This window comes from Arachis ipaensis, chromosome B2, assembly GCF_059453495.1.
Source record: "Arachis ipaensis isolate K30076 ecotype BB chromosome B2, ASM5945349v1, whole genome shotgun sequence".
Taxonomy (NCBI): Eukaryota; Viridiplantae; Streptophyta; class Magnoliopsida; order Fabales; family Fabaceae; genus Arachis; species Arachis ipaensis.
This window is the reverse complement of record NC_142437.1, coordinates 11842131-12093520: the sequence shown is the minus strand read 5'-3', so window position 1 is coordinate 12093520 and position 251390 is coordinate 11842131. Positions and strand designations below refer to the sequence as shown.

Here is a 251390-nt window from a genome sequence, read left to right as displayed (position 1 = left end):
GCTAAGTTCGCTTGAATTTTATTTTGTTTAGGCTAGATAGTGTTCATCCCGTTTTTTTTTCACGTATTTTTGTTATGAGTAATATTACAGTACACATCTAAATTTTTTTATAAATTAAGTTCAATTAAATTAAACAAAAATTTAGAATAATACTATTTATAATTAATTTTTATTGATATTAAACTAATTTAATTAGATTTGATTAATAAAAATATTTAGATAGGTAGTATTATTTTTTTATTTAACTATACCTATTTACTTTCGTGACTCTTTCTCGGGTATTTTGGTGTCATGGTTCATATTTGTGATAATACACTGTTAATGGATTATAGATATTTATGATGATTTTATGAATCTGTTGCGTTTTATATTTTTTTTTGCATTGATGTGTGGATGCTATAATTTTCCACTCTTTTCATGATTAATTATTTCTTTGTCTTGCAAGAAGAATAAATTTATCAGGAACTTTCATATAAATTATTATTATTATTATTATTATTATTATTAAGATATATACAAATGTTACATTAAAAATGATTGAGGTCAAATAAATAATTGTAATTAAAATATTATGACTTAAGAATTGTATCTTAATTCTTAGGATGTTATATATCTTGGGTGGGGGTTTGACTATGTGGATATCACTCATCTGTTTTTAGATCTGAATAAAAGATCTATAAGCTTAATTAATTCATAAAAAGTGGTTTATGAATAAAGGAGTCATGAGAGAAAAATATGTGCCCTCCTCCCAAGAACTTCCAATAAGAGAGCATTTTAAATTTGACAAAATAAAATAAAAGTAAGTTCTCTCAGTGCATCACCCTTAGCTTTATCTGGCACAATGTTTGTATTTTTCTTTTCTCACTTTTGTATTGACAGAGTTATAATTTTAAATTTTTTACTGTATCTCTCACACGTTTGATCAATTCAACGGAATAAGTAGTAAAATAAAATTATGTCATACTTTTTATTAGGATGCGTAGATAAGATTAATTTAAAACTCTAAATATGATATTAATTTTCATATCTTACGATGAAATAAAAATAAAAAAATAATAATTATGATAAATATTTTACCGCATTTTTTGTGGTGTCATCTCCAAAATTGGAATACTATATCAATCTTCAAGTCTATCACCCTCCTTTTAATAGGACATCTTTTTCCAATTTTCTGCATTAGGTAAAAATACCGGTCAATGGATCTTTTAGTTTTAAAAAGTTGGTAAAAAGTTACATTAAAATAATATTTTATAAACGTAATTTCAAAAAATCCAAGAAACATTATTAAAGAAAGAAAAATAAAATTTTTATTTTTTTAAATGGCAAAAAAATATTATTTTAACTAATTTCATACTTATAATTATAATACATATTTAGATACAAGAATAAATGTATTAAAAATTTAAATTTATTATTTTTAATTAAAAAAATTTTATTTTATAATTTTAACATATGTCTAACATGATATATAAACCCAAGAAAGATACAAGAATACGAAGAAAGTAGATAATGTCATAATGAAATGGGAGACAAACCTCCACTTTAAACAGAATCCATCATGTTGCGATTAGTCCTCAATCAGAACGGAAGACAGCAAACAACCATAATAAAAATTAGAAACCCTGATTGTCTGATCAATTCAAAAGAAGCTTTTTTTTGTTATTTTTTTTTTGTTTGTGTTTGTGTTTTGTTTTGTTTTTGTTTTTATTTTTCAGTGAGAATTGGATTTATAAAAAAGACGTGAAAATAGTAATGTGTTGCATGCAAGACCAGGAAATTAAAAGAAAAGAAAAGAAAAAAAAAAAGAGAAAGAAAGAGAAGTGAAATGAAAAGACAAAGGCAACAGAGGCTTCTTTCAATCACTTCAAAGAATTAAGATCGATATGGAAACGAAGTTGTGGAAAAAGGCAGAAGAGTATTATTATTTAACTATTCATTAAGAAAGAAAAAACACAAGCAGTGGCTGGTAGGATTATTACATAAACACAAGCAGTAGTTAGGATATATAGTTGTGTATTCTACTATTCTTTTCTTTTCTGTACTGTTTTTATTCCGTTTGCTAAACCATGATTTATATATTGGAAAAGTTTAGGGGCATCAATTTTTGTGTTTTGTGATCAGCACTTAATCATCAAAAAAAAAAATGAATGATCTCCCACTATTGAATATAATCTCATACTATTAAAAAAACTATTAATGACCAATTAATAGTTATAAAAACACAAAAATTACTGACCTCTAGCACTCATTTTTATATATATAGGTCAATTAAGTTATATAGCATTGTTTATTTATTTTTTTAGTTTGTTCACATGACGGAAAAATCGGATCTTGATCTTAATTAATATTATATAGCATTATTTATTTTTTTATAGTTTGTTCACACGACGAAAAACAGGGTCTTGGTCTTAATTAATATTATATAGCAACTAGTATTTTTATCCACGGAAATATAAATTTTTTAAAATTATGATCTATTTTGTTCTAACAGTATAAATTATGCATGACATCGATTTATAAAATCAAACTATTTTTATAAAAAAGGTCATAGGTTGATAAAAATTTCTAGTTAAAAAGACTAAAGTATCTGTAGATAAAAAAATTAAATAATGAGATTTTTAATTATTATTTTTATATAAAAAAGTCTAATTTTTTATTAATAATTAATTTTAACATTCGTTATCTAAAATTTAAAACAATTTAACGTGTATACTTTTATATTTAATTAGGTGTTAACTGTTAAGTCTGTTGCAAAATAAAAATAATTAATTTTTATACTTGTTATTTAAAAATAATATTTTTTCTCTATGTATATAAAAATATAATTAAATATTAGTATAAAAAATTATACTGATAGTTACAAAATTAATTCAAAATTAATTTTTTTTAAAAATAATTGAATCTTGATTCTAACTTTTAATTATAACATTAGTATTTTTTGAAAATTATATGTAATAAATATTTGAAAGAAGAGAAATGAAAATATAGATTAAAAAGATAAGCGGTGAAAATTTAAAACTAAAAAAACTAAAAAATTATGTATATAATAACAATAATAATAATATTTTTATTTAAATTATATTATTTTGTTAATTTTATTTTCTGAAGAAGAAAAAGATAGAAAAATAGAGAATGAGAGAAAAGAGAGAGAAAGATAAAAATGAAGAATGAGAGTGAGAGTGAGAGTTTGTTAATTTTTGAAGAAATTTTTTTATTTTAATTGTAAAAAAAAATATCGGATGACATATTTTGATTTGTCAAATTACTAATATAAAATATAAATTATATATAGAGTAAAAGTAGTAGAGAAAAATAGAAAAATGGAGAGAGGTAGATGAGAGAATTTAGGAAAGAAGTTTATTAATTTAAAAAAAAATTTCTTAATTTTAATAAGAGAGTATTATGTGACACATTTGATTATTAAATTAGATAGTAATATATGATACATAATATAGGTATATTTCAATGTCAATTTTAATGCAATTATAGAATGTCATGTTGCACATTTTGATTGTTAAATTAGTAATTAATCATTGATATTGATAAAGATATATAAAATAGATAGAGTGGTTGAAGGAATGAGAGAAATAGAGAAAGGAAGAGGGAGGAGGGAAGAACTCTTTAATTTTGGAAGAAAAAATTTGATTTCAATTGAAATGAAAGGGTGGCATATGGCACATTTTAGTTGTAAAATTACTAAAGAGAATGAAAGAATGCTTTAATTTTGGAAGGAAGGATTTAATTTCAATTACAATGAGAAAGTGACATGTGACACATTTTGGTTGTGAAATTAGTAAGGAGAAAAAGAGAATTTCTTAATTTTGAAAAAAAAATGATTTTCATTGTAATGAAAAAGTGAGATATAACACATTTTAACTCTAAAATTAGAGATATATAATAATTTTTTTTTATATTTTGTTCACATGATGTAGGGGTGCACAGACCCGGCCCGACTCGAAGGCCCGGCCCGGTCCCGAACACTTTAGGGGCTAATTTGGTGTGATTTCATTGGGTTTAGGGCCGGGTAAGGGTCTCAAAAATAGACCCGGTCATTATTTCGGGTCGGGTCCGGGCCATAGCTCGGGTCACCCGAAGTCGGCCCGGTGGCCCGGTCATCATACACAATTAATATTTTGTGTTATTAGTGATGGATCATGACTATTCTTATGTGGAATTTAAGTATTGTAAACCTTAATATTTTGTGTTATTAGTCATTATAAGACTATAAGTTAATGTTTTATGTTTAGAATGCATAAGACTTTAGACTAATGCATAATATTGTGTTATTTGTATTGATTTAAATATTTGGTATTATTAGGCAATATTAATATTGATTGTGGTTTTGCTTTAGTATTGATTGTGGTTATGCTTTAATTTTAAAGAAGGGTTGGTTCTTGTTATATTTTTCTAAGTGAATTTTACCATGTTAAATAATGGTTGGAGTCTTGGAAATTTGGATATTTTTACATGCTATCTTACAAGAAGGTATTAACGTAATGTAATGTTAACGGCCCGATTTTCACCCGGTATAATTGTGGCCCAAAAATGTATTGATTTCATCGGGTCTAGGATCGGGTTCGAGTCTAATAAATAAACCTGGTGTATATTTCGGGTCGGATCTGGGTCCCATCAAACCCGACTTCACCCGACCCATGTGCACCCCTAACATGATGATTTGCTAAGCTACTTTCGAAATTTATCTTTTAGGGTAGGTAACGTTAATTAAATGAACTTTTGACTCTAAAATGACAATTATGTGCCACATTCTTATAAATTGTTAAATTTTATTAGATAAAAATTAAAGACTAATATAAAAAAAGAGTATTGATAAATTTTAATAAATACAAAATATCTTAGTATAAAAATAAACACTTTAAATAATAATATTTTAATACATAATACTTTAAATGACAACAAAAATTTTTATTTTTAAATAATGAAATATAAAATATATAAATATAGAATATATGAATATTTTTTATTTATTAAAATTAATTATTATACAAAATTTTTTTATAATATTAAAAAATTATATTAAAATAATATTTTAAATTGTAACATAAAATTATAAAATAATAAAAATTTTATTTTATATTATTTGACAAATAATTAGATTATTATATTTAAAATTTATTAACTAACTACTTTTATTAAGGATATTATTATATAATATAATTTTTTATAAAAATATTTTAAAAATATAATTTATTTAAAATATTATATATAATATATGAAAATATTAATTTTTTATTTTTTTAAATTTTTTTTAAAAAATAGAATAAATGATATAATTTTAAATACATATCTAAATAAAAAAAAAATTTTCATGTATTATATATAATTTTTTAAATAAATTTTACTTTTACAAATATTTTGATAAAAAAATTATATTATATAATAATATATTTAACAAAGTAATTAGTTACTAAATTTTAAATATAATAATCTAATTATTTGTTAAGTAATATAAAATAAATTTTAATTATTTTATATTTTTATGTTGTAGTTTAAAATATTTGTTTTAATATAATTTTTTAATATTATAAAAAAAATTTGTATAATAATTAATCTTAATGAATAAAAAAATTATATTTTTTATATTTATTTATTTTATATTTTTTAGAAAAAAAATTTTTATTTTTATATAATACAATATGTGATAATCTTCTTAATATATATGTTTATTAAAGTCTATTATTTAAAATATTTATTTATATATTAGAATATTTTATATTTATTAAAGTTTATTAATACTCTTTTTTTATATTAATTTTTAATTTTTATCTAATAAAATTTAATAATTTATATAAATATAATTCATTCAATAAACACATAATTGATGAACTCATTTTAGGCATATCTTTTTTTTTTCCTTTAAAACAGGGGCGTACTTAGTGGAATAATTAAATGAACTTTACTCTCTTACAATAAAAAATTCTGATGGTGCACATTGAGTATTAAAATAATAATTTTGACTCGTAAATGCGAACGTGCATCGTGAGGATGAAATTGGTAGTATCGTGAACCGTTTTGTGTAGCTAAATAATATTAGCCTTGGTGTCAGCTCGTTGTTGAAGACTTGAAGCTATCTGAAGAGTGGACCATAGGTTTGTTTTATTTATGGTATTGGGTTCTAAACACTTCTGTTTGAAAAAGTATCCCTTTTTAAGGCGTATATTATGGAATAATGAACTACACTCAAATTATATGATTTAGTAATAGGGCAAGTTGATATTTGTGTGTTAAATTATTTTTGAAATTTTGGGTCAAAAATAATTTATCTGAAATAATAATAATAATAATAATAATAATAATAATAATAATAATAATAATAATAGAATGTTTTAGTAAATATGTATAAAATTTACATAATATAAAATTTTCTTATAATAGGAAATATTAATTTCAAGACTTTAATTTGTCCATTTCATGAGTAATACTTCAAGTCGTTTTTTAATAAATTTTTTGTTCCAAAAAAAGGAATTTGACAAATTGGTTTTTTTAGAATAATAGATAAATTTGGACATTTTTATAAAAAATTAAAAATTTAACTTAGTATGATTAGCAATATGTTATTTATTTTTAAGCTTTTATATTGATAATTGTCTTTGATTTATTTGATTTATGAGGAAATTAATAGTAATTTGATTTTTGGTGAGAGTTAATAAGTTTTATTAGTCGTTTATGCATTATTTGCAAAAAATATTGTCACAAAATTATTGATTTTTTTATTATTTAACCTAGAACAGGTTAATCAAGATATAAAAGGTAGGATATAAGTATCTAAAAAAATATATATGTGAAAAATTTATGGATTATACAAAGCAGGCACAGACAAATTTATTATAAGAGGATGAAATATAGAAAACGATGGTACGCTTTGGTTGTTATTGATGTATGTTATTTATACAAAAATAAAAACGTTAATTTTCTTTAAGAGATTAAAGTAGCCAATAAAAAAGTTTTTCATTGATAAAAACATAACACAATTGAAATGAAGAAACAAATATGATAAAAGAAGTTTTATAGCTAAAATGAGCCTAAAGTGAAAAAATGTATTGGTTAGTGGAATCATAGGAGGCCTCAAAGTATTTACACTTTTTTTTTCAGTTCAGTAATCCAAATAATACATGCGTTGTTAGTCTCTTGCAGAATTGTTGTACGGAAATAGTTGTAGTCCCTAATTTTCTAATGTGTCATGTGAAGGACGGTATCGAATATGCAATAGGCTGCATCTTACCTTGCATCTGCTAGACTAAAGAGTATCTTCCCTTTACATGGAGCTGCATTCCGAACAAATGACCTGGGGGCATAACTTAAAAGTCGTAGAAAGATCCGTCATCCCGGGTTAAGATTTCATTTCGGTGAAAAATAGGCATCGGAATTGTCGTGTCATAACAAACTTTGAGGAGCGAATCCTCCATGCTATTGTTGATAGCAAAGAAGGTATATAGTTTTCATATATGAACTGCCACAATTCTTTATAATAATCAATGACTCTATCTTTTCAAGTGTTGCGTCTTGTTCAAATCCAACATTCTCAAGATAAGTCAAGTCTATTAAATTCAAGATTTTCAGCTTTAGAACAACTGACCCCTAACGGCTTTCAACTAACTATAATTTCTTGAGGCATCAAATCTTTGAGATAGCGACAATCCTTCAACCATAGACTCTTCAGGTTAGGGTTACTATGAAGGAAAGAATGTGGAATATGAGAATTATGCGGCAAGCCAGATAAGTGAAGCTCTTTCAAATCGTCCCTTCGAAAGTCATAGCTAGATGAAAAACTTACATGCCTCGACTCAATTTGCATGGACTTCAATTTATTGACTACCTATGACAAGCAGATAAAAGATGATGAAAATAAGAAAGCATGCTTAAATAATTTAATATTATATATAGAATTCAAATTTTATATTAATTTATATAATATTATTTTAATTAATAATCAACTACTAGAATAATCAAACCTAACATAAATAGCATAATTAAATCTTTTTTATAGTAAAATAATAAATAATTTTATGAAATATCAAATATATATTCTACACTTACTTTCACAAATTAAATGATATTTTAATTGATATTATATTTTAATTATTTTTTAAATAAATATAGTTGATCTTTTTATATTTTATAACCAAGTTTTAATTCTTATGTCACGCTATATTTTATAATAATTTTTTTAACATCAAAAGTTCTAATAATGATTCTTTAGATACTGATGAATTAAATAATAATTTTTAATAAATTTTTAAAAATTAATTATGGTTTTGTTTTAAATTTATAATAAGTTTATAAAAATTTAATTTTTTTTGAAATTTGAAATAAAAAATAAAAGTTATATTTCTATTCTTATTCATTTTAATTTTTTTAATGTTTTATTTGAATTCAAATGAGAGTATTTTTTTATTGACATATATATTTTAAAATTAATGATGATTACCTTAAGAATTTAATTTTGATGCACTGAAAGTATAAAGTAATTTTACACATGCATCCAATTACATAAATAGTCATCCAAATAAATGGATGTAATTGTACGACTGTGTAAGTACATCAAAGTTATACTCTTTAAGTTAAATGCATCAATAATATGTATAAGTAGTAAAATGTTTCACTGTGTATATGCTGTAGTGAATCAACTCGATTTACTATTACTTGTATAGAATACACATGATAAATCCAATCAATTTTATTCGATTTATATGTAAATAGTCTAACCATTAACCAATTTTATTAGCGTAGATTACACCAACAAAGAAAAAAATTCACTTGTTTTTAATGTCTTACATTGTATCTGCTTTCTATATTCTTTTCTCTCTTTTAGGTCTCCCCACTGTTGCTGCTAGAAATACTATGTTGGATTCGAAATCTGAATCGGTGGTACTTCCCTTGGTAGCTAGGATGGTCCAAACAGTAGATGCTGCAGTAAATGCAACTAAATCCGAAGGTGCTGATTTCTTATATATGATAATGATGATCCGAAAGATCTTAGCGAGGAAGTCAATGCTGTGTGTGAGAAGGTGAAGATACCCATTTTTGTCTCGTGGAATTTGCAAGGAGCCAAGATGTCTTATCCTGAGGCTTCGAGTTTACTTGCTTCTGGTGCTTGACTCATCTATATATGTTGCTGCGCCATTTTTTACTTATTTTTTCGTTTAGTGTTTTTGCAATACCTCACTATGTTGTTGATCCTTGCAAGCTTTGCACTATTATGAATTCCATCTCATGTGAATCTTCTTAAGTAACAAAAGTTTTCTTTATTGTTTTCTTTTTGTATTTGACATCATTATTTATTTGTTTGTTTATTGTTACTTAAATTTAGTTATGATACTGTCAATATATCTGAACATTTTTTTCATATTAGTTTTTATCGACTTTTGGTGGAGTGGGTGTGGCTGGTTTATCTGCTTCACTATTGACATATATTGGCATTTGTTCTTCTGGCGGGTATTATGATTTTCTATTTTTATTAGTAGTTGACGTCCTTTCTTATTGCTCAAGATTGTATTCCAAAATTCGTTCATGTTGTGATAGAGTTGATGATACCTCTGATCTTAAATCTTGTAAAAGGAAACATATTGCACTATTATAGAAAGAGTTGCATGAAATAATTATATCCAATTAATCTTGCCCGAGACACTCGTCTGTATTATTTGCTAGCTGTATATTGGTAGCAGTATATTTGTAATTGAGGGCCACTTACATAAAAATGTTTAAAACGTCTTTTTTTTTAAAATATTTTTTTAATAATTAAAATTTAATTTATATAATCGATTAAATTAGATTTTTTTTATTAAAATCACATCAAATAAATTGATTTGACCAAAAAATTGATAAACTAAATCTTAAACTGATTAAAATAATATCTTTTATATAAATAATTACAATACCATTATTATAGAAAATGACTTAATATATATATATATATATATATATATATATATATATTAAAATTCTAACTCTTTTTTTTTTCTATACAGTCATAAGATTAAAATTTAGAATTTTAAAATTAATATATATAATAAAAAGATTTTAGTCATTTTTTATAATAAATGTATTATAGTTATTTTTTATAAAAAAATATTAATTTAAATCTTATCAAGATTTGATTTACCGATTTTTCGGTTAAACTAGTTTGTTTGGTCTAATTTTGACAAAAATAACATAATTTGATTGATTATATAGGTTAAATTTTAATTATTAAAAAACGTAAAAGATGTTTTAAGCGTCATTATGTGAGTAACTCCCTGTATTACAATCTTATCCAACAATCACAATTTTTTAAAAAGAAAATATACATGTCATAGTTAGCATAGCAATACGCTGTTTACAATACACAACTTGAATTTTTATAGTAACATAAGATCAAAGTTATGCATTAAAATGGTGTTATGTAGAAATAAGAAATATATCTACATGCCATTTTTAACTACTCAGTTCTTATTAGAACACAAACCACACACTCCTTCAATATTGTAAAATTATTACAATCTACTTTCATACATGAAAGTGCACTAATGCTCTCAATAACTTAACCACACACACTTTATATCTTGTATAAAAATCTAAAATATAATTTATTCATAAAACACACTAAGCTTATAGCTTTGTCACTTAAAAGTTAAAAAGGAATCATACACTTCTTCCTGCATAATAATACAGGGGATTTATTTATATCATGCACAACACACCACACTCAAACAGAAATGAATATTTGTTGCTTTCATGGGATCTACTTATATTCTCCTCCTGCATTTGGTGTCCCATAGAACCTAAAAAATAAATTTTACAAAAAATTGTATTAGATAATATTGACTAAAGTTAAAAAAGTTACAAGATTGAAAAAAGCAACATTCTTTATGATTTGAGTTGAATGATTGTTACACAAACTTATTATAGTAAGACTTTCCTGTAGCAAAAAGAAATATGTAACTGCGTCAAATTAACTTGTGTTTTTTCTAGCTAATTGGTTACTTGGCCTAATAATTTTAGTTATCAATTTGTCATAATCATGAGATTGTATCCATAAACAATGAAAGCATAACCATTTCCAACTTTATTTATTTTTTAAAATAAAAAAATCTTACTAACCATCCTTATTTATTCGTCCATTACTCCTTGATTAGACTACTAGTTTTGCAAGGCTAACTGGTAACAAATGCATGCATTGAAAATAAGCTTCTCTCAGCAAGCAACAAATTTCCTGCAAGAATTTGTATACAAGGGCTAGTTAACTCAAAACAAATTAACTGTACTTTTCTTTTTTAAATTCTCAGAAAAGACAAGCATTGGATAATAAAATGAGCAATGTCAAAAATATTACATAAACGAATATGGAGGAAGCAAATTAAATGACATTTCAAAACAGAAACTTCCTCCATTGTTTGGTGCAACGTATAACATGAAAAGTCAAAAAAGATGCAAATTGAGTAGATAGAGAATAACTTACATTTTAAATTATGATTGTACTAATTAACTCATCAATGCTGCTTATTCGATCGATTCTCAAATTGTTGGCTAACTGTAGCGTTTAGACGATTCTCTATTGAGCAATCAACTCCATCTATCTCCACCTTCCATAATTTAGGTGCTTCCACGTGACCATGTGAGAAAGTTTTCATGCTCTCACATTGACTGATGCAAACTTCAAACTCATCCTTTGGGAAATTCAAAGTTGATGAGTTTCCGGTGAAAAAACTTTCAAGTTTTGGCAATTCACTAAGAGTCAGATATTCGAGGTCTGGGAATGTGAGATCTTCATGTTGTTGGTTTGCCTCTTGTGTTGCCAAAACTACTGTTTCCAATGACTCACATTTGGAAATCTTCATCTTATGCAAAATTTCCAAGCTTTTGGCAGTTGAGAATGTGAACATATACTCCAATTTGTTGCATTCAGTGACCTCAACTTCCTCCAAAGATGGAAAATTCAAAGTTGAGTTTCCTTTGTAGAAGCTCTCAAGTTTTGGTATTTGGCTAAGAGACACTTTCTCAAGCTTTTCGAATATGATGACATCATGATCACCATCATGTCGTTGATAATCTACCATTAAACTTTCGAGTGCTTCACAGTTGGATATGCGCAACTGTTCAAGTTGAACAAGACATTTGGCGGTTGAGGAAGTGAACAAAGACTTCAAAGACGCACAACCCTCAAGTTTCAGCGATGTGAGATTAGAGAAGGTTACCCAGGTGTGGTCTAACCCAATAGATTCAAGCTTGTGCAGATTCCTCAGTTCCAATTCTTGAACAAGCAGCTGTGAATGAATAATCTCAGGCTTTTGTAAGGGGAATATCTCTTTGAAAGCACTGTCGGCCACCACAAGGATTTGAATATTGGGAAGTGGCACCTTATTTGGGAAGAAATTAAAGGCAGATGCGGCATCTGAGTCATCAATATCATTAAAGCCCTGCAATCTCAGATATGTTATGTTTTGGGGGTCCAAATGAAGCAGTTCATTGTCAAGCATCATCACACCTGCCTTGTCTATTGACAGTTGCTGTAAGTGAGGGGTAACAACCTGCTCCATTGGATTCAAATTTAGTAAGAAGGACAACACACCATCATCATGACATGGCAACATAATTTACCTTCTCCGTGTTTTAAATGTTGCAAAATGCGTAAAGTATTCCAAATAAAATAAAATAAATGAAGCATGTAGAAGCAATATAGCTTTTGTTATAGAAATTACTCTTCTCTTGATGATGAAGATAACATGTGATAAAAGATTATTTTACTCGATCAATATAGCTTTTGTTATAAGTAAAAAAAGATTTCACATGACAATTGAATTTAAAAATATTTTAAATAAAAAAGATCAATTTCTTCAACAGTAAATAACAAATTTAATAAAGAATTTGGCACCTTTTTTTTTTAGTTAAAAAAAGGTATTATTGTGACAAAGTTTATTACAAAATAGTTGAATGATTTTTAAATAAAATATTAACTCACTATTTTCGGTCTTTTTGTTTAAAATTTATAGATACTCTTAATTCAATCCTAAACTCAAAATAAGAATCAATTCTTTTGAGTTCATTGCCAAACTAGAATTTATGGTAGATAATTTTAAAAATATTATTTGACATTATACTTAAAATATACGAGGGCAACAAATCAATGGAATTAACTTTTCTCAATAAGCTTATTTTCAAAAGAAAGGCAGAAGTATTTATTTCTTTAAGTAATATCATAAAAGAATTAAATAAGTTTAGTATTGTATATTTTTATTAAGACTAAAATTATTTTTTTGACAAAATAATAAACTATGTTAACGAATTTTTGAAACGAATATCTAACATTATTACGTATAACAGGTTATTAATATAAATCGATATATGCATATGCAATTTTATATGTTCAGCATGCAATTCTTAAATTGACTCTTAGATGTGCATACAAGCTATTACCACATATACAAGCAAGAGATTAGAAATGGCAAAAGCTGCTCGTATTTTCTAATGGTGGGTAGCTTCTCATATTAGATACATGCATTTGCCTCATTATGAATGATTTAAAAGACTTGGATTGGTGCGCGGGAGATATATTAAGTTATTAACAAACAAAATAAGAATGAGTTGTTTATTGTGATAAATAAAATGTAGTTTTCTCAAAAGTACATATTCTATGGAGAAATAAGCATATTATATATAAAGCTAACAAGATTAGAAAGTTACGAATATTTTTAAGGTATGAGCTTTCGTACCTTTGCAATGGAATCCGTTGCAAATTTACAAAGAGAAATATCCAACTCTCTTAACTCGGGTAAATTTAGAATTTGCATTCCAGCATAAATGTATGTAAAATTTGGCAAATTGTGCAGAGTCAATGAGGTTAGCTTAGGGAACATAATAAGCTCCTTATTTGTTTCTTCATTGTCTGCTTCATCTTTTGTAACAATTTCAACCAATTCCTCACAGTTTTTCACATCTATCTTTAGCATGTTAGACATGGGCAATGATGCTGGCAACAAGCTTGTGAGGCTTTTACATCCATTCACAACCACTTCCTCCAGACATGGAAAGCTAAGACTACTTCTTTTAGGATTCTTGTTCCAAATATGGCTTAGAGTTGGCAGATGCTCCAAAGTCAATTTCTTCAAAAGAATATCTTTCACATCATTTACTGGTGAATCTTTGACTTCAAATATGGCCTCAACAGAAATTATGTCTGTATCTTCCACATCATTTGTTGGAGCATCTTTCACATCAAATATTGTCTCAAAGGAACCACAATTCCCAACCACCAACTCTTCCAATTTATGAAGGGAAGGTAGCAAATGCAATGGTAGTAATGCATTTGATAATGAAAATTCAGAGTCTTCCATTCCATGATAAATGTAGCTCAGATGTGGCAAATTCCACAGTTTCAGACAAGATAGCTTGGAGAAGATATTAACCTGTTTATTTGCTTCTTCTTCTTTGGCTAGTTTATCTCTGGAGACAATTTCAACTAACTTCTCACAATTCTTCACTTCTAACCTCTGTATGTTAACTAATTCTGGAAACAAGGATTTTAAGCTTGCACATTCATCAACAATAACCTCCTCCAATTTTTGAAGACTGAGCTTTCCTTTCCAAACATGACTCAAAGTTGGAAGTTTCTCCAAAGTCAATTTCTTCAAAGGAATAACAATAATCATGTTTGTATCTTCTTCTTTTGTTGGTGCATCTTTCACATCAAATATAGTCTCCAAAGAACCACATCTTCCAACCACCAACTCTTGTAATTTATGAAGGAAAGGTAGCAAATGCGATAGTAGTAATGAACACTTCAAATTTGGCAAATTCCACAGCTCCAAAGAAGATAGCGTGGAGAAGATGCTAACCTGTTTGGCTACATCATCTCCAGCGACAATTTCAACTAACTCTGCACAGTTCTTCACTTTTAACATTTGTATGTTACTCTTGCCAACTGATTCTGGGAACACCGATTTTATGCTTGCACATTTATCAACAATAACCTCCTCCAGTTTGGGAAGACTGAACTTTCCTTCAGAATCCTTGTTCCAAACATGCCTCAGATTTGGAAGTTCCTCCAAAGTTAATATCTTCAAAGGAATAACAATATCTGTTGGTGTATCTTTGACTTCAAATATGGCCTCAACAGAATTGCATCTCCGCACCTCCAACTCTTGTAATCGACTGAGGAAGGGAAGTAAATGAGAAGGTAGTACTGCGGTTGTAAAGAATTCATCACACTCTTTCACCACTAGACTTTCTGAATTAAAACCAAAGGAGAAGGCCTCATCTGAGATATGCACTTTATCAAGCCATAAATCTTTCAGCTCCGAGTGATTGCCAAGATCAAGACGACTCTGAGTTTTGTTATGTCAAGAAAATAAATATAATAAAAAAGATTAATTAGAACTTTAAACATTTCAAATTTTTTTATCAAAAATAACAATAATGGTGAATATAATTAATTACAGAAAAAATAGTAAATAAATTCTGAGTTTTTTATTGGAAAGACGATTAAACATCTTATCAAATTTAATAGGCAATATATAAATTTCTTTACCGATAGTTTGAAATTGATATAAAAAATCTATGTATCATTTGTCTATAAAGATTTAGATATGATTAGCATAATGTATTTTCTAATTATTTATTTGTCACTTACCACTATATTCAAATTAAACATTTTATAAATAGATATTTAGAATTTTATATTTACCCACATTGATCATTTTGTCAAAATTATTTTAATTAATATCTCTTTTGGCGTGACCATAAAACAATGCTAACAATATATATATATATATATATATATATATATATATATATATATATATATATATATATATATTGCCAATTTTCAGTATTTCATTTCTAAAATTTATATCAATATATAATAAAAAAGGATATATGATCAATTTCTTAACTGCTGAATTTTGTACCACTCTTAGCATATTTAACTTATATATATATATATATATATATATATATATATATATATATATATATATATATATATATATATATATATAATAGTTGTAATAGCATAAATTAAATGCAATGTTAAAAACATATACAAATTTATCTTCGTCAATTTTAAAAAATTATACTCGATGCATCCTTTTTTATATATATTACTCTAAATAAATGCATTTATTGATTAATAAAAAAAAATCAAAGTGGTGAAGAAAAAGAAATAATTAGATTATAAAAAAATATGTCATATATTTATTTTAAAATATATACTTGTCCAAAAAAATAAAATAAAAACGTATATTAGCCTAGCTAGAATGTTAAAAGTGAGATATTATGGAACAAAAAGTTTAATAAAAAATAATTATCTAAATAAAAAAAGGAACACATATTAACACAAAAATGAATATAATCTTAATAATGCTTAAAATAATAGGTAAATAAAAATACTTTTAAATAAATGAACATACATAAAATAATTATTTGTTTATCTCAAATAAATTTTTATGATATATTTTTCTATTCATAGTTATTTCTTATTTTCATTTTTATCACATTTTTTAACTAAATTTTATTAAATTATAATATTTTTTTATTAATATAAATCCAAATTGAAAATTTGTTAAAGGTATTCTCATTATACATCACAGTTGCACTTCTTTATGTTTAGCTTTTCATATTTTATTATTGTCTAAAAATAATTATAATGTCCTTACATTTTAGTCGTATTATTCTATTTTTTCATTCTGGTATTCAAAACCTCGAGTTAAAAGTATTTATGTATTTCTTTTGTATTAAAAGAAAATAATAGTTTAACTATTTTTTAATTGAATATTTGAGATATGCTAAGTATCAAAATATATCGTAGAGATAACATAATATAGGAGAGTGATGTTAGCCTTGTTTTGTTAAAATTTTTAAAGAGACACCAGTACTTTATTTTGTATTTGGTATATCAAAATAATTATATATTTATGTTTGTAATTTTAAAATATTAGAGATATTTTTAAAAATATTTAAAAAAATATTTTTTTAAGTTAGTTTATATTTATCAAAATTAAAAAATCTCTAATATAATTTTATATATTAATAAATATTTATATTTATTCTTGATTAAATTATTGATGCCAAATTTCATTTACAGTCAAAATTCTCTCTATTTTTATGTTTATTATGATTATTTTAAATTTTAAAAATTATTTTACTAAATATAGTTGTTGTTATTATTTGTACTTATTAAAAGTCACTTTTAATTTAATTTACCAAATATAAAATGTTATAACATTTATAAATATATCTTTCAAAAGTTAATTGGCACAGGATTCGGTGGTCCAGGAACCTTTGGACCACTTAGTGGTCCAAGTAAAAAACATGTTTTTGGAGTTTTTTTTATCAATTATTACGTAGTTCTTGAACTAATTTTAATTACAAATTAACCCCATATATTTTATTTAATTATAAAAATAATTTTTTATTTTATAAATTATTATTTTATCAATTATCTATTATATTTATTAACAATCAAATACAAAAATAACAATCAATTATATCCTCCATTCATCCTAATAATTCCAATTGATTAAAAAATTAACTTTGATCTCGTTACATTCGTCCATGGCTTCCAAATCGTGTTTCCTTGAAATTCAATCGATTGGTTTTTCAAAACAATCGATTGAATGATAACTCAATCGATTGGTTTACACTATATCACAAAACAATCGATTGAAAGTTGTAAGGTAGAATGGTAAAAAGCTTAAACCAATCGGTTGTTTATACTTTTCAATCGAATGAATGCCTCAAAACAATCGATTGTTGTTGTTACTCAATCGATTGAATTCACGAAAACAACATGGATTTGCCAAATACAATCGATTGGAAAGTGATGACATTGAAGTTTTAGCCAAATTCAATCCATTGGTAATGTAATCCAATCGATTAGAAGGTGATGAAGTTGAATGTTTTGCCAATTTCAATCGATTGGTAATGGTACCCATCTACTCAATCAATTGTTTTTTATTATACCAATAAGCTATTGAACCAACTTGGTTAAACTTGGTTACCAAAATAATTTCGTCATGTATTATCACGGATTTAATTAATACTAGTAGAAATACATTTCCTTCGTCCAAACTAGACCAAACTACAGGATCAATGATTTAAGTTAAGTGATAAAAATTGTTCTTATGTTAATACATTGATATTGGTGCAAGAAGATAATAAGATCCCGATCATGGTGATTGAAAAAAAAATTGGATTAATGAGGATTTGTACAACCTATTTGTGATTTATGAAAGTAGAATAGAATAAATTGTGCAAAATCCTACAGAATTTTGAAAAATGAGAACATTACCAATTGATTGAGTAGATGGATATCCCATTACCAATCGATTGAAATTGGCGAAACATTCAACTTCATCACCTTCCAATCGATTGGATTACATTACCAATCGATTGAATTTGGCTAAAACTTCAATGTCATCACTTTCAAATCGATTGTATTTGGCAAATCCATGTTGTTTTCGTGAATTCAATCAATTGAGTAACAACAACAATTGATTGTTTTGAGGCATTCATTCGATTGGAAAGTATAAACAATCGATTGGTTTAAACTTTTTACCATTCTACCTTACAACTTTCAATCGATTGTTTTGTGATATAGTGTAAACCAATCGATTGAGTTATCATTCAATCGATTGTTTTGAAAAACCAATCGATTGAATTTCAAGGAAACACGATTTGGAAGCCATGGACGAACGTAACGAGATCAAAGTTAATTTTTTAATCAATTGGAATTATTAGGATGAATGGAGGATATAATTGGTTGTTATTTTTGTATTTGATTGTTAATAAATATAATAGATAATTGATAAAATAATAATTTATAAAATAAAAACTATTTTTATAATTAAATAAAATATATGGGGTTGATTTGTAATTAAAATTAGTTCAAAGACTACGTAGCAATTGATAAAAAAACTCCAAAAACATGTTTTTTACTTGGACCACTAAGTGGTCCAAAGGTTCCTGGAGCACCGAATCCTGAGTTGATAAAGTTATTTGTTTAAAATAAAAGATTTCACAAACTAAGTTGGCTCAGGATTCGGTGGTCCAGGAACCTTTGAACCACTTAGTGGTCCAAGTAGAAAACATGTTTTTGGAGTTTTTTTATCAATTGTTACATAGTCCTTGAACTAATTTTAATTACAAATCAACCCTATATATTTTATTTAATTATAAAAATAGTTTTTTATTTATAAATTATTATTTTATCAATTATCTATTATATTTATTAACAATCAAATACAAAAATAACAACCAATTATATCCTCCATTCATCCTAATAATTCCAATTGATTAAAAAATTAACTTTGATCTCGTTACGTTCGTCCATGGCTTCCAAATCGTGTTTCCTTGAAATTCAATCGATTGGTTTTTCAAATCAATCGATTGAATGATAACTCAATCGATTGGTTTACACTATATCACAAAACAATCGATTGAAAGTTGTAAGGTAGAATGGTAAAAAACTTAAACCAATCGATTGTTGTTGTTACTCAATCGATTGAATTCACGAAAACAACATGGATTTGCCAAATACAATTGATTGGAAAGTGATGACATTGAAGTTTTAGCCAAATTCAATCGATTGGTAATGTAATCCAATCGATTGGAAGGTGATAAAGTTGAATGTTTTGCCAATTTCAATCGATTGGTAATGGTACCCAATCGATTGAAATGTGATATGCGGCTATTTCAATCTTGTTATCTTTTTAGAAATTATCTTATTATTCATCTATCTTATCTTTAAAATTCTATCTTCAATTTTTTCTGTTTTATTTTTATGTAGATAAACTAATCTTATCTTTTCCTTAATATTAACATTATAAATTGGTGAATAATCCATCACTAATTATTCAATCCCACCATTGAAATCGTGTATCATTTTCTTTGATTATAAAAAATTTAATTGTTTTTCTTTGGAACATCCATCTACTCAATATCCAATTTTTTTTAATTTTCATCCGTCTATTTAATATCCACTATTTCTTCATCGTTAATCACCGTTGCAGCAATCAGCAAAGGTCCAATCAAGTTTTTCATTGTAGTGTTCAAAAAATAAACCATCGTTTTGATTACAAAATCGAAGTCAGTGAATAGAATCTCTAATTTTGCAATTATTCGTTTCGATACTTTATTGATACTTTATTCGTGAAATTGATTGTGTAAGAAAAAAATATTTAAAAATATTTTTTATTAATGCATAGAAATTGAGAAATACTAAAAAGTAAATAGATGCTATTATTTTTTATTATTAATTAATTAGCTAGCAATCAGCGACGGACCTAGAGGGGGTGAGTAGTGGCCCGGACACCCCAAAATTTTAAGAAACTATCCTTATCTATAACAATTTATATTAGGAATACAGAGAGTTAGGTGTCGATTATTTTTTCCTATTTTACCCCATGACAGAATGATGTAACTGCTCGTTAAGATATTCTTATTGGATGTAAATTATTGTTACAAATATTTTTATTAAGATATGTTTTGAAGGAATAAAAATAGAATAGTTCAATAAGGATTAATTTTTTTAAAAAATAAATTTACACTAATAATTTTTCTCTTCAAATTATTAATGTACTTTTCTAATATACTCTAAGTACCTACACAGTATATAATACCAATTAGCGTTCAAATTTAGGTTCCAATATTGTTATTAACAAGAGAGGTTTATTAATTTTTAAAAAAAATTACATACAATAAGTTTTGTATCAATATATCATGATTCATTTTAAAAATAATATTTATTCATCTAGGTTATAAAGTGTCTTGAAAAATCATATTTAAATAAGTATTTTATTTTTTAACTATTTTATATTTTTAGATTAAAAACTTTGTATTTTTTTATTCAAGCTTTATTTTTAAATTTTATTTTAATTATCTTATTCAAAACTATTAATATGAAATTTTATTTTGTAGGATAAATAAAAAGATGAGATTTTTTTAATAAATTAAATTATTGACAGATTTACTTATTATAAAAGAAGTTAAGTATATTTCTTGATTATAAGAATACATATAATTCACTTTTGATTGTAATCACAAAAAATATAAATTTATCCAATTTTTTAAAATTTAGATTAATTATTAAAATTATAACATAATGAATGTCCTCCTATACACATTTTTTCTTATTTTGGTGCTTTATTTTAATTTTGTTAAACAAAAAAGTTTAAATATTATTTACTTTTAATTTTTAACTTTTACCACAAATAGAAATATATGACTTTGTGTGTATTAAATAATTTTTTTCATTGGACATTTTTAAGATGTCAGGCATATTTACAGACACTGAAATGAATGAGCAATACCAGGAGGACGATGACTTTAACCAACAAGACGATGACTTTAACCATACCAATCGATTGAAATTGGCAAAACATTCAACTTCATCACCTTCCAATCGATTGGATTACATTACCAATCGATTGAATTTGGCTAAAACTTCAATGTCATCACTTTCCAATCGATTGTATTTGGCAAATCCATATTATTTTCGTGAATTCAATCGATTGAGTAACAACAACAATCGATTGTTTTGAGGCATTCATTTGATTGGAAAGTATAAACAATCGATTGGTTTAAGCTTTTTACCATTCTACCTTACAACTTTCAATCGATTGTTTTGTGATATAGTGTAAACCAATCGATTGAGTTATCATTCAATCGATTGATTTGAAAAACCAATCGATTGAATTTCAAGGAAACACGATTTGGAAGCCATGGACGAACGTAACGAGATCAAAGTTAATTTTTTAATCAATTGAAATTATTAGGATGAATGGAGGATATAATTGGTTGTTATTTTTGTATTTGATTCTTAATAAATATAATAGATAATTGATAAAATAATAATTTATAAAATAAAAAACTATTTTTATAATTAAATAAAATATATGGGGTTGATTTGTAATTAAAATTAGTTCAAAGACTACGTAACAATTGATAAAAAAAACTCCAAAAACATGTTTTCTACTTAGACCACGTGGTCCAAAGGTTCCTGGACCACCGAATCCTGAGCCAACTAAGTTTTTGTCATTTTCAAGAATAATGATAATATCACTCTTCTTTTGTGTTATTTTTTAAAATATCCTTTATTTTATTATTTTATTTTTATAAATTTTGTTAGGACACTATTTATATAAAGATGTCAAAAATAACTTTTTCTAAAGTTATTATTTAGCCACAATTAAAAAACTTATTCTAAAAAAACATAGATTAATAATAAAAGTATAAATTGTGAATAAAATTAAATATCTAATAGAAAAAATAATTATACTAATAATTCTAAGTAATATTAATTCAAATGACACTGAATATTTCTTAAATCAATACAAAATATTTTTTTTTCAAAATCTTAATTTTACAATAAGTTTTATTCAAAGAATTCAAAAATAAATAAGAATTACTAGACTAAAAATAGAATAATTAAGAATTGGTAAATTCAAATATAGATATTCAAAAGTAAGAGAAAAGAAAAAAATTATTAAAAAGTTATAAAAATTGTAAATAAAAAATCAACTCATAAAAATTATTAAATTCGTAAAATAAAAAAAATATATCAAGATGATAATAAAATAAAAACTAGAAAAATAATATTACAAAGATTTATAAAAAATAATAAAAATAAAACAATCCTCTAATAAAATTTTGTTAAAAAATTAAATTTTAAACAAATTAAATAATTATTATCAGAATCAAATTAATGATTTCAAGAATATATCAATACTTTTTAATAAAGATAATACTTTTAATCTATAATACATGTCAAAAATTTAATATATCATAATATATTCAATGCATGAAATTAAATGTCTTTATTTAAAGATATTTTAAACGTCTTTGTCTAAGTCTCTGTCATTTTTTTCATCAAGAATTATTTAAAAATATCATATAATAAAAGAGTAACATTATCAATTAGATATAAGACTTTATCAATATTGTTATTATCAATTAGAGAACAACAATTAACAACTAACAAGTGATTATTAACAATGAACAATACATGATTTTTTTCAATGCAATACACAAACTTAAACTAAATTATTATTGGTGAATTTTAATGCATTCCAAAAAAATTAAATAAAAAGTGCAATATTCACCAAGTATCTTGTTACTGAAAAGCTATCTGATTAATCCATTTTATGGTTTCTCTTATCTAATTTTTTTTTTTTTTTTGTTTTTTCCATACTATTCCTCTGAGTTGAAATCACGGCAAAATAATTATTTATCAATTAGTTAAAGGTGTTTGTTATAGTATCTAAAAGTTATTGTCAATTAAAAAAAAGTTAAATAATTAATTTTAAATTTTAAAATATAAAAGTAAAAAAAATTTAAAATATTTAAAAATTATTATAAAAAATAAATTAGATAAAATTAAATACCAAATAAAAAGATCTATAGAATTGGCCTTAGTAAAATTTTATTTGGAGAAGGGTCTTTATTTATTACCTGACTTAGAGACTGCAATACAGCGGCATTATTAAGATCACGGTGGAAGACCAAATCATCACTTGAGTCGTTGTAAGAAACTTGAATGCTTCTAGAAACGCCGACATTTCCATGAGAGAAAACTTTCATCTTGGAGCAATCCACTATGTCCAGTTGAATGAGAGAGGGCAACTTCAGAGTGACATACCCTGAATAAAAGCATTCCAGGCTTTCCAAAGATCGAAGGGTTATCCTCTCTAGCTGCTTAAATTCAATAACTTCGTCTTTCTTCATAGCACTCTGCTGTTCTTCCCCCACGATTTCTTTCAATGATTCACAACTCTCAACTTGCAACTCCTCAAGGTATATTAGCATTTTCGCTGTTGAAGATGTGAATAGACGCAGCATTGCATCACATGATTCTATGTGCAGTTCTTTCAGATTGGAGGAAGATTGTAGCACTATTGTTGTCATCAATTTTGGACAATAATAAACATCTAATAGACGGAGCTGATTTGACAAGTATTCTACCCCACTCATGGATTGCAACTCATTTAAGTTGAATAGGTACAATTCTTTTAAGTTTCCAAGAATCTTCTTATCATCATGGGAGGGCAATATATTTTTGAGGGTTTCATCACAGTAAAAGCCTACTTTCAGTGTTTCCAACTTGGGTGTCTTCTCAGATAATTTAACCGCCACATTACAGTTACTCTTCCCATCATCAACAACAAGGACAAGTTCATTCAAACTCTCAAGATTTTCGTTATTCAATTTTGTCAACCATGAACTTAAAGCTTCAGTGTGTCTCCAATTCAGAAGCAAAATTTCCATCTTGGAAATATCCTATGACAGAAACGGTTGATAAGTATAACATTTTGAAACTTAGGATTATAAAAGGTAACAATTAATTATTTCAAAATTGTAAAATTGCTAGCAAATTGACTCTAATAAGTATCAATTATTTTAGATATAGACAATTATTATATAGCTTTTACAGAATAACTATCATATAAGGTTTAGGTTTACTAAAATTAACTTTTTGTGTATTACTCAAACAAATATTAATATCTTTTTAATCAAATAATCTAAACACGCATGAATTATTTTTATATGATTAATTATATAAATAAACAATCATTTAAAACAAATTTAACTGCAGACTTCTTCATTAAAAAACAGAGAAGAAAAAAAAGAAAGTGAAAAAGATACAATAATATGTTTTTGACATCAGAAAATATTAAAAAAAAAAAGAGTATTTATCCAATACTCTTTACAAATTGGAAAGTGTGTATCTCATTTAACATGACTGATAAAATGAGTTTTAAGTTGCTATTTATTCTTGAAAGTGCAAGTAACATTAATTAAGAATATAAATATGAGATCTAAATCCTATAAAATAAAATGAATTATAAATATAAAATGAAAAGATAAAGCTAATCATTATTAGAATAGAATAATGAAACTCAAAAGTTGTTATAATAAATTACCTTTACCTTAGAAGATATTATAACAAATAACAATATAAATTATTTACCTTTATATTCATGAAAAGTGGTTGCTTAGCAGTTGAGGTGCTGTTTTGGTTTTCCTGTCCTTGACTCTGAAATAGCTCCAGTTGATCGTTGCAACCATATACGCCCAAAAAAATTAACGCAGGGCATTCCAGAGTGAACTTCTGAGAGCAAAAGCCAGTAAACTTTGGCAAAACAAACAATGCCAATGTGGTTAAACAAGGAAACACAAGATGTTCATCAACAGTTCCAGCTTCTATAATATTAGATAACTCATCACATTCGCTAACAAGAAGTTTCTCAAGCTTCTTAAGATCTCTGGCCAAGGCTATAGGAAATAGAGTTCTCAAATCCTCACAGCCTTCGACAGTCACTATTTGTAGACTTTTGAAGCTGAGAATTCCTTGTTTTTCCGGGTTCCACACATGTGTCACATTTGGAAGCGATTTCAAAGTTAGCTTCTTCAGTTGGAACGATGTTTCCTTGATCTCAGTATCATTCATTTCAAAAATTCCTGTTATTTTTTTGCAGCTATCCACTTCCAATTCTTTTAAGTTCTTGAAACTGAAAAGAACATTTGATGGAATTGCGTATGGTTCGAACTTACAACCACTCAGCTTCAAAGTTTTCAAATTGTTAAACAATTCTCCTTGTGGGCGTTCTTCTTTGCATTGCCATAGTTGTTGTAGATGAGCAAGATCATCAGAAACACTTAATTTCTCCATGCCTTTGAAAAATATCTGTGATTATATTGAAAAATATCTGTAATTTATTTGAGAACCATCAAAAGAAAAGAATGAAATTTAGACAATACCTTTTTGTTGAATATATCTCGTATTGTTTCTTGTAAATTGTTTGTCCAGTGCGCTTCCACCTTGTCTTTTTCATGGACAACATATACTTTTCCCAACTTGGGCAGTGGTTTCATGTGTTCTTCTTGGGAGAAACTTTTCAATTCGGGACAAGCACTCACCACAAATTTCTCTAATGATGGAAACTGAAACGCACAACTCTCGGAGCTGCAAAAGCTTTCGAGGCGCTTGAGAGACACAAGTTCAATTGTCGTCAATTGTTTGAAAATGATGTCATCTTTCTCTTTATTATCTTCTTGTCCTTCCTCTGATACAATTTCCTCAAGAGATTCACAATTAATTACCTTCATGGTGTTGAGTTGACCCAAACTTCTTGCGGTTGATGGTGACATTAAATATGTTAATGTTTCACAGTCAACCACTTCAAGCTTTGTCAAGTGAGAGAAAAATACATTAGAAGGTGCTATGGTTTTCAAACATGGGCAATTTTGAAAAACCAATGTCTCTATCCTTTGAAGAATTGGGTCTCTTTCGAAGCCAATCTTCTGAAGATAAGGTAGATCTGTTAACTTCAAGCTTTTTAGCTGTGGGACAACTCCTAAGCTTTCAATCTTAGCAAGCCTTTCAAGAGGCACCAATTCTTCAAAAGAAGCATCGTTCAAGCATAGATTCTTCATATTAGGATTGCTATAAAGGAAAGAATACAGAATTTTAGTATCCTTCAGTCCTGATAATTGAAGCTCTTCTAGATTATCCCTTCGATAATCATAGTTAGTCGATAATGTTGCATGTCTCGACTCAATTTGAATTGACTTCAAATTGTTCATTACCTACATGGAATAAATCATGACAGAAAAATTAATTTAGCATGCATAAAGTTAAATATATCAAAATGCAAATTCATGCACGTATTCTACGCCATTTTAATTGGGATTGAGTTGTGACGATATCTTGACTTTGTAAAACTTCATCCGATCATGAAAAATATTTGATTTGATTTTTTTTTTTCAATGGTTAAAGCCTTAAAGGTTAAATCCAAGAGTGCCATTTAGATAAAGGCCTCTCAAACGTCTTTTTTTAAAGATGTTTTTTAGTAATTAAAATTTAGCACATATAATCGATTAAACTGTATGTTATTTTTGTTAAAATTAGCCTAGATAAATTAATTTGACCGAAAAAATAGTGAATCGAATTTTGAACGGTCTAAATTAATATTATTTTTTATAAAAGATGATTATAATATCCTTATTATAAAAAATGACTAAAATATTCCTATTATATATATATATATATATATCTCGAAAACTCTAAATCTTAACTCTACGACGATAGAGAAGTAAAAAGCTAGAGTTTAGGATTATTAAAATTAATATATATAATAGGAGTATTTTAGTCATTTTCTATAATAAAAATATTGTAGCAATTTTTTATGAAAAATAATATTAATTTAGACCAATTTAAAATTTGATTCATTATTTTTTTATTCAAATTAATTTGTTTGGTCTAATTATAACAAAAATAGCATCGTCTATATTTAAAAAAAAAAGACGTTTTATGTGTCTTTATCTGAGTGGCTTCCTAAATTCAAAAGGGAATAAACAAAGCATGTACCTAGTAATTAATAATAGAGCATAAGATAAAAAAAATATATATATATATATATACACTCATCTTAGACCCATAATTTTCTATCAAACCTCTCAGACATTTTTATTTGATGATAATGTAAAAGAGTTTAATTTTCAACCACGCCCATTAAATCTAATTAATTTTTCTTCTGCTATTACGAAATAACAATAGAAATAAGAGTTTGAAGGTATTGTTATTACCGTTTCAGGAAAGAGGGCAGGATTTGGTTGTTCATCTATGATTTCTTCTCTGAATGGTTCCAAGTTGTCACATTGTTCAATAGACAAGTTGTTGAGTGCTGAAAATTCTATTCCATAAGCTCCTGGATAGAAACTCTTGAATTTTGGTAGTCTCAAAAATTTGATGGTTGCCAGTTTCAAAAAGTTAAATTTAGTAAGACTGCTGGCATCTTCTTCTTTCTTGGCAACAATTTGCCTCAATTGAGAGCAATCCGAGACCACAAGCTCTTCCAGATTATTTTCAAGTGTTTTAGCGACAGGAGCAGAAAATATGTTTTCCAACCTTTTACAATCTTGAACCCATATCTTATGCAAATTGTTTAACTTAAGAATCTCTTCCTGCTGTTTTATCTTCATGTTGAACATATGCTCTAATTTTGGAAGTGATTGAAAATGAACATCTTGCAACTTGGGTGTTGCATCCTTAGAAGTTCGCTTCTTTTCCCAAGCTGCTGACTCAAATATAGCTTTCATTGACTTACAATTAGTAACGCTTAAGTTGCTTACATGCTGAAATATTCCCACCACATTAGAAGTGAAAACATGGACCAGTTTATGACACTCATCAATGGCTAGGCTCTCCAACTTTTCGAAAGAGGCTTTTGGGAGTTCAAATTCATTATGACATATCCCACTCAAACTCTTCATGCTTCTCACTTTAATACTCTTCAAATTTGGAAAGATGGTAACCTGTTGTGTGGTTCACAATGCAATAGCAAAAAACTCAAATTAAGTCAAATGTCACAAAATCAAACCAAACAAAGAGAGATCCCCAAATGTGATTTGGGTTAAGACATGCTTGCATTGCTATTTGCAAGTTGGCATCACGAACAAAACTAGTAACAGTAACTCCTCAAAATCATAATATTGCAATGTTGGGCTTTAATTTAATTTAGCTTTTGTTATAAAGTTTTTTGAAAAAGTGCTTCTACTCTTTAAAAGTATAAATTTTTTTATTTTATGTTTAGTAAATAAAAAAAAATTATGTGTTTATGTTTGTGTTTGTAATTTTTAAAAGATCGAGGTATTTTTTAAAATATCTACAGATGCAGCTTTTTAAAGTTGGCTTATATTTTTTAAAATTTAAAACTCTAATATAAATTTATATATTAACTAATTTTCAATTTTAACGCTTAAAAATATGTCTTTTATAGTATTTTTAAATTTTAAAAGTTATTTTATCAATAATTGTTGTTTGTATTTATTAAAAGTTATTTTTAATTTGATTTACCAAACATATAAATACTACACTTTTTAAAAAGTAAAAACTTTATCAAACTAAGCCTTAGGATGCATTTTTGGTAACAAAACTTAAGATGAATATATATATATATATATATTAAAACAAAAAGTTTATATATAAACTTATAAAGTGGACTATAAATAAAATTATGCAAATATTGAATTGAAGTTTATTTATTTAACTTCATATAATTATATTTATGTTTATTCATTTTAAGTACGTAGTAACTTCTATTGTTACTTTTATAGTATTTTTTAGTTATATTTAAATATTATATTACAAGGATAAAAGTATAAAACTATTAAATAATATACAAGTATGAATATAATATTTTAATAGTTAAAATTTGAATAATATTTAATTTTTTAATTTTATTTTTAATAAATCAAAATAAAATCTATTTTCAATAATATTATTACAACTACTATATAAATAATTAAAAGGTAAATAAAAGTAATATATAAATAATAAAGACAATATATAATTAATGAATACAATCGCACTTAGAAAAGAAAAGACTAAAATAATGTAAAAGAACATTATACATTCTAGTGTTTTAGGGAGTTTATCATCTAATACATATAATTAGGAAACTTAAAGAAGAATTATGGTTAAGAATAGAAGAGAAACAATAAGAGGCATGATATTAGTAAAAAATTTTATAACGAGTAAAAAATCTTTAAAAGTAAAATTATAAAAAAATAAATTTATTTAGAATGAAAGTAATGTGATTAAGTATAATTTACTTAGATGTGATTAAAAATAATTGAATAACTATGTACCGTAAAAAATTGATATTATTGAAGGATAAAATTAAAATTTATTTCTTTGTATCGTTTTTATCTCCAACGTTTTTATCCTATTTAAGTCTTTAACGTTTAAAAATTGTCTTAATTTTGTCCGACAGTCAATTCTGTTAACAGAAATGGTAGGATAACATTGAGCCAATTTTAAAACGGTAGGGACTTAAATAGAACGATTTAAACGTTAGGGACAACTTTGACACTTACCCCAAACGTTACGGATAAAAATCATACTTTACTCTACTTTTAAATATATACATATACAATTATTGAACATTAAGAATACCAAATGCCTTTTTTAAAATAATTATTAGTAGTCCAAAATATGTTTAAATACTTTCTTATACAATTATTATTTGTCAAAAAATAAATGGGTTAATACTCAAATTCGTCCCCGAAAGATTACACGATTCTTCATTTTCGTTTTCGAATGATTTTTTTAATCAAATTAGTCCCTGAAAGATAAAAAATAAGTCAAATTAGTCCATCTGTCAGTTGGGCGATGACGTGGCACGCTAAGTGCCACGTGGCATGATGACGTGGCACGCCACGGTCAACGTCACGTGGAAGGTCAGCGACACGTGGCACGCCACGTGGCAGTTCAATGCCACATGGCAGGTCAGTGACACGTGGCATACCCAGGTCAACGCCACGTGTCACTTGACATGTCAAAAAGATTTTTATAGTCAAAATAGTCCTTGAAAGTCCAGAAGTAAGTCATTTTCATCCCTCAAATTTTAAAAATTAGTCAAACTAGTCCTTTTATAATTTTTTTATTTTTTCTTCATAATATTAAATTTGAAATATTTTTTGATACTACTAATTTTAATAGAAATGTAATTGACAAACAAAACATTAGTAATTGTATTTTTTCTTCTTAAAAATTTTTTCCAATAAAATTATCTCTCTCCTTTAATTCTTCTCAAAATCTCTCTTATTCTTTTCTATTCTAAAACATTTTTCTTACATACATTTTGTTAGAATATATATATATACTCAAAATTAAAATGTATGTATTTATTAACCTAAACAAAGTTATATGCTCGAAATCAAAATTTATGTATGTTAAGCTAAACAAAGTTATACCATTATTTTTTTTCTATTACATCTTTTTTTTTTCCATTACGGTATTACTTACGTATAGAATGTAATGATAATAATACTTAGAGTCAAAATTTGTGGATCTTCTTGAATTTTAACTCTAAGTATCACTACCATTACATCCTATATGTAAATAATACCGTAATGAAAAAAATATGTAGTAGAAAAAAATAGTGGTATAACTTTGTTTAGGTTAACATACATAAATATGTAGTAGAAAAAAATAGTGTTAACCCAAAAATAAATACTACTACTCTAAAATAATTGTTTCTTCTACACTAACAACAGTCAAGAATGCAAATTTTTGTTGTAATGATATATGAATCTTATTCATTCGTTGTTATGAAATAAAAATATATGGAATCAATGGCCAAATTACGTACATACCTTCTTTTCACTTTGAGTATCATTGCTGTTCTCGTTGAGAAGAATATGCATCATGTTGTCACACTCGCTGACAGATAGACTTTGGAGAGTCTTCATATTTATAGCCATAGACAATGTTAACAAACTTTTTAAATTATCACAACCATTCACTTCCAAGTGTACCAATTTTCCAAAAGGAGGATTTTTGCCATTCCATATTTGGTGGATTTGGATAGAGCACAACTCTAATCTCTCTAATTTTGAGAATTCAACCTATGAAGAAACACAAATAATAACTATTAATTTATGTCAAATGAGAAAAAAAAAACCATCATATGTAAATGTTGACTAACTAAAATTTAAAATGTAAAAGAAAAATAAATTTGTTCTATAGTTCTGAACTGACCTGTTCATCCAACAATACTTTTTGTTGCGCTGTAGATGAAATGGAACAGAATCCATGAAACTCAGGTAATGATTTTAATGACAAAGTGCGTAATTCTTGAAACTTAAGAGACTTCGACGCATTAGCATCTTGTGGATCTTCCGCAAACACAATCTCCTTTAGAGAGTTACATTCTGAAACTTCAATTGTTTGAAGAGCAACCAAAAGCTTGACCATAGATATTAAAAAGACATTCTTTAATAAACCACAAAGCTTAATCTTGACAACTTTCAGTTTACAAAATGAGGATGATGAAAGTGAGACACGAGAGCATAGTTGCTCCATGTTATCGAGCTTGTAGAGGTGCAATGTCTCCAGTTTCGGAAAAGCATTCTCAGGATGCTTCCTCTCCTGTGGGTTGATCAAATATCGAATGCTACAAGTACTCACAATGGATAAAGTCTTAAGACATGGAAACCCTTTCAAATTGAGTGCATAAAAGATGTCTTGGACACCGTTGAGTTCTTCCAGCAACAAATTCTCAACTCTTTCAAACAACATTTTGATCCCTTTCTGAGAATGAATGCCAACATTTTTCTCCAGTATCGCCAAATACCTCAACAGTTGATATTTCTCCGGAATCTTGAAATCTGGCTCCAAATGTGTACTTGACGAGCCAATTACAATTTTATAGCTATGCAGCTTATCAAAGAACAAGTTTTTTGGCAAATGGGCAACACTTGGGATTTGTAAGTCAACATTTGTTATTTGATTTAGATGTCCCAACTCTGAAAGACTGGCATTTTTGTTTTTGTTGTTCTGTCTGTTATCAATTCTCCATTCAACCGAAGTGTTTCTCATGTACAACTCCTCCAAACTAGTGAGGCTTGATATTAGAAGTGGAGGAATTTTTTTTAGCTCGGAGCAATTACTTAAGTCAAGAATTTGTAACTTTGATAAATGCTTCAATTCAATAGGCAAGCTTTTAATATCAGATCCGGAAAAGCTTAGAATTCTTAGATTCTTCATCAACTTCCCAATATTGATGCATAAGTTCTCATCTAGATTAATGCATTGCTCCAGACAAAGCTTTCGGAGTTTTGTTAGGCATTCCATTGATGAAGACATTTCGGAGAGATCAATGCCAATCAGAACCAACACTCTAAGTTCTTTCATTTCTTGGAAAAAGTATTTCGGCATTTTGAAATGCTGATGGTTATTGTGAAAATGAAAAACTTTGAGTTTAGGACATTTTAAACTTTCAGGAAACTCCTCAGTGTTGACATCACAATGATGTAAGAAAATAGCAGTGTACATCTCAAGTTTATCTTCATCAGGCCATTCATCTAGCTTTCTTTTTGCCAGCACAAACACGTTATTCTCTGATGCTATCAACAAAGCTCCATTGCGAACAAGGTTTTGCATCGTGAAACGATCATTTGAATAACTGTCAGACAATAAACCTGACTCTTTTAAATGAATAAGCAACATTTGCACTTGATCTCTGGCTTCCCTTGCTGTGTAGACGCCTTCAAGAAAACCCAAACCAATGCATAGTCTCACTAAGTCTGAGACCAATGCATCTTGACCCATACAAGCACAAAGCAAGAAGATAAGCTTGAGCTCCTCATTTTCTAAAAGTTGATAACTCAACTTTGTAGAATATTCCGGTGTTCCTGTAAGCTTTTGTCTTTCAAGTGTTTTAAGGGTCTCCTCCCAAACTGAGCGATTTTGATTTTTTAATGCCTTTGCTGTTGTAACTATTGACATGGGCAACCCATGACACTTCTTGGCAATGTCAATGGCTAGCCGTTCAAGATCAGAATTTTTCTCATCTGTTATTCCTACCTGTTTTGCACAAAAAAATATTATATACTATAACAAGTTTAAAGTAACAACATATTGGATTCTGATGTATACTATAATATGTTAATACATAAACTACTAATAAAATATGGGTTCTAATTATTCTTTAGTATAAAAATATAATGAGTACTACTACGAAATACTATATATAACTCTTATGTGTATAAGAGGCTGAACATGATATTATATAATTATTATATTGGTTTCTGGTCCTATAATTTCGCGAAATTTTCAATTAGGTCTTTATACTTTTTTTTTTAATTGAGTTCTTACACTAATTTTTTTTTAATTGGGTCCCTATACTTTTTTTTCCTTTTATTTAGGTTCCTATACCAATTTATTTTTTTAGTTGGGTCTCTATAAAATTAAGTCAATTACTACTAAGAGGAACTTAATTGAAAAAAAATTAGTGCAGGAACCCAATTAAAAAGAAAAAAAGTATAAGGACCTAATTAAAAATTTCACGAAACTATAGAGACCAACAGAGTAATTAAACCTTATTCTAAGTATAGTGAAATTCTTTTTGGAATTTTGGATCATAATTTTTATAGAAAAAATTTAAGGGCCAGCATTTTTTATCAAAATCTGATCAGTACTTAATTAGTAAAAAAATGAATAATCGCATACAATTATATGTAATTTCACACCATTAAAATATAAAAATACTAATAATAACTAATTGATGGCTACAAATTATAAAATTTGCTGATTTTCTAACACTCCTCATTTTTATATACTGATTAAAAATTTTTCACGTTAAGTATGAGCTTAACATATTATGTCTGCAATAATTCTTGTATATATTATTATTTACTTTTATGTATATGAACTGTCAGAGAGATATATATATATATATATATATACACTGTACTATTTACGATAAATTTTTATTAAATTTGTGACATTAAAATTGATTCTCAAGGTAAAATATAAAAAAAATTTAGGGGCAGTATTTTTATTAAAATTTAATTTAGTCAGTATTTAATTAACAAAAAAAATAAATAATTTCATACAATTAAATATAATTTTATATTATTAAAAATATTAATAATAATTAATTAATGGCTACAAATCACAAAATCTGTTAACTCTCTAGCACTCCTCTATTAATATCATAACGGATAGATGACTAAAAATATCATAAATTTTGTACTACAATATTTGATGTAGATATATATAAATAACAGATAGTTTGTTAAAAATAACGTATTTATACGTAATAGATTCTAACCTTTTTTTTGAACAATTTTTTTGCATCGTCAGGTTTTATGTTATCCATAGAGATAACTAAATTTGTCTTCACATCCATCTGGCTCAATACTCGTTTTGTCTCAGAAATTAGCAAAATCTTGCACCCTTTTTGATTCTGTTGTACTGCTTTCTCTACGTTACTAGAACCACTGGTAGAGATGTCCTCAGTTTTTTTATCTGGTCTCATTATGTTAGCTATAAAAAAAATATGGATATAAGTATTGAATACAATACAATATAGTCTATGCATAATTAATATATCACGGTAATACTAGTGAGACAAATAAAAAACAGTCGAATTTGTCTTATTTAACATTCATTAATTGTCGTAATAATTAATAAATACTAAATAAGGTATAAATATGTTAACAAAAATATTACTAACAAATTTAAGAAATTTAAGGTATTATCTAATATATATATATATATATATATATATGCGATATGCGTATGCAAATAAAAATTAAAATATTTGTGCATTAAAGTTTGGTACCATCTGACTTTTCTTCTGGCAAATTTTGTCCAGCACTAGCAACCTTCTTTGTCTCTGATTTAGTTAGAGTTGTAGAGGGATTAGAAGATTTTATTCCTTGTTTGAGAATGAGATTCTTCTTGTCATCGCCACTCTGTGATGGAATTCCCAACATATCCAAGTCTATTTTTGCATACATATCATCTAAGATTATAAGAGTGTTTTTTTCTTTCTTCAATTTCTCTCTTATGCGACCAGCTCTCCCATTCTCACCTATGTTGTACAAGTATCAATCATAGATATAAAATACAAATACAACAGATGAACAGAAAGATTTAAAAAAAAAAAGGGAAAAAAAAATCAACCCCAACAATGCCATCAGACCTATTTAGGCCCACTTTTCTCTGAAGGCATAGCCATCAAGACAAAGACTTGGAAGATAATATATTAATATTTGAAAACTATTAAATAATTTAATATGTTTCACTAAATTATTAAATATAATATGTGTTAATATATCAAATATTATCTTTATATAAAAATATTTTTATATAAATAATGACCATAATATTAATTAAAAAAATAAAAATATTATATATATATAATTAATTATTATATATTTATTTATAAATAGATAAATATATTATTTAATTTATTTTAAATATATTTTTATATTTTAACACATATTTATATAGTTATATAATTAATTTAGTGATTAATTTTTTTGTGCCCTGCAGTATGATTATGTAAAGAATTATTAAGTTTATCGATATTCTACTAGATCATGTTTGTAGATTTGTTCCAAATTCTTACTTCAATATTTTTACGAAACTAGCTAAAGTGTGGCTAATTTTTTTTTATATTGGATTATTATTGGTGTTTTTCGTTAATATTATGATATTTTGGTGTAATGCAGTGATATGGGATAAAAAGAAATCGTGAGTAACGATTTCAAATAAGACAAAAAAATAAAAAAAGTTAACAGAAATCGTGTATTACGATTTCAAATAAGACAAAAAAAAATAGGAAATCGTGAGTTACGATTTTAATTTTTTAATTTAAAAAAAATGTAATATATGAAATCGTGAGTAACGATTTCTTTTGTTTTACAAATCGTAACTAACGATTTGTATTATATATCACACTTGTGAAATACACCCATTTCAACTCATACCAATGTAATACACCATTTCATCCATCATATAAAAAATAATTAACTCCTAAAGTGTGGGTTACCCGGTTTATAATGTCTGGTTCTACCGTTATACAATAGAAGAAAGAATATATATATATATATAGAGAGAGAGTTATTTTTAGAATGATTAGACTATGGTAATTATAATGATTATAATATTTTAAAAAATATTGTTAAAATTAAAATAATATTTTTTATTATTAAACAATACTTTTTAAAAAGTGTTACTTTAATATAAAAAAGTAATACTTATATTATCAAAATATTGAAAAAAAGTGTTACTTTAATTTTAACAACATTTATATAGTCATCGTAATATAATCATATTCAGGCACGGATCCATACATATTAATGGGCCGTCTCATTTCATATTTTTAAACCTATATATATATATATACCAACCCATTTTATTTTTTTATTATTTTAATTATTAGTTAACCTAATTAAATTTAGTATTCTTCTATTTTCAAATTTCAGCCGTCACTCATTTATTCTCTTAAACCCTTTTCTTAGTTTTATATTTTCAATCTTCTTTTTCTATTCTTTGTCTAGTGGTCATCTTCTTTTCATCAAAAGGTAAATTTTAAATTCTCTATTTTATTTTATATAGTTCTCTATAACTAATATATTTTTCAATTTCATTGTTTCTCTTTTTGATATTTTTAATTGCAAATTTTAATTCAAACAATTATAGTTTAGGTATTAATCTATTTTTTTATTCTATTCATGAATTTATATATTTTATTTTATTTTTAATTTAGTGATCCTTATTATTTATTTGTTTATCTTTCATTCTATTCTATTATATGTAATTATGTTGCATATAAATTTTTAAAGTAAATTGATCAATTTTTAGAAATAGTAATGAAAAAATATTTCAAAAGAAAGCTACCATTAGAATCTGAAGTCACTCCATTAGTCTCTACTAATAAAAAGAAGTTCTTAGAATTCAATGTGAAAAGTCCGGTACGAGACAACGACCCAAAATAAAGAGTCGACTTCGTAATCGAATGGGAGATGAGTGGTTGAATGATTGTTTGGTTACATATATAGAAAGAGAGACATTCAATCAAGTTGATAATGAAATGATTATTCAACATTTTTAAAATATAAAAACAAGAAGAGAAGTACCTTCAAGGTTTGAAGCGAAGAAAGTTAGCGGCTAATGTAATTTTTTATTTTTTTTTGTATTCGAATAATTAATGTGCACTTTTATATTTTTAAATTTAAATTAATATATATTTTGATAATAATGTATATTACTTTGCTTCCAACATAAATTTTTTGAATCCCTCACTGATGATACTAGAATTTACTACCATCATAATATATGAGTAATGACCATAATATTAATCTAAAGAATAAAAATATAGATAAAATACAGGTATAAACTAAACACATCTTAAAATTACGAGAAAGTCCTAAATAAAAAAAAAGTTAAGTACGTGTCTTCATGCATATTTTTATATAAATCGAATTGATAGAATTCAAATTAGCCATTTAAGTATTAAATCGAATTGACAAAATTCAAATTAATAGGAATTGAGTAAATCAATATTACTTGAGTCGATTTATCAAGGAATGTAGTTCGATACTAGTAAGTGTAAATTCGATTTATAAGTAATGGCATGAAGTACATAAATCGAATCCAGTCAATTTAGTGTGATTCTATGTATATAAAAAAAAAATTTATATAAAATTCCATAAAGTACTCTTCCTATCCATTTTGTATGGCTCATAAATATTTTAGAAAAAATTGTGTATATTTTAGAAAGGAAATTTGTGGTATAATTTAAATAAATTCAACAAAAAAAATAATTAAAAATACATTTACTCAAATTCCAAATAAAATACTCTCCTATGTAATCAATAATTTAAAAAATTAAAAATAATATTATCCAAAAATTTATGAGACTTTTCCAAAATAATTACAAAGTTTTAAAAACGGACGGAAGAATAAGGTATAGAATTTGAATTGTAATTGTTTTCTATTGATTTTTATATAAAATACTCGTATCATTGTATTATTCATCTTGTAACTAACGAGTACAACTAAAATTTTACTAAAAATTTTAAATTAAATATTTTTTTGTAAAGTATATTTTTTGTCCCTTTGACAAAAGTTTCAAAAATACTCCTAAGTTTTATTTTGTTTCAATTTTGTCCCAAAAATTTTCGATTTGCATTAAATATACCCCTAACGACTAATTTTTCAAAAAATTTAAGACCAATTCAATAATAATTTCATAAAAATAACCCTCATAACATTTTGTAAGTTATTTTTAAATTTTATAAAATTATTTAAATAATTACAAAAAATGCTTCCAATAAAAAATCGAATTAAAACTTTATAAAAATATTTAATTTAAAATTGTTAGTAAAATTTTAATCATACTCATTACAAAATGAATAATTATAATAATGAGTATTATATATATAAAAAATAATACAAAATAATTACAATTTAAATTTATACAATATTCTTTCGCCCATTTTTAAAACTTTGTAATTATTTTGGAAAAATCTCATAATTTTTTTATAATATTATTTTTTATTTTTTTTAAATTATTGACTATATAAAAAAATATTTAAAATTTGAGCAAATGTATTTTTTTAATAAAATTTTTTTAATAAATTTATTTAAATTATACCACAAATTTTTCTTCTAAAATATACACACTTTTTTTCTAAAATATTTATGAACTATAAAAAAATGAACAGAATAATATTGTATGAAATTTAATATAAAAAAATACCATTGCTTAGACTTAAGTAATGCAGATTTACCCAATTTTTACTCATTCAAATATTGTAAATTCGATTTATATAGAGATGCGCATGAGGACATGTAGCTAACGTTTTTTTATTTGGATTTTCACTTCATTTTCAGATGTGTTTGGTTAAAACGTATTCTATGTTTTGTATAACGGAGACATTTTGATAAAGATGTTTAAAACGTCTTTTTTTAAAGATGTTTGTTATTAACTAAAATTTAATACATATAATTGATTAAACTATATTATTTTTGTCAAAATTAGATCATACAAATTGATTTGGTTAAAAAATCGATAAATCAAACCTTGATTTCGATTTAAATTAATATTATTTTATACAAAATGATTATAATAACCTTATTATAGAAAATGACTAAAATATTTTTACTATAGATTTTTTTAATTTTAAAAATCCGAAATTCTAACCCTGTAACGACACAAAGAAAAAAAAGTTAGAATTTAGGGCTCTTAAAATATATATATATAAAAGAATATTTTAGTCATTTTTTATAATAGAAATATTGTAATTATTTTTATAAAAAAATATTAATTTAGATCAGTTCAAAATATAGTTTATCAATTTTTTGGCCAAATCAATTTATCTGATCTAATTTTAATAAAAATAATATAGTTTAATCAATTATATGTATTGAATTTTAATTACTTAAAAACATCTTTAGAAAAGACATTTTGAGCATCTTTATCTATCCCTTATATAAATAGATATACGTGTTGTTTAATTTATTTTTAATATATTTTTGTATTTTAACACACATGTTATATGATTAGGTAATTGATTTAGTGATTAATTTTTTAAGTATTTATGTATTATTAATGACTTATTCGGTACAAAAATATTTCAAATTGTATATTATTCTTTAATTAAATTAGAAAAGAAATTCGAAAAATAGTCTAAAACATGTTTACTAATTAGTAGAATTAGTAGAAGTAGACATGTATGTGGATTTGAAAATAAGTTTTAAATAGGTTAAAAAAAATTATTAAATTGAGGGAAAAGAAACCAAATTAAAGAGCAAAGAACATTACAAAATGCTATTTAAACAACTATTCTCAAAAAAATCTACTCAAATAAGCGAAAATTTATCGTCTCTTTCTTTGTTTGAGCAGTTATTTAAAAATAAAGTTGTTTGCGTTTATTATAGGTATAGAATATAGATAGACACTTACTCTCCTCTTGCAATGTCATCCCGAGCATGTCAGCGATCTGCCCTTGAATTTTTCTGATGTTCGGATTTTTTGTCACATTTGCCATAATCACCTTATCAAATAACTTAGGTTCTTGATTTTGAGCTCTGTTAATAGCTTCTATGACCAAAGTAGTCTTCCCTATACCAGGTAGCCCGTGAATACCAATCATTGTAGCACTCGAGTCTTCCAAGGCTTTCTTGACATCTTCCATGTTTTGTTTTCTTGAATCAAGCTCTTCATATTCAACAGTAGGAAGCGCATAACCCATTGATGAAGGTGGGCCCTGCCAGCGAGATATTCTATCATGCTTCTCATGTTGCAATCTTTCAACATCATCTTTGATACCTTCTGCTATTTTGCTTTGACGATACCTTATGTTTAGATTTTGAAATGGAAAAGCAAGTGCATACCCTTCATTATTATCATGATCTTCTTTGAACTTATTATATTTAACAACAATTTCATCCACACGAGCTAGCCATTCTAAAACATTATCGTATATTGCTCTCCCATATCGTCCTTCATCTTCCTCGGCTTTATCGCACACCTCATCTCTGTCATTCTTGAGATTCTCTACAACTTTGCTTACATCATCGTATCTTTTCTCGTAATCCCATACATAGTTTACTTGCTTTGTTAAGAAACCACCTACTGCATCGAACACACGTTCTTGCAAAAAGTCCGGTATAAAAATGTTCGACATGCTTTTATTTCATCCTTGCTTTTTTTTTGTTTTTGCTACATTTTTATGCTACACAGATGTAAAAAGATTCAATGAGAAGTTGAAAATGTATAAATGATGAAAATGTAAAAAATACTCCCCCGATCTATGATATCGTTTTATTTCTATTTTTTAAAGTTTCAAAATATTTATTTCTAAGGGCCTAATAAAGCATGCAATAAAGGCTAGAACCAACAACGCTCTTAATAAAGTTTATGTTAGTCTAATTTTAAGAACAAGTCTCTAGATCTTTGCTTTGTTTATTACTTTGAGTTAATAAGCTTATATTATTTATCTGAAAAAGATATCATAACTGTCATCTAATCATTAATTTGTAGTGTAAACATTTTTTTTGGGACTAAACATTTTATTGTTTATTGTACTTAACATCATTTCATAAGGTAAATGATAAATGCAAAAAATACGTAATAAATTATTCAAATTGAAATTTGACAATAATGATAGATATATTAAATTATAAAATTTCTCTAAAAGTAGTTACACATATTAATAAGTAACTTATTTCATGAGCATCTAATTTCCATTTTCAATAGTTTATTTTATTTATATTTGAGTAATAATGTTTTCAAGAATAAGTTTGAAAAGGAAAAAACAATTAGTCAATAATTATATTAGTCAACATAAATTATATATATATATATTTTAAATTTTAGATATATAGTATGTTTTTATAAATTTACATTTTTTTTGGACAGATTTACCTAAAAAGGCAATTTTTTTTTTGAAAAAATACTATGTGTACTCAAAAAATTAGTTGTATTTATATATAAATACATATATTGTTTAATTTTTTTTATATGTATTTTATATAAATAATTAATTTGATAACTAATTTTTAGTGAACACTTAACATGATTGTTGTTTAAAAGGTATAAGCTTTGTCCAAAATAATAAATTTATACTTCAATAATCATGCATTAAATATTCTGCAAATCATAAAAAGAAATTTATATGACCAATTATTTTTTATTTTATAGTAATACTCCAAATTATCTCCTAAGAAATTTTAAGTCAAACACTTTAGTCATTAATAAATTTTAATCACTAAATTAATTCTCAAACTTTTATTTCAATAAACAAATCAATTTTCACAGTAAATTTTCTGTTTATATAAACAGACTGATCTAAGAATATAATTTTAAAAATTATTATATTTTTTATTAAATAATTATAGAGACCAATTTATCTAACTTTTTTTTATCAAAATTTGTTATACATAAATATTAATATATATATGTCTAACAAAATAAAATATTAGAGACTAATTTAATGATTAAAATTTGTTAAAAATTAAATTATCTGAGTAAATATTTATTGGGGTCTAATTTAGAATAATACTCTATTTTTTATATTTGTCTAATACTTTATCGAATTTTCTTAATTACAGAAAAAAAAAAGGAAGAGAGAGAATTGAAAAAGATAATTACCATTTGAAATAGAGCATATTAGATCTACAATCACAAATCACTACCTACACAAAACCGAGATGAATTGAACGTGAGCCAGCTTCGATATATAAAACAAAAAGTCAAGATAATTTGATACTATACATACAAGATAAATGATAATAATATGGAGAATAATGCACCCTCTTGTTTTAGAAAAATTTTAGAGACTAACTACAATATAAGTCGACATTTTTTATTTTTTATTTTAAAGTTTAAAAAATTAAATAGTAAAATTTTTTTTATAGTGAACTTATTTTTTAATTAGTTAAAGTTAGCTTTACTCTTAATTAATTTTCTAGCAAAATTGTTTGTTTTATTGTTTTAATTTGAGCATATATAGCATAAGTAGGATCGGAATCACTGCTTGATTCATCAGAAGGTGATGAAGTTAGTTAGTTATTAGTTGTACGTAAGTCCATGTATGTCCTCCTACACAAAACTTACCAATTCGCCAACTCATTATTACTAATACAACATATACTTTTGGTTATAAAAACAATATTTTAAGTCTTGTATAATAGGAACCGATCACTTAGCATTACTGTTTTTTTTTTTGGTGATAGCATTACTGTTTAATAACTTAGATAGATGCCGTGTAACACATAGATATACACTCTCATGGATATTCTCGTGAATTAACTTACTTTTGAATTTATTTGAAAAAAACAAAAATAGAAAATAGTGGGCTCCAATTTGTGAAGAAATCTGAAATCTCACAGAGGAAACCAAAACCATCAAGGGTGTATGTCGGTAAGGTTTCAGGGGCTAATTAAGGGAGTAAGGGTACAAAAAATAAAGTTGTTTTCCATTATTGAAATAAAGTTATGAATTGTTTGGGTGGTAAAGATTGGAAGGGTTCCATATATCTTATTGGAAAAGTCGAGTGTCAGTAATTTTATTAAATTTTGATCAGCATATAATCAGTAAAAAAGCATATAATCAGTAAAAGAAAAATGAATAATCTTATACTATTAAATGAAATTTTATATCATTAAAAACATCACTAATAGCTATTTAATGATTATAAATCACAAAAGTTACTGCCTCTAGCACTTCTCTATCTTATCTTTTTACTGTTATTATTAGTAGTACATTTGAGAAATTCTTTTAGTAACAGTAAAAAATTTCTTCTAATTTATTAAAACACTATAAAAATTATATATTTTCAAAAAGCTTTAGAAATCAAAATTTGATCCTACCTTTTTATAAATATAATTAAAAAATAGATATATTTATTTTTAAAATATGGTCATTTTTACTAAATGAATACTATTCATAGATTTTTTTTCTTAAATAGCAAGATAAAAATATTTAAAAAAAATAAGATTTCAAAATTACATTTTGATCCAATTTTTTTGCATATGTTTTTTAAATAGTTATCCAAAATATTCCTATAAAAGTTTAGTAGCAAAATAATTGATTAATCTAACAAAAACGAATTCTCAAATTTGGATTGTCACTTTCTTTAATTAAAGATAAGCATGTTCCGAAAATTAATAAATAAAAAACAAATATTAACTTACTAGACTTTTACTCAAAAAACTCATATCTATACGAAGTATAGTAAACTTGTTAATATTTCCCCCTCTCAATTGTCCTTCCAACCAAATACTAAAATAATTACTACCTTCTTTTCAATTTTCTTTGTCTTTCTGTCTCCTTCCTTTCAAACCAACAATAGATAAAGGGTTGCCTGGGAAGCTGGAACCTGAGGATAAGCAAGGCAAATTAAATTAGCAGTACTCAACCATGTTAAATAATATGCAATTGTGCTCAATTGCTCGCCAATAATCTCTACGGATAATATTGAGAGAAAACAATTTAAAATTATTTAATTTAATTTAATATTATAATTTAATGTGCATAATATTTATACATTTATTATATCTAATATTATTAATTTATTAGAATAATAATTAATAAATATAAAAAAATTTATATTAATTTAGATTAATTTTCTTTATCTCTCAAACATTCTTATATATAATCCTATCCTATATACATATAATACTGACACATTCTTGTCCATAATAACAATCAATCCCACTCAATAATTAACAGGGTCTAACTAACAATAAATTAATAAATATTTTTAAATTATACTTTATATTAATTAATTATCATTAATTAGTAATTATTTAAATTTTATTTTTAAAAAAATATAAAATTAATGATTATTAATTGCAGTTATTTAAAATTAGTTGACTAAGAGTTGTTTATTTTTACCAATGAGCCATAGTTTAAATGGCATAGTCTCTCTATACTCACCTAAAGATCGCAGATTCGAGTGTCACCCCTAATTTTAAAAAAAAATAAAAACAAAGAAATAATAACTTAAAATAATAAATTCTAATGTCCTTCTAATATAATATTTCTCTAAAAGTTATTTAATCACATTTTTAATTCTAAAAAAGTAAGGTGAAAGAACTTAATACAAATTTTAAGGTAATATATATAACTTCTATTTTCTATGTGAAATATTAAGTATTTCTATATTTATTTTCCATTTGAATCAATATTAGTTAACTTTTTTTCCATTAAAAATATTCATTAGATTTGCTTGGGTACTAATACGGTTAAGAGACTACGTTTCTGAGTGACAGAAGAACATCACTCATCATCTAGGTTTCTCTCCTCCTCATCAATCCTTCTTATGTCACTGATCTTTTAGTAGTGTTTCCTTTCTACAAGCATGTGAGCATGTCTCCCTCTTTTCTCTTTATACATTTTTAGAGGTTGGAATTTCAAACACAGGAAGAAAAGCGAGAATGATTTTAAAAGTAAAGTGTAGTCTATTTTGTAGTTCAAATCTTTCTTTTCTCGCTTTCTAAAATACCAACTCACTAATTACGGCGTAAATTTATATGATATCTACTTCAACACTCTCTTATTATGCAATGGTATAAACAAAATTACAAGATATATAGAGAAACAAACCTCCATCAGCAGCTAGAGGCTCCTACTAATGAGGAAGGCAGAGAAGAGCATCGTAAAGAAAATGGCTACAGAGAATCATCCCAAATTCCAATTAAGTTCCAACAATGACTTCAAGGCAGTGAGAATAAGAAGCTAAGGTTTATAGCAAAAGTAGTGCATAGAAAAAGTGAGAAATAATAAGATTAGTAATTAAGTTGATGGTCTGTGCCTCTGTCACAGTGTGGGGAGTGGGGACTCATTGAATATTGGTGGTTGTTACGTACACAATGACTTCATGGTGGTGATGAATGATGATGATGCAGACCTAATTTGTCATCATGTAATTGTACTCATTTACTCTAAAACATATTTTTGTATATATTAGTTGAAAAAATTTAGTTGCTGACGAAAATATTGTTGAAAGATTTAAAACAGTAAATTTTTTTCAATAAATTTAAAATGGAGACAAAAAATACCCCCGACATGAAGTAATTTCGTTGATGACCTGTGGGGAGTGAGGGCTCATTGGTTGTTGTTACGTACACAGTGACTTGATGGTCATTTAATGTAAAAGATATTTTTGCATTGGTGAATTATACTGTACACAGCAATTTTTTTTTTAATTTGTATATATGCTTTTTTGTTCACAAGTTTAAGCACGTGTTGTGAGTGATGTAAATATGCTGTAAGGTGAAAATAGACTCTATAGTTATTGCAGCTTAGTTAGGAGCTGCTATTTTTTTTACTGAAGAGTGAAAATAGAACATACAGTAAAAAATTGACTCTTAGTTTCACCAGATATTATATTAAATCTTTCTAGTATTGTTTATTAACTGAAATTCATTATTAAAGTATCGTTTATTGTATTTTTACCACAAAATAATTGTACATATAAATTAAGAATAATTTTTTAAAACAATAGTTACGACATTGTTTAAATTTGTTAAAACAACTTAACAAGAATATATAATTGACAAAAATAATATCTATTTAATACTAACTAAAATTTATTTTATTTTAACTAGTAGATGAGTATGAACAAATAATACTCTGTTGAATTTAAATAACTAATAATATATTATTAGATGATAATTAAATATTATTATTGAATTAAAAATTAATTATATGTGATTAGTTTGTTTAGTGTGCAAAAAATTAAATTAATTAACACCCCATGAAGTAAAAAAACAGGCCTCAAATTGATGAATTAAACTCATTCATAAACAAGTTTAATTAGTGGTCCAAATCTAATCATTCAACTTAGTTGCTAACTAAGAAATTCAATTTCATTTGCATTTGAACCAAAACACCACACCAATGAACCAAAATTCTCTCTTTTTTCTCATCTCTTTTTTTCATCACCCACGTGATTTCTCGAAAGAAAAAAAAAAAAAAAAAAAGAAAAGCTCTAAACTAGGACAAAATCAAAGAACAAAAAGTGAGTTACCAAATATAAGCAAGAAGAGAAAGTTAAAGAAGTTAGAGCTAAAGGCAAACATCACATCGGAAGCATCATCAGAGACATCTTTTCATTTTTGTGCAACATTAAAACTTGTGGAAAAAAAACCTTCCCTCTGCATACACCGAATCGAAAAGCTCAAGAATTTGAAGGTCATGGAGCTGTGCAAAGAATCAACGGATAAGAAAGTTACTTGGAACCAAAGCACAAATACATGACTCAGATTTAAGAAGCAATTTGAAAAAAGATGAAAGAGAAGATAGAAAGTATGGATGCATGTATGATTCAGTCACTTTTTCTACTCTATCTCTCTTCTGTGGCGCTGCTGCTGCTATGTTCGTGGGTCAGGTGAAACGGTGTTTGATGTGACTCAAAACCGACCCAGAATATATACCAGCGCCTATTTGTTAGACCTGAACCCGACCCTAAACCCGATGAAACCTACACACTTTCAGGCCATGATTATAACGGGTAAAGATCGGGTGAAACCGGGCCGTTGATATTATATTACCTTGATACCTTCTTGTAAGCTAGCATGTGAAAATATCCAAATTTTCAAGATTCTAACTATTATTTGACATGGTAAAATTCACTTAGAAAAATATAACAAGAACCAACTCTTCTCTAAAATTAAAGCATAACCACAATCAATACTAATATTGTCTAATAATACCCAAATATTTAAATCAATACAAATAACACAATATTATGCATTAGTCTAAAATCTTATGTATTTTAAACATAAAACATTAACTTATAATCTTATAATAACTAATAACACAAAATATTAAAGTTTACAATAATTAAATTTCACATAAGAATAGCCATTATCCATCACTAATAACACAAAATATTAATTGTGTATGATGATTGGGCCAAGTATTTTTGTTTTTTTGTCATGATCTTGAGGGAATTTCCTTGTAAGTTGAGTGAGCACATTGCTGTTGAAAGTTAGGGCAAGTTCCTAGTTAAATCTGGCTTGGGTAGAAGCTGGGTTTGTCCCAGATAAGATTGGGTAAAATCGTAAAAAAATTGGTGAATGTAATCTTGTTTAAAGATAGTGAAATTGACGAAGACTAGATGTAGACTACAGCTGAAGCAGGATATATGGTTGTGTCACTTCTTCTCTATTCTGTTTCTGGTTTTTCACATCAGAAGAGACAAACAAAATAATCTCCTACTTATTCTATTCAGCTAGACTTCACAGCAATATGTCTTACACGTACTTCTGTTTTAACTCTTCTATCGACAAGAGACAAAATAAAATAATCTCCTACTTTTTATATAAGGCAACACTGTAGAATCTAAAAGTTTCATGCAATTCCAAGATTACTCAAGCAAAGTAAAAAGAGGCCAAAATTCAATTTTCCTTTCTCTTACTACCAATATCCATCATACTCCAAATAATTCTTTAATAATTATGCTTTAAATAAATTATTACTTAATAAATAAATATTAAAATATTAATTAGTTCATGACATTTTATTAGATAATTAGTTTTAAATATTATAAAAAAACAAATTAATTTCTTCTCTTTTCAAATTTTAAATAATTTGATTCCTTTATTATATTATTTTTTAAAAAAGTGAATGAAATTTCTCATTTTTTTAAAATATACCATAGACTGATTTATTCTTTTATCTTATTATAGGCAAATATATCTAATATTTTAAAAGATTAAAGGGTAAGTTGACATTTTAGAGATTAATTTTTTTAAAATAAATTAAAAAGTAATTTGGGATATTAGTTTCTTATTCTCTTAAATAAATAAAATACACCTTCAGATAAATCGCATTCGCTATTAGAATATTATATTTAATGGTTATTTATTTTGTTTTTAGTTACAATAAAAATAGTTAAGATAAGTCGCATTCATCCTTGTGACTAATGTTAATGACCGAATTTTTTTTATTGTTCTCTTGTTATGCATGGGCTTCTCAAAAGAAAAGGTGACAGACTGACAGAACAAGGTGGATGAAGTACATTAAATCTACTTAATATACTAAAATTAAATTTTTTCCCGACTAATAAAAATGAAGTGTTGATTTTTCATGAATCTATTTTTCGCCAAAATAAATGTACTATTTTCTCTTCTAAGTTTATTTTATAAAAATATTTTTATTATAGTTATACTATAATTAACATTTAAGTAATAATGCATAATTATACTACTTTAGAAAAATATCTTTATTATAGTTATATAAAATCAATGTTTAATACATTATTAAACTACTTATCAATTATCAATTGAAAATATTTTTAATCATTTTAATAATAATAATAATAATAATAATAATAATAATAATAATAATAATAATAATAATAATAATAATAATAATAATATGATAATGGCACCGGATATATATAATAACCAATTTATATTTTTCTAAATAAGTTTATTTTGAAAAAATATCTTTATTATAATAATATTATAATATTATAATTAATATTTAATGAATAATGCATAATTATACTAATTTAAGAAAATATCTTTATTATCTATCTATTCTATTTATTCTATTATATAAAAATTAGATTTTTGCACTTAATGATGGAACTAATGGGGTAAAAAACAGAAATAAGTCAAGGGAGAAAATAATTTACATGAATCAACCAAAACGAAAACTGATTCATGAATCCACCAATGCACGTTTATATGTAGTTCGAACAAGCTTGGTTCGAACTCCATTTCTACATAATTCGAACCAGCTTGGTTCGAATTATACACAAACACATGCACACACTAATTCGAACCAGCTTGGTTCGAATTACACACAAACACACGCACACACTAATTTGAACCAGCTTAGTTCGAATTACACACAGTAATTCATGGTATAATTTGAATTATGCTGTTAAAAAATTAATAATTTATTAAAAAAATTATTAAAAAATTTATTAAAAAAATTAATAATTTAAAAATTAAAAAAATATATATTTTATTTCATACGTTAAAAAAAACTAACAAAATATTTAATTATGAGACTTCTTTAAAATATTAATGAGCTATCAATTCGAATTTCATACAATACTTTTCTGTCCATTTTTAATAGCTCATGAATCTTTTTTGAATTGCTCACCATATAATTTGAATAAGAGTGATTCGAACTTCCCTATGCGTAATTCAAATCATGTAATATCTCACCATATAATTTAAATAATTTTATTAAAAAATTATCATGAATATTTTTTAATAAATTTATTTAAATTATACCACAAAAAATATTTTATTCTATGCAAAATAATTTAAAAAATGGCTTAAAAGATGTTAGAAGTACTATAAAAATTTGTAATGTCCTAATGACTTATGACATTAAAGAAATACTCTACATAGTCACTAATAATTTAGAAATTAAAGAAAAAATATTTTTATCATGTATTTACCTAAATCACTAGAATATTACAAACTTTTATAGTACTCATAACATCTTTTAAGCCATTTTTTAAAATTATTTTGTATAGAATAAAATATATTTTTTAATTATTTTGTATGGAATAAAATATTTTCTTTCATTTCTAAATTATTATTGACTATGTAGAGTATTTTATTTAAAATTTGAGTACATGCATGTATTTACCTAAGTTATTATAACATTATAAATTTTTATAGTACTCCTAATATTTTTTAAGCCATTTTTTAAAATTGTTTTGCATAGGATAAAATATTTTTTGTAGTATAATTTAAAAAAATTTATTAAAAAATATTCATGAGCTATTAAAAATAGACAGAAAAGTATTGTATGGAATTCGAATTGATAGCTCATTAATATTTTAAAGAAGTCTCGTAATTAAATATTTTGTTAGCTTTCTTTTAACGTATGAAATAAAATATATATTTTTTAATTTTTAAATTATTAATTTTTTTAATAAATTTTTTAATAATTTTTTTTAATAAATTATTAATTTTTTAACAGCATAATTCAAATTATACCATAAATTACTGTGTGTGTAATTCGAACCAAGCTGGTTCGAATTAGTGTGTGCGTGTGTTTGTGTATAATTCGAACCAAGCTGTTCGAATTATGTAGAAATGGAGTTCGAACTAAGCTGGTTCGAACTACATATAAATGTGTATTGGTGGATTCATGAAGCAATTTTCGTTTTGGTTGATTCACGTAAATTATTTTCTCTCTTGGCTTATTTCTGTTTTTTGTCCGAACTAATGTGGCATGCTGTCCTTATTTATTCCATTTAATTCGTTAAAATAAATTAATTATATTTAATTAATTATATAATTAATTTGATTAGACATTCAAATCTCATCATTTATTATAATTTATATGAATTGATTAATTATAATTAATTTGATTAATTATATTAATTATTTTGATTTGATTGGAGTAAATATCAAATTATTTAATGAATAATAAATATGATAACGAAAGATATGAATTAATTTAATTAGTTTATTTTTCTCAATGCCATCTATTTATACAAGATTAAATATTTTTTACTCATTCGCTCTCTTTTTTCTCTCTCTCCCTCCCTCCCTCTCTCTCTTCCTCTCTTTCTCTTTCTCTCGTGTTTAAGGTACAATTTTTATAATTTATTTAATTTTTGTTTTTTATCTTTATTTATTATACATTTCATTTTTTATTTTTTTAAAATTTTTGTTTATTTTAATTGTTTATTATTAGGCGCATACTTTTTTTCTTTTAACTTCTAATTAACAAAAAAGATGTGTCATCTTTACGTTGTTTTTAAATAATTTTACTATAATTTTGTTTTGTAATATTCTATTTTGTCATGTGTACTTCAATTCCTATATATAAATATATATTGATTTTTTTTGTAATTCACAATTAATATATATATTGTTTGTGTATGTGGTTTATATATATATATATATATATATATATATATATATATATATATATATATATATATATATATATATATTCTTTTTTTTTGTGATTCACAATTAATATATACATTGTTCGTGTATGTGGTTTATATGTTAATGCTTTTATGGATTTTCTTTATTATTATTTTTGTGTGTGTCTCTTTGTTGCTCTTTATTTTAGTTATATTCATTGATTTTTCTGTATTGATGCTCTTTTTATTTGAAATATCGTGACAATTTAGAGTGTATGTTGTGATCCATGTGATATTCGTTAATTTGGTGTATCTTTTTAGATGATTTATGTTATAATATGTTTAAGGAGTTGACTTAAAATTATAATATGATATATAAATTTATAATATGCTAAAATATTAGGATATTATCATATAGAAATTTTTTATTTGTCCATTAGATTCAACTATATAGGATCTTAAAAATTATGCAATTATGTAATTAGTTATTTTTTCATATAATTATTGTATTGATCATTTACATTAGTGAGACTATTTTCATTATTAATATATAAATATGCTATTATTTGTATAATTGATTGAATCATCTTATTTGTTTAAATTTAATTCTATTGAAGTAATTATTCAAGGTGTCATCGCTATTTCTATTTTTAAAGATTTTTTTTAATATTATTTAACAATTCTAATAACATAATAACAATTAAAAAAGATAGAACAAAAAAATTTTTAATATGAAAATAAAGCAAAAAGAATAAATTTATTTAATAATTTTTTCAGGATATATATTGTTTTATAGATAATTATTGTAAGGCATGATAAATTATTAAATTCTAAAAATAATTATTAAAAATAAATGATTATTATAATTAAAAATAATGTCAATTTAAATTATATACAAATAAATCATGCTAAACATAACAACTTAAAAGGGTTACTTTTGAAAGAATATAGTTTATGATATTTAATTTTTTACTATTTATTAAAAAAAAGTATAATTACTTAACGATATTTATTTTTTAAATTCACTATGTATGTAATTTTGTTCCCTTTTTTTTTGACAAAATTTTCTCATGATGGTAATTCTTCCAATGGTGTAAATGCAGAAAATTATATTTTTACTTTTTGATATAATCGATATATTATTCTTAATGAATAGTAATTAACCCCTCATATATTTAATCAAAGCATTTTGAGGATAGTTTCTATTTATAGATATTAATGGATGATTATTTTTTTAAAAACAAAATGCATTATGATTTTAGATTATTTCATAATTAACAATAATACTTGATTATTTCTTTAAAAATAAACTGCATTATGATTTTAGGTTATTTCACAATAATAATTAATGTTCATAATATTGAATTACTCTAAATTTTTTATTTTCTATCGTTAGTAGTTAATCCCAAATTAAAAAAATTATGTTGAATTGTTGAATAGTCCAAGTATAATTGGAGTTAATTTAGTTTATTTGTTTATTAATATAATTGATTGAAAGCATAAATGATAAATAAGACAAGCAAATAATTAGAAAAATAGAATGTTAGTAATTACTTAAAATAAATAACAAAATAAGTTATAAGGTATTACTTTATTTAAATTATTAATAATTAAAAGAATAAAAAGTCAGTAATTATTTTTAAAATAGACATTAAATTTAGTTTTATGGTACTAATTTATTTGAGTTGTTAATAAAACTTTATAATTTTTAGATTTATATCTACTCAATTTATGTAATTTATTTTATTCTACTTTAACAAAAAATTGAGACGTGTATTTTTAATTATTTATTTAAAAAGTATAGCAAAATGAGTTATATCAATTAAAATTAATTATCGATAATTGATATCAATTAATTGATTGTATTAATTTGTAAGATGTACGTATAATAAATGTTGTGAAATTAATTATAATAAAATAATAATTAATAAATAAAAAACTAAAAGGGGCTTTTTTTATTGCTTTTTAAAGGCTATACATTTTTATAATTTCACTTTTTCTTTATCTCTTCCTTTCACATTTATTTCTTTTAATTTATTGAACTAAATCAATTACACTAATTATTTGTATTAACTAATTAAGTAATTTTTAATGAGTTATTATAATTGTGTCTTTAGATCATAGGTTAAAAAGATTATAAAAAGTATTTTATAAAAATTATTAAAAAATAAATATTTTTAAAATGTGTCCTTAAGACACAAATTAACTAAATTATTTTTTAATTTAATGTGTTTGATTCATTCAATTGTATTAATTATAACTAATCAATTATGTAATTTGATTTGATTAGGATAAATATTTCATCATTTAACATTTTATTTGATTCATTAAATTATATTAATCATAAGTTTAAATATTTAATTTAATTAGAGTAAATATGAAATTATTTTAAATTTTTTTATTCATTAAACTAAATTAATTATAACTAATTTATTATTTAATTTGATCGAGATAAATATTAAATTATTTAATAAATAATATATAAAGCAATGAAATAAATAAATTCAATTAATTCAATTTATTATCTTATTATTTTATATATCTCTTTTCTTTCTCTCTATTCTGTATTTCAGGTAAAATATTTATAATTTTTTATTTTTGTCTTTTTATCTTAATTTTGCTAATATTTTTCTGTGATTTTATTTTATATTAATTTTTTTATTTATTTTGATTAGTAATTCTTAAGCGTATTATTATTTTATTTAAAAATAATTTAAATTTTTGTAATATTTTTATAAAAGTTGATTAATAGTTTTTTCTTTAAAATATTTTTTTGAAATTTTTTTAATAAGATTGTATTTTAATTTTTCTCTTTCATCCTTTGTATTAATTAATTATATTAATCTTCTATTGCAATACATTTTTTATCTACTCCATACATTATCTTTTCTATCTTCTTTTACTTTTTTAAATTGGTATTTTTACTTTATTTTTAATTATTTATTTTACTTTTGCTTCTCATAGATTTATTATAATTATTATGATTCATCACATATTTTTTTTTAATTTAAGTGATTTTTTAGGTTATATTTTATCATTGATACTTTTATTTTGTTTAGTGTATTTTTTTTAGTCTGCGTTTAATATAATAATTTGTAAATATCTATTCTATTATATAAAAGTTAAATTTCTGCACTTAATGATAAAACTGTTGTGACATGTTTCTGATGATGTTTTTCGATTTATTTCTTTTAACTCATTGAATTTAATTTATTATAATAAATTAATTATATCAACTAATTGATTTGGTTAATTATTTAAATATCATACAATTTATTATAATTTCTATCAATCAATTAATTATAATTCAAATTGAATGATTATTTTGTTACGAAATTATTATTTCCTAATCTATTCATGGGCAATACATATACTAATTATAATCGCAAATTAAGCTATTTTACATTAAATGACTTATATAAAACGAAATAATTATAACAAAAAATAATTAATATATGTGATTTAAATATTTTTAATAACTGGTAACATGGAGTTTAATAAAATATAATTCATATATTTTTTTATTTATCTATATGTATATAATTATTTATGTATATGTATATCTATTAAGAAAAATTACTGTAATATATATATATATATAGAGAGAGAGATAGAGATAAAGAGAAAGAATTATTTAACAAAATTAATATACGTATACATAAATAAAAAAATTATTATAATTTTTGAAAATTACACATGAACTCTTTTTTTCTCTCAAATAAATTTATTCTAATTATATTACAATTAGCTCATGAATAATGCATGATTATATTAATTTAAGAAAATATCTTCATTATAATTATATCAAATTAATATTTAATGCGTTATTAAACTACTTATCAATCATCGATATTTTTAATCATTTTAATTATATCAATTGATATAGTTCTACTTCTCATTTAAGTGCAATAATTTTATTAGGAGATAGTTAATGCACACATTAATAGTGTCTTATTTAATTTGATAATAATAATAATAATAATAATAATAATAATAATAATAATAATAATAATAATAATAAGAAGGTCTACACGGTACATGCATTATATTTTAAAAAGGTAAAATATATTTAAAAAAATTAGGGTATCAATAATCAATTGTGATTAATATCAATAATTAATTCTTATAATTATTTTTGTACTACTAAAAGCTACATATAGTTTTTTTTTTTGTAGAATAAAAAAGGTTGTTGTAACACCCTAACTACTAAAGTTCACGCTTCCAGCTGCGCCACTCTGATAGTTCGGACATTACGACGACTTTTATACTATTTAATACTAAAATATGAGCCTGTTTAAAACTTTAAACCGCAACACCACTCCCGAAAACACTTTCTTTCAATAATGTACATCCATAGATACCATACAACTTACAAAAACTCAAAGGGTACATCCATATATATACATATACATATACATATACATATATAATATTACAAGCATTAACCAATACAATTCCTATCCCTCTTACAGGATATATCAAGATAAAGGCAAGGGTTCAATAAACCATAACTAAAACAATACAGAGCATTTCAACAACAACTAAATAAACCCTTCGTGACTTCAGCGTCCATATCCTGAAAGGGGAAAAATGTAGGGGGTGAGAACATCATCCTCGAAAGGGTTCTCAGTAGAGGGTTTTTGGGAATTACTGTAATAGGATACGTGAAGATAAACCGTACCAGTGATTAATAACCGTCTTATGCCCCTTTTCAAAAACAAAGGTTTACAATAAAAGAGAAATCTGAAATCCTTTTCTGAAAGAGGAAACTGTTCATTTAAAAACAATATTCAAAAGCCTTTCAAAAGGTTTATCTATGCTGAACCAAATTAGTCTTTCATACATTTCCAAACCACAACCACAAAACCGAAACCAACCATCGGTCCATCTCAATTCAACCACGGCCCTAGGCCCAAACAATCCAACCAACAACCAATCACCATAATCCAACAGAGTCCCAATTGCAAACACAGATAGGAAGTTCAAGCACAAACAAACAGTTACAGCAAGTAGAACAAGTAGCAGCTAATCTCAAGTAATCACATAGGCAAACCAAGTACAATATGCACACGCAAACAATGTCACGTAGATGCATAAGATGCATGCCTGTCCCTAGTGGCTGATGATATCATCTGTCGGTTATAAAGCCAACCCGACAAGTCCTGGTAGCTAACCATTGGACTGTCCCTCTGTTGCGCATCCCCAACTCGAGTTATACTCATCATAAATTTGATCATAATCATGATCCATATCCATCACCCTCACTGGTGAATATTTACGGGGGCGAGCTCATCCGGGACTTTCACAGTGCCCGGCCACACTTATGACATAGGGTCAAAAGAGCTTCGAGTCTCAACCTGGAGCACGTGGTGGCTAGCCACTGCTTCCTCCCAGGAAAACTCTCATCTCCGATAGTGGAAGTGCAACATTCACATTTATCAATGATTCAGCATATACATGCATTCAATCTCATCCATGGATCAACATCCATCTCAGCCATCCGGCTCACGGTTCAGTCCAGAACCAGCCAATATTCATATCATACACAGCCATTCCGGCTCACGGTTCAATCCAGAACCAACCAATATTCATAATCATACACAGCCATTCCGGCCCATAATAAAACAGCACTTCCACCATTCAAAATCATCAAATTCATAAAATCGGCATTTAAGCCATAAATCACTTTTTCTCAAATCATTTCACTTTGAAATCAAGTTTCAACTCTTTTCAGCCTTGGCTTTAAAGATCTCATTTCTCAAATTATCTCAGGCTCATAAGCCACTTTTACTCAAGAAAAATTCCCTTTTTAAAACAAGCCACTCTCGGCTTCCTCTTTCCAAAACTTCCAAAACCATGGAAAGTTAAAGATTCCTTTTGAAACATTCAAAATCACCCATCCAACAATGGGATTTTTGTAACAAAAGTTTCTCGACAGAGTCCCAAGTCCTTAGGGGAGAATAGCATAACTCATTTCGCCAAATTCATTTAAAATCATTAAAACCTTGACTTTCCGATTTGAGTAATAAAATAAGATCTAAGCCAAACCGAGTCACGTAATCGTTTACTTCCTTCAAAGCCGTTTCCTTTACTTAGGCAAAACCAGCTTCAACCCCATGATAAATTCTAAAGCGTTTCAACTGTTCAAAATTGTTTGTCTTGCAAAAGTTCAGAATTCAAAGAGTACTTAAAACCTTTCTCAAAACATTTCAAAATGAAACTTGTCAATAGACATTCAGGTTCTTTCAAAGTCATTGAAACTCCTCTAATTGAAACCCTCAAGTCAAATTCAAAGGCATTGCCCTTGTCACATTTAAAACAACTTTAAAACATAAGTTTCATCTAAATAACTTTCTTTTGAAAGATATACAATGCCTTTCTTACGAAGCAAGACTAAATCATAATTTCCTCTTTAATAATTCATTTCAAAAGCATGAATCATCCTTTTCTTGATACTTCAAATAAAATAGTAGAAGTCTTTAACTCATCATTTTTCCAAACAACATTTTAATAAAGAGTCAGATTTTATAGAAATTTCGGCAGCATATCCCCTAAAACTTGGACTTTGCCACCCGGTTCGGGTCCCAACAAAATCATTCCACAATCCTTTTCAACAACCCAAAATCCAAAATCAGTTCAAGGCAAGCCAAATCCAACAGTCATCTCAATTCCATATTTCAAGAAAAACGTCTCAAAAAATCACATCGTTATCAGCTGAATAAACTCATTTCTAAAGCTTTAAAGAAACGGTTCAGCAACAGTCATTTATCAAACCAGATCATTAAAGCAAGGCAGGCTGAATTCAAGAGTGTATTCTATTTTTCACATTCTCAAGAAAATCCATCAACTCAAATCGATTTCCCACGAATTAAACTCGATCTTAAAGCTTTAAAAGAATCAACTTCAAAAGCATTTCTTTTCACAAAACCACACAACAGTCTAGTCAAACAAACACCCATAATCATACAAAACAACTAAACAATACATAGGACTGATACAATCACCAAATACACATCCTCACATCAGTACCCATATGTAATAATTCCAATAATAAACTATAGTTTTCGGAAAGCGCCCTACCTCAAAACGCAAAACCATAGCCCAAACGCGTCACAGAATCCTTTCCGCCTCAACTCGAGATCAACAATCAAAATCCCGGCAGCCAAAACCTCGGTTCCAAGCCACTTTCGCAACAGTTTCAACAACTCTAATCGCAACATACAACAACCGAAACTCAATCGTATAGCAATTAATGCCACAAACCTCAGCGTATGATAACAGAACAGTAACTAAAGGGCTTTCAAATCGAAAACGCTTACCGAACGAAGAAGGAACAGCTGAACCGAAATAGTGACGATCTCTGAACTGGCTCAGCAGCAGCCCGGCAGCCACCTCAAGTAGCAGCGGTGACCGGACTCCGGCAATGGCGCCTGGAACCTACATACAGAGACGTTAAAGCTTCCAGAATCTTAAACGAATGAAGACCGAATTCAAAAACCCTTACCGGCAGAGTTTTCCGGCGACGGCAGCGGGATTTTCCGGCGACCAGGCACGGCGGCGCGACTCAACACAACCAGGCAGAGCGGCGGCAGCCTCCAGCAACTCCGGTGAGCTTCCTCAACGACGGTGATGGCCGGAGCTTCGGCGGTGCTAACCGAGGCTTGCCGGCGGCAGGAACGACGGTGATAGCTCTTTCTCGGCGGACCGAAACAGCAAACATGAAGGGGTTTCATCTCGCTTCTTCTTCGCTGCTGGCAAGGACAACTACCCAGCTCCGGCGACGGCGAACTCGCGGTAGCAGCGGCGGTATCCAGGTGTGACGGCGGCGTGCAAGACAGCGCCCCTCTCTCTTCACCACGAGCTCCCTCCCTTTCTCCTGCGATGGTGGTCCTCCAGCGCGACACCAGTCACAACAGGGATGGCGGCGGTGAGACCCCAACAGCGACGAGTTTCCCGGTGACAGAACACACCGGCTGGAGGTCACGGCGACGTGAGAGGTTTCCGACGCGGTGGTTAGACCTCGGCTCGGCCTCAGATCTTGCTCTCTCCCTCCTCCGCGCGTCTGACTCCTTCCCTCTCTTCCATTGTTGATGATGGCAACAACGACCGGCGATGGACTGGACGTGACTGGACGGCGACGACATGAGCTCGATGGCGAGGGCACGGTGGTGCGGCGGCGAGGCGTGTTGGCTACGCCCTCCCTCCCTCCGGATCTCCTTCTTTTCTTTCACAGGGGACCGTGTGTGTTTATGAAAAAGGGGGGTGGCTGCTGCTGCTACTATCATCAATAATGTGCAGCTAGGGTTGGCTTTTGGAAGGGAAAATGTGGGCTCAATTAGGGTTAGGGTATTTTTGTAATTTCACTCAAAAATAGGCATAATATAGTAATTGAAACCCAAATTAAATCCAACACTAATTGTATATAAAAAATACTATTTGCTCCTCATTTTTACAAATTATTTTCAATAAAATGTCCCAACCAAATAATTAGAAATAATATACTTAATTTTTTCATTTTCCAAGATAGCAATATTAATATTTAAAATATTAATTACTTAGTGCAAATCATATAAAATTCTTATTATTTCACAACTACCAACTTTATAATTCAAATATAGAAAATAATCCAATAACTATAAAATTGGATAATAATCATAACTCATCTCAAATCCAATAAATCAACACTTGCCTTAATTACCTTTAATAAAATAATTTCTGAAATTAAGGCTATAAATAACCATAGGATTTGAGACTTGATCATAATAAGACTTTTCAAAAATTTTGGGTCTTACAGTTGTGATTTATAACATTTTCGTAAAGTTATATCGTATGGACACAAGATTAATTAGATAACAAATTAAATTTTAATTATTATATTTTATTTTTTGCTCATATTTTTTCATTAATTATTTTATTTTTTATATTTACAGTAAATATTGAATGTAAAAAAGAAAAAAAAATAATATTGAATGTTATCTATTTTATGTATTTAGAGTCATAATTAAATTATTTGATATAATTATAGCAAGTATCTAGAATTAATAAGAATATGATACTATAATTTTAAGTTGTATAATATAATAAAAAAATATAGCAATTTATGTATGCTTCCTATATAGCAATAATATTATATATATTTATATATCTCTTCTTTTAGCTCTTTCCTAAAAATATTGGCATATAATTAATGTCGATAACATATATATTGAGTAAGTATCTCTATTGAATTAATCATAAAGATTAATAAAATATAATGGCATAAATTTCACCTCATTGTAGTAAGTATCTCCATTGAAAATATTTGCTAATTATTATTACCATGTTTAATTAGTGTATATATATATATATATATGTATATAGTAAATTGTTACAATTATTTATCATCTAAAAAATTCGTACCTCAAATATAGATCTTCTTCTATTTATTATTTTTTATACCTAAGGGCTACTAAATACAATTCTATCAACAGTATTACTATGGTAGATTATGTAATGAAAAAGTTTGAAAAATAAAGGCAAGAATTATAAGGTTATGGAAAGTCCCATCCAAATTTGACAATAACAAGACGATTTACATAGAGATGATTCTCATGGATAATAAGGTAAGTTGATTATTTTCCATGATTCTTTCAAGTGATGCTAGGTCCATTTTATAAATTTTTTTTTCATATTTTAAGTTTATTTGATAAGTAAACCCTTGCACGAATAAAAAACAGTGCAATTTTATAGATTTATAAGTGCTAATAGCCTTTATATTTGATTTGTTTTGTAGTGTGATAATAACCAATATATTTGTTAGTGAATTTGACTATTACTATATTATTTATGATCACATTCAGTATATATATTTGATTTATTGAAGAAAGTACGTAGATTATTAAAACTAATAAATAACTATTTTAGAGTTAATCTAATTAATACTAGATTAAAAAAAAATCAAACAATACATAATATATTATTTTTTTATTAATCAAATTATTATAATTTAAATTAATTTTAAAAAATAATTTAAAATTATAATTTTAATTTTATCACGTGTATGGCACGGATAATTATACTTAAACGGTATAATAATCCATGCATGCTCCGATCCTCCTTTTTGGGAGATTAATTAGTATAGAAGAGTCAAGATGGTATAGACAAGATCACAAGATATATATAGAAAAACATACCTCTATCAGTAAGAGTAAACGCGGATTTGATCTGATTCGATTTTATCCGCGTGAGGAAAACGTGAGGAATCATAAGAATTATTGTGTCTTCTCAATTATTGATTAGTAATTATGTTGACGGTCTGTGCCCTGTGGGAGTGGGGACTCATTATTGATTGTTGTTATGTACACAATGACTTGGTGGTGATGATGATAGTGAGATAATTTGTCATCATGTAATTATATTAGCATTACTAGTCAAGTCCTATTTTATTCTTAATTTGAAATTACAAATTCGTGATATTATATGATTTTCTCTTAATAAAATCAAATTATATAAATAAATAACAAAAATAAAATTGAACGAGAAAGAAAAAAAACAGTAAACTATAGAAAATGTAAAATACTTTTCAAAGATTTAATCAATAAAAATTTCTCAATAAATTTCAAATTGTGACAAAAATATCCCGACATAAAAATTTGTATTTACTTTTGTGTTGGGATATTTTGTCATAATTTAAAATTTTTTAAGGTGAATATTTTGTCGTTTAATTTTTTAGTGACATTTTATCAGCAAATAAATTTTTTAAGAATGCTTTTATAGTTTACTCAAAAAAAGAAAAAAAATAGAGAATAAACTACCAAAAACATCTATAAATTATCAAATTATTGGCAGAAATATCTTTCATATTCATTAACAATAAAAATATCTTCAAAATATTTTATAATGGAATAAAAATAACCAAATCATACAATTTTTTTATAAGCGACAAATATTTTTTATATTTGTCAGACCACTTGTGCATTTGATTCGGAATTTTGTGAGAATATTTTGATAAAAAAAAAACTAAAAATTTAATCTTTAGTTATTTTTCAAAAAAATATTTTTGGCCATTTATAAAAAATATGTTTTTTTAATCATGTTTATAAAAAATTACATTAAAAATTGATTTCTAAAGTCTTTATTAAAAAAATATATATTTAACAGTTAAGTATTCTTGTCGTGTTTTTAAAATATTTTGAGGTTATTTTTGTTCTTAAAAATTTTAGAAGATACTTTTGTCAATAATTTCATAATTTAAGATATTTTTTATTTATTCTAAGAATTTAATTTTAATATACTAATAGAATAAAATATTTTATATAATTATTCAATTATATCTGTATATATTTTTTGAATAATCATTTATATAAACAATGACCAATTTTTAAATTAGCAATGAACACTATACTTTATATTATTTTTTAAAAAGTATACTCTATCTAGTCTTCAGTGTGAATTGGGTTTGGGTTAATGTTTTGGGTTACACTAGTGCAAAGATTACTTCATACAGATTTTATATAGATATTTTTTTGTGGTTAAAACTAATGACATGTGTCCTTTTTTCTTTTATTAGAGAGGGTTCTAATATAAATGCAAAGACTGTGATTATAATATGGTACAACTATTTGCAGATTATTAAATATTAATTAGTAACTGTTTGAAAATGGTTAAAGCAGTTAAAAATTGTTAAAATTTATTACACTTCTTTTTTTTTATACAACGACCATGGCTTTCTCGGTTCGAATTATTAACTCAAGTTTATTTTCTTTTTTTTTTTAATACAATATACTAATAGATTAAATAAATTATAATTATATATGACGATAAAATAATACATATTTAACCATTTAAACAATAATAACACATTTTTTTATTTTTTCTTTACGTCTGATCTTTATTCACAACTTTTTAAATGATAATTATAAAAAAATAATATTTATATGATATATAAAAAATTGTTAAATATTTATTTATAAGTATATATTAAAAAATATAATTATAACGTGTATTGTTAATTTGTTATAAACATTTTAACATTTTATTAGTTTGCTTTCTTTTCATTTACATGGAGATAATTAAACATGTTAAACAAAATTAAGATATTATTACATTTATGTTTAATTTTTATTAATTAACGGAAACTATTCTAACATGATATATAACTTAGTCAAAGTATATGAATTATATTTTTTTTCCATTAAAATTATATTGTCTTCACTGATGAAAGATAATTTTAATTTTACTTCAAATAAATTTTTAAATTTATATATCTAGCAGTTAAATTCTTAATACAAGATTTCAAACAACTTAATAAAATTAGATAGCCCAATTTTCACAGTTTAATTTAAATCATATATATCATTCGTTACGCGATGATGTCAAGTATAATTCATTTGTTATTAGCAGTGACGAAGATTTTCAGGTGCTGTTCTATTGTTGCCGTCAGTTTTTTGAGGTGAGGATTTTGGAACTGTTGGCAAAGCTTGTTGATGTGGCATCTAGTTCTGGAGGTTCGAATAGGAATCCACTCCAAAGGACATCCAGCTTGCTTTAGTGTCCTGTCTGGCCTGTTGGATCCTCGTCAGCAGTGCCGGTAATTGTACCTGAATCAGATTTAGTAGTTTCACTGTCCTTTGCAATTAATCTGAATCGCAGTTGTGATGCAGTAGTTGGTGAGGTTGGACCGTTGGAAGAAGTTGCTTTTGCGACGCTCAGTTCTCCTGTGATGGTTTCGGTTTTCGGAGAGGTTGGAGCACTTTATGGGGTTGAGGATGCATTGCATGATGATGATAATGATGTGGAACCCGCTACGATAGTTGATGAGCGACGATGAGACACCACAAACGACTCCAGCTGTGGGTGGGGGAGCATCTAGTTTAGGTATTAATCAGTACCCCCGTACTTCTTTGCTCTGGACTTGGATGCCATGGCACCTCAGAGAGATCCCAGTGTACCTGTTGGCTTCGGGGCAAGAGACACGCAAAATGCAGGAGGTGTATTTGAATTTTAGGTCAGTCAGCAGTTTCAAGATAAAGAGGAAGTCGTGTTCAGCGTGAAGACCTATAGCATTGGCCATGGTGTTGAGTATAAGGTATTGGAATCGGATCATCACAAGTACTATAGCAAGTGCAAGGAGTTCGAGGGCGGGTGCGCATGGCTTATTCGGGTTAGCCTTCGCCAGCGCAAAAGAATTTGAGAGGTAAAACGGTACAATGGTCCTCAGACTTGTCTAGCCACATCGATCTCTAGTGACCACATAAAGTTTGATTATAAGCTCATTTTTATACACCTTAGTGCTCTGTAAATCGAATTAAGTGTCTTCGAATTATTCCTATAGTAACAAACACAATAAATTGAAGCAACAAGTTTCGATTTACCATAACATACGTGCATGGATAAATCGAATTAAGATGATTCGATTTACGTTCATTTACAAATCAAATCCATTTGTTTCGATTTATGTTCATCTATAAACGAGTCCATTTGATTTGATTTAGTAGTAAAATGTCAAATCGAACCTAGTTGATTCGATTTTCATTCAAGAACATTTTACATCTAATTCGAATCCAATGAATTCGATTTACTACGTGTTTCATTAAATCGAATTGACTCAATTCGATTTATATAAAAATTTGCTTTGAAACTTTGACGTTGCATTTTTTGATTTGGGACGTTCAGATAATATTGAGTGCCATTTAGTTTATTAAAATAATTTGTCCAATTTATTTAAAGCAAAATTATTAAAAAAATTAAGAATATTATTTTTGCATACTGATTGCTTGTTAAAAATAAAATAAATTCAGCTAATATTAAATTAGTATTATTTTTGTCAATTATTCTTTTTAAGTTGTTCGAATAAATTTAATTAAAAACAATGTCTTAACTGTTATTTTAAAAAATTATTCTTAATTTATATCTAAAATTATTTTATTTTATATATAGTATAAACGATGTTCTGTAATAATTTTTATTTAATACTATACTAGAAAGAACTTTAACACAAGTAATCTTTTAATTTCCAAAAATTCCGTTTTTACTATTCTGTAACAAAAATAATAGCCTCTAACTATACTGTAATAATTACAAAGTTTATGTTCTCTTTCTTACATTATTATAATATTATTACATCACTCAAACTATGTGTTGTATAATGTATGAACAAAAAAACATATCTTTAAATTTGTATGATTTGATGCTCTGTATACTATAATTTACTTATTTTTTTTTTTCATTTTTGTTAACTATCCTGATTTGGTTGAACCAAAATATTAGGATTATTATCTGAAAAAATAATCATTTGTATCTATAAATTTTGTGAATGCTGACAAAATTATTCTTAAAAAAAAAAAACTAATATAAAGGGAGGAAGTGGAATGGGTTATCCATCGAGAACTCATGACTCAAAGAGTGCAACAAATTCAATAAGCCAATAATATATCTATTTACTAAACTTGTACTAATTTAATTTAGTTTTTCAGATCCTATACATTATTATAGTACAATTGTGATCGGGAGACTAAATTGATAAAAATAAATCTGAGAAATTACTGTAGATTAAATCTATTAGCAAAATATAATGATAAAACTCATTGTGCTAAGTGCTAACATGGATTGGATCGGTCCAAATAAAAACCCCGCCGCACCTTATGCAGTGTTATTTGTTGTTTTTTTTTATTTAAATAATTTTTTTATGTATCAATTTAAATTGAAATACAAAATTTATTATTTTGTGTATTTAATTTTGTTTTTGCAATAAAAAATTGCAAAAATTATATTTCTATGATTTTTCGTGATTGTGTCTGCAAAAATAAAAAAAAAATTTGTTTATAATTTTTGTTGTTATTATCAACAAAAATAGATCAAATTTTTTTTTTATATTTTTTCAATCAATCATTGTCGATAAAAATGAAAAAAAATTTGCTGACAGTAATAAAAAAAAGTTAATTTATTTTTGCTAACAATAACAACGAAAATAGCAAAAAATTGGGTTAAGTATTTTTTTCATCCCTAAGATCTGAGACCAAAATCAAAATCGTTTCCAACCTTTTTTTTGTTATTAAAATCATCCTCAATGTTACAAAACGTTATAAATTCGCCCTTTTCTACTTTAATTTTATTTTTTTACCAAATTACCCTTAATAATTAATATAAATAATAAAAATAATATTAAAAAATAAAAACAAACCCTTCCCCCCCTTCCACCTGCACCCCCACTCTCTTATCTCTTCCCTTTCTTCTCTCTCCATCCAAGCAGAAAATCTACAAACAGAAAATCTCACAACAAACTCAGATTATGCAATACAAACAGAAATTTTAGTTCACACAGAAAAAGAAGATGAAAAAGACACAGAAGAAGAATCAGATTTCTGTTTCCTAGTCCAACCACAGCAGCAACAAGTAAAATCAACAAAAAATGGCAGTTCAAACAATAATTCAGCAATCTTCATTGTCAAGTTATAGTTACAAATATGCGGTGCCACAATTTCAGCAATAACAACAAAATTCATGCCAAACTTAAAAAATCATGGATGTAGAAGAAGAAGAACTCGATATAAACTCAGATTCAACAAACAATTCCACAATAAATTTGCAGAATGTATCAACAATTTTAGATCCCGATTTTCAATTACACATCAAAACAAAACCGCATCAGAGATATCTTCTTCGAGGAACAAGTTCAACCGATTTGAACACACAAGCAACCCGAATTTCAATTCTGCAATTAGATTTCCTGATTCAGGGACCATCTTACCTGTATGCCGGAACGCAACCTTTGGATGCCGGTGGTCGTCCATGGCGGGAACAAATTCGGTCGAGGACGAAGTAGCGGCAGATCTGACAACAGGTAGCGGCGCCAAGGACGGTACCTCCGTGAATGGGGTGCAGATGCTCGCGACGCCCTGGGTTGACGGAGTGGCAGCAGCGACCGACACCGGAGATTCTTGAAGGTGTGGCGGAGGGTTCCAGCGCGTTTCTCTGATCTGACAAGACCAGCTCCACTCCTTGCGGCGGTCTTCCCTTGGGATCTCGAAGAGGAGGATCGAACGACGAAGAAGCAGATGGCGGTGGCGTTTCCAGGGAATTGCGATGGAGTACGAGACAACGACGGGTTGCTGTAGCTAGCAGTGGATTCTGCAACGGAGGGTGTGAACGGAACTGAGGGAAGGTGGAGAAGGAGCCACTGGAGCCAGACGGTGATAAGGGAAGAGAAGGGAGTGGGGGTGCAGGTGGAGGGGAAATGATTTATTTTTATTATTTATATTAATTATTAAAGGTAATTTAGTAAAAAAAATAAAATTAAAGTAGAAAAGGACGATTTTATAACGTTTTGTAACACTGAGAGTGATTTTAATAACAAAAAAAGATTGGGAACGATTTTGATTTTGGTCTCAGACCTTAGGAATGAAAAAATTATTTAACCCCAAAAAATTCTATATTATTTTTGCTGTAAATACTAGCATAAATCATATAATTTACCGTTTTATTTTTTTGCCAACAAAAATATAAGTAAATATACAAAATAATAAAATTAGTATTACAATTTATTTAAGTAAATAATTAATTTATTTTATTTAAATAAAAAAGGTCGCTATTTGTTTCATTTCATTTATCTTTTATTTGACTTTTCTGTTTTATTAGTTTATTTCTTTGGAAAAAAATATTTGGCTCGGCCTAACCATTATCACACTAGCCTATGAAATATGGATATTTCTTTGATGTAATGTGTCTGCGTGTCTAATACATTTTAGACATGACACTCATCGATATTCGTTTGATACGCACATCTTTTGTATCCAACTGTGTCTTAAATAAAAAATAAAAAATTATTTTTCAAACACCCTTAAACACACCTAAATACTATCACGTACGTATCCATAATTATTTTTCTCTCATTATGCCTTTTCCCTCAAGAAATTACAGAAAGATAAACATTAAAAAGAAAATTACAATCTGTAAAACATGAAGGAGATTGACTCTTCAACAGCCTCTTTACTATGTGTTAAACCAGATTTGCTAGCATCTGATTCAGTTCTTCATTCTGGCGGAATACTCCTTTGACTAGGAAGCACTGTCCAAGTGGATGAACTTCTTCAGAGAGCTCTTCTCAGAACATACACCTCAAGAACACTGGTTATCTCTCCTTACCTCAGCAGAAACAAAAAATTTTTTTCTGTATCTCCTTGCATGTTGCTGAGTTGCTCTCCTCTGAGTCCATTCCTCGAGCTATGTGCTACACCAACCTATCCTTTCACTTTCTTCCATTTACCTCCAAAAATGGAATACTGGAACAGACTTTTTTTTGCTTGACTGAAAGCCTTAGATCAGCAAAGATACAAGTTTCAAAGGTAAACTTGAATCTAAACCATTTATTTTTTGCTTAGGCTCCAAGTTCCTTTCTTGACCGTTGATCCATAGCAAAACTCCATAACATCCATTTTTTTCATTTTACCAGAAATGGGTATGAGGGGAAAGGAAACTTCAGCAAGTTACTTTGGGGTACCAATAATGGAAAGATCTTTCTGATTTGCCTAAGATCCAATTTTGCCCTAGCTTCTGATTTTTTCTTCTTTCTTCTTTATAGCTAACCTCTTTTTCCTTCTAGGATGTGAACCATGGCATAGCTATCTCTGACTTAGCTTAGCTTGCTTTGACTAAGGTGATTAGACATTAGCTTTTTGTGATTTATCTTTCTCTCTCTTTCTTTTCTGATGAAAGAACAAAAAGAACGAAGCTCTCTCTTTCTCTTTCTTTCTGATTCTTACTGAAGCAAACGTGTGAAGTGCTTTGCGAGGCTTTGGGAGGCTTCAGCTTGAGTGATGTGCCTTGGGCTTGGATTATCTTCACTTACCTATTAGCCCATGTGGCTTCTTTGTTAATTTCATTTGGGTTTTATTTATTAGGCAACCCACCAGCAGTGTTTTGGTTTCCTTGCATTTGGGCTGCTGTTCCTTTTGATTTGGCCTGCAACACTTAATGAAACATAATCAAACCCAATTGGATATTTAACCCAATAAAATAATATTTGTCATCATCAATTTGGTTAGTTAATTTCTTAACTCAACATAATTATATATATATTTATACAACCCAAAATATAATTCAAACTACAGAATAGACACCTGTTTCTCCAAGTCAACCTCTAGGAGATACAAACATAAAATATATAAAGAGGAGAATCTATATACATATATACATAGTATAAATAAAAAATGCAGCATCCCAAAACTAACCCAACTTCACTTGCACAGGAAACTCCAGACGCTCAGCGAGGTGCCTCTCGACCTGCATCTAAAAAACAACAAAAATATGTATGGAATGAGAATCGGAGGTTCTCAGTATAGTAAAGGTGCCCGCATAGTTAATATAAAAGGTCCTAGGAAAGCCAGAGGCGTTCCTAGAACTTCGACACTCAGATTTCAGCTTAAAGATCCAACTAAACCAGAAATTAAGTAAGTTATCAAAGGTATTCAGGTTCTAAATCTAACTTTAACCTACTCTCCTTAAATCCTCCGAATTACTAGTAGAACAACCCTCCTTCACTCCTTCGTCAAGAGAGGGTCTCTCAGAAGCATACAATTCAAGCAAGGAAAACACAGATAAAGGTGCAATTACAGCAAGTAGAACAAGTAGCAGATAAGCAGAGTTAAGCAATTAAGCAAACCCAAACAATACAGTGATACACACTCAAGCAAAACATACAAATGCACATGATGTATACCTATCCTATGGCTATTGAGCTCATCTGTCGGTTATATAGCCAAACCCAACATGTCTGGTAGCTAACCTGGACATTGTCTCTCTGTTGCGCATTAATATCATTAGAGGGAATACATATCCTGTCACCATTAGAGGGAATAGGTGTCCTGTTACTCTTACAACCAGAGAGAAAACACAGACATACTTGTCATCAATCAACCTCAACCATGTCTCATATAATTTTAAATACATTATCATCATCAATTCATATCTTATTGAATCTCAAATTCATTATTATTACCATCATCATTCCTCATTATCACACCTCCTATTCCGTTCATCAATATTTTAAACTCAAAACATAATCAATTCTTTTCTAAACAAATCAAACTTAAAACATATAATCCTTAAAACCAATTCTTTCTACATAATCGCTTCAAACGAAGCCTCCAATTCTTATAAAAATTTCAACAGCATCTCTTCTAAAACTCAAACTTCTGCCACCCTTTAAGGGTCCCAACCATCAAATCAAACATCTTTCAGTCGTTCAAATTATTTCCAGTATCAAATTATTTTAAAATCAAACCAATTCCAATATTAAATTTTTTCCCAAAATCAACCAACTCCAATAACAAATCGCTTACAAAATCGAACCACACATCTCTCAACTATAACAGTCCAGACCACCCGCTAGCATGATATTGTTCGCTTTGGCACACAAGGCCTCACGGTTTTGCCTTTGACGATAGGGATGATAGCCGAAGCCCCCGACACTCACTAATCAAAACGCGTCATGCTAGGGAGAGGTATCTACACCCTTATAAGGCATGCTTCATTCCCCTCCCCAACCGATGTGGGACCTTACAATCCACCCTCTAAAGGAGCCCAGCGCCCTCGCTGGCACATCGATCTGGGCTCCGTCTCTGATACCATCTGTAATAGCCCAGACCACCCGCTAGCACGATATTGTCCGCTTTGACACATAAGGCCTCACGGTTTTGTCTTTAACGATAGGGATGATAGCCGAAGTCCCCTCACACTCACTCATCAAAACGCGTTATGCTAGGGAGAGGTATCCACACTCTTATAAGGCATGCTTCGTTCTCCTCCCCAACCGATGTGGGACCTTACATCAACCAATCCATTCAATTTAATTTCATAAACTTACCATCAATCCTCAACACATCAACGATCTTCATTATTTTTTTATATTTATCAAAGACATAATCCAACACATACGAATTCATTCATCCTTTATACACACATCATATATCATATTCATAATCCATCAATAATTCATTCATTTCATTCCTATCTTAAGGTCTTCTAGCTTAAGTTTTCACATGACATTAAACATTAACTTCAAGAAACTAAAACCATACCTTGGCTGATTCCTTCCTAAACTCGAAACACCTCAAAAACCTCTCCTTTCACAAGCTCCAAGCTTCCAAACATCAATTCCTCAAACTTAATCACCCAAATTTCATTCCAAACTACCAAATTGAACTCTAAATCAACCAGCACACAATCTATTTCACACAATATCACTATAATCATCACATGGTTTACTAATTCAATGATTCACAAGGGTTCAATAATTTCTTACCTTATCCATGGATGAAATGTAAAAAGCCCAACACTATCTACGAGCTAATTCGACCCTAGAACATCAAAACCACATAATCTCTTAAAATCAAAATCTTAAATTTTGAAATTAGGAAAGAGTGTTTGAGTATGAAATTGCTAGATTCTTACCAAATTGATCTATGGCTTCCGTAAAAAATTTGAGACGAACATGTGGTCGCTGACGGTTCGTCAATCGGAGCTCTGGATTGAAAGTTATATGAAATTAAAATTGGAAACGAGGGTTACGGTATTACATTCAAGCTCTTCTCCTCTCATTCAGCGTATTTCTTGAAGCTCTTCTCCCCTCATTCAGCGTATTTCTTGAATTCTAAAGAGGAGGAAAGGCTGAATCAAAGTTTTAAACGTAGATTAGGTTATGGACTTGAGCCCACTTGGACCTAGTTCATCCGATTCGGCCTGTTTGTCCAATTTTAGGCCAAAATTTTTAAAATTAGTGTCAAAATTCGTATTTTTAATATTTTCACTCCTCTAAATTATAAAAATTGATCTTCCTAATTTTCTTTAAATAATAATTAATTTATTATTTATTTACTAATTACCTGGGGTTTACATTCTACCCCCCTAACAAAAATTTTCGCCCTTGAAAATACCGTTCACTACAAGAGTTTGCGAAAGTAGTTCCCTTTCCAACCTAATGGATAGTTTCTCGACCTTTGGTAATCTTCACAACGACTTATCTCTCACAACTTCTCCTTCTAACCTTAGTAGTCCTAATGTCCTCCCAATCTTCGCGCTTCCGCTGCGTCACTCTTATCGCTTCTTATTAAGAACTTATCTTATTTATTTATGCCAACTAATATTTCATCTGGAAAATCATGATTTTTCACAACTCAATCATGTGTTACTAATGAATGCTATTCTTCGATATTATTCAAAGTGATTAAAATTTGGTTACTAATTCCTTTATTACCTCGGATCTGAGGATCGGATTTGGCTACATTCCGGTTTCTCCTGTGTGGGCAATCTCTGGCCAAATGTCCTGACTTTTCGCAATTGTAACATAAGCCTGAACCATAACGGCATGGCCTGTTTGGATGATAGCTCCCACATTTCTGACAACTTGAATCATCTGAAACAACCATCGTCTATTTTTTTCTACCATTTTCTTGGTGGTCATCATTCGTTCCAGAGTTATTGTGACCTTGGGGAATTGTTGTGCGTATCTTCTTCTCTTAAATTCTTAGCCCCTTAGTGCGAAATTCAGATTGTACTCCTTCTGGTAGAATTTTTGGCGATCATTCTCTGCCATAGCAGCCTTTCTTAAACATTCCTCTGCAACTCTACTCTTGTTTACCAATTCAGAAAAAATTCTGATTTTCATGGGACCCACTGAACTCAAAATATCACTCCGAAGTCCTCCTTCGTATTTGATGCACTTACATTCCTCAAAATCTCCCGGAGCACCCTGGCAAATTCTGGAGAATCAGCATAATTTCTCAAATTTATTCGTGTAACGACCGACATCTGACCCTGTTTCAATTGTAGCAGTTCAAATTCCTTAGCTGTCCTGAAGGAGTGAGGAAAATATTTCTTGTAGAATTCAGATCGGAAAGCATCCCAAGGTATTGCGGTGTTGCCCTGCTGTAGGAGATGTCGGGTTCCCTGCCACCAATACTATGCTTCGCAAATTAGCTGATATGTGGCAAGTTCAACATACTAATTCTCAGGCACCTGTTGTTCTTGCAAGGCTCTCTCCATATCCTGAAACCAATTATCAGCCTCTATCAGATTTGTGGTTCCTGTAAAAATTAGTGGGTTTATCTTCAGAAAAGTTGCTAAAGTCATCGGTCCATTTCCACCATTACCTCCGTTTCCGTTATTAACTTGCTGACCAAGGGCCTCAGCCCTTGCCTGAGTAGCAGCCGCTATGTTCTCTAGAGCGTTCATAAAGTTCACGGGATTATTCATAGTTATTTCAGGTTCAGCATTAATATTCTGGCCTCTGCCTCGATCGCGTCGGCGTCCACGAGTTATCATTTGGTTCTTGTTCACACCAAACAAGTGATATTAAGATGATCAGTCGCAATATCTCAAGTCTAGTGCTTCAAAGTCCCAAATATATGCTCATGATCAAATATGCCACATATATCCTAATTAGCATATACACACACCCAGAGTATGTCCAGAAGCATAGTTTGTCCGTCCTTCAGGCTCTACAGGAACGAATTGCTCTGATACCATAATGTAACACCCTACTACACAAAGCCTTACGCTTAAGTCGTAAAGTAGAGGTGGCAAGGTATTACGACCTTTAAAAATAAAATACGTACATAAATATAGTTGAAAGAATTTATAATTAGGAGCCGTGAAGAAAAAGTTAAGCAAAAGCGAAAACAGAAAATCGTGTCACACTCGCAAGGTTAATCGTAAAATGGATAAGCGAGATCAAAGAAAGGTTAAAAACATAATATACAAATCGGAGTTCCAAAATACAGATATATAGCTTTAGACTCGACCTGTGAAGCTAAGGCCAGCTAGAGTATGTAATTATATATATTTATACAGCCCAAAATATAACTCGAACTACAGAATTCTCCAAGTCAACCTCTAGGAGGGACAAATATAAAATATATACAGAGGAGAATCTATATATATAGCATAAATACAAAATGCAGCATCCCAAAACTAACCCAACTTCACTTGCACAGGAATCTCCAGATGCTCAGCGAGGTGCCTCTCGACCTACATATGAAAAATAACAGAAATATGTATGGAATGAGAACCGGAGGTTCTCAGCATGGTAAAGGTGCCCATATAGTTAATATAAAAGGTCTTGGAAAAGCCAGAGGTGTTTCTAGAATTTCGATACTCAGATTTCAGCTTAAAGATCTAACTAAACCAGAAATTAAGTAAGTTATCTAAGGTATTTAAGTTCTAAATCTAACTTTAACCTAACAGTTCACTTTCTGTCTCCTTCAATCCTCCGAATCACTGGTAGAACAACTCTCCATCACTCCTCCACCAAGAAAGGATCTCTCAGAAGCATACACATACAATTCAAGCAAGAAAAATACAAATAGAGGTGCAATTACAACAAGTAGAACAAGTAGCAAATAAGCAGAGTTAAGCAATTAAGCAAACTTAAACAATAAACACTCAAGCAAAACATACAAATGCACATGATGTATGCCTATCCTATGGCTGATGAGCTCATTTGTCGATTATATAGCCAAGCCCGACATGTCTGGTAGCTAACTCGGACACTATCTCTCTATTGCGCATTAATATCATTAGAGGGAATACATGCCCTGTCACCATCAGAGGGATTATGTGCCCTGTCACCATTAGAGGGAATAGGTGCCCTGTCACCCATACAATCATAGGAAAAACACAGACATACTTGTCATCAATCAACCTCAATCATGTCTCATATACTTTTAAATTCATTATCATCATCAATTCATATCTCGTTGAATCTCAAATTCATTATTATTACCATCATCATTCCTCATTATCACACTTCCATTCCATTCATCAATAATTTAAACTCAACACATAATCCATTCTTTTCTAAACAAATCAAACTTAAAACATGTAATCCTTAAAACCAATTCTTTCTAAATAATCGCTTCAAACGAAGCTTCCAATTCTTATAAAAATTTCAGCAACATCTCTTCTAAAACTCAAACTTCTGCCACCCTTCAAGGGCCCCAACCATCAAATCAAACACCTCTCAGTCATTCAAATCATTTTATATATCAAATTATTTCAAAATCAAACCAATTCTAATATTAAATCTTTTCCCAAAATCAACCAACTCCAATAACAAATCGTTTACAAAATCAAACCACACATCTATCAACCAATCCGTTCAATTTAATTTCACAAACTTACCATCAATCCTCAACACATCAACGATCTTCATTATTTTTTTATACTTATCAAAGACATAATCCAACACATACAAATTTATTCATCCTTTATACACACATCATATATCATATTCATAATCTATCAATAATTCATTCAATTCATTCCTATCTTAAGGTCTTCTAGCCTAAGTTTTTACGTGACATTAAATATTAACTTCGAAAAACCAAAACTATAGCTTGGCTGATTTCTCCCTAAGCTCGAAACACCTAAAAAATCTCTCCTTTCACAAGCTCTAAGCTTCCAAACGCCAATTCCTCAAACTTACTCCCTTTTTGCCCAGCTTGTATTGCCTTTCTCCAGCATTCATGTACAGCCGCTTCCTCATAGGTGTTAGGTTATGGATTTGAGGTGATGGCTAGAAAAAGGGACTTATATTCTGGGTTTAGTTTATCATAAGACAAGTGTTGTGAGATAGGATATAAAGTGTTAGAGTAGACAAAGTTGCTAGAATGCGTTGTGTGGGTTATCATACAATGGTAGTCCTTCAAATAAGCAGGCGATCTCTTGACACTTTTAGATTTTCTAGTGATGCAGTCATATGGGATGCTGTAGTTTTGTGATGGTGTGCTAATCGGTGCAATGGTATGTGAAAAAAATTGGTGAATGCATTGAACTTGAGAGATGTTCACTTGAATCTGTGAGTGTGGTTGTGTAGGTGATGGCAAATGATATGTGAATGGTGTATCATATTGAAAAATGTTGATACATTGTGGAGTAAGAGTAGGTGTCACAGTTTCAGTGCTTGTGGAATATTAAAATAGAAAATGAGTTTCATAGAAAGTTACGTTGCTAGATAATGAAAATTTCTAGATTTTAAATCAATAAGTCAAAAACCCTTTGTTCCAAATTTGAAACCGAGAAAGGTTGCTTTTCTGGCTCTTGGGTCCAATTTTGTTCTTGAATTTGTTAATGTGGAGGCATATGTAAGAGAACCAAATACTCTTAACTCTGAAAGGTTGGATAATGTACCATACAAAAGCTTATAAGGACTGACATTATCCAATTTAGTGCTGGACAACCTATTAATTATGTGAATAGCGTGATCAACTGCGTATTGCCAAAAACAAAGTAGAATTCCTGATTGAAATAACAGTGTTCTAGCAATAGCTAAAATGTGTTGATGTTTTCACTCTACAATTCCATTTTGCTCTGGTGTTTCTACACAAGAAGTTTGGTGTAGAATGCCAGTTGATGCAAAATAGGATTTTAGAGTGAATTATAGTCCATTGTCAGTTCTTATACACTTAACTTGTTTTTCAAATTGTACTTTGACAAAATTCACAAAGTTAATAACCAATTGTGATGCCTCAAATTTTGTTTTTATAAAAAAAGTCCAAATAAATCTACTCTAACCATCTATTACAATAAAAAATACCTATGTCCTTCATTGGAAGGGATAGAAATAGAACCCCAGATATCCATATGAACTAAGTAAAAATAATCCTTTATTTTAGTTGTGCTAAAATAAAAAAATAGTTTTTTTTTGTTTTGCAAAATGACATGAGTCACAATGAAATATTGAAGCAGTGCAATCTATAAAAGGATAATATTTTTTCATTAAAACCAGTCTAAACATAGGTATATGTCCTAATCTAAGATACCAAATCTTATTGTTCTCAGTATGTGAAGATGCTATAATATAAGTAGTGGTAGTAGTTGCTGCCAATGAAACTTGCTTTATTGAAGGGAGTTGAAGGTGAAAATATTTTGGTTCTCTATTAATTGTATATAGCCCTTCTCCGCACTTAGCAATGCCAATGATTTTCGATATGGATTGATCATGTATCTCACAACACTTATCATTAATTAACATTTGGCAATGTAAGTTTAATGTTAATTTTGACACAGAAATCAGTATAAAATAAAAAAAATGTACAAAATATTTTTGAGAATTTTTTTTTTAGAGAATGTGATTGTGCCAATAATGGTGCTTACAGTTTTGGTCTCATTTAGCAATATCACATTTATTGGAGCAATATTTTAAAAACTTGCAAAATCTTTTAAGTCAAAAGTCGCATGATCTGTCGCACATGAGTCAATGATCTAAAGTGCAGATTTTAGGGTTATAATGCTCATAATTCTTGCATTAAATTGTAATACAATGGTTTTACCTGGAGTGGAGGTCTGAATAGAATTAGTCAAAACCTGGTTTGTACTATGGGGTTGTTGCTGCACACTTTTGCCTTTGATTAACTCCAACAAGAAAAATCTTTGTTCGGGAGTAAATTCAGAGCTTGACATTCCAGTGTTTTCTTGGAGGCAATTAAGTTGGGAGTATTTGTCATTGAGTACATCAGCATGCTCCTCAGTGATCATTTGATTGATTGTGGTATGATGTTGCTGTCACAACTAGAATGGGAGGGGTACCCATGTTTCTTATAGCACACATCTTCTATATGGTCGAGCTTGTTGCAATAAGAGCATACCATGTTAGCTCTATGACCTCTACCACCTTGACTCGATCTCCCTCGTCCTCTTCCTCTGCCTCTGTTAGATGAGGAATTGGACACTTGTGATGCATTTGTATTTTGAATGAATTGAACAAAATTTTATTGTTGTCCATGTCGGTCAGTTGTCTCTCTTGCTATGTTAGTATAGAAAATACTATGTTTAGGTCTGGCAAAGGTGACATGAGCATGATTTACAATCTGACGATAGAGTATTGTTTGTTCAACCCTCTCAAAAGTCTGATTACTTGATCTTCATCTCTGTATCCTCTTATTTTTGACAATCCGCAATAGCATAACTCTATACATCCGACACAATTTGGAATGGATTTGAAATTATTGAGCTCTTCCCATATTTGTTTGAGCCTTGTGTAGTAATCGGTGATGGTCAGATCACCTTGTTTGATGGCAAAAAAGTTGCTCCTGGAGTTCTGCAATTATGAAACTATCCCCTTAGTAGTACTTGTGCTTAAGGTCCTCTCACAAATCAACAGCAACATTGTTTCACATAACACTATTACAAATTCCAATACTTAATGAAAGATTGGTCCAAGAAACAATCAAATTATTGCATCTTTTTCATGCCTCAGATTCAACATTATTATTCTTAGGTTTTCTTATGGTTCCATAAATAAATTTTAATTTGTTTTTCATAGCATGACTCCAACTACCATAATTGTTAGGTGTTAACATGATTGAAATAATCAGTGTACCTAAATTTTCTCCTAGATGAATAAAATAAGAACTTGATTGATTTTGAATTGGGCTTGTGTTGCTCTTCGAAATTTAAGATTGAAGAGGAGTGAGTTGATGGAAGAGATTGGCTAGTACATTTACGTCCATCTGTACTGCGTTGCTTTGGTTGTCAGAACCACCACTCGAGGATTTGTTTACCATGTCCTCCATTGTTAAAAAATTAATGAATTATAAAATAATAGGATCCAGATCTTCTTTCTTCCAACTCGTTGATCAGAACAGTTATGCTCATCAAGAAAGAATCTTGTAAAATAGTTTCTCATCAAACACTATTGGATAAGTTTGAAGGAAGAGGTAAGAAAAAGAAAAAGGAAATGTCAAAAAAATATTAGGAAAAGAAAGAAAATTGCATAATTGACCACGATTGGATCTCAATTCACAACTTTTTCAATTTGATTCACAGTTTGGTTGCTCTCCACGCTCATCGCATCATGAAGAAAATCTCATTTCCTAAACCATTCAAATTGTAATATTAATGGTTTGATAAATTAGAAGGGATTAAGAGAAGAAGAAAAATAAGTTCAACTCATTTTGAAAAGAATGAAAACTCTTTAAAAAATGTTTGTTGAGTTATTACACTTTATATACTATGTATTCCTTATGTATTCCCACTATAAAATTACAACAATTAAGTCTACATGGCTACATCTACTATTGATGAAAAAAATAATCTAGGTAACAAGCCCCCTTCTGCCAGATCCTTTTCTCTATAGACATTTGGTTAGTCGCCTCGTATATCTTACCACCATGACACCAGACATCATATATGCAACATAATAATTAAGTCAATAACCATGAGAATGTGTGAATGTGTTGACGTGCCCTGAGTCTCTGCTGTCTCTGGCTCTAGTCTGTGTTTCTGGGCCGAAAACTGAGTCCAAACTCAGCCCAAAATCGCCCCTAGCATTTTATGCAAATTCTGCACGTGGCGCATGTCATGCGTACGCGTCAGGTACACGTACGCGTCGATGGTCTTCTGCCCGTGTCACGTGTCTGTGGCAAGTACGCGTCCGCGTCGCTGTGGAATGCGCCAAGCTGCGCGTATGCGTCAGGTACACGTGCACGTCAATTCTCGCTGGTCAGCTCCTTAGTTTCTTGTGTTCCTTCCATTTTTGCAAGCTTCCTTTCCATCCTCTAAGCCATTCCTACCCTATAAAGCCTGAAAACACTTAACACACGGATCACAGCATCGAATGGTATAAAAGGGAATTAAAAATAAATAATTTAAGGGCTTAGGAAGCAAGTTTTCAACCATAGAACAAGATTGGGAAGGATTTGTAAAACCATGCAATTTGTATGAATAAGTATGCAAAGGATTGATAAAGACCACTCAATTTAGCACAAGATAAACCATAAAATAGTAGTTTATCACAAAGCGAGTGTTGAGGTACTTAAAGAGTAGTTCCGAAAAAGGAATTTTCTTTCCCAGAAGTTCAGAAATTCAGATTCTTAACTTTAGTGACTCTGATTGGGCCAGATGTCCTGACACTGGGCGATCTTTAGCAAGCTATTATTTTTTCTTTGGCAGCTCTTTAGTCTCTTAGAAAACCAAAAAATAAACCATCATTGCCTGCTCATTCACTAAAGTAGAATATCGTGCACTTGTCAACACAACTTGTGAACTTCAATGGATACTAAATGTGTTACAATTTTTACGTATATCTTCTATCCGCTCATCAGTTTTATATTGTAATAATCTGGTTTTTCATGAACGGACCAAACATTTAGAGGTTGATTGTCACTTGGTCCGACGCTAGAGTGATAAAACTTCTCCCTATTCTTTCTCTGGGTAGCTAGTTGACATCTTCACCAGCCTTTTGTCTCCTCAACTATTTTATCTTAATCTCAATAAACTTAATGTTCTTGACATTTTTTATCCTCCAACTTGTTTCCAGGACGTATTAAACTACTCTTTCATATTAGCCCATGACAACAACAAAGAAGTCTCACATCAGTCCATAAATTCAACCCAATAAAATACATCAATTCTGCCACAATTTTAACTTATATTGTTTTTATTTGTTCTTATCTTATTTTTATTTGTACTTATCTTTCATCTATTGCAATATATATATATATATATATAGGCACGCATCCAGTAAGGGCAATGAGGGGGCACTTGCCCCCACTACTTTTTCATTTTTTTTTTCAAAATAGTTATATATAATAATGTATTTCTACTTTAAATTTTAAATGATCCCACTACAAATAAATTACACTTAATTGGTTAAAGTTCCAAATTAACTTTTTTTTATTTTCTATTATTTTTATTATTATTTAACCTAATTAAATTTAATTTTTGTACCGTTACTCTTTTATTCTCTTAAACTCTTTTTTTATTTTTATATTTTTAACATTTTTTTAATTCCTTATCTAGTAGTCATCTTCTCTTCATCAAAAGATAAATTTCAAATTCTCTATATTTTTTTATATAACTTTCTATGACTCTATGTATCTTCCAATTTCATTGTTTTTCTTTTTGATATTTTCAATAACAAATTTTAATTCAAACAATTATAGTTTAGGTATTAATCTAATATTTCTCTTCATGATTTTATATATTTTATTTTATTTTCAATTTATTCATCTTTATTACTTATTTTTTATCTTTTGTTCTATTATATGTACCTGTGTTACATATAAAATTTTAAAAATAAATTAATTAATTTACTAATTTAAAATATATTTTTTTATTTTTAAAAATAGTTAAGATAAAATATTTTAATTACAATACATAATTAAACAGATAAATAAAATCTTTCATCTAACATTATATCAAAATTAAATTAAAAAATATATAACAAACTTAATTATTTTAAAAAGAACGAAAGAAAAAAAATTGTAAATTAAGGTTATATTATTTTATATAAATATACTTTTATATACAGATTTAATTTTTCTAGTATTTATATATAATTCTAGTTTTAAATTATAAATACTAGTGTGTCATTAGTTGCTAATGTGGCAGTTGAGTCGGTCTTTTATTATTAAATATGTATAAAAAAATTAGTTAAGATAACAAGTTATCTATAATTTAATTAAAATATTTTAAATTCAAGTTTTAGAAATAAAAAAATATTTTTTATAAAAATAAAAGTGTTCATTAACTTTTTTTAATTTTTATATCTTTATATAATTAATAATGTTCAACAAAATTTATTTTAGTGTATATATTTTTGCCCACTACTAAAATTTTCTGGGTCCGTCACTATATATATATATATATATATATATATATATAGTTTTACCTTTATAATTTTTTAATAAAAAATACAAAACACAACATTCTTTATCTTTATTTTTTTTATTCTTTTATAATTTTATTAATAAATATATTCTTTGAAACACAATGACACACCTCACCTCCGATAAGAATACAAAATAACTTCATTCATAAAACATTCAGAGAACTTCAAAAAATCACTCACACTTATGGTAGATATTGTTGTGCACACTACACTCCAATAGAAACGAAAACTTCTTTATTTGATATAGGTTTAATTACTCTGTTGATCCCTATAGTTTTGTGAAATTTTTAATTAGGTCCCTATACTTTTTTTTTTAATTGAGTCTCTGCACTAAATTTTTTTTTCAATTAAATCATTCTTAGTAATAATTGGCTTAATTTTATAGGGACCCAACTAAAAAAAATTGGTATAAGGACATAAATAAAAGGAAAAAAAAAGTGTAGGGACCCAATTAAAAAAAAATTGGTGCAAGGACTCAATTAAAAAAAAAAAAGTATAGGAACCTAATTGAAAATTTCGCGAAACTATAGGACTAACAAAGTAATTAAATCTTTGATATATTTGTTGCTATTGTTGTGATCCACTTATATTCTTATTGCATTTTGAGAGTCCTGCTGATCCTTGAAACAAAATTTCGTAGATATGTTAGATATCTCGTAATTTTTTTATTTAGAAGTCCACTATGTTCATATCATATTTTACGAATTAAAGCATTGAGAAAATTCACTGTAATCGAGTAATTCTAAAATTTTTGTAATTCATTATTTGGACAAGTGATGTTAAAAAACAGAGAGATAAGACTCACATATGTGCAACCAAAAAAAAGACTCACATATGTAAATGTTATGAGGGTAGCTAGAAATTGAGGTTATGCGAAGCCAACACTGCTTCTTTTCTCAAACTATTGATTCTATCTACATGCACCCGTATTCTCTCAGGTAATACCTTACCATCATGCTTTTGCATTCAATGATAGTGATAAAAAAGCCATACCCTTCTTCTTTGAAATTTCAAGTTGACTTCACATTATAAAAGCTCCCAAGTTTTGGTAACTTTTCAAGAGACAATCTCTGAAGCTCGCGGAACTCCAATGCTGCATCTTCTTTCCCTTTCTCTTCATCCAAGACAGAACTTTTCCTTGCCAAATCTTAATCACATCTTTCTTTGGGAGGAACAGTTTCTTCAAGTTGGGGGTAGCAACCTTGCATTAGATTCTAAATTAATAAGATATGTGAGAAGATCGATTCAAAATTTAATTCAATTTTTAAACCGGCTTAGAATTAGAATAAACTTTCAATATATGCATTCATTGTGTGACAAAAATGTTGTAATTATCTAGTTAACAATGTATAAATAAGTCAATATAAATCGCTGAGACCAGAGGTTTTCATACCTTTATAGCAGAAACAACGCCCTGATTATCTGTAGTAATGAAATCGTGATGCTTTGAAAAAAAATATATAATTTATATTGAGAAAAAATCATCCAAACGTGTTAGTAGAACGTGTATTCTATTGAGATATATGTTCAAGTTAACAAAAAAAAGCATTATTATAAAAAAAATATAATTTATATTATTACTACTGAACATATTGTAATTAAAAAGTTGATATCCTATCAAATGAAAATACACTACACCCTAATTTAATGCTACTAATTAAATTTACTCTTTTAACCTTATTAATTCACATTGTTTACACATTATTCAAAAATCTTGTTTGTTACCTATACTTTTCCTATCCAAAATTATTGCAGACTTTTCAAATATCCAAGATACAACCTCTCTAACCGCGCGAATTCAACACAATCTTCATCTTCTTCTTGTTCTCCTCCAATGGATATGTCAGATAACAATAATTGTCTTAGGTTTTTTTTCATGCACTCGCATCGAGGTATCAGAAGAAGAGGGGAATAACAAGTAAAAAGAAAATTACTGAAAGTCTTCGCTTCCAAATTCCAGTATCATTAGCAATATCAAGTGCCTTTAAAAAATCCCCATCTTTTAGGTTTTTGTTTACCTTAATTTGACATCATTTTTGAATATTAAATCCATATTTCATTACTTTGGATGTACTGGTTTTGTTAGAGCTACCTTTTAGTGTTGAATCCATGCTTGTTAGTTACATGAGCTCAATAAAGTGCGTTCTAGAATTTTTCTCTGTCTTGCGCATGGAATGCCTTGCAATTTTCTGTTTCTTCAAACAAAGTGTTTTTATCTCCAGTAAAGGTAAAATGCATTGCTTCATCATCGTTAGGTGCTGACTTAATTGGATGCATTTAAATAGTTAATGTGACAATGGGAGCAAATTCCTTTGAGCTTTAGGGTATGTTTTGAGTGAAAGATTTGGAGGGCAATGAAAAGGAAGAATCGTTTTTTGTTAGTATTTTTTAATTTAGGTAGATAAACAATTTTTATGATACAAAGGTTGAGATGTTGTTAATCATTTCATTCTGTTTATACTAAAGTATATTTTCCTAAGATGAACAATTTGCATCTGGTCATTTGCGTTTAGTACATATTTTGCATGTGCTACATCTCGAGCTTGATTCATGTGAATTGGGAAAAAACACATGACAGATGGAGGTGTCACTTCTTAATGACGCAGTTTCTCAAATTGATGAGCCGTTTTTACTGGTTATAGTGGTAATTGTGTGCTGAATCTCACCAAATTCTGGTTCCTGGGATATACATTGGTATTAGCTCTAAATTTCAAAAAAGATAAGACTGTTTTAATACATCTATTTGGAAACTAATAAACCAATTAGTGCTAAACTTTATCGAATTTTCATCTTGTCTTATTTTAGTTTATGTAGGGTGCAGATATAGGGAACGGTTGGTTCTTCTGTCACTAAGTTTAGAAGTTACTGTCCTCATTAATTTCTTTAAATAGTCTTGTTAATCTACTTAGAACAACACAAAATGCTTTTGGTTAGCTGAGTGATGTGTTTCTTCCAGCTTTTATATGGATTTTTCAGATAGACATAGAAATCAAATCCTACAGAATGCTATTAGTTATTTGACATGGTATTGTACCTTTTCTCTCATATATTTCAGGGTGAATTTAACTCCGGTAAATCAACCGTGATTAATGCGCTTCTTGGGGAAAGATACCTGAAAGAGGGAGTTGTTCCAACTACTAATGAGAAAGAAGTAAGTCAGTTAATTTCTTGATTCTGTTCTGTTTCTTCCTTGTCCTGTACGAATATCACAATTTTTATATTATAGACTTACATAATATCTTCTATGCAATTGTATGTGCTCTAAGTAATTCTTTTACATTCTTTTTGGAAACAGATGACAATTGTTGATACGCCTGGAACTAATGTGATTCTTCAGAGGCAACAACGTCTCACAGAGGAATTTGTACCACGCGCTGACTTGTGACACAAGATTGCCGATATGCCAAGCAGGACTTAGCTGCAGTGAATGATATTGTTAATAGTGTAAATGATTTTGCAATGGATATAGAAACCGAGAGCCTTTCTTGGAGGAGGCAAACTTCTTGTTTGGTATGTTTTAAGTTCATAATTTTTTTAATCATCACAATTTGTTTCCCTCTTAATTGATTTGCTATTGGTATGCTGTGGTATATTACCAGATTGAGACTACAAAATCACGTGTTGTGGAGCTCATTGAAGCTACTCTGCTATTGTCAAATCTTGATATTGTTGCTTCATATGCTTTCAAAGGAGAAAAATCTACAATGGCTGCTACTTCAAGAATCCAGAATGACATACTCGGTCCTGCTGTTTCAGCTACTCAGGTTAGCTTCTGGGCTCTGGCTCTAACCGTTTTTTTGTTTAATATATATATTTTGGTAGATAGAGGAATCCAAACTACAGAGCAACATAACTCATTTATCAGGATTATTTAATGCAGTTATCAACATTTTTGCTTTATGCTTTGCTACAATGTTTGTTGATTGAAACAGAATTTACTTGGAGAATACGAAAACTGGTTACGTAGCAAAACTGCCCAACAAGGAATCTTTTGAAAAACGATGGCCATCATTGAATCATGAAAATAGTGAGATTGAGAAGAATGAGTCATTAAAGCAAGTGGATCAAGCTGGCAGTCAGTTGATTGATAGCTTCAGCAGTAGTGCAGCTTCAAAATCATTTGAGCAACAAGTTTAGACACCCCCCCCCCCCCCCCAAAAAAAAAATAACAACAAAAGAAATGATGTGGATTTTTTTGCCATGTGCTTTTTCATAAATTTATTGGGCTGATGTGGATTTGTGTTGTATTTGACAATGTCCGGTAATACTCTTGTATTCAAGTGATGTTAAGGCCTCCAAAGTGCAAAAAAAAGTAATCAATGCCTATATGTTGAGGAACTATTGTTTCTGCTACTATTATAGAAAAATGTTATCAACAATAGTAACTTTTTTGTTGATAACATTTTTCTATTCCTTTGACTCATAGGTGATTCAATGTTACATGGTTGGGAGGGTGGGACGATGATGGCTTTCTTTACACATTTCATATGGAATTACGTTTAGGGATGCTTATGACAAAAGTGGGATTACCAACTTTATATTGCAGAAGATCAGCAAGAACATCACATCACAGAGAATAGCATGCGTCTTTATCCTAGTTGTAATATCTTAACGGCCCTACAATCAAGAAGTCATTGTAGTGTAGTGGTGAGTATTCCCGCCTGTCAGCCCGGTAAAACCCGGGTTCGATCCAAGGTACCGGCGAGAAGCTAACATGGGTTCTAAACTTAAGCTTCCACGCCGCGCTCCTATACATATACACACACAATGATTGCTTGCAAGCAATTCAAGTAACGAATCAGATCCCACAAACATTAATTATATGATGATGTATTTTACAAAAGGATCAAGTTTAGTATCATGTTTTTGGGTTCTTCTCTTTGTTCCTCCAACGCAGCGGCGCAGGAAATGTCAGCTTCCACGAGCAGCATTCACATTATGGCCTTAGATGGCATCGTGAACGTGAATTCCCTCTTCACCTTAGCGCTTTTCGTTGGCCTCACAATCACCAACCCTGACACTGCCCTTGTTGGTGGTAGCAGCGGCGCAGACACTGCCTGCGCTGCTGGGCCCGCGGTGGCAGAAGGCCTCATATCAAGCCACGTGCACTCCTTCAGCTGCTTCCTCTTCTCCAGCCTCATAGCATTGGCCCTCAAAAACATCATCAACGCAAGAAAAACCGTTGAAGATGGGGATAACATTGATGCTCTTGCTGGTGGTAGTAATAGCAAGATGGTGCACTTTCTTCATCGGGGAGGTTAATGCGGTATCATTGAGGGTGGGGACACTTGTTTCGGCTTTTGGGTCGGTATTCGGGTGCGGGTTCTTGGTGATGGCTCTGGTGGATTTGGTGCAGATCAAGTTGGGGACTTTTGGTTGTGGAAGTAGCCGTTACAGTATTGCTGCTGTGGCACCTTTGCTTGTTCTTGTTCCCACTGCGCTTCTCATCTATGTTTCCACTCTTGTTCTTGTTCCCACTCTTGCTCTATGCCTTCACTCGTGTCAAGGCCCAAAATGAGCCATAACCACTCAGGAAAATAATCCCATAGTAAGCCTAACATGCTCAAATATAAATTGAATAAGAAAGTTATAAATATTTTACAAGTCCTAAAATGGATAATTATACATTTTTAACAAAAATTAAAATAATTAAGAATGGTTGAATTCTGTATGTGTCATATGGAGCATCTACATCTAAGAACTCATCAAGAATAAGTACTCATTGCAGATCGTTACTTCTTGAATAAAAAGTCTCACATAGACAAAAGAATTGTTCCTGAAAAATATTTAAAAAAAAAAACGGGGTGAGTTTTACGACTCAGTGACCAGACAATACATCTATAATGAGACCATATAAACATTATATAAAAATAATTTTAATTAGAAAATAATAATTCATAATAATAAGTGAATCAATAAGGGAGTTCTCATACAGAAATCAAATCAAAAGTCCACACTTGGGCGGTTCCACCTCTATGGGTAGCCATTTCCTCTAGTGTATCTGTACAGAATAACAGATCCAACATGTGGCCTACACGTTAGGCTAGCAACGCCCCTGCTAGCTGAGGTCTGAGCCAGATGCATCTAGGTTAACGTCATAACCGCCGTTAACTACGGTTTTCTAATACGAGCCTCCCTAACCAATTCAAAATATATAATTTTAAACACAACAAATCTTTGATCTTACAAATATATAAGGTATCGAATCAAATCAAATCAGATAATACTTTCTCATCCAAATCATATTCAATCATATTTTCTCAATCTTAAGGCATTTCAAAATATTTCACAATTCCAAAATAAGTGAATACCAATAAAATTTCAATACTTCAAAAATACATATTCGAATAAAAACAAATACATTAAAATAATATAAAACTTCTTCAACATACATATAGCCTTATAAAAATATATAGTCTCATGTGCATATTAAAATGACTTTAACAAGAATAAGCATTTAGTTCTAATAAATCAATTAGTAAAATCAATTTAAAATCATTTGATAATAATCTTTATAGGTATAACTAAGTTCAAGCACCATATATCCAAATAATTATAGACGTAAAGTCAAACAATTATAAATGTAAAGCCTACTCACAACTTGATCCCATGGGACCGAAGAAACTGAAACCGGAGTGGCAAATTAAAAGGGTGAAGATGGTTGGAATAGAATTGATCGAAAAGACGTAGAATCTAGATCGAGGCAGTAGCAACAACTCCAACTAATCCCGCAGCAACAACTTTGTAATAGTAACAGCTATAGCGGCTGAAACAGAATGGAAACAAGGTAGCATAAATGGAATAGTAGCAGAGCAAAAATGGAAACGATGCAAGTTTAAGGAAAAGACCTAGACCAAAACAAAGGCACTATTCAGCGGCGTTTTTCCAGAAACCACAACGGTGATGGCGACATTAGCTCCGATAAGATGCTCAAACCGGAAGCATAGGACCGGCAACGGCGCCAGCAAAGAATGGCTCTGACGGCGGCGTGTAGCTCGAAGGTGACCTCCTTCCCCAGCAACGGCAGCAGCAGCGGCAACACACCACCGTTACCCCTCTTCCCGGCAACGAGTTCTGTCGTATTCTCCTTCCCCTTTCGCGAAGTCTCTCCCTTCTCTCTCCTCGTGCTCTCCTCAGTGACGGCGACTTGGCATGGCGGCGGTTGAGGCTCAGTGGCGATGGAGACAAGGCGCGGCAGCTGTAGCAGTTTGACGGTAGCGAGGCAGAACGGCGGCAGTCCTTCTTCCTCGTCTCCTCTCCCGCGCTCGTCCCCTCTCTCAGAGGCATCTCACTCAGTTCTGGCCTCTGATGGTGATGCGACGGCGGCGAGCTGGAGGCGACTGGCGGCGACGCGACGGGACACGAAGGACGAGCTCCAGGCCGGCAATGACGAGGCGCGGCTCTCTCTCCTCGCGTGGTGGCTCGGCGTGGACAGCTCTCTCCTTCCTCCTCCCTTCTCTTCTCATGGTCTCCCCTATTCTCTTTTTCCCTTTTCTTTCTTTCTTTCTATTTTCTTCAAGTCTGTGTGTGTGCTATGAGGGAGAGGGTGTGAGGTGAGTGAGAGTGTGTGAGTGGTGGAGGTAGGGTTAGAGAAAGGAGAAAATATCTAGGAGTGGGTCCCACTGTCTCTGTTTAATTTTTTTCTGGTTATTACATTTTTCCCTCCTTTAGAAATTCGGTCCCCGAATTTTAATCAAATATACTATGTAATATCGCGTTGCTGTACAAATTACACATATTTCATAGAATTAAACATTGATGTAACAAATAACAAATTTAGGAATAAGAGAAAAGCAACATTGTGACAACTTCAATCGAAATAAATACAATCACATTATGAAATCATAAGTTTAATAGTATGTAAAAATATTATGCAAAAACAAGACTATAGACAAAATGCTATTGCAAGAGTTTAGAAAAATAATGATATGCATTAGAATGAAAAAAAAATTCTTTCGAGAGTAATGATTATAAGAAAGAGAATTGTAATAATCATGGAATTAAAGGGGACACGATAAATACACTAACAACAAAATAAAATCATTTCAATGATAATCTTTCTCGAATCTAAAATATTGTTATGATAACTTGCTTATCAATTACTATAGAAGTCCAACTAATTACAACATAATCACACAATGCAAAATATTTCTACCAGTTAAAGAGATAAATACATTTAAATAACTAATCTAAGACTTAAATCATATTTTCAAACTTCATAAAAATCATATGATAAAGATAAATTTAAAAATTTGGTATAAATTTTCTATTAAGATCAAAACACGTGTTATCTATATAAAAATTTTCTCATCAACGTGCTTCTTTGAAATATATATATATATTTGAAATTTTTTTTTTAATATCAAAACTTATTATTTATTAATTAGTTAAGAGACATAGTATAAATAAACAAACACATACGAGATAGCTTCTAATTAATTTTTTTTTTGAAAGCTTATATAATGCATTTGAAATTACTTATTTATTTATACTAATTGTAATCATATAAAACAACTCTTATTATTACTATTACTATGCAATGAAAGTTCGATTTTGATCCTTTTTAAGTCCACACACATAGATGAGGGCCAAGGTACAAGGGTATAGCACCCTTGATACACTCACTTAGAACAAATTTAATTTATCCAATTATAAAAATATAACTTAAACAAGGAAGAGAAGAAAAGAATAGTGAAACAATAGACATAAAAAAATTAAAGAAAATAACAAATAAAAAATAGTTGTAGATACCTACTATAATAATTAAAGTAGGCCAAGAGCAGTAATTATATAGTAAAACCATAAACAAGTGAATCAAATCACAAGTAAGAAATAAAAAAAAAAAAAACCACGAATCAACAAACTAAAAGACCAAGATCATAGCCATAGCATGTTTCTTAATCATGTTTAATTAGCTATTTTTTTTATATTAGACCAAACACAAAGTAATAATAAAATACTTTTTACTAAGTTCAAAGAGTACATGCATAATGTGCTGTGAGATTTAGTTTACTAAAAGAAAATTTTTGTGAATATATAAAATAAACCATAAATATGATTTAAAGGTAGAACAAATAAGATGCATCATCCATAGACATATAAATCAAAACATATGAACTTATCCCATCATCTAAAAGACAATCTAGGATAAAAAAAAATTAGGACACTCTTAATCTTGATGAACAATAAAATAAGATTTTGATGGATAAACCAAAAATCGTATATTCTGAATTAGAGAATAGACTTGACTATTAAGACTTAGTAACTTTCTTTTTTTTTTTAAAATAAAGTTTATCAAATTTATTGGCAGCAAAAAGACAAAGAAAATATAAAGAGAAGTAAAATTCTCTAAAATATTAGAGAAAAAGGAAAAAGACATCAATCAAATTGGATGAAATATAAAACAGCATGGCGTGAGTGAGAAAACTTACACGGTTATGAAAAGAGAGAAGAAAAGAAAAAAATATTCAAACACAATCAATCAAAACATACTGATAAACGAAAGATTCAAACAAGCAAATGCAACATATGATAAAGTCCGAAATAAATGCACCAATTAAAAATAGAAAACTCATGAAAAGAAAGAAAATTGATAAATTTTACATCTTTAAGATCAAACTATGATCAATCCATATCCATTATTTCTTAGGTTAACAAGCTATGATGGAACAACTCAAGATCAAACCCAATGACTCAAAAAGAACTCACAATACAAAAATTCATTCATCAATTTATTTAGAGTTTAGACTTCTCCAATTTTCATACATTGCAAACAAGAAATTTTCCAATCTCCATCTCCCACAATTTCAGTGCAAGGTGTCAAATACGAATGGGCTAGCAAATTAAAATATTGTACAAGTACATGATTCTCAAGTGAGCATTACCATACTAATCATATGAATTTAAAAGGAAAAATTCTTCTTTGATATCTTAAAAGCGAATTATTTAAAGGAAATAGCATCAACTAATCGAGAGCTATCGCTATATCATAAAGCCAATGATATATAAGTTGAGCAATTAGAACTTAGTTCATTCACTCTTTGTTCATGGAAGAATAACAACAAAAATAATTAAATAAATAATCACATAAGTATGAAAGTCAAGTTTAAACCATAAACACTTTAAGAATAAGATAAGATACGAGAACCTCCTAGCTCACTATTAACTAACGTTAGAAATTCTCAACCAAGATTCATCAGGTTACAACCACATCAATCACCAATTCAGCAACAATGATATATTATTAAACTACTTTACAGCAGCAATCAATAACCTCATGCATCCCTCAAAAGCAATTAATCCAGATCACTTGTTTGTTATGTTAGTTACTATAATAATCACTAATCATGCAACATATATCGGCAAGCAACTATCTAAATTAGTGGCTAATACTCACGTGCAAGCTAAAATTTAACATATATTCAAGATAATCATCATATGCTTAAAAATCATTAGTTTAATATAACAAGGAAAAAAAAACTTGTATATAAAATTTGTTCAGCTTTGAGGATTTACATATCTAGTCTTTTTTGTTGAAAATCAATAGAAATTCTTTTCAGTATGTAAGATCTAAAATCACAGTATCACAAGGCACTATAAATCAAGAAAACTAATCTCTCTAAACCTCTGAGAATAAAAACTAGTTGAGAGCAGAAAAATTTTCAAAAAACTAAGGTTGAGAGAATTCTCAAATTTTAGATCTTAGCCAAGAGCAAAATTCATCATCTAATCACCAACAAAAAGCAAGCGTTCATAATCATATCACCTGAACAACCAGAAAAATAGTTCCATAACAGAAAAGCCATATTTGACAATATAGTACCATAATAGAACCAGATCAACAAAGAAAAAAAAAGCTCAACCGAACTTCTAGATTGAAAAATATTTTCAATCCATCCAATTAATCACCCGAATAATTCACCATACCTAAGCAGATAAACCATCAATCTAACAAATAGCAATAACACTTCATTCATATGTTTATAGCATAATTCTTCTCCTTGAGCAACTGAATAACAATTTTCAAAATTATTGATTCGAAAAAAGGTAGAATCACAAACAAATCAAACATCATAACATCAAAGAAAATTAATATGAGAAGAACAAACTCCAATATCCAGAACAAAGCATCTTGATCACCAACTAAGTAACTTATACCATCCATAAATTCAAATAAAGTTCTATGAAAGAATTAGATATTGATGTATATCAAACACCAAACAAATCTTCTAAATAATGCATAAAATTTTGTCATCAGGAATCGTACAGAACACGAAGACAAAGAAGATTGAAGCATGTATTTATATAAACAAAAAAGATTAGAACTGACTACGAGAGAAATTGCCAACCGAAGCCGAAACTGAAGCCATTGAAAAAAACACGTTCGAAAAACCTACCAAAGGATAGGAGTAGCAAGAAGCGGCAGAGGACGCATGATCACATTAATCAGAAGACAACAATGACATAGAGAACAAGGATGACATTTCTATAGGCCTCTGATAGTGCCACAATTTGTACAAATAAGCGCGCTTCTATTTATACAATTGTGACTCTACCATAGGACACTTGCTCCATATTATACAGATTAAACCTAAGCTCTGATACCACTTTGTCAAGGCCCAAAATGAGCCATGACCGGCGCTCAGAAAAATAATCTCATAGCAAGCCTAACATGCTCAAATATAAATTGAATAAGAAAGTTATAAATATTTTACAAGTCCTAAAATAGATAATTATACATTTTTAACAAAAATTAAAATAATTAAGAATTGTTGAATCCTGCCTGTGTCATATGGAGCATCTACATCTAGGAACTCATCAAGAATAAGTACTCATTGCAGATCGTTACTTCTTGAATAAAAAGTCTTACATAAACAAGGAATTGTTCCTGAAAAATATTTAAAAAAAAAGGGGTGAATTTTGCAACTCAGTGACCAGACAATACATCTATAATCGACATGAGACCATATAAACATTATATCAAAATAATTTTAATTAGAAAATAATAATTCATATAATAAGTGAATCAATAAGGGAGTTCTCATACAGAAATCAAATCAAAAGTCCACACTTGGGCGGCTCCACCTCTATGGGTAGCCCTTTCCTCTAGTGTGTCCGTACGGAATAACAGATCCAACGTGTGGCCTACACGTTAGGCTAGCAACACCCCTGCTAGCTGAGGTATGAGCCAGATGCATCTAGGTTAACGTCATAACTGCCGTTAACTACGGTTTTCTAATGCGAGCCTCCCAAACCAATTCAAAACATATAATTTCAAACACAACAAATCTTTGATCTTACAAATATATAAGGCATCGAATCAAATCAAATCAGATAATACTTTCTCATCCAAATCATATTCAATCATATTTTCTCAATCTTAAGGCATTCCAAAATATTTCACAATTCCAAAATAAGTGAATACCAACAAAATTTCAATACTTTAAAAATACATATTCGAATAAAATCAAATACATTAAAATAATATAAAACTTCTTCAATATACATATAGTCTCATAAAAATATATAGTCTCATGTGCATATTAAAATGAGTTTAACAAGGATAAGCATTTAGTTCTAATAAATCAATTAGTAAAATCAATTTAAAATCATTTGATAATAATCTTTATAAGTATAACTAAGTTCAAGCACCATATATCCAAATAATTATAGACGTAAAGCCAAACAATTATAAATGTAAAGCCTACTCACAACTTGATCCCATGGGACCGAAGAAACTGAAACCGGAGTGACAAATTAAAAGGGTGAAGATGGTTGGAATAGAATTGATCGAAAGGACGTAGAATCTAGACCGAGACAGTAGCAACAACTCCAACTAATCCCACAGCAACAACTTTGTAATAGTCACAGCTATAGCGGCTGAAACAGAATGGAAACAAGGTAGCATAAATGGAATAGTAGCAGAGAAAAAGTGGAAACGATGCAAGTTTAAGGAAAAGACCTAGACCAAAACAAAGGCACTATTCATCGGCATTTTTCCAGAAACCACAACGGTGATGGCGACATTAGCTCCGATAAGATGCTTAAACCGGAAGCATAGGACCGGCAACGGCACCAGCAAGGAATGGCTCTGACGGCGGTGCGCAGCTCGAAGGTGACCTCCTTCCCCAGCAACGACAGCAGCAGCGGCAACACACCACCGTTACCCCTCTTCCCGGCGACGAATTCTGTCGTATTCTCCTTCCCCTTTTGCGAAGTCTCTCCCTTCTCTCTCCTCGTGCTCTCCTCAGTGACGGCGACTTGGCATGGCGGCGGTTGAGGCTCAGTGGCGATTGAGACAAGGCGCGGAAGCTGTAGCAGGTTTAACGGTAGCGAGGCAGAACAGCGGTAGTCCTTCTTCCTCGTCTCCTCTCTCGCGCTCGTCCCCTCTCTCAAAGGCATTTCACTCAGTTCTGGCCTCTGATGGTGATGCGACGGCGGCGAGCTGGACGCGGCTGGCGGCGACGCGACGGGACACGAAGGGCGAGCTCCAGGCCGACAATGACGAGGCGCGGCTCTCTCTCTCCTCGCGTGATGGCTCGGCGTGGACAGCTCTCTCCTTCCTCCTCCCTTCTCTTCTCACGGTCTCCCCTCTTCTCTCTTTCCCTTTTCTTTCTTTCTTTCTATTTCCTTCAAGTCTGTGTGTGCTGTGAGGGAGAGGGTGTGAGGTGAGTGAGAGTGTGTGAGTGGTGAAGTTAGGGTTAGAGAAAGGAGAAAATATCTAGGAGTAGGTCCCACCGTCTCATCTATTGTTTAATTTTTTTTTTCCTGATTACAACTCGTTAATTAAGCTTATTATTTATTGAAGTAACATTGTTTCAACATGTGAAATTTATGCAAATCTTGCTGACCACTGGGTCTCCTATAGAGGTTATTCCTCTATTCTCATCTCCACCTTTCCCAGAAGTTACATTCACCTCTTCACCACTTCTAACACAAATTATTCTTTCCTTATCCAATTAGCAACTTATGTTTTCCACCTTTCCGAACCAGCACCTGTTTTTTACCCTTAACATGTTTTAAGTTGAGACCAGTTTGGAATATAGATTAGAGACATGGCAGTGCTAGTCAACAAGATTTTTCATCAAACTCCGTTATTCCTGCCTTCAAGATGTTCACTAAATTATCAATTGATAGTATAAAGATAGTGAAAAAAATAAATAAATAAAAGAAATAAAAGAAGAGGAAGATGAAATTGTTGGACACATTGAAACAGGAAAAATCTTCATACCCATTGCTTAAAAGTTTATTATCCATCATGCTGTTCGGCAAATACTAAAAAATTTTTTCCCTTTGATAACAATTTGTACATTGCTGATATGGAGTTATGGACGACAAAACTGAAAAAGAGCATCAACATCTTCCAAACCGATCTATGTTCAATCCGTCTCAACACTATATACAACGACTAATCAGTAAATGTAAACCCTCAACCTACAAAATGAAGCTCAAACAAGAAGCACCATCCATAACAGCCTTGGCCCTCAATGTTACAAAAAGAGTAATTTAACTATGCAGATTAATATAACTCCCCCTCCCCCAACCCAAAAAAAAGTGCAGATTAATATGATAGTAGTGAAAAATTAATTACTTAGTCGGGAAAAGAAAAAAGTACAAATAAAGGAAATGTTCACCTTTTTGGAGCAGTATTAAAAAAGCTTATCAACTTCAGCAGGGCATAGGAATCGATTTTAGAAAGTGTCAAGTTTTGAAACATCAAAGAACAGAAAGTATAAATTAAAATGAGCACATGGAAGCTAACTAAATGGAGGTGCATATTGAAGTGGATAAAAAATGTTGTTACATACTTTATCTGTAATCGAAAAGAGTTCTAGTAAAAAAATTATCCCGATTCGGTTCGACAAGCCGATTTCTGATAGATATAATGGTTTTTAAAAAAGACGGTTCTGCATATCAATTGAGCTGCAAAAGCCATCAGTTCTCGGTTGGATCGACAAACTTCACAAGTTCATCAAAAACCATGTCTTGAAGCTCGACTTAATCATCGTTGTTCTCCCTGAGCTTGAGCACTAAGAAGAAGTTTCTCTTGCCTTCATGGTTTCTTTCTCGTTCTCTATCTTCTCTTCTATTCACTCTTTCATTGTATTGTTGGTTGCCCGTAACTTGTTTGTTAAAATGTCTGTTAGAGATATTGCTACTAAGTACTAGCAATCTAGCATACTTTTTTCTAAGGTTTGATTAAAGGATAGTATTTACTTTAATGAACTCTCACTAATAGTGCCTCTAATGACATTTTTAGCTGAATAGTAAATCAAAGTTAATATCAAGAGAGTATTGATAAAGTTATTGGATTTGGAGGCATGCTCTTTTTGCTGAATTTTATTTCTATATTGATACCTGTAGGTGGTGTTTGCTCTGTTGGTCTTACAAGTATGTTAATAAATTTTCAAGTTTTTAAGGTGATACAAAAGCAAGATTGGCACATTCAGGATAAATACTTGTATAAGGACTTGATTATTGCACTGGCAAGGGCTAAAAAGATGGATGAAGTAATGAAAATGTGGGAAAGCATGAAAAGGAGAATCTCTACCCTGATTCTCAGACCTATACTGAGGTCATAAGAGGCTTCTTGAAGAATGGATCTCTTGCAGATGTGATGAATGTGTATGAGGACATGAAGAATTCTCCGGATCCACCAGAGGAGCTATCATTCAGGATTCTGTTGATATGGCTATTACCTCATCCACTTCTGAGAAACAAAGTGAAACAAGATTTTGAGGAGATCTTTCCTGGTTCAAATATGTATGATCCATCACAAGAGGTATTTGGTGTACGCTGAGGTAGTTTCTTCCTTCTCACTCTGTTGTCTTGTGTTCATAAGTGTGTATCCACATAAACTTTTTTCCTCTTGGTACCTGTGAACACATTTATATTCAAAGTCTAATGTTAATGAACTTGATTTGGAGGTTTCTCGATAGCTATTGTGGATTGGTTTTGCATGTCAAATGCCTTTGGTGATTTTAATATCCTATTTAACCCCTTTACTTTTTTATAGGAGCTCTAGGCCGTGTGCAGCATTCTAGAAGGACCTGAGTTGTGGAACAACCATTCTTGCAAGTTGTTTTGGTAGTTTTTGCAATACTGCACTATGTTGTGCTTGTTGACCCTTGCAAGCTTTGCACTATTGTGAATCCCATCCCATGTGAATCTTCTTAAGTAATAAAAGTTTTCTTTATTGTTTCTTTTTGTATACTGAGATTTGACATCATTATTTATTTGTTTATTTATTTATTTATTGTTACTTAAATTTAGTTATGATACTGTCAATACATCTGAACATTTTTTGAATATTAGTTTTTATCGACTTTTGGTGAAGTGGGTGTGGCTGGTTTATCTGCTTCACTACTAACATCTTTGCTACCAACAACATTGGAAGATCTTCTTGCTCTTGGCATTTGTTCTGCTGGCGGGTATTATGATTTTCTATTTTTATCTGTAGTTGACTTTCTTTCTTATTGCTCAAGATTGTATTTCAAAATTTGTTCCATGTTGTGATAGAGTTGTGATATCTCTGGTCTTAAATCTTCCGTAAAAGGAAACATATTACACTATTACGGCAAGAGTTGCATGAAATAATTAGTAAATATAATGATTCTGATTAGTTGCTAGATCATGTTGATGACTTGATGCTCAAATTTGGTTGACATTGACTTGTCAGGTATCTAGCTATATCCAAATTTCCTAGACGCAGACAGAGTGTGATAGATAAAGTGAAAGCAAAAGCAGAAAAGTTGGCATCTGAACTTGAAGAGGCCATTAATAAAGATTTCAATAAAGGCATGGAATATTTGGACAATTATGTGAAAGTTCTTGGCAAGCCTTACCAAGATCAAGCACAGAATAGACTGAATATGCTTCTAGAGATTCAAGAGGAATTGTCAAATGTTGAGAAAAAACTTAGAACACTGCAAGTTGAAATCCAAAATCTTCATGTCTCATGATTGACTTTGCAGTTTTGCACGCATCATCATTTTTGTTGTTGATGATGCTTAAGAATTCTCCACTCTATTTTGGTATTGTATTATTTTTGGAATAAGAAAATTTATTATGAGGTGAAATGGTGAATTTATCTTAAAATAAAGTCAGAGTACTTTTGTCCTAAGTACTAACTACTGTTTCGTTTAGTTAATTATACTTATGATTTTTTTTATTAATTTAAAGTCATTATTCATGTATTGAACAAAATATTAGATGAACTAAATTCTAAATATATTACATTGTACTATTAAATTAAATCATATGTTTTAATAATTATATCCAATTAAGATTGTCAACTGTCGAGACACTTATTTCTATCCGTTGCTAGCAGTATTTTGATGGCAGTATATTTTTAGCTAATTAATACGACAAATCTTATCCAACAATCACAATTCTTGGAAAAGAAAAATATTCATGTCATCGTTACCATAGCAATATGCTTTATGCAAAAAGGCATACACAATTTGAAATTTTATAGAAATATAAGGTTAACTTTATGGATTAAAATGGTCTTATGTAGAAATATATCTATATACCATTGTCAATCCTATTTTTAAAACATTCTCTTATAACTTCAATATAAACCACACTCCTTCAATATTGTAAAATTATTACAATAAACTTTCATTCTAAAAATACGCTAGTGCTCTCAATAACTTAACTAGACACCTTACATCTTGTATAAAAATACAAGATATAATTTTATTCATAAAACACACTGAGCTTATAGCTATACCACTTAAAAGGCAATGACACACTTCTTCCTGCATAGTGATACAGGGAACTTATTCAGGTCATGCACACCACACCATACTCAAACAGAAATGAATATTTGTTGCCATGATGGGATCCACTTATATCCTCTTAATTGCTGCATTTGGTGTCCCGTAAAACCTTAGAAATGAAATTTCATAAAAACAATTGTGTTGGTTAATATTGACTAAAGTTAAAAAAGTCATAGGATTGGAAAAAGCAAAACTCTCCATGATTTGAGTTGAATGTTAACCAAACTTAAGAGTAAAACTTTCCAAAAAGAAATATGTAACAGCATCAAATTAACTTGTGTGTTTTTCTATCTAATTTGTTACCTGGCCTAATAATTTCAGTTATCATAATCATCAGATTGTATCCATACAAAATTACAATGAAAGCATAACCATTTCTAATTTTTTTTTTTCTCAAAATAAGGAGAAAAAAAAAAACTTACCAACCGTCCTTATTTATTTGTCCATTGCTCCTTGAGCAAGGCTAACTGGTAAGTGGTAACAAATGCATTGAAAATAAGCTTCCCTTAGCAAGCAACAAATTTCCTGCAAGAATTTATATACAAGAGCTAGTTAAGTCAAGTTACATTAACTATACCATTCTTTAATTTATTAAATTCTTACAAAGGACAAGAATTGGATAATAAAATGAGCAATATCAAAAATTAATATAACCGAATATGGAGGGAGCAAATCAAATGACATTTCAAACAGAACTTTTTCTATTGTTTTGGTGCATTGCGTAACATGAAAAGTAAAAGATGATGCAAATTTAGCAGATAGAGGAACTAACTTACATGTTAAATTATAGTTGTACTAATTAACTCATCAATGCTGCGTAGATCGTTTCTCAAATTGTTGACTGACTGCAGCATTTAGATTATCTTTCGAGCAACGAACTCCATCTATCTTCACCATCTCTAATTTAGGTGCTTCCACGTCACCATGTGAGAAAGTTTTCATGATCTTGCATTGACTGATCTCAATGTACAAGTATGCTTGGAATTTCAGAGTTGACTTTCCCGTGAAAAAGCTTCCAAGTTTTGGGGATTCGCTTAGAGACAGATCCCAGAGGTTTGAGAATGTGAGCTCATGTGGCTCGTCTGCCTCTGCTAATACTACTGTTTCCAATGACTCACATTTGGAAATCTCCATATTCCCCAATTTATGCAAGCTTTTGGCAGTTGAGAATGTGAATATATACTCCAATCTGTTGCATTCAGTAACCTCGACTTTCTCTAGAGACGGGAAATTCAAAGTTAATGAGTTTTTCGTGAAAAAACTTTCAAATTTTGGTAATTCGCTAAGAGTCAGACATTTGAGGTCTGGGAATGTGAGATCTTCATGTTGTTGGTTTGCCTCTTGTGTTGTCAAAACTACTGTTTCCAATGACTCACATTTGGAAATCTTCATCTCATTCAAATTTTTCAAGCTTTTGGCAGTTGAGAATGTGAACATGTACTCCAATCTGTTGCATTCGGTGACCTTGACTTCCTTCAAAGATGGGAAATTCAAAGTTGACTTTCCAGTGTAAAAGCTCTCAAGTTTTGGTATTTGGCTAAGAGACAGTCTCTCAAGCTTTTTGAATATGATGACATCATGATCATCATCATGTGGTTGATAATCCACCATTAAGCTTTCGAGTGCTTCACAGTTGGATATGAGCAACTCTTTAAGTTGAACAAGGCATTTGGGGGCTGAAGAAGTGAACAAATACTTCAAAGATGCACAACCCTCAATTTTGAGCCATGTGAGATTAGAGGGGGCCACCCAAGTGTGCTGTAACCCAATGGATTCAAGCTTGTGCAGATTCCTCAACTCCAATGCTCGAACAAGCAGCTGTGAATGAATAATCTCAGGCTTTTGTAAGGGGAATATCTCTTTGAAAGAACTGTCGGCCACCACAAGCATTTGAATATTGGGAAGTGGCACCTTCTTTGGGAAGAAATTAAAAGCAGATGCGGCATCTGAGTCATTAAAGCCCTGCAATCTTAGATATTTTATGTTTTTGGGGTCCAAATGAAGCAGTCCTTTGTCAAGCATCATCACACCTTCCATGTCTATTGATAGTCGCTCTAAGTGAGGGGTAAAAACCTGCTCCATCGGATTCAAAGTTAATAAGAAGGACAACACATGGCCATCATGACATGTGAACATAATTTACCTTCTCCATTTTTTAATTGCTGCAAAATGCGTACAAGTATTCCAAATAAAATGACATAAATGAAGCATGCAGAAGTTTAGAAGCTTATAAGTTAAACGTGTTAAAAATCTACTTTTCTTGATGATGAAGAAAACATCAATTGTTTGTGGAAAAAAATGTGATTTTACTCTGTCAATATAGCTTTTGTTATAAATAAAAAAAGATTTCACATGACAATTGAATTTAAAAATAGGAAAAGTATAGGTAACTAACAAAATTTTTGAACAATGTGTAAACAATGTGAATTAATAGGGTTAAAAGAGTAAATTTAATTAGTAGCATTAAATTAGAATGTGGTGTATTTTCATTTGATTGGTGGTTGTTCATGTTGTTCAAAATTTTCATTGTTTCCCTAGTACTCCCCTTAAAAATATCAATTTGTTCAAAAGTCAATACCAAATTTAGTAAAGAATTTGTCACTTTTTTTTTAGTTATGAAAATGTATTATTGTGACAAAGTCTATTACAAAATAGTTGAGTGTTTTTTTAAATAAAATATTAACTCACTATTTTCAGTCTTTTTGTTTAAAATTTATAGATACTACTCTTAATTTAATCCTAAACTCAGAATAAGAATCAATTCTTTTGAGTTTATTGCCAAACTAGAATTTATTGTAGTTAATTTCAGAAATATTATTTGACATTATACTTGAAATATACGAGGGTGACAAATCAATAGAGTTAACTTTTTCAATAAGCTTATTTAAAAAAAAATAGAAGTGTTAATTTTTTTTTAAGTAATATCATGAAAGAATTAAAATAAGTTCAATATTGTATATTCTCTTTTTAAGACTGAGAATACTTTTTTGACAAAAAAATAAACTATCTTAACAAATTTTTTGAAACGAATATCTAACATTATTACGTATAACATGTTATTAATATAAATCGATATATGAATATGCAATGTTTTATATGTTCAGCATGCAATTTTTAAATTGAATAACAATGCATAAATATAGGTATCTTAAATGTGCATATAAGCTATTACCACATATACAAGTAAGAGATCAAAAATGACAAAAGCTGCTCATATTTTCTAATGGTGGGTAGCTTCTCATATTATAGATACATGCATTTGGCTCATTATGAATAATTTAAAAGACTTATTGGTGCGCAAGAGATATATTAACTTATTAACAAACAAAATAAGAATGAGCTGCTTATTGTGATAAATAAAATGCATTTTTCTCAAAACTATATATTCTACAAAAAAAAATAAGCAGATCATATATAAAGCTAACAAGATTAGAAAGTTATGAATATTTTTAAGGTAGGAACTTTTGTACCTTTGCATTAGAATCTGTTGCAAATTTACAATGAGAAATATCCAACTCTCTTAATTTGGGCAAATTTAGAATTTGCATTCCAGCATAAATGTATGTAAGATTTGGCAAATTGTACAGAGTCAATGAAGTTAGCTTAGGAAACATAATAAGCTCTTTATTTATTTCTTCATTGTCTGCTTCATCATCTTTTGTAACAATTTCAACCAATTCCTCACAGTTTTTTACATCTATCCTTATCATGTTAGACATGGACAATGATGCTGGCAACAAGCTTGTGAAGCTTTTACATCCATTCACAACCACTTCCTCCAGACATGGAAAGCTGAGACGACTTCTTTTAAGATTCTTGTTCCAAATATGACTTAGAGTTGGCAGATGCTCCAAAGTCAACTTCTTCAAAGGAATATCTGTTGGTGTATCTTTGACTTCAAATATGACCTCAACAGAAATTATGTCTGTATCTTTCACATCATTTGTTGGAGCATCTTTCACATCAAATATTGTCTCAAAGGAACCACAATTCTCAACGACTAACTCTTCCAATTTATGAAGGGAAGGTAGTATATGCCATGGTAGTAATGCATTTGATAATGAAAATTCAGAGTCTTCCATTCCATGATAAATGTAGCTCAGATTTGGCAAATTCCACAGTTTCAGATAAGATAGCTTGGAGAAGATATTAACCGGTTTATTTACTTCTTCTTCTTTGACTAGTTCATCTCTGGAGACAATTTCAACTAACTTTTCACAATTCTTTACTTCTAACCTCTGTATGTTAACTGATTCTGAGAACACGGATTTTAAGCTTGCACATTCATCAATAATAACCTCCTCCAGTTTGGGAAGACTGAGCTTTCCTTCCGAATCCTTGTTCCAAACATGTCTCAGATTTGGAAGTTTCTCCAAAGTCAATATCTTCAAAGGAATAACAATATCTGCTGTTGTATCTTTGACTTCAAATATGGCCTCAACAGAATTGCATCCCCACACCATCAACTCTTGTAATCGACTGAAGAAGGAAAGTAAATGAGAAGGTAGTATTGCGGTTGTAAAGAATTCATCACACTCTTTCACCGTCAGACCTTCTAAATTGAAACCAGAGGAAAAGGCCTCATCTGGGATATGCACTTTATCAAGCCATAAATCTTTCAGCTCCGAGTCATCGCCAAGATCAAGATGTCTCTATGTTTTGTTATGTCAAGAAAATAAATATAATAAAAAAGATTAATTAGAACTTTAAACATTTCAAATTTCTTATCAGAAATAACAATAATGGTGAATATAATTAATTACAGAAAAAATAATAAATAAATTCTAAGTTTTTTTATTGAAAAAACGATTAAACATCTTACCAAATTTAATAGACAACATATAAATTTCTTTACCGATGGTTTGAAATTGATATAAAAAATCTATGTATCACTTGTCTATAAATATTTAGATATGGTTAGCATAATGTATTTCTAATTATTTGTTTGTCACTTACCACTATATTCAAATTAAACATTTTATAAATAGATATTTGAAATTTTATATTTACCCACATTGATCATTTTGTCAAAATTATTTTAATTAATATCTCTTTTGGCGTGACCATAAAACAATGCTAACAAAATATATATATATATATATATATTGCCAATTTTCATTATTTCATTTCTAAAATTTATATCAATATATAATAAAAGGATATATATATATATATATATATATATATATATATATATGATCAATTTCTTAATTGGTGAATTTTGTACCACTCTTAGCATATTTAATTTAATTTTAGAGATATTTATAGCCACTTATGTTAATTTATATTATAAAAAAACAGTACAAACATACATATATATATATATATATATATATATATATATATATATATATATAATAGTTGTAATAGCATAAATTAAATGCAGTGTTAAAAACATATAAAAATTTATCTTCGTCAATTTTAAAAAATTATTCTCGATGCATCCTTTTTTATATATTACTCTAAATAAATGCATTTATTGATTAATAAAAAAAATCAAAGTGGTGAAGAAAAAGAAATAATTAGATTATAAGAAAATACGTCATATATTTATTTTAAAATATTTGTCCAAAAAAATAAAATTAAAACGCATATTAGCCTACAGAGTTAAAAGTTTAAAAGTGTAAGACCCAGAATGTTTAAAAAAAATTCTATTTTAAACTAACTTTAAATTATATATTTATTTATAATTTTAATTTTATAAATTATTTTATTGGAGATAATTAAAGGTAGTTTTGATTAATTGAATTTAAAATAAATTAAGATTTTTATCTAAATTTTATAATTTTGAATTATTTTTCTATTTATCATTTAAAGTCTTAGAGATTTAAAAATAAAGATGTTTGGATATTTAAATTAGAATTTTATCTAATTTTTTAATTATTAAATTAATTTTCATATTTAAAATATAAAATTAGTAGTTGTAAAATAACAAAATTTTTATATGATAATATCTTTATAATTAAATACTTTAAGTTTTGTTAATAAAGAAAATTAATTATATTGTATTATTATATTTTTAATTAGAGTGTTTGAGTGAAAACCAAATAGTATTTTAATACAACGAATAATATTTTAAAATAATTTCAAGGATTTAATTAATTTCAAATTAAACCCCAAAATTTTTAATTCCATACACAAACCCTAACCCTAATTGAACCCACATTTTTTCTTTTGTCTAAATAGAACCCTAGCTGCTACCCTTTTTTCCCTTCAGTAAACACCTCAGAAAAAGTAAAAGAAAGAAAGAAGGGGGGAGCAGAGGGAAGCAGGGAGAACGGAGAAAAAGAAGAGGAAGAGAGGCACGAGCCAGCACCGGTGGGCCTCGCTGTCGCCGCAAAGCTGCTCGCTGCTCGTCGCCATCGCGAGGAATGCCAGAACCGAGGGAGAGAGCCGCGCGAGGAACGTCCCGCCGCTGCTGCTGTCCGTGCCATCGCCGTCATCGCTGGTCCACCGTAGAGCCACCGTCGAAGCTGAATCACGGAGAGAGAGGGGTGGTCGCAGGCTTGGAGCCGCCGCGCCTTCGTCGCCGCCGTCCAACGCGAAGCCAACTGCTGTCGTCGCATCTCCCAAACGTCCCTGCCGCCGCCATGCTGTCGAGAAGGAGGCCGTCGGGTCTGACAACATAACCGATGCATGAGTTCATGGCCAGTAGGACAGGCATGCATCATATGCATTTATATGACATTATTTGGGTGTGCATATTGTAATTGGTTTGCCTATGTAAATAGTTATGTTTAACTCCTAATTGTTCTACTTGATATAACTGCTCGATTGTGTTTGAACATTCTTACTTGTGTTTGTGACTGAAAATTGGTTGGATTGTAATGAACTAGTTGTTGATTCAGTTGCTTGGGCCTAAGGCCGTGGTTAATTATGAGATGGGCTGAAGGCTTTGTTTGGTTTGTGTTTCTCGTTTAGTAAAGTATGCAAAACTAAACTAGTTCAGCATAGACTTAATGAACCTATGCTTAGAACAGGTTGGTTATTCATGCTGTTTAGGAAAAACCTTTTGAAAGGCTTTTGAATTTTTGAAGGAATAACAGTTTCCTTTTTCAGAAAAGATTTCAAGTTTTTAATGGTAAATCTTTGGGTTTTAAAAGGATGCATAAGACGATTATTAATCACTATGCTTTAAAAAGAGTTTTATCTTCACGTATTATATTATAGTAATTCTCAAAACCCTCTATTGAAAACCCTTTCGAGGATGATGTTCTCACTCCCTACAGATTTTCCTTTTCAGGATATGGACGCAAAAGTCATGAAGAGTTTACCTAGTCGTTGTTGTCGCGATGTTTTGTGTTACTTTAGTTATTATTCATTATTTCACAATTTGTAAGAGGGATAGGATTTGTTTTTATGTAAAGCTTGTAAGTTAATACTGTGTATATGTATGTGTGTGGTTAAAAGTATAGAGTTATGTAACCTTTTAAACGGTCTTTTGAAAAATACGGTTTAAGTTTTAAACAGACTCATATTTTAATATTAAATATTTTAAGAATCGTCGTAATACCCAAACTATCAGAATAGTGCAGCCGGAAGCGTGACATTTTGATAGTTAGGGTGTTACAAAAAGTGAGATATTATGGAAAAAAAGTTTAATAAAAATAATTATCTAAAAAAAAAAAAAAGAACACAGATTAACACAAAAATGAATATAATCTTAATAATCCTTAAAATGATAGGTAAATAAATGAACATACATAAAATAATTATTTAGTTATCTCAATTAAATTTTTATGATATATCTTTCTATTTATAGTTATTTCTTATTTTCATTTTTATCTCATTTTTTAACTAAGTTTCATTAAATTAAAATATTTTTCTGTTAATATAAATCCTAATTGAAAATTTGTTAAAGGTATTTTCATTATACATCACAGTTGCACTTCTTTATGTTTAGTTTTTCATATTTTATTATTGTCTAAAAATGATTATAATGTCCTTACATTTTAGTCGCATTATTCTATTTTTTAATTCTGGTATTCAAAACTTCGAGTTAAAAGTATTTATATATTTCTTTTGTATTAAAATAAAATAATAATTTAACTATTTTTTAATTGAATATTTGAGATATGCTACGTACCAAAATATATCATAGAGTAACATAATATAGAAGAGTGATGTCCCTTGTTTTGTTAAAATTTTTAAAGAGACATCAATACTTTATTTTATATTTAGTAAATCAAAATAATTATATATTTATGTTTGTAATTTTAAAAATTAAAGATATTTTTAAAAATATTTAAGGAAGTATTTTTTTAAGTTAGTTTATATTTATTCTTGATTAAATTATTGATGTCAAAGTTTATTTACAATCAAAATTCTCTCTATTTTTATGTTTATTATGATCATTTTAAATTTTAAAAATTATTTTACTAAATACTGTTGTTATTATTTATACTTATTAAAAGTCATTTTTAATTTAATTTACCAAATATAAAATGTTATAACATTTACAAATATATCTTTCAAAAGTCAATTTGATAAAGTTATTTGTTTAAAGTAAAAGATTTCTCGAACTAAGTCTTTGTCATTTTCAAGAATAATGATAATATCACTCTTCTTTTGGGTTATTCTTAAATTATCCTTTATTTTTATTACTTTAATTTTTATAAATTTTTTTAAGGCACTACTTATATAAAGATTTCAAAAACAACTTTTTTTAATTGTTATTTATTAAAAAACTTACTCTGAAAAAACATAGATTAATAATAAAAATATAAATTATAAATAAAATTAAAGAGATAAGAAAAAAAATTACACTAATGATTCTAATTAATATTAATTCAAATGACACTGAATATTTCTTAAATCAATATAAAATATTTTTTTTAAAATCTCAATTTCACAATAAATTTTATTCAAAGAATTTAAAAATAAATAAGAATTACTAGAAAAAATAGAATAATTAAGACCTGGTAGATTAAAATAAAGATATTCAAAAGTAAGAGAAAAGAAAAAAAATATTAAAAAATTATAAAAATTATAAAAAAAAACTTAATTCATAAAAAATTATTAAATTCTTAAAATAAAAAAATATCAAAATAATAATGAAATGAGAGTAGAAAAATAATATTAGAAAATTTATAAAAAATAATAAAAATAAAACAATCCTCTAATAAATTTTTTGTTAAAAAATTAAATTTTAAACAAATTAAATCATTATTACCAGAGTCAAATTAATAATTTTAAAAATATATCAATATTTTTTAATAAAAATAACACTTTTAATCTATGTCACGTGTTAAAAATCTAATATATAATAATTTATTCAATAGATGAGATTAAACATTTTTATTTAAAGACATTTTAAATATTTTTGACTGAGTCTCTGTTTTTTTTTTAATATTATGAATCATTTAAAAATATTATATAATAATAGAGTAACATTATCAATTAGAGATAAGATTTTTTTAATGTTGTTATTATCAATTAGAGAATAATAATTAACAAGTGATTATTAACTATGAACAATACATGATATTTTTCAATGCAATACACAAACTTAAACTAAATTATTATTGGTGAATTTTAATGCATTCCAAAAAATAAAATAAAAAGTGCGATACATTTTGAATTTTGAATTCTAAATCTTAAATTTTAAACTCATAATATGATGAGTTTGGAAAATTCTAATTTTAAATTGATGATGATCAAACATTATTAACAGCAAAACTATTAATATAATATATGTTAATTAATTTATTTTGTTGTACAGGTATGAATTGGGCCAAAAATAAAAGAAATTTACAAGTCCAATTTGATGAAAAATATTCAGCATTGATATAAATTCTTAATCATTATGGCTGAATTGATTTGGACCGAAAGGAAAGAAAATTGGCAAGTCCAAAATATGCTAATTGAAGCTCAGCCTTGGAACACATTGTCTAAATTATTTTGGCTGAAGCAATTTGTGATAATTTGGGCCAGGAAACCAAAATTAAAAGCCCAACAAAGAGGCTGATCCGAAACTAAGGGGAATGGAGCACAATGCATTTCTTTAACTTAATAAAACCCTTTTTTAAATATGCTACAAGCTTCCAACAGAATCTATTTCTAGTGGAATTTAAATTTTATTAAAGTGAAGTTAATACATGTATTGAAAACATGAGAGAGAGTTGGACTTTGATTTGATGGACATCATTAAGCTACACGTTGCTCAGCAAAGGGAGTGAAAAATCAATTCACCTTTATTCTCTTTCTTTGCTTCATTAATTATTGTTCATAATTTCTCTTTCCTCTCTCTCATTTCTTTCTTCTCTATTCGGTCATTACACAGCAAACCATGGAAGCCATGACTAGACACCGAAGAGAGGAAGAAGCACGCCTAAAGACCATCACAATGATGGCAAGAAAAAGAAAACATAAAAAATATAGTGGCTGAGATTCTTATCACTTATGGTAAGATTTGGTGATGAGATCTTGGCTTCTCCATACCAAAAATGGTTGAAGAAGATTTCGGCCAGCTAGGAGGAAATCTTGAAGGGATGGCTTGTCTCTGATTCTGCTCAACCACCACAGGAAGTAGCTAGGGTGGCTACGTGATGGAAGAGGCAGAGATTGGAGCAGATGAAGCTATCATCATCATGAAGTATCAAGGGCCAGAAGTTCATCTTGGAGAGCAAGGCAGGGATGAAGGGCTCAGATTGATGAAGATTGATGACCAAGGAAGGACTAGAGGTAATTGCATGTTAGATTTTGCATGGGTTATCTCTTCTCTCTCTCTCTGGCCGAACCGGTTCTGTTTGAAGAAGAAGAAGCTTAGCTTGGTTTGTTTGGTTTCAACCGTGGAGGCTTCTCCCTATAAGTAAGGGTGAACATCCAAGGCTTGAAACAAGGAGAAAGTGTGAGAGTGCAAGGCACAGAGTTCTCAGAGCTACCTGAGCCAACAGTTTTTTTTCTCCTTCAATGTATTCTATTTTGTATTATTCTGTTTAATTTTGTTATGTCTTGAGTCTCATGGAAAAAGGCAAACAGTGAGGTTTGTACGAAAAAGCCATAGAGCGAAAAAAGGCAGAGAGTGCAAAATTAAAAGAAAAAACCATAGATGTCCTTAGAGATCCTTTGTTTATCTATGTTGTGTTTCATGATTCTGTGGGAATCCCCTTGTAAGTTGGGTTAGCACTTTACAGTCTGTAATCAAAGAAGATTATAGTGAAATTCCATCATTGTTGTGATGGAGACTGGATGTAGGCTGCACTGCACTTAGCAGCTGAACCGGGATATATCTGGGTGTAATATTCTCTTTCTTCTACTCCATTTCTGTTTCTACTGCACAGGAGATAAAACCGAAAAATATCTCGTGCCAAGTGACGAGACAAAAATAAAAGTCTCGTGGCTAGGGACGAGACAAAAATAAAAAAATTTCCAGAAGTTGTTTCAAAGACCAGCAAGTGTTCTAAAGTGAAAAAGGGGCTAAGATTCAACCCCCCTTTCTCTTAGCCACTGAAAACCATCAATTGGTATCAGAGCTTGGTCTCAAAGAGATCAAGCTTTGCAGCTTGGAGAAAAGATCCAAATGACAGAAAGCAGTGGCTTAAATCTGGTGTCCTACAACCTTACAGAAGGAGAGTCAAGCAACAGACCGCCTCTTTTCAATGGGAAAAACTATACCTATTGGAAGGAGAGAATGAAGATCTTTGTGCAAGTAGTAGACTACAGACTCTGGAAGATCATCCTGGAGGGACCTCAATTTCCAACTAACACAAGTGCTGAAGGAGTGGTCACTCTTAAACCAGAAGCGAGCTGGACCGAGGAAGATAGAAAGAAGGTGGAGCTAAATGCCAAGGCTGTCAACTTGCTCAACTGTGCCATCAGTTTCGAGGAATACCGACGGGTATCACGATGCACAACGGCAAAGGAAATATGGGACAAACTTCAAATCACTCATGAGGGAACCACCATTGTGAAGAAGACTCGGACTGATATATTGAACAGAGAGTATGAAATATTTGCAATGAAGGAAGGAGAGTCCATTGATGAACTATTTGAAAGATTCAACATCATCATTGTTGGCTTAGATGCTCTGAGAATTACGTATCCTGATTCTGTGCTTGTAAGGAGAGTGTTGAGATGTCTCACAAAAGAGTGGGAAACAAAAGCTTTAATTATTTCTGAGAGAAGTAGCCTAGATTCCATCACTTGTGATGATTTGAGAGGAAACTTACTTGCTTTTGAAAATACTTATTTGAAAAAAGATTCATAAAGGAAAGGAAATGCTTTTTCTTCTGTGACTAACCCTCTGGATAATGAATCCAGTGATAACTCCTCTGAAAATGAGTTTGTATTGTTTGCCAAAACATTCAGAAAAATGGTGAAGTTCAAAGGGAAAGGCAAAGGCAGAGCAGCTCAAGAAAACTGAAGAAAGACCTCAGCAAAGTAACTTGTTACAACTGCAAGGAAACGGGGCATTTCAAATCTGATTGTCCTAAGTTGAAGAAGGAGGAGAAGCCAAAAGGAGGAAAGAAGAAAGGACTGATGGCATCATGGGAGGACTTGGAAAATGACTCAGACAGTGATGAAGAATCCGAGACCAAGTCACAGCATTGTCTCATGGCAGATCACATAGATCAGGTGTGCTTAGCATCCAAACGGAAGGAGAATATGTGGTACATGGACATCGGATGCTCTAGGCACATGACCGGAAAGACAATCTTCTTCATAAAGCTTGATGAGTATGATGGAGGACTTGTCACTTTTGGTGATGATGGTAAAGCAAAGATAGTGGCTGTTGGGAAAGTTGGTAAAAGCTTTTCATCTTGTATAAATGATGTTCTTCTTGTAAATGGTTTGAAACATAATTTACTTAGTGTAAGCCAATTGTGTGATTTAGGATTTGAAGTTGTTTTTAGAAAGTTTGTGTGTTTGGTTGTTTGTGAAAAAAACTGGGGATATTTTATTTGAAGCTAAAAGATGCAACAATGTGTATGGATTGACTCTTGAGGACTTGAAAGAACAAAATGTAACATGTTTTACCTCTCTTGAATCTGAAAAATGGCTATGGCATAGAAAGTTTGGGTCATGCTAGCATGTACCAAATTTCTAAGCTAGTAAAGAAAAATTTGGTTAGAGGAATTTTCAATATCAAATTTGATAAGGATCTTACTTGTGATGCTTGTCAATTAGGTAAACAAGTAAAATCATCTTTTAAACCAAAAGATGGAATTTCAACCAAAAGGCCATTAGAGATGTTACACATTGATCTTTTTGGTCCAACAATGCAAGAACTCAAAGTCTAGGAGGTAAACACTATGGTTTGGTAGTGGTAGATGATTACTCTAGATTTGGTTGGGTATTTTTTCTTGCTCATAAAAATGATGCTTTTCGTGCTTTTTCAACCCTGTGCGAGAAAATTCAAAATGAAAAAGATTTAAAAGTAGCCCATTTGAGAAGTGATCACGGAAAAGAATTTGAAAACCAAGACTTTGAAAAATTCTGTGATGACTTTGGAATTACTCATAATTTTTCATGCCCTAGAATACCTCAACAAAATGGGGTTGTTGAAAGAAAGAATAGAAGCCTTCAAGAGATGACTAGGGCTATGTTATGTGAGAATGAGGTTCCAAAGTTTCTATGGGCTGAAGCTGTAAATACAGCATGTTACATTTTGAATAGGACCATTATTAGAAAAGGGTTGAAGAAAACTCCTTATGAGCTATGGAAAGGAACCCCTCCAAATCTTAAGTATTTCCATGTTTTTGGATGCAAATGTTTTGTGCTTAATAACAAAGAAAATCTTGGCAAATTTGATCCAAAATCATATGAGGGTATGTTTGTTGGATACTCTATCACTAGCAAGGCATATAGGATTTATCTCAAAGAACATAGGACCATAGAGGAATCCATACATGTTACTTTTTATGATTCTAATTTAATTCCCAATACTGTGATAGATAATGAATCAGATTGTGAAGAAGCTGGAACAAGCAAAGAAAATCCCAAATCTGCCCAAAATAAAGAATCTGCCAGTCTAGTTTTGTCTCGTCAGAATGGATGAGATATTTCCATTTTGTCTCCTGAGCTAGCAAGAGAAACTGAAACAGTGAGACCCACAGAAGCTCATCAAAGTTCAACACCAATCCGGAAGCCTAGAGAATGGAAGTCCATGAGGGGTTATTCTCATGACTTTATCATTGGTGATCCCTCTCAAGGTGTAACCACAAGATCCTCAACCAAAAGGCAATCTGAACCAAGCAATTTTGCACTCTTGTCACAATTGGAGCCCAACAATGTCAAACAAGCTCTTGAAGATCCATCATGGGTTAAAGCCATGCAAGAAGAGCTTGCTCAATTCGACAAGAATGAGGTTTGGATACTAGTACCTCATCTGAATAGTAAGAAAGTTATGGGTACTAAGTGGGTGTTCAAAAATAAATTAGGTGAGGATGGAAAAGTTGTTCGTAACAAGGTTAAATTAGTGGCCCAAGGTTACGATCAAGAAGAGGGTATAGATTTTGATGAGTCTTTTGCTCTAGTAGCTAGAATGGAAGCAATTAGATTTCTTCTTGCCTATGCTGCCCATAAAGGTTTCAAAATGTTTCAAATGGATGTTAAATGTGCTTTCCTTAATGGCTTTATTGATAGAGAAGTGTATGTGGCTCAGCCCCCCGATTTTGAAGATAAAAAATTTCCAAACCATATTTTCAAACTATCTAAGGCTCTTTATGGTCTTAGACAAGCTCCAAGAGCTTGGTATGAAAGGCTTAGTGCCTTCTTATTGGAAAATCAATTTCAAAGAGGTACCACGGACACAACTTTATTCATTAAAGCATCTAATGATGATATTCTTCTAGTTCAAGTTTATGTGGATGATATTGTGTTTGGATCGGCCAATGAGTCCTTGTGTGAAGAGTTTGGAAAACTCATGACTAGTGAGTTTGAAATGAGTTTAATGGGAGAGCTAACTTTCTTTCTTGACCTCCAAATTAAACAAACTCCTAGTGGTACTTTTATTCACCAAGGAAAGTATGCTAAAGAATTAATCAAAAAATTTGGCCTAGAAAATTCCAAACCTATGGGAACTCCAATGCATCCAAACACTAAACTTGAAAAGGATGATGATGGAAAAGATGTGGATGAAACAAGGTATAGAGGTATGATAGGATCACTCATGTATCTTACATCCTCTAGACCGGACATTGTTCAAAGTGTGGGTGTATGCTTAAGGTTTCAATCTCACCCAAAGGAATCCCATCTTTCAGCCGTTAAGCGCATCATTAGATACATCAAGGGAACTAGTGAATATGGTTTATGGTACCCAAAATCTTATGAGTTTTGTGTAGTAGGGTTTTGTGATGCAGACTATGCGGGAGATAGAGTGGATAGAAGGAGCACCTCCGGCATGTGTTGCTTCCTTGGAAGCTCACTCAACATGTGGTCAAGCAAAAGACAAGCCACATTGGCTCTATCCACAGCTGAAGCAGAATATATTTTCGCATCTGCATGTTGTTCACAATTAATTTGGCTAAAAACGCAGTTGGAAGATTACAAATTAAAGATCAATAGTATACCCTTATTTTGTGATAATATGAGTGCTATAAATATTTCAAAAAATCCTGTTTTGCACTCAAGAACAAAGCACATTGAAATAAAATATCATTTCATTAGAGAACATGTGCAAAAGGATACTATTGATATTCAATTTGTAAAGTCTGAAGACCAACTTGTTGACATTTTCACAAAATCCCTCTGTGAAGACAGATTCTGTTCGTTAAGAAAAAGCTTGGGAATGATTGATTTAAGTTCTGTTGATAATTTGTGAAATTTTGATTCTACTCAGTTTTATCTCGTAGGAAAGCAGGAGATAAAAACAGAACGTGTGGAATGGGCTATGATCAAGGAGGAGACTGCGCAGAAAGTAACGCTAATGGGCCCCACCAAAATTTCTTGACCCCACTCTGACCGTTTTGTTAGTTCCTCATTTTTTTTTAAAAATCACAATTCTTTTGTTGTCTCATCAAATCTTATTGGAAGAGGATAGTGTCAAATCAAATCTTTCCCTCAACTAATCCCTTGATTCTAGGAAACCACCTTTCAGTTTATTTCAAATAAATGGAAACCACCTTGGGTAATAACCGCCCACCTTGTGCATTAACTCCCTCATATTCTCTCTCCCTCCACATTTAATGCGTCCTAACCTCCCTCCACCCTCACTCAATTCGGTTCCTATTCATCCCTTTATCTCCCACTTCTTCATTTTCATTACCATGAAAAAGAAAACTGCTCCTAGAAAAAGTGAAAGGATTCTACTCTCTCAAAAACTGACCACACCTCAAACTTACACCCACATCCATATTCATTCTACATCTTCATCCTCTCCCTCACCACCATCCAAACACACGGACACCATGAGAACCAAAGTCATTGCCAAGAAAACCTCTTCAAGGAAGAAGAAAGAAAAGGTTCCCGTGCCTGAAGAAGAAGAATCGCACACCTCTTCCATTCCATCACCGCCGCACTCACCACCAAAAAGGACCACACCCGGAAAGAGTACTCAGAAAACCAAAGGGTTTGCCTTGAATAACACCAGGGAGCCAGCAAACTTGGAATCATTGGATTTCAAGAACAAGTTCCACAAATCACACTCTCACTACAATCCGTCTAGGTTCGACTCTTGCGCTTCCTATGAGTTCCATAAGGAGGTTCTGAAAAAATGCCATCTCTGTGCCACCTATCTCGTTAATCTCGACTCACTCACCATCAAAGGGATCAATGTGTCTTCTCTGTTTGAGTCTCTTCAATGGACACCACTGCTCTACATCCAGAAACCGGTTTACCCCGGTTTGGTACGTGAGTTCTATGCCAACATGTGACTGATTGATGGCACCATTCACTCTTATGTGAAGAGGGTTCACATAACTCTGGACACTGTAACCTTTGGGATGGCTCTAGGCTACAAAGAAGAAAGGCCAAGGGCGTATATGGCTGAGAAGTGGGACGCCCAGGTCGGCGTCACCCATAGGATTGTCCTCCAACACATCTATGAAAATTTATCTGGCTTAGATGGCACAACTCCGTCCCACAAAGCCCTCGGTCCCACCAACTCTCTGCTTCACAGGATCATCACTCACATCCTGACCCCTCAAAGCGGATCCCATAATAGAGTAACATTCTCTGACTCTCTCATACTCTTTGCTCTTGTTACATATACTCCTATATCATTTGGTTACATTATGATCAGACACATGTGGGAATCAGTTAAGAGCACCAAAAAGGCGAATATGTCTTATGGCATATTTTTAACAAGTATTTTTGAATATTTTAAAGTTGATCTTTTAAATGAGGCTGTAGAAAATAAGGTATCTATGATCAAAGGAGGAGGAGCTACGAAGGGAACAAAGGGGAAGAAATCAGGAGCCTCGGATAGTGACTTTGAGAGTCGGCCTGAGTCCTCCAAGGCAACCGAATCAATCAAGGAAATTCTCACTGAATTTTCAAACATGTCAGAACTCATGGCGCAATCCCACAAGGCGGCACGCAAGCTAGCCTATGAAAATGAGAGAGCTTGGATGAGGTGCAAGGAGAGGGTAAGTCTGATGCTAGAGAGCCTTGAGGAGGAGTTGGGTGCTGCTAGTGAAGAGGAGGCTGAGGAATCTGAGTTTCACCTGTCTGATGATTAGTCACTGTTTCTTTTATTCTCGTTGGTATTTGGCATGTTTAGGCTCAATAAGATACTATGGTAGTTTGTTTTGGTTCTAGATATATGACACTGTGAAACACTATTGATCTTTTGGATATACTTTGGATATTGTGTTTGCTATGTCATCTTTTGCAAGTGCCCCCTTGATGCTAAAAGGGGGAGAAATGATGCTGAAAATTGAAATTAACAAAACAGGGATGAAATCCTTGAGAGGATTCATGATCTCCTTTGTTTTAAGTTTCAATATTCTGTTGTGGTTATATGTATGATGTTGATAATAATGCATTTGTTCTATCTTGATTATTGATGAATACTAATGTTTGATGCTTTGATGTTTGCTTGATGCTTTGATGTTTGTTGTAATTTAACTTTATCTTGGTAAAATGTTTGATTACTGTTTTTGATACATTTGACTTATCTTGATAAAATGATTGCTGTTTTGGATTTTCTTTGACAGTTCCTTTAAACTGTGATATAAACATGAAGTTTGAAAATTGCTATGGTTTAAAAGGATCAGGCTTGATTAGAAATATTTTCCTTACTATAATTATTTTTTCTCTGATTTGTTAATTGGAAAAATATTTTTAAATCACTTAAAAACAGCTTCAGGTAACATCAAGTTTTGTTTGTACAAAATTGTTTTTGTATGTGATTGAGCAGAAAATCAAATTATTGATAACAAATGAGTTTTGATTATCATACAACTCTGCTCATAAATCAAGCTATTCAACATTACAAAATTTTATATGTTGAATAACATAGTTGCCTTAGGCTTGATAAAAATTGTTACAAGTTGGAGCTTCCCTTGGTAAAACTGGTATATATTAAGGGGGAGTCATGTGACAATTAGAAAGGGGGAGAAATTCAAATATTCAACGGGAGTACTCTTTACTCTAATCTTTAATTTCTTTCCATTTCAATTTTTAATAATGTTTGTCATCAAGGGGGAGATTGATGAGTTTGAAAAACTCTAATTTTAAATTGATGATGATCAAACATTATTAACAGTAAAATTATTAATATAATATATGTTAATTAATTTATTTTGTTGTGTAGGTATGAATTGGGCCGAAAGTAAAAGAAATTTACAAGCCCAATTTGATGAAAAATATTCAGCATAGATATAAATTCTTAATCACTATGGCTAAATTGATTTGGGCCAAAAGAAAAGAAAATTGGCAAGCCCAAAATATGCTAATTGAAGCTCAGCCTTGGAACACATTGTCTAAATTATTTTGGCTGAAGCAATTTACGATAATTTGGGCCAGGAAACCAAAATTAAAAGCCCAACAAAGAGGCTGGTCCGAAACTAAAGGGAACGGGGGGCACAATGCATTTCTTTAACTTAATAAAACCATTTTTTAAATATGCTACAAGCTTCCAACAGAATCCATTTCTAGTGGAATTCAAATTTCATTAAAGTGAAGTTAATACATGCATTGGAAACATGAGAGAGAGTTGGACTTTGATTTGATAGACATCATTAAGCTACACGTTGCTCAGCAAAGGGAGTGGAAAATCAATTCACCTTTATTCTCTTTCTTTGCTTCATTAATTATTGTTCATAATTTCTCTTTCTTCTCTCTCATTTCTTTCTTCTCTATTCGGTCATTACACAGCAAACCATGGAAGTCATGACTAGATACCGAAGAGAGGAAGAAGCACGCCTAAAGACCATTATAATGATGGCAAGAAAAAGAAAACATAAAAATGTAGTGGCTGAGATTCTTATCACTTATGGTAAGATTTGGTGATGAGATCTTGGCTTCTCCATACAAAAAATGGTTGAAGAAGATTTCGGCCAGCTAGGAGAAAATCTTGGAGGGATGGCTTGTCTCTGATTCTACTCAACCACCACAGAAAGTAGCTAGGGTGGCTACGTGATGGAAGAGGCAGAGATTGGAGCAGATAAAGCTATCATCATCATGAAGCATCAAGGGCCAGAAGTTCATCTTGGAGAGCAAGGCAAGGATGAAGGGCTCAGATTGATGAAGATTGATGACCAAGGAAGGACTAGAGGTAATTGCATGTTGGGTTTTGCATGGGTTATCTCTTCTCTCTCTCTGGCCGAACCGGTTCTGTTTGAAGAAGAAGAAGCTTAGCTTGGTTTGTTTGGTTTCAACTGTGGAGCCTTCTCCCTATAAGTAAGGGTGAACAGCCAGGGCTTGAAACAAGGAGAAAGTGTGAGAGTGCAAGGCACAAAATTCTCAGAGCTACTTGAGCTAACAGTTTTTCTTCTCCTTCAATGTATTCTGTTTTGTATTATTCTGTTTAATTTTGTCATGTCTTGAGTCTCATGGAAAAAGGCAAATAGTGAGGTTTGTATGAAAAAGCCATAGAGCGGAAAAAGGCAGAGAGTGCAAAATTAAAAGAAAAAGCCATAGATGTCCATAGAGATCCTTTGTTCATCTATGTTGTGTTTCATGATTCTGTGGGAATCCCCTTGTAAGTTGGGTTAGCACTTTACAGTCTGTAATCAAAGAAGATTATAGTGAAATTCCATCATTGTTGTGATGGAGACTGGATGTAGGCTGCACTGCACTTAGCAGCTGAACCGGGATATATCTGGGTGTAATATTCTCTTTCTTCTACTCCATTTCTGTTTCTACTGCACAGGAGATAAAACCGAAAAATATCTCGTGCCAAGTGACGAGACAAAAATAAAAGTCTCGTGGCTAGGGACGAGACAAAAATAAAAAAATTTCCAGAAGTTGTTTCAAAGACTAGCAAGTGTTCTAAAGTGAAAAAGGAGTTAAGATTCAACCCCCTTCTCTTAACCACTGAAAACCATCATAATATAAACCACTGATATAAATAATAATAAATAAAAAATTCAAATTTATATAATTAAAAAAGAGTACAATACTAATACTTTTATTTGAGTGTTTAAAAATGAGCCTTATTATTTATTTTATTATCATCAAGTATTTTATTACTAAAAATCTATCTGATTAATTCATTTAATGGTTTCTTTTATTTATTTTTTTTTGTTTTTTCCATACTATTTTTGAGTTAAAATTGCCGCAAAATGAATTATTCATCAATTAGTTAAAAGTATTTATTATGGTGTCTAAAAATTATTGTCTAATTACTAAAAAAAATTAAATATTAACTTTAAATTTTAAAATATAAAAATAAAAGAATAAAATATTTAAAAATTACTATAAAAAATAAATTAAATAAAAAGTAAATGCCAAATAAAAAACAATATAGAATTAGAGGTGTGCATGGTCCGATCCGACTCGAAGACTCGATCCGGCCCGAAACACTTTAGGGGTTAATTTGGTGTGATTTCACCGGGTTTAGGGCCGGGTAAGAGTCTCAAAAATAGATCCGATCATTATTTCGGGTCGGGTCTGGGCCATGGCTCGGGTCACCCGAAATCGGCCTGGTGGCCCGGTCATTATACACAATTAATATTTTTTATTATTAGTGATGGATGATGGCTATTCTTATGTGGAATTTAAGTATTGTAAATCTTAATATTTTGTGTTATTAGTTATTATAAGACTATAAGTTAATGTTTTATATTTAAAATGCATAAGATTTTAGACTGATTAATGCATAATATTGTGTTATTTGTCTTTATTTAAATATTTGGTGTTATTAGACAATATTAGTATTGATTATGGTTATACTTTAATTTCAGAGAAGAGTTAGTTCTTGTTTTATTTTTCTAAATGAATTTTATCATGTCAAATAATGGTTGGAGTATTGAAAATTTAGATATTTTCACATGCTAGCTTATAAGAAGGTATCAAGGTAATGTTAATGTTAACGACCCGATTTTCACCCAATTTTTACCCGGTATAATCGTGGCCCGAAAGTGTATAGGTTTTATCGGATCTATGGTCGAATTCAGGTCTAATAAATAGGTCCGGTATATATTTCGAGGCGAATCTGGGTCACATCAAACCCGATTTTACTCTACCCATACACACCCCTATATAGAATTGGCCTTAGTTAAATATAACCAAGTGTTTAACTTTCTAAGGAAAATATTTCAAAGTGGCACATAGTAAAATTTTATTTGGAGAAGGGTTTTTATTTATTGGATTTGGATCTTCTAAAACTTGAATTTCACTTTAGAGAGTAAAATATAATCTCTCACCATTTATTTTATAGGTGAGACCAAAAATAAATATGAAAGAGAAACTATTAAAGGGTAGAAGTCTCTAACCTGAAATTCAAACTTTAGAGGATCTAAATCCAATCCTTATTTATTACCTGACTTAGAGACTGCAATACTACTAGAGCGGCATTATTAAGATCACGGAGGAAGACCAAATCATCACTGGAGTAGTTGTAAGAAACTTGAATGCTTCTAGAAACGCCGACATTTCCATGAGAGAAAACTTTCATCTTGGAGCAATTCACAATGTCCAGTTGAATGAGAGATGGCAACTTCAGAGTGACATTCCCTGAATAAAAGCATTCCAGGCTTTCCAAAGATCGAAGGGTTATCCTCTCTAGCTGCTTAAATTCAACTTCGTCTTCCGTCATAGCACTCTGCTGTTCTTCCCCCACGATTTCTTTCAATGATTCACAACTCTGAACTTGCAACTCCTCAAGGTGTATTAGCATTTTCGCTGTTGAAGATGTGAATAGACGCAGCATTGCATCACACGATTGTATGTGCAGTTCTTTCAGAAAGGAGCAAGATTGTAGCAATATTGTTGTCAATTTTGGACAATAATAAACATCGAATAGACGCAGTTGCTTTGACAAGAATTCTACTCCACTGATGGATTTCAACTCATCTAAGTTGGATAGCTTCAATTCTTTCACGTTTCCAAGAATCTCCTTATTAGTAGCTTCATCATGGGAGGGAAATATATTTTTGAGGTTTTCATCACAGTAAAAGCTTACTCGCAGCGTTTCCAAGTTGGGTGTCTTCTCAAATAATTCAACTGGCACATTAGAGTTCCTTTTCTCATCATCATCAAGAAGGGAAAGTTCATTCAAACTCTCAAGATTTTCGTTATTCAATTTTGTCAACCATGAACTTAAAGCTTGAGTGTGTCTCCAATTCAGAGTCAAATTTTCCATCTTGGAAATATCCTATGACAGAAACGGTTGATAAGTATAAATAACTTTTTGAAGCTTAGGATTATAAAAAGTAACAACTAATTATTTCAAAATTGTAAATTTGTTAGCCCATTGACTCTAATAAGTATCAATTATTTTAGATATAGACAATTATTATATAGCGTTTACAAAATAACTATCATTAGGATTTAGGTTTAAGGTTTACTAAAACTAACTTTTTGTGTATTATTCAAATAAGTATTAAACTATTAATATCATTCTACAAATATTTCATAAAGAATAAAAAATTTTTAAGAGTAAAATTATAAAAAAATAAATTTATTTAGAATAAAAGTAATATGATTAAGTGTAATTTATTTAGATGTAATTAAAAAATAATTGAATAACTATGTACAGTAAAAAATTGATATTATTAAAGAATAAAATTAAAATTTATTTCTATGTATCGTTTTTATCTCCAACGTTTTTGTCCTATTTAAGTCCCTAATATTTTAAAATCGTTTCTATTTTATCCCGCCGTCAACTCTGTTAATCCCTAATGACAAGAAAATATTGAGTCAATTTTAAAATGTTAAGAATTTAAATAGAACGATTTAGACATTAGAAATAACATTAAAATTAACCCTAAATGTAGGAAATAAAAATACTTTACTGTAATTATCATATATGGTTTAGGTTTTAATAAAACTAACTTTTGGTGTATTACTCAAATAAGTATTAATATCTTTTTAATCAAATAATCTAAAAGCGCATAAATTAATTTTATATGATTAATTATATAAACAATCATTTAAAACAAAATTTAATTTGCAGACTTCTTCATTAGAAAACAGAGAAAAAAAATTAAAAGAAAGTGAAAAACATACAATAATGTTTTTTTCACATCAGAAAATATAAAAAAAAAAATGAGTATTTATCGAATACTCTTTTCAAATTCAAAAGTGTGTATGTCATTCAACATAATTGATAAAATGAGTTTTAAGTTACTATTTATTTTTGAAATAGTGCAAGTAACATTAAGAATATAAATCTATTATATATCTCTAATTTTAGAACCAAAATATGTCACATGTCATTATTTTATTATAATTAGAATTAAATCTTTCTTTTTAAAATTAAGAAATTTTTCTCTCCTCCTTACTAATTTTATAACAAAAATGTACTACATGTCACTCTCTCATTATTATTGAAATTAAATCTTTCCCTCCAAAATTATAAAATTCCTCCATCATCTTTACTAATTTTACAACCAAAATGTGCCACATGTTACTCCCTCATTGCAATTGAAACAAATTTTTCCATCCAAAATTAAAGAGTTCTCCTGTTCTTCCTCTTCCTTTCTCTATTTCTCTCATTCTTTCAACTACTCTATTTATTTTATATATCATTATCAATATTAATGACTAATTACTAATTTGACAATCAAAATGTATAACATGACATTCTTTAATTGCATTAAAATTAAAATATTAAAATTAAAATTGAAATATACATATATTATGTATCATATATTACTATCTAATTTAATAATCAAATATGACATATGACACATGACACTTTCTTATTAAAATTGAGAGAAAATATTTTTTTTTTAAATTAATAAACTTCCTTCCTAAATTCTCTCATCTAGCTCTCTCCATTTTTCTACTTCTCTCTACTATTTTTACTTTACGACAAATCAAAATATGTTATCCGATATTTTTTTATAATTAAAATAAAAATGTTCCTTCTAAAATTAACAAACTCTCACTCTCACTCTAATTCTTCATCTTTATCTTTCTCTCTCTATTTGTGCAACAAACTTAATAGGTAACACCTAATTAAATGCAAAAGTATACACGTTAAATTATTTTAAATTTTAGATAACGAATGTTAAAATTAATTATTAATAAAAATTAGACTTTTTCATATAAAAATAATAACTAAAAATTTTATTATTTGATTTTTTATCTACAGATACCTTGGTCTTCTTAGCCAGAGACTTTTGTCAATTTACAACGTTTTTTTGTAAAAATAGTTTGATTTTATAAATCTTTTGTGCCATGCATAATCTATACTTTCAGAACAAAGTAGAACGTAATTTTAAAAAATTTAGGAGTAAAAATACTAGTATGAGATCTAAATCCTATAAAATAAAATGACTCATAAATATAAAATGAAAAGTTAATCATTATTAAAATAGAATAATGAAACTCAAAAGTTGTTATAATAAAATACTTTCACCTTAGAGGATATTATAACAAATAATAAATAACAATATAAATTATTTACCTTTATATTCATGAAAAGTGGTTGCTTAGCAGTTGAAGTGCTGTTTTGGTTTTCGTCTCGTTGACTCTGAAATAGCTCCAGTTGATCGTTGCAATCATATACCTCTAAGCAATTTAACTTAGGGCATTCCAGAGTAAACTTCTGAGAGCAAAAGCCTGTAAGATTTGGCAAATAGCACAATTCCAATGTGGTTAAACAAGGAAACACAAGATTTTCATCAACAGTTCCAGCTTCTTCTGCTTCAACAATGTTGGGTAACTCATCACAAGATCTAACATGAAGTTCCTCAAGCTTCTTAAGATCTCTGGCCAAGGCTATAGGAAATAGGGTTCTCAAATCCTCACAGCCATTGACAGTCACTATTTGTAGACTTTTGAAGCTGAGAATTCCTTGTTTTTCCGGGTTCCACACATGTCTCACATTTGGAAGCGATATCAAAGTTAGCTTCTTCAGTTGGAACGATGTTTCCTTGATCTTAGTATCATTCATTTCAAAAATCCCTGTTATTTTGTCGCAGCTATACACTTCCAATTCTTTTAGGTTCTTGAAACTAAAAAGAACATTTGATGGAATTGCGTATGGTTCGAACTCACAACCACTCAGCTTCAAAGATTTCAAATTGTTAAACAATTCTTGTTGAAGGCCTGCTTCTTTGCATGTCCATAGTTGTTGTAGATGAGGATGATCAGAAACACTTAATTCCTCCATGCCTTTGAAAAATATCTGTCATTATATTAAATTTACAATTATATTTCCTATATTATTCTTTACCTCTAATTCAAACAATCTTATTCGAGTCAAATAATTTATTTAGACAATACCTTTTTGTTGAATATATCTCGTATTGTTTCTTGTAAATTGTTTGTCCAGTACGCTTCCACCTTGTCTTTTTCATGGACAACATATACTTTTCCCAACTTGGGCAGTGGTTCCATGTGTTCTTCTTGGGAGAAACTTTTCAATTTGGGACAAGCACTCACCACAAATTTCTCTAATGATGGAAACTGAAACGCACAACTCTTGGACCTGCAAAAGCTTTCAAGGCGCTTGAGAGACACAAGTTCAATTGTCGTCAGTTGTTTGAAAATGATGTCATATTTGTCTTTATTATCTTCTTCTCTTCCTTCTTGTCCTTCCTCTGATACAATTTCCTCAAGAGATTCACAATTAATTACCTTCATGGTGTTGAGTTGACCCAAGCTGCTAGCAGTTGATGGTGACATTAAATATTTTAATCTTTTACAGTCAACCACTTCAAGCTTTGTCAAGTTAGAGAGAAATACATCAGAAGGTGCTATGGTTTTCAAACTTGGGCATTTTTGAAAAACCAATGACTCTATCCTTTGAAGAATGGGGTCTCTTTCGAAGCCAATGTTCTCAAGATAAAGTAGATATGTTAGCTTCAAGCTTTTCAGCTGTGGAACAACTCCTAAGCTTTCAATCTTAGCAAGCCTTTCAAGAGGCACCAATTCTCGAAAAGAACCATTATTCAAGCATAGATTCTTCATATTAGGATTGCTATAAAGGAAAGAATACAGAATTTTAGTATCTTTCAGTCCAGATAATTGAAGCTCTTCTAGATTATCCTTTCGATAATCATAGTTAGTCGATGACGTTGCATGTCTCGACTCAACTTGAATTGACTTCAAATTGTTCATTACCTACATGAAATAAATCATCACAGAAAAATTAATTTAGCATGCATGAAGTTAAATATATCAAAATGCAAATTCATACACGTATTCTACGTCATTTTAATTGGGGTTTAATTGTGACGATATTTTGACTTTGTAAAATTTCATGCGATCATGAAATTTTTTTTTCAATGGTTGAAGGTTAAATCCAAAAAAGAATAAACAAAACATGTCCCTAGTAATTAATAATAGAGCATAAGATATATATATATATACTCATCTTAGACCCATAATTTTCTCTCAAACCTCAGGGACATTTTTATTTGATGATAATGTAAAAGAGTTTAATTTACAACCACGCCCATTGAATCTAATCAATTTTATTTTATTCTAATTTATTTTTCTTCTGCTATTATGAAATAACAATAGAAATAAGAGTTTGAAGGTAATGTTATTACCGTTTCAGGAAAGAGGGCAGGCTTTTTTTGTTCATCTATGATTTCTTCTTCTTTGAATGGTTCCAAGTTGTCACATTGTTCAATAGACAAGTTGTTGAGTGCTGAAAAATTTATTCCATAAGCTCCTGGATAGAAATCCTTGAATTTTGGTAGTCTCAAAAATTTGATGGTTGCAAGTTTCAAAAAGTTCAATTCAGTAAGACTGCTGGCATCTTCTTTCTTGGAAACAATTTCCCTCAATTGAGAGCAATCCGAGACCACAAGCTCTTCAAGATTATTTTCAAGTGTTTTAGCGACAGGAGCAGAAAATATGTTTTCCAACCTTTTACAATCTTGAACCCATATCTTATGCAAATTGTTTAACTTAAGAATCTCTTGAAGCTGTTTTTTCTTCATGTTAAACATATGCTCTAATTTTGGAAGTGATTCAAAATGAACATCTTGCAACTTGGGTGTTGCATCCTTAGAAGTTCGCTTCTTTTCCCAAGCTGCTGCCTCAAATATAGCTTTCATTGACTTACAATTAGTAACGCTTAAGTTGCTTACATGCTGAAATATTCCCACCACATTAGAAGTGAAAACATGGACCAGTTTATGACACTCATCAATGGCTAGGCTCTCCAACTTTTCAAAAGAGTCTTTTGGGAGTTCAAATTCATTATTGCATATCCCACTCAAACTCTTCATGCTTTTCATTTTAATACTCTTCAAATTTGGAAAGATGGTAACCTGTTGTGTGGTTCACAATGCAATAGCAAAAAACAACAACTAAGTCAAATGTCACAAAATCAAACCAACAAAGAGAGATCGCCAAAGAAATGCTTGCATTGCTATTTGCAAGTTGGCATCACGAACAAAACTAGTAACAGTAACTCATCAAAATCATAATATTGCAATGTTGGGCTTTAATTTAATTTAGACTTGCTTTGATAAAAGCACAAGTTTTTCATTTTGTGTTTATTAAATAAAAAATCATGTACTTGTAATTTTTAAAAGATCAAAATATTTTTAAAAATATTTAAGATGAAATTTTTTAAAAAATTTAGAAGTCTAATATAACTTCATATATTTTAAATTTAACATTTAAATTTATGTCTTTTATAGTATTTTTAAATTTTAAAAGTTATTTTATTAAATGTAATTATTTTTACTTGTGTTATTAAAAGTCTTTTTTAATTTGATTTACCAAACATAAATACTATACTTTTAAAAAGTAAAAATTTTACCAAACCAAGTTTTAACACTAAAATGTATTTTTGGTGATAAAACTTAAGATGAATATATATACTTTTTATAAAATATATAAAATAGTTTAAAACAAAAAATTTATATATAAAGTGGACTATAAGTAAAATTATGCAAATATTGAATTGAAGTTTATTTATTTAACTTCATATAATTATATTTATCTTTATTCATTTTAAGTACGTAGTAACCTCTATTTTATTACTTTTATAGTATTTTTAGCTATATTTAAATATTATATTACAAAGATAAAACTATTAGATAATATATATATAAATATAAATATAATATTTTAATAGTTAACAATTAAATAATATTTAATTTTTTAATTTTATTTTTTATAAATCAAGAAAAAATATATTTTTAACAATATTATTACAACTACTATATAAATAGTTAAAAGAAAAATAAAAGTAATATATAAGTGACAAGGATAATATATAACTAATGAATACAATAAAACTTAAAAAAAATGACTAAAATAATGTAAAAAAACATTATACATTCTAGTGTTTTAGGGAGTTTATCATCATTTAATTAGAAAACTTAAAGAAGAATTATGGTTACGTTAAGAATAGAAGAGAAACAATAAGAGGCATGATATTAGTAACCACTATTCTACGTTTACACTAAAATCAATTAATGAAATCAGCATAAAATATGAGATTATATAAGAGGATATAAAGAATGATGAAATAAATATTAAATTATATAATAAATATAAGAAAAAATATGAAAGAAGAGAATGAATTAAATTTTATTATTTAATTTATATTTATTAAAAAAATAACATTAATATTGAAGGCAATGAGTAACTTAATAAAAATAAAGAATAAAAATAATATGAAAAATAAGCCTAAATATTAATTTTATAAAGAAGAATGAAAAGATATGGAATTCATATGAAAGAATTAAATAAATTTTATAATTTAATTATATTTATTAAAGAGAAATAATATTAAGATTAAATGCTTAGAATAAATGTGAAAATTATGAATTGATAATAAGTTGATTACATAAATGCTATTTAATTACTATGATATTCTAAATGTGATTATATAAATAAATTATTTTATAGCATAATTACATATATTATATATAGATGATGGTATTAATATTAAAAAATATAGTAACCTAAAAAAATAAATATAAAAAAAGTAATATAAAAATATAAGAAGAATTCTAAGTCATAATGTAAAAAAAAAAAAAATTAGATTATGCCACCTTGAAAAAAAGTATAATGTGACATAATAAAAAAATATTAAGTATGAGTGAAAAATATATACTAACACATTGTAGAGAACTCTCTCTTATTCTTGAGAAATTTTAATATTATAATTGTGCTAAATTTATGGTCTCTTGTTTAAGATTATCTTTATGATAAAATTCAATTTAAATTCTTTTTTCCAAGTAACGATATTTCATATTAAAGGAATAAATTAGCACATATAAACTTTTTCTTGTGATTTTTTAAAATTTATTTGAAATAATTATCCTTTAAATAAATTTTAATAAGTATTGCTAATGTTAACTTTTTTTTCATAACCTATCATCATTAAATTTTCTTAAGAAGAGTACATAGAGTAGGGGAAAAAAACTTAGTATCATTATGTAGATTAAAGAATATTATATGGAAAAATTATATGCTATCTAAGAAAAATTTTATATGAAAAAATGAAATGACGTGAAATATCTAAGAACGATAATAGAATTACTTTAATTTCTCTTATCTCAAAAAAAGTAAATGAAGGAAAAAGAATTTTAGTATCATTTCGTAAATTAAAGAATATTATGTTATCTAAGAAAAAAATTATGTGATGAAATAAAATAATGTCAAATATCTAAGAATGTCACCTAAAAAAAAATTATGTAACAAAATAGAGTAACGTGAATGTTTAGAAATGATTGTAAATTGTATATTTTTTAATATATTATAAATAGATAGATAAAGTTTTAAATATACACATTGAAAGAAGGTAAAAAAAAAAAAGAAAAAGAAATGTTACTTATAAATTTTTCTTTCACAAATAAAGGTGCATGAGATTTTTTTTTCTTATGGAAAAAGATTTTTCTTCTTTTACACAATTTGTGTACCTCCTATTTTTCTCTCTCTAATTTTTTTTAATTTAATAAATAAGATCATTTTGTGGAATAAAAAATTTCTTAGCTTACTCCATAAAATATATGAGTGCCTCATGCAAAACATCTTCTAACATAAAAAGAATTGTAAAATGATAAAACTGAGATTAATTATAATTAAATTTATACAATTATACTATGTGTATACTAAAATTAGTTATTAAAATTAATTATTAATATAAAATATATATTAGAATACAAATATACATTAAAAATAATTTAAATTACACATATATTTATACAAAAATACATTAGTAATTAATTTTAGTATACAAATAACATTTTTAAAAATTATAGCACGTAAAATATTGATTTAAAAGTGAGTAAATTCTTACCTTTTTCATTTTAATTACTCACTTCTTCACTTTTAAATAAAAGAGCTTTATTGGTCTCAAATCTCTATTTTATTCTTAAAATGAAAAGCATGAAGTATACAAAAATCTAACATATTGAATTGAATTGAATATGTCCACGAATATAGATAGATCAAGTGGAACATAGCACAAAGAAGGTTAAAGCACGAGAGATCATTGATATCAATGATAACGATGATAGCATGGGGATAACAGAAGAGAAAATAGTTGAATCTCCCACAACACAAAAATCATCGTATAACAATTTACTTTTGTCAATCTTTGAAATCAAGAACCAAAGGAGTGATGTCAACCAAAACATGGTTACGGAGGACTCTCCTAATCCGGAAGACCAGTGGTATAAAGAGGAGGAGGATCCCACTAAACGGGACAAATCGTTTGATCCTTGTCCTGTGATTTCTGTATTTAAGAAAGAATTTGATGAATGGTACAAGTCATGGCAAGTGACGCTTATTGTCAAAGTACTTGACAAATGAGTACATCTGGTTTTTTTGGAGCAGCGACTCAATAGAGATTAGGTAAAGTAAGGTATGATTAGTGTTATTGATATGGATCGTGATTATTTATTGATTCATTTTTTAGATGAGAAAGACTGTTCTCTAGTGGCTTGGGTTTGTATTATATTCCAAATATTTCTATTGAACATCATAGCAAATGTTTCTTATGGCAGGTGAGATCTGCTATTGGGACCATGATAAAAATAGATCATGCTATCTCTATCCATCTTAGAGGAAAATTTGCTAGAATATGCATTGAAATTGATATAACCAATAAATTGTTGCCAAGGATATTGGTTTTGGGAAGGACTCCCAATGTTGATTATGAAGGATTGCATCTTATCTACTTCAATTGTGAGAAGTATGGCCACCATTTTGAATAATGTACTAAGGTGGTGGCTAGCCCAGCCACCCATTGGGAGGAGGAGACGATTGTTGAGATCGAAGGGAATAAAATTAGCCAGGATCTTGCCTCCATTAATGATAAGATTGACAATATCAAAGATCCCAATTCTGGACATGATACTAGCACATTAATTAAAATTCTCCAGATTTTCGGCCTTAGATGATGGTGAAACGGTACATCTGAATGAATCAAGAGAAACGTAATCTGGATAAGAAGGTGGTTTCGAGTAGGATTGAATCCCATCATAGTAGAGAGAAAAAATTGTCAATACCTAAACATAATATGGAAAGAGGATCCTGATTCAATGTCCTATTTGAGAATAACGTTGATGATGCGTGTGAAATGGAAAAACATGAGAAATCACATGAAGATGCCACCATGCATAGTGAGCCAACTAAGACCCAAGCCCATGTGAAAATGGAAAGTTCAATGTCTATCCAAAAAAGAATTTGAGCAGGAAAAAATCTTCAAAGGACAAAAAATCATATGACAACTAAGATTAGGCCAATTTTTTCAGGAAAACGTTTCAAGCCCAAACAAAAACTTATTGAGAAGGTAATGGAAACTGGAAAGAACTCCTATCATTTCTTATTCTTCTACATCAAAGCTCCTCCCTCGCACCTCTCGTTCCAAAAATTATTAGGTGGAACCCATGGAAATAGACATGCTTGAGACTATGAGAATTATGCAGAATCAACAATGGAAAGCTTTTGATGTCTCTAAAATGCTGAAGAGCAGGCCCGAGAACCAAGTTCCCATGTGTGAGGCTCCCAGCACTTCTACTGAGCAAGGGAATACGTCTGGTAAAGCAATGCTCAAGGACAAAGTGGTTCCGACAGAAAAACCTCCTGATGAAAGTACGAAGAATTTGAGAGGCACCCAGAAGGAAAAAGAGCGGATGTCTCCAGAAAGAAGTGGTAATGCTAGAAAGGTGACTGCTAAAGTTTAATTTGGTTAGGTCTTTCGACCTCTTTCTCCTTTTCATTAGTTATCATGAATTTTCTGGTTTGAAATTGCCGTGGTGTTGGAGAATAGAATTTTTCATCTCTGATTAGAGACTTCGAAAGAGATTACAATGCTAGTTTTATTATTTTGATTGAGACCCACATCAGTGGTGATAAGGGAAAAGCTGTTCGTGATAAAATGGGTTTGGATAGGAGTTTTATTGTGGAAGCGAAAGGGCATTTTGGTAGTTTTTGGTATTTATGTAATAAGGGTATCTGGAGTGTAGATGTCTTATGTCACAATATGCAATTTATCCATCTTCAATTAGCTAGCGGATCATCTCTTTCTTGGCTTTTCACTACTATTTATGGCAGTTCGCAGAGACTCCTGCGCAAAACTTTGTGGAATAATTTGAGAACTCTGGAATTCGATATCAGTTTATCTTGGTGCCTATTGGGAGACTTTAATTCTCTGATGCATGATTATGAAAGCAAAGGTGGCGCCATGGGGCAGTACTGCAGTATCATAGAGCGTGTTCTGATTTTAAGGATTGCATTTCTGAATGTAGGTTACTGGATCTGGGTTATGTTGGATAGCCTTTTACCTAGAAAAGGAGAGACCTTGTGGAGAGACTAGATAGAGGCCTCTGTAATTTGAATTGGAAAATTGTCTTTTCTAAAGCTAGAATCTAACACCTCTCTATGCTAAAATTTGATCACACTCCCCTCCTTCTGACCTTTGCTCCTACTCTTGCACCTAATAGAGGTACATACCTTTTAGATTTGTGGCAGCCTAGTTAAATCATTCTAACTTTGAAGATTTTCTTAGCAATAATTAAGAGTACAAGGACTTTTGGAAAACTGTATTTATAACTTCCAAAAAGCTCTAAGGGTTTGGAATCACGACGTGTTCAAGAATATTCATTTTAGGAAGAACCGCATCTTAAGGAGACTTCATGAGATCACTAATAGTCTCAATACCAGTAGTAATAAATTTTTAGAGAAACTACAAATAAATTTGTGAAAAGAGTATCAGAAAATTCTGGAGCAAGAAGAGTTGCTTTGGTTCCAAAAATCTAGATACAAATGGATTGAATTTGGAGAAAAAAATACCAAAACACTTTCACGGTAAAACTACAACTAGAAGAAGAAGAAATAAAATTGAAACTCTTCAAGATGAGCATGGTAACTGCTGGATTTTGGAAAAGATGGCTCTTGAGGTAATGGCCACTAATTGTTATACAAATTTATATAAAAATGATATGCCAAATGTTCCCTTTATCCTCAAAGATGTGTTTTCTTCACTTAGTCATTCTGAGCTTGTTGTCTTCAATACCTCCATTGAAAAAATCAGAGAATTGTTGTTTAGCATGGGGCCCTTAAATCCCCGAGTAAAGATGGTATCCAAGCAGATTTCTATCAAAGTAAGTAGGAAAGAGAGGGGGCTGACCTCTGCAATTTGATTAAAGGTATTTTTGTGACTCCCTAAAAAGTGGAAGAGATTAGTAAAACTCTTATTACTCTTATCTCGAAAGTAGAATCAGTTACCTCCCTGAAGAAAATGCGGTCGATTAGTCTGTGTAAAGTTTCTTACAAGATTATTAAGAAAATCTTGTCTAGAAGACTAAGGAGGGTGATGGAAAAGTTAGTAGTTCCCAATCAATGCAGCTTTGTTTTGGGTCGTCATGGTTCAGATAATATTATCATATCCCAAGAGGACATTCACTCAATGAGAAATAAGAAAGGAAAAAAAGGGATGGATGGCGATCAAGATTAATCTTGAAAAGCGTATGATTGATTGAAATGGAGTTTTATCAAAGACACTTTGGAGGATATTAGCCTTCCCCAACACTTTATCCATCTAGTCTATACTAGTATCACTACTGCAAGGATGAGGGTCTTGTGGAATGAAAAAGTTTTGGATGAATTTTTTTCCTCTAGAGGCATTTGTCAAGGAGACCCTATCTCCCCCTATATCTTTGTGCTATGCATGGAGCGGCTATCTCAACTTATTAATGTGACTATTGAACACAATCTTTAAAAACTGATTCACTTAACCAGTGGTGGTCCTAACTTCTCTCACTTATGCTTTGCCGATGACCTTATCCTTTTCTCCGAGGTTAGTATGGAACAAGCTGAGATGATAAGCAATGTGTTAAAAGATTTTTGTGTTAGTTCTAAGCAGCGAGTCAATAATGAAAAGACCAAAATCTATTTTTATAATAATGTGTATCATCATAATGTTTTCGTACTGAGATTAGTAAAGACTTTCAATTCGCTGGAACAGAAAATTTGGGGAATATCTTGGGGTTCCTCTTTTAAGGTTAACAAGGATACTTATTAGGGGATCATTGACACCATGAACTCAAGTCTCAATAATTGGAAAGCCTCCTCGTTGTCCTTAGCAGAAAGAACTACCCTAGTGAGATCTATCATTTCTACTATTCTTAGTTATACTATGCAAACTGCTACTTTACCGATATCTACTTGTAATATTATTGATCGAAAATGTAGGAACTTTATACAAAGTACTTCAGAGTAGTCAAAGAAAATGCATCTCCTAAATTGGGAAAAAGTGTCAAGACCAAAGGTTGCTGGTGGCTTGGGAATTCAACATGCTAGTTCTCTTAATCGAGCTTTTATGATGAAGATCAGTTGGAGCTAGTAGAAATGAAAGATAACTTGTGGGTTAGAGCTCTGAGAGCCAAGTACAGATGTGAAAATGACATTATCCCAGATGTCAGAAGGAAAATGAACGAGTCCAATCTTTGAAAAGGAGTTTGTGCAGCTTGGAATGATGTGGAAAGGAACTCCACGTGGCATATCGGCAATGGCGAAAAGATCAACTTTCGAAAAATAACTGGGTTCCTAAAGTTGGAAAGCTGAAAAAGCATGTCATCCAACCTCTAGACTCTAGTGATTTGAATGTATCTCTAAATGATTTCTTATCTATTTCAGGTGAATGGGATAAAGATAGTCTAAGGAGTTGGCTGCTAGCTGAGTTGGTTGATCAGATTTTGTGCATCCCCCTCCGTCTCCCTGGAATAACTCAGGTAGAAATGGTGTGATCTTTCTTCTTATGGTAGTTTCACTTTGAAGATTGCTACAACTCGCTGGAAGAAGTCGTTACTACCATGAGTGGATGTTCAAGCTAGTTTGGAATTAGAAGGACCTAAAAAGGATTAGATCATTTATGTGGCTAACAAATCAGAACGCCATCCTTTCTAAAATAGAGAGACGTAAAAGACATACGAACACTTCAACAAAATGTCCAAAATGCGGCTAGGATGAAGAGACAACTCTTCATATTCTTAAGGATTGTTCCTTTACAACTGTGATTTAGCAAGCATTAATCCTTTCAAGAAGAATACTAATTTCTTCACTCACAATCTCAAAGATTGTTTTATCATCAATCCCTCTACCAAGGATCAATGATCCTATTTGTTTGGAGTTTTTATTCGTCTCTAATACTTTCGTAATAAATTGGTTTTTAAAGGTAAAATCACTGTCTTAGCATCCACCATTGCTATTATGAAAACTAGGATCAATGAGATTTTTAATTGTATAGAGCTGAGTATTCCTCATCTCAAGACTAATTCAAAGTCAGAACCCCTCATTAAGTGAATATCTCCACAAGAGAATTATATTAAGTTAAATATTGATGTATCGTACTATGGCAGTAACAATAATACATCATGTGAAAGTATTTTCGAGACCACCGTAGAAGATTCATCAAAGTCTTTTCCTATAATATTTAGAATTACTCCTGTTACGATGGGTAATCGGAGATTAATGGGTTGAACTTATGAGGTTGGCCTAATCGCTTGAAGGAAGGGTCCTCTGACCAGGCTTGTGTCTGAGAGCCCCCGCCCGACTTGTGTGCGTGTGAATGAATGGGGGTGGTCCTGCAAAGACACTCCGATACTTAAGTCAGCAAGGGTCTAAGCAAGTTTAGAGAGTATGGAAACTTAGAGATACCTGAGGGGTGTCAGTGTATTTATAGGGGTGAACTCATAGCAACCGTTGGAGTAGCTCCACCTTTTAAGGAGGATAACCGTCCCTTTATCTTAGGAAAGTTAAGGTTTGACTCCTGGAAATAGGTTGAGAGATTTTAAGGGCAGTTACTTATTTGAATGAGTGTTATCTGCCACCTAACCCTCTTTTCTGACTTCCTTGTGATGGAGCCTGTGTCGATCCCGACCTCTTGCGAGGAGGTTGGTTATGGAGGAAGACCAATCTTATGGATTGGACCTTTTTATATTATTTGGATCTGGGTCTTGGCATTGGGTCAGGGTATGAACAGTGCCCCTACTTGAGTCCAAATTTTTGTGAGTTGGGCTCGAGTATGTAGCTCGGAATTCTAGCCGACGTGGTGAGGAACTGACGTGATTTTTCAGGAACCGACGTGATTTAAATTTTTCAACCGTCGCGTCTAATCAAACGTCGCGTCTCTTCAGGGGTTTGAGCATTTACACGCAGGGAGTAGTTACATTGGTAACGGTGTATCTCTTAAATGGTTACTTTGTTTTACCCTTATACCCCTAAAGTGTTTATAAATACTTTCCCTCTCTTTCCTTGTTTCGTTTCTGAAAATTTTTCTGCTTTGCACCCTGTGTTCGAAAGAAGAGAACTCCTTCCTTCTTAAGTGCTTTTGGCTGTTCGTCGCACCTGTCCTTTGCGTAACAAAGGTCAGTTTCTTTCTCTACTCCCCTTTTTATAAAGTGCTTTTTCCTGCATGTTTTTGTTTGGCGGAGTGCTGGTTGTAGACCTAGTGTTTCTGTTTGTTTAAGAAATTCGCCTTAGATCCTTAGAGACCCTATTTTGATTCTTTTTCCTTTTTCTTTGTAGGATTCGTCACCCTTTTTATAAAATAGATGTCTGCCCTAGAGTCTCTTTCCTTATGGGTTGATTGCACCGTTCTTGGGGAGAGCCCCCTGGTAGATACCGACTATCTTACCGATCTGCGCACTCATCATAACATTTGTGCTCTTGATGAGGACAAGCCGAAGTACGAACTGGTTGCCCCGGGTCCAGAAGACCGGGTTTGTTTTGGGAGAGCTTCTGACGTAGACCTTCATTTTTTCTTTATGTATGAAAGTCTTTTCACCCGTTTGGGGGTTTTTCTTCCTTTTTCCGGCTTCGAGATAGCTGTTTTATCTCATTTCCGCATCGCCCCCACTCAACTTCAGCCCAACTCTTGGGTTTCCTGAAGATTTATCAATTCATCAGCCATGCATTGGATTTTCTGACCTCTTTGAAGATTTTCTTTTTTCTTTTTCACATGACCAAGCCCTTTAGTGGGCAAAATAACAAACAGCAATGGGTGTCTTTCTGGGCCATACAAGGCCAGAGAGTTTTTACTCTTTTTGATGAATCCTTCCATGATTTCAAAAACTTCTTTTTTAAAGTTCAAGTTGTAGAGGGTCACCACCCCTTTTTCCTGGACCAAAAATTTTCTCCTCGCTTTCCCCTGTATTGGTTAGAGGCCTCTCCCCTGAAAAAATATAGCTTGGATGACCTGGATGAGGTAGAGGCGGCCATTGTGGGGTTCTTCCGAGAAGTATGGGGGAGAGTCCCTTACCTTGACACTAAAAATTTCCTCCAGGGGTCTCCGACCTTTGTACAGGCTCAATTAGGTAGCGTTATATTTGTTTATGCTGTTTTCTGACCTGATTGTCATCCGAGTTGCTTTCTCCGACTTGTATGATGATTCTTTTGTTACCTAATGGCTTTTGCAGAAATGGCGAAGAATAATTCCAGCTCCTCCTATCAGAGAGTTTAGGATGCCAAATCAAGGTCTCGTGCCAGGGTGGGTGCCGCCAGGGTTGCTGGCACTCTTCCTCCTCCTCCTCCCCCTCCTCCTCCTCCTCACAACTTGGGGACCCCCTCCCGACCTATTTTTATATCTTCCTCGGCTTCTTCTCTTCCATCTCCTCCGTCCCGATCTTTCTCTAAGCCAGAAAAGAAGAAGTGCAAGACTTTAGAGTCTGGCTCTTCTTTTGAGGGTGAAGCCAAGTCTAATGCGCCTCAGTTCGTTCGGAATCATATCTATCCTCATACTCGTATAAGTATGGATGATGCTTCCGTTCGAAACCACCTTAATGTTCTGGTCCAGGGGAGCGTTCGGGCGGCGGGGGTGTGTACAAAACTTCTGGATATTTTTGAAAAGACTCCCCTCAGTTCTTTGGGTTCATCCCTGAAGGTCGAGGAGCTAGAGGGGAGGGTTTTCTTATATCAAGAGGAGAAGAGGCTGAAGGTGGAGGTCGCTGAGTTGAAGGAGGAGAGGGATCGCCTCCAGGAAAGGGAGAAGAGGTTGCTGGGCTAGTAAGCCATGCCGGAGGGTCTGAAGGAGAAGGCGGAACAGAGTTACGTGAGGCTGTTTGGAGAGAACCTGGAGCTGAAGAAGGAATTGGCGGGGTGTCGGGAGGCCTTCCAGAATCTGGAGGACTCTATTGCTGAGGGGACCGAGGAGGCGTGGAGGATCTTCAAGGAACAGGTCGGGGTTATTGCACCTGACCTGGATCTTTCTCCACTGGACCCTGACAAGATCGTGGTTGACGGGGCCATCGTTTATCCTCCTAGGCGTGAGACGGACTCCGAACTGAAGACTCAGGGGTAAAGAATAATGGAGTCCCCTCCCCGTTTGAAGGACATTCCGTGTTCTTCAGGAGCTCCTTATCAGGGTCCCGATCAGCCTGTCCTGCCTTCCCCAGGTGCTGCTCCGACTTCTCTCCCTGGTCCTGATGCTGCTCCGACTTCTCTCTCTGGTCCTGGTAGTGATGATCTTCCTTCTTCCAACTGATTTATGGCTATATGAGAACCCGGCCTGTGGGTCCCCTGTTTTTAAACAATTTTTATGTTTTATTTCATGGTGGTTGCTTGCTGACAATTTTTTGCCCTTTGTGGCCGTAAACAAAATTTAAAAATACCCTTTTTTGGATAAGGGTTTTAGGCTATCTGTGTTGTGTGCATGCCTTTCTATTTAGGTTTTTTTTTTTTTTTTTTAGGAAATCTTTTTTATCTTTTTGGTTTTTGAAAACCTTTTGTCTAAGTTACCTTGAACTTTTCTCAAAGAGTTGGGACAACTTTGGTTTTTCAATAGGTTTTCTTTTCTCTTTTCCGTATTCCTCGTACTCAATTTTCTTTTATTGAATTTCCGTGACTTAGGTTATATTTGCGATGCATTTCGTTTCTTCTTGGGATTTCCGACTTGCAAGTCGATTAATCTCCGAGTTCTTTTATGACCTACTTTTATAACCACTTTACACCGACTTGTACCTCGTCGTTTTATTCTGACGACTATCTAGGTTGGTTCACGGGATTTTCATATTTTGTCGAGCTTAAGTCGGCACGTTTCGTAGAATAATAATGTTAGAAGGAATTTTATAAAGATATATTGAAAGAAAAATATCTTTATTTATTTGTAAAGGTACTTTTTTTGCTACTAAGGGTTTTGACAATTTGTTGCCCCTTAGTCTCCACTTTGATGCCTCATTAAACCCCCCTCCCCCCCTTCAGGAAAAGCCTTTCTTTGGGAAAAAACCACGAAGTTGGAAAAATAGTACACCAGGGAGTGGAGTTCGCTTTTTAGTACCTTTTCATATTACAAGTATGCCACGACCTAGGTAGCTCGGTGTCGTTTAAGTCGGTCACCTTATAGTAGCCTTTTCCTAAGACCTCTCTAATTTTGTATGGTCCTTTCCAATTGGCAGCGAGCTTGCCATCCCCAGATTTGTTGACTCCTATGTCATTTCTGATTAAAATCAAGTCATCTAGGGTGAAGCTTATTCGAATGACCCTTTTATTGTATCTATTTGCCATCCTTTATTTCAACGCTACTTCTCTTATCTGGGCTTGCTCTCGGACTTCGGGGAGTAACTAAAGTTCTTCTTTGTGCCCTTGTACATTTCCGACCTCGTCATAGAAGTTCACCCTTGGACTTTGCTCGCTGATTTCCACTGGTATCATAGCTTCTATGCCATAAGCAAGTCGGAAGGGTGTTTCCCTTGTGGCAGACTGAGGTGTAGTCCGATAATCCCAAAGTACTTGTAGGATCTCCTCAGGCTCCCTTTGCATCTTGCAACATTTTCTTCAACCTTGCCAGTATGACTTTATTGGCTGCCTCAACTTGTCCATTTGCTTGCGGATGTTCTACTGATGTAAACTGATACTTGATCTTTATACTGGCTACTAGGTTTTTGAAGGTTGAGCTGGTGAACTGAGTGCCATTATCAGTGGTGATGGAGTGAGGTACTCCATATCTTGTGATAATGTTTTTGTAGAAAAACTTGCGACTTCTCTGGGCGGTGATGGTGGCCAATGGTTCTGCTTCGATCTACTTCGTGAAGTAGTCTACCCACACTATTAGGTATTTCACTTGTTCAGGCGCTTGGGGAATGGTCCTAACAAATCCAATCCCCATTTTGCGAATGGCCATGGAGAAGTTATACTTATAAGCTCCTCGGGGGGTGCAACGTGGAAGTTGGCATGGTTGGCACTTCTTCATGAATTTTGTGGCATCCTTTTGTAAGGTCGGCCAGTAGAACCCAACTCGGATGACTTTCCTTGCTAGCGATCTGGCTCCGAGATGGTTTTCGCAGATACCATTGTGGACCTCTTTTAAGACTTCAGTTGTCCTTGATGTCGGGACGCACTTTAGTAATGGTGTTGATATTCCCCTTTTGTAGAGGATATTTTTCACCAATGTGTAATTTTGTGCTTTCCTCCTGATTTTCTTAGCCTCTTTTTCCTTTTGGGGTAGGATGTCGAATTTTAGGTATTCGATTAGAGCATTCATCCATCCGAGGTCTAATCCAGAGATTTCAAGGACATCTTGCTTTGCCTCCGTTTTTGCCACAGAGGGCCCATGGAGAGTCTCTTGTATCAGACTTCTATTATTCCCCCCTGGTTTGGTACTTGCTAACTTGGAGAGAGCGTCTTCTCTGCTGTTAAGATCCCGAGTTATATGGTTGACCTCAGTTTCTGCAAAGCGCCTAAGGTGCTCCAAAGTTTTGTCCAAGTACCTTTTCATGTTGGGGTCTTTAGCCTGATACTTTCCGTTTATTTGAGAAGTCACCACTTGAGAATCGCTGAATATCACAACTTTTGTTGCACCGACCTCTTCGGCCAGCTTTAGTCCTGCAATCAAGGCTTCATATTCTGCCTAATTGTTGGAAGCTGGGAATTCAAATTTGAGGGAGACTTCTATTTGTGTTTCCCCTTTGTTGACTAGTATTATGCCTGCGTCGCTTTCTATTTTGTTTGAGGATCCATCTACATATAGTTCCCATGTAGTGGATTCTTCCTCTTGATCTCCTGCGTATTTTGCTATGAAGTTGGTGAGACATTGGGCTTTAATTGCCGTCCGAGTCTCGTACTTTAGGTCGAACTCGGAGAGCTCTATTGCCCATTGAACCATTCTGCCCGCAATGTCCGTCTTCTGAAGGATTTGTTTCATGGGCTGGTTCGTCCGAACTTTTATTGTGTGAGCTTGAAAATAAGCTCGTAGCCTTCGTGAGGCTACCACTAAGGAGTATGCAAAATTTTTCCAGCTTTTGGTACCTTAGCTCAGGGCCTTGTAGAACTTTGTTGGTGAAGTATACAGGATGCTACTCGACCACGTCTTCCCGTATTAGAGCTGATGCTACAGCTTTGTTTGCTATGGACAAATACAAGACGAGTTCTTCCCCGACTATAGGTCGGGTCAAAATTGGAGGTTGGCTTAAAGACCTTTTGAACTCCTGGAATGCTTCTTGCACTCAGGGGTCCATTCGAACTGGCATCCTTTTCTTAGTAAAGAGAAGAGTGGAAGGGATCTTAGTGTTGATCCTGCCAAAAACCTGGAGAGAGCGGCAAGTCGGCCATTCAACTGTTGGACTTCTCTTAGGCGAGTCGGGCTTTTCATTTCTAGGATTGCTTTGCATTTGTCGGGATTCGCTTCAATCCCCCTTTGTGTCAGCATGAATCCCAGAAATTTTTCAGCTTCTACCGCGAAAGTGCACTTTGTGAGATTCAACCTCATCTCATGCAACCTTATGGTGTTGAAGACTTGCGAGAGATCTGTCAAGAGGTCGGTCTCCTCCTTGGTTTTTACCAGCATGTTGTCCACGTGGACTTCCATTAAATTCTCCAGGTGAGGAGTGAACACCTTATTCATCAGCCTTTGGTACGTGGCTCTAGCATTTTTTAATCCAAAAGGCATGACCACATAATAGTAGTTTGCTCTAGGCGTGATGAAGGATGTTTTTTCTTCATCAGGCTTGTACATTGGGATTTGATTGTATCCCGAGTAGGCATCCATAAACGACAAGTATTGGTATCCTGAGCTAGAGTCTACTAGGGTATCAATACTAGGGAGTGGACATGGGTCTTTAGGAGACGCCTTATTCAGGTCGGTGTAATTGACGCACATTCTCCACTTGCCGTTTTTCTTCTTAACCAGCACTACATTTACCAACCACGTCGGATACTTGACCTCCTTGATGAAGTCGGCTTCTAAGAGAGCTTGTACCTGTTCCTCTACCACTTGAGCCTATTCTGGTCCGAGCTTGCGCTTGCGCTGCTGTATAGGTCGCGATCCGGGGTATACTAAAAGCTTGTGGGACATGAGTTCGGGGTCTATCCCTGGCATGTCGGATGCTTTCCTGGCAAAGAGGTCAGAATTATCTCGTAGGAACTTTATTAGCCTCTGCTTTAGGTCTCCATCTAGGCTTGCTCATATGTTGGTATTTTTCCCTTCCTCTTCTCCGACCTGTACTTCCTCAGTTTTTCCCTCGATTGCGGCCGCAGCTCTTCTCTTGCTCTGACCCCACCGAGCTCTATGGTATGAACTTCCTTACCCTTTCCTCTCAGGTTCAGGCTTTCATTGTAGCATTTCCTTGCCAATTTCTGGTCCCGCCGTATGGTTGTTATTCCCTCAGGTGTTGGGAATTTCATGCAAAGATGAGGAGTCGATACCACTGCTCCGAGCCGGTTTAGGGTAGTCCTGCCGATTAAGGCATTATATGCTAACCCTACGTCGACGACTGTAAAGTCGATGCTCAAAGTTTTGGATTTTTCCCCTTTTCCAAAAGTCGTGTGAAGAGGTATGAATCCTAGTGGTTTTATTGGCGTGTCTCCTAGTCCATACAGGGTGTCGGGGTAGGCTCTTAACTCCTTTTCATCCAACCCTAACTTGTCGAACACTGGCTTGAAAAGGATGTCGGCTGAACTCCCCTGATCTACTAGAGTTCTGTGAACCTATAGCCACCGTTGGAGTAGTTTCACCTTTTAAGGAGGATAATCGTCCCTTTATCTTAGGGAAGTTGAGGTTTGACTCTTGGAAGTGGGTTGAGAGATTTTAGGGGCAGTTACTTATTTGAATGAGTGTTATCTGCCAGCTAACCCTCTTTTCCGACTTCCTTGTGATGGAGTCTGTGTCGATCCCGACCTCTTGCGAGGAGGTCGGTTACGGGGGAAGACCAATCTTATGGATTGGGCCTTTTTATATTATTTGGATTTGGGCCTTGGCATTGGATCAAGGTATGAACAACTCCATAACCCATACTGAAAAGTCAGAAATATAGGAATTATCCAAGGACTTAAGATTAGAAAGATAGAAACTTTCATCGTTATTAAAATTTATTATTTTGATATAATATTATTTACGATTACAAATTGTTAAAAAAAATATTGTTACCAATTAATAATTATGTCAAAAAGAATATTCAAATGTATTTTTGGATATCACTAATTATAAACGGGTATTTAGTAGTCTTGACGGCTAAAATTCTAAAAAAAAAAGTATTCACTTGATTTTTACCATCAATAATAATAATAATAATAATAATAATAATAATAATAATAATAATAATAATAATAATAATAATAATAAATGTATTGTCAAAAAAGACTTGTATTTTTACTATTAATATGTTCGCGTGAAAAGTACTTTTGAATATATACATATACAATCATTGAACATTAAGATTACCAAACGCCTTTTTTAAAATAATTATTAGTAGTCTAAAATATATTTAAATACTTTTTTATACAATTATTATTTGTCAAAAAATAAATACTACTACTCTAAAATTATTGTTTCTTCTACACTAGTAACAGTCAAGAATGCAAATTTTTATTGTAATGATATATGAATCTTATTCATTCGTTGTTATGAAATAAAACTATATCAAATCAATGGCCAAATTACGTACATACCTTCTTTTCACTTTCAATATCATTGCTGTTCTCGTTGAGAAGAATCTGCCCCATTTTGTCACACTCGCTGACAGATAGGCTTTGGAGAGTCTTCATATTTATAGCCATAGACAATGTTAACAAACTTTTTAAATTACCGCAACCATTCACTTCCAAGTGTACCAATTTTCCAAAAGGAGGATTTTTGCCATTCCATATTTGGTGGATTTGGATAGAGGACAACTGCAATCTCTCTAATTTTGAGAATTCAACCTATGAAGAAGCACAAATAATAATAACTATTAATTTATGTCAAATGAGAAAAAAAACCATCATATGTAAATGTTGACTAACTAAAATTTAAAATGTAAAAGAAAAATAAATTTGTTCTATAGTTCTGAACTGACCTGCTCATCGAACAATACTTTTTGTTGCGCTGTAGATGAAATGGAACAGAATCCATGAAACTCAGGTAATGATTTTAATGTCAAAGTGCGTAATTCTTGAAACTTAAGAGGCTTCGACGTGTTAGAATCTTGTGTATCTTCCACAAAGACAATCTCCTTTAGAGAATTACATTCTAAAATTTCAATTGTTTGAAGAGCAACCAAAAGCTTGACCATAGACATTACAAAGACATTCTTTAATAAACCACAAAGCTTAATCTTGACAACTTTTAGTTTACAAAATGAGGAGGATGAAAGTGACACACGAGAGCATAGTTGCTCCATGTTATCGAGCTTGTAGAGGTGCAATGTCTCCAGTTTCGGAAAAGCATTCTCAGGATGCTTCCTCTCCTGTGGGTTGATCAAATATCGAATGCTAAGAGTACTCACAATGGACAAAGTCTTAAGACATGGAAACCCTTTCAAATTCAGTGCATAAAAGATGTCTTGGACACCGTTGAGTTCTTCCAGCAACAAATTCTCAACTCTTTCAAACAACATTTTGATCCCTTTCTGAGAATGAATGCCAACATCTTTCTCCAGTATTGCCAAATACCTCAACAGTTGATATTTCTCCGGAATCTTGAAATCTGGCTCCAAAAATGTACTTGACGAGCCAATTACAATTTTGTAGCTATGCAGCTTATCAAAGAATAAGTTTTCTGGCAAATGGGCAACACTTGGGATTTGAAAGTCAACATTTGTTATTTGAGTTAGATGTCCCAACTCCGAAAGACTAGCATTTTTGTTTTCAGTTTCCTCTCTATTATCCATCCTCCATTCAACCAAAGTGTTTCTCATGTACAACTCCTCCAAACTTGTCAAGCTAGATATTACACCAGCTTGAATTGATTTTAGTTGGGAGCAATTACTTAAGTCAAGAATTTGCAGCTTTGACAAACCCTTCAATTTAGTAGGCAAGCTTTTAATATCAGATCCAGAAAAGCTTAGAATTCTTAGATTCTTCATGAACGTGCCAATACTGTTGCATAATTCCTCATCTAGGTTAATGCATTGCTCCAAACAAAGCTTTCGGAGTTTTCTTAGGCATTTCATTGATGAAGACATTTTGGAGAGATCAATGCCAAGCAGAACCAACACTCTAAGTTCTTTCATTTCTCGGAAAAAGTCATTTGGTATTTCGAAATGTTGACTATTATTGTGAAAATGAAAGACTTTCAGATTAGGACATTTTAAACTTTTAGGAAACTCCTCAGTGTTGACATCACAATGATGTAAGAAAACAGAAGTGTACCTTTCAAGTTTATCATCATCAGGCCATTCATCTAGCTTTCTTTTTGCCAGCACGAACACATTATTCTCTGATGCTATCAACAAAGCTGCCTTGCGAACAAGGTTTTGCATTGTGAAACGATCATTTGAGTAACTGTCAGACAACAAACCTGACTCTTTTAAATGAATAAGCAACATTTGCACTTGATCTCTGGCTTCCTTTGCTGTGTAGACGCCTTCAAGAAAACCCAAACCAATGCATAGTCTCACTAAGTCTGAGACCAATGCATCTTGATCCATACAAGCACAAAGCAAAAAGATAAGCTTGAGCTCCTCATTTGCTAAAAGCTCATAACTCAACTTTGTAGAATACTCAGGTGTTCCTGCAAGCTTTTGTCTTTCAAGTGTGTTAAGGGTCTCCTGCCAAACATAGCGGCTTTGATTTTTCAATGCCTTTGCAGTTGTAACTATTGACATGGGCAACCCGTGACACTTCTTGGCAATGTCAATGGCTAGCCGTTCAAGATCAGAATTTTTCTCATCTGTTATTCCCACCTATTTTGCACAAAAAGAATATAAGTATTGAATACAATATGATATGATATATAATCACAACAATTTTATGAGAAAAGAAAATTGTCATAGTACTTTAACAAGTTTAAAGTAACAATATATTGGAATTTGATTTATACTATAATCTGTTAATACATATACTACAAATAAAATATGGGATCTGATTACCTTGCAAATAGTGCCTGAAAATATTTGAAATCAAAGGAGCAAACAAAATGTATATGTGTATGCTACTGGGCAACATACAAAATGCAATTTAAATTCAATAATTGTTATGATATCTAAAAAGTAATATCTAACTTGTTTAAAAAAAAGTAGGGAGAAATAATCATTTTTAACCAATAAAATAGCCAACAATTCACAATAAATAGAAGACAAAACATCTAAAACTAGAAATAATAAAAAAAATCCAAAATTCAAACCAAAGAATTTAAGATTTAATATTCAAAATTTATGTTTAGAATTTAGTGCTTAAAGTTAGAATTTAGAGTTTGGCGTTTGGAGTTTAGGGTTTAATATTTAAATTTAGAGATGATTTAGAATTTAGGGTTTAAGATTTTAGATTTAGGATTCAAAATTTTGAATTTAGAATGACCGGTAGTAGGTGGATGAAGGAGGTAGTTGTCGACGATAGAGGTGGCCTGTGGTGGTCAGTGGAGGTAGAGGTGGTCTACGGTGGTCACCGGCCAGAGGTGTCAGCAATGGCAGTTGTGGCAGGTACAGCAACAACGGTGATTGGTAGTGGAGATAAATTTTTTGTGGTGATTAGTGAAATTGTGATATTAAAAAAAAGATAAAAGTAATTTTAAAAAAATTGTGACCGGGTATTTAACTTTTTTTTTTGTTGATATTGGCCGATTTCTTTTTAGTTACCTAGGTCTATATAAACTGTTTTTTTTTTTCAAAGATAATACTATACTCATTTAATGAAAAAGAATATCGAGTGGGCTCTTTATGAACAACCAATTAAAAATATCGAGAATACTCAAAGAAACAATTATCATAACATAAGACAAAGTAAAAGTTCTAGTGTCTTCCTCTAGTAGCGGTAAATTCTTCGGTTAATCTTCTCGCCTCCTTCATGATTTTTGTTGGGTTTTTCTCTTTGGCTTCAAAGATCTTTTTGGTTCCTGGCTATCCAGATTTTTCAAAAGTGTGAAAGCTTTAAGTATGATTGTCTCTTCATTTTTTCGAGTCCTTTTTGCTTCTTGGATGCTCTTCAGCCACCATTGTTAAAATTTCTATTTGTCCTAATTATCACTTGTTGTTTCAGAGCTTTTTTCCCTCAGATTCCACACTTTCCGAGAGTGATCACATCTTAGCAGATAGTGACTCCTCGATTCCTCACGATTGCGTCTTGGGCTCTTTGGTGAAACATCTTTAATCCGGGAATAGAGCTTTTATCTTACGAATATTCCTCCATACAAGGTGACGCCGAGACATCGTTTGGACTCACCAATCTTGGCAAGGTTAACAATCCCACTATGGTGACATAGTTTAGATTCATCAATCTTGGCGAGGTTAGCAACCCCACTATGGTGAAAATAGCCATAAACCCACCTTGGTTGGCTAAGCCAAGGATGCACCTCTTACTCTCAAAGAGCCTAGAGGAAAATAAGCACACAACTTATTTCATATTCAAAAATAAACTTTGATGAGTTTGGAAAATTCTAAATTAATATTAGTGATGACTAAGCATTATTAATATGATTAATTGCAAAATCATTAATTTGATTCATATATGTTAATTAATATAATTTTGCTGTGCATGTTTTAATTGGGCCGAAAAAAAATTGTTGCAAGCCCAAATATGAGTTTTACATTCATCCTTGGTTAAATTATTTGGTTGAATCAATACTTTGTTAATGGGCCAGATTCTATCAACATTATCTTTAGCCCAATTCAAATTCTCCTTGGAAACCCAAGGCTTGGTCCGAAACCAATTGAGAGAGAAAGCAAATGCTTTTGCTTCATGCTTCCAACGGATTCTATTTCCATCATGTGGTGGATTTCAAAATTTTCTTTGCTTGAGTTAATTACCTTGGAAACATGAAAGAGAAAATGTCAAAGTGATTTGATGGCAATTAAGTGTAGCTTACATGCTACTACACAAAGCATGGAGAGTTGCACCTAATTAATTTATTTGTGATAACACTCATATCTTTGCTTTTCTTTTCACTTTCTTCTATCTCTACTCTCTCTTCTTCTCCTTCGGTCACTTTACAGAGAAGCAAGGAAGCTATGGCTAGCTATCGAAAGGAAGGAGAAACAAGCAACAAGACCATCACAATGATGGCAAGAAAAAGAAAACAAAAAGTATGTTGTGGCTAAAGATCTTCAACCAAGAAAGGAAAGATTTGGTGAAGAGATCTCAGCCTCTCCATACCAAAAATGGATGAGAAGATCTCGGCCAGCAAGGAGAAGATCCTTGGAGGGATGGCATGACTCTGATTTTGCTCAACCACCACAGGAGGTAGCTACAGTAGCTACGTGATGGAGGAGGCAGAAGTTGGAGCAGGAGAAGCTGTCATGCATCATGAAGCATCAAGGGCTAGGAGTCCTTCTTGGAGTGCAAGGCAAGATGGATGGCTCGGATTGGTGCTTATTGGTGACCAAAGAAGGACCAGAGGTAACTGCATGTTAGGTATAGCATTCGGTTTCCTCTTCTCTCTCTCTGGCCGAACCGGTTTGCATGAAGAAGAAGAAGAAGTTTAGCTTGGTTTAGTTGGTTTCAACCGTGGAGGCTTCCCCCTATAAGTAAGGAGAACAGCCAGGGCTTGAGGCAAGGAGTGAGAGTGCAAGGCACAGAGTTCTCAGAGCTACCTAAACTAATAGATTTTCTTCTCCTTCAATGTATTCTGTTTTGTATTTTTCTGTTTAATTTTGTCATGTCTTGAGTCTCATGGAAAAAGGCAAACAATGAGGTTTGTATGAAAAAGCCATAGAGCAGAAAAAGACAGAGAGTGCAAAATTAAAAGAAAAAGCCATAGATGTCCTTAGAGTTCCTTTGTACATCTGTGTTGTGTTTCATGATTCTGTGGGAATTCCCCTTGTAAGTTGGGTTAGCACTTTACAGTTGAAAGCTTGGCAGTGACCAAGTCAAGTTCAGGATTGAGGTTAGATTCTGGACTTGTCCCGGATAGGAAGGGTAGTTCCTAGGGAAAATTGGTGTTTGTAATCAAGGATGATTATAGTGAAATTCCATTATTGTTATGATGGAGACTGGATGTAGGCTGCATTGCACTTAGCAGCTGAACCAGGATATATCTTGGTGTAATTCTCTCCCTCTTCTACTCCATTTCTGCTTCTGCTGTCCAGGAGATAAAACTGAAAAATATCTCGTGCCTAGTGACGAGACAAAAAGAAAAAGTCTCGTGGCTGGGTACGAGACAAAAATTAAAAAGTTTGATCTCCAGAAGTTGTTTCAAAAACCAGGAAGTATTCTGAAGTGAAAAAGGGGCTAAGATTCAAACCCCCTTTCTCTTAGCCACTAAAATCATCAAACTTCAACTCTATTTCATAAATGAAAGGTACATAAGTTATTTATACTAGTAGGAGAAGGAAAAGCCTTCATAACTTGGACGATGTGGGACTAATATATAACACAAAATTCACTATCCTAAACAATATGAGACTTGTATTCCCTTATTACAATTAACTAATATAATTAACTTAATAACTCTACTAGCTCCTGCGTCATTCTCCCTGGGTTGAAAGAACTCTTGCGTGAAAAGACTTGTGACAGCAGATGATTGATCTCATTGATGAATGGCAGTAGACGATCTCATTGACGAATCCACACCAAAAAATCCCATTAGCGAATCCACGCCAAAAACCTGCACCACAAATCAAATAAAATTCTACTAAAGTAAGGTGAAGGCCATGAGGACCGACCTTGCTCTGATACCAAACTGACGCCGGGACGTCGTTTGGACTCACCAATCTTGGCAAGGTTAACAACCCACTATAGTGATATAGTTTAGATTCACCAATCTTGGCGAGGTTAGCAACCCCACTGTGGTGAAAATAGCCATAAACCCACCTTGGTTGGCTAAGCCAAGGATGCACCTCTTACTCTCAAAGAGCCTAGAGGAAAATAAGCACACAACTTATTTCATATTCAAAAATAAACTTCAACTATTTCATAAATGAAAGGTACATAAGTTATTTATACTAATAGGAGAAGGAAAATCCTTCATAACTTGGACGATGTGGGACTAATACATAACACAAAATTCACTATCCTAAACCATATGGGACTTGTATTCCCTTATTACAATTAACTAATATAATTAACCTAATAACTCTACTAGCTCCTACGTCACAAGGCCTTCTCACAAAAAACTTCATCACTTTGGGTGGGCATTTCATTTCCCAAACTGAGTTCCACAATGATTTTTTTCCAAAGTACTATAGCAATATTTCTACTGGAGGATGGAAGAATTGATACCCAATTTTGTCACCTGAGCTCATCGAATAAGTACCCTTCTTCTCTTTACTCCATATGGTTCTGCTATACCCTCGGACATAAAGTGAGCTTCTCCCGTTTCTTCCTTAGGTGCCCCAACATGTTTTTTCGAGTACTCGCTTGAGATTTGGCATAGAAGAGTTTCGTATTTTGATCACCTCATCTCAACCACTGGATTCTAGCTTTTTCTTGCCAATATCCTTCCTCATTAATGCATGCTTTGTATAACTCCTCCTCTAAAGACCATAAGAAAACTCCATCAGCCATAGCAGTCTTCTCTTTTTCTGCTTCAATTTTTTCTTTAAGTTCTAGGATCTGCCGTTGGGAGTTGCTACTGCTATGAACTTGCCGATCCCTGAATTTGTGCCTCACTTTCTTTAACTTACTGAATAGAATAAATATTGGTGAACCAACAACTATTTCCTTCCACATCTCCCTAACTAACCTTACAGCCTCCACATTCTCACACAATCATTCCTGAAACTTGAACATTCTCTTTGGCCTTCTGCTATTCAAATCAAAGTTAACCAACAGTGAATAGTGGTCGGTCCTTGATATGATAAGTGCAAAATACCTACATTTGGGAAGTTTAACCTCCACTCATCTGAAACTAGACATCTGTCAATTCTTTCTCTAATGAAGCATCCACCAAATAGTCTATTATTCCATGTAATTTTTTTCCCTTCATAACCCAAATCCGCCAACCTGTCTACATTGAGAAGATTGTTAAAATTCTCTATAGATGTGGCAGATTTCATTCTCCCTACTTTCTTCTCATGATAGGATAAAATAACATTGAAATCTCTAGCCACTATATAGTACTGACTTGCATCTTTAGTTAAATTCAACAGCTTTTTAAATAGAGCCTCTCGCATTCTTTTCTCATTATGTAGGTGAACTGCAAAAACAGTACAAGTTTGAGCCCTATTTGGATCTGCCCAACTGAATTGAATGTAAAAATTCTCGTGTTTGTCCACTGTTATTAGTGTATTAGTTTTCCATGTCAAAGACAAACCACCAGCCAATCCTGCGAATTTACACAATGGACATTATTGAACCCCACTTTCTTACATTGTCTCATAACGAACGAAGTACTGTTCTTAGTTTCGCATAGGAACAATATTTTGGGGAAATGAGATTTACTAATCTCTTGTATGTTGTGAACTATCAGGAGTTTTCCTAAACTCCGACAATTCCAACATCATTTTCATGAACTTTGGGGTGCCAATTCTGGGTTGGCACTTGGCACCCTTCCTCATCAGCATATCCTCATCATTACATCACTGTTTCTTAGTCCCAAATTCTTCCACTACCTCCACAGTTCTCTCTTCTCTCCACTCACATCCCTCTCCTTTCATCCATGCATCCTTGCTAATTTCTTTATATAATTCTTTTTTTTTACTCTAGTTCATTTGAATGCCCAAAACAAAAGAAATTATTCGCGTTGTTCGTTATTGCCCCAGTTTGCTGCGTGGTTAGTTGTAGTTGATTTTCTTTAGGTTTTTTCATGTTGCATTTTGTACAATGAACTCTATTCCTCTCCCGCCTTATATTTTTCATTCTCCTACATTGATAATTTCTCCAAACTCCTTAACAAGCTAACTGAAATTGACTTTTGAGAACCCTCCTTCAGAGACTCTTTTATTTTGGACTTGATAGGATTGATATTCTCTTTATCTAATATATATTGTCTTTCAAATTGCTCAGCCTTCAACCATGTCCCCCATCCCTCCGCCAAACATTCATTCTTATCCTCATCTCCCACAAAGGAGCTGAATGTTCTTTTCTCATGTCCCAAGTGTCCACAGTAATGACAAAAATGACTGATTTTTTCATACTTGACCGATAATTCAATCACTTTTCTGTTCGGTCCTACAATTTTCAGTGATCTCCTCAATGATTTTGTTATATCTATTAAGAGAATCTTCACTTTCAGCACCTTTATTTCTCTACCCTTCATCTCAAAAATCTACATCTTGCGCAACCCCCAAATTCTCTTTAATCTTCCTCCTTAACTATTAAGTATCAACGTTCTAAAAATTGGACTGGACCGAACAATTATAGTCTAAAATTGTTTGAACAGAAACGGTTCGTGAACCATTAAATTAGCTAAAAACCAGTCAATCGAATCAAACCAAAACCCAACTGGTTAAAAAAAAAAAAAAAAAAAACTCACCCTAAAAAGGAAAAATAACTCAACCCTCACACCTTTAAAATACAGAGTCAAATTCAACTACCTAACACTATTTCATTGTTATATTCTCTTCCGTCAACAACACTTGGGACCTCCTCCAGAAAAAAAAAATAACGTAGAGAGATATAGAAAACCATGAACGTAATAACGCATTAAAAGAGAAAAAAAGTGAAAAATTCAGAAGAAAAGCCGAGTAGAACGATAGAGAAAGTGGCTAATTGGAATGACACAGGGACGTGCAATGGATCCATAATAGCATGGGGTGACGACAATTATTTTGGGACAGAGGGACAATGGATGTGCAAAAAGGAGCACTGAAACTTTTTACATTGTTTTATCACTTTATGGCTTAGGATATGAATACCCTTAGCTACTGATTGGAATTTAAGGCATTCATGAGAAGGTACGAGTGATAATTAGGGTTATATTAGAAGATATAGACTACTCTCTATTTGGACTCAAACCCAACCATTTTTTTTTACCTTTCTTACCATGACTAGCTAGGATTACTCATGATGGACTTCAGGTGTATTCTTCAATCTAATCTTAAGTTGTCAATGAGCCTCAGTTCGAATGATATATGTTCTCCTTTTTTATTAAAAAGTCTCATATTTGAGTCTCATCTAATACAAATTTGACTAAAAAAAAAAATATTTTGTGTGTAAGTGTGAGTGTGTAATTTAAGATTCAAAAAATTTTATTCAAATAATTATAATTATAATATAACACTAATATAAAAATTTTATTCTAAAGATTATAATTTAAAATATTAATTAATATAATAAGAATATAATTTAATTATTTGTATTTATGTTTTTTGTATGTTTATTTATTGTTTTATATATTATTTTGTTATAATTCGATTATTTTTATTATAAAAATACTATTTGTATATCAAAATTAATCAACATATATTTGTCTACAATATATGTAGAGTTTAACTCATTTTAAATGGATATTTTATTTTTATAATGAATTTTAATATACACTTAACATATTTATTTATATTATGTTTATTTATTATAAAATAATTATTCTAGTTAAATCACAATTAAATCGGTTAAATTAATAAACTAATAAATTAGTATTTAGAACAATTCAATGACCAGTTCAATTTTCAAAACTTTAGTTAATATATATGGTATGTGATATATATATAGATAGATTTTCATTAAATTTGTTCCATTAAAATTGATTCTCAAGATAAAACAATATCGTAACAGAAAGGTAGCTAAACATATTGTAAAATTTGTGCCACAATATTGCACAAAAGTAATCTTTAGATTTGGGCGAAATACGCATGTGTGAGAGACAAAAGTGTAATACACATGTATTGACATACTGAGAGGAGAAAGAACAAATCTCTCTCAGAAATTTCAGTGCGACTCAAATTGCATCTAAAAATTTTTGAATTGATCAAATCAGACCCATCAATTTTTATTTCAAAAAATTAAGATATCTTAAGTTTATAATACTAAAATTGAACCCAATAATTCTCTTTTTTAAGAGTAAAAATTTTAAAAACATAAAATTGTATTTAATATTTTTTTTTTAAAAATAAAAAAATCTCAAATAAATATCATACCCAGCAATTTTTTGTTTTGTTAAATGATCTCCATATCTTGAGAAAAACACAAAAATACCAATATCCATGAAAATATATTTTAACTCATTAAAATTTTTTAACCCAATATTTAATGTAGATTTATAGAAGTACGGATAGTTGGCTAAAAATAATGTATTTATAAATAATAGATTCTAACCTTTTTTTTGAACAATATTTTGGCATCGTCAGGGTTTATGATATCTAAAGAGATAATTGAATTTGCATTTACATCCATCTGGTTCAATACTCGTTTTGCCTCAGAAATTAACAAAACCTTGCATCCTTTTTTATTCTCTTCTGATGCTTTTCTTACTTTACTAGAACCATTAGAGGTGTCTTCAATTTTTTTCTCTGTTCTCGTCCTGTTAGCTATACAAAAATATGGATATCAATGTTGAATACAATGCAAACCAGTGTATGTATAATATATAAATATGATAATAAAAAGTTGCTTACAAATTTAAGAAATTTAAGGTATTATCTGATATAAATATATATATGATATGCGTATGCAAATCAAAAATAAAATATTTGTGCATTATAATTTGTTACCATCTATTCCTGACTTTAATCTTGTCAAATTTTGTCTACCACCAACAAAATTCTCTGTCTCTGGCTTAGTTAGAGTTGCTCCAGAGGGATTAGAAGATCTTATTCTTTGTTTGAGAACGAGATTCTTTTTGTCATCTTCATTCTGTGATGGAATTCCCAACATATCCAAGTCCACTTTTGTATACATATCATCAAGGATTATAAGAGTGTTTTTTTCTTTCTTCAATTTCTCTCTTATGCGAATAGCTCTCGCATACTCACCTATGTTATTAAAGTATCATAGATATATAACATAAATACAACAAAAAACTATTTTTTGAAAAAGAAAAAAAAGAAAAATCAACCCCAACAATACCATCAGACCTATTTAGGGCCACTTTTCTCTTAAGGCATAGCCATCAAAGATAAAGATTTAGGAGATAAATATTTATATAAAAATATTTTTTATATTAAGATAATATTTAAAAATGATTAAATAATGTGATATATTTGACTATATTATTTAATATAATACGTGTTAATATATCAACTATTTTCCTTACATAAAAACACTTTCATATGAATAATGAACTAATCACTATAATATTAATCTAAAGAACAAAAATACTACTATATGCATAGAAAAAATAATATTAAATTAATTATTATATATTTGTGTATAAATAAATATCTTATTTAAATTATTTATGATATATTTTTATATTTTAACACACATTTTACTAACTAAATTATTGATTTAATGAATAATTTTTTTCCATGCAGTTTGCATTGATTGTGTAAGAATTATTAAGTTTAACAATATTCTAGATACTATGTTTGTAGATTTGTCCCAAATGCTTACTTCAATATATATATATATATATATATATATATATATATATATATATATATATATATATGGGTTAACTACCAAAAACGTCTCCGAATTATTCAAACGCTGACAAAAATGCACCCGAATTTTACTATCGACAAAAACACCTTTAAATAATTTAAAAATACAACAATAATACCCAACAGTAAGTATGTATTTTAAAAAATTATCTTAGAGATTAAATTTTGATGCAATTTCATGTAAGCATGATTAGAAAAATGAGATATTATTATTCTTAAAATTTGGTAATTTTTTGGTGAGTATGTATTTTTTTTGTGATTTTTTAAAAGTATTATTGGTTGTTAACAAAAAAATTATATAAAAATTATATATTTAACAAAAAATCACTAAATTTTAAGGATAATAATATCTCATTTTTTTAATCATGCTTACTAAAAATCGCATCAAAATTCAATCTCTAATTTATTTTTTGAGAAATACATATTTAATGTTAGATAATCTTGCAAAAAAAACTAACATTAAATATGTATTTCTCAAAAAATACATTAGAGATTGAATTTTGATGCGATTTTTTTCAAAAATGATTAAAAAAATGAGATATTATTGTGCTTAAAATTTGGTGATTTTTTGTTAAGTATATATTTTTTTATAATTTTTTAAAAGTTTTATTGGTTGTTAACAAAAAAATTATAAGAAAAATATATACTTAACGAAAAATCACCAAATTTTAAGGATAATAATATCTCAATTTTATAATCATGCTTGCAAAAAATTGTATCAAAATTCAATCTCTAAGGCATTTTTTGAAAATATATATTTACTGTTGGGTATTTTTGTTGTGTTTTAAAATTATTTGAAAGCATTTTTCTCGATAGTAAAATTCGGGTGCATTTTTGTCAGCGTTTGAATAATTCGGGGGTGTTTTTGGTGGTTAACCCTATATATATATAAGTTTTAAATAAATTAAAAAAAATTAATTGATGAAAAAAACACGAAAGAGCAAAGAACTTTACAAATAAAATGTTATTTAAACAACTATTCTCAAAAAAGTTACTCAAACAATCACCTAAAATTAGCAGTCTCTTTTTTTTTTTGAACATTTATTTAAAAGGGTTATATTACGTATACACTAAATACATGTTAAAATATAAATATACATTAAAAATAAATTAAATCACACATATATTATACACAAATAAATTAGTGGTTAATTTTAATGTATAAATAATATTCTTTATGGAAAAGTCTAGAGGGCCAGCAACTTTTGTGTTTTCTGGCCAGCACTTAACCATCAAAACAAAAATGAGTAATCTCCCACCATTAGATATAATCTCATACCATTAAAAATACTATTGATGGCCAATTAATGGTTACAAAACACCAAAATTGCTGGTCCCCTACCATTACTCATTTTTTATTTGAAAATATAGTTGTTTGCATTTATTATAGGTATAGAATATATATAGATAGATAGACACTCACTCTCCTCTTGCAATGTTATTCCGAGCATGTCAGCAATCTGGCCTTGAATTTTTCTGATGTCTGGATTTTTGCCCACATTTGCCATAATCACCATATCAAATAACTTAGGTTCTCGACTTTGAAGTGTGTTAATAGCTTTTATGACCAAAGTAGTCTTTCCCATACCAGCTAGGCCGTGAATACCAACCATTGTAGCACTCGAATCTTCCAAGGCTTTTTTAACATCTTCCATATTTTGTTTTCTTGAATCAAGTTCTTCATATTCAACAGAAGGAAGCGCATAACCCATGGAAGAAGGTGGGCCCTGCCAGCGAGATATACTATCATGCTTCTCATTTTGCAATTCTTCAACCCTTTCTTTGATATCTTCTGCTGTTTTGCTGCGATGATATCTTATGTCTAGATTTTGAAATGGAAAAGCAAGTGCATAGCCTGCATTATTATCATGTTCTTGTTTGAATTTTTCATATTTAGCAAGAATTCCATCGACACGAGCCAACCATTCTACAACATTATCATATATAGCTCTCCCATACCGTCCTTCATCTTCTTCGGCTTTATCACGCACTCCATCCCTATCATTCTTGAGAGCCTCGACAGCTTTGCTTACATCGACGAATCTTTTCTCGTAATCCCACACGTAGCCTAGTTGCGTTGTTACGTAAGCAGTTGCTGCATCGATTGCACGTTCTTGCAAAAAGCCAGGTATAAAGCTGATCGACATGCTTTTACTTCATCCTTTATCTTGATGATCTTGGTTTGCTACATCTTTATGCTACATATGATGCAAGATTCAATGAGATATTGAAAATACATATATGAGGAAACGTTTAATTTAACATATAACAAGATGAAGTCGAATATACTACCATAGACAAAGGAAAAAATGGGTGTCGAATATACTACCATAGATTTATTTTATTTTATTTTATTGCTGATTTCTTCCTCCTCGGATCTTTGCAATCCTTTGACTCTTACATATACCAACATATACCATAAACAATTACTAGAGAGTTTAAAACATCAAGTGAAGTTGAATCTAAACATCTAAGTATGAATTCATTGTTTCTTATTTTTACCGTTTTTCATTTTTACTAATTTGTCATTTTTTAGTGAATCATCTTTTGAGTAGTCTAAATAGTGATAGATTCAATTGAGCTGTTACTTGAATTAATTTTCAACGACAATAAAACCTTGTCCTATTAAGTGGGGTATGCTAATTTGAATTAATTTTCGAGAAAAAAAATCTTTTTTATTCATTTTCTTATTACTTGTGAACCGATGTACTTACTGAAACTAAATTATATACACTACAAGAAAAATACCCATTCAGCCACACTTTTTTTAAGCTATATTTGAAAAGCGTAGCCTATTCTATGAATAGGCTACGCTTTTCTCAGTGTTGCCTTTTTTTAGAGAAAAGGAAACACAATTCTGGTATCAGTTAAAAAGTGTAGCCTTAGGTATTATAGAAATCACTTATAAAGTGTAGCCGTATGTTGATATTTATGGGTACACTTTTTGTACCAAAGAGAACGTTTTTTGAGGGTAGCCTATTTACTAAGTTTTGGGTACGCTTCAAAAGTGATGCCTATGATATTCACCAATACTTAAATGAATTTTGTTTTCTTTTTGGAAACCCTCGTTCTTCTCCTCCAAAAACACGCGCCTTGCTCAGCTCCTTCTCTGCTTCACGCCGTTTTCACGCCACCACCACTCGCCATCGCCCTTCTCCTTCGTCTTCACATTTGCTCACCCCCACTCACCGTCGCTCTTCTCCTTTGTCTTCTCACCATCGCTCACCACTCACCGCGCCGCTCCTCATCTTCACCTTCGCTCACCACTCACCATCGCCGCTCCTCATCTTCGTCGCTCACCACTCACCGAGACATTGAAGTTCTTCTCTCTCTCAAAGAAAAACCCTAGCCGCTGTTCTCTTTTTCAAGCTGTGTCGCCGCCGTTGAATCTGGTCCAGCCGCCGTCCCCGCTCCTACTGCTCCAGCGCCATCGCAACTTGTCTTTATCATTGCGTTGCGTCGCCTCTGTTCCACTGCCGTTGTTTGTTCCAGTTCCGTCGCCTGTGCTCCACTGCTCCCTCTCCCTCATCTTGGTTTGAGTTCTGTCCTTCATCTGAGTACAAATTCCGTCTGTTATTGTTTTTTTCTTGTTTTTATTATGTTATTGTGATTTAATTGTTGGTGTTGTTGCTGTGTAACTTTTAATTGTTGCTGTGCAAGAGGACATGTACTGAAAATTATATGTTAGAGGACATAGTTTCTTTGGTTTTGACAAATCTGAGCCGAGCACCTGGTTTACAACGCGGGGTTACAAGAATATTCCATTGCACTGCTAAGCCAGTTGAGGTGATAAATGACTTCTTGTTGGACCATTGATTTATTTATCATGTTCATCATTTAATCATTTGTCTATATCCCCTATATAATTTCTTTGACATTCTCAGTTTACAACAGAGAGGGAAATGTAAAAAGAGCTGAGCATATTCTGTAGATCGTGTAATTTAATGTTATCTGCTTGGGCACACAACTAGGCTCCTATCTTTTGATCTGATTATTTGGTCCATGTTCAATTTAAGAACAATAAGCACTCTAAAAGCTATAGGCATTTGGATTATCTGTATATCCTATTTTATGGGTATAAATGACCCCAAAAGGTTTCTTAATCTGCTAGATAGTTGGTATTGATTGCTTAAATCATTTTGTCTTCCCAAAGTTTGTTGCCGTTATTCAAGCTATTTTGTCAGCTGGAAAACAGCTTCAGCAACTTAACAGCTTCAGCTAGGGTTTATCGTCTCTCTTGGATTCCCTTTACTCGCGCTTTTGATTCGCATATCCCCTTTGTCTTCCAATTCAATGGAAATTTGTCCCACAATCAACAACAACAACTGGAGATGATTAAGGTACCTTTCTTTTTTCTCCAAAAGAACAAAAAGAAATTGAGCTATTGGAATTAAGTATGATGATGGTTTTTTGAGAATTCGAATAGATGTTAAAGGATACAAAAGTTTTATAATTGTCCTCTATACTGCAGGTTTTAGTAGTAGTGAGCTTCTTACTTCTCAGTTCTCAGCATCATTTAATTTGTTCATGGTGTTTGTTACGGAATTTCTGCTGTTAATCTTTGATTGCAGGAGGTGAGTTTTTCTACAGAAGAAGTTCAATCGGTGGATTTGATTATAGACTCCTACAATTCTCCGTTAGTGGAACAAAATGAAGAAAGAAATCAGCATTTTAAAGATGAAACATTTGAAGTTCAGAATGACCCTATGGAAACTGAAACATCACATTTTTCTGTGAAATTTGATAGTGATAATGAACCATTTGAACATCGAAACCAAGTACTATTACCACCTTTCATGCAATCAGTTGATGAAGTTTGCAGCATAGAGAAGACTGAAGCTTGTCCTGAAGCAGAATTGCTTGAGGAAACTAATTTGCTTTGCACATTGAGAGAGTATTTGACAGAGAGCTTATGTCTGCCTGTTGTGGAAGCACTCCAGGGGACAACAATGCAACAATTTCAAACTCCACAAAATTTCAGGGTGCGGATGCAATTCTCTCCTTTGAAAAGTTCTACTGCAAATCTCCCCAGACCTCTTCTTCAGGTTCCGGTTTCTATTTGGATTAGTTTTCTCAATTCAATTTTGATCCATCTGCTAATTAATTGGGTTGATTAATACCAGATCATATATCTCGCCATAATCAGTTCAACATATTATTTCATTGTAAAATCGTGTTTAACAGATCATATATGATTAATGTGAATGAAGAACACTAGGTTGAGTTGAATTGAATTGAATCATGGATAAGAGCATATTAGCTGGTTTGGAATCACTTCCAGAAGCTTATGTATAGGATTTATTGTTGGCAGAATAAAAAGTGGTGAATAAATATTTATTTGTTGGCAGAATATGTATAGGATTCTTTGACATTGATTCTTTCTATTCTACCATTTTTGAAATGCTTCAAAGTTGGTCTTTGGCATACATTTAATCATCATATAATTTATTTATTATATCTAATTTGATTTATTTATTATGTCTAATTTGATTTATAAATCATATTTTTGCCTAATTATTCTTTATGGTTTTATCCTAAGCTTAATTAATTGGTTTTATCAGGTTGCATCCAAAAAAAGTTCAGGAGAAGTTCCTTCAAGAGAGGATTAAGGTTGGTGGCAAAGCTGGTGCTCTTGGTGATTCTGTCACTGTCTCCCGTGAGAAGAACAAGAGAGGATTAAGGTTGGTGGCAAAGCTTAATTTTTCCCCCTTAATTTTTCCTTTTCTATTTCTTACATGCATTTGAAAAGATTTAGGTGCTCCAATTGAATATCTATAGTTTCTGTCTCATGATTTGTTGGTTTGTTTGTGAATATTTGAAATTTGGAATGCTCTGGTTGAGTTGATATTGTTGCTGATTTTGAACCTAAACTTTGGCTTTTGTTGTTGCATTTTCACTTGAATTTCTGGATATATTATAATCAGTTCATATATACAAAATCCACCAATATCATGGTTTTGCAGATTGACGAAGAGCTTCTTCAGGAAGTGGTTAATATGGGATTTGACAAAAATCAATTGGTTGAATCTTTATGCAACAGGATCCAAAATGAGGTCTGTGCCCTTCATTTCAGTCGGAATCAGTTGCGCTCAATGGGAGAAGCCAAGAATTTGCTTCAATATATGTTCAATTCAGTCGCAGATGTTAGGTGCTCTATTTGACATCAATTTGTTTTTTTCTCTTTTATCGGAAGATTAATAACTTTTATTAGAAGATACCTATGTAAGATACAATATTTTGGTTTTTTATAGTTTATTAGTAATAAATTCTAAGTGGTCTAATGTATATTTTAATATGGGTATGTTTAATTTAGTGTGAGATGTATGAATACTCATTTATGATCATCCCAATATTTTTAGTTCATTATAAATATATTTTGTTAAAGGATAATTTTTATTATTTAAAGAATATTGTATGGTATTATTATGTATTTATTTTTATTTTATAATGTTTGACTAATTTAATTAAAAAAATAGGATTATATATATAATCATATTACTAAATATTAGGTTTTAGAAAAAAAATTATTAGAATATATATATATATAGAAAATAAAAAAAAACAATGAGGGACCTAAGGCTACACTTATATATAGTAGCTATAGTATACAAAAAAAAAAAAGAGGGACCTAAGGCTACGCTTATAAAAAGTAGCTATGGTATACAATGTGGCTACGCTTTACAAGTGATGTAGTAGCGTTGAAAAGCGTAGCCTATTCTGGAAAAATGAAAGCTGAAAAGCGTAGCCTTTGGTCCTGGACAGCATCAGTTGAAAAGCGTAGCCTATTCCCAAACACCAAAAGCGTAGCCCTTGGTGCAGAAAAGCGTAGCCTTTGAGAATAGGCAACGGCTGAATAGGAATCACCCCAAAAAGCGTAGCCGTAGCCTAAGGCATCATTTTTTTTCACTTTTGGCTACACTTTTCAAGTGTACCTGAATGGGTATTTTTCTTGTAGTGATAAATTCGATAATAGACAATTTAAACAATATAATGTATGTGATTGCGCATTTTAAGCATGATTAATGAAAAAAAATGAAATTGTGACGCCGGAACGTCCGCTTGGGTCACCAATGTTAGCGAGGTTAACAACCTCACTGTGGTGAAAGTAGTCAAGAACCCACCTTAATTGGCTAAACCAAGGATGCACTTCTTACTCTCAAAGAGTTTAGAGGAAAATAAGCACACAACTTATTTAAATATATACTGAATCAATTCAACTCTGACGAATAAAAGGGGTACATACGCATATTTATACTAGTAGGGGAGGGGGAGCCTTCATGACTCGGGCGATGTGGGACTAACTCATAACACAATATAATAATATATGCTAAACTAGACTATTTTAATTAATATTTCTAATAACCTAATAGATGCTCCTGCATTATTCTCTCTGGGTTGGAAGAGGCTCAATCTTATCTTCTATTGATTCTGCATCTTCGTCATAGTAAGGTGACAGATCAGCCACGTTAAAAGTGTCAGATACTCCATAGTTTCCTGGAAGCTCAATCTTGTAAGCATTATCATTAATGCGCTCCAAGAATCTGAATGGTCCATCTGCTCGAGGAGATAATTTTCCGCGAGACTTAGGAAATCGTTCCTTTCTCAAATGAATCTATACCAAATCTCTGACATTGAAAATATTTGGTCTCTTATGTTTGTTGGCTTGGGCCTCATACCGAGCAGTATGACGCAATATCTTCTGTCGTACCTCCTCGTGGAGCTTCTTGATTTGTTCAGCACGTTCATCGGCATTTGCACTATACTCTCGAGGAGTTGGTAGCGGCGGAAGGTCTAAAGGACTCAGGAGTCGCTTGCCATATACCACCTCGAACGGACACCTCCCTGTTGTTTGACTAATGGAATTGTTGTATGAGAACTCGTCTTGTGTCAAAACAAGATCCCACTGGCGAGGGTGTTTGCCCACAAAACTTCGTAGCAAATTTCCCAGGCTTTTGTTGACTACTTCTGTTTGACCATCCATTTGCGGATGACTAGCCGAGCTAAACTGTAGGTGAGTCCCCATTTTTCTCCATAAAGTCCTCCAGAAGTGACTCATGAACTTCACGTCTCAATCTGAAGTGATTGTTTGAGGGATACCATGCAAGCGCACGACCTCTTTAAAGTACAAATCTGATACGTGGGAGGCATCATCTATCTTATGACAAGGTACAAAATGAGCCATCTTCGAGAATCGGTCAACAACCACCATAACATAATCCTTTTGCCTCTGTGTCCTAGGTAATCCCACAACGAAGTCCATGCTAACATATTCCCATGGGGCCTTCGGAACAGGCAACGGCTTGTACAAACCAGTGTTTTTATTCCCACCTTTAGCAATGTGACAAATGTGGCATCTCTGAATGTGTCGAATGACATCCCCCTCAAGTTTTGGCTAATAAAATTTCTCTTTTATGAGAGCCAATGTTTTGTCCCTTTCAAAGTGTCCTGATAATCCTCCATTATGGGTCTCCCAGATAATTGATTGGCATAGTGAACAACGGGAAATGCACAACTGATTGCCCTTGAAAAGATAACCTTCTTGAATGAAGAATTATTGAAAGGGTTGTTGCAAGCAGCACGTCTAGATTTCTCCAAAATCTTTATCTCCCTCATATAACTCCCTTACAACCTCAAAGCCAACAACATTAATTTGTAGAGTGAAAAGGAGAGTGTGTCGTCGGCTTAAGGCATCGACAACCTTATTTTGCATCCCAGATTTGTGCTTAAGGAGAAATGAAAAAGATTGTAGAAACTCACTCCAAGTTGCATGGCGTCGATTCAACTTTTGTTGGGAGTTAATATGTTTAAGAGCCTCGTGATCAGTATACAAGATGAACTCCTTAGACAATAGATAATGGCTCCAGTGGCTTAATGCTTGTACGATCGCATAAAACTCCTTGTCATAATTGGTGGAATACTTCATTTTAGCGTCATTAAGCTTTTCACTGAAGAAAGCAATTGGTCGGCCTTCTTGAGAAAGTACAGCACCGATACCAATATTTGAAGCATCACAATCGACCTAAAACATGGAATCAAAGTTTGGAAGTGCAAGTACAGGAGCAGTAGAAATCCTTTCGTTCAATGCCTCAAAACTATGTTGCGCCTTAATACTCCATGTAAAGGTATCATGCTTAAGACATTCAGTAAGTGGAGCAGCAATGGAGCTAAAATTCTTGATGAATCACCGATAGAACGAGACTAATCCATGGAAGCTCCTTATATCATGCAACGTCTTTGGAGTAGGCCAATTAACAATAGCATCAATTTTGCTATGATCTACCTCAATGCCTTGACTTGTCACGACATATCCCAGAAATATGACTCTATTCGTCAAGAAGTCACACTTCTTGAGATTAGCATATAGTTTTTTGCTCTCGAAGTACCGCAAATACTTGACATAGGTGGACTAGGTGTTCATCATGATCCTTACTATATATTAAGATGTCATCAAAGTAAACAACAACAAACTTCCCAATAAAGGATCGGAATACCTGGTTCATCAAGCGCATAAAGGTGCTTGGTGCATTAGAGAGACCAAATGGCATAACAGTCCATTCGTACAATCCATCTTGTGTCTTGAAAGCTGTCTTCCATTCATCACCAGGCCTCATACGGATTTGATGATAGCGACTCCTTAAGTCGATCTTAGAGAAGATAACAGCACCATGTAATTGTCCAGCAGATCATCAAGTCGGGGAATAGGGAACCTGTACTTGATGGTGATCTTATTCACAGCACGACTGTCAATGCACATACGCCACGAACCATCTTTCTTTGGAACTAGCAGAGCAGGAACAGCACAAGGACTACACTTTCTCTGACTAGGCCTTTGTCTAGGAGATGTTTTACTTGGCGTTGCAACTCGTCATGCTCCTTAGGACTCATACGGTATACTGGCTTGTTTGGAATGACCGAGCCAGGGACAAAATTAATGGCATGTTGTATATCTCGCATTAGTGGTAACCCGTTAGGGATCTCCTCAGGGACCACATCAAAAAATTCTTCATTTAAAGGCTTGACATCCTCATGCACGGACAAGGTCTCTTTGTTCTCCTCACAAATCAGTAAAAAACACATGAAGTTGAACTTTCGATGAGTTTTGTTAAGGTCCGACCTTGTGATTAAGGACGGCTCAACTTGCTTCTCGTACTCATCAGGTCTTAATGGAGTCAACACAATCTTCACTCCATCCTTGAAGAAGAAATACGTATTCTTGAATCCGTCATGGAGAGCACGACAATCATATTGCCACGGACGTCCTAGCAACAAGTGACATGCGTCCATTGGGATGACATCACACCATACCTTGTCTGTATATTTACTTCCAATTGAGAATTGAATGCAACATCGCCTTGTCACTTTGACCTCATTCCCTTTTCTCAGCCACTGCAACTTATAAGGGCGAGGATGTTCCTCAGTTGGAATCTTCAGCTTCTCCACCATATAAGTCGCAACAACATTCTCACAACTTCCGGAGTCAATGATGACCTTGCATACTTTTCCTTGGGCAGTGCACCTTGTGTGGAAAATGTTATGGCAGAGCCATCCTTCATCTTTGGTTAGCATGACAGTGTTCAAAATGCGACGAATCACCAAAGCTTCACCACAATCCGCTGGAACCTCCTCTTCAGCATCATAGTCAATATCAACCTCCTTCTCGAACTCTTCACTTGGCTCTTCATGGTCTTCTTCTTCAATTAGAGTGATAACTCTTCGATTTGGGCAATCAGCAGCAATATGCCCAAACCCTTGGCACTTGAAACACCTTCTATTAGATTCAATAGAGCGAGAAGAGTTGTGCTCCTTATTGGCTTGTGAACATTTTAAAGGACTCACCTTAGAGGATTGTTGAGGAGTCCATTTCTGCTTTGGAAGATTAACCACCCCTCTCTTTTGAGAAGCGATTGTTCTTCTTCTATGTTATTTGCCTTTCAACCTTCAACGTTAGTCTTGTAACATCATCCAATGTCCATAATGGTTGTAGTTGGACAATGTTTGAAATTTCCTCATTAATCCCTCCGAGGTAGCGAGCAACAGTTTGTTCTTCAAGCTCTTGAATGTCACACTTCATAAGAAGCTCTTCAAACTCCATAGTGTACTCCTCCACAGTCAATGATTTTTGTTTCAAATTGTGAAGTTTGATGAAAACTTCTTGCCTGTAATGCTCTGGAAGGAACTTTTTCCTTAGTTCGCGACGCATTTTATCCCATGTCTTGATCTTGCTCCGCCCTTCTCTTTCTCGCTAACGCTTAAGATTCTCCCACCATACTGACGCATGCTTCTTCAACTTGATTGCTACAAGCTTTACACGCTTATTATCTGGAATGTCTTTCAACTAGAACACTCTTTCCACTGTGCAAAGCTAGTCAATGAAATCATCAGGTTGGAGTCTCCCTTCAAACTCAGGAATATCAATTTTGATTCCTAAGTCTTTAGTTTTCATGTTGTTATGTCGTGCTCTTCGTGTGGACAAATCTTCAGACGAAGAAGAATAATGAAATGGATTTCCATTATCCTCTTCGCTAGAAGGACTGTCTTCAGTCTGGTTTCCATGATTATGTTGAGTAGCATCATATTTTGCAAGTTGCTCTTGCAACTCCTTAACTTGACGGCGTAATCCCCCCACTTCAATTTCTTGAATAGTTCTACGCTTTGGAGCCATCTTTTACTACCATGCAATATGCTTGGATGTTGATGTTGTGATGATGATGAGGATGCACAATGATGATAATGATGGGGATGAACGAAGATAATCACCAATAGAAATGGAAAGAAGAAAAAAGAACGATATTACCCGGAACTTCCGTACTAATGATGACTTGTACCAACAGCGAGAGAACCGCACTATAGACCGTACCCACGAACCAAATAAAATTTTACTAAAGCAAGGTGAAGGCCACGAAGATCGACCTTGCTCTGATACCAAACTGACGCCGGAACATCCGCTTGGGTCACCAATCTTGGCGAGGTTAACAACCCCACTATGGTGAAAATAGTCAAGAACCCACCTTGATTGGCTAAGCCAAGGATGCACCTCTTACTCTCAAAGAGTTTAGAGGAAAATAAGCACACAGCTTATTTAAATATTTACTGAATCAATTCAACTCTGACGAATAAAAAGGGTACATATGCATATTTATACTAGTAGGGAAGAGAAAGCTTTCATGACTCAGACGATATGGGACTAACTCATAACACAATATAATAATATATGCTAAACTAGATTATTTTAATTAATATTTCTAATAACCTAATAGTTGCTCTGCATCAAATTGTCTTTGAACATTATAAAAGAAAAGCTTGAAGTTATCACATCAAGCATGATAATATGATCTTTCACAAGATTCAAAGATTATTGCACAATAGATTGTGATTTATTATCTTGTGTGTTTAATGAATGGTGTGAATGATAGCGAGGATGATTACGCTCACTTATGAGTAGTAAGAATGTAGGTTTTTTCCACTTATAAAAAATTGCTTATGTGAGAATGACAATTTTATTTTTTTTTTCACTCTTTTTTTTCTCTCATATTTTTGTTATAAATAATGTTATACATTTAAATTTTTTTATGAATTAAGTCCAACCAAATAAAAAAAAGCTTAGAATAGTACTATTTATAATTAATTTTTATTGATATTAGATCAATTTAATTAAATTTAATTAACAAAAATATTTAAATATATAACATTATTTTTTTATTTAACTATATATATCTATTTATTTTCGTGTTTTTCTTTCTTGTATTTTAGTGTCATGACTCATACTTGTGATAATAATCTATTAGTAAATTATAGATGTTTATGATGACTTTATGAATCTGTTGTATTTTATATTTTTTTTTATGTGTGGATGATATAATTTTTCATTTTTTTTTCATGATTAATTATTTCTTTGTCTTGCAAGAAGAATAAATTGATCATAATTTTTCATACAAATTATTATTATTATTATTATTACAAATTAACAAGATATATATAAATATTACATTAAAAATGAATGAGGCCAAATAAATAATTGTAATTAAAATATTACTACTTAAGAATTGTATCTTAATTTTTAGGATGTTATATATCTTATGTGGGGTTTGACTATATGAATATCATTCATCTGTTTTCTAGATCTGAATAAAAGATCTATTAGCTTAATTCATAAACTAGAATAAAGGGTATTTTAAGTTATTTTAAGTTATTTTAAATTATTTTTTTATGTAAAATAATTTAAAATAAAAATAGTTTAAAAGATATTATAAGTACTATAAAAGTTTGTAATACTCTAGTAATTTAGATAAATATATGTTAAAAATATATTTTTTTAATTTTTAAATTATTATTGACTATGTAGAGTATTTTTTTAATGTCCTAAGTCATTAGGACATTACAACTTTTTATAGTATTCCTAACATCTTTTAAGCCATTTTTTAAAATTATTTTGTATAGAATAAAATATTTTTTTGTGGTATAATTTAAATAAATTTATTAAAAAAATTTATTAAAAAATATTCATGAGCTATTAAAAATGGACAAAAAAGTATTGTATGAAATTCGAATTGATAGCTCATTAATATTTTAAAGAAGTCTCGTAATTAAATATTTTGTTAGCTTTTTTTTAATGCATGAAATAAAAAATGGGTAGAATTAAATCATAAGTAATTCGAATCTGACCAATTCGAATTACTATGTATACGTGTCTGTGTGTAATTCGAATCACCCTGATTCAAATTACTGTGTGTAATTTGAATAAGGTTGATTCAAATTAATGGGTGTGTGCGTGTGTAGGTAATTCGAATAAGTTATATGAAGATGAAGTTCGAATTAACCTAATTCGAATTATATAGATACCTGTCTCTAGTTGATTCATGAACTATTTTTGCATTTAGCTAATTTGTGTAATGTTAAGCTCCCATTAGCTTATTTCAGTGATTTGCCCTAAGATTAATTTAAAACTCTGAATATGATATTAATTTTCATTTCTTACGATGAAATAGAAATAAAAAAAATAATTATGATAAATATATACCGCATTTTTTGTGGTGTCATCTCTAAAATTGGGATACTATATCAATCTTCAAGTCTATTACCCTCTCTTTAATAGGGCATCCTTTTCCAATCTTCTGCATTAGGTAAAAATACCAGTCAATGGATCTTTTAGTTTTAAATAGTTGGTAGAAAGTTACATCAAAATAATATTTTATAAACTTAATTTTAAAAAAAAATTAAAAAACATTATTAAAGAATAAAAAATAAAATGTTTACTTTTTTAAATGGCAAAAAAATTATTATTTTAACTAATTTCATACTTATTATTATATATAATACATATTTAGTTTATAAAATGATATTTAATAAGTCTTGAATCCAAAACTTTTCGTTAAAATATAAGAGTTACATTGAACTTAAAGCTTTCAATTAAAATTTTCTAGTAATTAATATCTTAGCAAGACCATAACCCATGTAAAGAAAGAAAGAAAAGTTTAGTTAATTTGTGTTTTAAGAGTATATAATAAATTTAAATTTATTATTAATAAAATTTTTAAATATTTTTATTTAAAAAATATAAAATAAATATATTAAAAATTTAATTTTTTATATTTTTAATTAAAATTTTTATTTTGTAATCTTAACATATGTGCTAAGATAATAGATAAATCAAAGAAAGAATACAAGAATACGAAGACAGTAGATAATGAAATGAAAAACAAACCTCGACTTCAACACATACAGGATGTATCATGTTGTGATTAGTCCATAACCAGAACGAAGACAGTAGAAAACAACCATAATAGAAATTAGAAACCCTGATTGTCTGGTCAATTCAAAAGAAGCTTTTTTTTTGTGTTTTTTGTGTTTTTTTTTTTTTTTTCTTTTTCAGTGAGAATTGAGTTTATAAAAAAGACGTAAAAATAGTAATGTGTTGCATACAAGACCAGGAAAAGAAAAGAAAAGAAAACGAAAGAAAGAGAAGTGAAAAGACAAAGGCAACAGAGGCTTCTTTCAATCACTTGAAAAATTAAGATCGATATGAAAACGAAGTTGTGGAAAAGAGGGAATCAAATAGCCTAGATTGGTGGAATCTATAAGAAAGAAAACGACTATATTTATAAGTGTTGTGGGAAAAGACATCAGAAGAGTATTATTTGACTATATGTTGAGGAAGAAAAAACACAAGCAGTAGCTGGTAATAAGGACTAAGGATTATTACATAATAAACACAAGCAGTAGTTATGATATATGGTTGTGTATTCTTTTCTTTTCTTTTCTGCTCCGTTTTTATTTGGTTTGCTAAACCAGGAGATATATATGCCTTAGTTGTCATGGAAAGTATCGTAGGTCATTTAAATTCTTCTCCCAATGATTTAGCTCAAACGACTTGTAAAGTCATCTTAAAAAAATTGTTTGGTCTTTTTTTAATGTATGCTTATCTCCCCAACAACTCTTACATAATTGCTGATTGTATGCAAACATCAAATAAATTAAATAAATGACGAGGAACAGGAGTCTTGATCTTAATTAATATTATATAGCATTATTTATTTTTTTATATTTTGTTCACATGATGATTTGCTAAAGCTTCTTTTGAAATTTATCTTCTAGGGTAGGTAAAGTTTTAGTCTCATTTTTTAGCTTTAGATGTATTATTTTTATAATATAGGAAACCTTTTAAATGTATCCATACAATGGTATTTTAATATTTTTTATTATTAATCTTAATTATAAAAAATATTATATATAATATATAATTAAAATTAACAATTAAAATTTATCGAAATACAAGTGTACTAATATACTTAAAAATTTTTTATAATATACTATATATAAAGTTTTTCTTTATTTGACTGGAACGCATTATTTTTAATCTACCAAATTGATAATAAAATATTAAACTGATGACCAAGTTGGTCATAAATTATGACAATAAAAAAATAGTCTCTTTTTTATAATAATATATTTTTAGAATAAATAATTATTTTTTATCATAAAAAATTTAGCACTGACAAAATTGATTAAAAAAAACTAAATAAATTTTATATTTATGAAAAATGAATTATATTCAATAAAAATAATTATTCATTGAATTTTTGTTAATTTTGTTTAAAGAACACATTAAATTTTAAAATTAACCTTTCTACTAATCATCTTCAACCTTCAACGCTTCCTACTTTTACTCTGAACTAGAACGCACTTTTGAGATCACAAATCGATGTCCAAACGCGCTTGTGGTGTTGCAGGTCACAGATCCAAAAAACAAGCTTGAATCTGATATATCAGATGCACTGGAGTTAAAAAATTAAAATAAAAAAAATTGAACAGACTTTTTCATTGGCATCTTGAATAGAAGCAGGGGTATTTGTTCTTCTTGACATTGAAGGCTCTTTTCTTTCTTTTTTTGGTTTGAATGGAAGTCGAGGGAGATGAAGTTGAGAAAGTGGGATAGAAAGAGTTGATTATTTTCGTTTTTGCTTTTGCTAAAAACGGATTGAATTGGGATTGCGACGCTTTTCTTTGAATTGATTTTAGTGTGTCTATTGTCTAACATCAGTTTTTTCGATCTGCGACCTGTGACACCGCCAAGCATGTTTGGGCATCAATACGTGACATCGCAAGTGCGTTACGCCAAGCAGAAAGTTAAAAATAATTAGTGGTAGAATTAATTTTAAAATTTAACCTTTTTTTAAATAAAATCAACAAAAAATTAATAATAAAATATTTTTATTAAATATAATTTATTTTTTATAAATATAAATTTAATTTAATTTTTTGGTAGTCAATTTTATTAACGTCTAAATTTTTTATTATTAGATATTTGCTCATAAGACTTCTATTATTTGAACGTTCATATAAATATACCTGACTTAAGGACGGCATCGTCAAGGACCAACAACCTATGATAATTATAAAAAACATCACATCTGCAATGTGTTTCTCAATCCACTCAAAAACCAAAAGGTCCAATCGTGTTTTTCTTGATTTCTTAAAAGTTAAAACACGTTCGTTAGAAGGCCAAAAATATAAAAAGAAAAAGAAAAAGCAAACGAAAAGAGCACGTTAGGTTTAATTAAGACAAATTGACAACAGCAGAGAGATTAGATAAAGTTAAACTTCTATTCTTTCCAAGTCATTAGAATTAGTTTAAAAGAAAATTTAGAAAGTTGGTATTTTTATTAAAATTTAGTCAACATTTAATTAGTAAAAAAAAATGAATAATATTATATTATTAAAAATATTAATAATAATTAATTAATAGTAACAAATTATAAAATTTGTTAACCGTTAACATTCTTTTTAATTTAATAATAATATAACTAATTTGAATAGGGTGCACGATGTCTAAAATTTAAACTTCTTTTGGTCATTACATCTAACCAATAACATAAATAAGGTTTTCATAATTGTTCAAGCATTAATCTAACAACATTTTCTTAATAGAAAACTTGCATATTTTTACATACCTGATATTATTCTAAGGTTAAAATATGTTTAAATTTTCGAATAATTTTAAAATTATTATAACATTTAATTGTGTTATAGTATTTTAAATATATTGTAAGAATAAATAGTCAAATCTACTTTTTTTTTTTTGAAATAAAAATAAGCTCAACACATGTAGTGGAGCATACAAAGATACAATACATGAATTTTAGCAACTCCTATGTCATCTCTGACATAGCTATCAACAACACGAGTTAACTTTTGCACCACTCTCTAGAGCAACAAAACGATCTAGTCACACAGTTTACCACATTTGTTGTCTTATTCTGGAAAATAAGTTCATTTCTACACAGCCATATATTCCATATAATTGAGAAGAATCTAACTAACCATGTTTTTTGCACGTCTTTTCTCAACGGCATAGTCTTTCAACTCTCGAAATGTTCTTTTATGGAACCTGGGATGCTCCAAACACTACCCACATGACTAATCCATGCGCACCACACCTGCCAAGCAAACTCACACGTAACAAACAGATGTTGTACAGTTCAATTTCCTTGCTACACATAACGCAGACATTATTATCACTTCGTTCAATGATGCCCAATCTGCTTAGTCGATCCTTTGTATTGACTCGACCTACAAGCACAAACAAAGTAAACAACTCTATCCGAAGGGGAACCAGTCCTTTCCAGATTTCATTTGTGAACTTATAGATAAGGATATCGTCCGTCAGAGTCGGTTCCTGCAAAACCTGCACAAATGAGTTAGTACTATAAACATCTCCCTTATCAAATTTCCACACCACTCTATCTTGTGTGTCACCTATCAGTCTCACAGCTTGCAAGATATCAAGCATTTGGTTCAAACTGTCAATCTCTCATTGGTGGAGTTCCCTCCTCCATAGGAGATTCTATACCCACTCAATCCCATCCCAAAACCCACATTCCGCAATCATGGATCCTTTGTTATCTGAAATCAAGTAGAGTCTCGGAAAGGAGTCTTGCAGTTTCCCCGACTGTAACCAAGCATCTAATCTTTTTAATCTACCATCTCCTACTTCCATAGCCATACCGTCGATCATCTTTTGTCTGACCTGTTGCTCTTTTATTTGCAAGTGACATATATCTCTCCACGGGCCCCTTTTGCTGGTATCTCTTGAGTAGACAATAACTGTCCTGGGTTCAGATTATTGTAGGAGCACACTACCTTCTTCCATAAAAGACACTCTTCCTTCGAGAATCTCCACCACCACTTAAACAATAGTGCAGTATTCCAAATCATCGCATCCCCCACACTGAGTCCTCCTAGTTTCTTCGGCGCTTGTATCATTTCCCATTTTACAAGAGGCAGCCCAGGTCGTCCATCGTCCTTCCCCCAAAAGAACCTCCTTTGTAAAGAAATTATTTTTTTAGCCACTATGACTGATATTTTATATAAGCTCAAATAGTAGGTCGGTAGACTATTAATTACGGACTTGATGAGAAGTAGCTTTCCTGCTTTACTAAGAACCTTTGCTTTTCACAAACTTAGTTTCTCATCTACCTTATCTATTACTGGTTTCCATGTTTTTACAAGCCTCGGGTTTGCTCCTAGATTAATCCCCAGATACTTCACTGGTAGACTGGTGCACGAAATCGTGATTCACACTCTTCACAATCCCGATACAACTAACCAGCAAGTGCACTGGGTCGTCCAAGTAATACCTTACGTGAGTAAGGGTCGATCCCACGGAGATTGTCGGCTTGAAGCAAGCTATGGTCGTCTTGTAAATCTCAGTCAGGCAGATTCAATTGGTTATGAGTTTTGATAATTAAAAGATAAATAAAACATAAAATAAAATAGAGATACTTATGTAATTCAATGGTGGGAATTTCAGATAAGCGTTTGGAGATGTTTTGTTACTTCTGAACCTCTGCTTTCTTATTGCCTTCATCCAATCGTGCGTGCTCCCTTCCATGGCAAGCTGTATGATCCTCTCAGTGAAAATGGTCCTCTACGGTTTCTGTACGGCTAATCAACTGTCGGATTTCTCGTCTCGGATGAAAAATACCGGGTACAGCTATCGCATGGCTAATCATCTGTCGGTTCTCACTTGTGTCGGAATAGGATCCCTTGATCCTTTTGCACACTGTCACTGCGCCCAACATTCGTGAGTTTGAAGCTCTCCACAGTCATCCCTTCCCAGATCCTACTCGGAATACCACAGACAAGGTTTAGACTTTCCGGATCTCAGATGCTGTCTATTGATTCTAGCCTATACCACGAAGATCCTAATCACGGATTCGGATGCTCTGTTGTCAGGAGAGGCGATGTGAATCCGTGGATCAGAGACCCAAGAGAATATACTCTGGCTGTCATCCAATGACTACGTTGAACATCATGTAGACCGCTTTGTGGTTGTCAGGCACCTAGATCTTGGCTAAGCGAGTAACGAAGATAATGGGTGCTTGTCCCGGGTCACCCCCTTCATTCTGACTTAACTGAATTAAGTACAAGAGTATATCTTGGAGAAGAAATAGGCTTGAATTGAAAGAGAAACAATAGTACTTGCATTAATTCATGAGGAACAGCAGAGCTCCTCACCTTAATCTGTGAGGTGTAGAAACTCCACCGTTGGAAAATACATAAGAAAGAGGTCCAGGCATGGCCGAATGGCCAGCCTCCAGAATATGAAAAATGGCATAAGATTCAAAAAAGGGTTCAAAGACTTGATCAAAAGATCTAAAATTGATCCAAAGATAAAATACAATAGTAAAAAGTGCTATTTATACTAAACTAGTAAACTAGGTTTACAGAAAATAAGTAACTAAGTGCAGATAGTGCAAAAATCCACTTCCGGGGCCCACTTGGTGTGTTCTTGGGCTGAGCATTGAGCTTTACACGTACATAGGCCTTTCTTGGAGTTAAACGCCAGCTTGGGTGCCAGTTTGGGCGTTTAACTCCAGCTTTGGTGCCAGTTCTGGCATTTTACGCCAGAAAAGGGTCTCTGGTGGGCGTTTTGATGCTAGTTTGGGCCATCAAATCTCGAGCAAAGTATGGACTATTATACATTGCTGGAAAGCCCAGGATGTCTACTTTCCAATGCAATTAAGAGCACACCAATTGGGCTTCTGTAGCTCCATAAAATCTACTTCGAGTGCAGGGAGGTCAGAATCCAACAGCATCTGCAGTCCTTTCTCAGCCTCTGAGTCAGATTTTTGCTCAGGTCCCTCAATTTCAGCCAGAAAATACATGAAATTACAGAAAAATACACAAACTCATAGTAAAATCTAGAAATATAAATTTTGCATAAAAACTAATAAAAATATAGTAAAAAGTAATTAAAACATACTAAAAACCATGTAAAAACAATGCCAAAAAGGGTATAATTTATCCGCTCATCATAGACTCGCCGCTTGGCACCCTAGTAACTGGCGCATCTGATCAACCCACTCCTGACTGCAATTTACCGGTATCAAACTAGACTTGTTGAAGTTAATGCTCAGCCCAGACATGACTTCAAAACACCTCAAGAGTCTCTTATAATTTCTCACTGTCTCCTCCTCCGGTGGGCAGAACAATATAGTGTCATCAGCGAACAATATATGTGATAACTCTATATTATCCCTACCAACTAAGAGCGGTAATATTATCCTATTTCTTACCGCCTCCCCGATCATTCTGTTCAGCACATCTACAACTAGAACGAAAAGATACGGTGATAATGGATCGCTTTGCCGAAGCCCTCTTTATAAACCCCGGTTAAATTAGTAAATAATTAATCAATAAATTAGTTTTTAATAAGGAGGATTAGAAATGTGAATATTATATCAAATTAGGATAGAGCTCATCGAAACGAGAATTTTGACACCAATTTCGAAGAAAACGGTCCAAAATTGAACCGAACGGACTGAACCAGTTGAACCAGACTCGAACTGGGCTGTCGGTCCAACCGGACCAGCCCTTTTAAGTGAACCCAAGCCTTCGTCCCCCTCATTTCAACGTAAACAAAGCTGAAAGCTTCCCAGGGAAAAGAAGAACGAGACATTCCCGTAACCCTCACGTAAATTTCCAACTCCCGTAACTTCTCCGTCCAAGCTCTAATCGCTGCACCGTTTGCGGCCACACGTTCACTGCGTCGAGCTCTACGTTTCTACCGGAACAATTTCACTGGTAACTTGTTTAATCACTCCCAGCCCTCTTTTCCCCCAATTTTCGAATTTTTAATGGGAAGGTTGAATTTCTTTGATTTCGGATGTTTTAGGATTTAATTAGCTTGAGAAAAACGTTCACTCTTGCTTATGTGAAGCTTGGGTAAGGTGAGGATACGATAATTTTATTTTAATTTCATTAAATTTGAGCTTTGAGTATTAAATTGGATATATATGTGTTATAAATGTGTATTAAGTTGTGAATAAATAATTGGAGCTTGAAATTGTGAATACTGGAACTTGGAGGAAGCAGATTAGTTGAGGTTTTGAGGGCTGTGTTCTTTTAAGAAAATTGTCTTGGAATAATACTTGGGAATCGGCTAAGGTATGGTTTAGATTTCTTGCATTTAATATATAATGTTCTGTGAAAACTTAGGCTAGATGACCATAGAATAAGTTGGATTGCATGTGTATATTTAATACTTAGTATCCTATTGATGAACATGGTTGGTTTGGTGTTTGTTGATTAACTGGTGATTTAGTGAATTATTGATTTGAGGTATAATTATTGTGGAGGTTATTGTGATAATGAGGTATTTTGTGTTAAGAGCCTAGGATTTGTGAACTATGATTCTTAGTTAAATTTTGGTTGTTGGGTTTAAATACTGTATAAGTATAATTGTTGATCTGAGGTAGATTTATTGTGGTGATTGTTATGATGATGAGGAAGGGTATATTGAATTGAAAATAATGCAGGTTTGGACCCGAAAAGGGTGGCAAAGTCCGAGTTTTAGAGGAGATGCTGCCGAAATTTTGTTTAGATGATTATTTAAAAGAGATTTAGATTTAAAGTTTATATGGTTTGATTTTGAGTTATTAAGAGAATGAGTATGTTTTAAGTTTGAAGTTTTATTCTTAGAAAATAATGAATTATGTTTTGAATGGGAACTATTGATGGACGGAATGGGAGGTGTGATAATGAAGGATAAGGACTGAATATGATTGATGTATGATGATGAATGAGATGTGATTGAGAATGATGTGGATGTTGATGAATTATAATTGAATTATTTATATGGCTTATGAATTTGAATGATCTGAGATACGAGATTCCCTGAATAAAATGCCGTGGCTTGCCACCACGTGTACCAGGTAGAAAACTCGATACTCTGTTGACCCTACGACGTAAGTGTGACCGGGAACTATATAAATTCCCGAGAATGTTACCCCCATTGAGCAATATTGATTATTTGAGATAAAGCTATGCAAAGACTCATGGGGATGCATGTCAGGGGACAGTCTAAGTACACTTCATACTTGTCGGGTTGGCTGGATAATCGACAGATGAGCCTCATCAGTCATAGGGCAGGCATGCATCATCTGCATATAAAAAGGCCCATGAATTAGGATTGAGAATGGTGGTTTTAGGTTATGATTTGAAAGTATATAATGCTACTCATGAAGCTATGGTGACTAGGATAGGATGTCCACAAGTTTCCTTTCGAGTGCAACAGCGTGAATTTGTGTATGATTTAATTTCTTTGCCTATGACTGGTCTTGATCTCATTTTGGGATTGGAATGGTTATCTAAGAATCATGTTTTGTTTGATTGTTCTAAGAAATCAGTACAGTTTATGCCGGAAGGGTCAGAAGCACCGGTTGTGGTGAATAGTTACTATTTGAATTCTATGATAGTAAACTGTTCTAGAACTGAATGTCAGGGTATTATGTTATTAACTGCGGGAGTATCAGGTGATGATCAGAGTTTAGAGCAGATTTTGGTTGTATGTGAATTTTCAGATGTGTTTCCGGATGATATTAATGAATTTTCACCTAGCCGGGAGGTCGAATTTGCAATTGAGTTGGTACTTGGAACCGGTCCGATTTCGATTACTCCTTACAGGATGTCACCTTTAGAAATGGCTGAACTGAAAGCTCAGCTGGAAGATCTGTTGGGTAAGCATTTTATCCTACCAAGTGTTTCTCCGTGGGGAGCGCCAGTGTTACTGGTAAAGAAGAAGGATAGGAGTATGCAATTGTGTGTCGATTATCGGCAATTGAATAAGATCACTGTGAAGAACAAATATCCGTTGTCTAGAATCGACGATATAATGGATCAGTTACAGGGAGCCGGTGTGTTTTCTAAGATTGATCTGCGATCCGGTTATCATCAGATAAGGGTTAGAGACGAGGATATTCCGAAAACTGCTTTCAGAACCCGTTATGGTCATTATGAGTATACAGTGATGTATATATGAACAGGATTTTCTGATCGTATCTGGACAAGTTTGTTATTGTCTTCATTGATGACATTCTTGTTTATTCTAAGACTGAAGAGGAGCATGTTGATCACTTGCGAACTGTGCTGCAAATTCTGAGAGACAGGAAGTTATATGCTAAGTTATCTAAATGTGAGTTTTGGAAGAGTGAAGTAAAGTTTCTTGGTCACGTGGTGAGTAAGCAGGGAATAGTTGTGGATCCTGCTAAGGTGGAAGCAGTAATAAATTGGGAGCGACCAACTTCAGTGACAGAGATCAGGAGTTTCCTAGGTTTGGCAGGGTATTATTGGAGATTTATTAAAGGATTTTCACAACTCGCCTTACCTTTAACTAAGTTGACTAGGAAGGATACACTTTTTATTTGGACTTTAGAGTTTGAGGAGAGCTTTCAAGAATTGAAGCACAGATTGACTACTACACCGTGTTGGTATTGCCTGAACCAAGTGAGCCATTTGAAGTGTACTGTGATGCATCGCTGAAGGGCTTGGGGTGCGTTCTGATGCAGCACCAGAATGTTGTAGCATACGCCTCACGGCAATTAAGGCCACATGAAATGAACTATTCGACACATGATTTGGAACTTGCTGCTGTTGTGTTTGCTTTAAAGATCTGGAGGCACTATCTCTATGGCGTTAAGTTTTATGTTTTCTCATACCATAAGAGTTTGAAGTATCTTTTTGAGCAGAAAGAGTTGAATATGCGTCAGAGGAGGTGGATGGAGCTTCTGAAAGATTATGATTTTGAATTGAATTATCATCCAGGAAAAGCAAACGTTGTGGCGGACGCCTTAAGTCAGAAATCTTTATATGCAGCTTGGATGATGCTACGAGAAGAAGAGTTACTAAAGCCATTTCAAGGTTTGAACTTGGGAGTTAGAGAAGAATCTGAAATTCTGTGTTTGAGTTAATTACAGATCTCAAGTGATTTTAAATCAGAACTTATGAAGGCTCATCAAGATAATGAAGCATTACGTAAGGTATTGTCAGCAGTTGAACAGGAAAAACAATGTGGAGTGTCAGAAGGTCAGAATGGTTTGTGGAGGTTCAAGAACCGGATTATTGTGCCAGATATTGGGGACCTGCGACAGAGTATCTTGAAGGAAGCTCATAAGAGCATGTTTTCAATTCATCCAGGGAGTACCAAAATGTATCAGGATCTGAAAGCGATGTTCTGGTGGCCAGGTCTGAAGAATGATGTAGCATTACATGTATCTAAATGTTTAACATATCAAAAAGTTAAGATTGAGCATCAGAGACCATCAGGAACCCTTCAGCCTTTGGAAATTCTACAATGGAAATAGGAGAGTATCGCAATGGATTTTGTGATAGGTTTGCCTAGAACCCGATCTGGTTGTGATGCTATTTGGGTGGTTGTGGATCGACTGACAAAATCAGCTCACTTTCTTCCTATCCGAATAAGTTGCACAATGGAAGAACTAGCTTGAATGTATATCAAAGAGATTGTCAGGTTGCATGGCGTGCCTTCTACCATTATATCAGATAGGGATCCTCGTTTTACATCAAGGTTCTGGGGAGCTTTTCAGCGTGCATTTGGGACTCAGTTAAGTTTGAGTACTGCGTATCACCCTCAGACAGATGGTCAGTCAGAGAGAACTATTCAAACCTTGGAGGATATGCTAAGGGCTTGTGTGTTGGACCAGTCAGCAAGCTGGGATCGGTATATGCCATTAGTAGAGTTTGCTTATAACAATAGCTATCATGCGAGCATTGGAATGGCTCCATATGAGGCTTTGTATGGCAGGAAATGTCAATCTCTACTATGTTGGCATGAAACTGGAGAAAGAAGTTTGTTAGGGCCTGAGATGATAGCTGAAACGACTGAGTAGATAAAGAAGATTCGTAGTTGAATGCTTATAGCCCAAAGCCGTCAGAAGAGTTATGCAGATCAAAGGCGGAAACCTTTGGAGTTTGAAGAAGGAGAACATGTCATTCTGAAAGTTACACCAACCACTGGGGTAGGAAGAGCTATTAAGACTAAGAAACTGAATCCCCGTTATATTGGACCCTTTGAGATTCTGAAGAGGATTGGGCCAGTGGCTTATAGAATTGCCTTACCGCCATATCTTTTGAATTTGCACGACGTGTTTCATGTGTCACAGCTTAGGAAGTACACTCCTGACGCAAGTCATATTCTAGAACCAGAACCAATCTAAGTAAGAGAAGATCTAACACTTCCAGTAATCCCGGTAAGAATTGATGACACCAGTGTTAAACGATTACGAGGAATGGAAGTATCATTGGTAAAAATAGCTTGGAGTCGAGCTGGTATCGAGGAATATACCTGGGAGCTCGAATCAGATATGCGAAAGGACTATCCACATCTCTTTTCAGATAACCAGATTTGAATTTTGAGGGCAAAATTCTTTATTAGGTGGGTAGGATGTAAACCCCGGTTAAATTAGTAAATAATTAGTCAATAAATTAGTTTTTAATAAGGAGGATTAGAAATGTGAATATTATATCAAATTAGGATAGAGCTCATCGAAATGAGAATTTTGACACCAATTCCAAAAAAAAGGTCCAAGATTGGACCGAATGGACCAACTGGTTGAACCGGGCAATCGGTCCAACCGGACCAGCCCTTTTAAGTGAACCCAAGCCTTCGTCCCCCTCATTTCAACGTAAACGAAGCTGAAAGCTTCCCAGGGAAAAGAAGAACGAGACATTCCCGTAACCCTCACGTAAATTTCCAACTCCCGTAACTTCTCCGTCCAAGCTCTAATCGCTGCACCGTTTACGGCCACGCGTTCACTATGTCGAGCTCTACGTTTCTACCAGAACAATTTCACTGGTAACTTGTTTAATCACTCCCAGCCCTCTTTTCTCCCAATTTTCGAATTTTTAATGGGAAGGTTGAATTTCTTTGATTTCGGATGTTTTAGGATTTAATTAGCTTGAGAAAAATGTTTACTCTTGCTTATGTGAAGCTTGGGTAAGGTGAGGATACGATAATTTTATTTTAATTTCATTAAATTTGAGCTTTGAGTATTAAATCGAGTATATATGTGTTATAAATGTGTATTAGGTTGTGAATAAATAATTGGAGCTTGAAATTGTGAATACTAGAACTTGGAGGAAGCGAATTAGTTGAGGTTTTGAGGGCTGTGTTCTTTTAGGAAAATTGTCTTGGAATAATACTTGGGAATCAGCTAAGGTATGGTTTAGATTTCTTGCATTTAATATATAATGTTCTGTGAAAACTTAGGCTAGATGACCATAGGATAAGTTTGATTGCATGTGTATATTTAATACTTAGTATCCTGTTGATGAACATGGTTGGTTTGGTGTTTGTTGATTAACTGGTGATTTAGTGAATTATTGATTTGAGGTATAATTATTGTGGAGGTTGTTGTGATAATAAGGTATTTTGTGTTAAGAGCCTAGGATTTGTGAACTATGATTCTTAGTTAAATTTTGGTTGTTGGATTTGAATACTGTATAAGTATAATTGTTGATCTGAGGTAGATTTATTGTGGTGATTGTTATGATGATGAGGAAGGGTATGTTGAATTGAAAAGAATGCAGGTTTGGACCCAAAAAGGGTGGCAAAGTCTGAGTTTTAGAGGAGATGCTGCCGAAATTTTATAAAAATTAGAGATTTTGTTTAGATGATTATTTAAAAGAGATTTAGATTTAAAGGTTATATGGTTTGATTTTGAGTTATTAAGAAAATGAGTATGTTTTAAGTTTGAAGTTTGATTCTTAGAAAATAATGAATTATGTTTTGAATTGGAACTATTGATGGACGGAATGGGAGGTGTGATAATGAAGGATAAGGACTGAATATGATTGATGTATGATGATGAATGAGATGTGATTGAGAATGATGTGGACGTTGATGAATTATAATTGAATTATTTATATGGCTTATGAATTTGAATGATCTGAGATATAAGATTCCCTGGATAAAGTGTCGTGGCTTGCCACCACGTGTACCAGGTAGAAAACTCGATACTCTGTTGACCCTACAACGTAAGTGTGACTGGGCACTATATAAATTCCCGGGAATGTTACCCTCATTGAGCAATATTGATTATTTGAGATAAAGCTATGCATAGACTCATGGGGATGCACGTCGGGGGACAGTCTAAGTACAATTCAGACTTGTCGGGTTGGCTGGATAACCGACAGATGAGCCTCATCAGCCGTAGGACAGGCATGCATCATCTGCATATTACTTGAAGCGAAGTGGTTACTTGGTTATTTTGTTATGCTATGATGTATGTATATGTACTTAGCTTTCTCTCCACATAACTTATTCTTTTTGATCCTCCTAGAGGTGTATGGAGAGGTAGGATTTTGTTTATGTACATTTGGGTTTTGGATATGTATATATGTGTGTATATTATCCGGCCAGTCTTGACTTCGCAGGCTGAGTCAGGAGCTCGTTATTTTGTATCTTTGACTCTCTGTTCCTATTTTGGGTTACTTTACACTTGACAGTTGTAGCTTTCTTAGCACGCAAGTTAACTCATTTCTCGAGCGTTGCGCTTTCGTTTCGCGATTTTTATTCCCTCTATTCTTCAAGGCTCCTAGCATATTATAATTCTTCTGCTATTATATATATACATTTTATTTTAGAGGTCGTAATACCACACCACCTCTGTTTTACGACTTAAGCGTAAAGCTCTGTGTGGTAGGGTGTTACACCCTTTCCATCTTGAACGGTTTAGACGGTGCCCCATTTTTATTTCTCTTCCTAAGTGAAATTATAAGTGAAATTATAAAAATGTATAGCCATTAGTGCATCAACTGTGCTTTTTATATCCAACAAATACTCGCTCACCGCACCAGAGATCTAGATCGAGCTAAGTCTGTTCTTGAACTGCATCACTTTTGCCTTGATGTGAGAAGAAAAATAAGCTTCTAATCACTTCCAAACTTGATGCGTGAACACACACCCAACCATTCTTGCTGTGAACAGTTTGGTCATGGATGCAAGCAATCAAGATTTCAATAGTGCATCTTATCTTTTCCACCGCGTATACTCAGGATTGATAGATTCAGAATCAGCAAGATACATCATTGGAATGTTCTTACCAGTGAGGTGGTGTCAAGTCATTCAGCAGCTAAATCTCAACTTTGCTCTCAAAGATCTTGGGGACTTGCACTACTTCCTTGGCGTGCAGGTTGTCAAGACAACAGATGGTGGTCTCTCCCTTCTACAAACTAAATACATTCAAGACATCCTGAAGAAAGCAGGACTAGAGGGTGCAAACCCTGCTCCACACCACTGCCTTCTACACTACTAAAACTCACTGCCACCGGGGGTGTTCCATTTGATAATCCTTCCCTATATAGAAGTATAGTTGGTAGCTTACACTATCTAACAATGACTAAGTCTGAAACTGCTTATTCTGTCAATCGAGTTTGCCAATTTATGTAGTTTCCATTTGAGGATCACTGGAAGGCGTGGTAAAGCGTATTCTTCGATACCTGAGTGACACCTTGCATCATGGCTTGTATTTACAGAAAGAAAGGCACCTTCCCATCCTGGTTTACTGTGGACTCACATACACTATCACAACCCTATTGAATGTGGATACTGATTTTTAGAGTGAAGTGGGGATTGTGGTTGGGTTCATTAAATTGGAGGATAAGGAAAAACAATTAATAGAAATAGAGAAATTGGTGTTGAATGAAGCTATACAAGTTATAAAAAAGGCTGCATCACTAGTGATCTTTTAATTAAAAAAATTAGTATTTGAAGAAAATATTTTTTTTCATTATTTTTAATTTTGACTACTGTATTGTTTACTCTCTGTTAAATTTGGATTGGTTTCACATGACAGAGGAAAGAAGTTTCACTTCTTAATGATATGACCTTGTTAGGATTAACATTCAAAATGATATGGTTAACTGTGATAATACTCTTGTATTCAAGTGATATTAAGGCCTCCAAAGTGCACGGATAAGTAAGTAATGTCTATATGTTAAGAAATTTTTGTTTTTGTTTGACTCATCCAGGTTGCTACGTCATTTTTTACTTATTTTTTTCTTTAGTGTTTTGATGCAAAGAGGAACCTAGAGGAACAGTTTAGTTATTCCTATGACTTCAAAATCACGGAATTAAGTCACAATTAGCCTCTAACCCTTGCATTAGATTAGGTCAATGTTACACCCTTAAAATGTGGTCCTTTATGAATTCCATGCGACATGTTGGACGGCCCTTAATTTATTGTTTTTATGCTCACTCAGAAAGACTCTTGTGGTAGTAGCTAATGGCTAGTTTTTTTTTTTTTTATTACGGTATCTTCCAACTCGGCAGGCTAAGGATTAATCCATCGCGATACTGAGCTCTATTTAAGAATTTGTCGTTGGCCAATGAGTTGCTGCATGCACAAGACAAAATTCAAACCCCCGACGCTTGCTTAAGCGGACTAGTGAACTAACCACTAGACCAACCCAACTTGGTTTAGCTAATGGCTAGTTATTTCCGTAGTTTTTGCATCATTGCACTATATTGTGAGTATTGACCCTTGCAAGTTGAAAGTTTAATACTCATAATTTATTAGTTTTAAAATCACTCACTCACATAAATGACATTATCATATAAATGACATTATCATATGTTTAATTTTCAAACTTATTAACAATATACTCACAAAATAATTTTTTTTTTAATAATTCAATACATTTTTATTCATATGGCAAGATGATTAAAGTAAGTAGAGTTTAAATTTTTATATAAACAACATTTTATAATAAAATAATAATTTTTATAACAACTAACTAGTTGTAATATTTCGTAAAACTAGTAGAAACTTGACTAGTCAAATTTCTTATTCAAATTTACTTCAAATTTTTTAAGTTTAGTCATCAACTTAAAACTTTTAATTCATAATTCTTCTAGTATGGAGTATGAAGTGACTGAATGCATCTTATCATATAAATGTTTCATGGTTCTTTCTTTATTTGTTTTTATCAAAATCAACTTGACTTGTAGCTTCCAATTTTGATTAGGAGAGATAAAATTTGATTTGTGATTATTATAGTTTCCAGTTTCATTACTCCTGATTTTTGTAACTTCTAATTTCGTGATGGTTTTAGTATGGTGTAAGTAGATTTATTTTTATTAATATTGTCTACTCCCTTAAATCAAACTTGTAAAATTAATCATTTCAAGCATCTTCTTCAACTTGTGAAATAATTAATTGGGTCTTCAACGAATTTGTAAAAATATCTGCAACTTAGTCTTCAGTAGGACAATACTCAATCAAAACTTTTTTTTCATTTACTAATTTTCTAATTTTGTGAAACCAAAATTAAATTCTTTAGTCTTTTAAATATATAAAGTATCAAATCAAATCAAATAATATTTTCTCATCAAAAATTCATTTCAACCATACTCTCTCGATCATAAAAAATTTCAAACATATTTTACAATTTCAGAATACATAAGTTAGTATATATACTTCAATGTTTCAAAAAATATTCAAGTAAAATCAAATATTTTAAAATAATACAAAACTTCATCAAAAATATATATAATCTCATCTAAAATTTTTGAAGTATGAGCTTCACAAAATAAATTATTCAACTCTAATAAATCAATTATTCTAATCAAATTAACATTTTTGAATAATAATTTTATAAGTATAATTAAAATCTCACAATAACATAAATTAAAACAACTATAGACATAAAGTCTACTCATAAATTGGTCCTAAAAAACAGAAGTAACCAAATCCAGAGTGCCAAGTTAAAAAATGAGGAGAGTTGAAGTAAAATGAAAAAAAGTTAAGAATTTGAATTGGGGCAATGGCAAGGTGGAGCTGGCGGCAATTTTGAGAAACTCCAGCAGCAATTTCGGACAAGCTGAAGTACAATAGTTCGAGTAGTAACAACGTGGCATCAACCAACTCTGTGGCACGCGGCGATGGAAGTAGTTCTGGTGAACAGGGAATATACAAGTGTGATAGTCACAAAGTAGAGCAAGAGTAATAATAGTAGCAGCTCCGGCGGACCTCCTCAGGTGAGCTCTGGTGATTCCAATGACAGCGGCGATAGCTGCGACAGTAGCAGAGATGCTCTCTTCTTCCGTCACGACTTCTCCTTTTTTTTTTCCCTTTTCTTTGTTCTGTTTAATCTCTCTACTTCTGCTCGCTTTCTCTCTCTGCTCAAATTCAGCGACGGTAACGATGGTGATCGTGTTCATTATCAACATCGTCTTCCCCTACTCTCTTCTTGCTTCTCTTCTTCTGGCGAGCGTCTCTTTCTCTCTCCTCTGTTTTCTTCATTTCTCACCTTCTCATCTTTTCTTTCATTTCTCTCTTCGAATCCAACAATGACAATGGCGGCAGCCTTATTCACCGCCCGCACCACTAAAAGAAAAATATTGAGTATCGTTGGAACAAATCTGATGGTATAAATCTCGCCGGTAATTGTTTACTGGCAGATTTTTCGTTCGCCGTTAATTACCGTCAAAATTTTTTCGATAAATCCGATGGTAATATATTATTAATTAATAATTAAATTAATAACTACCGGCGAATTTAACCGACGTACATAAATTTTAAATTTTTTTAAAAAATTGTTTAAAAATTAATATATAATTTTAAATATTTAAATTCGATAATTTCTAAACTAATAAATCAAAAGATACAATACTAATTAACTTAGAAAATAATTAACTCAAATAATAATAAACTTAGATAATTAACAACAATAAATAATAAGTCAATAATTAATTCAAAAAATAAACAAGTTAAGATTAACTCAGACAATCAACAATAATCAACTAATTAACTCAGATAATAATAAATTTAGAAAATTGACAATAATAAATAATAAGTCAATAATTAACTCAGAAAATAAACAAGTTAATATTATCTTAGAGAATCAACAACAATCAACTAATTAACTCAGAAAATAATTAACTCAGATAATAATAAACTTAGAAAATTGACAACAATAAACAATAAATCAATAATTAACTCAGAAAATAAACAAGTTAAGATTAACTCAGACAATTAATAATGATCAACTAATTAACTCAAAAAATAATTAACTTAGGTAATAATAAACTTAAAAAATTAACAACAATAAACAATTAGTCAATAATTAACTCAGAAAATAAACAAGTTATGACTAAGTCAGACAATTAATAACAATCAACTAATTAACTCAAAAAATAATTAACTCAGATAATAATAAACTTAGAAAATTAACAATAATAAACAATAAGTCAATAATTAACTCAGAAAATAGACAAATTACGATTAAGTCAGACAATTAACAACAATCAACTAATTAACTCAAAAAATAATTAACTCAGATAATAATAAACTTAGAAAATTAACAACAATAAACAATAAGTCAATAATTAACTCAGAAAATAAACAAGTTAACACTACAAGAAAAACACTGATGTTTACCAAAAAAATCCGTGGGTACTATGTTTACCGATCCGTCTGATTAAATATGACAGTATAAACCTCGCCGATAAATGTGTACCATCGAATTTTGATGTCCGTTGGTAACTTGCGACAAATTTAGCTTTGGAATATGATGGTTCATGGACAAAAAAATTTGAGTAATTTTATCGGGAAAAAAAAATTCAATGGTAACATTAGCACCACAAAATCAGCCTTCATGCCACTTTACCGTTGGACAAATCCGACGGAAAAGGTTTTTAATTTTCTAAAATAAATGAATGGTTGTTACTGTCAGAATTTTCTGTCAGTAAATCTGCTAGTAGTGTGAATATATTTTTTTTTCTAATCTATGATGTATCCCGATAGTTAACAATTGATAGTCAACTCTCAATTAACATAGAACAAATTAGTATTTTTATCTAAAAATAGTGATTTGTATATGATGTAAAATATCAAATATACAAAATGTAAGCATGAAATGAAAGTTTGATAATGAAATACATAAGATAGAAAACTATATTAAAATTTATCTTATTCAGATTCATCATCTTCTTCCTCTAGTCCTTCGTCCTCCTCTTCTGAGGTAATTTCCTGATCATCAAACTCGTCTTCTTCTTCTTCGTCTCCATCAACCCAGTTTTCTTTTTGAAGATCGTCGTCGTTCAGTGGTAATGTGTCGTCATCTATCCTAAGGTCAATAATGTCATAATCCAAAACAGCTGACCTAAAGGTGATTGAAACACCAGTATCCACCACCATTTTTGAAGGAGGTGGATCATGAATTTGGAAAGGTTCCTAACCCTTTGTTCCATCAGACTCGATGCAACCTCTTGGCTTAGTCTTAACCACAACCACCAAACTAGACTTGCATGATCCTAGATAAGGCAAATAGTATACCTGTTATATATTTTGAATTAGAATAAAAGGATTGCAGTGCCTATATTTCTTGGTCACATTTACTTCGGTGATATTGTAGTCCTTGTGCTTTCATGTTCCTTATCACGAACTTGGATCATACCATTGACACATTAAACACAAACACCTTGTGTGTAGTACGACTAAAATACTCTAATTGAATTATATTGTGCAACATTCATACCAATTAGAATGACCACCGCCTGAATCTCCACGAATCCAGACCCCGGTGTTATCTGTTTTCTTTCCAACCGACCATTGTAAAAAATGAAACCGATATCAATTAACATTGTATATTAGGTAGATTGTGCCCTTATTTATTAGATCCCAATTAAGTACAACTAGTTTCGAATCTCTTGTGTCAGCTAGATGCACTATGACGTATTCTCTGAACCAATTGAAAAAATTATTCAATGATGTCTCAGGATTTGTTTCTTGGAATAACCTATGATACAATAGGATAATAAATAAGAAAATTTCAGTGTAATGAAGTTTTGATTACATGAGAAGATAGTATCTTACTAAATGCAAAAGTTACGAATGCTTAAAAACTCACATCAAGTAGGGTGAAACCTGGTCACAATTAAGCAATACTTGCAGATATATGACATCAATTTTCTTTTTCTCTAACCAATATTCACTACCCGTGCCCGTTACAACTCCTTCCAGAACAAATATTGGATACGTTGGTCCTCTTGACGAGGATTCTCCCCTCTCAATTCCTTCTAACTCTTATTCTACGTAACTCAACATGAGACTCAAAATAGAAGGAGAAAAATGCGGATGTTTCTTTAGATATGAATGCTTTGCAGATACTATGCCAGGTTATGTGAGGGGCCAAACTCATCGATGTATACAACCATTTTAGCTTAGGGATTAAGGGTAAGTAGTGCATCCGTTTGTTTGGAATTCTCTTTCACTGCTGTTTACCAATCCATTCTCTCCTGAATTGAAATCTCTATGCATCACAAAATCTACAAGCAGTTAGATCTACATCTTCCTTGTAATACAACAGATAACCATTCAAACAATAATCAATTTTCACCGAATTTAAACCTAATTTTGAAACGTACTTCTTTGCTTTGTAGTGGTTCCAGGAGATGCCACCACTAGTCTTAACAGGTAATAAGTGGTTGCAAATGGTGGCCCACTTATCAAAAGACTCTTGAGTGTAATTTGACTCAAATTTAATACTCATCATTCTAACACATGCAGACAATTTCAAATGAATAGACCTATCGTAGAAGGGTTTCGCGATAGATTCTAACAGATGATAAAAATTCTTTGCTTCTGGGTTAGGCTCTTATTTAGCATCTTCCGTATCAGTAACACCTATTACATCAAACACCATCTCGTTGTATCTCTCTTGGTTACACTCCCAATTTATTTCTTCCATGTTTGGTTTTCTAACCACTCAGACACTCGTCGATTGAACCCTAGCCATATTGAAACTCGAGGCAGACTGGTTAACTCCTTGCTCATCCATTTCTCCGTGTTTCATTCATATCCAATACCCATCATTGAACCCATTACGGTAGATGTGAAGTGTTATATTCGAAGGTCCTAATCACTTAGTCAGCCGACATTTATAGTATATACAAACACCTAGATACCCCTTGAGACCTAAATGGTTCTATGTTGAAGACATACGCAACAAATGCATCAACCCCCTCAAAGAATTCAGGACTGTTGTCCCTATCATACATCCATAGATAGCTTGGATCATCTTTCAACAAACACCTTAGAATTCATCCAACAACAAAATTATTAAAATTTTTAGAAAATTCGGCATATGTATCCTATAATTAGAATCTCTAACCTAATTCGATTATCGTTTTCTCACAAACCAAGCATGTTTTAAACCATTTAAAAAAAATTCGGTAGAACTTTTTCTTAATTCAAAGACATCAACCAAATAAATTTAACTGTTTTCACAAAGAAAATAACTGTAGGAATAAATTAGAACAAACACAAATTCAATAATGCATCAAATCCTAACAATTCCAGTGCGCAACCCCTTATAACTCTACAATTTTTCAGCAACAAGGGTTTCGAGGCACCTCTACACGACCTTCTCCCACTTTTGTTCTAAAACGCTATCTTAAATAAAATAAGTCTGGCATCAAACTTAAACAATTGATTATATTTAGAGATAGAAAACCTACCTAAAACACAAATGCACAGAATATGAAAGAAGCAAACACCAATTGATCTCAGAGAAATTGCACTGTCCTAATAAAAAAGAAAATTTATTAAATTCACAAGGTAAAACTAATTCAACAAACTAAACAAAGTCTTCCAACAGCTCGAGAACTCTTAATCTCACCCTACTTAACCTATCTTAACTTAATTTGATTTCTATTTACATTAAATTGATATAAGAAATCCTAATCATAAACTTTATTACACTAATTTAATCAATAATTTGATAATACAAAATCCTAAACTCACAAAAAAATTGAAAAACTAAAAAAATTAAACCAAACCCTAATCACAAACTTCATTACACTAATTTAATCAATATTTTCATAAACTACTTAACAAAATCCTAAACTCACATAAAAAATCTTTAAAAAAAATAAAAAAATATGCTAAAATTACCTCTGATAGTAGTTGCAGGATGGTGGAGGTGTGATGGTGACAGGAGACAGTAGTGATGGCGACAATGTCACCATCATCGACAGCAGTGACCACTAACGCGAACAGTGGCGACGTTTTCGATGGCTCCATTGGTGACCAACAGCTCTAGCGGCAACAACGTCTAGCGACAGCGGCAGCGAAGGCTCCAGCTGGTGGTGGTGACATCGATAGCTTTATAACGGAAGAGAGAAGACAAGAGGAGAGAGAGAGAGAGAGAGAGAAGAGAGGGAGTGAGTTTGAATTTTACCCTAATTTTACTGTCGGATTTACCGACAAAATTTTTGATAGTATATTGCATAAATGCAGTGTTTCACTAAAACGATATGCCGGTGGCTGAATCTGACAGAAAATCTACGAGTAAAGTTGGCGCTACTGAAATAAGATTTTTCGCCACTGATTACCGTCGAATTTAGTTTCGAACATAAAATTCAACGGTAACTGATTTGGAGAACTAAATCTACCTTGTATCCAATGCAAAAGCTACCGCTAAATCCGACGGTATTTAGCGTGTTTTTTGTAGTGTAAGATTAACTAAGACAATTAACAACAATCAAGTAATTAACTCAAAAAATAATTAACTCAGATAATAATAAACTTAGAAAATTAACAACAATAAACAATGAGTGAGTAATTAACTCAGAAAATAAACTAATTAAGATTAACTCAGACAATTAACAACAATCAACTAATTAACTAAAAAAATTAACTCAAATAATATCATAACAGAAATTAGAACAATGCAGTTGGGGATCTTACACTTGCAGAATAAACAAAATTCAAAATAATAAAGAGAAACCAAAATAATAAACACATAATCATCAAAACTAAATTCAAAATCAGAATTATAAACAAAATTTTAAACATAGAATTATCAAAACAGAATTAAAAAAAAATCTTAAATTAAAATAAAATTAAAAAATCCTAAGTCTAAACTAATACCTGAAGTAAATCTGAAAAATAGTTAAATCTCTAATACAAATACATCCTAATTTTTTCTTATTATACATAACAAATTGAAATTAAATAGATTAGAATTTAGGGTTTATCTATCCAAAACTAATTGGTGAGTTACCTGAAGATAGTGGTGGCCCATTGGACTTTTCTAGCGTGGTGGCAACATGGATGGTGAAGTGGTGGCGGCAGTGACCAACTGGCAAGGCTACATTAGTTTTTTTTTAAATAAATTAAAAAATAAATTGTAGGAAGAATGAGGAGGATAACATGCCTGGAAGGAGGAAGGAGGCAGCTCCGGCGATATAGGCAACAACACAGCAATGACAGCAGTGGTGGGAGCGACGAAAACGGTGACGATAGAGCGACCAATGTAACGCAAGGAGTCCATGCAATCTTTGAATGCTGTTGGTGGTGGCCGATGCTGGTGGAGGGGCTGCCGGAGGTGGTTTGTAGGAGAGAGAAAGAGAGAAAGGAGAAGGTTAGAGAGAGAGAGAGAGAGAGAGAGAGAGAGTGGAGAGGATTCGTGATTCGAATCTAGAACAAAATTACCGTCAAATTTACCGGCAGATAAATTCAACGGTAATGCTTTACGAATAACCAAAACGCAGCATTTCACTAATTTAGAATCCACCGATAAATTCGATGGCAATGATCGTACCAATTTTTATTTTTTTTTCTCCAATTATCATCGGCAAATTTACCGTCAAAAAACCAAATCTGACAGTTATTTTTTTACCCAACGAATTTATTGTCAAATCCGTTGGTAAATCTGCCAATAAATTCGCCGCTAGTGTATGACGCTTAATTCATCGATAAATCTTACAGTATTTATCGTTTTTCTTGTAGTGAGTGCTCTCTTCTTCTCTTCTTTCTTTTCTCTTATTATCTCCATTACCTTCCTGTTCTTTATTTTTTTTATTGCATCGTGTGTATATGAGTGTGTTAGCTGAGTAAAAATGAGGGTATAAGTGTGTGATTAAAATTAAGAGAAAAAAAAATAAAAAATAGATCCTACCATCTCATTTATTTATTTATTATTATTATAATTTTTTTCTAGTTATTACAATGAGAGCGTTGGGATAGTGGCAAAATGTACATCAACACTACATAATTAAAAAGCATCCAAGTTAGTTAATTGAGCAAATTCTACTATTTTTAAAAGGGAATTAGTTTTCTTCGATTGAGAGATATACTAGGAGCCAAAAGAAAAGGAAGCTACATATGAACTAATTGGTTAAAGACATATTAGTAAATAATAATAAGTTAACTAAATTTTATTCATGATTCAAGAAACACACCTTCTGCAATTTCCACATCATAAACACCTCCTGTAAATATGCAAACCACCTTTTACTTACAATTGCACATATTTTTCCATCCTTCATGGTGTTGAGTCGACCCAAGCTTTTGGCAGTTGTTGAACGAATTAAACATTCTAACCAATAACAATTAACCACCACTTCCAAATTTGTCACGTGAGTGAGATGTACAAAAGAAGGTACTATAGTTTTCATATAAGAATTGCTATAATTATTGGAAAAGTTTAAGGACGAGCAACTTTGTTAAATTTTGGCCAACATATAACTAGTAAAGAAAAGTAAGCCATTGGATAAAATCTCACACCAATCTCACACCATTAAAACTATCATTAATGACTATTTGATGACTACAAATCACAAAAGTTGTTGGTCCCCTAACATTCCTCTTCTTTATAATCAATGACTCTATCCTTTCAAGTGTTGCGTCTTGTTCAAATCCAACATTATTCTCAAGATAAGGTTCAAGATTTTCAGCTTTGGAACAACCCCCTAACGGCTTTCAACTTTAACTATAATTTCTTGAGGTATCAACTTTTTGAGATAGCGACAATCCTTCAATCATAAACTCTTCAGGTTAGGGTTACTATGAAGGAAAGAATGTGGAATATGAGAATTATGCGATAAGCCAGATATATAAGTGAAGCTCTTTCAAATCGTCCCTTCGAAAGTCGTAGCTAGATGAAAATAAGAATGTGGACTTCAACTTATTGACTACCTATAACAAGTAGATAAAAAATGATGAAAATAAGAAAGCATGCTTAACTTTAATATTATATATAGAATTCAAATTTTATATTAATTTATATAATATTTTAATTAAAAATCAACTACTAGAATAATCAAACCTAACATAAATAATATAATTAAACTTTTTTACAATAAAATAGTAAATAATAAAATATCAAATATATATTCTACACTTAGTTTCACAAATTAAATGATATTTTAATTGATATAATATTTTAATTATTTTTAAATTACATATTGTATAAATATAGTTAGTTGTTTTATATTGTATAACTATTTAGTACTTCTGATTTTAGAAAATTCAAGTTTTAACTCCTATGTCACACTATACTTTATAATAATTTTTTCAACACCAAAAATTCTGATGATGATTCTTTAGATGCTAATGAGTCAAATGATGATTTTTAATGAATTTTAAAAAATTGTATTGTTCCTTTTTAAATTCATAATAAGTTTATAAAAATATAAATTTTTTGAAATTTGAACTAAAATACAAGTCATATTTCTATTTTATTCGTTTTGATTTTTTTAATATTTTATTTGAATCCAAATGAGAGTATTTTTTATTGATATTTTTTTTAATAAAGTTAATAACGATTACTTTGAGAATTTAATTTTGATACACAGTCAGTATAAAATAATTTTACACGTACATCCAATTATGTGAATGATCATCCAAAAGAATGGATGTGATTGTACGACTGTGAAAGTACATTAAAGTTATACTCTTAACTTAAAAGTATATAAAATGCGTCAATAATATGTATAAGTAGTAATTTTACCTGTATATGCTGTAGTGAATTAACTTGACTTACTACTTGTATAGAATACACATCAATTTTATTCAATTTATACATAAATAACCTAATCATTAATTAATTCTGATTTAGGACATTTGTGTAATTTTAAATTTTATTTATTTTATTGGTGTAAATTACACCAACAAAGAAAAAAATTCACTTGTTTTTAATGTCTTACGTTGTATCTGCTTTCTATATTCCTTTCTCTCTTTTAGGTCTCCCCACGGTTGTTGCTAGAAATACTATGTTGGATTCGAAACCTGAATCGGTGGTACTTCCCTTGGTAGCTAGGATTGTCCAAACAGTAGATGCTGCAGTAAATGCAAATAAATCCGAAGGTGCTGATTTTCTTATATATGATATTGATGAATCGAAAGATCTTAGTCAGGAAGTCAATTGTGTATGAGAGAAGGTGAATATACCCATTTTTGTCTCGTGGAATTTGCAAGGAGCCAAGATGTCTTATCCTGAGGCTTCGAGTTTACTTGCTTCTGGTGCTTGACTCATCTATGTTGCTGCGTCATTTTTTACTTAGTTTTTTCGTTTAGTGTTTTTGCAATACCTCACTATGTTGTGCGTGTTGATCCTTGCAAGCTTTGCACTATTATGAATCTTCTTAAGTAACAAAAGTTTTCTTTATTGTTTTCCTTTTGTATTTGACATCATTATTTATTTGTTTACTTATTGTTACATAAATTTAGTTATGATACTGTCAATATATCTTAACATTTTTTTAATATTAGTTTTTATCGAGTTTCGGTGGAGTGGGTGTGGCTGGTTTATCTGCTTCACTATTGACATATCTGCTACCAACAACATTAGAAGATCTTCTTGCTCTTGGCATTTGTTCTGCTGGCGGGTATTATGATTTTCTATTTTTATTTGTAGTTGACTTCCTTTCTTATTGCTCAAGATTGTATTCCAAAATTTGTTCATATTGTGATAGAGTTGATGATATCTCTGATCTTAAATTTTGTAAAAGGAAACATATTCACTACACCAATTTAATTGAATAGCTACACTTAGTTTGTGACCCATATTTTAAGAGTCACTATTAAATAAAATTGTGACACTTATCTCTATAATTTTTTAACCGTCAGTATTTAAGTATTTTCAACAGTAAAATTGTAATGTCTTTTCACTGCTTTTTCGTTTCTCGAGAATCCTAATCGCCATTTATCTTCGTTTTTCTCTCATCCTTCTTCATCATAAACAAGTTACAACTCACCTCTCCTGAGCCAATAACTCACTGCTTCCTCTTCAAAAATTCATCCTCATCTTTATTCATTCATTCCGTTTTTTCTTCTATTCGTTTTCCATAGATTTCGAATTCAACAACATTCAAATCAAATTGTATCCTCCAAATTCCAAATCACGCTCGAATCGGAAATCAATTTTTGGATCAGTTTCACGCCTAAATCTGGAGTATTCTCGTGATTCGAGCTCGGATTTTATTCTTGAAGCACGCGAGTAGGGTTTTCTTTGAGCTCTCCAGATTCAGCATCAATGGCGTAGTTATGGAAACAATGTAGGAGAACGACATCGTTACGCGGTGGGACCGAACACCGGTGGCGAAAACAACTTCCTCCAATTCGCGTTGGCGGCGGTCTGGAGAACGCGGCCACCGGGGGCCAGACTCCTGATGCAAGTCGCCGCTTCCACAGTAGCAGCCATCAGCAACAGGGAGACTCCATCACAGTCTCCGATGCCATCAATTCTCGCTCTGAGATCCACCACCGCGGCCGTAGAAGGTAGCAAAGTCTCCGAGCAAATTGCTGTTCTTTTTGGTAAATCTATGATCCACGTAATCTCTAGGGGAAAAATTTGCAAATTAGGTTTCAAAATGATCAAATCCTTATATAATCATGATTGAAATTTGAAAATTGGGGATAATTTGACTTGGATATGCCTTATTTGAATTTGGTAGCATTGAAATAGAGAATCTGAATATTATAATTATGCTTCATCAACAGTTGTATGTGCATTGTATGAGAGGAAACTGAATATTATAACATTGACTTTAACAATGCGTTCCTCAATGGGGACTTGCATGAGACGGTCTATATGGCGCAGCCAGAAGGCTATGCGCACGGGTCTGGTGTGGTATGTAAACTAGAGAAGGCACTCTATGGGCTGAAACAAGCCCCACGAGCCTGGTACCTCAAGCTCAGCAGCACCTTATTCAGCTTTGGGTTCACCAGTACAACCTTGGATCCATGTCTCTTTATGCGTTCCTGCTCGATGTCCACCACTTATCTCCTGGCCTATGTAGATGACATTCTCGTCACGGGCACCAGCGCCACTGAAATTGAAAGCTTAATTCAACAGCTGCATGCGGTATTCACCCTCAAAGATCTAGGAGAAATGAGCTTCTTTCTCGGGGTCGAAGTGGTCAGGGACTCGCCGGATTCCCTTCTTCTCAAACAGTCCAAATACATCAAAGAGCTTCTAGGAAGAGCCAACATGCCAGATGCCAAACCAGTGCCGACTCCTATGCTCAGCAATCCCAAGCTCACAGCAAGCATGGGATCTCCCTTCGAAAATCCCTCATTATACAGATCTGTGGTAGGGGGCTTCAATATGCTACCATTACCAGACCTGAGATTGCTTATTCTGTCAGCAAGGTGTCCCAATACATGCATGCTCCATCAGATATGCACTGGAAAGCAGTTAAGCGGATTCTTCGCTACCTGGCCGGGACAATTGACCTAGGGTTACAGATCCACAAGAGCGACACCTTAAGAATCATGGCTTTCAGTGATTCTGACTGGGCCACAGACACTGATGATCGCAAGTCCGTATCAGGATACTGTGTTTTCCTTGGCACGAATTTAGTTACCTGGTCAAGTAGGAAGCAGCGAACAGTCTCAAGGTCTAGCACAGAGGCTGAATTTCGGGCGTTAGCTGATGCTATGACAGACACAATTTGGCTGCAAAAGTTACTACTAGAGATGCGCTTACCACTTGGCCCAGCACCCACAATGTTCTGTGACAACCAAAGCACAGTACTGATGACCCGAAATCCAGTTCTCCACAGTCGATCAAAATATTTTGAGATAGATCTTCACTTTGTACGGAACAGAGTAGTGCAGCAACTAGCTCATGTAGTTCACATACCCTCACAAGACCAGCTTGCAGATATACTGACTAAGCCACTGTCGCAGGCAGCTTTCCACAGTCTCAGGCCAAAGCTTCGGGTTGCCACAGACACACCAAGACCTCCTGTAAGTTCAAGGGAGGATTTCAATGAGACTATACCAGGGAAGCAGCACCCCTCAGGTTAAGGGAGGATGTTAGGAGTAGCGTATAGGCAGTTAGTAGTTAGTGGCTTGGCACCAATTCTGTTATCTGAATTCTGTTATCTGAGTTGTCAATCAGTTAGGAATGTAGCTAGGAATATGGTGAGCTGGCATCAGTTTGTTACAGCCCTCACTATGTATAAATAGCAGATCACAGCTCAGTTTAGGCTTCACTTCTATAACCGTAATTTCTAGAACTCTCTCTCTCAAATTCTGGAATTCTCTATGACTCTCACAACACTTTAACATCTTCTTCTACTTCGTTCTTCTTTTCATCTGATTCTCTGATACCTTTCAGTAATTGTTGCACAACTTTAAGAGTATAGCTCATTGTTAGTGGATTTTAATTTAGAACTTTTGTATTAGCATTAGCATTTATTTAAATCATGAGATTAATCCTTAATAACATTACCGCATTTCAAATTGTGATAATTAACATCATTCTTTAATTGATCACTGATGCCGAGGAAAGACTACTTCAGGCAAATTAATCTTTGGTGAACTTGTTGTAGAATGTAGATAGAGGTTGATATTGCTTTTTAAAATATTGGAAACAAGATTTTAGAAAAATCATAGATAATGATTATGTTGATGGTACCTTTGCATATAAGTTTTAATGTTTCTTGTATGCCAAACTATAGGGAATAGCTAGTTTATGGTTAACGGCCATGATCCCATCGCTACAACCTTACGAAGCACTCATCCAAATATGCAACTCTGCTTCAGCAGCACAGCTAGCAGTTTTGTTTCTTGCTTTAGGACTAATTTCTATTGGAGCTGGTTGTGTCAGACCTTGTTCCATAGCCTTTGGAGCGGATCAACTCGCAGTCAAAGAAAACTCGAACAATGAGAGGTTCTTGGATAGCTACTTTAATTGGTATTATACCTCAATAGGAGTTTCAACTATCATTGCATTGAGTGTAATTGTTTACATTCAAGAAAACCTGGGATGGAAAATTGGCTTTGGAGTGCCTGCAGGACTAATGTTCATATCTGCTCTCAGTGATTGTTTAATTTAATGCAAAAAAAAAAAAATTGATACAAATCAAGAAGAGAGTAAACTACAAGAAAGTTACATGTTTATTAAGATTGAAAGGAAAGGTCATGAATCAATGCAGAAACCTTTTTGAGGTATTTAAATTTCATTTTATTTATTAGTTAATATTACAAAGATAATAGAAGTCATTCATTGTCTTGTAAATCTAGTATTTATGTGCTAATCATACTTTGTCAAAGGTATTTTTCAGAGAGGAAGAACCATTGAAGCTGAAGTTGAATTTAAGAAGCTCTTGGGAAGACATACATTGGCATGACCTTACATGTTAGTGCCTGGGAAAGCATCTCTTGAAGCTAAGATGAGAAAAATGGAGGTAACGACATTGACATGACCTTTACATGTTGGCCTAACACATAATTATCTACAATAAGTTACTAAATATTTGTTCCTGTTAACTAAGTCCCTGTTAATCTTAATTTCATGGCTCTTGTTCCTTTAAGATTGTTCTTTACTATTTTATTCTATATTACTACATTCCTTATAGTTGTCCTATGAATGTTTTCTACATACCATTGTATTATTCTAGTTTTCTGTCAAAACTAAACAAAGAGGTGAGATCTCTAATACATGTTTGCCTGTTTGTATTTGGATTTTGTCTCCCTTAACACGATTTAGTCCATTTTTTATTGTAGAATTTGGCAAATAGGCAGAAACTTGAGTGTGGAAAAGAAACAGGTATTGACCGATCACGAATAGCAACGACTGTTAGTGCTTTTCCAATGCTAGAACTTTTTAGATCCTGAAAGGTGAAAAATTCATGCAAAGGGATGGGTTATTCTTTGTTATTGGAGTTCTATTAACTTTAACAAAGGAATTCTAGATATAAATATATACTGCTAGAAGCTCCTTTCTTAGTATTTTCTGCATTATATTGGCAGGACATTTTCTGCAGTGGATTCTGCATGGGACAGAGGTTGCAGTAAAAAAACTTGGGGAGGATGTAATTACTAATGAGGAGAAAGTGTGAGTTGCTCAAAAACCTTGCATTATATTTATTGTACTTAATATATGTTAATGGTTTCTAGACTTGCATAAAAGTGCCAATGCTCAATAGCTTTTCTGAATCATCGACCTCAATTATTTTATTAGGATGCGAAATCTGACCGTATCAAGCAACTTCTTAAAGAGACTGAGAAGTATCTCCAAAAGCTTGGTTCCAAGCTACAAGAAGCAAAGGCTGCAGCAGGTCGCTTTGAACATGATATTGACGAGGCACAATGTGGCAGTTTTCTTGATAAGAGTGAATCTACTCTTGAAAATGAGGATGAAAGTGATCAGGCCAAGGCAAGTTTCCTTTCTGAAATTGCACCTCTCTTTTTAAAGCTTGGCTATTAATAATTATATTGCTTATTTCTTCCAAAATTCTATTTTACAGCATTATCTAGAAAGTAATGAGAAATATTATATGATGGCACAAAGTATAATTTTGTACATGCGGTTTCTTATCAGGGTTTAATAGTTTTGAGTTTTGGTTTATTTATATTCCATTACAAAAATTTACAAAACTTTCTTATCTAGGGGTTGTAGAATAATGATAGATTTTCATTTTCTAAAGAGAAACTGTTCTGAAATTTGTATCCATGTAGTTAAAAGTTGTTGGACCTGTTGCTATTTTAGGAGGAGGTCTTCTTCAAATTTCTATTCTTTCCAAGGTATGATGCTGAGTGTATATGTTATGATCTTCAATAGATTAAGTATTTATGGTTGAGTAGAGACGGGGTCTGAACATCATTTTCCACTTGATTTGCAGATATTTGGAGCCAAATTGTGTGAAGGTGTTTTAGTTGGCTCATTTCTCTCCCTGTCATCAATAGCAGTGGTAGGTTTCCACTTGATTTTTATGAGCTTGGGGTTATGCCATGTATTTCAAACAAATTCAAATGTGCATTAGTCTTGGTGGTAATTTTTCTTCGGATATTTCTAATTTTCTATATTATTATTCGTGAATGCATTCTAATCACTGCATTCTCTCATTTGCAAAGGACAAGAGTTGCTTGTGAAGCAATTGTTGAAGCTGGATACTATTGAGGTTGAACATGAAGCGAAGTTGCGGAGAAAAGTTGAGGATTAGGTTACAAGTACAATTGTTAGCTTTATATATTTGGATTAAGTTAGGATTTTTTGAATTTACATTTTATGGATTATGACTATGTAAAACTTATAGAATTTAACTTTTGAAATATAGTTTCTATTTTTGTAAAACTTGTGAGATTTAGTTTAAATTTGTTGAAATATAATGCCATTTATTATGTTGTTGGTAAACACAAATTATTATTTATAATAGAAATCATTTTTGCAATAATTAATAAAAGAAAGCATTGATGTTGGAGAGATTATGAGAGTTTAAAACAGTCACTAAATACAGGAAAAAACTGTCACAGGAATTAGTAATTTAGTGATGATTTTAAATCGAAAAACCATCACTAAAAATATTGTGACAATTTAAACAATCACTAAATGTACCTAAAAGCAGTCATAAGAACTAGTAACTTAATGACGGTTTCAAATTGTCGCTAAAAGTTTCATGATAGTTTAAAACAGTCACGAAATAGAAAAAAAACCGTCACTGGATTTAGTAATTTAATGACAGTTTGAAAATGTCACGAAATACAGTACAAAAAACACCTTGACAAGTGTTACAAATTAGTGACGGTTTTTATACTTCAAAAATTGTCACAAACAATTTAGCGATACTTCTTACCAACGGTGGTCCAAAACCGTCACTATGTCAGCTGGCGACGCTCAAATCTATGACACTTTTGTTAACCGTCGCGAAAACATTTAGTAACGGTTAAAACTGTCGCCAAGCATTAAAAAAAGCGTCGCCAAAATGTTGTTTTGTTGTAGTGATTGCACTATTATATGGAAAGAGTTGCATGAAATAATTATATCCAATTAATCTTGCCGAGACACTCATCTCTATTCTTTGCTAGCAGTATGTTGGTGGCAGTATATTTGTAACTAATACGATCTTATCCAACAATCACAATTTTTTAAAAAGAAAATAATCAAAATATACATGTCATAGTTACCATAGCAATACGCTGTTTACAAGTAAAGGCATACACAACTTGAATTTTTATAGTAACATAAGATCACAGTTATTAGTTATGCATTAAAATAGTGTTATGTAGAAATAAGAAACACAAACCACACACTCCTTCAATATTGTACAAAATTATTAGTCTACTTTCATACATAAAAGTACACTAATACTCTCAATAAATTAACCACACACATACACCTTATATCTTGTATAAAAATCCAAAATATAATTTATTCATAAAGTGATAAAACACACTTAGCTTATAGCTTTGTCACTTAAAAGTTAAAAAGGAATCATACACTTCTTCCTGCATAATAATACAGGGAATTTATTTATATCATGCACAACACACCACACTCAAATAGAAATGAATATTTGTTGCTTTGATGGGATCTACTTATATCCTCCTCCTACATTTGGTGTCCCATAGAACCTAGAAAATAAATTTCACAAAAAATTGTGTTAGATAATATTGACTAAAGTTTAAAAAGTTACAAGATTGAAAAAAGCAACATTCTTTATGATTTGAGTTGAATGATTGTTACCCAAACTTATTATAGTAAGACTTTCCTGTAGCAAAAAGAAATATGCAACTGCGTCAAATTAACTTGTGTTTTTTTATAGCTAATTGGTTACTTGGCCTAATAATTTTAGTGGTCAATTTGTCATAATCATGAGATTGTATCCATACATAATGAAACCATAACCATTTCCAACTTTATTTATTTTTTAAAATAAAAAGAAAAATCTTACTAACCATCCTTATTTATTCGTCCATTACTCCTTGATTAGACTACTAGTTTTGCAAGGCTAACTGGTAACAAATGCATGCCTTGAAAATAAGCTTCTCTCAGCAAGCAACAAATTTCCTGCAAGAATTTGTATACAAGGGCTAGTTAACTCGAGACAAATTAACTGTACTGTTCTTTTTAAAATTCTCAGAAAGAACAAGCATTGGATAATAAAATAAGCAATGTCAAAAATATTATATAATCGAATATGAAGGAAGCAAATTAAATGACATTTCAAAACAGAAACTTCCTCCATTGTTTTGGTGGAGTGTATAACATGAAAAGTCAAAGAAGATGCAAATTGAGCAGATAGAGAATAACTTACATGTTAAATTATGATTGTACTAATTAACTCATCAATGCTGCTTTATTCGATCGATTCTCAAATTGTTGACTAACTGTAGTGTTTAGAGGATTCTCGTTTGAGCAACGAACTCCATCTATCTCCACCTTCCATAATTCAGGTGCTTCCACGTGACCGTGTGAGAAAGTTTTCATGCTCTCGCATTGACTGATGCAAACTTCAAACCCAAACCTTGGGAAATTCAAAGTTGATGAGTTTCCGGTGAAAAAACTTTCAAGTTTTGGCAGTTCACTAAGAGTCAGATATTCGAGGTCTGGGAATGTGAGATCTTCATGCTGTTTGTTTGCCTCTTGTGTTGCCAAAACTACTGTTTCCAATGACTTACATTTGGAAATCTTCATCTTATTCAAATTTTGCAAGCTTTTGGCAGTTGAGAATGTGAACATATACTCCAATCTGTTGCATTCAGTGACCTTGACTTTCTTTAGAGATGGAAAATTCAAAGTTGAATTTCCTTTGTAGAAGCTCTCAAGTTTTGGTATTTGGCTAAGAGACAGTTTCTCATGTGGTTGATAATCCAGCATTAAACTTTCGAGTGCTTCACATTTGGATATGTGCAACTGTTCAAGTTGAACAAGACATTTGGCGGTTGAAGAAGTGAACAAAGACTTCAAAGATGCACAACCCTCAACTTTTACCGATGTGAGATTAGAGAAGGTTACCCAGGTGTGGTCTAACCCAATAGATTCAAGCTTGTGCAGATTCCTCAGTTCCAATTTTTGAGCAAGCAGCTGTGAATGAATAATCTCAGGCTTTTTTGAGGGAAATATTTCCTTGAAAGCACTGTCGGCCACCCCAAGCATCTGAATATTGGGAAGTGGCACCTTCGGAAAGAAATCAAAGGCAGATGCAGCATCTGAGTCATGAATATCATTAAAGCCTTGCAATGTCAGATATGTTATGTTTTGTGGGTCCAAATGAAGCAGTTCATTGTCAAGCATCATCACACCTGCCTTGTCTATTGACAGTTGCTGTAAGTGAGGGGTAACAACCTGCTCCATTGGATTCAAATTTAGTAAGAAGGACAACACACCATCATCATGACATGACAATATAATTTACCTTCTCCCTTTTTTAAATGTTGCAAAATGCGTAAAGTATTCTAAATAAAATAAAATAAATGAAGCATGCAGAAGCTTATAAGTTAAACATGTGTTATAGAAATTACTCTTCTTGACGATGAAGATAACATGTGATAAAAGATTATTTTACTCGATCAATATAGCTTTTCTTATAAATAAAAAAAGATTTCACATGACAATTGAATTTAAAAATATTTTAAATAAGAAAAGATCAATTTGTTCAACGGTAAATAACAAATTTAATAAAGAATTTGCCACTTTTTTTTTAGTTATAAAAAGGTATTATTGTGACAAAGTCTATTGCAAAATAGTTAAATGGCTTTTTTTAAATAAAATATTAACTCACTATTTTCAGTCTCTTTGTTTAAAATTTATAGATACTCTTAATTCAATCCTAAACTCAAAATAAGAATCAATTCTTTTGAGTTCATTGCCAAACTATAATTTATTGCAGATAATTTCAAAAATATTATTTGACATTATACTTGAAACATACGAGGATGACAAATCAATGGAATTAACTTTTCTCAATAAGCTTATTTTCAAAAGAAAGGCAAAAGTATTAATTTTTTTAAGTAATATCATAAAAGAATTAAAATAAGTTTAGTATTGTATATTTTTTTAAAGACTAAATATTTTTTTGACAAAAAAACAAACTACCGAATTTTTAAAACGAAAAAAATATCTAACATTATTACGTATAACAGGTTATTAATATAAATCGATATATGCATATGCAATTTTGTATTTTCAGCATGCAATTTTTAAATTGACTTTTAGATGTGCATATAAGCTATTACCACATATACAAGCAAAAGATCAGAAATGGCAAAAGCTGCTCGTATTTAGTTGAATATTTGAGATATGCTACTAAAATCAAAATGATGTTAATTTGCTTTGTTAAACTTTTTAAAAAGTCACCGTATTTTATTTTGTATTTGGTAAATCAAAATGATTATTGTAAACCCTGCAAAAATCGGTAAATTATTAGTTAATAAATTGAATTTTAATTAGGAAAGCTAAAAATACAAAACTAATATCAAAATAGGATAGAGCTCGTCGAAACAAAAATTTTGATACCAATTTCAAAAATTTGGCCAAAAAACGGACCGAAAAGGCCAAACCGGTTGAACTGGACCCAAACACTTAAATGAGGCAGCAGCTCTTTTCTTCTTCACAAGCTGCTGCGACGCCATTACAGCAAGGGAGGGAGAGGAGATTCACAAACCCTCACCATTCCTTCCAACTACCATAACTTCCTCATCCGGGCTCCGATCGCCGCACCGTTTGCGGCCACGTGTCGGGCTCGTCGAGCTCTTCAATTCTATCCAAACAAAACAGTAAGTGAATCGGTTTTTCCTAGCTCCATTTCTGCTGGTATATGAATTTCGAGTTTAAGGTTTGAGAAACTCAATTCCTTTATGATTTTTATGTTTTAGGGGTCCACTAGACTTGATTTCTTGTGGGTATTGCCCAAGGATCAGTGGGTAAAGGTAAGAGATCTCAAACCCTAATAAAATTTCTGAATTTAGGAATTTGGGTATTGAGTTGTTATGTTTGGATGTGTTAATTGTGGTTTAGGTAGTGTGTATGTGAATGTTGATGCTTGTTGGAGACTTGTTGGTGATCAAGCTTGGTTTGGGGCTGTTTGATTGAGTTTGGAGGGGCTGTAATTTTGAGTTGTGAGGCTGCCTTGGGTGAACTAAGTGATCGGCCAATGTATGGTTTAAGTTTCGCACGTTTAATATTTACAGTGTTGTGAAAACTTAGGTTAGAGGAACCATAGGATAAGTTGAACTGTTAATTGCATTTAATGAGTAGTTTGTAATGTTGTTGGAGTAAATTGTTGATGAACATAGATTGGAATTATGAGGTATTGATGTTATTAATTTCATGCTTTTGGACTTGCTTATAATGGGTTATATTGAAGTTGATATTGATGAATTATGGTTGGTGATTGTTAATAAATGGTTGTTATGTCAAGTTGATGGATTAACATGTATGAAGAATTGATTTATGTTAATGGCATTTAATTGGTATATGTTGATAGAAGGTTGATAAATATATGATGAGAATTGGTATAGGTGAAGAATTGATGTGAACAAAGGAAAAGTTATTGATGTATGAGGTAAAAGTGGATAATTTTGATGTTCTAGGTTGGTTGAGTTGATTAAAGCTTATATTGGTAATGGTTGTTGATGAATTGAGTTGATATGGTTTTACAATGCAAGTTTTAAATGGTAAGAAACTTAAGTTGGAGAAAAAGAGGTTTTGTTGAAAGTGGTTAAAACCAAATTTTGATGAATTTTAGACGTCCATAATATTCTCCTCAAATTTTGGATTGGGTTGTGGTTTATTGCAAATAAAAGATAGTTTCAAGAGCTTTTGATTGATATCAACTTTGTGGAAAACGGAATTTTGTGGAGAAAGTTATGGACGTTGCAAGTTTAGTGTTTAAATCTGAGTTCAGGGTGACCAAACCGGCTTTGAATGTTTTTAAACCAATTTTCCACTTCTAAACCTCCATTTTCTTCCCTTTAAGGCTTAAAGTATGGTTCTAGGTCCAGTAGGTAAAAGAAGCTAGGAAAATAAGATAACTTGAAGGTGAAGAAAGTTATAAATAGTGGCTTTTATGAAGAAAATAAGGAAGTTAATGAAGTTTAATGTTAAGCTTTGATACTTGATGATGTATTGATGATAATTGCCATGGCTTATGAATAATGATATCTGAGATACGAGTTTCCCTAGGTAAGAACTGTGGCTCGCCACCACGTGTTCCAGGTTGAATCTCGATACTCTGTTGACCCTACGTCGTAAGGGTGACCGGGCACGTATAAATTCCCGGGTATGGATAGCCCCCATTGAGTGATTATATGATGATTGAATGTGAACTCTATGCATAGACTCTTGGGGATGCGCGACGGGAGATAGTCTAAGGTTTTCAGACTTGTCGGGTTGGCTGGATAACCGACAGATGGGCCCCATCAGCCATAGGACAGGCATGCATCATATGCATTTGTTTGTATGGATTGCTATGCATTTCCTGGGTATGCCTAATTGATATATATTACCTGCTATTTGTTATACTTGCTATTTGTACTATTTGATCATTACTTGTGCGGGAACTTGTTTGGTTGCTTGTTTCTGTTGCATTCTGAATGATGAAAGGATGGGGAAAACGGAGGAAATGGTTTAGTGTTAGGTTAAGCTTGAACTTGAGTAAGTTAGGCAGATTTAGAATACCTACCCCTATTTATGGCTTCTATTTAGTACTTAAGTTGGATAATTGAATAACGGAGTTCTAGGATTGCCTATGGCATTCTCAGGACCGTATTTCTTATGCGCGTGGCACTTTTACCATGCTGAGAACCTCCGGTTCTCATTCCATATTGTATTGTTGTTTTTCAGATGCAGGTCGAGAAGCTCCTCACTAGACGTCTGGATCTTGGGAAGCGAAGTAGTCCTTGGGTGTATTTTGGTTTTGGTTGTATACATGTATATATTTGTTTAGCTTACTCTCCAAGTAACTTGTGTATGCTGCTCCTCTTAGAGGATTAGGGAGAGATAGGAGTTTACTTTGATGTTTTGGTGTATTTTGGGGATACTTAAGTATGTTTATATGTATATATATATATATATATATATATATATATATATATATATATATATATATATATATATATCCTCCGGCCAGCCTTAGCTTCGCAGGCTGAGTCAGGGGCTAGTTATGCTGTTACCTTGGCTTTCCTTTATTCTTCTGCTTATCTTTATCATGTTCCTATTAGGTTTCTTAGCATGCAAGTAATCCTATTCCTTGAGCGTTGCGCTTTTTATTTTGCGATTTTCTTTTACCCGTTTTTCAAGGCTCCTAGTTAAATAACTTTTTCTTTATTATTATTATATATATATTACTATTCTTAGAGGTCGTAATACCTTACTATCTCAGTCTTATGACTTAAGCATAATACTAAGTATGGTAGGGTGTTACAATTATATATTTATACTTTTAGTTTTAAAAAATTGGAGATACTTTTTGAAGTGTTTTCTAAAATTAGTTTGTATTATTGAAATTAAAAAGTTTTTAATATAATTTTATATATTAATAAATATTTATATTTATTCTTGATTAAATAATTAATGCCAAATTTTATTTACAATCAAAATTTTCTATTTTTATATATATTATGATCATTTTAAATTTTAAAAACTATTTTATTAAATATAATTATTATTATTTATATTTATTAAAAGTCATTTTTAATTTAATTTACCAAATATAAATACTATAATTTTCTAATGGTGGGTAGCTTCTTATATTATATACATGCATTTGGCTCATTATGAATGATTTTTTGGTGAGTGCTCATTATGAATGATTTAAAAGACTTGGATTGATTCGTCAGAGATATATTAAGTTATTAACAAACAAAAAATAAGAATAAGCATATCATATATAAACCTAACAAGATTAGAAACTTAGGAATATTTTTAAGGTAGGAGCTTTCGTACCTCTGCAGTGGAATCTGTTGCAAATTTACACTGAGAAATATCCAACTCTCTTAACTTGGGCAGATTTAGAATTTGCATTCCAGCATAAATGTATGTAAGATTTGGCAAATTGTGCAGAGTCAATGAGGTTAGCTTAGGGAACATAATAAACTCCTTATTTATTTCTTCATTGTCTGCTTCATCTTTTGTTACAATTTCAACCAATTCCTCACAGTTTTTTACATCTATCTTTTTTATGTTAGACATGGGCAATGATGCTGGCAACAAGCTTGTGAGGCTTTTACATCCATTCACAACTACTTCCTCCAAACATGGAAAGTTGAGACTACTTCTTTTAGGATCCTTGTTCCAAATATGGCTTAGAGTTGGCAGATGTTCCAAAGTCAATGTCTTCAAAAGAATAACAGTCATCATGTTTGTATCTTCTTCATTTGTTGGAGCATCTTTCACATCAAATATTGTCTCAAAGGAACCACAAGTCCCAACCACCAACTCTTCCAATTTATGAAGGGAATGTAGCATATGCCATGGTAGTAATGCATTTGATAATGAAATTTCAGAGACTTCCATTCCATGATAAATGTAGCTCAGATTTGGCAAATTCCACAGCTTCAGACAAGATAGTTTGGAGAAGATATTAACCTGTTTATTTGCTTCTTCTTCTTTGGCTAGTTCATCTCTGGAGACAATTTCAACTAACTTCTCACAATTCTTCACTTCTAACCTCTGTATGTTAACTGATTCTGGGAACAAGGATTTTAAGCTTCCACATTCATCAACAATAACCTCCTCCAATTTTGGAAAACTTAGCTTTCTTTTAGGATGCTTGTTCCAAACATGGCTCAAAGTTGGAAGTTTCTCCAAGGTCAATTTTTTCAAAGGAATAACAATATCTGTTGGTGTATCTTTGACTTCGAATATGGCCTCAACAGAATTGTATCCCTGCACCTCCAACTCTTGTAATCCACTGAAGAAGGGAAGTAAATGAGAAGGTAGTATTGCGGTTGTAAAAAATTCATCACACCCTTTCACCACCAGACTTTCCAATTTGAAATCAGAGAAATAGCTCTTTCCTAAGATATGTACTTTATCAAGCCATAAATCTTTTAGCTCCCAATGATTTTCAAGAACAAGATGTTCCTGGGTTTTATTATGTCAGGAAAGTATATATAATAAAAAAGATTAATTAGAACTTTAAATATTTTAAATTTTCTATCAGAAATAACAATAGTGATGAATATAATTAATTACAAAAGAAATAATAAATAAATTCTGAGTTTTTTAATTGAAAAAACTACTAAACATCTTATCAAATTTAATGGACAACATACAAATTCATTTGCCGATAGTTTGAAATTGATATAAAAAATCTTTTATCCCTTGTTTATAAAGGTTTAGATATGGTTAGCATAATTTACTTTCTAATCATTTGTTTGTCACTTACCATTTTATAAATAGATGTTTGGAATTTTATATTTACCCACATTGATCATTTTGTCAAAAGAGGAATGGTAGGGGATCAGCAATTTTTGTTGTTTTGTAACCATCAATTGGCTATCAATAGTATTTTTAATAGTATGAGATTACATCTAATGGTGGGAGATCACTCACTTTTGTTTTGATGGTTAAGTGCTGGTCAGAAAACACAAAAGTTGTTGGCCCCTAGACTTTTCCTTGTCGAAATTATATTAATTAATTATACCTCTTTTGGCGTGACCATAAAACAATGCTAACAAAAAAAATAATATATTGCCAATTTTCATTTCATTTCCAAAATTTATATCAATATATAATAAAAGGATATATGATCAATTTCTTAACTGGTGAATTTTGTACTCAGATCTTAGTATGTTTAACGTAATTTTAGAGACATTTATAGCCACTTATGTTAATTTATATTATAAAAAAGCAGTTCCAACATATATATATATATATAATAGTTGTAATTGCATAAATCAAATGCAATGTTAAAAAGTTTTTAATATAATTTTATATATTAATAAATATTTATATTTATTCTTGATTAAATAATCAATGCCAAATTTTATTTACAATCAAAATTCTCTATTTTTATATATATTATGATCATTCTAAATTTTAAAAAATATTTTATTAAATATAATTATTATTATTTATATTTATTAAAAGTCATTTTTAATTTAATTTACCAAATATAAATACTATAATTTTTACAAATATATCTTTCAAAAGTCAATTTGGTGAAAAGTAAAAGATTTCTCAAATTTGAGTTTATAATTTATAATTCGAAGAATATTACATTCCTTACATTTTTATTTATTAATAATAATAATAATAATAATAATAAATTCAAAACAAAATTTGAATTAAAAAAAAAAAAAGAAACTTCGATGGAAATAGATTCAAAAGTTTTTACCTGTTGTAGAAACTGGTATGCAGCAGCTACGTTTAGATCATCGAAGAACAATCTTTCAGCTTCATAATAGGAGTAAAATACTTGAAATAATGGTGGTTTCACATTTATTTCTGTTTGAGAGAAAATTTTCATCTTGGGGCAGTCTTGTATGTCCACTCGAATTAAAGAAGGCAAATTCAGTGTGGCATTCCCTGAATAAAAGCATTCCAGGCTATACAGAGATTCAAGAGTTATCCTGTGTAGGCGCTTAAATTCAATAATGTCTTCCGTCCCACTTTCTTCTTCTTTTCCCACTATTTCTTTCAATGACTTACAGTATTCAACTTTCAACTCCTCAAGGTGTATTAGCATTTTTACTGCTGAGGATGTCAATAAACATTCCAATCCATCACAATCATTTATATGCAATTCTTTCAGATTGGAACATGATTGTAGTACTAATACTGTTGTCAATTTACGACAAAAAGAAACCTTCAATAACCGCAGCTTTAACAAGTACTCTAGCCCACTAATGGAGTTCAGCTCATTTAGTGAGTCCAACTTCAATTCTTTCAAGTGAAGCATCCTCTCACCCGCTTCTTTGGGAATATTCATGGTTTTGCAATGTTTGTTCCCATATATATCAATAATCTCTAATTTGGGAAGCATCTTGTCAGCAAGTATCTCAAATGGTGAAGTAGAGTTCTCTCCATCATCATTGTAACCAGAGTACCTAAGGTAAAGTTCATTTAAATAGTGATGAAAGTCGCCTTTATTCATAAACTGCTTCGCCCAAGTGTGATTTGGATTGAGCCACAACTTCTCCACCTTGGAAACACCGTCCTATTAATGAATTAAGGAACGCAAATGATAAGAAACAAAATATATAAGAGAAGAAAAAGTGTATATAGACCCCATGCACTTGCTTATTACCTCCGGATATTTTTGTTGTTGCTTCGGAAACAGGTGCAGCTGCTTTAACTCGGGGCACTCCAGAGTCAATCTTCCAGAGTTTAAGTCTCTTAGCTGTGGCAACTCTGATAGTTTTAGTTTGGTTAAACGAGGAAACACAAACTTTTGTGATCCTTCCACTGCTTCCTCTTGATCTTTTCCAACAAGTTCTTGCAACTGAGCGCAATCGCTTACATCAAGTTCCTCGAGCTTTTTAAGATCTCTGGCCAAGACAGTAGGAAATACACTTGTCAGTTTACTACAACCATTGATAGTGACCTGCTGCAGATTTTGAAAGCCTAGAAGGATTTCTCCTTTGTCATGTTGCCACACACTCTTCAGACTTGTAAGATAATTTAAACTTAGCTTCTTCAGTTGGAATGATGATTCCCAGCTCTTAGTGTCATCCATCTCAAAAATGCTTTCTATGTTGTGGCAGAGCTCCACTCGAATTTCTTGTAAGCTCTTCAAACAACAGAGGACATTTGACGGAATTGCATGCGATGCATCCCAGTCATATAGCGTCAGATTTTTTAAACCAGAAAACCAATCTTTTCGGGGACCTTCTTTACTTTGCCAGATTGATTTTAGAAAAACTTTATCAGAATACAAATGCAACTCATTCATGCCTTCAAAAAATTTCTGTGAATAATGCAAAATTAGTTATCACAAAAATTGAAGTATACTTGTTACATTATTCGAATATTTCATTTGATAATGATCTGCGTAAATAAAAATGTTAATTATAAAGGTCTTCGCCAACTAATTCAAACAAAGTCATGTTCGAATAAAATAAAATGAAATAAGCTATATGTCTTAATTATTAATTAAATGAGAAAATAAAAAGGAAACCACTAATAAAAAAAAAATTCATAAAAGACTTACCTTATTGTCATATATGTATTTTATTGTAGATTTTATATTGTCTTCGTGCCAACACCATCTCTTTTTCTTTTTGTGATGCACATAATATATCTTTTGCAAATTTGGCCCACAGTCCACTTCATTTGCAGAGAAAACTCGCATTCTGGGGCATGCACTCACAATAAAATTCTCCAGTGAAGGGAATTTAAAGGCACAATTCTTGGAGCTGCAGAAACTATTAAAGCTCTCCAATGACACAAGCTCAAGAGTTGTCAATTGTTTGAAAATGATGGGAACCTCCGTGACTACATTTTCTTTTTCTTCCTGTCCTTGTTGTGTTTTCTCTGAAACAATTTCCTCTAGAATTTCACAATTGATTACCTTCATGGATTTGAGTTGACCCAAGCTTTTGGCAGTTGATGGTGACATCACATATCTTAATTGCCCACAGTCAACCACTTCTAGAATTGTCAAGTGAGCGAGAGACACAGACGAAGGTGCTATGGTGTACAAACTTAAACAATTGTTTATAACCAATGACTCTATCTTTTGAAGGACTGCATCTTGTTCAAAGCAAATCTTCTCAAGATAATACATGTTTGTTAATGTCAAGCTTTTCAACTTTGGCACAACCCCAATAGCGGGCCTTCTTGTTCCACCAGGCTTCAATTCTCTAAAGTAATAACAATGATTCAAGCATAAGCTCTTGAGGTTAGGGTTGCAATGAAGGAAACAATATATAATATCAGTATTATTCAGTCGAGACAACTGAAGCTCTTCTAAGCTATCCCTTCTGTAGTCATAGTCCATTGATGACCCGACTAGATGTCGCGGTTCAATGTGCATGGACTTTAACTTGTTATTCATTACCTATATGAAATCAATAATGAAAATTAATGAATTATATACAACATTGCCACATTGACTGTTCTATTTTAATTAATTTGTTTAATTTTTCTTATCCCATAAATTTTCTTCCATTTTTCTACTAGCAAGCTAGAATCTATTCGGAGTTAAAAGACTTGCTAGTATTACCTCCTTTACTTTTATTTCTCCAGTTTTAGAATTTTCTGGAAAAAGAATATTCTTTGTTTTTGCATGCAATAGGATTTCTTCAAATGGTTCCAACAAGTAACAACGTTGAATAGATAGGTCATTCAATGCTGGACAACTTAATTCATAAGCTCCCGATGAATAAAAACTCTTGAATTTTGATAGTTCCAAAAGCTTGACACTAGTCAATTTAGGCAAGTTGAATTTAACAGGACCACTTTTGTCGATAACATCATCTTGTCCCTTCTTGCCTACTATTTTCCTCAATTTAGGCAAGTTGAATTTAACAGGACCACTTTTGTCGATGACAACATCTGCTCCCTTGTTGTCCACTATTTCTCTGAGTTGAGAGCAATCTGAAACCACAAGGCTTTCAAGACTTTCCATATTTATTTCAGTAGTCTTGACTACAGAAACTGAAAATATGTTTTCCAACCTTTCACAATCATGCACCCATATCTTTTGCAATTTGAGATCACTCCATTTTACTTCTTTCTTCCATTTGAATACATTTTTCAGTTTTGGGAGTGTTTCTAAATGAATATCTTGCAACTTGATGTTATCTTGTTTTCTATTATCATCATCAGCTTCTTCAAATATAACTTTGATTGACTCGCAGTTCGTAACCCTCAAGGAACTTAAATTCGACAATCTTCCAACTATATTATAAGGAATCACATGGACCAATTCATCACATTTCTCAATGATAAGAGTGTGTAGTTTGCCAAAAGAATTTTCATGAGCTTCAGAATTCCATATTTTACACAAACTCTTTATGTTACTCAGTTTGACAGTCTTCAAATTTGGAAAAATTGCATCCTGCTTTTGGTTCACAATAGCAAGCTAATTGAATTAGCAATTATGCTAAATACATTTACTGCATTCAAAGTGCAAACAACTCATTTGAAATTCTTTTTTCCTTTCAAAAATTCTATCAAAGCTGTAGCTAAATGGGTCATTCATTGAAGGGTGTAGAAATTAATGTGTTATATGGATATGAATGTAAATAAGTAATCAGTAATTTAAGAAGATAAAAAAAAGTCAGAATTTATTTTATTTATTATTTATTAATTTCATTCATGAACATTCAAAAATTACATATTAAAAATATTTAATAAAAAAATTAACTAAAATCTAGGAATGATCAAACCATAATTATCATAACTGAAATGGTAATCGGTCCGGTCATATAACTCAGCTCACCTTAATTTCCATCACTACTCACCTCTCACCCACAACAAGAGCAACTAATTTTTTTAACTTTCAAAAAAATATCAACAGAAAGCGATGACGGAGGAGTTCAAAAGCGATGACGGAGGCAAACGCAGGGCTGTCGAGAGAGGAGGAAGAGACAGAGGCGAGTGCAAAATAGGAGGATGATCAATTGCAACATATAAATTTTAAAATTTTTATTTTATATGATCCAACTTTTTTATTTTTATATCATTCAAATTTTAAAATTGGAAAAGTACGAGGAGCCAATGAAATATTTATACAATGTGTACAATAGAGGTTTATGGAGTATTAGACATATAATCATTAGTATTATCTTTTCCCTGAAGCTTTTGGGATGAGTAGTATCATGACATGGTATTAGAGTGCTAAATCCGAAAGGTCAAGAGTTTGATTATTGGTGAACTCCAAAATCAGTTTAACCTTTTGGGAAGATGTTTATTATCACTAGTACTCGAATGGTTATTCTAGATAGTATGAGGATGTTCATTTTGTAACTCAATAGCCCATTGTACACATTATACAAATAGTTCATTGTCTCCCTAGCGAGATCCTAAACATATCTTCAAAATATTATTGAAAACGACAAAAATAACCAAATATAATATTTAACTCCACGGAAGATTGAAATTAACATGCATACACTCCCTTAAATTAAATCTGACTTTTATGATTAGTGGTGTGATGTACTTTTATTCATCAGTGTGTTTTTTTTTTTTTGTCTTTTCTTTTAAATTAAATAACATCGAAGAGAAAAAGTTTTAAAATTTAGGCCAGCATGGACTAATATTTTTCAAATTTAATACAAAGATACAAATTTAAAGAATAAGTGAATTATAGTCTGACCCTAGCATAGTTAAAATTAAACATTAATTTTGATTCAAATCTGCAGCGTAGTTAATAACCAAATTAAAAAATCAACCAATAAAAAAGTAACACGTGCTCAGGATAACAAGTCAGTTTGAATTGACTTTCAAAAAAAGTACTTATTTTTTTATCTTTTTAAAAGGTATATTTTTTTTAACCGACAAAAATAATTTTATATTTAGATTAACTTTTTAAAAAAAATTTTAAATATTAAAAATGTCTTTTATTTTTATTTTTTTAAAAGTAAGGTATTATTAGCTTTTTTTTAATAAAAGCAAATTTTTTAAAGACTCAAATCTATTCTATTCTTAATATATAAAAGTAGATGGATAAGTTTACCCACATTATTTTTAAGACATATTTCTCCTTCTACTAATGTCATGTCAGCAATATCGCTTACTTGGTAAAATTTTAGAATCAACCACTCAATTCTTGCCAAATCAACTATTATTTTCAAATCAACAAAAAAAATATATATATATACAAAAAAATATACAAGTAATAAAAATATATGCAAATTAGACTGCAAAATTAATGATAATAATTAGAAATTAATAGTGTCTAACTAAATTTGTAACCTATAAAAATTCATATCCCTATATTTATTATATTTTACCGTTATAAATAATATAATAAATTTATAACCTTAACAATTAATTTATTAATTTTATAAATAACTCATTAAATGTAATAAATATCTATAATACAAAAGTCATAATAATCTATTAATCATATTTCCGTTACAAATATTCAAATTTTATACTATTTGAACTACTTATATAAGTCTTTTATCACTATTTCTTCAAATAACATCAAATTTAACACAAAAAATTTATTTTCGCATTACACAACATCTCAAACTTACTCAATGGAGCATCATTCTTTAGACAATATTTCCAAACAATCAGACAATTGGTTTATCAAAGTTCGTGTGGTTCGTCTATGAAAAATATTAACACCCACAAATAAAATGAAGAAGAGTTTCTTTGCTTAGAAATGATTATATTAGATGAAAAGGTACAAAACAAACATATTTATTGTATTTTTAAATTGAACATTTTTCAACACTATTTTGAATTTGTATCACTTGAGATATTGTCTAACAGAGTGGGTCAAATAAAATGTTAACAAATAATTTCATGTTATACTATTTCAATTATTATTAAATATAATTTATTTAAAAAAAATTCTACACATTTTTGTTCTTTTTATTGTAGATGTCATTGTAAAACTGCATGCACATCAAGAGATATATAGGAGAAAGAAAATCATACAAATTCAAGACACATCTTTGAAAGAAGAACATACATGCAAAAATGGAACAAATAACACAATAGAAAGTGCATACAACTCAACAATTCATAAAGAACAACATGCCTTCACAAGAATCTACACATAAAGAAAAAAGCAACAACTCTAACAATAACCAATAAAGAAAAAGGAGGACAAGCGTCACATAAGAAGACTAGGTTCATCAACCAAAATAAATGCAAAAATCAAACCACCAACTAAAAATGTCACTTTGTATAACTCCAATATCCAAATCTTTTGTACTACAAATTATTTTAAACAAAACACATTTTAAATTTAATTTTAGTTTATACATATTTAATTTAATTTTACAAAAACATAATCATTTTTAATATTTATTACATACAATAATTAATTTATGGCCCGCGCATCATGCAAGTCTCATTCTAGTAACTTTTAAATTGAATAAAAGTATTTTTATTTTTTTTTTAAATATTTTTTTCACTCAAAAAACCAATCCAGCAAGCAAGCTAGCACTTAAAAATTTTTTTCACCAAGAACTAATTAATAAGACAAATGTAATATATTGTTAGCAAATTACGTACCTTATTGTTCATTTTAGTCTCTCCACTTTGAACTTGAGGAAAGATGTATCTCATCTTACATTCACTGACAGAAAGGCTTTGAAGATTCTCCAAAGGTCGGGCGATAGAAAATGACCATAAGCATTCTAAATTCCAACAGTCATTCACGTCCAAGTGTATTAAATTTTGAAAGGGAGAAATGCTTTGGTTTTTATTATTCCATGTTTGGTCACTCCATATGTGGTTGATTTGGAGCACAGACAACTCCATTCTCTCTAGCTTCGGAACTTCAATCTGTCAACCAATATAAAAAGTTAACTATTAAAGAAATTGAATTCGATTTTCTTAAATTACTTTCCTCCCTTGGAGAAAAAACAAGTCAAAGTGCACTAGATAATCAAATCTGGAAAGAAGTTATGAACATACCTTGTGATGGAACAGTGATCTGGTATCTCCGTCTGATGCAACAGGGTCGAACCCAGTAAACTTGGATAAAGATTGTAGTGTCAAAGAACGTAGTTTAGAGAACTTAGGAAGAGGCTCTTTTTCATTATTTGTTTCCATGTCAACAATCTTCTCCAAAGAGTAACATTCAGAAATTTCAATTGTTTCAAGAGCAGCTAGTTTTTGGACCATAGAAAATAAGAAAACATTTTTCATCCGACCACAGAGCCTGATCTTAATCATTTTCAACTCAGCAAATGAATCTTTTGAGAGTGATTGACAGCAGCATATTTGATCCATTTTCTTGAGCTTATAGAGATGCAAAGACTCCAATTTAGGAAAAATCCTCTCAGGATACCCCCTTTTCTTTGGACTGATGAGACATTGAATACTATGATTTCTTGCAATGGATAAATGCTTAAGAGATGGAAATCCTTTCAAATTCAGTTCATAAAAAACATCCTGGACACTGTTGAACTTTTCCAGCAACAAAATTTCCACTCTTTCAAACAGCATTTTGATTGCATCATGGGAATGAACGTCAAAGCTGCCATCCTCTTGATATACTGCCAAGCATCTGGACAATTCATACTTCTTTGGAATCTGGAAATCAGGATCTGAATATCCTCTGTTTGAAGACCCAATGATAATCTTGTAGCTATACAGCTTGTCAAAGAAGAAATTATTGGGCAAAGAAGAAGCATTTGGAATTTGTAGGTCTAGATTTGTTAATTGGTTCAGATTTCCTAACACAGATAGACTAGCATTTTCACTCTGCTTGCCATCATCAACCTCGCTTTGAAAGGGAATGTTTCTCATATACAACTCTTCTAATCTAGTTAAATTTGACATTACATCATGTGGAATCACTCTAAGCTTGTAACAGTTACTTATGTCAAAGATTTGTAGATTAGATAAATGGCTTAGTTCATGAGGCAAACTTTTGACATCAGATCCTGAAAAGCTGAGAATTCTTAAGTTTTCCAACTCTCCTATGATCTCTAATTGCTCACCTAGAATGCATTGCTCCAAACAAAGCATCCTAAGTTTTGTGAGGTTTTTAATTGATGAAGGCAATTTTGAAAGATTGACACCAATCAAAATCAATACCCTAAGTTCTTCCATTTCTTGAAAGAAACTATCTGGTATTTCTAAACATGGACCATTATTTTCAATATGAAATACGCTAAGTCTAGGACATTTTATGCTCTTGGGAAATCTCCTAATGAAATTGCAGTGTCTTAACGAGATAATAGTGCAGCTTTCAAGTTCATCCTTGCTAGGCCATTCATTGAATTTTCCTTCAGTCATTGTGAACACATGTCTCTCCTCAGATGATATTGACAAAGCTGCATTGCGAACAAGATTTTGCATTGTGAAATGATGACTTGAATAACTGTCAGACAACAAACCTGAGTCTTTTAGCTTGGCAAGTAGCATTTGTACTCTGTCTCTGGCTTCCCACACTGAGTAGACGCCTTGAAGAAAACCCAAACCGATGCAATATCTCACCAAATCCGCAACCAATGCGTCATGATCCATATGGGCACAAAGCAAGAAGGTAAGCTTGAGCTCCTCATTTTCTAGAAGCCCGTAACTCAACTTTGTAGAATATTCAGGTGCTGCATTTGGATTTTCCACCGCAAGCTTTTCAAGTTTTACAAGGGTATCCTTCCAAACCAAGGGGTTCGGCTGATTTTTCAATGCCCTTGCAGTTGTAACTATTGACATAGGCAAACCGTTACACTTCTTGGCTATATCAGTTGCCAATGTTTCAAGTTCAGAATCATTGGCGCCTACTCCAACCATGCTCTTGAACAATTTCTCTGCCTCCATGACATTTAAGACATTTATAGCAAAAATAGAGGCTGCTTTCACATCCATTTCAGTTAATACCTGTCTCATCTCAGAAATCAATATAACCTTGTACCCCCTGTTGTGCTCTTTTAACTTGCTAGAGCCATAGACGAAGGAGGTTTTTGCTTTCATCTTATTCTTATCATCATCAGTAGCAGATTTCCCAGGTCGCTTATTATCCTCCAATTCAGGATTTTGGCTATGAACCACAATGGCAGAAGATTCTTCTTTTGTTTGTAGTGGGATTCCCAAAGCATTCAGATCCAGTTTGGCATACAGATCATCCAGGATTATAAGGATGTTATCCTTCTCATTCTTCAGCCTCTCTTGTATGCTAGTTGCTCTTGCTTCCTCACTTTCATCTTCCAATTTCATTCCTAGCATTTCAGCAATTTGGCCTTGAATCTTCTTTGTATCAGGACGTTTTGTCACGTTCACCATGATCACCATATCGAACAACTTGTCAATTTCCTGAGCTTGTTTGGCAGCCTTTATCACCAAAGTGGTCTTCCCAATACCAGCTGGTCCATAAACACCAACCAATCTTGAATTCGAGTCTTCTAGCGATGCCATAATCCTTTTCATTGTAGTCCTTCTCGACTTAAATTCCATCTACATATGATGCACAAGTACAAATTCAATACGAGTATTAATTATGATACATACAACTCTATATGAATATCATAGAAATGAAACTGCTACTCACATAATGAGAATCAGAAAATGTAACACCCATGAATCCAGAGGATGGCCATTGTTGTTGTTGTTGCTGCTGCTGCTGCTGCCAGTAAGATATATTATCCAGCTTTTCTTTTTGTAGCTCCATGACTAACTCTTTGATTTCTTCTGCCCTCTTGCTACAGAGATACCTTTTCTTCAGATTTATGACAACGTGTTTACTGTGTTCATCTTTCAACTTGCCATATTCAGAGATTATTTCATCTACTTGACGCAGCCATGCTTTAACATGATATACTTCTCTCCCATAAAGCCCTTCGTCCTCCTCGGCTTTATCATGGACCTTTTTTCCATCCTCCTTGAGCTCCTCCACAGCTTTTCCTAACTTCTTAACTTTCTTATGGCAGTTCAATGCGTAGTCCACCCGATTCCTTACATGCTTCTTCCACAAATTTGTGAGTTTCTCAACTGCGAAGTCGAAGGCACGTTGTTGCAAGAAATCAGGTAAAGGAATTGGATTAGCCATGCTTTTGTTCTTAGCTTGTTGCCCTACATGGCTATATCTTCTTTCTCCTCTACATGCATGCCTGTGTAACAAGAAACGTGTATGAAATGTGAAATGAAAAGCAATTGACATCTTCTCAAAAAAGTTTTCTTGGAAGCTATTATAATAAGCAATTTGATTGAAAAATCTCTACTAGAAATTTTTTTTTTAATTGAAAATCACAACATTATCAGTCTTTTATCTTATTTTTCTGTATAATGTAAAGTCATCGATAGGTATTTGACGATAAAAGATAAAACTGTGGATAAAACTTAATTAAATTACAACATAGTTCGCATTTAAACAAGGGCAAGTTACTTGAATAAAATAAATGAAAATTAAAATTATTCATATACAATTTTTATAAAAAGATTATTCATATACATTTTTTTCATAATTCTATATAAATTGCTATAGGGGTAGCAGTTTATAAAAATAACAGAAATTGCTGTAGGTACGCAGTTTTCATGCAGCACGTGAATGATCAGAAATCACTATAGAATGTAGCAGTCTCGTAAAAAGGTGATACAAGCATAAACCGCCAAAGGCAACAACGATTTATGTTAATATGTTCTCCAAGATAATCTGCTACAGGGTCACACTTCTATTAATATCACAATGTTATTAATAAAATTCTTATCATTTCTATTGATTAAAAAAATAAATCCTAACACTTAAATTTAAAAAAATTAAAGGAAAAAGTACAAACTAAATAAATAATATAATTTATTTTGTAGATTAAATTAGAATTTTATTTTATTTTATTTAAAGTAGTAGGTCTATTATAAAAAAAATTAATAAAATAACTTAATTTTAATTCACGTCACAAATTAATTAAGTTAGATTGATCTAGTGTTTAGCTCATTAATTTGTATTAAAGATTTAAATTTCGTCTTGTGCATGGCGATAGATTAGTCAAAGTGCTTGTTTGGGCGCCATTATTTTGATAAAAAAAATTTTTTTTTTAATGAAAAAATATATTTTTTATTTTTTAACATGTTTGGCAAATTTTTAGTAGTAAAAATAAAAGTACTAAAAAAATAAAAAAAAATACTTTTTTGAAAAACTGTAATTTACATCATCATTTTTCCTTAAAAAAAGATGTCTTTCATAATAAATAAACAAAAAGTACTTTTATATTGTTATACCTAAACATAATTGATGGATAAAAAGATCTTTTTGCATGAGATATCCAACCATAAAATTACTTTTACTTTTACATAAGATTTTCTAAAAAAAGATAAGTCGAAAAAAAATCTTTTCTTAACAACTCACCCAAACAAACCTATTCCAATGAAAGATACGATAAAAAATTAAAACAAAATTTATATACTCAAAACAACATAAAAGAGAAGGCACTTGCCGCTAAACAAATTATCTTAAAAAAATATTAACATAAACTGCTACTCTCTCAATGGTTTATACTTGCTTCACTTTCTTCAGAAATCACTACATCCTGTAACGAATTTTGATCATTTACGTTCTGCATAAAAACCGTGCTAACCTACCGTAGATTTATGTTATTTTTGTAAATCGCTACATTTTATATGACGATTTACATAGAATTATAAAAAAATGGATATGAGTAATTTTTTTTTAAAAGTCGTATATAAATAATTTAAATTGATATTTATTTTATTTAAGTAATTTACCCTTAAAATAATTATTCTTATTATTAGGATTTTTGGATCATGTACTACATATCTAAGATCATATATACAGTGTGATTTCAGTTTTTATTTTTATTTGGTTTGTTATTTTTGTGTATCCCTAATTACCATGAGCAATATTGTAAATTAAATTCGCTTCTCAAAAATTTTAGAGCTTAAATTAATATTTTTATCCATAATATTATTACGAAATTATAAATTTTTAAATAAACTATACATCTATATTTAATTTTTAGTATGAAATAAAAATTTTAATGATATCTAATATTTTTGTAATATATATTAAAAATTTTATCAAAATTTAAAAATAATATATAGAATTGTCAATAAGATCAACTTTACGTGAAATTAGTCATAGTCCTGTGATTATTGACAAATTATAATAAATATCAATAATTTGTTACAAGTAGTAAATTGAATCAAATTGATTTAATTTACTATAGATGTACTGTTCATCATTTCATACTAAATCAAAATAGGTCACTTTAATTTACTATCAATCCTAATAAATTATTTGTAAGACTAAATTGATATAAGTCAATTCGATTTATATAAATCCAAGTTGAGACATGCACGTAATACAATTTTATTTGGGGGATACAAGTAACTTTGATCAAGGTTTGGTTTATTAACGTTTTTTATCCCAAAAAAAAAATTAAATAATACAAGTAATACAAAATCAAGTTGTCTACTAGGCATTTAGTATTTAGAAGCAAACATAATAAGGATAACAAAAAGTGAGTACGGAAAGAAGACAAGTATTATACGGACCTGGAAAATCTAAGGTACAATATAATAGTATCTTTGGTTCAGCTTTCTTGTGCTTCTTCAATCTGACAATCTCTCTTTCTCCCTAATCCCTCTCCTTAGTTCTTTTCAGTTTAGATTTTTCTCTTTTTCCCGCTAATTCCATCCTCCCTAAATTTTGCTATCCTTTGCGTCTTATGTATATCAACATCTCATAAATTCTTTGCTTTGCTTCAGGCACATATAATAATTTACCCTTTAGGCTTTTTTCTTTATTCCCTCCCTTATTGGTTCCCTTCTTTTTTGTTTGAGTAAACATGCTTCAATGCATTTTACCCATATTCTTTGCTTCAGAGGCCAACTCTACTTTGGATGCTATTAATATATTATTGCCACTCATGCATTATCGTTCCCCTTCTTTAACAATTTGATGTCTTTGCCTTTTGCTTTTCCTTTCCTTCTTTTTCTTTTTCTTTTTTTGTAAAAAAAATAAAATAGAATTCTTACGCTAATGGTTCTGTATCACTTCATCAACGTTTTTGCTTGTTTGTTTGTTTGTTTTTATTTATTGTTATTACTGTTTGAAGTATTAACATCTCTATTTGAACATATTAAGAAATCAATTATCAGAGGGTATTTGAGCTCAAGCTAAATAAGAACTGGGCTGTACGATTTGCTTTACTTCAACCATTGTTCCAGATCCAACCATGATTCATAGAATTTCCAAAAACTAGATAACACATCTATTATATATATTTAATTTTACAACCAAAATGTGTCACATATTATCTTTTCATTGTAATTGAAATCAAATCTTTTTCTCTAAAATTAAGGAATTTTTTTCTCCTCCTTACTAATTTTACAACAAAAATGTGCCACATGTCACTTTCTTAATTGAAACAAGTGTATTAACCCATGTGATGCACGTGATAAAATTGAAATTATAATTTTAAATTATTTTGTTAAGATTAATTTAAATTATAATAATTTGATTAATAAAAATATAACATGTTATGTATTATTTGTTTTTTCTTAAGCTAGTGTTAAATATATTAACTTTAAAATAGTTATTAATTGGTTTTAGTAATCTACTTTCTTCAATAAATCAAACATATATACTCAATGTGACCATAAATAACTTAATAATACTTAGACCCACCAACAAATTTTTATACGTTGTTTTACTGTCAAGTAAGAACATATCAAAATTAAATCAAAATAAATAATAAATTATTAGAGAATTCTAATGCACAAAATTTTTTAATAAACAATAAATAATTTAAATCTACTAAAAAATAACTCAACACTTTTCTTTGATGCCTGCAAAATATATACCTGAAATAATATTATATCAATGTTAGTATACAGTTTTACAATCATCGACCGTATTTACTATACATGACTCATTCTTAAAAGTTATTCTATACACTTGTGCAGTCGGAAGATAAATTACTGGACTTTATTTTATTTTTCTAAATTATTATAATTATGCATTATTCATTAAATGTTAATTGTAATATTGTAATATAATTATAATAAATATATTTTTCTAAAATAAATTTAGAAGAGAGAATAGTTCTTTCATTTTGGAGGAAAAATGAATTCATAAGGAATTGACACCTCACTTTTATTAGTTGATAATGTATTAAATATTGACTTTATATAATTATAATAAAAATATTTCTCTAAATTAGTATAATAATGCATTATTCGTTAAATGTTAATTGTAATAAAATTATAATAAATATATTTTTCTAAAATAAATTTAGAAAAGAAAATAGTGATTTCATTTTAGAGAAAAAATACATTCATGAGGAATTAACACCTCACTTTTATTAGTTGAAGAAAAAATTCAGTTTTAGTATATTTTGTCATTATTATACATTTTTCGCTAATCATATATTTACTGTTTTCTTTTCTTTGTTTCAGCTTTTTGAACCTGGGTTTAATTTCTCGTAGTTCTCACTTCTCAGTCATTCTATTAGATGTAGTTGATAACTATTGAAATTCTTTGATTAATATAGGAGAAAAATATATTATTATATGATAGAATTAATATGAGTATATTTTATTATTGAATAAATAAAGTTAATATAAAATAAAATTATACATAAAAAAAGCAAAGAAAATAAAACTAAAATAGCAAAAGTGAAAAAAAGACTTTTTTTTATAATTTTGTTTTGTCATTTTTATGTATAGAAGATTAGAAAATAGTAAATTTTTAACTAAATTAATTTATATTTGTTGTATTCAATTTAAATAAGTAATAAATTATCTTATTTTAATTTATTCCTTAAATTTATATATCATAAAAATTAAATCAAATAATTAATATACATAATTTTAAATTGTGTGATACTTAAATATCTATTCAAATCAATTAGTTGATATAATTAATTCATCATAACGAATTGACTTTAATGAGTTAAACAAAATAAAGCAGAAGCATGCTACATTGATTCTATTGTTAAAGGTAAAAATTCGATTTTTATATAATAGAATAGATAATATAATAGACGGCGAGAAAGAGAAAGATAAACATTTTAGATCTTAAGTTGTTTCATTTGGATGTTGCAATGTGGGTATCACATTATTTTACTTATTATACCCTATGGACCCTTTTGTAACTTTATTTCCGTATCAATGGAATTTCACTACCTTTGAATACTAAATTAAAATTCAAAATGAAACTGAAAAAAAAAGTAAAGAGTATAAAATTATTGATTGAAAAATACTCTAAATAATAAAAAGTCAAATTAATTTTAATATTAAATTCATTAATACGATTTTAATTTTATATAATAGTTAGAAAATAGATTAGTAAAAGAAAATGGAAGAATAGCTTTAATTAGTATTTGATAAAATATTTATTTAGAATAATTAAAAAATATAAAATTATGATATTATTAAAAATAATACATTTTTATGTTAAAAAAATTATATTTAAATAAAATATTTATAAAATATAAAATTTAGAGTAACATTGTAACACCCTAACTTTTAGCACCTCATGATCGTACTAAAAGTTCGAGTGCTACTTACCTCTAAACCTTTTTATTATATACTATCTTTATTTAATTTTTTAAAAATTCGAGGTGTTATATCCCACCCACCTTATAAAAATTTTCGTCCTCGAAAATTGATATAAGATGGAAAAGATTCATGCATTCTTCCTTTTTAAACATGTCAAAGAAAAACAAAAAGATTTAACATGTTCAGTTTTCAAACGTGAGGAAAATAATATCGCATGAAAATGATTGAAAAAGTGTAGTGTGGTGCAGTGGTTTTATGAGAGGTTTAATGCAAGTTAAACTTAGAATCCAAAGACTTGCAATTTTAGCAAATAAGCTCAAGTTTGAACAAAGAAATTCAAAATCCAGAAAGAGAATGATTGAACATCACAGATAATGGTTACAAAAATTTGAGTTTCAGATGCATGATTGTCTATTGATTAATGCTGTTAGTCGACCGTTGCATCTCTCATGGTATTAGGTCTGGCCAACTTAATACTAATGATTCATGTATATGGAAACACTAATAGATTATTATAGACAAAATAGAAATAATAGGTTATGCGAATCAAGAGGTTTGGGAACGTTAGAAGTTACGTCCTTCAAACCTCAAACTTATCACAAATATCAATATAAATTAAATCGACAGGTAATCACAACATCAATTCACTTATTAAATACCAATTTAACCGGTGAAAATTTATTAAAACCCTACCTCCGTACAGAAATTACAACAACGAAAACTCTGGAGAAACTTTTCGTCCGAGCTGCTAAAGAGAAAAACGCCAGAAATCGTCTGTGCCTCCTAGAACTCCAATTGGCCGAACTCAAGAGAAAGAGGAGTTACATCACCATCAACTTCTACCGGACAAAAATAATACCAATGTGTAAAGAAGAAAGATACAAACACTTTTACTGGACTGGATTTTTAATTGGAGTTACGAATCTCAAGAAATCGAAACCAGAAGTTTTACGGTGCCATGGTTTCTCTCATTCTCTCTCATGGTTTTCTTTCTCTCTCGGTGCATTCTTTTCTTTCTTAACGCTAAAAGGGAGAAATGAGATGCTGAAGATGATGATTAATAAAGATTAGGAAGCTTAGGTGTCGTTAGTTTATATATATATATAAACACACACACACAATCACAGAGTTACATAGCACAGAGATATGCGCAAACAAGCATGATGCATGTCTATTCCTATCGCAGGTAATGAGCTCATTTGTCGGTTTCGACTCGCACCCGACGCAATCCGACTCGCAAGTCAGATAAGGCATTCCAGCGGCATAACCTCTGCAAGTTTCCACTTCTTGCAGGCGCTGATTCTCCAGCTGAAATATGCCGAACATGACCTCTGCAAGTACTTGCAGGTGCTGATTCTCCAGCTGAAGCATGTGCCACTTTCTCCTGGAAAACATTTCTTTAATAATTTAAAATCAGTTAATATATTTCTTAAAGCTTTTGAAAATTTCATTTCTTAAAGCATGTGCCACTTTTTCGAACTTTTCGTTTATGACTAATAAGGAAATAGCTTAACTCGGACTTTTAGCACCTCATGATCGTACTAAAAGTCCGAGTGCTACTTACCTCTAAACCTTTTTATTATATACTATCTTTATTTAATATTGAGCCTTCGCGAATACGAACCGAAACTTTAATTAAGAAAACGAAAAGAGACTTTATTTTACGCCACTAAATCACAAAAGTATATATATTCACATAGTATTAAATACATAAACTTATTTCAAGATTCCCAAAAACAAATCCTACCCCTCTAAAAACTCTAACTAACAAGGCGAGGGGAAAACAAATCCTAACAACTCAACTTATAAACATATTCCTCTGTGCTCCCGTAACTTGACAATGAGCCTTTGCACCTGTAGCTGAAAGGGGTGGAGGTAGGGGGTAAGAACTGGGAAGTTCTTAGTAGGATCGGGGTTAGAAGTTAAGTTCATTTTGCCATTATTAACCGACCGCAACTAACAACAAAACACTTATAAGCATGAATAATAAAAGAACTCAGAAGTCAATCAGTCATGCAGCACACACACACAATCACAGAGTTACATAGCACAGAGATATGCGCAAACAAGCATGATGCATGTCTATTCCTATCGCAGGTAATGAGCTCATTTGTCGGTTTTGACCCGCACCCGACGCAATCCGACTCGCAAGTCAGATAAGGCATTCCAGCGTCATAACCTCTGCAAGTTTCCACTTCTTGCAGGCGCTGATTCTCCAGCTGAAATATGCCGAACATGACCTCTGCAAGTACTTGCAGGTGCTGATTCTCCAGCTGAAGCATGTGCCACTTTCTCCTGGAAGCCATTCCATATACACGAAATTCCCATACAATTACTCACACATCAAGCCCACGGCTTAACTTTTCACAACGACACTATAACTATTTACTCTCCGTCACCCTCTTGTGACCTTTTAATTATTTCATAAGTACACGTGCCGATTTATCTTCTCTTTTTCTTTTAAAACTAAAACCACATCTTTATGCCATTCTCCAAAATCTTTAAAACAATTAATAATCCAACCGACTCCAGCAGCAAAAACATTTCTTTAATAATTCAAAATCAGTTAATATATTTCTTAAAGCTTTTGAAAATTTCATTTCTTACTCCCAAAATAATCAAAGCATCCCCGCTAGTTGTTCATACATAACTGAATCAAAATCCCAAGCAAACAACAATAATTTAACATAAACTCATTCAAATTCAAGCAATAATCAACTAAATCAACATTCACTTATCAAACTCATATTTAATTATTATAAAGTTACCAAACCCTACCTCCATACGAAATCAAACTAACGGGACCTTCGAAAAAGTTTTCTGACCGAACTGCTGAAGGAAAAAGCGTCAGAAATCGTCTGTGCTTCCTAGAACTCCAGTTAACCGAACTCAAGGGGTAGGGGAGCTACGTCACCGTCGACTTCCACCGGACAAAAATAACGTCAACGCGTAGAGAAGGAAGATACAAACACTTTTACCGGATTAGATTTTCTATTGGAGTTACGGATTTCAAGAAATTAAAACCAAAAGCTCTCGGTTTCATGGAGCTTACGTCCCTCTCTCTCTATTTCTTTTCCAAGTGGTTCGGTGAAGAAGTAAAGGGAATGATGAATAATGGAATGAAAGGTGATCATGTGTCATTAGTGCTTTGCTTATATAAAGGGAACGTGGCATTGGTTTATATATATATATACATGCATAAATTTCATTTTCTTTTCTTTTGTTTCTTCAGAAGGCTTCGGTAGTAATAATAATAATAATAATAATAATAATAATAATAATAATAATAATAAATAGTTTTCTTAAAAAATACATCTCAATATAATATATTAATTTATAAATAGTTAACTATTTAATTTTAAAAAAATACGGGATCTTACATCCTATCCCACTTATAAGAATTTTCGTCCTCGAAAATTGATATAAATTGAAAAAGTTTCATACTAACTTTCCTTTTAAACATGTCAAAGAAAAACAGAAAGATTTAACATGTTCAATTTTTTCAAACGTGAGAGAAATCATATCTTATGAATCACAAGATATGGTCGGGAGTTATTCAAAACACATCTCAAGAAAGAAGTTCGAAACAAAGAATTTCACTACAAACAATCAAGGAAGAGATGACTTCAAGCTACATTAGCACAAGTAAGGATTATACGTTGAAACGAAGCTTACCCCTAAAACTTAACCTCTAACGTTCCCAAATCCCGTGATTCGCATTACCTATTACTTCTATTTCGCCCATGATAACCCATTAGTGTTTTCGTAAACACAAATCATCAGTATTAAGTTGGCCAAACTTAATATCATGAGATTATAGTAAATCATCTCTCATGGTATTAGGTCTGGCCAACTTAATACTAATGATTCATGTATATGGAAACACTAATAGATTATCATAGACAAAATAGAAATAATAGGTTATGCGAATCAAGAGGTTTGGGAACGTTAGAAGTTACGTCCTAGGGGTTGGATTCGTTTACTCTTTACTCGTGCTAAGTAACTTGGTGTCATCTTTTCTTTCACTATTTATTCATTTATTTTTCATCTCCTCCATCCCTTGTTTTAATTCTTTTCAAAACCAGATTTGATTATCCATCCTTATCATTATTTGTATACTTCTTCATAAATCCTTACCCTTCGATCTGATTTTGAGTTTCTTTCAATGCAACGCATAATTCTCAGTATCTACATTTGTTTTGTATTTCTTTGATTAAACATGAGCTTGTTTATGTCATGAGCAATTTCTAGATGTGACAAGCAAATACGATAGTTCTGCGAGATACGGTTGTCACAAAAAACAGACTGTTCTCTTCGTTGAAATGGCCTAAAGGAAATAGATCGCTTGCAGATGGATCTTTTCTGAACTTTTATTCTTGACATTGCTTATATTCTTCTTCGAGCATCTTGTACCCTTTGATTTTGAGCTAGATTTGGGACAATAATCAATCTTTAATTCTTCACAAACATTGTCATGAATCTTGGTTATCTATATTTGTGAACCTGGTAATTCAGCTTGAATTTGCTTCGACTTATGTTACTACCTTTTCTTTTATTGTTCCTGTCCAAGTTCTTTTCTCAGATTTCTCTTTAGGATACAATTTAACTCTCTTCCTGACGGATTTTCTATTTTGTGCACTCATGTTTGATTTCGATTCTACTCATCTTTTCAAATTCTTGTAACCATTATCTGTGATGTTCAATCATTCTCTTTTTGGATTTTGAATTTCTTTGTTCAAACTTGAGCTTTTTTGCTAAAATTGCAAGTCTTTGGATTCTAAGTTTAACTTGCATTAAACCTCTCATAAAACCACTGCACCACACTACACTTTTTCAATCATTTTCATGCGATATTATTTTCCTCACGTTTGAAAACTGAACATGTTAAATCTTTTTGTTTTTCTTTGACATGTTTAAAAAGGAAAAATGCATGAATCTTTTCCATCTTATATCAATTTTCGAGGACGAAAATTTTTATAAGGTGGGTGGAATATAACACCTCGAATTTTTAAAAAATTAAATAAGTAGTTATTCATAATTTATTATTTTATTTAAAAAAAAGAGAGAAATTATTATTATTATTATTATTATTATTATTATTATTATTATTATTATTATTGACCGAAGCCATTAAGATAGTAAAGTTAAGAAAAGCCAACACATGGCTTATGCGTGCATGCATGTATATTATTAAACCAATGATATTCCTTCCATGACACATATTTGTTTATATATATATAAACTAACGACACCTAAGCTTCCTAATTTTTATTAATCATCATCTTCAGCATCTCATTTCTCCCTTTTAGCGTTAAGAAAGAAAAGAATGCACCGAGAGAGAAAGAAAACCGTGCATGAGAGAGAATGAGAGAAACCATGGTACCGTAAAACTTCTGGTTTCGATTTTTTGAGATTCGTAACTCCAATTAAAAATCCAGTCCGGTAAAAGTGTTCGTATCTTTCTTCTTTACATATTGGTATTATTTTTGTCCGGTAGAAGTTGATGGTGATGTAACTCCTCTTTCTCTTGAGTTCGACCAATTGGAGTTCTAGGAGGCACAGACGATTTCTGGCGTTTTTCTCTTTAGCAGCTCGGACGAAAAGTTTCTCTAGAGTTTTCGTTGTTGTAATTTCTGTACGGAGGTAGGGTTTTAATAAATTTTCACCGGTTAAATTGGTATTTGATAAGTGAATTGATGTTGTGATTACCTGTCAATTTAATTTATATTGATATTTATGATAAGTTTGAGGTTTGAAAGATTTAAGTGCAGCCAGGAACTGAGTTATTCTAATGATTATGATTTCTGGATTACGGTAGGATAATTTGAAAATGTTAAAAGTTGCCGGTTTGATTTATTGAAAATGATTTGAGAAGAGTGTGGAAAATAGTTTGGATGGAACCCGAGAAGGGTGGCAGAGTCCGGATTTTAGGGGAGGTGCCGCCAAGATTTTGTTATAAACCTTAAGAATTTATTTGAAATTTTATTTAGAAGAAACGATTGGATTTGAGAAATTGTATTATTTGATTTTCGATTTATTCAGAAAATAGTTATATGTCGAATTTAATTTATTTAAGAAAAGTATATATTCTAAGTTCGATTTATTTAGAAAAGAATTATTTTATGATTTTAAATTATTTAAGAAAAGTACTATGTTTAAGTTTGATTTGAAAATGAAAAGGGACTGATGTTTTGAATTTGACTCGAGAATTTTATTTGGAGGAATTTTAGTGAACTTTAAAAGTAATTGAGTTTTTATTGAATGATTCTATTTGGCGACATCTTGGAAAATGTTAAAGAATTTGTGTTAAAAAGAAAAGGGGGATTAGTTTTGGTTTTAAAAGAAAAAGAGAAGACAAACCGGCACGTGTGATTATGAAATAATTAAAAGGTCACAAGAGGGTGACGGAAAGTAAATATTTATAGTGTTGATGTGAAAATGTTAAGCCGTGAGTTTTATGTGAGAAATTGTACGGGAATGCCCGTGTATAGGGAATGGCTTCCAGGAGAAAGTGTCACATGCTTCAGCTAGAGAATCAGCGCCTGCAAGTACTTGCAGAGGTCATGTTCGGCATACTTCAGCTGGAGAATCAGCGCCTGCAAAAAGTAGAAACTTGCAGAGGTTATGCCGCTGGAATGCCTTATCTGACTTGCGAGTCGGATTGCGTCGGGTGCGGGTCGAAACCGACAAATGAGCTCATTACCTGTGATAGGAATAGACATGCATCATGCTTGTTTGCGCATATCTCTGTTCTATGTAACTCTGTGATTGTGTGTGTGTGCTGCATGACTGATTGACTTCTGAGTTCTTTTATTATTCATGCTTATAAGTGTTTTGTTGTTAGTTGCGGTCGGTTAATAATGGCAAAATGAACTTAACTTCTAACCCCGACCCTACTAAGAACTTCCCAGTTCTTACCCCCTACCTCCACCCCTTTCAGCTACAGGTGCAAAGGCTCATTGTCAAGTTACGGGAGTACAGAGGAATATGTTTATAAGTTGAGTTGTTAGGATTTGTTTTCCCCTCGCCTTGTTAGTTAGAGTTTTTAGAGGGGTAGGATTTGTTTTTAGGAATCTTGAAATAAGTTTATGTATTTAATACTATGTGAATATATATACTTTTGTGATTTAGTGGCGTTAAATAAAGTTTCTTTTCGTTTTCTTAATTAAAGTTTCGGTTCGTATTCGCGAAGGCTCAATATTAAATAAAGATAGTATATAATAAAAAGGTTTAGAGGTAAGTAGCACTCGGACTTTTAGTACGATCATGAGCTCATTTTAGAGCCTTGGGAATGGACTGACTATGTTTTACTGCATACTCTGAGTGTCTGTCATGCAGTAGGACTTATCCCACTGACAAGAGTTTGAGTTTCAAATGCATGATTGTCTATTGATTAATGCTGTTAGTCGACCGTTGCATCTCTCATGGTATTAGGTCTGGCCAACTTAATACTAATGATTCATGTATATGGAAATACTAATGGATTATCATAGACGACATAGAAGTAATAAGTAACGTGAATCGTGGGTTTTGGGAACATTAGGAGTTAATTTCTTGATTCTACTCGATTACGAATCTATTCTTTCAAGATTTGCCGAGAGTTTCTTATTCGAGATTTCTTTCTTAAAAAGTTAACTAATTATTTTTCAACCTTGTTCCTTATTCATATGCTTTCTCATTTGATCCTAATTGCATATGTCCTCTTAAATTTCTTAGATATCTGCCTTGTGTTATTTAAACTCCTCTTCTTGACTCGTATATTCTTTGATGTAATTTTTGGACTTGTTTAATGCATCAAAGTGAATCGTTGAAATCTTTGTGAACCTTGTCCGAGTTGCTTGTTCTTTCTCTAAGGTCTTGTATCTTTTTAGTGACTTGAGATTTGTTTTGATGTCACGTGCAACCGTTATACATAGCAAGTGGTGCGTTAGCTCTTTATGATATGTTTCGTGAACACAAAAGGTGGAGCTTGTAAGCGTGCGACATCACAGGATGTTTTAGGGTTTTGAGTCCCGTGAAGAAGTTTGCGGAAGTTAGATTTTTGACCAGTAATGGGTCGCGAAGTATATGATAAGGTTGAGAATTTCACGAATAATCTGTTTGTTAAAGTACATTTTGGAGTGGCGAATATACCTCAGGTTGAAGTTTGGAATTGAAGCCTACAGTTGGTGTGAGATTAGATTAGTGTGTGGACGTTAAGCACATCATTTTAACCCCATGCATGTTTTATAACATTTCGTTATCTTGCCTTACCATCACATGATCGAACCATGTTATCTCTTATATCGAATCTGCCTTGTTACTTTTACTTTGCAACCACATTTCTACCCTTGTTATGCCATATGACCATCAAAGTATTTGAAAGTTGTATATATGTATATATGCTGAGATATTTTTGCTTCTTCCTTAAATGTGTTTAAAAAATAAAGTAGTATGAAATATCTTTTGTTTGTACGAATTTTCGAGAACGAAAATTTTTGTAAGGTGGGTGGGATATAACACCTCGAATTTTAAAAAAATTAAATAATAATTTATTATTTTATTTAAAAAATTTATTCTCCTAAAAATAATTTAATTAAATTTTATAATACTTTGAATTTAAAATTTATTAAGATTTTTAAATTATTTTTATTATTATAATAAAATATTCAAAAAAAATAAATAAAAGAATTATTATTATTATTATTATTATTATTATTACTATTATTATTATTATTTAGTTTCATTCTATTATTATAATTACTATATTATGTTATATTACTATATTTTCTTATCATTCACGGAACCATTTAGAATCAAAGGAAGAAAGAATAAAGCCATAAGAAAAGAAAAAAGAAGCATGGCTTATATCCATATGTATGCATATATAAAACATAACACATGCTTAAAAGGAAAGTTAGTATGAAACTTTTTCAATTTATATCAATTTTCGAGGACGAAAATTTTTATAAGTGGGATAAGATGTAAGATCCCGTATTTTTTTAAAATTAAATAGTTAACTATTTATAAACTAATATATTATATTGAGATGTAATTTTTAAAAAAACTATTTATTCATATTATTATTATTATTATTATTATTATTATAATTATTATTATTATTATTATTATTATTATTATTATTATTATTATTACCGAAGCCTTCTGAAGAAACAAAAGAAAAGAAAATGAAATTTATGCATGTATATATATATATAAACGAATGCCACGTTTCCTTTATATAAGCAAAGCACTAATGACACATGATCACCTTTCATTCCATTATTCGTCGTTCCCTTTACTTCTTCACCGAACCACTTGGAAAAGAAATAGAGAGAGAGGGACGTAAGCTCCATGAAACCGAGAGCTTTTGGTTTTAATTTCTTAAAATCCGTAACTCCAATAGAAAATCTAATCCGGTAAAAGTGTTTGTATCTTCCTTCTCTACGCATTGACGTTATTTTTGTTCGGTGGAAGTCGACGGTGACGTAGCTCCCCTACCCCTTGAGTTCGGTTAACAGGAATTCTAGGAATCACAGACGATTTCTGACGCTTTTTCCTTCAGCAATTCGGTCAGAAAACTTTTTCAGAGGTCCCGTTAGTTTGATTTCGTATGGAGGTAGGGTTTGGTAACTTTATAATAATTAAATATGAGTTTGATAAGTGAATGTTGATTTAGTTGATTATTGCTTGAATTTGAATGAGTTTATGTTAAATTATTGTTGAATTATTGTTGTTTGCTTGAGATTTTGATTCAGTTATGTATGAACAACTAGCTGGGATGCTTTGATTATTTTGGGAGTAAGAAATGAAATTTTCAAAAGCTTTAAGAAATATATTAACTGATTTTGAATTATTAAAGAAATGTTTTTGCTGCTGGAGTCGGTTGGATTATTAATTGTTTTAAAGATTTTGGAGAACGGCATAAAGATGTGGTTTTAGTTTTAAAAGAAAAAGAGAAGATAAATCGGCACGTGTACTTATGAAATAATTAAAAGGTCACAAGAGGGTGACGGAGAGTAAATAGTTATAGTGTCGTTGTGAAAAGTTAAGCCGTGGGCTTGATGTGTGAGTAATTGTATGGGAATTTCGTGTATATGGAATGGTTTCTAGGAGAAAGTGGCACATGCTTCAGCTGGAGAATCAGCACCTGCAAGTACTTGCAGAGGTCATGTTCGGCATACTTCAGCTGGAGAATCAGCGCCTGCAAGAAGTGGAAACTTGCAGAGGTTATGCCGCTGGAATGCCTTATCTGACTTGCGAGTCGGATTGCGTCGGGTGCGGGTCGAAACCGACAAATGAGCTCATTACCTGCGATAGGAATAGACATGCATCATGCTTGTTTGCGCATATCTCTGTGCTATGTAACTCTGTGATTGTGTGTGTGTGCTGCATGACTGATTGACTTCTGAGTTCTTTTATTATTCATGCTTATAAGTGTTTTGTTGTTAGTTGCGGTCGGTTAATAATGGCAAAATGAACTTAACTTCTAACCCCGACCCTACTAAGAACTTCCCAGTTCTTACCCCCTACCTCCACCCCTTTCAGCTACAGGTGCAAAGGCTCATTGTCAAGTTACGGGAGCACAGAGGAATATGTTTATAAGTTGAGTTGTTAGGATTTGTTTTCCCCTCGCCTTGTTAGTTAGAGTTTTTAGAGGGGTAGGATTTGTTTTTGGGAATCTTGAAATAAGTTTATGTATTTAATACTATTTGAATATATATACTTTTGTGATTTAGTGGCGTAAAATAAAGTCTCTTTTCGTTTTCTTAATTAAAGTTTCGGTTCGTATTCACGAAGGCTCAATATTAAATAAAGATAGTATATAATAATCAGGTTTAATAATCAGGTTTATTTTACGCCACTAAATCACAAAAGTATATATATTCACATAGTATTAAATACATAAATTTATTTCAAGATTCCTAAAAACAAATCCTACCCCTCTAAAAACTCTAACTAACAAGGCGAGGGGAAAATAAATCCTAACAACTCAACTTATAAACATATTCCTCTGTGCTCTCGCAGCTTGACAATGAGCCTTTGCACCTGTAGCTGAAAGGGGTGGAGTAGGGGGGTAAGAACTGGGAAGTTCTTAGTAGGGTCGGGGTTAAAAGTTAAGTTCATTTTGCCATTATTAACCGACCGTAACTAACAACAAAACACTTATAAGCATGAATAATAAAAGAACTCAGAAGTCAATCAGTCATGCAGCACACACACACAATCACAGAGTTACGTAGCACAGAGATATGCGCAAACAAGCATGATGCATGTCTATTCCTATCGCAGGTAATGACCTCATTTGTCAGTTTCGACCCGCACCCGACGCAATCCGACTCGCAAGTCAGATAAGGCATTCCAGCGGCATAACCTCTGCAAGTTTCTACTTTTTGCAGGCGCTGATTCTCCAGCTGAAGTATGCCGAACATGACCTCTGCAAGTACTTGCAGGCGCTGATTCTCCAGCTGAAGCATGTGACACTTTCTCCTGGAAGCCATTCCCTATACACGGGCATTCCCGTACAATTTCTCACATAAAGCTCACGGCTTAACATTTTCACATCAACACTATAAATATTTACTTTCCGTCACCCTCTTGTGACCTTTTAATTATTTCATAATCACACGTGCCGGTTTGTCTTCTCTTTTTCTTTTAAAACCAAAACTAATCCCCCTTTTCTTTTTAACACAAATTCTTTAACATTTTCCAAGATGTCGCCAAATGGAATCATTCAATAAAAACTCAATTACTTTTGAAGTTCACTAAAATTCCTCCAAATAAAATTCTCGAGTCAAATTCAAAACATCAGTCCCTTTTCATTTTCAAATCAAACTTAAACATAGTACTTTTCTTAAATAATTTAAAATCATAAAATAATTCTTTTCTAAATAAATCGAACTCAGAATATATACTTTTCTTAAATAAATTAAATTCGACATATAACTATTTTTTGAACAAATCGAAAATCAAATAATACAATTTCTCAAATCCAATCTTTTCTTGTAAATAAAATTTCAAATAAATTCTTAAGGTTTATAACAAAATCTTGGCGGCACCTCCCCTAAAATCCGGACTCTGCCATCCTTTTCGGGTTCCATCCAAACTATTTTCCACACTCTTCTCAAATCATTTTCAATAAATCAAACCGGCAACTTTTAACATTTTCAAATTATCCTACCGTAATCCAGAAATCACAATCATCAGAATAACTCAGTTCCTGGCTGCACTTAAATCCTTCAAACCTCAAACTTATCACAAATATCAATATAAATTAAATCGACAGGTAATCACAACATCAATTCACTTATCAAATACCAATTTAGCCGGTGAAAATTTATTAAAACCCTACCTCCGTACAGAAATTACAACAACGAAAATTCTGGAGAAACTTTTCGTCCGAGCTGCTAAAGAGAAAAACGCCAGAAATCGTCTGTGCCTCCTAGAATTCCAATTGGCCGAACTCAAGAGAAAGAGGAGTTACATCACCATCAACTTCTACCGGACAAAAATAATACCAATATGTAAAGAAGAAAGATACGAACACTTTTACCGGACTGAATTTTTAATTGGAGTTACGAATCTCAAGAAATCGAAACCAGAAGTTTTACGGTGCCATGATTTCTCTCATTCTCTCTCACGGTTTTCTTTCTCTCTCGGTGCATTCTTTTCTTTCTTAACGCTAAAAGGGAGAAATGAGATGCTGAAGATGATGATTAATAAAGATTAGGAAGCTTAGGTGTCGTTAGTTTATATATATATAAACAAATATGTGTCATGGAAGGAATATCATTGGTTTAATAATATACATGCATGCATGCATAAGCCATGTGTTGGCTTTTCTTAACTTTACTATCTTAATGGCTTCGGTCAATAATAATAATAATAATAATAATAATAATAATAATAATAATAATAATAATAATAATTTCTCTCTTTTTTTTAAATAAAATAATAAATTATGAATAACTACTTATTTAATTTTTTAAAAATTCGAGGTGTTATATTCCACCCACCTTATAAAAATTTTCGTCCTCGAAAATTGATATAAGATGGAAAAGATTCATGTATTCTTCCTTTTTAAACATGTCAAAGAAAAACAAAAAGATTTAACATGTTTAGTTTTCAAACGTGAGGAAAATAATATCGCATGAAAATGATTGAAAAAGTGTAGTGTGGTGCAGTGGTTTTATGAGAGGTTTAATGCAAGTTAAACTTAGAATCCAAAGACTTGCAATTTTAGCAAATAAGCTCAAGTTTAAACAAAGAAATTCAAAATCCAGAAAGAGAATGATTGAACATCACAGATAATGGTTACAAGAATTTGAAAAGATGAGTAGAATCGAAATCAAACATGAGTGCACAAAATAGAAAATCCGTCAGAAAGAGAGTTAAATTGTATCCTAAGGAGAAATCTGAGAAAAGAACTTGGACAGGAACAATAAAAAAAAAGGTAGTAACATAAGTCGAAGCAAATTCAAGCTGAATTACCAGGTTCACAAATATAGATAACCAAGGTTCATGACAATGTCTGTGAAGAATTAAAGATTGATTATTGTCCCAAATCTAGCTCAAAATCAAAGGGTACAAGATGCTCGAAGAAGAATATAAGCAATGTCAAGGATAAAAGTTCAGAAAAGATCCATCTGCAAGCGATCTATTTTCTTTAGGCCATTTCAACGAAGAGAACAGTCTGTTTTTTGTGACAACCGTATCTCGCAGAACTATTGTATTTGCTTGTCACATCTAGAAATTGCTCATGACATAAACAAGCTCATGTTTAATCAAAGGAATACAAAACAAATGTAGATACTGAGAATTATGCGTTGCATTGAAAGAAACTCAAAATCAGATCGAAGGGTAAGGATTTATGAAGAAGTATACAAATAATGATAAGGATGGATAATCAAATCTGGTTTTGAAAAGAATTAAAACAAGGGATGGAGGAGATGAAAAATAAATGAATAAATAGTGAAAGAAAAGATGACACCAAGTTACCTAGCACGAATAAAGAGTAAACGAATCCAACCCCTAGGACGTAACTTCTAACGTTCCCAAACCTCTTGATTCGCATAACCTATTATTTCTATTTTGTCTATGATAATCTATTAGTGTTTCCATATACATGAATCATTAGTATTAAGTTGGCCAGACCTAATACCATGAGAGATGCAACGGTCGACTAACAGCATTAATCAATAGACAATCATGCATCTGAAACTCAAATTTTTGTCACTAGGACAAGTCCTACTGCATGATAGACATTCAGAGTATGCAGTGAAGCATAGTCAGTTCATTTCCAAGTACTTGCAGAGGTCATGTTCGGCATACTTTTCAGCTGGAGAATCAGCGCCTGCAAGAAGTAGAAACTTGCAGAGGTTATGCCGCTGGAATGCCTTATCTGACTTGCGAGTCGGATTGCGTCGGGTGCGGGTCGAAACCGACAAATGAGCTCATTACCTGCGATAGGACTAGACATGCATCATCATTGTTTGCACATTTGCATTTGATTGTGTTAGCTTATCTTGTCTCTCTGTGATTGTGCTATTTGTCTTATTGCTATTTCTTTGTGTGTTGATTTGTTTTTTGTGCTATTAGTTTGTGTATTGAGGTGACTAAGAACTGAGGTTGTGATTGAGATTTGTCTTGAGTTCGGAATTTAAAGAAGGTAATTAATTATATAAAGTAATAGTAAAAAATATTTTCAAAAGGTTTGATAAAAATATAGTTTTATTAAGTAAAGTTAATTATTTGCAATTTATTACATTACTCTTACGGCATTCCCATCCCTTACTGAGAACGCGTGGTTTGTTCTCACCCCAAAATTTTTCACCCTTTCAGTGACACAGGTTCGAAGACTCAGTTCGAAGTTGTGGACGATTATTAGTCTTATTTGAGTTAAGTTTATGTGTTGAGTCGCTTTTGTGTAATATTTATTACTATTACTAATTATGTGATTATTATTACTAGGTATTCTTTGATGAATGATTCTGATTATTAACAAAAAAGATTTTCTTTTGGAATTTTCTCAAAAACTGAAACCCAATATTGACATTGCATAAGGATATGTGTCAAAGGAGGGGTTTAGGTGTCATGTTTCCTTTCCTTTCCCTTTTCTCTTTCTTAATCCATTCGGTCATAATAAATGGCATTGGATGATAACTCATGATTAAGTGCCTTTGGTTAATAAGGGAAAGAGACATGTGTTATGTTTTATATATGCATACATATGGATATAAGCCATGCTTCTTTTTTCTTTTCTTATGGCTTCATTCTTTCTTCCTTTGATTCCAAATGGTTCCGTGAATGATAAGAAAATATAGTAATATAACATAATATAGTAATTATAATAATAGAATGAAACTAAATAATAATAATAATAATAATAATAATAATAATAATAATAATAATAATAATAATAATTCTTTAATTTATTTTTTTTGAATATTTTATTATAATAATAAAAATAATTTAAAAATTTTAATAAATTTTAAATTCAAAGTATTATAAAATTTAATTTAATTATTTTTAGGAGAATAAATTTTTTAAATAAAATAATAAATTATTATTTAATTTTTTTAAAATTCGGGGTGTTATATCCCACCCACCTTACAAAAATTTTCGTTCTCGAAAATTCGTACAAACAAAAGATATTTGATACTACTTTATTTTTTAAACACATTTAAGGAAGAAGCAAAAATATCTCAGCATATATACATATATACAACTTTCAAATACTTTGATGGTCATATGGCATAACAAGGGTAGAAATGTGGTTGCAAAGTAAAAGTAACAAGGCAGATTCGATATAAGAGATAACATGGTTCGATCATGTGATGGTAAGGCAAGATAACGAAATGTTATAAAACATGCATGGGGTTAAAATGATGTGCTTAACGTCCACACACTAATCTAATCTCACACCAACTGTAGGCTTCAATTCCAAACTTCAACCTGAGGTATATTCGCCACTCCAAAATGTACTTTAACAAACAGATTATTCGTGAAATTCTCAACCTCATCATATACTTCGCGACCCATTACTGGTCAAAAATCTAACTTCCGCAAACTTCTTCACGGGACTCAAAACCCTAAAACATCCTGTGATGTCGCACGCTTACAAGCTCCACCTTTTGTGTTCACGAAACATATCATAAAGAGCTAACGCACCACTTGCTATGTATAACGGTCGCACGTGACATCAAAACAAATCTCAAGTCACTAAAAAGATACAAGACCTTAGAGAAAGAACAAGCAACTCGGACAAGGTTCACAAAGATTTCAACGATTCACTTTGATGCATTAAACAAGTCCAAAAATTACATCAAAGAATATACGAGTCAAGAAGAGGAGTTTAAATAACACAAGGCAGATATCTAAGAAATTTAAGAGGACATATGCAATTAGGATCAAATGAGAAAGCATATGAATAAGGAACAAGGTTAAAAAATAATTAGTTAACTTTTTAAGAAAGAAATCTCGAATAAGAAACTCTCGGCAAATCTTGAAAGAATAGATTCGTAATCGAGTAGAATCAAGAAATTAACTCCTAATGTTCCCAAAACCCACGATTCACGTTACTTATTACTTCTATGTCGTCTATGATAATCCATTAGTATTTCCATATACATGAATCATTAGTATTAAGTTGGCCAGACCTAATACCATGAGAGATGCAACGGTCGACTAACAGCATTAATCAATAGACAATCATGCATTTGAAACTCAAACTCTTGTCAGTGGGATAAGTCCTACTGCATGACAGACACTCAGAGTATGCAGTAAAGCATAGTCAGTCCATTCCCAAGGCTCTAACAGGGACGAACTGCAGAGGAACCGACGAGAGGTGCGGATGCTTTTATAGCTGCGATGAACACCATGGCTGAGGCTGTGCGTGAAACGGCAACTGCTACTACGCGAGCAATTGACCGTTTAAGGGAGAGGAACGGAGATCGTAACGGACGACGCAATGGTGAGCGTGGTGGAGACGGTAATAATAATGAAGGTGCTGGAAACCACGATAACCCCATGACACTGGCAACCTTTCTGAAAGTAAATCCGCCCAAGTTTAAGGGGACGCTTGTTGCAACTGAAGCTGACAATTGGTTCCATGGTATCGAGAAGTCATTGCGAGCGCAACATGTACCAGAAAGACAGTACGTGGAATTTGCGACCTATATGCTGGAGGGAGAAGCTGAACACTGGTGGCATGGAGTGCAACGCTTGTTAAGACAGGTGGTGGAAGAGATTGACTGGGATACTTTTAAGGAGGAATTTTACAAAAAGTATTTTCCTAGAACTGTTCGTGATGCTAAAGAAATGGAACTGATGCAGTTGACGCAGGGGAATATGTCAGTGGCAGAATATACTCGAAAATTTGAGGATTTGTGCCGATTCTCTAAGATCTGTCAGGGAAACCCAGATGATTTTGAAGAATGGAAGTGTTTAAAGTACGAAGGAGGACTTCGCGACGAGCTGATGCATTCATTAGTCCCGCTGGAGATACGGAATTTCGCAGAGCTTGTCAATAAGAGTCAGCTGATGGAAGATTGTGAACATAAGATGGCAGCGTCAAGGATGGGACATCCAAGCTTACCGCCAAGAAACTTTAATAATTTTCATAGGCATGCGGTACAGCAAAAAGTTGATTTTAAGGTACCAGGAGTACCTATGCGAGGGAACCAACAAGTTAGAAACTTCCCTACGCGCTCTACAACTGGGAATGGAAATAGGCCAAGGCAGGATACCGGTAAGCAACCTCAGCAGCAGAGTCAGGAAGGCCCAACGTGTAGGCAATGTGAAAAGAATCACCCTGGTAGGCCTTGTTATCTTGGACTGAGAGTCTGCTACCACTGTGGTGAACCAGGGCATATAGCAAGCAATTGTCCAGAAAAGTTGGTACGAGGAATAGCTAAATCGCAACAACCAAGGAGGGTATTTACAATGACTACTGAAGATGCTCGTACTCGGACTCCCTGACCCAAGGTCAGTATTGTGTTAAGACTCGCTCCTTAACTGCACTTTATGTTTCTGGTGCGTCACATTTTTGTATTTCTTTAACTGCTATACGTAAGTTGAGACGAGATGAGAATACACAATATACCTGAGGACTAGAAAATAAGATAAGAACCGTTTACTCGCACCTGCTTATAGGTAAAGGAAATGTTGAGGGCAAAATTTTCTTTTAGGATGAAAATTTTCGTTTATAACAATTTTCGAAGACGAAAATTTTTATAAGTGGGGTAGGGTGTAAAACTCCGAATTTTTTTTAAAAAATTAAATAATTGGTTATTTTAAAAAAAATTATTATTTTAATAGACAAAGTTTAAATTGATCTTTTTATTATTATTATTATTATTATTATTATTATTATTATTATTAATAATGTTAAAAAAAAAAAAGGAAGTGGCCGAAGCCATTTGGGAAAAAGGAAAAGAAACTTACTTATATGCATTTCAGCATATGTATATATACATATAACCAAAAGAAAGAAAAGAAACGTGGCTTGTAAATATATATATACATATTGATATATTCATGACACCTAAACCCCTTATGTGTAACCTTTTCCATAAATCATCATCATTAACACCTAATTAGCATTGCATGCTTTATACTGGAGTGGTACAAGAGAGATAGAACCGAGAGAAGAAAGAAACCGTGAGCTTCCCAAAACTTTCCGGCTTCGATTTCTTGTGATACGTAACTCCAATAAAAAATCTAATCCGATAAAAGTGTTCGTATCTTCCTCCTCTACGTGTTGGCGTTATATTTGTCCGGTGGAAGTCGACGGTGACGTAGCTCCTCTACCCCTTGAGTTTGGCCAACTGGAGTTCAAACCAGAAAACCAATATCAATCACAAAATCAATATCAATCACAGCTTCAATTCAAACTCATCATTCAGTCATTTCAAACAATCATAAATTATTTGCAAATATCCACTAGACTTCCGTGGCATTCATAATTTAAAACAGTTAATTTCAAAATAAAATCCCCTACCTTCGTATGAAATCAAAATCATCGAAAGCTCCGGAGAAGCTTTCTGACTGGGTTGCTGAAGGAGAAAGCGTCAGAAATCGTCTGTGCTTCCTAGAACTCCAGTTAGCCGAACTCAAAGGAAAGAGAAGCTACGTCACCGTCAACTTCTACCGGACAAAAATAACGCCAACACGTAAAGGAGGAAGATACAAACATTTTTACTGAATTAGATTTTCTATTGGAGTACGAATTTAAAGAAATCGGAAAAAGAAGATGTTGAAAGGTCACGGTCTCTCCCAAGGGTTACTCTCGGCTCTCTCTCTCTTTTTTGAAAGTTCAACTCGGTTATGAGCTGAAAAAAGAAGATCAAAGGGTGATAGAAACATTGCATAAGGATATGTGTCAAAGGAAGGGTTTAGGTGTCATGTTTCCTTTCCTTTCCCTTTTCTCTTTCTTAATCCATTCGGTCATAATAAATGGCATTGGATGATAACTCATGATTAAGTGCCTTTGGTTAATAAGGGAAAGAGACATGTGTTATGTTTTATATATGTATACATATGGATATAAGCCATGCTTCTTTTTTCTTTTCTTATGGCTTCATTCTTTCTTTCTTTGATTCCAAATGGTTCCGTGAATGATAAGAAAATATAGTAATATAACATAATATAGTAATTATAATAATAGAATGAAACTAAATAATAATAATAATAATAATAATAATAATAATAATAATAATAATAATAATAATGCTTTTATTTATTTTTTTTGAATATTTTATTATAATAATAAAAATAATTTAATTATTTTTAGGAGAATAAATTTTTTAAATAAAATAATAAATTATTATTTAATTTTTTTAAAATTCGGGGTGTTATATCCCACCCACCTTACAAAAATTTTCGTTCTCGAAAATTCGTACAAACAAAAGATATTTTATACTACTTTATTTTTTAAACACATTTAAGGAAGAAGCAAAAATATCTCAGCATATATACATATATACAACTTTCAAATACTTTGATGGTCATATGGCATAACAAGGGTAGAAATGTGGTTGCAAAGTAAAAGTAACAAGGCAGATTCAATATAAGAGATAACATGGTTCGATCATGTGATGGTAAGGCAAGATAACGAAATGTTATAAAACATGCATGGGGTTAAAATGATGTGCTTAACGTCCACACACTAATCTAATCTCACACCAACTGTAGGCTTCAATTCCAAACTTCAACCTGAGGTATATTCGCCACTCCAAAATGTACTTTAACAAACAGATTATTCGTGAAATTCTCAACCTCATCATATACTTCGCGACCCATTACTGGTCAAAAATCTAACTTCCGCAAACTTCTTCACGGGACTCAAAACCCTAAAACATCCTGTGATGTCGCACGCTTACAAGCTCCACCTTTTGTGTTCACGAAACATATCATAAAGAGCTAACGCACCACTTGCTATGTATAACGGTCGCACGTGACATCAAAACAAATCTCAAGTCACTAAAAAGATACAAGACCTTAGAGAAAGAACAAGCAACTCGGACAAGGTTCACAAAGATTTCAACGATTCACTTTGATGCATTAAACAAGTCCAAAAATTACATCAAAGAATATACAAGTCAAGAAGAGGAGTTTAAATAACACAAGGCAGATATCTAAGAAATTTAAGAGGACATATGCAATTAGGATCAAATGAGAAAGCATATGAATAAGGAACAAGGTTGAAAAATAATTAGTTAACTTTTTAAGAAAGAAATCTCGAATAAGAAACTCTCGGCAAATCTTGAAAGAATAGATTCGTAATCGAGTAGAATCAAGAAATTAACTCCTAATGTTCCCAAAACCCACGATTCACGTTACTTATTACTTCTATGTCGTCTATGATAATCCATTAGTATTTCCATATACATGAATCATTAGTATTAAGTTGGCCAGACCTAATACCATGAGAGATGCAACGGTCGACTAACAGCATTAATCAATAGACAATCATGCATTTGAAACTCAAACTCTTGTCAGTGGGATAAGTCCTACTGCATGACAGACACTCAGAGTATGCAGTAAAGCATAGTCAGTCCATTCCCAAGGCTCTAACAGGGACGAACTGCAGAGGAACCGACGAGAGGTGCGGATGCTTTTATAGCTGCGATGAACACCATGGCTGAGGCTGTGCGTGAAACGGCAACTGCTACTACGCGAGCAATTGACCGTTTAAGGGAGAGGAACGGAGATCGTAACGGACGACGCAATGGTGAGCGTGGTGGAGACGGTAATAATAATGAAGGTGCTGGAAACCACGATAACCCCATGACACTGGCAACCTTTCTGAAAGTAAATCCGCCCAAGTTTAAGGGGACGCTTGTTGCAACTGAAGCTGACAATTGGTTCCATGGTATCGAGAAGTCATTGCGAGCGCAACATGTACCAGAAAGACAGTACGTGGAATTTGCGACCTATATGCTGGAGGGAGAAGCTGAACACTGGTGGCATGGAGTGCAACGCTTGTTAAGACAGGTGGTGGAAGAGATTGACTGGGATACTTTTAAGGAGGAATTTTACAAAAAGTATTTTCCTAGAACTGTTCGTGATGCTAAAGAAATGGAACTGATGCAGTTGACGCAGGGGAATATGTCAGTGGCA

General features: G+C 31.5%; 6 protein-coding genes, 1 long non-coding RNA gene and 3 pseudogenes across 9 annotated transcripts; 5 read left to right on the top strand and 5 right to left on the bottom strand.

Moving 5' to 3' along the window:
* Window positions 1-10430: 10430 nt before the first annotated feature.
* Window positions 10431-45566, bottom strand: LOC107626875 (uncharacterized). The gene is made up of 16 exons (XM_021115429.2): window positions 45405-45566; window positions 44095-44175; window positions 42447-42490; window positions 40257-41028; window positions 35121-35372; window positions 34608-34822; window positions 31532-33358; window positions 31147-31398; window positions 27574-28302; window positions 25747-26574; window positions 24956-25672; window positions 23440-24264; window positions 13707-15317; window positions 11456-12524; window positions 11098-11209; window positions 10431-10778 (listed from the first exon to the last, which is right to left on the bottom strand). Exons 4-14 carry the CDS (start codon window positions 40978-40980, stop codon window positions 11487-11489), a joined length of 9018 nt encoding a protein of 3005 aa, XP_020971088.2. The 5' UTR covers window positions 40981-41028; window positions 42447-42490; window positions 44095-44175; window positions 45405-45566; the 3' UTR covers window positions 10431-10778; window positions 11098-11209; window positions 11456-11486.
* Window positions 45567-56154: 10588 nt separating this feature from the next.
* On the bottom strand, window positions 56155-59390 carry LOC148573044 (uncharacterized). Its single transcript, XM_088504828.1, has 4 exons — window positions 59162-59390; window positions 58977-59087; window positions 58738-58864; window positions 56155-56233 (listed from the first exon to the last, which is right to left on the bottom strand). The coding sequence occupies exons 1-4, from the start codon at window positions 59388-59390 to the stop codon at window positions 56155-56157; spliced, it is 546 nt and encodes a 181-aa protein (XP_088360954.1).
* Window positions 59391-83139: 23749 nt separating this feature from the next.
* LOC148573043 (putative transmembrane GTPase FZO-like, chloroplastic) lies at window positions 83140-86295 on the top strand. Of its 2 annotated transcripts, XM_088504829.1 has the most exons (5): window positions 83140-83238; window positions 85356-85451; window positions 85596-85810; window positions 85900-86064; window positions 86233-86295. In XM_088504829.1, the coding sequence occupies exons 3-5, from the start codon at window positions 85760-85762 to the stop codon at window positions 86293-86295; spliced, it is 279 nt and encodes a 92-aa protein (XP_088360955.1). In that variant the 5' UTR covers window positions 83140-83238; window positions 85356-85451; window positions 85596-85759. The 2 variants fall into 2 exon arrangements, with proteins under 2 accessions (XP_088360955.1, XP_088360956.1); XM_088504830.1 differs by lacking the exons at window positions 83140-83238; window positions 85356-85451 and having other exon boundaries at window positions 85573-85810.
* An 865-nt stretch (window positions 86296-87160) lies between these two features.
* LOC110269172 (uncharacterized) lies at window positions 87161-87825 on the top strand (annotated as a pseudogene).
* A 7975-nt stretch (window positions 87826-95800) lies between these two features.
* Window positions 95801-99401, top strand: LOC107626876 (protein THYLAKOID ASSEMBLY 8-like, chloroplastic pseudogene; annotated as a pseudogene). The gene is made up of 4 exons (XR_015905353.1): window positions 95801-95883; window positions 97201-97418; window positions 97664-98730; window positions 98979-99401. The product of XR_015905353.1 is annotated as a protein THYLAKOID ASSEMBLY 8-like, chloroplastic pseudogene (transcript).
* A 543-nt stretch (window positions 99402-99944) lies between these two features.
* On the bottom strand, window positions 99945-172211 carry LOC107628196 (uncharacterized). Its single transcript, XM_088504831.1, has 15 exons — window positions 171583-172211; window positions 170899-170992; window positions 158305-159079; window positions 155991-156251; window positions 155596-155807; window positions 145326-147152; window positions 144940-145191; window positions 127137-127865; window positions 125866-126705; window positions 125045-125767; window positions 121952-122785; window positions 103554-104735; window positions 100860-102156; window positions 100506-100608; window positions 99945-100192 (listed from the first exon to the last, which is right to left on the bottom strand). The coding sequence occupies exons 3-13, from the start codon at window positions 159026-159028 to the stop codon at window positions 100891-100893; spliced, it is 8850 nt and encodes a 2949-aa protein (XP_088360957.1). The 5' UTR covers window positions 159029-159079; window positions 170899-170992; window positions 171583-172211; the 3' UTR covers window positions 99945-100192; window positions 100506-100608; window positions 100860-100890.
* Window positions 115112-115846, top strand: LOC148573042 (secreted RxLR effector protein 161 pseudogene; annotated as a pseudogene).
* Window positions 132397-135949, top strand: LOC107628194 (uncharacterized). The gene is made up of 2 exons (XM_016330975.3): window positions 132397-132714; window positions 135700-135949. Exons 1-2 carry the CDS (start codon window positions 132450-132452, stop codon window positions 135807-135809), a joined length of 375 nt encoding a protein of 124 aa, XP_016186461.1. The 5' UTR covers window positions 132397-132449; the 3' UTR covers window positions 135810-135949.
* A 32959-nt stretch (window positions 172212-205170) lies between the features above and the next one.
* On the bottom strand, window positions 205171-226983 carry LOC107626881 (uncharacterized). Its single transcript, XM_021115428.2, has 12 exons — window positions 226782-226983; window positions 223825-224383; window positions 221244-223730; window positions 220839-221111; window positions 216865-217701; window positions 215851-216699; window positions 214948-215607; window positions 214036-214857; window positions 211641-212780; window positions 206011-207041; window positions 205652-205763; window positions 205171-205327 (listed from the first exon to the last, which is right to left on the bottom strand). Exons 2-10 carry the CDS (start codon window positions 224320-224322, stop codon window positions 206034-206036), a joined length of 8574 nt encoding a protein of 2857 aa, XP_020971087.1. The 5' UTR covers window positions 224323-224383; window positions 226782-226983; the 3' UTR covers window positions 205171-205327; window positions 205652-205763; window positions 206011-206033.
* Window positions 226984-248201: 21218 nt separating this feature from the next.
* On the bottom strand, window positions 248202-249268 carry LOC148573041 (uncharacterized). The gene is made up of 2 exons (XR_015905320.1): window positions 248770-249268; window positions 248202-248596 (listed from the first exon to the last, which is right to left on the bottom strand). It is a non-coding gene; the product is annotated as an uncharacterized LOC148573041 (long non-coding RNA).
* Window positions 249269-251390: the final 2122 nt, after the last annotated feature.

Coding starts and splice junctions, on each gene's coding strand:
- LOC107628194 (XM_016330975.3), top strand. CDS start 132,450: ATGGAAATAGACATGCTTGAGACTATGAGAATTATGCAGAATCAACAA. Junction 132,715..135,699: donor GATGTCTCCAGAAAGAAGTG/GTAATGCTAGAA, acceptor TATCTATTTCAG/GTGAATGGGATAAAGATAGT.
- LOC107626881 (XM_021115428.2), bottom strand. CDS start 224,322: ATGGCTAATCCAATTCCTTTACCTGATTTCTTGCAACAACGTGCCTTC. Junction 214,858..214,947: donor AACAACAAAAATATCCGGAG/GTAATAAGCAAG, acceptor ATTCATTAATAG/GACGGTGTTTCCAAGGTGGA. Junction 212,781..214,035: donor CATACCAGTTTCTACAACAG/GTAAAAACTTTT, acceptor AATAAAACCCAG/GAACATCTTGTTCTTGAAAA.
- LOC107628196 (XM_088504831.1), bottom strand. CDS start 159,028: ATGTCGATCAGCTTTATACCTGGCTTTTTGCAAGAACGTGCAATCGAT. Junction 155,808..155,990: donor ATTAAAGTCAGGAATAGATG/GTAACAAATTAT, acceptor ATTTTTGTATAG/CTAACAGGACGAGAACAGAG. Junction 102,157..103,553: donor CAACAGATTCTAATGCAAAG/GTACAAAAGTTC, acceptor CCGATGGAGCAG/GTTTTTACCCCTCACTTAGA.
- LOC107626875 (XM_021115429.2), bottom strand. CDS start 40,980: ATGTCGAACATTTTTATACCGGACTTTTTGCAAGAACGTGTGTTCGAT. Junction 26,575..27,573: donor CTGCCCTCTTTCCTGAAACG/GTAATAACAATA, acceptor TATTCCATGTAG/GTAATGAACAATTTGAAGTC. Junction 24,265..24,955: donor CACTTTTCATGAATATAAAG/GTAAATAATTTA, acceptor TTTCTGTCATAG/GATATTTCCAAGATGGAAAT.
- LOC148573044 (XM_088504828.1), bottom strand. CDS start 59,390: ATGAAACCCCTTCATGTTTGCTGTTTCGGTCCGCCGAGAAAGAGCTAT. Junction 58,865..58,976: donor AGCTGTTCCTTCTTCGTTCG/GTAAGCGTTTTC, acceptor TGTTGCGATTAG/AGTTGTTGAAACTGTTGCGA. Junction 56,234..58,737: donor CTATGGTTTTGCGTTTTGAG/GTAGGGCGCTTT, acceptor TTCCCCTTTCAG/GATATGGACGCTGAAGTCAC.
- LOC148573043 (XM_088504829.1), top strand. CDS start 85,760: ATGGATATAGAAACCGAGAGCCTTTCTTGGAGGAGGCAAACTTCTTGT. Junction 85,811..85,899: donor GGAGGCAAACTTCTTGTTTG/GTATGTTTTAAG, acceptor GTATATTACCAG/ATTGAGACTACAAAATCACG. Junction 86,065..86,232: donor CTGCTGTTTCAGCTACTCAG/GTTAGCTTCTGG, acceptor TGATTGAAACAG/AATTTACTTGGAGAATACGA.